Below are 229,984 nucleotides of genomic sequence, written 5' to 3' on the forward strand. Positions count from 1 at the left end.
CAAACCGGCCCCAGGCAAATCAGAACGTGTCAGTCCATTGTGCCCGGATTAGTTAAATTCAGTGTGTTCAGGAGGAGTTGATGTTTTTTTATTACCTACACCGCTGTCAGGTACATTCAGTGGAAAAGTTGTGGACTTGAAACAAAAGAACAATCTGAATACAAAATGTTGTACTTTTGCACTCTTTGAAAAAAGTGTTGGGTAAAAGAGGTCAACAGTGCCTATGATGTCGTAGACAACTGGTGCAAGCCACCCCGTTTTTTTGTGTGTTTGTTTATGCATGATGTGTGGTGTCTGAAACATTGCTTCTTGAAGTTTGGGGACATTTTGGCCTAGTGGTGGTGCTGTGGTGGGCCAATCCGGTTTATATTCAAAACACTGGACCTCAGTGTCAAAATCCATCATTCCCTCAAGCTTCATTCACAGGAGCCAACCGAGGCTGAGAAATCACTCATGACTGACAGACGAATGGAAGTTGATCTATTTCCCCAATAGCTTGATCCCTTCCCTGATCTTTGGGAAACAGCTATGGAGGAAAAGGTTTTGTCAAGTCACCTCTGTTGACTGTTCATTGAAACCTATGAGGACTGCTGGCCACAAGCTATTTCATTCACATCTTCAAGCTGCAGTATGCATTCAAAACTTGTTCCTGCATTTTCAATGGCCCATTCCCCACCTACCCGAGCAAAGCAGCAGTGCCTGCTTCCGTATGGAATAATAATAAAAAAGCAGTAAAAACAAAACAATATGGTGAAGGAAAGTTGTGGCAGTATCTGTGTTATCCTTGTTTTTTAGGATTCCACTTGTGAAAGTTATAATGGACAAAATGCACCAGACACAGCTTGGGAGCGAATTTCTACTTAAGCAAAATAACCAGGGTTGTTTTGCTATGAAAAAAGAAAAAAAAAAAAAAAAAAAAAAAGCCGCAAAACACACTATCCCCACCATCTTATTCCCTCACCTAAAATGTGGCCTGGTCAGAGGCTTGAAATTTCTGGCCTGCAAACAAACGTCCAAATTTTTCATCAGTCGTGCAGGTCCCCTGTTTGTCTACCTGCTTTGTGCTACCCCATCTCGGTACAATAATGTCTGACTAAATGTTTGTTTCAGATAGCACCTGTAAGATTGAGTGTCTTAAATCCTATAAAGGTCACTGGATGTTTTGCAGGGCTTGGTTTGGTGCTCCGGCATTTCGACAGCTTGTCATAATGATTTTATTATCATGAGTCTGATTTCCTGTTACCGCAGGCAACATAACAGACCCTCCACCAATTACTGTTGGCTTGGCTCATCTGTTGCCAGGGCAATGCACCCGCTGAGAAAGATGAGGAGGGGAGCTCATTTCCGCAGGTAATCTATCGACAGAAATCAACAACTACACACACGCAAAACGTCATGGACACACATGCATTGTCAGACAGCAGTAAGGACTCCAGCAGTCACACACATCCACACCCCCTCCTGATTTCTCTGAGACAATATGCAAAATACATGCAAAGTGTCTCTTCCCTTCATTTTCCACCCACTCCCCCCGCTCTTCACTATTCACTTCATCTACCCCGTCTTTTCCTGACCTCCCTCCTCCTCCCGTCTTCTGACTCTGCCTCTGTCCTCTCTTCACTGCTATCCCTCCATTCCTTCGCTCCTCTCTCTCTTTATTCTGTATCTTTCTCTCCCTTCCTTTATCCTTTCCACTCTTCCCATCCCATCTTCTCTCACTCCCTTGCTCGATTCTTGCCCCAGCGGGCTGCAGATGGCGCTTAATGGAGGCATAACTGAGCGTAACTGCCTCGTGAATAATTCCACAGGCACAAGGTGAGCCATAGGACAGCTCCATACGTGGCTGGGACTCGTGCTAACACACACATTTTGTAATACACAAATGGCAAGCACGCGCACACAAACACACACAATCTGTTTCCACTCAACTATTATCTGAATTTTATACAAACTTTTTGAACAGTCGCAAGTAATAAAATGTATATTTCCATTAGCTGTGTAGAAGTGAATAAATGGGTTTGTGGAATGTAGGAGACATTCCATAAAAAAACATTGAAAGGCTGCATTATTTATTTCAAAAATACATTTCCAACGCTATTTATCTCATAATTTCTTTATCAAGACTTTTGTCACCTTAAGCAAGCGTACAAACTCTTCACCTCTTTTGAAATATTGAGGAAATTTTCTGAGATTTTTAAAGTTTTTATTAAGCCATTTTAATTCGCTTCATCAAAGTTTGCATTAAAATACTTGGTTCGAGAAGCAGCTACAGAAGTCAGACAGGCACGGGTACTGTCTCTCCATGCACTCACACAGGCCTGCGCACACTGGACAACCCCTGTAAGGCTCATATGTTTTGATTTATTATTTGAAGGCTACTGAGATTTTCAGAAGTGGGACTGTATATTTCAAGGATGTTCTGGTTAATATTGTGTGTGGTGGGAATATCAGTGGACTGGTAGCTTGGTGTGAAACTATATTTCCACTGAAGGGATGGGACGGCTTAAAAAGGCTGTGTATGTGGCATGAGCAAATAATAAAAAAATGTTAAGTACACTCACTGTTTCCATGAAATACACTGATGTGTTACATCCAGGTAAAGAGCCATTATCTCTTATTGCTTTCCCTCATTAAATCTGTATCAGTTGCAAAGCAGATGTCAATGAAGAGAAGCATTATTTTGAATATTATGTTCTGATTGTAATGACTATAATTATCCGATCTGCTTCAATGGTGTGGTAGTGATACTTGCGCTGTATCAGCTTCAACTGAAAGAGGAGGAAAGGAGTAGACAAATGTTTTAAAAGGTTTTAAAAACAGATTTAAGAAGAGTTAATAATATTAACACGCTTAGCTTTGTTGTGCAAAATTTCAACAAAAAAGTTAAATGGAAAAAAAAAAAATCTGTACTGACAGAAAACAGCTTCTCCTCCAGTTGATGAGAAATGCCTATGAGCCTGATGCGATGTCCCTTTAGATAAGTGTGAGGGTGATAGTACAGGGCAAATGTAGCAGGGTAAAGCCAATAGGGCTATGATTCAAATGTAAAAACAGGTAAAAAGGGGATTTTAAAAAATCAGAAACCCAAGCCTAATGACTGAGAGAAGATTTTTTTTTATCTGTGAACTTTGAGATGTGACGAGTTAGCCAGAGCAGGAAGCCGACGGTTCAAAGCCACAAAGTTTAGCTGCCGTTTGTTGGCTGAATGGAGCACAGGAGAGCTCTCACTGGAGGATGTGGTGCAGTGAGGCGGGGAGTTCGGGGTCCTCCCTCTCACTTCATAGGTCCAGTGCATGTCTGCTGCCTGTAATAAAGGGGTCAGCTGTTAGTCATGCAACTTTGATGGTTGTATGCTTGCATTTCTTTGTTATTTATTCTTGGATAAATGAACTTCAATTTGTTGAGAGAAAGAGGGGGCTTAGGGGGAATGATTGCAAGATTAGCTTGTTTATTTTCTGATCCGCAATTAATTATTACTGAACCTAAAATACCATAAAGCATTGCACCTATAAACAGAAACAACCAACAAACTAAAATCAATTGTATGCTCAGACCCCCCCATAACAATGTACATGAATTTGAAACAATTTACACAGGAGATCACAGCATAATGTGTAGTGTGAATTCCCATCATAAAGCTTTATGTCTGTCATAGAGGTTTAGTAAACTCTATTAACACCATAAAAAAGTGAGTGAACTTGGTTAATGTAGGTTTACACTACATCCATGCATAATCAGCCCACAATGGTTTTAATGCATGCAGTGTATTGTGCACCTGGACACGTAGTCTTGCTCTGTGTCTCTTGCTGTACACGGTGGGGGTGAAGGACAGAGTGATGAGGGTGCCAGTGGAGCCAACGGGAGGTAAGACCCCAGAAGTTGGAGTCACCATGAATTCATTGCTGCTGCCTGGGAGCAATGCCACTGTGAACCTCTCTGGCCTCCTGGAACCCAGACCTCAGATTACTACTGGCAAGAGGAGCTGACCACAGGCTTGTTAATAACTCAAGACCAGTGAGTGGGTCAAAATGGCACTGCATGCATTTCAGATGACATAATGTTCAATGTTGAGTCATAGTAAACAACATCTTGTGTTGTTCTGACACATCTTTACAAGAGAGTGGTGAAATACAATCATGCTATCTGTTATTAGAGTCAACTGGAGCACACTTTTGGTTAAACCCCATCTTTTCTTGTTCTGGTAGACAGGTCTGTGACTGGCCCATTTATCTGAATGTAGTGCTACTCCGCTTTGCAGTGGTTTAATACTGATTCCCCACTGCTGCAAATACCTTTTTGTATATAAATCAGTATATGTGCCCGAGTACTGTGAGCCTTTCAATCCTGCGAGACCCCTTAGCAATCAGCTTGTTTTCAGAAAGTTTTTTCTTAACTAAAAATTCAACAAGTAATTTCTATTACACTAAAATTAAACAATATTATGGTGTCCTGTTACTGGAGCTTGGATGGGATGAGATCAAATGAAACAAAGCAGAAAATGGAGATGAGTACAAATGGGTCCACACACCTGGTGGTGCTGGTCAGACGGAAGCCCGCAGCAGAGGTCTTACCCAGCCCTACAGCTGCAATGTTAATGACATCATCGACCTGAAGCTCTGTAGCAACAAGAGTGATGGGAAACATCCAGAGTCCACCGGAAACACACTGTACCTCCAGGACTGCTGAGCACCTACACACACACACACACACACACACACACACACACACACACACACACACACACACACACACACACACACACACACACACACACACACAAACACTTAATTTTTTTTTTTTTTTAAATTGGTTTTATAGTCCTGTCTGTGATTTGAACAAGACACTTTGTGTTGCATTATTGGGATGCATCTCAAAGCACACCCTAGTTCAGGTAGTGAATTAATATGTACTGAAATGGAATGGGCACTTTGCCAATCCTTAATTTTTGATAACGTTAGCTAACCTACAGTACAGGCCAAATGTTTGGACACATCTTCTCATTCAATGCGCTTTCTTTATTTTCATGACTATTTACATTGTAGATTCTAACTGAAGGAATCAAAACTATGAATGAACACATGTGGAGTTATGTACTTAACAAAAAAAGGTGAAATAACTGAAAACATGTTTTATATTCTAGTTTCTTCAAAATAGCCACCCTTTGCTCTGATTACTGCTTTGCACACTCTTGGCATTCTCTCGATGAGCTTCAAGAGTTAGTCACCTGAAATGGTTTTCACTTCACAGGTGTGCCTTATCAGGGTTAATTAGTGGAATTTCTTGCTTTATCAATGGGGTTGGGACCATCAGTTGTGTTGTGCAGAAGTCAGGTTACGACACAGCCGACAGCCCTATTGGACAACTGTTAAAATTCATATTATGGCAAGAACCAATCAGCTAACGAAAGAAAAACGCATTGAATGAGAAGGCGTGTCCAAACTTTTGGCCTGTACTGTACATGTAAAATATCCAAGAAATACTTTATAAAGGCTGACTTTGCATAAACACATAAATACATAGATAAATGGTAAATAGATAAATGGTAAAAACTTCTGTTGTCCCCTGACAATAATATTGCTTACCTATAAACAAAGTTTGATGATGAAGCTGGCAAAATGTCACTCTCCCATATCCATTTAATAAAAGATGGAGCTACTGTATACACTGGATGTTATTTTTAGCAAAGGAGCACAGTAACCTTAGATGTTCAATTGTTTTTACAGTGCACCAAGTGAATTGTTAGGGAGCTTACGTTCCAGTGAACTGAACACATTTACTCTGATGAATCATCAAGACAACATAAAAACATAGCTTACCCCCTGGGCAGCTCACTGTCTACTAAAATTAGGTGCAAGTTTGAGGCACATTCCTGTTGATTTATTAGTTTTCACATTTTTTTCCTTTATATCTGATTAACTAAGCTGCATATGCAAAATCAGACGCATAAAATATATGGTATGTAAAAAAATTAAACCATTAAACATGGAGTGGTGCCAAAAACAACATTCTGCCTTGTTGTAAAAAATAGTATGTCACTCAATACCTGTGGGCAATGAAACACAGGTTAAACCATTAACTGCATAGAAATGAACCTACAACTCCAAAACCATCGTTCTAACATACTAAGTTAGAATGATGATTCAAATTCACCTTTAAAACACCATTAAGTGTGCTTGTGCATGCATGTGTGTATGTTTACTCCACCAACCACTCTGCACTAAGCAACCATCATTTCAAGTGTCTTCTCTATTTTGAAAATCATCCTTACATTCTAATTTATCTTGAAAGTGTAATTCCAATGCTCCTATTTATCTTCAAGACATGATTCTCTAAACCAATCTTAATATTCCCTCTTTCATCTCCTGATACTCGCCCTTCTCGTTTCCCAACCCACCACCAGAGAAATAACATGTAGATAATGGAAGAGCCTATTAGCGTCGCCGCACCCCCCCTCATTTCCTCATGGAGAAGTCATTAGCTCTCTGAGGTATTGATTCCACCGGGGCACGCCTCATTAATGGACTCCACAGATGAAGACAGGAGCTGATAAATGAAGGCTCTGTTTACTCAGCGGGATCCCACGTAATGTAAGGATCACAGTTAAGAAAAGTTAAGTGGTGACTGGTAATAGTGTTACTGTAAAAACAGAGAGATCACATACTGTCAGATCAAAACAGATAAGATACTTTTCAGAAACAAGAGAGGTTTTCACACTATAGACACTAACAATATTAAACCTATAGCAGTTGACAAAAGTGGAAAATGGATGTAAAATAAGGTGAAAAAAGGTAAAGACCAGGGGTAACAATTATTTTCACTGTCAAATTATTTTGTTTTCATAAATCATTTTCTCCAAGAAATGTCACAAATACTAAGAAATTCCCATCACAAGTTACTGGAGCCTGAGTAAGGTCTTAGAATAGGGTATTTAGTCTGATTAGCAGCCAAAATAACCTGGACATTTTAATTTTATAATGGTAAAAAAGGGAAAAATGTCTTTATGAAGCTGTAACTGGCATATGTTTGGTATTTTTACTTGATAAATGACAAATAGTGTTACTTGTGTATATGTATTATAACTATTAATTCTCTGTCAATTGACTACTCTATTAATCAACTAATTGTTTCAGCACAGGTAAAAACCCCATTAAAATTACAATCTTTAAATGCGAATGAAGAGTTAAGCTAAAATAATCGGTGGATTTATTCAGGCAACATAACCCAAAACCGTTCGAGAGTAATCAGATTACATAATTGAGTCTGAGTACATCATGCAATTTAGTTAATGATTCCTGATTTGATGCAGTTAATTATGTGTAGTGGATTACATCTTGACAGTAACCAACTCTGTTACTTAATAACACACAGAGAAGTAAAGTGTTTTTGCTGCACTGCATATGGTGAGTGTATGTGTGTGTGAGAGAGAGACAATCTGACAGGGCTTGCTTGAGTAAAACTGACATTCAATGCTTATTCTCACTGACTCCCACTCTAAAGGACAACGTTAACATTTTTCAAGCCAAGGTGGTTTGATGGTAAACCAGCAGAGCCTTGTTCTTCTGAATCCAGAGAAGTCACTTGTGTTGTATGCTAACACCACAACCACTTGATGTATTATTGCCTGCTGGATCTGCAGTAACGTGGCTAGCACTTCTATAGCAGGTAGGTAATGAGCTGGCCTTCCCCTTTAGCCCTAAGAAAGCACAGCAACCTTTAGGTGCAAACATTAAGACTCAGCAGATGTAGACAGTTCGTAATAAATGAATGCAGAGACCACACCCTCTCAACAAGAAACAGCACTGCTCCACATGGAGAGGCAGAGAGACACTGAGTGAGGGCGAGAGAGAGAGAGAGAGAGCGAGAGAGAGAGAGAGAGAGAGAGAGAGAGAGAGAGAGAGAGAGATGAACGCAGTGTTTACTCAATAAGGTTGAGAGGCAAAATGTTATCTGTACTGTATACAGCAGTGAGAGACAATGTTTGTGTTTCCGTTTTCTATCATGTTCTTCTCTGATCTAGCTCTATTTTATCCCTACGCGTGTTTGAGAATGTGCCAATGTGTTTGTTTTTTCTTCCTCAGTATTCGTGTGTGTATTTGTGCTTGTTCTTCCCTCTCTTAAAATGTGGCCGTGTCTGGCTCATCTCTTTTAAGTGTGTTTGTGTTTGTTTCTCCCTCTCAGAGTGTGTGTTAATTTAATGTATGTGTGTATATGTGGGTTTTTTTTCTCTCAAAGTGTGCCTGTCTCTGTGATTTTGTTTCTTTCGCAGAATGTGTGTTTGTCATGGAGCATGTGTGGTTTCTAGCTCTCAAAATGAGTGTTTGTGTGTGTTTAACTGTGGCTTCTCTGTCTTTGAGTGTGTGTGCAGTGTGTTTCTCAGGTTGTTAGCTGGTAACAAAACCAGCTGTGGTGGTTTATGTGTTAGCAACATCAGGAGGAAACTCAAAGCTACTGGAAATGTGTTGTGGAAAAAAATACAAAACAATATACTGTGCACTATGGTCAACATCTTCATTTAAGTGGCCAAAGTGAGTTACTGAAGATGTTTTAGCGAAGAGTAAAGAGAGTAATGAGTATACATGTGCATGTGTCTGATTGTGTGGTGATCTGTTCCTTTAATATGTTTCTGAGTGTATATTTACAATTCCCCATTCCCTATACATGTTATTTCTGTATATGTGTGTGTGCGTGTGTGTGTGCATGCGTGCATGTCTGTATACTACAACCTGTGCGGCCTGAGGGGAGTGTAGACCAAATTAAGGGTGAGTTTTACGATGCCAGACTCAGGATGTCTCTTTGCTGCCTGGACAGAGACGGAAACACAGCTCTCAATCTCAGAGCGCTCTGCTTCACTATCCGAACGTAACTCGCACAGGAAGTTCTTCAGCGAGTCCTGGGGAACTGTCCAGAAACAGGAAGTAAGGAGTGAGGAACAAAGTGATGAGGAGAACACCAAAAAACACAGACTAACACAAAGATACACAACCACATATTTCCTTGTGTTTTCTGCAAGACCATTTGGACCAAACACAAGCGTGAAGGAAAAAAAAAAAAAAAGAATCACACATTGACCCACACCTTCCTCTCCTGTACTGTCTTGATTCCCTGGCACACAACCAATGAGCTCAACCTCAACCTTCTCCTCCAGCAGGCAGCCGGCCTCACACTGGAACACTCCGAGTTCAGAAGGCCCACTGGACGCTTCCATGGGAATCCCACGGAGAGGGTAAACCCAACGGATGGTTGGCAACTCCTGCTCTGACCTGGCAAATACATAATGCGCTTTTTTACCTGAATGATGATTGACTGATAAATGACTATGATTGTTAATTGTCTATCTATACATAAATAAAACAATGCGTGAATCTGGTGAAAATTTCCTGTATGTGTCATATCACAATATATATCAGAAAAAAAGAGGTCACTTCTTTCTAATATCATGCAATCCTAAATGAAGCACAATATCACTGTACACTTTCAGCATGACTTGTTATATACACTGAAATAAAGCCATAGTAAGGTATAAGTTTTTTCTTTAATTAAGTGGTAAAAGCCATGAATTTCCTGACAATGCTTTAAGCTATTTACAGTGAGAGCCTCTGTTCTTATATTCAAGCCAGTCTGCTTGTATATAAGAGGGCAGGACTAAAATTCAACTGTCTAGCTGCCCTTTTAAGATCGAGAGCTTTAAAACTGATTTCAGTCAATTGTCCAAGACCAGTCAATGTACAGTATGTTTGGCTTTAGACACTGACCCTCTCATGCAGATAAACATATTTATAGACACACATACAAACATGCACACACACACCTCATGTTGCTGGTGTTGGAGGCTGTGCTGTTGCTCTGGTTGCTGAGAGGCTCCATAAAGATGCAGAGCTGGGCCTGCTGCAGCTCCATAGAGCGAGGGGCAAACACCACAGGCACATCTAAACTGGCCCCTGCACTGACCCGCACGCCTACAGCCAAGATGGAGAATGGACATCCACTCACATACATTTTTTAAACTATTTCAGCCCAGAAACCATATGAGAAATACAAAATCTCACTTTGAAAACCAAGGCTTATTAAAATGTATTGCAGTGCTTGTCATGTGGAGATTTGCAAAACTATTTCAATTCCCAAGATTTGAAGTAGCTGGTGGTTGTTTTCATTTGGTCCATTACAACCATTCAAGAGAACTAAGAGAAATTACTGAGTGTTTTCTGCACACTAATGAAAGCAGACCTGTATGAAATCGCTGCTCCCTGCAAGGTTGTCTGAGGTCAGCTTGCTGAGCATCTGATTTGAACACCAAAAGCTCTCTGCTCATTTGGGGCAGTCATACTCGGTAACTTGTTTAGAAATGAAGTGGAAACATAAGTGGGATGGCATAAGTAGCAAATATCTTGGTGTCAAATTATTGAATAAAATGCAAAGTGCTCAACTCTTCCTTACTTTTAGACAATAAAACCCCTGTGATTTTCTAACATCCCTACGTGAAAATGTATATCTGCTAAGTATTTTCTTCAGCTTGGGGGCCAGGTTGAGAGAATGCTTTTCTATTAAACTCCTGCACAGAAATGTTTAAGGACAGCTGACATTCAGACTTTGACAGAACAGACAAATGCTCTGATGTATTTTTCAGAGTGAGGTCCAGCTTTAGGGAAATCTTTAATGCCTGATTACTAATAAAGCATATATAAAAGCACAAAACCATACAACAAAACACTGATATGTCTGGAATATTTTAATGACTGGTAATTCCGTTTTAATACTTATACCAAAATTTTGCCTCTTTGCAATATGTGCAATATTCAAACTTTATTTTATTAAAATTTATTTAAATTAAAAACGTAATCAGGAAGTGATGAATGTATTGTGATATTAGTTAACAAAACATCACAGCTCTTTGTAAATCAATGGATCAGCGCAACATGCAATAAAAATAAATTCTTTTTCCTATTGAGAAGAACAGTTTTTGTAAAAAGAAAATCTGAGCAGTTTTTAATATTTAGTTATTGTTTGCATAAAGCCCAGCAGACCTTGAGTATGTCTCAGAGGAATGCAAAAAGCCTCCTTGTCCACAGTGACCGGATGACAGCCGGGAACCCCACTTGGGTCCTCATCTGAGACAAGAAGAAACACCAACATTACAACTGTGTGAGTGTTGGAATGTGTGATGGATGCGTGCGTGAAAAAGTGTGTGTGTGCTTGAGAAAAAAAGGAAGCGCCTGTGACCTGTGAGTGTGATGCTGAGCAGGGCTGGGAGCTCAGTGGGGTTTGTGAAGGGAATGATGACGGAGATATGAGAGCCAACAGTGGACGAGATGCTCAGTGGCTCCTGTATCTTTGGAGTCAGGCCACGCCCGCTCAACAAGAAACACCATTCCTTCAACTTGGGATAGACAGAAATGGATTAAGAGACCCGGAAACAGCCAGAGGGAGAGAAATAAAAGACAATGACAAGGAGTGAAGGGAATACAGAGGAAGCAAGACAGAGTGAGTTAGAAAGAGGAGGAAAGTAACTGATAATAACATTCTTATTTTACTGACCTAATTCACTAATTCACTGAAATCAGATTGTTAATTTAGTGAATCTCCTTATATATATATATATATATATATATATATATATATATGTGTGTGTATATATATATATATATATATATATATATATATATATATATATATATATATATATATATATATATATATTTTTTTTTTTTTTAAATTTAAGCCACTTCAGGAAGGTTGGTGCAGGGATTATTTAGGAATTTATGGCAGGGAATAAAGGAAAAATGTGGCATCTGGGCCAGTGAAAAGCAAAATAACTGACACTGGCATGAATATTAAAGCAGATGACAAGAAAGAGCAGCTGTTTAAACACATTTAAGAGGAAAAAGAAGTGAATTATCCATGTACTTATATATGCACATGTGTTTGTGTGTGTATTTTGTGTATTTATGCATCTGTTTAGGTATGCATATACATATATTTTGAGTATGAATGTGTATATACCTGAGGGCAGGTGAAAGTGATTTGTGCTGTGTGGTTTCCCTCTCCAATGGATGAGGGACTAAAACGGACACCGAGCTGCATGCAGGAGCGGGGCACCACAATGAGCTGGAACACACACACACACAAACACAAAAACAGAGGAAATAGCTTTCACAGGGACAGTAATGAGGACAAACACACTTGGGCTCAAACAGACAAATTCTCGATATCATGCTGCTAGGCAACCGGCAGCTCTCCATCCCGATGAACAGCAAGTCTCCTCCTTCCAACTGACATCAGTGATTCTGCTTTGTTGTTGTTTGTGTGTAGAAGGACAACAACTGTGGTGGAGCAAGCACTCAAATCTTTAAAGCAGTCCTTCACTGACAAACAAAGCTGACTGATTATGCACAGAATCTCTTCTCAAAAAAAAAAAAAAAAAAAATCAAGTTGTGCATAAATTCTTTTAATTTTGGAGTTACTGTGAGTCAGCAAGTTTGGATTTGTCTTTGGAGTGATGCTCTGAAGTCTGTTTGTCCCATGTGGAGTCAAACACAAGCAATAGGAATTATGAAAATGAAGAAATGGTATATCTTAAAATTCACAAGGTTACTGTTGCGAAAAAAGTGTAGGTGTAGAGAGCAATAAAATCGTGATAATAACAGCAAGAGAGCGAGAGTTTCCAGTTAAAAAAATATTAGGTTTATCCTTTACTTAAAACAGAACATGTCCTATAGTTGCATTGTATTATGTTCTATAGAGTCTATGATTGTCTACTGCCAGTGCAAAAAAGGACTGACACCAAAAGTTGATGTTTACTGTTGACATTTTCGATAAATATCCTCCATCAGACTCCATTGTGTGTGTGTGTGTGTATGCACTAACGGTGCTTCCTGAAGCCATTTCCAGCCTGTAGTTTCGGGGGTTCGTGTTGGCTACAGTCAGCTCCAGAGGCTCTGCTGTTGGGTTAACCAGGGGAATGGTCTGTCTGATCCATCTGACACACACACACACACACACAAAAAGCAAACAAAGAGAGTCATATTGAAAGATTTATGCCACGTTGTTACTTGATCAACACATCAACACAAACTATTTACTGTAGCTCTGTGTATGTGTGGTGGGTGTGTGTATGAGTGTGGCCTCTGAAACAGTAGTTAGGCTATGGAACTTTACCCACTGAAATCACCCATCTAGTCATCTTCCATCTCTCCTTATTCCTATTTGTCAATGGGAGATGGAGCCTATACCAGTATGTATTGGACAGAAGGCAGGGAGACACCCTGGACAGCATGCCAATCCTGCACAGGTTTGGACAGGCCAGCTACATGATTTGCAAACCTCAAAGGAGCACAGGAATCCCTAAATGTTATGCAAAATATTCAGGCTTTTGTCCACTCTTAAGTATTGAGTTCTCCTTTTATTTCATTTGAGTTTGCACATAAAAGCTATTGTGGGATCTTAACCTGCCTTATCCCTGTACAATACATAACAGAAAGCCAGCTTTAGCCCATAAGCTGCTACTGAAGCCTGAGAAAATCCTGAGGGTGGGGAATCACTAGTGTGAATGCACTCACCCTTGTGTGTGTGCGTGTGTGTGAATGTGTATGAATGAGTGTTTGCATGTGTGCACATACTTGCCCAGCTGACACTGGACCTCTGGTAGTGTGTTGACTGGAAGGGGCACAGCACACAGCTCCAACTGGTACCAGAATTCTCCCACCAGCTGCGACTGGAACACCACACTAACAATACACACACACAAAGCTAAAGGTGTCCAACCTAACTACAAATTCATAACAAAATTTCGTAACATTCATAACATAATATTTTCAAAATCTGCAAATGTGCAGTTACATCACATGCGAAATTCCACCACTCATCACATGTGCTGCACCCAGCTCACGTTGAAGTCAGTTTGCTACAAGTGCATAGTCAATATGCTCACAAAATACTGTTGGGCCGAAAGACACTATGTGATTTCTTAGCTCAGTCACACAGGGTGTTTAATAAAGTGTGATCTTCACGCAGCCTTACACTGGATTTAATAATAAATGCCACAGAGAAATTCTCTTTTCGCTTGCTTCCCTTGAGGAAGGTCAGGGTCAGCTACATATGAGCATGCTGGGAGAACATATGGGCTTGACACTATCTTCTCCCTACTCTCTCAACCTGCTACCCCTTTAAAATTCCTCCCTGACCGGGAATTGAACCTAGAGCAGCAGCAGAGAGAGTGCTGAGCTCTACACTGCAAAAAATCTCCTTGCTTGAAAGTAAAATTACACATTCTCTGGTGGACAGAAATACAATTCGCCCATGACAAAAGAAGGTAACTAACAGGTAACTAACACATGCACATAAAAGGCACCTGTGATAACCTGCTGATACTTTTCCCAGCAGCAGCTCAACTGTGTTAGCATGAGTTAAATTTAGCTCATCCCACTTGATGGTACCGACTATTTACATGTGTTTACCAACCAGTTGGCGCTTTAGACACAGGTAATTATGTAGTTCCACTTAAATACACTTGTACACGGTTGTAGGGCTTCAGCCTACAGATCAGTCTTCAAATCCTCTCCTTGTCACTCAAGCAGCTGAACCCCAGATTTTAAGGCTAAATTACTAAATTGAGACTAAATTACTTGTTAAAGATGGAGGTTTTTTTTGCAGTGTAATGACTAGACCAGCAGGGAGCAATTTCAGAAGGATCATCTTCCTCAGGCATATTTAGTGAGTCTTACCTGCCTGTCCTCATTCTTATTGTACCAGGGGAGAAGGTGGCCTTGTAGGTGAATGTGACTCGCGGAGGAACTGACACATGCTTGGCCCCACTTAGGTCCTCTCCTTCAATGCACACGTCGAGCAACAGAAGTTCCCCATGAGGGTTACTGACAGGGATCTCTATGACAACCGAGCTCTGAGGACACATAACATTTTAAAAGGTGACTTTTTTACTTTTTCCTGCAATTTTCTCATGTTTTCTTTTATTTTTTGGTCCAACAGGACACAGGTTTCAGCTCTCCCGTGGATAAGCAAGCAGTAGCACCACTATTTCAGTATCAATAATAATTTGGAGTTATCACACAGGGTGGTCCGTTCTAAACTAAATGCACAAGCAAAATCCGATCATGACCAATAACCAACAAATACCCTCAAAGAGGCGTCACAGTCTCAGTACCACATCCTGTACACACACATGGCGCCACATGCCCAAGTGTACATGCAGTGATGTACACTTTGTCTGGAACAGGGTGGAGTCAGAGTTGGCTCTCTATCGTCTTCATCACTCACCTACTGCTCATCTTGCAATCAAGCCAGATGCACTGCTACAGGATAAAAGGACCGGCTCATTCATCCACTTCCTGCCAGATTGTCTGTTACCCTACTGTAGTACTCCAGTGGGCTCTTTACTCTTACCTCCCAAGTTGTGTTGGTTCTGTACTAACTGTTACTCTCTGTGTGTAGATCATTTGAATCCTGTGACCATCCTACCTCCACCCTTACCTGTTTGCCCTCAGCTTCGACCAACTCCTCCTTTTTTTGGGCTCTGCAATCCTCAGCTTTCCAGAAGACCTGCAAACCCCCTCAGCCTGCCAGTTACCCCCAGTCCTGTTCCAACTTACCTGTAATCGGTCCTGGAAATCTGTCGACCTCACAAGAAGCCTGGCATCACAGAAAACCCCTACAGTGAAGACTGCGGGCCTCTCATTCCTTCACGAACCCAGCTCTGCTCCAGACACCCTCCACAAACCCAGACTAAGTCTATACATTTGTCTAATAAATTTTCTCTTGCTCCAACTTACCTGTTTTTATGTGTCTGCACTGCGGTCCAACTGCTAACACTAGCCCTTTATAACAGTTGGGGCCATTTATCCACAGGAATAAGAAAAAATACACCCCTAGATTAGGAGTTTTTTTTTTTTTTAAACCATTTCTAAAGTGTTTTAGGATTGATCTTAAGGGAAGAAAACCAGATTGATATGCTGTCTGATTTCATCTTGCTGACATTTTACTGTAGTTACACTTTGCTTGGTATCAGTACAATATCTTCTAGTCCACTACTATTTTGAGGAATTTTCTGAAATTTGAGATTTCAGAGAAATTTGGAGACCTAATGCATTAACATAGGCACTAATGCAATGAATATTGTGCCAGGTATAGGGATACAGTACATTTGATTTCCAACAAATTAAAGACATAATGTTTATTTGTATGTGTGTGTGTGTGTGTGTGAGAGAGAGAGAGAGAGACACTAACCTGAACAGCACATTGCACATCAATGACCTTAACAGGGGCTGCTGGTTCACAAATTATCTCTAAAGAGAAATACACCTCATAGTGTCCAGACATATTTCCTGGATGACACACACAGGCAGAAAGACAGACACACATGCAACTGTTATCATATCTAGAAAAAGCACAAGATTGATAGAAAGGTGCTTCACTAGTGTTGGTCCCAGAGGACCAACACTAGTGTCTTCAGAAAAGCTTAATTATATACACGAGCGCTCAAGTGCTTAGCTACATTTGAATTAAAATATTGTACTGTATCAGCATGTACTGTGGGACTTCATGAATCAATAAGACAAAGGCAGATTCATGTTCATTTATTATATTTGGTGATGTACCTGACATTAATTTTGGTATCTGCTCTGGGAAATTTTCTCCACACCGAAATGGAATGACAAACCCAACTACTTTATTCACTTTCATAAGCACTTTTTAGTTAATGCCGGAAACAACAAGTATAATAAAGAATTTGTCTATAATCTTCAATTTTTTACACACTATTTAGTGTGTTTGGTCTAACAAGGAGTTATCAACAATTCTGCATGCTGCATTTTATGTGACAGCAAGGTGCCAATCATAGATTATAACTCTACGTTACCTTTGTTCTTCTTGGCCCCTTGTGCCTCATCAGTTACCAGAAATGACACACAACCTGCAGAGGAAATGCAGTTGTAGAATGTTAAATTTAGCTGATTAAATCTAGTTTCCTCCTTCCTAACCACCAGTCTAGTTACTCAAGGCTGATGAATACTGAGCAAAACTACGAGTGAAATTTAAGTTATGCCCCAAGAGGTCAAAAACAAAGTTGCAAAAAAAGAAGTACAGAGAAGGGCAACCTTTCTATAAATGTCAACTCACTGCTTCTTTAAGATACAGCCAGTCTGCTTTCTGTCTGTCTCCCGCCTACAAAAAGTCAGATCAGTCAGTGTCCCAACCTATGGATATTGTAGGATTTTAGCAAAACCATGGACCAAGAATGACAGTCTGTTGAGAGACATTTCGAGATTAAACAACCTCAGATGCCAGACAAGAAACAAAGGTTAAATTCATGGACAATGGATGTCACTCTTATTTTCGACTTCCTCAGTAAGATTTAGGGCTCTACTTTCGCAGACCAGGCGAGGCGGGGGCGTAGCGCAGATGCGCTTCGCCAACTGGGAGTGGCCAGGCGGATTTTCCAAGTTTGGCACGCCGTTCTCGGTGGCGCAAGTACTCCGCCGTTCCTCCTACCGGCGCAAGGGAGGAGAGAAGGCGTGGAGTGGGTTTGACACAGCCGATTCACATGTAACCAATCAAATGAGCCCCTGTCCTTGCCTTTAAAATGCGCTGCGCGAAGGCGTAATGAAAGTTTACACAGCTGACATGGAGGTCTATTGCCGCAGGCGGAGCGGAGCTCAGGAGACAGGCGCGGAGCGGAGACCGGCGAGCAGTGCGGACACGTCACCAAAACCTCACAGGCAGGCTTCCGGAATTGTCAGGCACATGAACGATGCAATAAATACCGAAAAACACACTATTCAGTGCTAGTGCTTTGCCGGTCGAAACTAGCTCTGCGCGGGGTTCGCCTCACTGCGCCACCCCGCGCTGCGCCGGGAAACTAGAGCCCTTAGACTCTTTAAATCTATCCAAGACAAGAAAAACACAATCAGACAGATAGATGCATATGACTGAAAGATGAGCCGATTAATTAAGTGTACAGTAAGGCTGTGCAGGAAAGAGGCCACAAATATAAAACACAAGTGTCCATTTCTGTGAAAGTAAATCAAATGCAATACATTGAGCACCATCAAAATTTGCTTGTAGGTGCTAATCTGAGAAATAACATTTTGCAGGTATGATTTTCCACTCGAGTATATATACACACAACTTTGTATCTTTTAAATGATTTATCTACAGTGCAACTGCACAAAACTGGCATTCCATTTTGTACACTCTTTTAGAATGCTGTTTCCAAATGATTTGTCATGCAACAGCAGTAGCAGCTTCATCAGCACAGCATCCAAACAAAGTACACCGCATTTAAGTTTTTAGTAAATGCTAAGGTGCCGGGAAAACCACAACTCATGTTATATGACTTGCGTACTGATACACTGAGGGTAGCGATTAAAGTGTGATCACACTCAAAATTTGTTTTCCTTCGTTCATGTCTTAAATAAAAAATCACTCACAATCATTCAGGTAATTCGACTGAGTGTTGGCAAGATGAGGTTATAGATTTTGGCAGCAGAGATGAGTCAAAACAAATTTGATTGCAGTCCCTGCACTCAATCTCCTGATTTAGCCTCTCTAGAGTTCACACTAGTTACAAATATATGAAGAAATAGCCAAATATGAGACAAGCTTCACCCTTAAAGCATGCAGTGATACTCAACCAACTCACTTCCACAATGACTCACCTTCTTATCAGTGCCTATGCTCCTACATATGCACGAATGCCACTTACCTATCTATAGACCTACCTACATGCACACTTACCAACAAATCTAGGACACTACTTCTCTCCTTAAGCACTTCTCCATATTTACACACATCTACTTATGTAACTTTCTTTCACTCAAAGCATCTATGACGTGCTTGACCACTTATGCAGACATCCATCAACTCTCTCAAATATACAGATTAGACTGAAAGCTGGCAAAACAAACACTTGCTATGTGTAGTGATTCTACACACAATAAAACCAAAGCATTTAAAACAGGCATTTAAATGAAGGTCACCAAAATGCGTCTGTTTGTGCTTACGTACAAATGTAATTAAATTTAAACATGTTCAGCAGACAACCCTACACCATGCATACACACAACTATGCACCCACACAATCCCCAATACACAGCGGGATGACTCACCTGACTGTTTTCCTCGTTTCCATGGTGACACAGTCAGGGTGTACGGAACGCTTTGACCGGGTTTAATCTCCAGGGAGGGAGCCCCACTCACAACAGATAGGTCTGTCACCACCTACACACACACACACACACACACACACACACACACACACACACACACACACACACACACACACACACACACACACACACAAGACAGAGAGAAGGCATAAATATTCACACCAACACACAGAGTATAAAGGAAAAGATGCTCCAAAAGACACACACATACACATTCACACATCAACTCCATGGCCCTGATAGCCCATATAATTTCTCACAAAACAAACCATTACACAAAGAGAATTTTTTAAAATTATTATTTTGTGCTCTACTACTTAAATTCCTCAAATAGCACAGAATATCTATATTCCTATATCTTAGAAAATTAGCACAAAGCACTTGTGCAAACATTTAATTGATCTGATCTAATTGTTTTCTCTATTAGGTGTATCAGGAGCTGTATGTATATATTACATGCATGCATGACTGTCTGTATTTATGTACCTTCAGGGTGAGTTTGTACTGGCTGTAGTTGGGGACTTGCAGCTGAGTGTGTGTGACCTGGCCCACAGAACAGTGTAATACCACGTGGTCTACTGGCAGGGGGCGCTCTCCCACTCCTCTGAGGGTAAACGTGTGTTCTGTGTTGTCACAGTCATTCAGTAGAGATAACTTGCCCTGCGGGGATCCGGACAATCAAACAAAACCAACACTCAGACTCAAAGTGTGCAGAGAGGCTCAATGCCTCTAGACCTCTCAGCTACAGTCAACAGTTTTTCATACACTGACAGTCAAACACAGCTGATTATGGAGCCTGGGTGTTCATAATTCACACATACGTGTTGATTTAAAAGTCAGAGTCTAAGTAGTATGCGAGACAGGCAACAGGAAACTATGAAATGTGAACCTTTGCAAAACATAAAATTTTCTTGCATTGGCCGGGAATCGAACCCGGGCCTCCCGCGTGGCAGGCGAGAATTCTACCACTGAACCACCAATGCACTGATGGCAACATGAGTGGGGGCTCCTATGAAAAATGAGTAAAAGCCATGACAAGTCAGACTTCAGAGGGAAGCTCAAGCATGACTTTCTATAAGCAGCCCAAGGCACACTCTAAAACTATTAGTCTAAATCACAGGTTATTGGTAATAAAAAAGCACCATATCAAAACAGGAACCTCAGCAGTAGCCAGCTGGTTAGTTGGGCTCTTTAGCAAAGCACTGAACTGATAGTGATGATAGTGACCTGAGGAGCAAGCTCGAATGCCCAGAAATCATTACAGAAGCCACACAGGACAGACATTGTGCCGCTGTTTGAGACATTAAGATAAGTGGTCACACTATAGGACGGAGGAGGCTGATGACAGATAAAGGACAATACAAGGTGGTGGATGAGCACGAGAGGTAAGGGCAGCCTGGACAGTATGCACCCAGTCTGCCACTGGGGCTACAGAGAGGGCCTCAAGATGGATCTAATTCATGAGGATAAATCTGTAGATTAACATTCCTGCTAAACCACAAACCGAGAACCAATCAGTTCAAAGTGGAAGTAGGTCGTCTGCATAAGTGTGATTGAAGCTCAATATTCCTGAACACCCACTGACTCTGTGTTATAGCTCTGGAAAGGTTTCAGAAAGTGTACAGCAAGCAAGAAAGCTGTGCGGTGGCTTGTTTATTGGTCTTTGGTTGGGGAAGGAAGACAAAAACATAGGGCCCTATCTTGCGCCAGACTCCCTAAACCCGCTATTTGCGGATTTAGGATTTAGGAAGAGGCGTTCCCCCGTAAAAGTTGCTATCTTGTGCACCTCCCGCTATCCGCAAAACACCTCCGCTACCCGCTATATTATGAATAGGCGTGTTTTGGGCGTTATGCCAGTTAAACCAATCAGTGTGCCAGGTGCCATTGCCTTTAAGGGCAGGCTGCGCTATCCTAAATCCTAAATCCTAAACCCGCGATGGAGAGAGGGAGGTAGATTTCTCAGGGCTTCTACTGAGACTAAAGCAAGTTGGCTTTATATATATATATATACATATGATATATTATATCATAGGCGAGTTAATTCGGGAGGTGGAGCCACATGTGTCCAAGTGGACGTGTCACAAGGTTGTACTGATTGAGTAAAATCCCCGGCCACACCACACACACACAAGAGGCAGAGGTGGAACTATGTGTAAACTAATTTATTGACAAGGTAGATTGGGCAAATAAAATATTAAAAATAAAAATATAGCACAGCTGCTGGCTTATGATAAAACAATAAAACGTGCTGGCGTAAGTGTCCAATTAAAACAGTCTTTCCTCTAAACAGTCTATATGAGTAATATACTCAGTCCATTCAGGCGGCGTCCCGGTATCAGTCCGACCGTGTGCGTGGCGAGGCTCCGTCGGGGCGCGCATTGAAGCCGCCTGGGCGCGCTCTCCTAACAGCTATCCCTAAAGTGTGTGCGCAAGATAGCAACCGTAGGGATAGCGCATGAAACACGCCCACGAACACAATGTGTCTTTGGTAATTTGGGCACAAGAGGACAGCTGTCAGTCCGTCCGTACACACCTGGCATTAACATGTATCTCCAAATGCATCTCACCTGCCCACTTATGATTGGATTTCACTTTCCTGCTCTACATGCAACTAAACACGTATGCTGAGTGTAGTGGCCATTTATCAAAAAATTCTCAAAACAAACTCAAATTAAACTTACAAATAAAGGGTCACTACTGCACCATGGGCATGATTTACGCAGGCAAAGGAGTCCACTGTCCATTCTGAGTTTCCATGTTTTAAATGGTTTATTTCACAAGGCAAGCAAACAAATTGAGAACAAAGGAATCCCGCTCTCTACCTGTCTCTCTCACTCTGGTAAAAAAAACATACGCCCACCCAGGTGCATACTGGTCCTATACCTGCCCATAATTGTCTAAAATAATCAAACAAAACTCATGGCTCCTACACTGAGAAAGAGAGAGAAAGAGAGAGAGAGAGAGAATTCTTACTTTGCTAGTCCTCCTTCCATGCAAAAAATAAAAATAAAATGGCATTTAACAGGCAGCAGGTATTTAACAAAAGGAGACATCATTGTGCACTTCAGCCTCATTTTAATGCACTGCCAATTACTGAAGACACATTTCACATCTGTTACAGGCTCCAACTGATCACGTTCAAACTCAGATTATTGAATTATTCCAGCAGGTTTGAGAGGCTTCTCTGCTTAGGTGGATAAATAAACCTGTAATTTTTCTGTGGTAACTGCAACGTATAACGTACGGCTGCCTATAATATTTATGTAGTATTCCTACAGCAACTCTATCACGTCAAGGCTTAGAAAGAGTGTGTTTAATTGTGCCAGGGCTAGAAATTTGAGAAAGACTGCCTCCTCTGAATTTTATCTGGAAGAAAAAACACTGAAGATTGCCAGGAGATATTTTAGAGACCCCCCCAAAAAAATTCTTGCATCATGTTTTTAGGGGAGCTCATGTCTTATTAAGGGGGGTTGTCATTCATATATTATTATAGCCGACCTGCAGACCAGTTTGCATTTGATCCATCAGCTGACAGTACTGCGCTGGGCAGTCAGGTAACATAGTTTTTTCTATTGAAAAAGTGATGGACTGGCCGGTGTTGAGGTTTGTATTCAGATTTCTAAGGAAGGATGTTAATACCAGGTGGGAACAAGACCAGACAGAGTCAGAGAGTAATCCGGAGAAGGCAAAGTAAAAAAAAACAAAACAAAACAAACAAAATCAAGGAGAATGAATTGTGCATTACCATGACAATGCACTGTTTGGATGGCTTAAAGGTGAGGGGATAACAGGCTTTTGTACCCGCTGGTACTTTCAACACTTTGGGGCCAAAGAATCCTTCACCACACACTTCACTTCGCAGCTTCCAGTCCTGGTGAGACTCATTGTACTGTAAGAGACAAAACCACAATACTAGGCAAATGAAAGAAGTAAGTGAGTCAAACACCTTAACAGAACTACAACAAAAACATAAGCTAACCCATGTCAGCAATCTAATAAACCAAAGACATGTAAACCATGTTGACTGGTTGAACATGTTGGCTCTTATTTGCTGTTTTTTGTTTTTTAGATGTGGAGCACCTCATGGATCCAGAAAGTTTACTCACATTTTAATTCATGCTCTCACTCACAGTAAATCCATATGACTGTTAAGAGGCACAGAGCTTTGCATTTATGATACTGTGTCATTATTTTTATGAGTAGACACTACTTTGGAGAAAAGACTGAATTTAGCGTTGGTGGCTAGTGTTGGTAATCATATAAAAGCCATAATACTGCTAAGAAAAAAAAAAAAAATTCACTGTGATTATGGGGTCTTCAGTGCTGCTGATGTGTCTGAACTGCACCTCATTGCTGTTGCATTACAGTAGTTACCAGGTTCACAGCGATAAAAATCATCATCATCATCATCATCATCATCATCATCATCTAAAAATCAAAGAATCTGGACTGTAGGCTACATTCAATGCTTTTTTTTTTTTTCCTGAAACCTGTTTAAATGCTTTTCAATTAATCTTTCATATACAGCACACACATAGATCAACATATATACAGAGATTTCCCCCTGCCATTTTAACCCGTCCTTGCTCCCCACCAGTGGTATATCTTGGGAGACTGGCTGGTGAGTTGGTGAACTGAAGTCCAAGTGTGTGTATCCTTCCTGTGGCAACAAATGAAAAGTATAGAAAAGTAAAGTCATTGTATGCTCCATATTGTCTAATATAACCACATTAATTTCCAAAAGTTAACTGTTGTCCACTGTACCAACATGCAGCATCCAGTTCTTACAGCACTGACAGGTTCACTAGGCTCCTAAATACCCTAAGATGTCTACCTGTGAAGTAACCAGTGCCTCTAGTAGGTAGACTCTAGTGTCGCACCAGGACATCAGCACTAGCTGACAAATGAACCGGCCCGCTGAGTCGGCCTGGAACCGCAGCGGCATATCCACACACTCCCGGTCTGCTGAACAGAGAGAGGAGGAGGGCAGGGAGGTAGTGGTTGAGCAAGGGAGAAGAGTGGGCAGTAAAAGAGAAAAGATGTGAAAATAGTCTAACAGCAGAGATTTGATATATTCTATTTCTAAGATGATGTAGGAGAATGGATAAAGATGTCATATTTTAAAGAAATGGTACATTTCTAACAGGTCAGTCTATCCATGTAGGTTTGTCAATGATACATATATGAACTTCTCCAAGCAATGCTAATCATTACCCAGGAAGCTGGCATTGCACAATATTATTGATTAGATACATTTTTAATTGGTTTTGGATTGTTACAGACTCATTTTGATTCTTGCAACTGGGAATGCTGCCCCTTTGGCCAAAAAATTGTCTCGGATATCATGTAATTTAAGGAGACATATGTCTATCTTAGTGCAACTGAATCAAATATACAACTGAATCAAATATATGGTTTTGAATGTGTGTGTTTGTGTACCTGCAGGATTCCTCTGTGGTATGTTGGTGTCTCCTCTTATAGGAAGTATAATAGTGTGAGGTAAAGTTAAGAGCTTTGGCAGAGAAACTTCCACTCTGTACTCTATCTCCTCACTGTGGCTGACATCTCTCATCAGATGGACCTATCAGGAGGCAGGAGAGGAGGAGGCACAGCAACCAGAGAAGGAAGAGAGGAGGAGTTTAACATTTCACATCATAGGATGATTTCTAATGCACTGAACTGAACTTGAGTCCTAATGTTTTTGGTTACCTATATCCAATGTATGTGTATGTTTATTTTTTCTCTGTTTAAATTGTATCTGACCTTGCTATGGTAACAGCTAGATACTGTAGTGTGGCGCTTTGAGCCCTTTTTTTTTTGGTATTTCTTGACTGTTGATGGTAATATATTTGTCATTTTGTGTATGAGATATATTTGATATGTTGCATTTTTGTTATATTTGCTGGAGATTGCTAATATGACCAGCTTTTCTTGTGGTTGCGGATTCATATGTATAATGATTATTCCCACTTCTAATTAGAATATTGTTCTTGTTTCTTGTGTTACATCAATCATGGGTGACAATCTCAGTTTCTCCTTTTAGGGAATTATAAATTTTATCCTTATCCTCATACAAGTGTCTTTGTGTGAATACCTGTTTTTGGGTGAGCCTGCGTGCAACTGTGTTCGCCCTCACGGTGCTGCTGTCCAGCGTGTGTGTGAGTGCCCGTCTCCTGTGCTCTTCGGCGCTCATGGTGTACTGACCCCAGGTGGCTAGAGCCTGCTCCCAGGCTGTATTGACAAGCGGCAAATGCAGCACCTCGTCACACACCTGTCCTACCTTGCAGTGTAGACTCAGCATTGATCCAGAGTCTGTTTTTGCAGGGAGAGAAAGCATAAGCACTGATATTGTTACCTTTGATAATCAATGACCACAGATATACCAATGCATACAGATAATTGGTTCATGTTATAATTGGTCTGACGTTCTACCTGTTGTTATCATGTATTGTGACAGCACAGAGTGACCAATATATGACCCAATATGGAAAAACAGAATTGTTTACTATGTACCAAGAATGTGGATTTGTTCAAGTATTTTCTGGTAAAAAACAGGTCTTGTGTACAGGTACATAAGGTTCATGATGTATGGTGCATGGCAAATAGCTAATGTTCCTATAACACTTTATTGATGCCTTAATGCCTTATGAACAATGAGGCAGGTTTCCTACCAGAGGTGTTTGAGTTTGTTGCTATGCTAGGACCGGGCTTGGCAGTGAGAGAAGAAGGGAGAGGCAGCTCTGCTGTGGCCTTCACCATATACACCATATCTCCCACCTGGAAGAAGACAAAAACACAAACAAGGGTCCAAATTAATACTGGCCAACACCAAATGCTTATGATACAATATATGAATAAGCAAGGGTAATCAATAAAGGTCACATGTCACACTGGCCAGTAAATTCTGGGTCACACTTGAACAGTTCTTTTCTTTACTATTTTTCAAACCTCCTCCCCAGTGAACACCATATACTTTAAACTCTGACCATGAACCAATCGAATCAAAAATAATGTCTCTGTGTTGCATAGGCTCTTGATTACATCTCCATGTGCTCACACAGTAACTGACTCTGTACATGAAACATCAGATTGCACTGACAAATACACCACTTGACAGTGTGTGTCAAACAAACATACAGTCAATTCTTCCTAGAATTCAAAGAATGAAAAATTGTATTTTGGAACCTGTCTTGAATTTAAAAAAAAAAAAAAAAATTAAAAAATTACTCATTCATTAGGAAAAAAGTCATTTTCAGGGTAGTGATCTGTATACATAAACACACGCACACACACACACACACACACACACACACATACACATAGTGCACCAACAGACTGACCTGTGGGCAGACAAGCAGCACAGAGCAGTACTTGTTGCCCAGGTAGAAGGGAAGGTAGTGGATGTTCAGAGTGTCTTCTTGGCCTGGCTTCAGACAAACACTCTTCACTGCACTGAAGAATTCGCTGCCTTCATCATCTGGACACACACACACACACACAAACACACACACACACAACACAGATGCACAAACAGATACAGACATGAGCAAATAGACAATTCAGTAGAGCTCTCACACCCAAAAGACAAAACAAATACATTTGGAATAGAGGTGCTTTAATATGTGCATGACACTGAGTACGTTTACATGCACACCATATTCCGGTTCGGCTCAATATTCCGGCTAAGGTAACTGCGCCGCGGCAACTGGAATATTCCGTTTACATGTTACTTGGCATGCTCCCGTGTTTCGGCATATTCCACTCTCTGACGTAATGCGACACTCAGCCGCAGGGGGCAGCAGTACGCGTATAGGCGTCTGGTCTGCCGGGAAAAACAGACGAAGAAGTCTTCTTCCTCGTCTTCTTCTTCTTTTTCTTCTTCTTCTGTCGCTATTTCTATGTTTTCTCCCATCGATGTCTTTCATTAGCTGAAGGTGGACTGCAGTCTCCTGGCTCTTGCTGCTGTTCGCCCTGCCGTTTTCCCCGCTTGCAGGTAACCATAGCAACAAAGACGCCACAGAATTCCTTGTGAGTCGAGCATGCGCAGTCGTGACTGAATATTCCGGTTCGGGGAGTTTTCCGACTAAGGTGTTTACATGCCACAATATTCCGGTTGGAACAGGAATATTCCAGGGGGCTTATTCGGAATTCTCTCCAACCGGAATATGACCTTAATCGGGTTCGGTGCGTGTTTACATGACACGTGCGCAACCGGAATATTGCGAATATTCCGGTTAATACAGGAATAAGGTGTGCATGTAAACGTGCTCATTGTTTGTCCATGTATGTGTGTGTCTGTGTTAGCACTGACAGATATCTGTGAACTTCCCTTCCATCTCCTCCTCACAGCTGCTGTCTGAACTCATCTTCTCTTGTGGGGGACTGAAAGAGAGAGAGTGGGGAGGGGGCACCATTCAAATATGGATACCAGATTCTGTGAACTGATTCAAGTGAACCAGCGATGACCTGAGCTGTGCTTAAGATCCTTATCGTCAGTCCCTGATTAAGAGGAGGAGTAGGAATGTTTGGCTTTGAAGACATCTGATGAGGTGAGATAATCAGCTGCTCATAATGACGACCAAGGAGTTTCTGGAGAGAAAATGTTCTGAAGGAGCGAATGAACAGGGGAAGACCCCATCTTTTCGGCCAACAAGCTCTTTGATTAAGTTACGGTAGAGCAACCAACTTCTCCTGTATGAGGTATATTTAGGATGCTTCTGAGATGGTGTTAAAGGAACAGTTCATCCATAATACAAAAGATATTTTTCAACTTAACCCTGGTACACGCTGTCCATCAATATAGTTTCTGTGGGATGGATTCCAGTCTGTCTCCCTTCACCGCAATACAATGGAGCTGGATGGGCATTTATTTATGGAGCTTAAAATTAATGATAATAATAATAATAATAATAATAATAATAAAAATAAAATAAACTGTTTGCTGTGTTCTTCAGCAGAAGATAGGGAGGGTGTTTGACTACATTATATATATTACTCTGAAGTTAGACTACATTTCACTTGAGCAGAATTTGTTCTGTTTACTTTATATTGTTCATATATCTCCAAGATTTTAGTAGCAGTAAATCATAAGTAGTAGCAAATCTAGGGACAAATAGTTTCCAGCTGAATCCATGGTCCACAAGGTATAATACATCTATTAATAAGTGGAAATGGCATTGTTTCATTCTGCATTCTAACTTTCAGCAAGTAATTTTCTATAAGTAACCTGTCTGTCCTGTTGTTATTGAGAGCAAGGAAAAAAACACTTGAATCAGTGCTTAATTGCATGCGTATTAGCTGTCACTTCTGTCAGACATGCAGTGAGTAACATGTGTGATACCTGGTTTTGAAGGAGACCTGTTGAGTGAGGATGTCTTTTCTTTTTTCAGGCTCCAGTGGATTGGACTTGGACTCTACCAGTACCACCCTAGACACACACACACCGCAGACATAGGCATAAATGCAGTGGGATAATCACAGAACTTGCTAATTCAGAATAAAATGGCGATTATGATTAGTTGCTACAGTGACAACGCACATATAGGGCAGTAAAATGTGTCATAGTCTTTTTCCTGCTTGCTAAAAGTAATCATCAACATTAATAGCCACGAATATTGAATAGTCTAGAACAACAACCACAGGTCTATGCAGTGGCAATGATGTGCATAAAAATGGTTGCTGTTCCTGTAATCCTGCTATGTTGATTTGAATAGGTAAGCCCTTTCTATTCCAATTGAAGTTCTGTAGGTCCAACTAAACAAACATAAAAGCACATGGATCTGCTCATGAAACCACAGATGCACAAAGCTTTAAAAGAAATGTTACAAATGGAAAAAAGTTTAACCCTGATTCCTAATCATGATACATACACATACACAAATTAATGCACATATACTCACAGACACACACATACAAACCCACCTGAACCTGGCTTCCTTATTGAAAGGGTTAGTTATTGGCAGCTCGATCAGTTTCATCTGGTACATTGGGGATTTACACTTGACAGTCTTCTGAAGAGAGACAGTGGAGGGCAAACAGTCTGTCACATTTCACCAACACACAGTTCTAGCGAGACGCTCTTTATGACAGCCAGACCTCAGGAAGTAAAGTATGTGGTATGTGTTAAGATACAGCATGCTCCTCACCTAGTCAGACAGATAGCCAATTAGCATCCAACAAGCCGATTAGTAAGCCATGCATCCAACCAAGCAGTGTATAAGTCAGTGTACAGGTATAATGTGTACAAATACAACATGATGATCAACAGCTAATCAGGCAACCAGCCATTTAGTTAGTTATACAGCAAGAGACAGAGAACCAACCAGTCAGTGAGTGACTATACTCACTGTAGATGTGATATGACTGACATGAGTCTTCAGGGTAAAGGCAAGAGTGGCACCACGAGGACCAACAGCAAAGCTGGAGGTGAGCAGCAGGAGCACTTCCAGGGGCCGAAGGAAGGAGCAGCAGTACTGAACTGTAACTTCTGTGGTTGCACTAGAAAATTCAATGGCAACAACAAATTTCTCTGATATTTTAAACTCTATTCCAGTGGAATAAGAATGCTGTCTTTTTTTTCAAGGAGGATCACAGTGCTTTTTGCACACTGTCAAGTGCCACTTCCCAGTATTTGGATTCCTCTGGCAGTGATGAATCAGCAAAAACTCAATACAGTTTTTCTAGGTGATGGCACTGTGCTTAAAGACAGCATTTCTGAAAGTATGACTAGAGACCCAAAATGGGACATGGGCTATTTATATAGTGAAGCCCCACATGAGAAGAGAATTGGTACATTTTAATGAGCCTGGGTCCCGGGGCGAGACTAAATTGACTCAGTTTGGATCATGGGCTTGAATAAGTTTGAGGATTTTTCCTTCCCTTTGTAAGTCTCTCTTAAACATTAAGTTACATGACAAATGTAAAGACAGATGCAAAGACAGCATGTCCTCTTAGCAAGACCAATTTTAACATGTGCTAAACTTAAAAAAAAAAAATCTTCATACTAAAAGATTTTTTGTTGTATACTGTATTGAGTTATGAAACACATGAATGCTGGTCACACTGTCAACATCTGACAGCTGCTGTTGTATGTATCTAATTAAACCTGGCTCAATTTGCCTCCCAGTGATTTAAATGAGCAGCTGCTGTTCAGTAGGAAATGCAGCTGTGTAAGGAGACCTAAGATAGGTAATTTCCGGTAAAATAGTTACCACCCCCAGTATAAAGGTATTTTTGAGATATTACACCTTGCTCCTCTGTCATCCATTAGTAGTGCTGCGTGAGCAGTACAGACTGACATTTTAGCTTAAGGTCAGCGGAGAACATGACTGACGTATTATCTGTGATTCCTCTTTGATGCTAGAGAGTTATACATGAAACACTTAAGGGTTGGGAGTTGATTTCAGAAGAGGCCAGTAATAACTGTCATTATACTGTGAGGCATTGTGGATGAAACTTTGTGACAAATAATATTTTCATTTCACAACTCCAAACATACTTGGGAGGAATGGTGATGGCAGATCCATCGGGAAGGGAGAAAAAGGGGGCGTCCTCTCCTAAAATGAGGGCCTGGTATTTCAGAGGCTTAGAGGACGGGCTTTTCAGACACACCTAAAGCACACAAACAGAAACACAAGCAGATATACATACACAGGGTATATGTAGGAATCTTGAAGTTAATTTTAATACCTTTTTAAGACTTTTTCAAGACCCTTTCAATATTTTTTAATACCTCACCGCACAACAACAGAGTACTTTTTACCACGGATCTTTTGTAACACAGAGGAGATATGTTGCTCAAACACTCAGTATGTAGTGTTAGTGTATGTTTATGAGTTGTAGAACATAATAAATTATTTTGAAGGAGTAGATGCTAAATTATTATTTGTTTTAAAAATGTAAATTCATTATCAAACGGACCTAACAATTCAACTACCATGAGCAGTAGTATGCCTGTGTGAATGAGCAGCAATATGCCTGTGATAACATAGATTGAAAAATAAGCCCAAGTGATACCTCTTCTCTGAATAGACAAGCTAAGCCAGTGTGCTGCTGTTAGCCAGTGAAAATATTTCGGAGTGGCGACTCTTCGCTTTGTTACACAATCTATGTCAGTGCGCTGCTGTAGCCTGGAAAGTTTCTCTGCCTTTTGGACTCGTGCGGCGCCGGTACAGTTGTTGTAATGTTTTTTCTTGGTGGTGCGGGTGCAGGTGAAACGACTGGAGGGCTTGTACCACCCAGATTTGCTTCCCTCCATGTGATTGTCCCCAGACATACGTCCATATTCCACACAAAAACAGCATTTCATTCAAATTATGTCAAATTCAGCATTAAAAATAGATTCCTTTTTATTTGGCAAATTCCACGATTCCGTCCGCGATTCGGCCCTAGTTAAGTTGAACTCATGGGTTCATATAACATCTCGGTGTGTTCGTTATATGCACCGGGAGCGCCAGAGCGTACTTTGTGTTTCTGAATTTCCACCCGCCCGCTCGCTCTGGCGCTCTCAAAGACGATTTACAAACGCACCCACAATAGCCTAGTTTTTTATGTACCTGTTCATCTTTGTTTTTTAATAAAAAGGAATAAATTCACACACTTTTACGATGTTTTTGGGACTCAAACTCTTGGACAGCTAATTCAGAAAAAATACTTTCAAAATTTAAGACTTTATAAAGTCGTGATAAGACTTTTTAATACTTTTTAAGGGTCTTAATTTTCCCAAAATTGATTTATCACCTTTTAATACTTTTCAAGACCCCGCGGATACCCTGATACAAGCTTTCATGCCTACAAACATAGGGAAACACAGTTCTTACAAACAAACTCAGAGACAAGTGTTGTCAGAAAGAGGAAAAATGATATTGTCAGGGAAATAATGCCAACAATCTTACATCGAAATACAATTTGTTTATAACTGACATTTTTATTTCTGTATGGTTTGTAATGTGGCTTAACCTGACTATGTGTATCATTATTCAAGTGTGCGTTCATCTGTCTGTGTTTGTAATCCTTTTAGTGTATGTGTGGGTGTGTCTATAATCCTGTTAATGTATGTGTGTGTCCATAATCCTGTTAGTGTTCATCTGTGTGTGATCCTGTGTGTGATCCTGTGTGTGTGTGTGTGTGTGTGTGTGTGAGTGTGTGCGTGCGTGCCTGTATGTGTGTGTGTTGCCGCTGTCTGTCCAGGAGGAGTTTTTCATTATTAACAATAAAGTCATTTGCAGTCCCAACACTGTTCATAAATTTGATTTACAGAGCATGCAATTTAATTTAATTTAGTAGGTGTCATCTAAGATCAAAGCGCTTGCTTTGTGTGTATGTGTGTGTGTGTGTGTGTGTGTGTGTGTGTGTGTGATACCTGCTTGCTTAAGGTGCAGTGCAGTCCTCCAGACAGTGTGATGGTACGCAGTGGCAGGTATTGTGGCAACTTTTCATACAGGTGGACACACAGCATTAACATCTGTACTGGGTTAGGGTCTGACAAATCTGTGGGCTGGAGACACACACACACACACACACACACACACACACACACACACACACACACACACACACACACGGACAGAAACACACTCTGAATAACAACAAGAGTAACTTAAGCTTCCAATTGCTGTCATGATCACCATGATAGATTAAACATAAACAGTTATGTTAACGAGGTCATTAATTAAGCTAATGAATGCAGTAATTACAAAAAATTCTGCATCAAGATGCTTGTCTGAACATAACACATGGGTGGCACTGTATTTGCACATGGGTGGCCTCAGTATCTTGAAGCATTAAGGAGGCACAATAGCTTTAAGAAATCAAGTTTGTCCTCATTAACATGCAGATTTATGCAGCAAGGAGCTCCAAAAAATCATAATCAGATCATTTCACACCACAGGGGGAACCTGTGCACCTTTTTCCAAAAACAATGACACAGATGTGTGACATAATTCACAGCCCTCGGGGGCAAAGAGCTTTGTTGGGAACTATTTCCTAAAGAAGACCAGCAAAGTATCTATCAGACCTGAATTCATAATACTTTGGGCAGAGATATAATTTACTGGTGTTTTTTGTCAAACTGCCGATTACTGCCGGTCATGCCAGTACCCGTGTCTATGTTTTCAGAAAAAAAACATTGCTTTTATCCAACACTACTGGGGGAGGGAAAGGAGAAACCTCGATAAATCACACAGATCCTATTTGAATGGATAGATTGCACTAAGGATAAGTAAGAAAACATATATATTTTTTGTATTTTGGTGAACTGGTCCTTGTTATATCTATGGCCAGAAATTAGCTTCTGTGCAGTTACCTGTACATCTATATTGAGGGAGAGTTTGGTTAAGGCCTGCACCAATATGATGTTGTTGTGTAGGATCTGTTCAAGACTGCTGGTTCTGGTGTACATCCTCCGGAAGTGGCTGGAGATCTAATAAGTGGCATAGCAGAAAAGTCTGTTACTACAAAACTACAACACTGGTGGAACAAAAGTATTTCCTATAGCTGTGTGATCTCATGCTGCTACGTTGTCTCATTACAGGGAAATTACCCATTGCTCTTTATTAATATACTTTGTAAATTATAGTTTTTGTAAGATTTAGCTGACAAAAAGCTGTACCTTCAGGACTGGATGGATTTTGAGATGTTTTGCAGGTTAGAGCCAGTCTCAGATATTTGGACCAGATTCAATCTCTTGAGGCTAGTACCGATCTACTGGCTTATTTCACCACTAATATACAGACTCAGTTGCATGCACACACAGGTACACGTACACATGCACACACAAGCATGCACGCACGCACACACACACACACACACACACACACACACACACACACACACACACACACACACACACACACACACACACACACACACACACACACACACACACACACACACAGTGAGTGGTACCCATCACAATAAGAGGCTACTCTAATCTTGCTCAGGGCTAATTGCATCCTTATCGCATCAATCACAGTGCCACTTACAGACATTAACCACAGACCCTCACTGACCCAGAACACACTGGAGAGGCTCTGGAAAAAATTAACACACACACACACACACACACACACACACACACACACACACACAAACACACACACACACACACACACAAACACACACACACAGACCAGGTAAGGGCAGTAGGCGGCAAGCAGTGCAGCTAGCACCAGTCCATCTGCCAGGTCCAGGTCAAAATTCACTACCCAGTGGGCTGATGGGATGTCACCTGCAAACCAGGGAGAAGACACACAGCAGCACAACAGACTAATATGAAGCTGAATGGCAAGCAGTAGAAATCTGACAGTGTTTATGTTTCCCAAGAGGCTAAACAGTTGGTGCAAATACTGGAAAGCAAAATTGTTGCAAAAACTGTGAAATTATTCAGTGTGGCAAGGGAATACAAATGATAAAATTTTGACAACATATTCCAAATACATAAAATACATTGGCAAAAAAGAGCAGTGGTTGCAAATCAAATCTCATGAGGTGGTCAGCAAGGTGATTTTCAGAAATGGTAAAAGGATTTCTACAACTGGCAGCACGTTTGAAATACCAAAGCTGACATTACATATATACATTTGCTACCACACGCACCTAATGTTCTTTTGTGCATGTTTGTGAGTTGTGTATCTCACCTGTACCCCAGACAATCTTCCTCATGCTCTGGAAGTGCATGTTGAGCCATGAGAGCAGGCAGAGCTCCCAGGTAGAGTAGACATTGCTGGCCAGCGGCAGTGAGCTGACAGGGAAGATGTGATCTCTGACCTGCTGGCTCAAAGTTGAATTCAAAGCTCCCTCTGACACCCGACGCAAGACAAACACCTGGACACACATAGAAATATTTAATGCCGCCATTGAGCTCTTGGGAGTTAAATGTCTTTCTCAAGTCAGAAATGTTCCCTTAAGCCTCTATTTGATCATCATCAATAACTATCAATTCTTTCTGACAAAGAAGCCCTGGCAGGGAAAGGGAGAGGCAGACATGAACAGAGAGTAAATATGTGAAGGGGAAAATAACAACATCACAAGCTAGACAAGAAACTCATCAGTTAATCACACAGCAAAACACATCTCGTCTCTCTTAACAACTGCTGGAAAACTAAAACGTAACCACTAGTAATCATCTATTCTGGTGGCTTTCATGCTGAAATGAGCCAAAGCCTAAAAAATGTTGCTGAATTTATCCCAGTATTGCCCCTGTCACGGCTAAAAGAACACAGGCCATATTGAGGGATCAGTGCAGGTCACCACGCACCTTAATGTCATTTCATCTGATGTGTTTTGCTTTCTAACATTAAAGCTTTGTCTTTCTTTCAGTTCACTGACTTGTGCAGACAGATGGAGCTACAAAGTGAGACTGTTTTTTACCCTGAGATGACTCAAAAAGCTCATAAGAAGAAGTTACCGCTGTGATGATAGTGGTAGCTGCTGAGCTTCCTAATATTAATTAGATTGATTCAGCCATAAGATCTCTGGGAAAGTCAAGGCTAAATAAATACTTAAGAAGATCAAAAGATTGCACAATAGCATGTGCATGCCACACCACTTATGAGTAAGTTGAAGTCTATACACTTCCAAAGAACCACACAAGATCACTGTATACCTTAAAACATAATTTTCATGGAAACATTTCACATGTACATACAGTGCTTGCTGCTATCAGGTGGATTGACTATTTGTCCTAAGTCCAAAAACGTTTCTATGGTTTTGCACTTTGATGAAGTTGTGAAGTCTTGTTTTAGAGATAGAAATGAAGACAACTAGACAAATTAGAAATAGAGACAGAGAGAGTTATTCACCTTGTATATTTGCAGCAGCACATCAGTCCAGGACTGTTTGCTCAGTGACTCATAGTCAACTCTGCTATAGCCGAGTCCATTCCCTTCCTGATTTACCTGAGAGCAAGACAAACACAGACACAGACACACACACGCATAGCATACAAATTAATGAGCATGACTGAGTGTGACAGAGGTTTGTGTAAAATTATGATTCTGTAAAGTGTACGTGTAAAATCAAGATGCTCAAAATAAGTGTGTGTTAGTGTGTGAAAGACAGAGAGAGAGAGAGAAAGACAGAGACTCGGTGCTATCAGATCAGGAAGGCTTTTTGATTCTTAGCACCAAGAGGCTGCACTACAGCAATTATTTTCAGGTTCACCAGTGCTCATAAAATTGCCAGTCACATGAGTTAATTTAATAGGTGTGTGTATGTGTGTGTGTGTGTGTGTGTGTGTGTGTGTGTGTGTGTGTGTGTGTGTGTGTGTGTGTGTGTTTGTGTGTGTGTGTGTTTGTGTTTGTGTGTGTGTTACCTGTAGAGTGCACCAGTGGTTGAACTCCTGCATGTCCAGCAGATACTCTGGTCTGATGTGGCACAAACAGGCTCCCTGTACCCTAGAATGAGAATTATTATAGATAGGTGTCCAGCCACAACCTAGATTCCGGATTAATCTTTAAGATGTATCTATGTGTACAAGCCCTACCTGAGAAAAGAAAGCATGGTTTCGTGTTGCTGTAGCAACTGATTGGTGCGCTGCTCTATGTCCTTAGAAAAGGACTGGCTGCGAGGAATACCAGGAATCTTTTTGCCAGTCAGGTGATGAAGCATGTCCAGTACTGATCTACAAAAAAAAAAGCCTTGGTCATGGAACCACATCTAGATAGGAAATGTATTCATCATTATTCATCACCACTGGTCTGGGACGAAATATCACTTGAGATTTCATCCCAGAACTAGCTTGGTAGCTGACTTAATCTAAACATCCATTTTATATTTTACATTCATTATTTTGTTAGCTTATGAAGATGTTAGTTATATCAGCTTTTACTGGTTTGCAGCTGCTGACTTGAATCTCCTGAGGTATCAAGCCCTGAGTATATTATTACCTATCTGGTTGAAGAATGGGTATTGAAAATTCAGCCATTCAATTGCTCTTTTGTTTAACTAAAAACTCATCACACATATACAGACCTGGAGTCTTTAATCTGAATGACTCGGTTGCTCCGCCCACAGGAATCATCTGTCTGAATTTTGGACACAACCCTGGGAGGGATGGCAAAAGAGAAAGTGAGATGGATGATTACAATAGATTACACATACTAGAAGTGGTAAGAGTCATTAAGAACAGTTGGATTCAGCTTAGTTTTATCATCATGCACAAGCATTGTAGCAGCTATTCTGTGCCAGTAAATCCACTTGTCTCCATCTCTATATCATTGTTGAAAAAAATCTAGTTTTAAAGACTCAGATATATTACAGTATATTATGTATATCTATATCTATATCTATATCTATATCTATCTATCTATATCTATCTATCTATCTATCTATCTATCTATCTATATATATATATATATATATATATATATATATTACAGTACACTAAGTACACTAAGAAAGGGCTGTCTGCTCTGATTCTATGATTTTCCCATACACTTTAAGATAACACACCTAATACTGGCAAAAACAGACAACTGCATCAGCTACTGCCCTGCCAGTTTCCATGAGTTGCCACTAGAATAAAACCACTTGGGAATCTGTTGGGTATACCTTCTGAGTGTGTATGGTATTGTGATGGGGTGTGACCCGTTTGGCCAGCCAAAGAGGCTAAACCACCTCTCGGCAGCCGAGAGGACACTCTGGTAGTACGGCCCCTCTGCAGAGTCTGCAGAAGGGAATCCTGGGACATTGGGATTGGTCATGGTGCCACTGTTGGGACAAAACTCCTCATGTCTGCTAGTTTGACTATTCACACTCTCACTGTCTGGAAAGGAGTCTGAGGTAGACAAATACATACACATACACACACACACACACACACACACACACACACACACATGTTCAGGCAGACATAAATAAGATGATACACAATACACAAATACATATAGACACATATTGGACATACATGCGTACAGAGACATGAACATAGTACGCGCACACACACACACACACACACACACACACACACACACACACACACACACACACACACACACACACACACTGTACAAACACAAAAACTTTCTGACCGGAGGTAGAGTTCTTGCTTGGAGAGGTGAAGTGAGCAAAGGAGGAGGAGGATGATGACAAAGTGAGGCCAGAGGTAGGACTTGGTGAGTGACATCGCTGAAGGACCGCCTCCAGGGTCGCCTGGGTTTGTCCTGACTGGGCACCTGAGACCCCCACATGAGCTAATTAGATACAATTAGGGAAATATTGGGTAAATAACTCTACATCTGCAAACAGTTAATTATCTTCCCAAGGCAGCAGCCTGGAGATCTTGCACTTGCCTGCTGTGTGTGTGTTTGTCTGTTTGTCCACAGCTAATTTCACAAACTACTGGGTCTATCAGCCTAAAATTTTATGTGCACAGTTATGATTGTATGATGAAGAATCTCTCATAGTTGCTTTGATTCAGAATCTCTGAAAAGCATTTGATCTTGCCACTTCTGCTCCCTCTTTTCATTCCTCTTTTCATTCATTCAGGAAATGTTCATTCTCTACTACTGGGCCTATCAAACTAATGTAATTTTTATCCTATTGTGGTAATATTCGTTCCAATTTAAAGTGAAAAAAATCAAGAATCTTCTAGTTTTGAGGCTGACATATACAATTAGGCTGATTTGATCTATTTATTTGTTTTAATTTTAAATGTGAATGAACAAAGCAGTCAAGGGATTGAAAACTGAGGGTGCTGAAGAATGGGTACTGAAAATTCATCATTCAATTAATGTACTGTCAGAACACATACTTGTGTGCTTGTTTGTGAGTGTGTTGTTGTGAGTGCGATGAAATATTTTTTTAAGGCCAATAGCAATTTCTAGCGAAAAAAAAAAAAGATTTATCCTCTAAAAGACTTAAAGCATAGAGAAATTTATTTCAGTAAGATCCAAACATTACTGTGCTTCACATCAGTTTCATTTATCATCAAAATGTATTTTATAAACAACTGAGCTAATAAAATGAAATAATTCATATGATAGAACACAGCATACAGACACTATTTCAATAAAGTGCACCAACTTCAGACAGAGATAGAGACACAGACAGAAAGTAATACTAATTATGAATTGAATCAACAGAATTTATCAGAATCATGATTTGATTGTAATGTGTGAAATTCTTGGTGCTTTTAAGGTTATCTTGACTTTTACCAGACAAATTTTAAACATGATGTTAATGCAAAATTAGACCACCCAAATATCACAGGACTACTCCCCTTAACAGTTTCAGGGAACAGTGACATTTCTTTTCAGTACAGTAAAGTTGACCATAACTGGTATTTATAGCCCTAATCAGCCTTAATTAGTCAAGCCAGCAGCTCAATTGTGTGTGTGCATGTGCATAGTTTCATGTATGTGTGTGTGTGTGTGTGTGTGTGTGTGTGTGTATGTGTGTGTGTGTGTGTGTTTGTGTGTGTGTGTGTGTGTGCGCATGTTTGTATGTGTGCTATACCAGTCTTGAGAACTATCTGTTGCTGGGAGCGGTGCAGAGCCATGTAGGGCCAGACAGTCAACAGACAGTTATCAGCCACAGCACACACCTTGACCTGAAACCTGGACAAGAAAAGTGAGGCAGAGCAAGGGAGAGAGAGAAATATATACAAAAATCAAACTGATTTGACTATGAATTAATGTGAATACATAATGTACTAGCAAAGGTAGAACAATACAGAGAGCACTATGAGTGGCTATACCGATCACCGTTCTGTTAGAGGATTCAGGTTCAAGCTCTTGCAAATACGTGCTCTGCTGAAGTGTCACTGAGCATGACATGTAAATTATACAAGAGAATTTCCCAGCAGGGTTTATTAATTATGATGAAATTTATTATAATAGGAGGCTGTGGAAAGCTGCAAAGTTTACATTTTACCCTGTCACTTCATCCAACAACACTTACAACAGGTGATATGGCACTCTAGTGTTTTGCCCCTACTACCTATTTTAGTTTATCATGTTTCTTTGTACTTACACTGGATTGTTACACTCAGTACATTATGCTTTAGGCAATGCTTTAGCAAAACCAATGTGTACAATCTTACTTTTGTCCTTTGACCACTTTACCACATGTTAATATGCAGGTTGAGATATTATAATAAAGCGGTAGCATATGGATTGGCTAGCAAAATAAGCATCTCAATGCCTTATATCAGCCGATTTGCTGTAAAGAGGTGCCTTATTATTGGACCATGACCCTGTTTTCCTAGAGGAGCCATGCTCTGACAGAGATGGAAGAAATATAAGTCAGTGGTTGAGGTGCTTGAGGTAGCTTGTTACAGCAAATCTGCTGGGAAGTTGATCATTATAGAGGATACTGGAGGAGAGGCAAGGAGGCAAGTAGAACAAGAGCAGTAGAAGACTGGAATAAAATGAGTATGGGGTGAGAGAGGCAAAAGGTGAGGGTGGTCAGTGAGAATGATTTACGATGAGCACAGGCACAGAGAAAGAGAGGAGGCAAAAGAGACAAAGAGATAAGAAAAAGCATTTTGTAGGATAACAGGTTACCTGTTGTTGAGGTGGTCGGTGAAGGTGATGGTGGAGCAGAGGGAGAGGGGGACAGCAGAGCAGAAGGACACGGTGCAAATTAGAGAAGTCGAGGTGCCCTCCTGATTCTAGGGTTGTAGCAGAAGTGACATAATTTCATAGCTTCAAAGATCATGAAGGTATTCCTGCTTTACTTGATAGTTTAGTGTCAGTGAGAGGAAGGAAATATGGTCACACTCAACTTTCTCACACAACCACAGGACCTTGAAAACTCTCTTGGGACAAAATACATATATTATTTTTGCTTTAGTTTATACTCTGTACTTATGAGTATCTTGCCATAAACCTTCCTATATTTTTCAGTCAGTTCGGGCTGCTCACACTGACTTGCTCTACTTCTTTGTGCCGAATCCACAAATGTGTGTTGAATAAAGACTTTGCTGAACAACAAAAAATCAGAGATAGGCCCAATTCTTCAACAACCCGAAATACGAGATGTCAGATTGACACTGTCTCTACAATTCAAAGTAGTTAAGATAATGCAGACAGAGATTTAAATAAACACAGCCACAAGAGATGTATAACAACCTTTCTCAGGCTATGTGTACACATACACATAAAGTTACATCCATACGATTTCGATAGTGACATAATATTCATAATTTCGCCCCTGTACACCACCACAATGGATTTTAAATGGAATAATCAAGACGTGATTGAAGTGCAGACCTTCAGCTTTAATTGAAAGGGTTGAACAAAAATATGGCATTAACTGCTTAATATTACAGCCAGATTTATATATTGTCACCCCAGACAAGGGCTCAGAGGCTCAAATGTAATTGGACAAACTATAAATAACATAACCAACTATAATAATTATATTCAATATTTGGAGGAAAATCCAAATAGTCTATGACTGCCCTTTAGTCTGGAACCCATCAACATCACCACATTTTTGCAAAGTTTAATCTGGCCTTCCTGTTCTTCAGTAACACCACTGGTTTGCACCTTGCTGTATAACCTCTGTATTTATTTTCTTGCAAACGTCTCTTGACTGTAGATTTGGACAATTATATGCCTACCTCCTTGAGAGTGTTTTGGATTTCCCTAGATGCCGTGAATGGGTTTTGCTTCACCAGGGAAAGAATTCTTTGGTCATCCACTTTTGATGTTTTCCATTCTATTTCTTTCTATTTTTTCCCATGCCCACTCCATTTTGTATGTTTAATATTATATGCATACTGGTATGGAATATTACTATGATGATTAGTAGTATTGCACTGATTGCTATACACCTATTATTATTATTATTATTATTATTATTATTATTATTATTATTATTACCATTAGCTCCAAATTGTTATCACTATCAATATTATTATTATTCCTTTCTTCTTATATCTACCCTTCTCCACTGAACCCTGTTTTCCAATGTCACACAGCAATGTGATGTCTTTATGTCCTTGTGTTTTTATGTCTGTATGCCTTTATATCTGAAAATAGTAACGTCTGTTGGTGTTTGTTGTTTGAGCCTAATGATGGCCTCCTTCACTTGCATGGACACCTCTATGGATCGCATGTTGAGGGTTCTGATAAACAGCTACCAAATGCAAATGCAAACACTTGGAATGAACTCCAGACCTTTTATTTTCATAATGTGTCATGGAATAACGAGGGAATAGGCCACAACTGGCCATTTTTAGTGCTTTTAAGTGTCCGATGACTTCTGAGTCTCTGAAAAGGGGGTGACAATGTATAAAACTGGCTGTAATTCCTCAACAGTTAATGCCAAATTTTTGGTCAACCCCTTAAATTAAAGTTGAAAGTCTGCACTTCAATCACATTTTGATTACTCCATTTCAAATCCACTGTGGTGGTGCACAAGGGTAAAATTATGAATATTGTGTCATTGTCCAAATCCTATCAACATCAGCCAAAACACTTATAGCTATGATTCAGCCATAGGTCTCTCTATACTGCATTTTAAATTGCCTGCCAAGTAACATGCAACCAGTTTAGTATGCACAAAAACACAGGGTAGTCATTTTGGAAGACCCTGCTGCTAGCTGCACAAGATTTAATCAGGTAATCATACTGGAAGAGGCATGCATAATTGTATAACGCTTTGAAAACGTGCAACACATCCCTCAAATTAGAGGCTGCAGATGGAACATTCCTGCCAGTCCTGCTACCTTTAGATGGCTATAGGGATTTAATCAGCTGAAGGGGAAGGCTGTCATACACCCCTGAAGCAGCTGTGGATGACAGATACCGGTAAATGGTTGCCCTTAATCTAACCCAGTACAGACCCCATACAGACTACAGAGATTATTGTATTCATCAAATTAAAACAATATTTTTAGAGAGGTCTATGTGTGATCCTGCCAACTAAAGCCATGAAAACAGCACAGAATATGACTGTGCCTCACATCATATGCTATTTCCCTGGTCTGAGCAGATGGGCAGTGCAAGGGCAAATTTTGATGACTAAAATTGCACTGTGCTGGTTCACCATTACTAACAAAGCCGCTACCACACCTCTTCACATACTTTAGTGCAGTCACGTTCAGGGCAAATCATCAAAATGCCAAACAGTGCAGATGTGGAAATAAACCTGTGTGCATCTGACAAGAACACATCTTCAGCAACATGTGCCCACATGAAAATAAAGCCCTATATCTTTCTATAACAAAACAAATGAAATGGTAAATCTTGAAGACAGCATTTAGACAATGCAACACAAAATCCTACACTAAAACCGTTAACCATGTATTTTTTTTTTTTTTTTTTACATCAGTTTTACGTCAGACTTCTCCCTGATAGCATACAATCTGATTTCAGCACAGGACTGTACCTGGTCTTGGGCTGTATCAGGGATGGTGTTTCCCTGGGGAAAAACAACTGAGACAGGCTGCACCTTTGTCCCATCCTCCAGTTCCACCTCATCCATGTTGACCAATACAGTGGTCCCACTGAAAAGGTGGTGGGAGAGGGTGAGAAGAAGTGTGAAAAAGGAGAAAGAAAATTCATATGGCATCCATTGTGTGCCAGGATCTCAAACAGAACAATCAAGCATCAGCTACAGATGTTTAATTAATACATACACATAAATTATTGCTTTTGTTTTCTCTGTACTTAAACCAACTGTTTGTGTTTCTTTTTTGGTCACAAATCACACCTTTAACCTATATATTGTTTTATTTATTTTAATTAATTGATTTTGACATTTTCTTATTTTTAGCATTTACATTGAACTTATTCAGCTTTCTAGGATTATGAAAAGGAGGTTTTGGCTAAAATGCAGCAGGATTATAGTAGTTGCTGAGGGTCTGACAGCACCAGTCTGTGTTCACAGCACAGTCTGCCAACAGGGACCAGTAACGGATGCCACACAAGGAAAAAGGCTAATTTTCACAAACCCACCATAACCTCGTCCAAGACAAATTTCCCCTTGACATCCAGCTTATCTTATCTCAACATCCAGTCAGCATATAAATATGCTTTGTATATTTCTATATAATTCAAAACACTGTCATGTATTCACAGTGCTAGTTTTTCACTAAAATTGATCCATGCAGGGCCTGATCATTACATAGTGGTTGTTGTGGAGCTATGGAAGAATCTTAAAAAGGAGAATCTTAAAACAAATAAACAAACAAACAAACAAAAAAACTATTTTTCTATTTATCAAATAAATTTGTTGAATATATCAATGCATAGAATGCAAAATGCACAAAATAGTTTACAGCTGTAATTTGTGAGCAAAATAATGAGTAAAACATTAAGAACAGTAAAAGTATCATTCATTTTTATCACATAAAATGATTTTTTCCACTAAAATATCAACTTATTTATTGAAATACCTATTTGGTGCTGGATTATTCTATCCAATCCCAAAACTTTTCCATGACTTTTACATAAGTACATGCCAAATCTCCATGTATTTACAAATAAGAGGTGTAATCTTAGGATCATTGTTAGAATTGTGTAATTGTTAATCATTTCCCCTTCTTAGGTTCTAGTCAGACTTGTCAAAATTACTATCACAATTCAAAATTTCAATGACTTTTCCAAAACCTTTTTCTAAAAAGATTTTCAGGCCTGGAAAACTTATCCTTATTCCAAATTATTCAGATTCCAGGACTTTTCCAGATTTCAGAACAGTGGAAAGCCAGCAACTGAGATGTTGGCACAAAGTGAACACCAATTTTAGAAAAAAAAGGAGGAGGAGGAAATGGAGAAAGAATGGATGAGTGGTTGGTTTGTTCAGGGCATCTAAGTAGGTTCACGTGTATGTGCCAACACACAAGAGTACAAAATATATGGCTGAAAAACAAAGAGATTTATTGGACTGTGCCTCTTATTGTTTCAGATCTTATACAGTGCTGAGGCCCCCCCAGACATGTGTTGATAGGGGTGAGGCCAGCAGTTTATACATGCACTGTGTTACTCAGTTCAGTCATGGGGATGTGGGTCAAAGGACGCAGCCAGCACTCTAATACAGCAGCCAGATTGCTGTCCACTCTGAAATGTGAACACAATATGGGCCACCAAGGAATGTGGATTAGCTCATTGGATCACAATGTAAGCAAAATCCGACTTGAGCCAGGGCCTACCAGTTAATGAGTCCTGGCATGACTGATAAAAATCCCATGAAATGAAAAATGTATCCAGTTTATATATATTGCAGTGTTTCCTTAGCTTTTATTTAGCCACAATTGGAAAATTGTCTCAAGCTAAAAAAAATGTATACAGAATGATAATTCATCATTCTTATTGTTCAGCCCAACAAAAAGTCTAACCTAGGATATCCAGAAGCCAACAGGGTGAGGGTGGCCATGGCGGTGCTGTCCAGGGGTACTGGGGTGAGGAGGAGGCGTGGGGGGAGGATGGTGATGTTGGGCAGGTGGAGCGTGATGGTGATGGAAAGCTCTCGGTAGGGGTGATGACTGTCCTGTCTTCCCTCCTCACCCAGGAAGAGAGGGAGGGACAGCTGGGTCACTCTGCCAGACACTGATAGAGGAAAACAAGCCACACACAGCATTCAGGTTGCATCTAAAAGCTCATATCCAATGAACACATTCTTGTTAGCTTGCTTGTTAACATTTAACATAACAACTACATTTTTAATCATGCACCCAGTGTCTTTCCGTCATTTTTAATCCATTGGTCAACAAACGGTTGTAAACATGTTCCAATGAAGAAACACTATTGGTATGTCTTCTTAAGGAGACTTAATATTAAGACTAAATGTGTATTTCATATATTAATGTATGGCATTGTTTGTAGGCTTGGGCAATCATACGATAGTAGCACAGTCATTTCACTGCCCTCCCCCAGCTGTAGTTTTCACAACATCGGTTTTTGCTGTTGAGCACAGCATAAATTGATTGTTAGCTAGCTAATGATTAACCCTCCTCCCCTCCCGACGTAACTGGCACTTGCATTTGCCAATACACACACACACAGTCTTGAACATGTTATTAGTATGGTTGGGGATCTTAATTAAGTTCCTTTATGGTACCACCGAAATGCTTCGCTACTACTGAGTGTGGAAAAAGGAAGTTTCAACGAGTGCCATGTTTAGATACCTCATTAACAACAAGCCACATCCACACAGAGCTCACGAGATCACAGCAGGTCTGCCGACTTTGCTTTTTTCACATTAAAATAATTGGCCTGTTGTGAAAAACAGAATTGTGGCTGAAAAAATTCAAGACGTGTCACATTTTTTTGGCCTTGGAGGAAGAGTTTCTGTCAAGAGCCATATCATTTCCAGCACAGAGCCAGAAATGAGCCACAGGTTCACGACCACTATTCTACAGTCACATTATGGTCAGTATTTTGGTTCTGAATAAAAGGAGTGTTTCTAACAGTCCTTATGTAGCCTTCCTCTCTGTCTATCTATATTGATGCGGGAATTGCATAAACCATTTGCTGACCATATATTTATGGTGCTTGAGGGCATATACTACTCCGCATTAAGGCTCTCCACTGCCATCTTGTGGCATATATGTTTATCCTGTTTATCGTCATTTTTTGAAAATTAATGTCGCCGGTCGTAAAATTTAAGTATCGCCCCTGCCTCATTGATTGTCTTATTATTTTAATGCAAATTAGGTATAGTACCATAGTTTTACTACATTATAATATAACCATTATAATAAGTTCAAAATATATTTAGTAATCAATTAACTTTTCAGTGCAATTTAACAATTCCACAATAATATTGACAAAAATAAAACTGATGATTTTGGTCACGATTTGGTCACAATCCTCCCTGTTACAATTACTGGAAGTATTACTTTCAGTGCTTTTCTTATGTTTCCTTATTTATTTGCACTTGTATTGACCCAATTTTATCCCTAGAGATCATTTTAGTTTCATCAAATGGCATCAAATGAGACTGGAAGCTGGAAGTGGAGGCAGAAACTATAAGTGGAAGCAGTATGAGCATGAGTCTCATGTCTAAAGCCTGTGCAGGAATGAGGCAGTGCAGCATTCCCTCTATAACTACGGGTCAAAGCCCAAAGGGGCCACTGGCCTGTTTCTTCTGGCTCTCTGCTTGACAAGATTAAGTATTCTCTTAAGAGCCTGGCTCCCATGGTGAAACATAATTCCTCTTTTGGGGTCCCTATTCGAAAAATAATAAGGAGACATGATGTAATGGTCTAAGCTGCATGAGAGCATTTTTGTAATTTAATTTTAGCTTGTCTTTACTTCATTGTTACTTTAATTTTTCCTGTTGCAAATGTGAAATGATACTTTGAGTGCTGCATAACACTTAGAGATATGTGCATTTTCTTGTTTTCCTCCAGATGTACATGTGTGTGACAGAAAGAGGTCAAGTGTGGTTAATTGTCATGGTTTGCTTTAAGCATGTGTGCATGAGACACAAACTTTATTCATCATGACATGGGGGAGAGAAATAGAAAGACCGTACAAGGCAAAGAGGAGGAAAGACATATCATCTATCATTATGTTTGTGTATGTGTGGGTGTGAGTGTTCCATCATCTCTGACCGGTGGTGACAGCCTCGGGCTTCATCCTGACTGCCACACAGACGCTCTGACCGGGCCCCAGACTCCCTGATGAGGGGGACACAGAGAACAGCCCCCCCCCTTTTCTGCCTCCTGCTGTCAGTGCTGCCACACCGCAGTCAAACCGCCAGTACACACACCCATCAGCCACATTACGCCAACACACACGCTCCACGCACACTGTCCTCAGCTCCACCATCTGGGGAAGGAGAGAGAGAGAGGACAGGAGAAAGAGATGGATGTGCAGTGGTTTGTTTACTGTATGTTGGCTAGGGAAGGAAAGCAGGAAGAGAGAGCCAGAAAGAAAAGAAAGAAAGAAAGAAAGAAAGAAAGAAAGAAAGAAAGAAAGAAAGAAAGAAAGAAAGAAAGTACTGGCAAAAATATATATATTTCTCTACTTAATGACAATAAGGAAGGAAAGTTGGTTTGAAAAGGTGAGAAACAGAGGCAAAAGGAACAATGGAAAGGAGAAGGAGAGAGAAGAATGATAAAAAGGAAGGGAAAGATATGGAAAGATGAAAGGTAACAGAGGAGATAGTAATAAAAAGAACAGCAAAAAAAGACGGTAGGGGAGAAGAGAGGAAGTAAGACGTAATAAAAAGCTGGGGATGGAGGAAGCAAAAAAATCTCATACCTGAGTGTAAGAATCAGATTGTGGTTTCACGTGGAACTCGAGACTCGTGGGGGACATGTCCAGTGGGGCACATATCACTAACAAAATTTGAAAAATAGAAATAAACAAAAGAAATGCAATTGCAATGTGTTAAGTACGCACACAAATCTAACAGTATTCAAGTTGGAATATCTATTTCCAGTCACAAAATAGTTAAAATATAGATGGCTCTCATACACATACACACTCAAAATCCACATCAATGACCTCACCTGTGGCCTGTACACGCCCTGAGCCAACTGCCATGGTGACAGGCCTGGGACAATCTGTGATGATGTGCTTCCTCCTGCCAGCCAACAGCGAGCCAGAACTAGTAGAGGACGAGGGCGTGGGGACAGGAGAAGGAGGAGTAGTGGGACATCTCACACCGTTGACAACCATGGGCAATTTGAAGTCATACCCAGCCACCTGCAGCATGACAGTCACATCTAATTATCTACAGTATGTTCAGTTTATCCTTTTCTTGACTTATATTCTATTTTCCACTGTTTTTCTCATTCTCACTTTTTCAATGTACCACTTTTGCATAATTTGTATGAGTTCTTTTTTTGAAATATGGAAACAAACACGTCAAAGGCCTACAGTTAGAAGAAGTTAGATCACCAATTTTAGGCTAGGTGGGCAGGTAAGCCTGGTCTCATCAGTCTGCATAATATTATGACTTTCTACAAAAAGTCCATTTTTTGACAACAAACAGATCTAGTTTGTTTTAGAGATTAACATTTATCCTGAAATACAAGTTTTAATGTCAAAACCATACCTGGAGTCTGTAATAACTGTTTCAAAATGATGCAAATTTTCTTTTTTCTGAAGATTTTTCAATATCTACCTACTTTGCAGGCCTTAAGTATCTATCTGTTCTATCTATCAATCTTAAGAGATATGAGGCTGGAGAGGGTCTCACACGGGTGGGGGACAAGACCAGCGAGCAGTCTGCTGTCTGGTTACTCTTGACCTCTACAGTTCTCACTCCTGGGTCACACTCTGCTCCTGAAAATACACACCCACAAGCACAAATTAACACAAAGCACATACAAATCAAAACATAGAGAACTCATGAACATATACTGTGCCTGAGTGATGTAATCTCTTGAATTTGAAAAATAAATAAATATAAACTGCAGTAAAGAAGATATTTCATCATCTGTCAAAATAGCATAATAGCACAACCTGACTTTTGATAAGGTCATGCTACCACTATATAAATAACCTAAAACTGCGTAGGACACGCTGCATGGTGTGCATGTGTGTGTGTGTGTGTGTGTGAGTGTGTGTGCACCTGCAGCCAGTTGAGGGATGCGGACAGTGAAGTCGGTATATTGTGACAGGTCAAAGGTGACCCGGGCTGTGGCTGATGAGCGGTTTGACAGAGTGAATGGTATTGCTCGCTGAGAGCCAACATGGACGCCATGGAACTGGAAATGGGACTAGAAGGAGCAAAAGAAAACGTGACAGAGAAACGTTTAAGTCCAGAATGCAATTTGAAGAGAAAGGGAGAGAAAAACAATGAATAGACAGCATCAAAATAAGACAAAATGAATAAAGGTGAATAAAGCTTTTAATGCACAGGAATTATTTTAAGATGAACAGTACTTTTTTCTCGCTCACACTTATGATCATAGTAAAAACAAGTTACATATATTGACAATATTGACAGTGAAATGTTTTTCTGCAATGCACACAATAATGCATCAATGCACTCTTGTGCTTTTTGATTAGTAGTGTTTCTCTGGTGGACAAGCAAATTGGATAGGAATTTAATTGCCTGTCATTCCAATGAGGGAAACAACAAAATAAATATTGAATTCACAAAGGTAAACCTGCTGCTGATCTTTTCATTCCACAATGATGACTTGATCAAAGATTCATAGGGATCAAAGATTTGGCTGAAAAGTCAAAGCATTCCTTTTATCTATTGAGTTTCAGCAAGACAACTTATCCACATACACCTTTTGAGAATTTTGAGCAAACAATTTAAGAATCGCTTCCTGCCAGCGAAAGTCTGCGCTCCAGCATCTCCACAGCTACAGATGAGAAACTTAAAAAATAAAGAATAATTTGCCGCTTTCAACTAAAAGAAAGGTAGGAAAGCTGCATATCCTAACTCCAATTCCTGGCCCCCTGCTGTTTCTGAGCACACACACACACACACACACACACACACACACACACACACACACACACACACATGCAAACACAACCACACACAATTATTCTCTTCCTGGCTGACTCCTCTCCCACTCTCTTCCACTTGCCTCATCTACTAAGCTGAGGTATTATTACCTCAATGGGAATCAGGATGTAAAACATGCAGATGATGCAGGAGACCATTTCAAGCTTAAGTACCCCAGGCTCCATTATTACAGGCAGGGCTGTTTTAAAACTCCAATCCAAAATTGTATTAATCATTTAAATTTTGGGTTATGTTCATATATGTTGATGGCAATAGGAGAAATAAGCTTGTTTAAAACTGAAGTCAATATGACCCCAGCCTCAACAAAATATTACAAAGTAAACAAATGTTTCTCCAGCTTAAAAATACTGGAAAACTGCACAAAAAAGGGTATAACTTTGAAGTAACTAAGTCACAATTGCAAAGGCAGCTACAAAGGTCAATTAACGTATGAATCAGCTTTAATGAGGTGTGACAATCGCTACCTTTATATGTGAGTTTTCAAAGCAACGTGAGCCATCCAACAGAGGTTCAAAGACACAAAAAGCAGGTCCCCAAACTGTAGATGCATTGATCATGAAAAATATTTGATGTCACAAGGAAAACACAGAATAAAAATGGTCATTACTTGAAGCTTACTGAGAGGGATAGACAGACAGCACATCCTCAAAAATTAACACATAACTGAATTAACACATCTTTACAGTCTTAGCAAAAAGTACACTTTATAAATTAGTAGTACAGTATAAGATGGGTTTATGCTTGCAGAAAGCCATAAGATGCCTTTAGATTGCAATGTCTGCTGTGAACTATTAAAACATGATAGATTGCCATTGTCATTAGGTTTAATAATTACTTTACATGGCTGCAAACACTATTCTAACATATTGTTTCACATATTGTTCCTATATTCCAAGATGACAGTGACGATAGATGATAACACAATGACAAACATACTGCTGTTACATATTGTTTCTCTTCATAGCACAATCATTGACATTTTAATCCAAAAATCATCATCAAAGTCATGCCTGACATTTCAGTGGTGGGGCAGCCTTTTCGTTTACAATATGGATCACAGACTGGGCCTTTATCAGCTGCTGCTCTGAGAGAAGTTATGGAACAAAGTGTACTAAAAAAGTACCTTCTATTACTCAAGGGATAATATAACTGATCCTCCTGATTTGCTGAATAAGCAGAATAAGCACTGAGCAAGAATTTTATAATTTGTGCTTTTGTTTTTTGCTCGTTGTTTCTAACGGGCAGGATGTGTTTCATGGTGCATCATTAAAACAAATTAGCTATTGCTGCACAAATGGTCGAGGTTAGAAATAGGAAGTTTTCATGTGGTTGTTGTCATCTAGAAAATAGACCTCTGGTGAATGTGCTCCTTTCTCTTCTGAATGTATCTAAACTTTTACAGCCTTTCATTGGCCAAGAAAAAAAATCCTATTATGTGCTCTTGGGGACTTTAGTGAAATTATTGTGTACAAAATGATATACATAATTATATATGCCTAATGAAAAATCATATGTATGTGTTAAAAAATAAAACAAACAAACAAAACATCCATCCCCTTGAAATGTGTGTAGCCCTAACTCACAATTACAATTAGAATAGGTGCCATTTTGGGTTTGGACCCACATCCAGGGTTTCCCCCAGTGCTTTATAGGCCTGGCGGGCCACCAGGCTTTTCTTGCCCTCCTGCCAGGCTAAGCGTCGCTTGTTTATCTGGTGATACAGTTGAAAGCGCAATGGCGACATCTTATGGTGATACGTGAACACTTTCTTTTTCCGAAGTCAGAGGAGCACTGGAGGAGACGATGAGCCCGCTCGTTCACCCCCAGGCCGAGGGGAGTGCATCCCCGGCGAGCCGACCGAGCCGCAGCTCGATTATGAGGCAGAGCCAGTGCAAGTTAGCACGGATGTTAGCACGTTGTCAGGGCAGAAATTACCAGAATAACGCCCAGCAAGTTGCGCCGCTATGCGGAATATGGCAGGGTTTTACATAAGTTGAATGAAATGTCGTTTTTGAGTGGAATATGAACGTATGTCTGGCAAAGGCACAGAAGATTTTCAGCTACTGCAGCGCACTGACATGTGTAACAAAGTGAAGAGTCGCCACTCTTCTCTATTTTCACTGGCTAACAGCAGTACACTGGCTTAGCTTGTCTATTCAGAGAAGAGGAATCACTCTAGCTTATTTTTCAATCTATGTTGTCACAGGTGTGTTTGATAAGTAATTTACATTTTTAAAATAATAATCATAATTTAACATGTTGTTAAATTATTGGAGTCAACCCCCACCCCCAGCGGCCCGACCACCAGCCTTAGCAAGTTTTCTGGGGGAAACCCTGCACATCCATTCCAATTTTAGTTCTGAGTTGAGTTACAGTACACACATGTAGAAACAACTGCTACATTGCAATGTTGTGAAACATTTTTTTTGCTAGTAGTTGTGGTAATATTCATAGTTGTGGTTGGCTCACTGTGAGTGAATGGAGAGAAAATGGTCTGAGTGTTGGAAAACACACACACAAACTCACCACACTGAGGTCGACATGCGGGGGCTCCACTGATCCACCCAATCTGAGCTCAATGGACTTCATGTTCCTCAGAGCAATCTGCAATACACACACACACAAAAATATTCATATCAATTTCTCGCTTTGGCACACGATTTACAGGTAAATCATCACATGATGACTTGAGTTCTTGCTCCCTCTCACCTCCACTCTGCTGTCAAACTTGATGACAGCATCGGGGTTGAAGTGGATCTTGAGTGCAGCCTGTCCCCCCGCTGGCACCACACCACTGGCTGGACTCACTACCATGCCTGGCAGTGGGCACACGTCCAGCACCTGCCCCACACACCCACATACACATACACACATTTGCACACAGATCAGTACAAACACACAGACGCACCTCACCTGTAAAAACATGAGCATGCTAAATAGTTTCTGTTTTTATGAGTGTGCATATGTGTACCTGGTAGTAGGCATGGTTCTGTCCAGTGTTGTGTAAGACAGCAGTTCTGATGGAGGACATGTTGAGAGGCACTGATCCAAATGTCAGGTGTTTGTCTGCCAGCTGGACACTGGAGGAGCAAACCTGAGGAGAGGGCAGAGAGAAACAGATGGATTGAAAGAGAGAAGAGGGGCACTGGATTAACATACCCTGGCAGTGATAAAGGAAAAGTCCATCTTTGGATACTCTTACACTGTTAAATTATCATCAACCTGTGATGTTCAGTGCATTGGCGGAGTTAATTTGTGATGAAGTGTTGTAATGTACCCACTTTCCTGAAACCTTGCCTTGTCTGCTTGTATTTGATATTTTATTTGGCTGAAAACATCTCCCCTATAAAACACCATTGTAGCTGCAATGATATATCGACGTGTCATCATATCATCTCCATTTGGCCAACTATCCAAAGGAAAGTAAAAATACATGGCCAGATGGCAAAATAGGCCACGAAATGCAAGCTACATCACCATCCACAGTGTTAACGTAATTTAGAGAGGATGTTTTCAAAGTGCTACCACACAAAGTGAACCTTTCCAATCTGAACACAGACCTTGGCAACACAGTGCAGGCGTTGTGTGTTGCCCTCATGGACACAGAGGTCAAAGTCTCCCTCTGCAGGGGAGGAGAAGGAGGGCTGCCACACCACCTCACAGTCCAACTCCCTGTATGCTTCCACTGTACCTGGGGAGGGTATTTAAGCTTTACTTATTACATAAATAACGTAAATCAAATAAGTTAATTAATATTCTCATTCACAACAAAGGTCATGGTCATGGAGCTAAATACAAAGAAACCAAACATGAGAAGGAGAATGGATCAAAGATGAAAATGAGACAGAGAGGGGAGACAAATGTCTCTCCTGATAGCAGGCTCTGAAAATGTCAACAATGGTATTTACACACAACACAACCCTTGGGACAACAAACAACATTGTCCCGGGGCACTGACAAGAGTTTTTACTGACCACCGTGGGTTGACGGATTGTAAATACCACAACAGGATGATGAACATTCACAGTGCCATGCAGTGTCTCCCTGTCCCACTTTGAAACAAAACCCTGAAGACTGGTTCCCCATCACGTTTAAGTCATGAGGTAAAGCTGTAGCGTGTTTCAGTTGGTCTGAATTAAACATGAAACATCTCAGTGCTCCCAGGCCTGTTATTTACATGCTGAAACCGAAGAAAACAGTAATGAAATATGCTCTGATGTTTCTGCTTCAGATTGTCAGTATAATTGCTGCTTTAGGCATAAAGAACCTGCTGAGGTGTTGGCTGAGGTTAAGTTTGCGGTTTATCATCAGGAGTTCTGGTATTGTAGCTCTACCAGAGTAATAGCCTTGACAAGTAAAGCCAGAAATCAAACCTTGATCAGAAACTGGTTTATTTTCCTGCTCTTAAAAAATGCAAAGGACCCCAGTGGAATTTTCTTTGCAGACTAATCTCTGCTTGAAACTTTCTTCACCTACAGACTTGGACATGACCTGTTATGGTTTACAGTGGATCTACATTAAACTGAAGTTCCAAAAGCATTCCAAGGTTGAAACAGTTCAAAAAATATGCTTGACTAATACATGCTGATGAATCCGCATAGTGTTCATCTGCAGTACTGTGGGTTTGAATGCATTCTTTTGTGACCTTTGTTTTTCATTGCCACCATTCTTCTATTGCAAATTATCAATTTAAAATGAAATGCTGGAGAGACTGAGCTGCAGCTATAGTACCTGCAGCTGGTCGAATGGAGAACAGGATGCCTCTCTCTGTGACTACTGGTCGCCATTTGAAATCGACTGCATGGTTATGCCGGTTTCTAAGGGTGACAGAGCTCCTGAATCCTGACTGGGCCAGCAGGGAGGGGGTGGGGCTGAGGACTAGCTGGGCGGTGGACAGTTCCAGAGCCAAGGGAACAACCTGAGCCTGGACCACCACCTGACCAGAGTGCTGCTGGTTCACTGAGTACGAGATGGGTCTGGAGGAGAGAAGCACCACTTATAAGCAATTGGATATAGTTTTTATTGCCACTGACATAGGTTTAAATGCACACATAAAAATCATACCTCATACAGCTTTAATTTGACCTTGCAAACCTTTAACCTCGTCTGTCCTCTCTCATCACCAACCTGTGGAAGCTGCCCAGCTTGTGGCTCTGAAACACTAGGGGTAAGGTGGTGCGGGACAGGGGTGGCAGGACATGGGAGAGAGGCCAGGAGCCCTGTAGCTCCGGGCAGTCCACCTCCAGCTGCACCCAGATGTTCACTGACAGATGGTTGGCCAGCTCCAGCCTCTGAACACACACCGACTGCACACACACCTCGCCAAAGTCCACCAATAAAGGGCCTTTTGAGTGAAGAAAGAGAAGTATTTAAAGCTTTTTACCTGGCTTCTAAAATTGACATGACAGACATTCAGGACACTCTTTCTATCCTTTTCTAACTTTTAGCGACTTGAACTGTCCTCTGTTCCATGGTTATTTACAATCATTGCAAAAAAATGAATACTGACTTTTGCCATTAGTAGATCATATTCCATCCATGTTGTGGAATAGAAAAAAAAAGGTCATATTGCAGATGGGGACCCAGTGCCCCTTCCACAATATGGCCTTCATCCTCAAGGGAAAACTCCTATTGTAGATCTGTGGTGTTGTTGTTTGTGTTACTGTTGTAACTGATAAATCTCACCAATAATTATTTGGTACAGCTCCTGGGCTGTTAGAGTCCTGCTGCAGTCTGCCACCTCCTGGCTGGTAGAAGGAACCGCATTCATTACCTCTGTCACCTAGAGAGAATGCAAGAAATACAAGGGGTGTCTGAAAGAGAATTTTTTTTTCTTGAGTTCCTAAGGCTCAATTATCCATGAAAAATCCCTTCTCGATGATGATTTGCTGGTACATTTCACACCCAAAGCAGAAGGAAAATAATGACAATAAAAAAAATAATGACAGTTGCTGAAATCTACAAAGGATACTTAAGGTATTTTTATTACATCTTGGATATAATGTCACCTGACTGCGGACCAGGGAGCAGCTGCTGTTGTTTGCTAGAGGACTGCTGGTACTGAGTTTTCGCTTGGTCTCTGGGATCTTATTCGTCTCCAGGTCACTAAGGAGAAGCTTCGGAGGAAAAAGCCCCTGAGCTGGAACAATCCCAATGTCCACTTCACTGTCCACTTTCCTCTGCTGTCTGATATCAAGAAAAAACAAACCCTGCTTTAAGGCTCAATGTTCACTAATTTTGAACATGAAGGGCACAGCAGAAGCTTGGGTCAAACACTAGTCATGGCTCCTTCTGATGCTCTGTGACTACTGAAAACAAATTTAAGGTGGGGCACTCTTTTACCAAACTTAAAATACTTCTAATTAAACATTAAACGTTATGTTCTGCGCCCTCTGCTTTTAGAGATGGCTGGCAGTGACCTCTTTCCATTGAAAATAACAGGACCAAAAAACTAATGCTGGATGTTTGATTTACCGACATAAATGGCATGACTTTTTAAAATGCGAAACAAGCACAAAACCATGCAAACCCATAGTGCATACTGCACATGCATCCAACTAAACATCCTAGTAAATGTCCTTGAATAAGTGAGTGCATGACTACAATATGCTATCCATAGCCAACAGCAGCAGTATTGCAGGCCATGGGAAAAATGTACATTTTAACCCGGAGGCATACCATTGTTTTTGAATGAACTCAATCAAGCCAAGCTTCTCCACTCTTTTCTGCATCCTATCTAGCATATAATATGTATCTTGACAGGGGGCTTTGCCTGAGTGCATAACTCTTGGAAGACCTAACACTGTCTTATTCATGACCTCCAAAAGACACAAAGATCTGTTTCCAGTTATGTGCAGAATGGTAGCCTTCTGTGTCTTCTGAGTAAGTTCAAATAATGTTTCATTGCAGAGAGACTTAAGAATGGGATCCAACAGACTAAATTTAAGTAATGATGGATATTGTGTGATCTCAGTATATTCAAACAGCCAGTCCTATGCCAAGCCAATTCCCATGACAACTGTACATTTAGGTATTCCAAAAGCGAGGAAAAACCTGCACAAAAGAAAAAAAAATCTCTGGTGTTAGACACATGTCCTTTGGGGTTTGGCTTTGCCTGACAATTTGAGCCCAACACATCCTGAATCTTAAACATTTCTCATCTGAACTACACCTGGGGATTATTTCTTGTAAGACAAAAGCAGAAATAATTATTATTATTACTTTATGTCAAGTCAATTAACAAATAATTCCAAACCAAATGAATCAACTGAAGCACAACTCCAATCAAAGTAAAATGATTTTCTGCAATTATTATTTTCAGGTCAGGTACAGTTAGGACATCAGTACTGAGCTCTACCTGTCCTTGATGCTCTGCAGACGTGTTTGTCTGAGCTGGCTGATGAAGTCTATATAGATCTGTCTGTGTCTTTGTCTCTGCTCCTCTTCCTTCTCAGTGAAAGCATAGTCAGGGTCCATGTAGCAATAGCGCTTCATGCCAGTGAAAATAGTCCTGAGTGGGAAAGAGAAATAAAGAGAGGTATGTTTGCGGAAACACATGGAGAAGAACTATAACTTTATTTGTGTGAATGAGTGCCAATAAATCACCTCAACACTAACATTTTTAATTTCATACTAAAATGTGATTATAACCATCCTAAAAAGAGCACTAAAGGGCAATCCATGCTTCAAAATATAGCAAGTTTGGTTGAAGCACACAAACATTTATTATTGTTGTTACTGATCAGTCATTTGACATATACCAGATGCACAGGATGAGCAAGCTTCAAGTAACTTCCCAAATCACAGACTTTGTAACTACTTCTGAATTTTCTGCCAGCTTGTTCTGTGTCTGTCATTTTGTGTATGTGTGAGTTTCTGCACTCTTTACCTGTATTGTGTGTGTGGTGAGGCGGGCCTGATGCTAGCAGCTCGATCATTGGGAAAGGCCACAAGCTCCTCCTCCCCCACGCTTTGGCTCCCCTCCCTGCAATGAGTGTGGAGCCGTGTTTTGGCGGCACTGAGGACTGCAGCATGCACCATCCCACTGCAGTGAGACAGCTCACGAGACCTGACATGAGGCCGTGACCCAGTCGGGTTGGTCACGACTGGAGTGATGCCTGTAAGTTAAGCAATCAGAATAGCGCACATATGTGATTAACCAGAAGAGGACTGGAAAGTTAATGGTCAACACGACTGCAGCAATTTTAGGGTCACCGTATCATAGAAGTATAATACTTTTAGTTTTTCTTTTAAATATCGTATGCTACACATTCCCTGACAGCATCAGACCAGCATTAAATTACATTTTTCTCACCTTTGGATGCAGTTTGTCTGGTTTTAATACAACAGACAATTTATTTTATTTGCAACAAACGTAAATGGAATTAAGAGAATACAAAAACAGCCTGTTATTAAACATTACTGTTCCATACTGTTATTGTGCTATACACTGTTATACTACTGCTCAATAAACGTATGTTAAACACTGAAGTTGGACATTCAACAGTATTCTGTTTCTGGGCAGGTCTTTCCTTGAAATGTATTTCCTTTAAAATTTACCAGGATTTAGCTTGGGCTCAGGATGTGTGGTTTCACTGCGGCAGACAGCCAACAGGTGTAGTGTGAGGGTGTGGAAGCTACAAAGGCGAAGTCCAGTGACAGCACCAGCGGTATCATCACCACTTTGGTGAAAAACGGGACCTAAAACATCTAGCTTCTGACGCACTCGGAAACTCCCTTGCTGGCGTGCAGTGAAAGACAAAACCACATCCTGGAAAACACATGCAATAAAAGAGAATTATTCCTCATTCACTGCTCCACTTGGATTGTATAAGATAGTAGTTCAGCTGATTAAGATCCGCACCTGGCACTGCCCAGGGTTGATGGTACCTGCAGAGGGTACTGTGGTAAAATGTGCTGTCTTGCGGAAACGGAAGTTAATGGGAATCAGAGGGCAGAGGTTCTGAAGCACACACAGCATATCCACATGTTGTCCTCTCACTGTACTGAGGAAATTGAAGTTTTCAGAGGGACTGGGCACTAGAGACACAGGCAGGCCTGAGCCAGTAACTGCCAGCTCCACACTGCTGTGGCCTGAGGAGGAAAGACAAGGACAACCTGCATCAAAATGACAGCAGCGGGATATCAACAATATCAAGTTAACTGGCCCTTCATCATATCAATGAAGTGCTATCTTCAAACTGTCATCTGAGAGGTTCAGATGACTGTTCCCTGCCCCAATCACTTTGCCTCAAATGCAGTATACTTTGAAACATAAAAGAAACTCATATAAGTTTTGTTTTGCTGACAACTTCAATAAAAATCCTGCATAAAAACAGAAGAATTCTGTAGAGAATCATAATTCATCCAATAAATATTTCTTTATACAACAAATAGATACTCTTATCATATCAGGAAACAGAATCCATAATTAAACAAGGCATTTCCTAATGACCTTGCCTATGGAAGGCAGAGATGACTGTGATGACACAGGATAACATTCAAAGTAACATGATAGTACATATTATTTTACTACCAGTCAACATCAGTAAGACTATGTGAGTGACAGTACCATTGCGGTGAGTGAAGCCATGTTTACTTCCCACTGACTCAAACAGCAGGAACAGAGAGTAGTCTCGCCGGCGGGATAAGCAAGCACACTTCTTCCCTTCAGTGGGTCTAAAAAAGACAACACCTAAGGTTATAGTCATTAACCACAATTGAGATAACTGATAGAGGCGGGGTGATGTTTATCTGACTGAAATAAACGATTTAACGATCTGTTTGCTTCACTGCTACAGTGCTCACAGACTCGGGAGAGGACAAAATACTCTGTTTGGCATTAAACAGATTTTAATCAAGAAGCATTACAGTATGTTGCTATAACCTGGTCTATATATCAATATCCCACTCATATGCTGGATCTCCACTTTGAAAACTATCAGCCACAATGGAGCAATAGCTTAAATTCTAAGCACCATCAAACACATCATAGAAAAATTAGATGAAATACAGGCAAAGAATACTTTTCCATCTAGCAGTTCAACATCATTTACATTTCTATTCACAAATACGCAAGCTGATATTATTTTTTCACTGTCTCTACAACTTACTCTCTCTCCTTCCCCTCAGTATTTGTTATTTCTTTGCATTTTAACAATGTTATCAAAGAACAAAACATACTTCTCAAATTTCAAAACATACATCATATTGAGATAACCAGATATTTGATGTGAAAATTATATGCACACCAGTTTATGTAGTAACAGCGCCACCACCTACGCTGTGAGCAAAAGAGTGACTGTATCTGTAGTGTTGCAGTACTACTACAGGAAATGGAAATGGGTTTAGTTAGTTTTCACAGAGATAACTATCTCTGGTAATAGGAATCCATGGTGTTTTACAAGCTTGCATTAAGAATAGAGTTTTAGTAAGAGAAAACAAACTGTACGCGTGGTGTTACTGCTACTGTAGAGAATAAATGCAAATTGGTTTAGGGATATTTTGGCCACATAAAACATAAAACAACTGTTGCATTTCAAATGGTTTTTGCACACCCGCATCTGAAGCTGAGAGCACAAGAATCTATTCAAAGACACATAGTCAGCACCTTTCTTGTCTACAAGAGCTTTGGTACAAACTTCGCCTTCAAACTCCTCGTTAGTATAGTGGTGAGTATCCCCGCCTGTCACGCGGGAGACCGGGGTTCGATTCCCCGACGGGGAGAATAATTTTTTTCATTTTCTTTCTCTTCATCAGAGTTGTTAATCGTTGTACTACATATTTTGCATTGTTCCTTATGAGTAATGACTGAATACTAGATGGCTTATACACTTGCACATACAATTAGATGAAATGACTTACTCTTTTAAGACATAACCTCCATTTACATGAAATGACTTACTCTTTTAAGACATAACCTCCATTTACATGAAAAGCCTACATACAGGCACACTCTCTCACACACAAACTACCTCTTGCAGAGGGGACTGAAGCATACTGTCAGCATGGTTTTATCGTATGGTCCCAGTCGACCCTGGTTGGGGATGCATGCTAAGACCTTATTGCCGTCCTGTGTGGCTGCACAGCACCGTTTCACCCTCTCCACAAGGGTGGCATTTGTGTTCTTCTGGAGATCTGTACCCTTTACAACCATCAGAACCATAGTCACATTGTTTCTTTAAGTTCAACACAACTGACAAACAAGGATTTTATATTTATGTTGAATACTTGGTTTAAGTGTATCTGCATTACATAAAATATGTTTCATCATTCACCATCTCAGTCCCAGCAGCAGCATCTTGCAGCACACTGACCCAATCACAGGCCTGGGGTCCATTGTTCCTCAGAACCACATTCTTGACACAGGACGTCCCAAAGTAGACAGGTCCAAACCACAAAGAGGACAGAGGAGTCCCCTGTAAAATTGCATAGTGTTGTTGTTTGAGAAACACATGCACAAACAAGCATTTAGACATGCATATTCACTATATGGTAAACTGGAAGTACTGAATCTTACCCCCACTCATTACTATAGGTAACAAAACACACCAATTTTAATGATCTTCAAGCGCCAAGACCAACTACAGTCAACATGCTGCTGCTAATAATATCATTATCTGAACACATTAGACTTTCACAGTAAGCATCGAGCACATGTTGAATTCCACTGGCATTACCTTGTTAGAACAGTTTCTCTATATGGCCCAGACAGGAATAATCAAATTACTACTATTTGTTGTGCCCTGGAGATCCAATCTAGAGGTGCATGGGATGAACATGAAATTGTTTTCCCAAATGAAATATTACTTAAACTACTGGGATACCTGGAGGTTGTAAAGCTCAAGGCATTGGTCCACCACCTTAGCCCTGATACTGAGAATGACAGTGGAACAATTCTGGACCTTCACTCTGGGACAGACGGAGGAGAGCAACAGAGAGGGAAATAAGGAGGAGGGCATGGGAAGATAGGAATGAGTCAGGAGAAGGTTTTAAGTATCCTTTCTATTTTCTACATATTAAAATAGGGTGGGCTTGTGAAGATAAGCTTTAATTCAATAGGAAGCTGTCAGTTTCACAGTGGCCTCAGTATCAATCAGCACTCTCTTACAGTGCCTTCTCCTCAATGTGCCTCGGTCTGTCTGTATGCAGTTCAACTTTCAGCCACTGAGTGGCGCCAGCTGCTATGACGCCACTGCAGGGTGAAAGTCTGAGTGAGGGGTCCCCACAGTACTGCACCTGGAACTTTCCTGCAAAACACATACACAACACATACACACACATTACTATACTCGTGAGGCTCCCCACATACAGCATTTAATATTCACACCCCAACCCTAACCCTTACATTAACACATATGGGCGAAACCCTCACATTACCCTCATATAGACCATATTCACACGGCGGCCATTTTCCTCTGACGTCTCGCTCAGGGTGGGAAGCTCAAATACTGTAATCATGTTGTACCTCTGCATTGCAGGTTGTGTCTTTTGCAAATGTAGGGAATTTGACAAACCATTATCGCTTCACCACTTCCGGAATGATCAGCAACTTAAAAGCCAATGGAGAGTGAAAGCCTGGAGGGACTTGAAGCCATATTTCAAGGTAAAACAACATATTTGATAACCTGTTAGCTAGCATCAGACAACATCTAACATTAGCAGTCAACCACTTCCAAGCTGACGTTACTGTTTGTTGGTGGTACATGATATGTTAGGAAAGGTGTACATAACTATGAAATATGAACAAACACCTTGGACACATTTTTAAGCCCACTTGCTAAAGCTTGGAGTTAAATTATGTGTTCAAGTGAGCATAACATGACATAATGTTTCTGAGTTAACCAAAACATTTCTGAGGTCGAGTGAAAACACAGAAGGACAATTAACGTTACACTGCAAGCTTGATCACATCCAGTGTGTTTAACTTCCAGACTTTAGCCAGTGGACTTAAAAAGAAATGAGTCCAAGGGGTTTGTTAATATTTATGAATTAATTTATGCCTTTCCTATCATATCATGTGATGTTAAAAAACAGTAATGTTAGCTAGGAAGTGGATGAATACTAACATTAACTGTTGTCTAACAGTAGCTAAGAGGTTATCAGATATGTTGTTTTAACTTGAAATAATGACATTTCATCAGATTCCCTACATTTACAAAAGGTACAACCCCCAACTCGGCAAAACATGATTAGAGAATTGAAGCCTCCCAACCTGAGTGTGATGTCAGAGGAAAACAGCCGCCGTATGAAGAAGGTCAATTAAGCCTAACCCAGTAAAAGATCACAAAATAAGTCAGGAAGACAGAGATTGATTATTCATATCAGAGGCTTTTCATTGTCATTGTGAGGACATCTGTTTCTCGGAAGACTGAGGCTCAAGACTGCAAAACACGCACACGTCTCAGTGGGTTAGCACAGTAATCCTATGGAGAGAGCAAATGGCTTTGCTTACTCAAACAGCAGTAATATCCATTTGTCACACAGGGGGCTGGCATGCCAGTCTCTCAATGGAGTTTTTTTTTTTTTTTTTTTTAAATTATCCTTAAAGGTGCAATACTGTTCTGCAACAGAATGTGGTGTGTTTTGGCTCATTAAAAAAACCTATATCAATAATATTGTTATTATTATTTTTTTTTTTTTACAATGAATTTAGAAAGAAGCATGAATTAAAATTTCTTAGAAAAAACATGCATGAGTAGACTAATTAAAACTCTGTAACTCATCAAGATGTAATTGCATAGTCATAACAGAACATCATTTCTTGTCTTCACATTTGAAAGTACCACATGACTTCAAACAAAAGTGGATCTAAAATAAATCAATTGGGTTTGGTGGGGTTTGGTCCTTTTAAAAAATGTTTTGTCTTGCTTTACCTGGTGCTGATCCCTGATTGGTCAATGGCAGCTGTTTGCTGATCAACTGGCTGCTGGCTGCAACAGAGCCAAAGTCAACTACCGTGTCCATTAGGAGGACACAGGACCGGGGGAACCTGGAATAACATCCCCACACAAACAGAGAATCCATATAGAATACACATAGTGCTATTAATGTGAACTGCTCCATTCACTGCATTTACAACCTAAAACATTACATTTCAAACTAACATACTGACCAAATGTTTGGCCATAATTATCTTTAATGTGTATCACTACATCCAGCCTACTTACACCAGCAGCGGGATCTCTATGGTCTCCAGAGCATCTACATGAAGCAGGATTCGGTCTCTGACCTCTTCCTCTCTCTCTGGACTGAACTCCAGTGAGCAGCTTACAGACAGACCAGGAGCCACTGCCATGGCTGCGTTCACGGCCTTGAACGAGAACAACTGGCAGAAAGAGAAACACATCAAAGAGAACAAATTAGGAGTTAAGGAAATTAAAATCACTTTTACTTTTTCCCAAGTAGCTATCAGGATCTTATCCACCAGTGCCTTGTGGATAAAGAAGGATATTAGATCTCAAAATAGCACAAAGGAGACAGTCCACAATATAAATTTAGATTGGAGACTGTATAATGCACCCGACAGAACATACAATAAAGTTATGACATTATTATCAGTTCATCCAAGCATATGCTTTGCATTCACCTGAAATAGTATGCTTTTACAAAACTTACTAAACTACTATAAAAATATACAGACAATGTCTTTACTTTTAGCCTACTACTACCACTGCTACTACTAGTACTACTACTACTACTGCTACTACTACTGCTAATAATAATAATAATAATAATAATAATAACGAAACTAAAAACAAGCATTTAAAAAAAATAAAAGCAAAACTGAAATATATATAAATTTATAATATAAATTTAATTTAAAACAAAAAATAAAAACGAATAAAAATAATAAAAATAAAAACTAATGAAAATATACAAAACTACAATTACTCTGTTCTTAAAACTGTTACAGTGATGAACCTAACTCATATAACGTTAACAAAATAGACAGATAGCTAGATAGACAATTTATTCAGCCTCAAACCAACAATATTTAACTTTGTACTTGACTTAACTTTGTTAAGTAAGTTAACTTTGCTGTTCTTAGCTAGCTAGCGATAGCTGTTACGTCAACTGTCAAGCTAATTATCGTTATCTTATCGCTGACTGTCGATTTTAGCTAGCAAGCAATTTCGCATCAAGTTAACTATAATCAGTTCTAAATCATATTCAGCTTGGTGTATCTTTACTTAATGCCCATGTCATATCACAAACAACAGTCACCTTTGACATGGGCCCTTGAAATCCCATTTTCTTGGAGGTTTTCCCGACATTGGTCGCGGTGACAGTCGTCTTGAAAACCTGCCCGACTTGCACATCGTTGAACTCGACAAACGGCGGGTCCACTCGAACACCGTTTCCAGCCATAATAAATACCTTGAGCTACCTGTTACCAACTTATACAACGCTTGGAGTATATTTCATCGTTTAAAAATACATGTAAACGAGTTTATTTTGGAATTTGTCAGAAATTGTGTAGCAAGTTAAGCTACTTGTTACCTTACATACCGATAGACAACTTTGCCGTTGCCAGTGGAGACAACACGGAGGTTGACAGCACAGGTGGTAGCCAAGCGACGAGACAGACAAAGCACTCGTTTTATGGCCTTGCGCAGGCAGGGTGGACGGAGCAACTACTCACATCGGACAATAATAAAACCTATCAAAGTTCTTTGGTACCAAATAGCAATTACAGGCGACCATCACCTGCTTTAGCCGACTTATTTAATCTCTTTACTGATTATTGTTTTTCTATCATCATTCTGTTTCTTGTGTTTGCAAGTGCGTACGTAACAACAGTTGTGACAAGCGCCCACTCTGAAGATCTACATTAACCGTTAACTCGTTACAAATGACTGGAAATGGATGACCAACAGTGCAGCTCAGTAACTTGTAATAACTTGGTGCTCAAAAAAAGAGAGACGTAAAAACAGAGACAGAACTTAATCTAGCAAACTGTTAAAATGCAGCCTGCACCTTACTTGCACTAATCACTAGTGAACTTGTTCTAATGTATCCAATCCAAAGGAAAAATACACCACAAATGTGTCTGTTCCCTCCTGTATTTGATCACTGATCATGCAGATTTTGCAGAAGTAACTTCATTGCTTTCACTTGGTAACATCAATAAATCCTACACATGAAGGTTGAGCTCAGCCTTGCTGCAAGATGCATATTTTAGTACTGTGCTGAAGGATAAAATAAATATGCAGAGACCAACATACTCTTTGCATCTAGGCCTAGCAAAATGGAGGGTTTTTCAAGTCTTAATCAGTGGAAGAAAAGAAAGAAAAATGATAAAGTGAGAGATACATCAATATTGCAGAGATAGAATTTACTTGTAAAGCTGAAAAACAGATTGAATAGTTTTTTTTGGCTCAAACAGTTAAGTTTTCCCTCTATAAAAGGCAAGCAAATGTTTTTTTGAGAATGGTAATGAGGCTGGATGGATGTTGGAAAACTGTATTAAGAAATGAGATTCTAATAGTGCCATCATGTTTCCAACAGGGTTACTAATAATAACAGCAATGTAAAATTCACATTTATCATTCATTTAGATGGATTAGTTTCCACGTGTAATGATTTCAACTCTGTCTAATTTTTAAATGTTTAATAAATGACTCTCTGCATAAACCAAGCATTGTTCATTCCAGAGACTTTCAAAAGAAGTTTAATTAGCCCTAAAGATAACTTTCACTTCCATAATGAAAATAATCATTGTCAAATACAGAGCATGGTACAAAAATACAATAAGATGTTAGTAACACTAACACTTCACACTGCAGAGAAAAAATAAAGCTTCTTGCATAATGTGAAAAATTCTGTCAACAGAATCATTAAACTGAGTAATTACCTCATTATTATGTTTGAGAAAAAAAGAAAATTGATCTTATGTCAGCAAATCTTTAATAGGCTTTTTTGTCCAAAGGATCATTTTACACATCAGCACCAGGATCCTCCCATATTTCATCATCATAAATATAAGGAGCAGGGATTACTTGATCTGTGGAAGTAAAACCAGGGCCATGACATTTGCTGGCACTTGTTTCCTCGGTGCTCGGTGTGTTTTCTGAGTCCACTGGAGTGTCCTGCGATTGTTCTGAGCAGACTTGATCACTGGGTAAACCTTTGTCCTGGTTGCACTCTTTCCCTGATGTTTCCGGTACGCTGCAGTTTTCCGGCACACACTGGTCAACCACAGGACCAGCGGCAACTACGGCTGCACTGGGATTTGATTCCTGGCTCAGTTTAGGCAAACGTGCACTTTCTCCACCAACCAGTGAGGAGGGCTGGGCTGATGTCCCTTCCTCTGTCCTGCTCTGCTCTCTAGCTATGACAGCTGGGGTGCTCCTGATCTCCTCCTGGTTGCGCTCTCTCTTCTCCAGACCAAAGAAGTTGTTTCGGACGATGTAGCGGACACACTGCAGCAGGACGTTCCTCTCCTGGCGGATGTCTGGGGCCAGTAACTGAACAGAGTGGGGGAAAAAAACAGTAGTTCATTATGATCACAATCTGCATAGTGAAAAATACACTGTGCTGATGAGAAATTCCATATTGCTGTGTGCTCATAAGGACAACTGATGAAAATTAAACACAACACAGCCACTTGTATGTTGAAATATTAAATTTCATAGTGCTGCCAAACAAACAGTAATTTATCTCCCATAGTTCTTTTTTGCATGCATTCAGAAGCAACCCAAGTCAACAGTGCAGCTTGTACAATTTGTGGTCTTTGAAGAAAATAAAAATGTAAAATCCCTCTCCCACCATTTGAGAAATACATGCTTCCTTCTGCCAAAAATGGAGAAAATACAATTTGCTTTTATTTCTGACATGCCACTCAGGGGCTTTTTTGTATTGGATATTAGTCTTAGGTCAAATCTTTGTCATCAATATTTCATTTTAGCCTGGTATCAGTATATCCCATAGAAACTGGATGTATAGAAATGCCATTCCGTTTCTATGGTATATCCCCAGTAGTTCAAAATTTGTTGGGCATTTTATGCTTGTTTTTGGACCTGCGCAAAGATGGCTCCATTCACTTCAATGGTTTGGGAGTGGGCTTTTCTTTTTAATCGAGACAACCGAGACCGAGAACAATTAAAAAATGAAATGTCTCAATAAAGAGTAGACTACATGCACTGTCAAACAATATTCAGATAGCTGCCTCCTTACCATCTCCAGTAGTGTGGCGCGACGCTGTTGAGGTGTCACTGTGTGTTGTCGTCCTCCTCGTCCTCCTCGTCCTCCTCTCCCTCCCCTGCCTCCTCTTCTTCCCCCTCTACCTCTTCTGCTGTCAAATGCCTGAGGGGCAGAGCCAGGATGGTGGTCTTGGTGGGTTTCCGCACTCTGAGACAAAGTCCTCATACCCCCAGAGGGTCCCCTGTCCTGTGAGCTTGGCGGCAGAGTCTTTAGAAGGTCCTGGTTTTCTTCCAAAAGCTTGTTGCCTCTCTGGATAGGGATGGCTGAAACACACGTGGAGGACATGAAAAAAATAACAAAATTCTTCATTTACAGCACTACAATGCAGCTTTTAGCACGATAAAATAAATTATGACATCTATGGCGATTACATTTTCAGGTTCAAATTTGCAGAATCATGACAAATCCTCAGTGAAGTGAATCAAATGTGCAGCATGAAATGACTGGTGTTTGTGAATTTGTGGACATCTTGATGCACTGGCAGCGGTCAGTGTGTCATCTGAGCCACAAGCTGTGCTCTGCAGGGCGCCGCCAGGAGGGCAGGCAACTCACCCTCTGGTTCCTCATCACTGTCACTCTCGCTCATGGAGCCGTAGTTTGCCACCAGGGAGCCCAGCGCGGAGCTCATCTGTTTAGGCGCCACCACCAGCGCAGCTTGCCTGGGCTCACCCGCTGGCTCCTCTCTGTCAGAATCTGAAAGGCAGGGCAATAGAAATCAGCTGTTTACCACCCAGTGTATCTTGCTTGTCAAGAACTCTCTGATATTTTGCAGAGAATTCAGGATTTAACACAGAGTAGCACTGTCATTTCTAGTTTTAGCCTATGTCTATTTTGCATTCCTCCCACTCATTTTCAATGCACAATGTATGCAACAAGATTTTGGTATTTTTACTCATGTTTCAGAAACTGTCAAAACAAGATTAAGGCCTCTGATTTACTGAATGTAAAGAATAATGCTTCCCAGGAAGAAGATAAATTGGATGTCAGTTGAGGCTTTATGGCCAATTCTGACATATTTTAAATACATTGCAGTCTTGCCCTGTCCCTGACTTTACTCACCAGGGTCACTGTTGACCAGAGCGCCCAGTGGATCTCCGTCTCTGGGGGGCTGAGTGAGAGGTGGCGGTCGCTTTTCAGCACTGCATTGTGGGTTGTGAGGGCCGCGTGGGTTTCTCTCCTGGAACCTTCCTCTGCCCCACCCACGCCCCCGTCCTCGACCTCGACCTCTGCCTCTCATTCGTCTGATAATAAAATATTAATTCAATTTTTAAGAAAATAAATAATAATATAAAAAAGGAAGGGAAACTACTACTGTTAGGTTCTATTAAATGATGTAATTTGAACATAAACATACCCAAACTGGGCCGTGTCAAGAACCGCTCCACTCTCCTCCCTGACCTCCAGCACTTTTTTCTTCCTCTCTACGTTCTGCACTGTTGGATAGTTCCTGGAAGAGACACATTTGACCTCAAACGCTGTCCTTACAGTTAGTAGACAAGTGCCTCACTTGGCGGATTGGAACTGAACATCATGTGCAACATCTGTGTGTCAAAAAAAGACAAGATGTGGCGTAATGGCACAGCATGTGTGTACTGACTTGCGTCTCTCCTCTCTCCATTTTGCAATCTCCTCTGGTGTGTCCAGCTTGATTCTTTTGGCTCCTGGTGCGTGATTCTGTAGATGTTACAATATTAAATAAACTGATACTAATAAAGGAAGATCCTTGCTTTATCATGTTGCAGCTGCAGGTTGGCTCACTTACATTTTTCCAGTGGATGCTGACTATTTTTTCATGTGCTGTGAAGCTGCAATCTGGAACTGAACACTTGGAAAGACACAATTAAGATAGTCATTAATAAAGAAGCACCACCAACACAACGATAAAGCAAAATTATACTCCGACTTCACTTAAGTCTACTAAATTACCTTGACGTGTTGAGAAATATGCTCCGCGTACTTCTCCTGGTTTTTGAAGCCCCGGTCGCAGGTGTCACAGAAATGGGAAAACTCTGGTTCTTTCTTATTTTTCTGCTGTGGGTTAGAGGCAAAATCGATTCACCACACAAAAAGCACTCTTCCTCAGGTGTAGTGTGTACCTCTGGTGAATTTCAACACATTGACAGTGCTATTTACCTTCTTCCCAAAGCTGTTGGGGGCTCCGAAATTCTGTCTTCCACCTCGTTGCCCTCCATGATAGAAGTTTTGTCCTAGAAAACATACAATTGGGGTTTCATGAATAACAAAATGACACACAATTACAGGGCATCTCTCTGGGAACATTTTCATTGTCATAGATGCAAAAACAGCATGAGAGAAATACAAGTCTTGCTGGTACATCTGCATGCCAACCAAGTTGAAGTCCTTATGGATTCTCACCGTATGGACGTTTTGGTCCGAAGTGTCCCCAACCTGCGGGTCCACCGTGGCGGCCACCACGCTCCTCGAAGCTCGGTGGTCCGCACTGCCAGCCCGCCTGGCCCGGGTGGCTCCAGGGCTCGGAGGGCGTCTCGGACCAGGTCCACATGCTGGGGTGGAAGCTGCTGGAGCCCGGCTGCTGCTGGAAAGTGGCCGGTTTGATGATGGGATTTTTAGGGGGGCTTCCGAAATCCGGCGGCGGGTACTGTCCCGCTCCGTTCATGGTGCAAGCACAAAGTTTGTCTCCACGTCCAAAGCTCGACTGGCAATGTAAACTGAGGCTCAATTTGGATTTCGCACCACGCAGTTCTCACATGTGGATGTTTTGCTGTGCTCACAGCGTGCGCGTCATTTCCGCGAGATCAGGAAGCAGCAAAAAAAAAAAAAAAAAAAAAAAAAAAAAAAAAAAAAAAAAAAAATGCACGAACCAATACTGAAAAACAATGATAAAAATCTAATAGCTCTTATAGGTTTATAAAAAAGTAAATTTTGGATAACTTCCAATGAAACGTTGTGTCTTGATTTATAAGAGGGAAATTATTTAGTTCACAGTCAATCGGGATTCTCGCGATCTTTTCTTGGGTTGCCACATTGGAGAAAAAATATTTTGCCAACTCATTAATAAACGTTAAAAAACACAGTTAACATTTTAGCTCGGGGAGTTAAAAATATTAACCCACTGCATGAGGTAAATAAACGCGCTGGGGAGAGTTTTGCGTACTCTAACTGAGGTTTCAAGATGATAAGTGTCCCTTACGGAAAAGTGCACCGTTTTTCCTTTAAAATTTAAGACCAAATGTAGCTTTATGTTGAAACAGAATCTGAATCTGCATTTTGTGACTTTAACATAAGCTGATATATTATTAAATATAAATTAATTCTTCAATCTTGTATTTTTTGTATAACGAAAACGGGTATTTACGATAAGCGGATGTGGCAACCCCGCTGTTTCCGGGTGCTCCTCCTCGCCGCATGTGTTTCGGGCAGAGCGGCTGCAGCAGCGTGGTGACCTGTAGAAAAACTCCGGGCTCTCCCATGCGAGAGCCATAAAACTTACACACAAGTCCTGAATTACCGTCAAAATGCTTGTGCTGTTCGAAACCGCCGCTGGATATGCAGTATTCAAAGTATGTATTGAGTTTTGTCTCTAAAAGAACCAGCGGTAGTTTTATTTTCACGAACACAGTTAGCTAGCTTACGTTAGCCAGACGTAACCCACTGCCCGTGTTGACTTAACTTAACCAGTAAGGAGTAACCAGAAAATAATCGTCTTAGGTGTTAATTCACACTGTAGGAGCATACAGAATAAGTAGTTTTGTGCGTATGTGATTGTTACACTGCTGTCGGAGCTAATGCACAAGCTAACGCCATGATATCAGTGTGGAGGCCCAGTAACCACGTGTGCATGTGGGGCTAACCTTAGTCCAGCCTGCTGCAACTGAGCACAACACACTCAAATACATAGGAGGTATTCATTACATGAGGATGCAATTGTAAAACAGTGAAATGCGCCCAATTTGAATGCAGGAGACACTAATATGTAAAAAGTTTGCCCAGAAGTTTTTCCACAGTGCCAAGTGCTGACAACATGTCTTTGAATGCACAACGACTATGTGATCATTTCTGTCATGATCCAGGTCCTCGACGAGTCCAAGCTGCAGCAGGTCGACAGCTTGTGGAAGGAGTTTGAGACCCCTGAGAAGGCAAACAAAGTGTGAGTAGTGTTGCTGCTGTGTTTTAAGTGTCCACTGTTATAGCAGCTGGTATGTTTCTGAAACAGTGAGTGAGCGACTGACGGAGCAGATTTCATGGGAAGTGGATGAGACCGTGTCTGAAATGTTGTGTTTTGTCCCCGCCAGTGTGAAGTTGAAGCACTTTGAGAAGTTTCAGGACACGACAGAGGCCTTGGCAGGTAATGACGTCTTGTTTGTGTGTGCAGCCGACGTGTTGTGGTCTGTGATGTATCTCTGTGTCTGATGAAAACATGAGGTCACTCAGCAGTATTCGTCACTACCACTGAGACCACAGCCTTTAATATACATTTTTGTTTTCCCCAGATTTACTTTATTCATATTGTAAAGCTCCCACTCACTCATAACTTGTATTTCTGAATGTACCTCAGCGCATGTAGGTGTTAAGTGTATTTGATGCCATGTTCCTAACCTCTGCCGCCTAGCTGCCACTGCCCTGGTTGAGGGAAAAATCGGCAAGAGTTTGAAGAAAGTTCTCAAGAAGGTTGTGGCCAAGGAGGCTCACGAGCAGCTGGCCATCAGTGATGCCAAACTTGGCGGGGTCATCAAAGTAAGTGGTTGTGTGTATGAATCATAAAAATATTTTCAAAATAATATATTCATTTTCTAATTAACTGAAACGTCATGGCTGCACGATTGTCAGCTTTTGTCTAAAGTAACATTTGTAACTGCTGTGGCTGGTTTGTAGGACAAGCTGAACCTGAGCTGCGTCCACAGCCCTGCTGTGGCTGAGCTGATGAGGGGCATCAGGAACCAGATGGAGAGCCTCATCACTGGGCTTCCCCCCAAGGAGATCAGCGCCATGTCCCTGGGGCTGGCACACAGGTAGGGGACAGATACACCATGTTATGGAGATGTGACCACTGCCAGTGATTACACTTGCTGACTGAAACTTAATGTGGATTTTCCTCAGCATTCGTCACTACCACTGAGGCAGCAGCTGTCACAATTATTAATAAAATTAAAAAAAAAAAAAAAACTTGATGTGAAGTAACTCACTGCTTGATCCTCTTTTCTTTCCCTCTTTTTGCTCTCCAGTTTATCCCGCTACAAGTTGAAGTTCAGTCCGGATAAAGTGGACACCATGATCGTACAGGCCATCTGTAAGTTGTGTTCTTTATACAACACAGGAAACGCACAAAGCTGTATCCACTGATGATTATGTGCTGCAAGTGAATGTGAAATCTGAAATGGACTGGTCCTTTCCTCGTCTCTCCAGCTCTCCTGGATGACCTGGACAAAGAGCTTAACAACTACATCATGCGCTGCAGAGAGTGGTATGGCTGGCACTTCCCCGAGCTGGGCAAGATCATCACAGACAACCTGGCCTACTGCAAATCTGTCCGCAAGATAGGTAATAATAATTATAACAGCAATCTAGGACTGTGCAATATAGACAAACTCCTATCATGATATGGATAATTTCATATCTTGATAATGATATATCACAATACAGTAAGCCCTCAGCTCATAAGTTTACCGCACAGGCACAAAGTAACACCGAATCCAGAGAAAAGCAGATGTTTTGATGCAGATGTTCCTAAGAAGCTAATTGTCTGCACACTCCGTCACTAGGTGATCGTACAAACGTCTCCAGCAGCGATCTGTCAGACATCCTCCCTGAGGAAATCGAGGCTGAGGTGAAACTGGCCGCTGAAATCTCCATGGGAACAGAAGTGTCAGAACAGGACATTGGCAACATAATGCACCTGTGTGACCAGGTATGTGTTCCTCCTAGATCATTAATCAAAATAATTTTATCGGTGCATTCAAGTGACAGTGGTGATGATGACGACAATTGTCTTTTTCCTGAAATAAACCATGTGGGTTTTTCAGTCACTACCTCATCTGAACAGTCACAGTCTCACGCTTTCAGCTAAAAAGAATACAGAGGACTTGCTATTTTTGAGGCTAAATAGATTGATTGATTGATCAGCTGATTATTTACATGCATCGCAACTCAAAGTCTGTTGTTTTCCTCCCAGGTGATTGAGATCACAGAATACCGCTCTCAGCTGTACGACTACCTGAAGAACCGAATGATGGCCATCGCTCCCAACCTGACAGTGATGGTGGGGGAGCTGGTCGGTGCTCGTCTCATCTCACACGCTGGTAAGTCACAGAGAACAGATGATCTGAAAACCAGCCAAGCGATGATGATGACGACACTCTGTCACTGTCCTGAAAACGACTGATGGTTTTAAGTCACTACCTCATCTGAGCTTATTGATAATAAATGGCAGAATGATGCTTTCAGCCAGCTCACCTGTGTTTATAACCATACATGCAAATGACGCAGTGTAATATAGACAGATGTTGGTGAGTACAAAAATGTTAACTTGTTTTTGTGTGTGTGTTGCTGTGATGTGCAGGATCCCTACTGAATCTGGCCAAGCACCCTGCCTCCACAGTGCAGATTCTTGGAGCAGAGAAAGCCCTGTTCAGAGCCCTGAAGACCCGCAAAGACACACCCAAGTACGGTCTCATCTACCACGCCTCTCTAGTGGGCCAGACCACGGCCAAGAATAAGGGCAAGGTGAGTTGCACAGGGACCCACAGAATGTATATTTGACATGTGCCGCAGAAACATAATGTTTTATTTGTAAACTGCTACCAGAAGCTTGAAGGCAATTGGTGGTGGTAAACCCCCGCCAATAGTTAACATTTCCCCAGTTTACTTCTACACCCAAAGACATCAATCCTGCCACTTAACATTTTGACATTTCTAGACGGACTCTGATTGTTGGTAATGATTGGCGAACACAAACTGATTTAGTAAAGTAATCTGACCTCTGCTTCTCCATGGGGCTCGTCCAGATCTCCAGAATGCTGGCAGCTAAAGCAGCCCTGGCTATTCGCTACGACGCCCTTGGAGAGGACACAAATGCAGAAATGGGAGCAGAGAACCGCGCCAAGCTGGAGGCCAGACTGCGCCAGCTGGAGGAGAAGGGCGTAAGTACAATTACGAGTTAAAGGCAAATTCCTTCATTGGAAGTGTCACTCTGAAATGTATTGACATTTCACATTTTGCATGTATCAGCAAAGAGAGTTCATAAATTAAAACAGCACTAAAGCACAATTTTCTTGTAGAAATGCACCTGTCAACCGTAGAAATCACACATGCCATCATCATTTGTTAAGCTGCAAACGTGCAAAGTTTCCTAGTGCAGCTTTAATCACGATAAATAGAACACAGTTTTTGGAGTTACTGTTTGATTCTTCAGTCTGCGAGTTAGACAGGCTAATTTCAAAGTCTAATTTCAAAGTCATGGTGCCGGTGGTCTGAGCTTCTGTCTTTATGGTTTCTTTTCAGATTCGAAGAATCAGTGGGACAGGCAAAGCCATGGCAAAGGCAGACAAATACCAGCACAAGAGGTAAACTTGAGTTAAACCATTTGCAGATGTTTTATGTTTCTGAATGAATGAATGGTGGATTAATAGCATTTTGGTCTCAACAGTGAGGTGAAAATGTATGATCCGTCCGGAGATTCTACAATTCCTTCCACCTCAAAGAAGAGGAAGTTTGAGGAAGTAGAGGAGGAGGAGGAGGAGCCTGAAGAGCCCGTAACACCCGTGGTCAAAACCAAAAAGCCCAAGAAGGAGCCAGTAACAGAAGGTGAGTGGACTCTGAGCTGATCTCGCCACAGGTCTTGTGGTTGTGCTGCATTGAGACAAGTGCGTGGTTTATGGAGCTCAAACTGTTTTCTTTGCACGTTCTTTTTAGAAGAAGCAGAAGCAGCAGCAGAAGAGCCTCCCAAGAAGAAGAAGAAAAAGAAGGACAAGAAAGCCGAGGTCGCTGAGGAGCCAAAAGAGGAGGAGCAGGAGGTGACAGTAACAGAGGAGGTAAGACTAAAGTTTACTGTGGCACCTTGAAACCTAATGCAAAGACAATACATCTGACTCGACAAAAGGTTTGGTGAGCTTCAGTTGGAAAGTTAATTTTTTTTTCCCCTCCAGTCAACAGAAAAGAAGAAAAAGAAGAAGAAAAAGAAGGTAAAGGAGGAGGAAGAAGACTGAAAAGGGTGGAGAGTGTATATTTCTTAGTTTTTAGGTAGTTTGTTTTTGTCACTGTACATTTATATCTGATAAGGACAAGACTGTATTGAGTGCCTGTTTGTGGACGGAACAAAACCATCATTGGATCTCTTTTTATAACTGCGAATGAGACGTGTGAGAGTAACCCGCACTGTGTGGATGGCTTTTCAGTCATCAAATGGGTCAAGTGTAAATCTTAATTTTTTAAGAAAAAAAGATGGTCCATAAATTTGTAATCCACTCTGGTTTATGTTTTTATGTCGGATTTTTATTTGTGAACACATCTGTATCGGACGCATCTCTATCAAATGCTCTACCTCTAAACAGCTCAGAGGAAGGAGTGGATAATAAAATATTTCCCAGCTTTCCTGTGACAAAGTTTTGATTGTCCTAAGACTTAACATCTATTCTGGTGAAATAAATATTTTTTTTGCTCATATGATGTGGCTTGCTTGTTCTGTCATTTATATACACTACTCACAAAAAGTTAGGGATATTTGGCTTTTGGGTGAAATTTATGGAAAATGTAAAGTGTTCACGCTACAGTGATATTATATCATGAAAGTAGGGCATTTAAGTAGAAGCATGCACTGGTGATTTCCTCGTCTCAAACAATTTCTTGAAACAAAAGCCAACAACAGTGGTGGGTATACCACAACAAAAAATGTCAGTGTCAATAACTTGTCATGTGCCCTTGAGCATCAATTACAGCTTGACAGCGACGTCTCATGCTGTTCACAAGTCGACTTATTGTCTGCTGAGGCATGGCATCCCACTCTTCTTGAAGGGCGGCCCTCAGGACACTGAGGTTCTGGGGTACAGAGCTCCGAGCCTCTACACGGCGACTCAGCTGATCCCATAGGTTTTCTATGGGATTCAGGTCTGAGAAAGTGCAGGCCACTCCATTTGAGGTACCCCAGTCTCCAGCAACCGTTCCCTAATGATACGACCTCGATGAGCTGGAGCATCAAACACCTGATGTGAATTTTGCCGTTAAACTCCTTGTTAGAGAACAGCAACTTGTGCAAAAAGTACTGAAACATTGAACAGTTGGACATGTGCATTCAAAAGTTTACAGAAGGTCACATTAAGTTCACCTGTAAAGGTTATAATGCATTTTAGGTTCATCCTGAAATTTCACCCGAAAGCCGAATATCTCTAACTTTTTGTGAGTAGTGTATGTATGTATGTATAAGTATAATACCACATTTGAGGGTTGGGTTCAATCCTTGTCTATCATGCAAAGATAAAAATTGGATAAACCTCTGAAACTTTTTGAAGAGGTGTACTTTAATAATAATAATACATTTTATTTATAAGCGCCTTTCTTGACACTCAAGGACACTTTACAAAGATAAAACAAATACAATGAAACAACAGATATGTTTTTGGAAAATATTAACATATTTGCATTCAACACACCCATAATTTTATTTTTATACCCTTTTATATTATAAGAGCACGAAGTATTTGCTGATAAAGACAATGTAGTGAGCCTTGGAGAGATTCAATGGACAAAACAGGTCTACTGCATGTAAATGCCTGGGCAGACATTGCTAGAGGAGCACCGATCCGCATCATCGATCGATCGACCTCTCTGAGATCACCCTCCGTGCCTTGCTGCGTACCACATGGCTCGGCTGCATGGGGTTTGTCAGATGTGTTGTGCAGCACTACCCAGCAGCTACTTTAGCCATAACGCAGACATTTTAGCCGCCGTTTGGTCGGATTAACACCAGAGGAGAAATGTCGCAGTTACAGGCGAGGTTTTTCACAGAAAACAAAAGGTGAGGAGTGGTTTTCTTTTCTCGGAGGATAAGAAAATAGGAGAAATTTCCTAACCGTTCGCTAGTGAGCTAACTAGCTGGAAAGCTAATAGCATGAAGTTGTGGGATGTCACTTTGCCTTTACCAATCCAAGCGGAGTAAAGTTTTTTTTTTTTTTTAATCATTAGTATATTTATTCAAAATGTTAATCAGCATCTGGGTGTAGTTTAAGATCTAGCCCAGGATGCCTTTAGTTCCAGTGGGTACAACATTAAAAAATGACTCCTTGCTCCTACTGTGTGTATGACTGCTGAATCCATGAGGTGTAACTAACTCTGAAACAAGCTTACCTGACGTTTAGTATGTAGTTGGCGTGGATGTGGCCTGTGTGTGCTGACTGGAGCCGGGGTGTTTTGCAGGTACGCCGTGGATGATGTCCCCTTCTCCATCCCAGCTGCCTCTGAGGTGCAGGACCTCAGCCATGTCATCAACACGCTGCTGCAGGCCAAGAATGGTAAAAACATTACATAAAACACACCTGCACACAGTTTGATGGAGTTGTTTTACATAAGTTGTGTTTGACCATCTGATGTTCTGTCTGTTTTGAACTCACAAATTAAACACTATATAGGATATGTTAAAGGATAGGGCAACTATTGAGTTATAGTCATACACAAGTTTGAATTAATGGTGTTAAGTAAATAGCTATCTAAGCCCTGACAAAATGAGATATGAAAAATATTAGTGAATCATTCCAGAATCAATTTGATCATACATACTATGTTGTGGTTCTAGGACCAACATGATATTATTGTCCACATCACTCAGTGCTACATGGAGGCCGTCACTCATCTTGTCTCCACTTAGATCTTATTTCAAATGATTCCCTAAAGTCTCAGTGCTGAACAGTATTGATATGCTAACAACAACAACAAAAAAAATGTTTTTACAGAGTCTCACAAACAGGTGGAGTTTGACTTCCTGGTCAGGGGCCAGTTCTTGCGGACATCGCTGTCCAGTCACATGGAGACGGAGGGGATATCAACGGTATGATCAGCCTCGCTGAATAAATACACTGTCACGTTACATGAGCATGAAAAACCAGAGTCTGATGTTTCTCAGTTGTGTGAAGCCTTGTATCTCAGGTTCTGTTGATAACTGATTTTACACTTGAAGGATTACATGGTTCACAACTGGCTGAAACTGGGCTAATGAAACCTTTTCAAAAACCACCGGATGAGCTCAAAAATGCATTTCTTTAAACCCGAACTGCAAGCTGTTTTACTTAGTTTTTGAAACGTAGTCGTTTTGGAGATCAAGGATTTTCACCAGATAGCTCCATAACGCTGCAGTGTGTCTGTGTTTCAGGAAGAAGTGGTGGAGATCGAGTATGTGGAGCGAATCGCAGCCCCCGAGCCTGAGGAGTGTATGATGCACGATGACTGGATTAGCTCAGTGGACGCAGATACTGAATGGTGAGATAGACTGACACTACACTCAAGCCGTACAGCTGTTCTGAATAACTGTATTTTATAAAACTAGTGTTCTCTTACTGCACTTGGATGATTTATGCTCAGAATGGGACATCATCTCTTACAAGCTTCTTCTCCCCCGTCATGTTTTGTCCTTCCTTTGCAGGATCCTGACAGGGTCATATGACAAGACAGCCAGGATCTGGTCGACAGAGGGCAAGGCAGTGATGACGGTGGCGGGACACAAAGATGTGGTCAAAGATGTAGCATGGGTGAAGAGAGGTGAATAAAGGAGAACGGAAGACATACACATTTCTAGTAAGTTGGTTGTACATTCTGAGATGACGTCTTTTCGTTGTTTTTCTGTGCAGACGGCCTGACCTCTCTGCTTCTGACGGCCTCTCTGGACCAGACCGTCCTGCTCTGGGAGTGGAACTCTGAGAGGAACAAGGTGAAGGCCCGGCACTGCTGTCGGGGGCACACGGGGAGCGTCGACACCATCGCCACAGACCCCACCGGCTCCAAGGTAAGAGTGTTGGAGAGTGGAGAGGAGATGCAGGAGAAAAATATAAGAGAGGATGGAGAGGATGAGAGACAAATAACAACTGTGTGTGTTGGTCTCGTCCAGTTCTGCAGTGGCTCCTGGGACAAAATGCTGAAGATCTGGTCTGCAGGTGTGTTGCGAGAATGATTTATTGATTTATCTCCAGCAACACTGGGTCAATAACAATTCCCTGACAAAGTGTGTGCTTTGCTGTGTGCCAGTGCCCACAGAGGAGGCGGACGAGGTCGAGGAGCCTCCAGACAGACCCAGGAAGAAACAGAAGACTGAACAGCTGGGCCTAACTCGGGTGAGCGGCCAGAGCCTCTGTTTTCATCGTGCTGTTTAAGACGGTTAAATAGTGCACATGTGTCAGATGGAAGGATTTGACAGATTTTTTTCTAAGGATAGTTTCTTCTGATGATTAATTAATTGTAGCTGTCATTAAAGATATGATACAAGCTCAACTGGGCTTAGTGTTGTGTTTTTGTTTAACCCCCTCTTATGTTTTTGTACCCGTCAGACTCCCCTGATGACGCTATCGGGACACAGCGAGGCCGTGTCCTCTGTACTGTGGTGTGACAGCGAGGAAGTGTGCAGTGCATCGTGGGACCACACTATCCGCATATGGGACACTGAGAGTGGAACAATGAAGACCACACTGGTGAGACTGGGAAACCCAACTCAGCGTAACTTCAAGGCTGCTCTTTCGCAGCACTGGATATTTTATTAATGATTTTTATCCATATGTCTTATGTCTGAGATAGCTGACAAAAAAATGCCCCATCTCTGTCCATCTTCCCTGTTTCATACATCGACAAATTGTCCATGCGATTCTTTCAGCCCCTGCGAGGAATGCCATTAGCAGCTCAAGTCAGTTTAATTTCCTGTAATAAAGCTGACTGTCAGACACCTCTCTCCTTCCTGCAGACCGGCAGCAAAGTGTTCAACTGCATCTCCTACTCGCCTCTGTGTCGACGGCTGGCCTCGGGCAGCACAGACAGACACATCAGACTGTGGGACCCTCGCACTAAAGGTACTGCAGACTTCTTCCTGTCAGATATTAAAACCCACTGATCAGTGGATGGATGGATGTTGTAAGTGCATTCCTGAAAGCCTGCAGAATCAGGATGGTAGGAGTGCTTTGAGATCTTTTGTCAGTGTGTGATAGCTTGGTTCTATTATTACACTAATGTTCACTTTGAATGGACTATTCATGTTATATCTGTGAATTTTCACAACTCCCACACTCCTCTCACTGGATTCAGACAGAGCCGCGCTGTCCTTAACGAGTTACATCTGAGGGGAAAATCCTTTTTGTGGTAGTTGGTGTAAGAAATTGCACATCTTATCTGCTAAAAGATGAGATTTCTTTAAGGTTTCAATTCAAAGTCCCATCCAGTTTTTTGCTGCGGCTCATACTCTCATATTAAGAATGTGTTGTGAAATTGTTTTAGCCTGACCAGCTGCACTTGCAGAATTTGTGCTTGTTCTTTTCCCGTTTTGCCGTGAGTGTTTTCCTCGCCCCCGCCTGTCTCCTTCGCTGCCTCACGGTGGTCGTGTCGGGTGCTCTCACCTTCTGTCCCCTCCAGACGGCTCGTTGGTGCTGCTGTCGCTGACCTCCCACACAGGCTGGGTCACCGCCGTCAAGTGGGCGCCTTCCCATGAGCACCAGCTGGTCTCCGGTTCCCTTGACAACCTGGTCAAACTGTGGGACACCAGAAGGTCTGTGAAGCGCTTCAGTCACACTCTGTATACTGTAGAGTTTGATAGTGATAACTAAGGAGGGTCTGCCTAGTTGCCCTGCTCAACGAGTAAATTATTTTGCCTCTCTTAAAGATTAATATCAAGCAAGCTTTTGTCTCTAAAAGAACATTAATGAGACAGACACACAAATAAAGGAACAAACCTCTATAAGGCTATAGGTTATAAGACTGACCTCTATACACTAACAGCTTAACACTCTTTTGACTGAACAACCGTCTGCATAAATAAGTAGATAAACAACAAAGAATTAAAATGGAGTAACAATAAAATGAGATCAAACAGGATATGCAAAGCAGCAGGAATTAAAACTAAAGTTATTTTGAAATAATATGTATATTTTACTAGGAAAGTCCCACTGAGATTACACAGCTCCTAGGCAAAAATTACAAGAACTAACATGAAAATGAGCCACTGGAGGAAAGTAAAGTGAAGTGGAACAGGAATTTCTTAAAATTTCACTTAAAGAGTCTTGATATGAAGTTTAAACCTTTTTTGTGGTTCTTATTTGTAGTTTTTACTGGCTAGGGTACACCAGCTGGAGGAGTTACAGGACAGAGTTACATGTATGACAGCGTGTGCTTGTCGTTTGACACATTTGAGAGAAAAGCATACAGTTTGGGCAGAGCTTTCCGCTGCAGAGCTTTCTCTGTCTGGACGGGGCTTCCTGTCATTGTCAGGGAGTCAGACTCGACCTCAGCATTGCAGACGTACGACACATTTTCTCAGCGCAGCCTCCAACCCACAGCACTTTAACACTTAACTGCAGTGTGTCATTCCCTTTCTGTTCCATTGCATCGCCAGGCACTCATACCTGTTGAAATGTGTGTGTGTGTGGGTGTACATACGCACTCGCACACATGAATACACACGCTCTGTCCCAGTTTGTAATGTATTTATCATGTTCTTCTCCTCCTTGTTTTTATGTGCCCTTTGTTTCCCGCTCACTTTGTGGCAGTCTCGTTCTGCTAAAAGCCCTCTATAAATAACCTTGGCGTGTAATCCTGGCTGTGTTGTCTTCCAGCTGCAAGGCTCCTCTGTATGACCTCGCTGCGCACGAGGACAAAGTCTTCTGCGTGGACTGGACAGAAAGCGGGGTGAGATGCACCAGCTATTTCTCACATGGATATTCATATTCATTATATGGTAGGATCGATGTATCGCTCATCCCGTCTTCCCTGTTTGTTCTGTTGCAGCTGATGTTGAGCGGGGGTGCAGATAATAAGCTGTACACCTACAGATACTCTGCCTGCCAGACCGACGCCGGCGCGTAGCCCCGAGCAGAGGACCGCTGCATCATCCATCACCACAGACAGACAGAATGCACAGACGTACGGACATTAATAATACAGCTGTTCTGACAGACTGAATAAAGCGGCAGTGGCGATCATATTTTAGAAAACTGGCTAGCTTTGTTCCTCACTGTTCCGGTTATTTTTACTCTCCTGCGTTTTCTTACAGTTTGTCTTTGTATTCCTGTGAAATGCTTAACCTGAGATGACTATAAATTAATTTTGTCTTCTAAAATGCTGGTTTCTTCAAGTTTTATTGCTGCAGTTGTCAACATGCTCATAGCAGTGTGTTATCTTTGAGGTAGTGGTTAGTTTTTATTGTAAATAATATAGTGTAATGATGAAGAGTATTAGCAGTATTTTTTTTTTTCCACAAGGTAGCCTATTTATAATGTAGTGTATCACTATTTCAGTGTGGTTTCCTTTATCCCCAAGTGCTTATACCTTTGCCCTGAAAACTGCTTGGTGCTGTTGTGTAATCATGTACTCAACTATCTCACCAGGTGAAAGCAAAACGTGTCTTATTCACTTGAAAAATAGATTTTCTTCCTTCTCAAACTGGTTTGACCAGAGAGGAGAAAAGGGGTGAAAGAGCTCTCACTCTGTTTGAAGTTCCATGTACCGCAGATGTCATCTCAAAAGCGGATTTAATGTAGTCTGTTCTCATTACACTTGTGCTAATGAAACAGCTGGGATACATGTTCCAGAAATAATCTGTTTAAATGAAGTTTCAATGTGAACTGGTAGCAGTTTACATGCACGTTGAAAGTATTTACAAGTTTTGAGGAGCTTTGTACAAAAATAATTTATTTAAGCATGCCTTGAGGAAACAGTGTTCGGAAGTTAACCAGATATATAGTAGTTAAGGGGCCTGTTTATTTCCTAAAATAGCCCTACAATAGCTCAGATGAGTACATTGCGAGGTTGAACACTTCATTTTTCAGGACCAGCCAGGGTTTCACTGAACGGTTCCGCTTCGCGAATAGACGATCTTGGGTCTGACCTGAACTGTACCGTAACCATAGCGACCCCGTGTGTCAGAGGAGCGCTACGGCTGCTTTGCATATCCTGTTTCTCTGAGTCAGAGATGATGATGATGATGATGGCTGGTAGGAGCTAACCTACGCTGCATAGATGCTCGGACTGCGGGACGAAACTCAAACCAAGGTAGGCTCACATCCACCTGGGAGACATTGGCGCACAGGGCAGGAGAAAGTGAACTTGTTGCGTGATCTCGTCGCCTGCTTTAATGTTTACACGGCGTTAGCCAGGCTGGAGCGGCTGGCCACGACGGCTGCTGCTAGCTAAACTGCTGCTAGCCCGAAGCTGCCTCCTTGAGGTGTTCCTGTATGTTTCGATCACCATGAACGCATTATCTTTTCACCAAGTTATTCCCACCGTGGATATGTTATAGATTGGCGACGTACTTGTATATAACTTTGGATCATCTTTGTGTGCCGACAACTAATTCACTCTTGCTTTTCTTGCTGTAACTGAACACCTGCTAGACAGCCAGCTGCCCCTCGGCGACGTTATTCACTTGACTCCTTGCACTCGCAAGTGTCTGATCCCTGCTCTAACAGCCTTATTAGATTAGCTTTTTTTAGTGTTCAGCACCGATCCACCTGTGTTTCTGCTCGGCCCTGGTTTGGTCCTGTCTGATAAGCACATCGTAGTGAACAGGCAAACAGCTGTCAGCTCAGGTCTGGCTTTTCTTGCTCCCGGTGTTGAGCCGGGATCCCTCGGCAAAACGAGCACTTTTTCAGTTTCTCTGTTATTTCACTCGGTTACTATGGTGAGACTATGAATGGGAGTGATTGTTGTGGTGGTTGTTTTAACGCTACTCCTCTGTGGTTATCATCTTACTAGATAGTTACTCACTTCTGCAGAAAATCATATCTAGCAAGCAAAGCCCGGACAGTTGTTTTTGTGATACTGTTTTATCAAATGAGATGCTTGGTCTTATGTGTATTTGTTTGGGGATCATGGGGAAAAAATGTGGGGATTGCTCGAACCCCATCTTAAAATTTTCATTGGCATCCATATCCATTCAGTTTCAGATTTTGTCATTACCTCAGGCCACATATAGTGCTTTTATGCCAGTGCTTTCTTTATCTGCCTGCAATCACCTCCATGTTGTTTTATTTTGCAGAGCAGAGATAGGAACTGATACCACATGATGGACGGGTGAGTGCAAATTAATAATTTTACCTCTGTGACCTCACTGAGCAAATATTTGGCCTATCACAAAATGTCTGTAGTGATACATTAGGCATACAGACCTCACACGCATGCATATGCTAATATTAACATTTTCTGTCATGAAGATGAATCACTTATTTGTGTACTGAGCCTAAACTATTACTTGGTTTTATACTTCTGAACTGAGCTTATAGATGAGAACAGTGCGAACTTTATCATTAGTATAAGGTGTTCTGTGAAGATATCTGACCTGCAGAGCTTTGGCCCAGCTTTAAGTTAGTGTCACTGACCGCCCGGTGCGCCCTGCCCAGGTTTGCGGGCGACATGCTGAGCGGCGGCCGGGCTCTGCTGGGCGAGGACAGCTCGGTGATGGCTCGCATGCAGAAGAAGTTCTGGAAGACCAAGCAGGTTCTCATCAAAGCCACCGGCAAGAAGGAGGACGAGTACGTGGTGGCCTCGGATGCCGACCTGGATGCCAAGCTGGAGGTAGGGGACGTTGGATTTTTATTTTGTTTTGTTTTATTTAGTTTTTTGAGTCTGGATCAGTCTCTGCTGAAGATCAGTGCAGCAACGTCAATAAAACTGGACTCTTCCACCACACTCCACATGCCCTTGACTGATGGTGGCCTGAATTTGACACAAACAAGAAAGTCAAATTCTCACATCAGAGACTAATAAGTTAGCTAAGAAGAATAAGTAACATTATACAGTGTAAAATACTGTCATAAGTAGGTTAATACTCCTTTGTCAGTAGCTTGTTAGATTAGAATAGAATTGAAGCTTTATTGTCAATGCACAAGTAGTAAGCAGTTAGCTGAGTGATGCAGAGGTTAAAGAAGTGAAGTATTGTGAGGCGGGCTGCTTGCTTGGAGCACCTTTCTCCATTGTTGAGAGCTGAAATGCTGGAAGGAGAGAGACTATTTGTGAAGGCACGCTAATTGTTGAGTAATTGTTATTAATCGACAACCCTACAAACCCTCTGCAGATATACTGGGATCGCTTTGCGCTATGGGGCCGTAAAAATCATACTTGTTGCCTGCTTTATTGTCCTGGAGAGGAGAATTTTGTCCTGCAGTAAAAACACATAATAAAAAGACGTGAGTGATGCACACAGGTTTCTACAGTGCAGCTTTGTGGTGCATGCTTCTAAAAATAAAATCAGGCTTGCCATAAAATAGGGAATTGAGTGCAGGTGCAGGCGGAGATTCAAAGTGGAGATGGCATTTTAAGTGATGTACAAAGACTGAATTTACCCAGTTTTTCTTTGCTGTGCTCCTGTGGAGCCTTGTTCCAGCTGTACATGTTCGTACTGTTAAACGTATTTCAGGTTTAAGCTCTTACTGTTGGCCTGTGCATGGGATTAAACCACCTGCAGGATGTATGTATGAATGGGAATGAGCTGAAAGGTTTTTCTAAACGTTGGCAGTTTGTTGGCTCAAGGTTTCCCCTATCGTTTGTGGTCATCATTTGGTGCTGTCTAACTCTAACAGCTCCAATTATATGTGTGAGTCTCACACCACGTTGTAGGCAGGGTAATCATGCTGACAGGGTACAATATGTTCCCGCGCCCCGGCCGTGGCTCCCCGCTCACTACAGATGCGAGAAAATGGGAATGGACAGTTTGGACTGGCTGAACCTCGTTGGCATTTAGCGGTGACAGGCCGTCTGGCTGTCCGGTCCTGTGAGACGGCGACGTGCTACTGTTTCACAGCGCTCGGGACGGACTGAGAGGTCTTTGTTCGCCCTGAAACTAGAGAGTCTGCTCTGTCCTCCCGCTCTCACAGTCCTTCACAGCGTCCCCAGAGAGACAGAAACACTGAGTGAGAAAAGAGCAGGGAAGAAGTAAGACATCCCAGCGGTGTTTTACATCTGACTGGACAAAAGGGGAGATTTGAACATCTTCCTCTTGCACATACACGTTTCTTTTCTAAGAACTCGGTGAATACAAACTCAGTGGCTTCTATGTTTTTCGCTTCTTGCCCATCTCCATCCCGTTTATGAAGCTCATCCTGAATTAGAAGCCTCTGCGGAGCGGCAGAGCAGCAGAACCACCAGAGTAGATTAGATTTACACCTGCTGCTGGAGGGGGAGCCGCGCTTCTAACCTGATTTATCAGGGGGTTTATCACTGAATTGCCTCCGTGCAATCTCAAATTTCATATTGTTGGTTTTGCCGTGCTCGGTGTAATGTTTGAGCGATTTGAATAGGCTTTTAGATCGTTTTTGAAAAAGTTTTAGAAGTTGCTATTTCAAAAGTTAACAGTCAGTAAAGTGCTTTTCAAGCCACTGATCCAGTTTTAAATGAGATCCAGGAGAAATACAGTTACTTTGATGTGTCTCTTGTCTTTGTGGTTCGCTCTGAACTGTGCTGTGCTTTCTACGGTCTAGGTCCCTTTGTTTTCTTTTTGTCTTTGTCTTGATGTTTCAATTACACAGAGCACAAAAGTGAAGGGAGGATATGTGTTGGTGTTGTGTATGTACGGATGCAACAATTGATGTTTATCTATTCCTGCTCTGCCAGTTTGCTGGCGTATTGCTGTGACTCAGATGGAGTGGTTATTAGCAGATGAATACCAGATAATTTTTTTTTTTTTTTTTTTTTAAATTCAGAGAGCTGTGCAGAGGAAGTGTGCTGCACGCAGGCAGTCAAAGTCTGAGATGTTTGGCTACTGTTGAGGCCGACTGGGTGAAGGTGGTGACTGTTTAGTCTGCAGTTAATCAGTAACTGTGTGCACGATCAAATAACCTCCTTCTGGTTTGTCTCTCCTCAGTCCTGCGTCTGACTGCCTCGGGTGTATGAGACAGAAACACTTTACTCTTCTTCAAGTTTCTACCTTCTTCCGTTGGGATAAACAAGAGAGTAGAGCAACATTTGTGGACTCTATGGCTTGTGGTGTTCAGAATTGACTGACCACTTAGCTGAAGGATTAATAGAAATATTAAAGTGCACTATCCATATCGCAAGAACTGCAGTTTTTTATGGAAGGTAAAATGTGAAGAAATATTATAGAAAATATTATAGATGAAGTATTGCGGGGCTACAGAGATGAGATGCCTTGGCCTCTTAAGATGTAAGAAAGCATACATCTTTTTTTTTTCTTTTGGAAAACTGAAAACTACGACAGAAAAAATATTATTGCCACTGAAATTGTGAATCATATTGCAGTATCTGTCAAAATATTTGCACTATGAATTTTTTCCCCGCATCATTCAGCCGTAACCCCATCACTGTTCCTTCTGCCACGCTGGTTTACAAAAGAACGGTGGTTGGTTACGTACCTAAGTGGATGCTGGACAAACTTCCAGGCCAGAGCCTTATTCTACCAGCGCTCAGGGTGCAGCCCTTCACACATTAACACTTCCCAGGGTGGGAAATCCCTTGGAGGTGTTAATGTCAGGTGAATTTCACACAGGGATGTCCGGCTGAAGGTCGACACTCTAATAGCACACAGCAACCTTTCAGGAGCCAGGATGTGGCAGACGGCACTAATTCACAAGCCTTTAGCAAATATCCTTTTTTTAGACGTTATATACTGAACAACAGAAAAAAAGGCTACAAGAAAATGGCTAAAATGGTAATCTTGATCATTTTGGTACTGATATTGGGATCTTTTTCCCTGTGGTCACCAATAAATCCATATTACAGATATTTAGGTGAGCCATCAAGAGTTAAAAGCATAGTTCACTAAAAAAAAAAATACCTGTCATCATCTAATTTCTGCTCATCCTCCTGTTAGTTGAAACACAGGAAGGTTTTATGCGAATGTCAAATGCATTGATTTAGCTGCTGCAAGGCCCTTCATATCCACCGGAGTGATTGGAGACCGTTTCTTTAAAGCTCCATTAAAGGAATATTTCCGATGCCAACAGCATTTGAAGGCAACATTGACTTGCTAATTTAGTGACAGTTGGCAGTTGTGCAGAACAAGCGAGCAAAATGTAGGAGATAATGAGGTAAATATTGACTTTAGCACCCGCAGTGCAGTCATTTGGCTTTCGGAGCACTTTGATCGTGCTATTTGGAGTAATTTTAGGATCACTTTTTGCTTTTTTTTCCCACAGTAGATATGATTTCAGGGGGAAAAGCAGACAGTAAGCATGACATTTAGCGCTGATTGTGATTGCCCTGAAATGTCACGTTGTTATCTGCCGGTAGTGTGTTGTACCTGAAGGCTGTTGGTGGAAACGACAGCACCCAGGGTAAACTGCTTGGGCTCCGTGCGTAAACACAGACCGATGCTCCTCGCTCTGTTTTACCCTCATCAGTCAGTCACTGGCGTCGTCTGCCAGATGGGAGGACTGCCAGACAGCGAGAGACAGGAGGAATATGTTTGTTCACTGATTCAGAACATGTAGCGCTGCCTCCACTGAAGCAGAAGAAGCATTACATTGCAAAACTCGATCATTCAGTCTTGTGTTGTGTCTTAAAATTCAGATTTTTGTCGAAGCAAGTGCAAAAAATCTGCCAGTGGGGTGAGATGTTCCCATTTACTAGCACAGTTATCTGCTGCATTTTAAGATTCTGCTTCCTCTAGATTGTTGAAACAAATGAAACTGAATCAAAACTTCAAAAGCAAAAAGTTCAGTCCTTAAAACTGATTTTTTTTTTTTTTTTTTTTTTTTTTTTGAGAGCAAAAGTCTCAAGATGCCTCTGACCTCTTGACCTTTAATAGTAAACCAAAATGTGCTTTAATTCCATGTCAGATACCATTTTATATGAGCAGGTATCAGGTTTTTTTTTCTTTCCCCAAATATTGTGCAGCTCATTGGAATGAAACCGGTTGTTTTCTCGTCTATGAAGCTCTGCCAGCGTCTCTGTGAAACGCTGAGTGCTTTCTAATGTGGCCCATCTGTCTCTGCAGTTCTTCCGCTCTGTGCAGTTCACGTGCACGGAGCTGCTGAAGGTGATCGAGAAGTACCAGCAGAGGATTACACGTGAGTCACATTCCAAACCAGACCTCACCACCGTGACATGGCTTCTGTCTGCCCCTGCTGGCATGGAGAGCTTAATGGAAGCTATATGAATCAGTCAATGACTTTCTGATCATTCTTAGAGTGCTAAATGATGTGATACTGTCAGATTAGGTTGTGTAATGTCCATTATCTAGGGTTTTAACTTTTCAGGACACACAACTAACCACTGACTAATTGGTAATTGAGTAAAATGAAAAATGAATTGTTTAAAGACATCCCTTTTCCTTTTTGTGACACTAAAAGCACAAAGAAATCATGATATTCAAAAATTACCTTGAAAACTAATGTTGCATTTTTGCTGCATTCAAAACTATTGATCAGACTGTCCAGTTTTCTTTTATGTTTCTTTTCACATTTCACGTTTCTTTGGCTTCTGTAAGGCAGCTCTGAGCTCGGCTTCATTTTCATGCAAGTAAAAATGGGTGTGGGCTTTGATTTTTACCTCTGTCTCCAGACCTGTCCCAGGAGGAGAATGAGCTGGGCCTCTTCCTGCGCTTCCAGGCCGAGCACGACCGCACCAAGGCCGGCAACATGATGGACGCCACGAGCAAGGCCCTGTGTGCCTCCGCCAAGCAGAGGTCAGCATGCACATACACAAAACAGCAGAATTAAACAAGCAAAGCAGTGATTTTGTGTTGTAAGCTTGAATACACATATTTGAGAAATGGCTGCTGAGATTCCTTTTGTTATCTTCCTTCACACACACAACCTGCCTCTGTCTCTCTGTAGGCTGGCGCTGTGCCCCCCGCTGCACCGCCTGCACCAGGAGGTGGAGACGTTCCGCCGGCGTGCCATCGCTGACACGCTGCTGACGGTGGGCCGCATGGAGAAGGCCCGCACAGAGTACCGGGGCGCCCTGCTGTGGATGAAGGACGTCTCCCAGGAGCTGGACCCAGACACCTACAAACAGCTGGAGAAGTTTCGCAAGGTGGGGGTCGGGCTGAGTGATATAAGAACAAAATCAAACGTCATGATATATTGGACCGAATACCTGGATGTCAGCTGTGACGATATTGGAGGGATGACGAGTGGTGCTTTCACCAAACATTTACAAGGAATGATGGGGGAAAAAATCAATTGAGTTATAAATCATGATTTTTAGGTTGATATATTGTCATAAATTAAAGCAAATAATCTGAAATACTTTACGCTATTTTCTCTCTTTGATCTAAAGTTGAAGTTGTTATATGCTGCATTTCTAACATTACCAGATCATCTATGCGTTTATATTTCCATACCCGTTCTTACCTTCTAATACCAATTCCTTCTGCATTCCATCACAGCACTGGGATCAGTCAAATTACTAATGATACCTGTATATGAATATTAATAATCTACATGTTTCTCTGTCTTAGTCTTCTCTTTTCTTTCTCTCTGTTGTTAGGTCCAAGCTCAGGTCAGAGGGACCAAGGGCCAGTTTGAGAAGCTCAAGAACGACGTGTGTCAGAAGGTGGACATGCTGGGAGCCAGCCGCTGCAACATGCTCTCCCACTCCCTCTGCACCTACCAGGTGTGTGTGTGTGTGTGTGTGTGTGTGTGTGTGTGTGTGTGTGTGTGTGTGTGTGTGTGTTTGCCTTGATGTTGCCAGTACACTGCATGCTTTATATGTACACCAACTGCAAAATCCCTTTTCACTGAAAGAAATCTACACTGAATCGTTTAGACCCAAAACATAAATATGTTGTTCTGTGGCATAAAACCCTTGTCATATTGTTTTCTTGTATCTGATGTATATGGAGGCATAACCAAGAATTCAACAACTCATATTGTCAATAGGTTGGGAGTGTGCTTGTTGCTGCCATTTAATTTTCCTCTGTTGATCAATTGATCTGTTGATCTGCTGTGCCTCTTTCTTCCTTCCTTCGTTCCTTCCTTCCTTCCTTCCTGTCTCTCTCATCAGACCACTCTGCTGCAGTTTTGGGAGAAGACGGCCCACGCCATGTCAGGAATCCACGAGGCCTTCCAAGGACACGTTGCCTACCAGTTCACCACACTCAAGGTAGTTTGATATGCAACCGGTAGATTGATAACTTGTATTGATATTAGCATCTATAAACTAACTAATGGTGGATAGGTTGTGATTTGTAATGTTAATTGGCTATACAGTATTTACTCATTCATTTGATATGCCAGTTCTTCAAACTCAATAGTGGTTCTGCAATAATAATTGAAGTTACACCCTTATTTATTAAATGAGAACTCTGTCATAATCAGATTGCACTTGTTAGTTGTCCTCATTAAAAATACCCCATTATAGAGAAGAATATGAGTTCTTATAACAATACAACATTGTGAAGTTATCTTTTTGCTTGTGAAAGTTGGTATGGCACTTAATATTCTTTTAGTGCCCGGCCCTAGTGGCTTCTAAGTGACTCACATCAATATTAAAAAGGTCTTTAAATCATATTTACCTTCTCTCAGGACCTCCGGGACCCGCTGGAGCAACTAACAGAGACAGAGAAGAAACAGGACAAGGAGGAGAAGGCTCTACAGAGCAACACAGACAAGTGAGAACACACACACACCAAAACACACACACACAGTGGAGTCGAGTTCACAATCAGCCAGATCAATAAGAGAATATTTATTTTTTTGCAATTATTGTCTTACTGAACCTGTTTGCAGTGCCATCTCTTTCTTTATGTATTCATTCCATTTCTCTAATCTCTGCTTCTCATCACTTAACACACACACACACCTGTATGTTCACCGCTGCTCTGTCCTCTCTGCCTCACACTGCACACTTCTGTCTCAGCTATGTCTTCATCAAACATGAGGCCAAAGTCACGCCCGTGTGCACTCACAAGTAAGTGTGTATGTGGCAGGATACACTAGTGAAGCATTAGGTAGCTGAAGGCTTTAGCACAAGCAACCTGTGAATCACCCGTGTGTCTTTGGAGCAGCTCCAAGTTGAGTAGAGGCTGCTGCATCGCTAAAAATAACAAAATCACATCTGGCCAAATTAGATAAGGCACTTTCTCATTTTTATTCTCTCCTCCCTCCCTCCTTCTCTACCTCCGTTCCAGTCTGGTGTCCTTGGACGATGACAAGCCATCAGGTGGTGCTTCGGACGCAGGTATGTGCTGCCCCCTGTAGGCTGAAACACAGGATGGAGAGTCTTCAGTGAACACTTGAGTGGATGAAATTTTAGGATGACATTTTAATGATCGCCACGGGGAAACAGGGTGTCTGCAGTAGCTACACGTAACTGATTAAAACACAACAAAACCTGCTCACCCCAGTGCCAAGACATTGTTAATTAATCCAAACCCTTGTTGTTTTTGTCACACATATCCTAACATTTGCTAAACCAGCGGTTAAACATGTTAAAAGCTTAACTGTCCCACAGCAGACCTTCTTCACCGCAGCCATTTTGACATGAACAGGCAGGATAAGCACAGGCGTTACTAATGACATTAATTAGGATTCTGCTCTGCTCTTGTTGGCGCTGGCCCACTGCAAAGACTCTGCTACACTTAAATGCAGTGGAGCCTTAATTAATGTCATTAGTAAGGCCCGTGTTTACTTGCCGTTTCTTGCCGTGAAAAGATTTCCATTTAAGCGAATGCTGCACCCTCTGCTTTGACCTCTGCTGCCACAAGCTGCGTATTAACATATATTGCTTCAACAGAGCAGCTTTAGTTTGCCAGTGTCATGACAAATTAACTTGCCTTTTATGACAGTGTTGGAAAATAATACCACCAGGATTTCAAAATATGGGGTGTGTCAAGATACAGCCCATGTACAGTGAATAGAGCTGGCCAACATATGCCCACACATTTTAGGTACGAGGTATATATTGTGGTGGAATTTTCCTTTAACAACACACTGTTCATGTCAGTGTAAGACGCTTTACCCCATTGCTTTGGAGGTGCACTTATGCGGTTGTGGTTTCCTGCGCAGGCCCTGCCCACAACAGTGATGGACTGAGCCAAACCAGTGACTGTGGTGTGTATGTGTTTGTGTGTGTACGGGCTGCACGATATGGACAAAATGTCATACCTCGATATTTATGCCAGATATCTCGATAGCAAAGCGTTCGTCAAAAAAACAGCATAATATTATCAACTGGGTGCAGAAAATGCAGTTGCTTCACAAAATATTATTTCAAGAGACCAATCACTGTCCCAAAATTTGATATTGTCCATATCGTTGTCTTTTGAGATGTTAATATCGTGCATGTGCATATCTAGATAATGATATATCATTCAGCCCTTTGTGTGTGTGTGTGTGTGTGTGTGTGTGTGTGTGTGTGTGTGTGTGTGTGTATTTTGCAGGAATTCAGAGAGCCTCTAGTTGTGTTATTGAGTGCTGACTGTCTTCTGTAGCCAGCACTTGTGTAAATAGTTCAGCTGTTTGCATTGTGCTTTCAGTGACAAGACACTGGATTGCTGGTTACTTTAGACGTTTTTTTTTTTTTGGTCTCAGCCTGTGAAAGTGCAAACACAACCTCTTAAACCCATCATGTGCTCCAGCTCTGCACGATCTGAGTGGCTCGCTGAGCTCAGCGGGCACCGACGATGACCTGATGCTGATGGCCTGTGACCTCCCCGAGGCGCTGCAGCCACCACAGCCCCAAGCCCACACAATGCTCCCCTTCCAGCCCGAGCCCCAGCCTCCTCCCCAGGCTGTGGATCCACAACAGACCTGGGGCTCAGGGAGCATCCAGCCCAGCCTCCCACAGCTGCCTGCCCCTGGTAAACAGGCTGTTTTGCTGTCAGCGCTGTGGTTAATCTCCTCCTGCCTGCGGTTTCTGCTTTCCAACGTGCCCACTGGTCACTGATTCTCAGCTTCTGACTTCCCCTTCGATGTAGCAGAAATTAATCTCTCCTTCCTCAGATTAACCATTTAAACTCTTAACTCTGATTCTGCTGTTTACGCTTTGGGTCTGGGTTCATTCTTCTCAGCTGGTGCAAGTCTCCTTCAAGTGCACTTCTCTCCTGTCTTGGATGAAGAACAGTCAAGCATCTGTTTCACTTTGCAGTCTCAATTCTATGCCATTTTTACAAAACGTTTGCAGTGGCAGTAATGTAGCTGCACGAGTTATGAAAAAAGAGTAATATTTTAACCTGTGCACACAAGCATTTTGCATGAGGAAATGTGCGAGACACTTGGGTTAATGACTAATTATTAAGGTGTTTGTAATGAGAAGCAATGACAGGTTGCCAAAATGGAGGTGGTAATTTATGGAAATGGGTCACTTACTGAACCAAAACCTGTTATTTTCCCTATAATTGAACACCTACAGTCATTACAAACTTGTAACTGCACTTGGTATTTAACGTTATAATTTCTCGCCTGGGAAAGCCATGACTGCTGTGTCATTTGTTTCAAGGCATAATAGAGAGGAGGACAAATAGGAGAGGGTCTTCCATTTTCCAGCGTTGCCTTCTTTAATAAAAATTATATTGATTTTTTTTTTTTTCAGTTACTGCAGCCTTACAGTTTTGCACTTTAGTATCCTCTTAGTAGTTGTGACTCCGTCTTTTCTCTTTGATCAGGGTCTGTAGTTTGTTCAAATGCCACCTTCACTTGGTGCCTGTCACTGCTTAGGTTCTTATCTGTCACAGGTAAATTGCATCTACCTTTTTAAAAAAAAAAAAAAAACACCAAACGACTCTGTCTTTGGCTCATACAGATGAGGGTCTGCTCTCTGGTGGTGCCCCCTGTTCCGCTGGAACAGGCCTGAGACTGGAGGAGGAGGACGGCGAGAGGGGCGACATCGCGTTCCTGAAAGACCTGCTCAGCCCGGGCCCCGGGGGGGCCGACGACTTCAGCAAAGAGTGGCAGGACGCTTTTGGGATCTTTGAGCCTGCCAGCGTCCCTCCGCCCAGCACAGCAGCCAGCAGCGGTCCCGTGGCGGCGGCCCGCCCTGCCTCCCACCCTCCCAGCCCGACGGGCTTCTTGCCCTCCCAGCTGCTGGATCACAGTCTGAGCTCCACGGGTCAGTCACACTGCACCCTGCCCCCTGCTGCAGGGACGTCCTGCTCACTGACAGCCAGGATATTTGTATAGTATTCTGCTGTATCTGCTGCTATATCCTCAGAAACAGACACATACATTTAATACTAACTTATTGTGCTTCACCAGTCTTTTCTGCAGCGTAAATACTTGATGCATTTTCTTTGCCTCCTCTGACTCTTAGGCTGGTCCACCCCGCCCATGTTCCAAGCCCCGCCCCTGCAGCCCCCCTCTGCCCCTGCCCAATCAGCTCAGGCAGCCCCAAGCTCTTCAGCCAATGGTAAAACAGATGCTGGAACACTGAAAGCCATAATTTCCCCCAAACACATTTTTAAACCTCAAGCTTAACTCAACCCTGTAAACTAACATGCCTTCTTTTGATGTGCGTGTGTGTGTGTGTGTGTGTGTGTGTGTTTGTGTGTTTAGCTGCTCCAGGTGGATCCAGAGACATGTCTGCCTGGTTCAATCTGTTTGCAGACCTCGACCCCCTCTCCAACCCCGACGCCATCGGACGCTCTGCGGATGAGCTACTCAACGCCTGAAGCTGCGTGTGTGTGCGCGCGCGCATGTGTGTGTGTGTGTGTGTTTGTGTGTGTGCACGACACTTTATGTTGTCTCGGATGTGTGTGTGAATGTGTTTGAATCTCTTTTTTTCCATCACCCTCTAACATAATCAACTCATCTAACCACTGATACACACACCTCACCCTGGAAGATGTGCACACACACTGACACACACACACACACACACACACACACCTTTGTGTTACACTGGAAGGCATATATTTCACACTGGCATTGGAAACACTGGAAGTGGCTGTTAGATGCTGTGTGTAGCATTGACAAAGACTGTTTAACACTACGAGCACGGCCACTCGCTCATGTCTGCGTGCAGCAAAAAGCGCGTGCTGCTGTGCATCTTAACATGACAAGATGTTACTTTTTTGCAAAGCGTTATTCCAGAGGGGACGGGGGCTGGGTGCTCTGTTTGTTTTGGACACCAGTTTGCTGCGTTCTGTGTGTGTTTCTGTATTTTATCCGTTTGTTTGGGCGTGTGTGTGTGTGTTTGCGGTTTCTGATTGTCTACACGATGCAAGGGACCTGGGATGATAAAGGTATCCCTTTGAAGAAATCATCTATTTACTCCTAATTAAATGCTATATACTGTAACACATGATCACATATGAATGAAGATATATCAAACAGATTTATGACATATGATAAGACCCTATTATAAAATGTATTTATTCAGCAGGCCTTTCTTTGCACACTAAAGATATAACAAGAAGTGGAAGGATTTTGGCTGAAGCACAAGCTGCACCAGGACCACCCCTGGATCTCACTGATTCCACCCCTTTAATAAATAATGTGATGCGTATTGATCCCTGTAGGGGAGTACTCTGCTCTTTTTGCTTGCCTTCAGTCTGCAGCTGGTTAAGGACTCACTCTCTTGCCCCGGGACACTTCAGCAGGCCCTCCGTCCCGTCGCTCCCTCACATAGACACAGCCACTATCCTCCATGGATCAAATATGCATTCAAAAGGCAACATGCAACTGTGAAAAGGCGAATCCAAACACGGTCCCACTTCTGACTTGTGTGTCCCTCCACCTCGGAGGTTTAAAATCATCTCAGTTTCCGATTACTTTGAATGCAGCAGGGTAAAAATAGGATGCAAATGAAATTGTCTTTTCATTGACGTGAAGGCCAAGGAAAAATTATGAAGGATGTTTTTTTTTTTTTTTTTTCTGTTTTCTTTTGAGGGAAATCGTGCAGTTTGAATGCACAGGGACTGAATTGGTTATTTCCCTTCCCTGATGTGATGTTATTTTCATTTTTTTTTTAAAAAGGGACACCATTTCAATAAGATATACATATACATATATATATACACAGGGACCTAAGCTGCTAAACTACAATATTAAAGACTATGAATATCATTATTTGCAAAAATGTTGGAGGATCAGTGTTTGTTGTGCAGTACATTGGGAAGATGTTAGACCAAAATAATATGCTAAAACTCGAGCCGTATATTTTTCAGGCTGTGCAAAAAGGACTTTGGAAGTATAGAGATTGTATTATGGGAAATGTATTGGAGAACTGTGTTGCCATGCCACGTATTTTCTGACTGCGGTGGATTTTTCACTCATTAGATGAGAGTTGCACTCCACCTGAATTGGATTCATTTCCCTCCTTATTGTGTCTGTTTGGGGAAAGTTAATTACCGGGGCTGACCTCATTGAATGTTTATCCATTCTTCTTTTCCTTTTTCTCACAATTGGGCGGGCAAACAGTTGCAGAACGGACATGCAGACTAGATACCGATCTTGTTTACGTCATTTCATCAACAATTTGTCTGTGTGCTGTCTGATTTTACGGAGCTGATTACCGACATGCGTCTCACAGCCAAGACAAACCTGACTGATGTACAAAAGATGCTTTTCCATGCACATGATTCTGAATAATAGTGCATAATCCTAGGCAGGGCTTACTTGGGGGTTACTTGTTTATATTCATCTTACACCATGTTGATCACAGTAATCCCCGTATGCACAAATGATGAAAATACTGCACGTCCCACTGTGAAAACTGAACTGATGCAGATCTCAGTGGGATCAGGTGTATGTGTGCATCTCACCTGCAACATTTGGCTTTTTCATAATAGATCAGAGCGAATGTGGGCTTTTTTTTGTTGTTAAACCTGCCTTGAATCCTGGCTGAGGCAGATTAAATGGAAAAACACTGTACTATACAAGCTGTGTGTTAGTATCCGTTTTGAGGGTAACACATCCCTACCACTAGTTTAATTTTCTTCTGTTATTTTTTGTTGCAACACATAGACTCAGTAATTTCTTGCTCTTTCCTGGAGCTGACAAGATGATTGTCGATGCCGGATGCAGCCGGTTGGAGACGCAGCGGAAGGGATTTTTTTTTTCCAGTTTCTCCCAAGCTGAGAAGGAAAACGGGAAGGACCGCTCCCAACGAAGTGCATAAGCCAGTTGTGTTTGTCACGTCACATCATGTGTTCTACAGTTAACTCTTTCTTTACACGCTAAGAAAAAGGAATGTATTTCTCAAGTCAAATCACAAAATGCTTTATTGAATTCAACTATGCCTTTTATTTCACTCGAGGGATTTAACTTGGCAATTCAGTTTCCAATAAACTGGACAAGCAAACAAATTGTCTGAGTCATGTTGTTTGGGAGTGTTTGAGGGGTTTTCGTTCCAAAACACTGATTATCCATTCTGAAAAATGCTGGTACATGACATTTACTAGTCTATATTTGGAAAAGCACATAATCTCTTATAACTGTTTTTAAGCAGAGGTTACACAACAGTCTTAACTATAATAGTAACCCATAATGTGCTTATGCTATCAATTATTTTGTTAAGATTGGACATTAACGTACTTGGTATCTCATTTTGGAGCAAGAGTCTCACTTTCTTAGCGAAATAAAAAGGGTTGTTACATCACAACAGACCTTTCATGTGGTAAAATAATTATTTTGACAAATTCTATCGCAATTGTTGCTTCTGTCAACTCAGGTCATTGTACATCAAACCACTTCCTTACTTCTATGCTTCTAGTCTGCTACAGGTTTATATTCAATAACATTTTAATTTGAGAAGCTACAGAGATAGCAGCTGTTGGTTTGCTCTCTTAAAGTAGTATAGACTTGTTAGTGTGCACTGAGAAGTTTGTACATTTTGGTACCTCTGTACCCTATTCACTACAACCTGAGATGGACAATGTCATCTATTTTTTTTTTTGTAATTGTTTAAAATTACCCAATTACACTTCCTCCTGAAACAAGCCCGATAAATAAGAAATACATTATATTATCAGTGGTATTATTCACAATATAATGAGACATGTAGTTCACAGTACTCAGAGTGGAGGGGGGGAAAGGGGAGGTTATATGGTACAATTTTTGACTCATTCAAATACATATCTTAGTCATCCATTAATACAAACACAGTGTGCCTCCATATTTACAAACCCAGTACATTCCTATTCCACTGAAGCAGGCACAGTCAAGTAGTAATGACACATATACAGCAGGATGGACCGGAGCATGGAGAGAGATCAGCCAGCCCACAAACTACACTGCACTCACTCAACATTAACACTATAGATGGTGGTAAAGAAAAAAAAAAGTCTGAACTATTTCTCTCTCTGCCTCTTCTACACTTCCTACACCAGGCCAAGTTTTTTGGAGATGTTTTCTTACCCTGTTAAGGTGCCAGATGGTCGGAGTTTGGGTGGAGTCGGACGATACAAAAGAAGTGACTGACATCTCTCTCATCGAAGACTCATCACAGCAGCCATGCTGACATACACTGGCAGGTGAAGCCCAGGTGTTACTGATGACTTTAATGAACGCTCTGCTCCGTTCAGGTGAGCCAGCAGCACCACGGCAACAGCCCGGCTCGCTTCCACCCAAATGCAGCTGAGCTTTAATTATCTGTCATCTGCAACACCTGGGTTTACCAAAGATTTCATGTCGAAATGGCTGCTGTGAAAAAGGTCTAAACCGACACCAGTATTTTTGTATTAAAGCCACCAATGACTGATACTTGATACTGATATTCAGCTGTATAAATATGTTTGAATTTGACCATTTTCATGTAAAAAAACAACAAAAAAGGCAACTTTAGTGGTTTCCCAAATCATGAAAAGCCTCTGATACTGTGTTTGTTGCTCCTTGAGGCAGGTGCACCGACTGCACTGACTGATTAGATGAATTTTCATTAGTTTGTTTCCATTTATCATCAGAGGACGACGTTAACTGTCCAATATCCTTTCCTAAATAAAAGCCCAAACAACAGCTGATGAATTAGTGCAGCCCTATCTAAAAATATTTGACCTGATGCAGTAAACTCCACCCATCTGGTACTGCAGGTTAAAATACACGCTAGGTAAATAGTTGTAGATGCAGGCCTGGTTTGTCCTTCGCCTTCCTCTTGCAGAGCAGTTTTAGGGCTCCTCTCTCCAAGCTCAGGTCTGTTCACGCCAGAGGGCCCCGTCCGGCCGGGACGCGGCTCTTCTGGACACAGACACTTCACAACAACACTAGCTGAGCAACACAGGGAGGGGCGATCAGCATCACACCCTGACGGGAAGAGAGAAAGTAAAGGAGAGACTGACAGAAAAAGAGAGCAGGGGGAGGACTTAAGAGGGTCGTGGCTGAGGGAAAGAAGCGATGGCGGGTGTGGTGGAGGGATAAGGAGAGAATTTGAGAGAAGGATGGCGATTGGGAGAGAGGGGCAAGCAGACACAGGTTGAACACGCTGCACACATCATAGCCCTGGCCTGTGTTTCCCATAGATACACACCAGCCAGCAGGGTTCCAGCTCAGTTCTTAAAATTTCACAGCAGAGAGGAGCCAAACATGTAAAGCTGACGCAGCTTTCGTTGTTAAAAGCTGACAAAGATACAAAACGGTGTCTGGATTTGGCTCACAAGTGGTGTAAAAGTATGTTTGGATAATAATCTAAGAACACAACGTATTTTCCTGGCTCAGCCCCGCCTTTCTGGATGTATCTATAGCCACCGTCGTACAAAGATCCAGTGTGTCACGATCGATCTGAGTGCTACGATGGTTTCGGGAAACGGAGCGGTCTAAAATGTCAGGCACATTTTTTTTTTTTTTTTTTACATCTCCTTTTCACAACCCTTCAAGTTTTGCTACGATATATCTGGCAGCACCAAAATGAGCCTCCGTGGTCAATCTCTCGGTCGCCATGGAAATCAGCGGCCATGTTTTTTGTTGTTGTTATTATGGAAGGCATTTTTCATATCAAGAGAAGTAAGTACAGATAGAAAAGAGATATGTCCGTGAAAAGGCGCCATGGTATAATACGATGAAATAAAACAGTCCGTCCTTCGCCCTTTATCCTCCCAAAAACAGGAACATAACCAGCACTAAAGGTAGAATAAAGCGATGAAATGTTATTTGCTGTGACCCGTGCGGGCTGCAGGACTCTCACGTTGGCATTTCACATTAGTCGTCTGAGGAGGAGAGGCAGTGGGAAGCGCTTTTTCACCAGGATAAGGACATCAGAGAGAGCTTAGCCAGCATGCTGAAGGCGTTTTCTTGGAGCAAAAGGGTCGGTTCCTAGTGTAAAATGTTTTCTGATCTTTATTTTTTTTATTATCATCATCATTATTATTTTTTAAACCTTTTTTTTTTTTCCCCGGTTGTGATAACTCAAGTCCTCTCAGAAGCTCTCGGGCTCCTCCAGCAGGCAGGGCTGGGTGGACAGGGACGGGGACAGGCTCCGCAGGCCGACGCCACCCAGAGGCACCAGGGACGGGGACAGGCTCCGGAGGCCCACCCCGGGGCGAAAGCTGAGCTCTGGGGCGGGCAGTAAGGGCTTGAGGATGCTGACCAGGCAGAAGGCAGAGCCGCTGTTGGGGATGAAGTTGACCTTGTTGCGGTCGGGGCACAGGAAGGGAGGGATCTCCTGCAGGGGCTTGGGCCTGCAGAAACACATTACACATATTTAACAGAGAAAACAAGCCAACTGGTTCAACTGGTCCTATTGGTCCAATACTATTTTTACTGTCAATGTTTGTCTCATTGAGAAATCGGCATTTGTGTGACATTTTCTTTCTAGTTATGTCAACTAATACAACTGTAAAATGACCAAAACGATGAAACCTGACACAGCCTTTTGTTCAAAAACACTGGCCTATTTGCTTATATTTTCTTATAATTCTTATATTTTCTTTGTTTACTTGTATTCTTTTATTTTCTATTTTGTTCTTATACTTTACTATTATACTGTATTTGCCTTTTTTATATTTCATATTTACTGCTGTCTCCAATGGAGCCTCCTGGCAAAAGTATTTCATATATTTGTACAACTGGACAAATAAAAACATCTTGAATCTTGAAAAGCTTAGCCTGTTCTGAAGCTGCTTTTGTGTCACAAATCTTACAAAAAAATACATTATTGATATCAGTATGAGCTGTTAGATATTGGTAATGGCCTCAAAAAAACAAAACAAAAAAAAAAAAAAAACATATCGGTCCATCTCAGCAGAAAAAAAAACAAGCACCGTTTTCAAGACCTAAAATCGTGTGTTTAACAATATTCAAGATGTTTTAAGATCGCAAGTTTCTAAGCTATTTTGAGCCGTTCTCGGGACATGCAGACATCCTGTAGGTGTAAAGAGGGCGCATCTGTCAGGAAGAATTCAGACAGAAATATACATTCTGTCTCGTCCCTCTTGAGTTTGTGTGGCCTGGATTTGGCGACCAAACTAAATTGGGCGGATTTTCTACTCACATGGACTCCTCGAACACTTTCACCTTCTCACAGCCCTCTGGAGGCTCTCTCTTGAACATGTAGCTGTTGTTGGGTCGGGGGGAGGCGGCGTATTTCGGCAGCGGGGAGCAGGGGCCCAGCTCTGAGAACACAATATGGACAGAGTCAGCGAGAGAGAGCTGGGCAGAGGTCAGGGATTAAGTGTCTTGCTCAAAGACACTGAAGCAGGGCAGAGGGCTAAACACATCCCCCCACTGCTCCTAAATTGCATGTGCGCATGCGCGAGTCACCTTTGTCCTCGTACGGGCTGCCCCCTCCCATGTCGTTGAGGATGGTGAGGTAGGAGGGTGAGATGGAGTCGGGGCGGCTGCTGCAGTTGCTGTGGCTGCCGCTCAGGCCGCCACCCGAGGGAGTCTGCGTGTCGATGCTGCGGGTGCTGCTGCTGCGCTGGGGCGGGACGGGTGGGGGTGCGCGGTGCCCATCTGGGACATCCTGTGGCTGTCGCACACACAGAGGCATACACATGAATAAATGAGGTCACAATAACAACACTGGACCGGGGGCTTAATCCCTGGCCTGTGATGGGGAGGGCGGCCATAAAAAAACAACTGAGCAACTGCATTTTCAGTTTTTTAAAATACAATGTCCCATCAGCTGGTTTGACCTCAGGGAAATTAAAAATATGGGAGAGGAGCTTTGCAAAACATAGACTGTATTCTGTGTGTGAGTGTGTGTGTGTCTGTGTGTGTTTGTGAGAGAGAGAGAGTTGTGTGTGTGTGGTACAAATGACTCATTATTTGATAAATGTAGTCAAGTCAAATACATAAAAAAAAATTCTATTTTAATGACAAAAATCACCATTTTACATTAATTGCTTCCAATTTTTGGTGCTACATCAAAAATATAAAGGATCATAGCACGCAAATGAGTCATAAAACCTACTGATCAGTGCAGTCCATTACGCTTGTGTTGATCAGTGCTTATTTGTTTTTGTGGGACTCACAATGATGACCTCGTCCTTTTCAGTCGTGTCGCGGATGATGATGCGCTCGATCTCCTGGTTGAGGCCCTCCACGCTGTTACGGAAACGAGGGGCGGACGACTTGGAGATGGGGATGGGGATCAGGATGGTCTTGGGCATCGGCGACTGGAGTGCACAGAAGACACAAACATGTCAAATTCTTCATCAAAGTACAGGTGATGCACTCTAGAAAAAAATACTATTTCAACTGCAGCAAAAATGTCCATATGTACATATATATATATATATATATATATATATATATATATATATATATATATATCAAATAAGATAAATTCTTTAACTACAACACCCCCTGGAACTGATCCTCAAATTTCCATTTCTTTTCTTTACAATTATGATTTTTAGGCAAGGTCACTAGGTCACCATCCTCACATTCTTCCTTTGTAGGGTCCTCTGGTTTACAAAGGGGAGGGGCACGGCTTATAGGCATATGCTGAGTGGCGGCAGGAAGAAGCACTGCACATATTCCAACTTTAATAATCAATACAGGATCTATAAAACTCTACCGATCAGCAGTGCCAAGACTGAGAGGAGAGGAGTGGGTGATTGTTGTTATGTATTCATTTATGCAAAAGATCACTGCATCATTTTGCTGAAGAACCACTTGGTCTGACAGTAAATGAAGACTTAAGCCAACTGTAATGAGCTTGCCGAAGGCCTTGTGAGAAGTTTGATGGTAACCAAGCCAGTCGCTCTTTGAGTTTGTCTCATGAGGAGGTTTAGAAAGCAGGACAGCTGCGTCCCTGCAGACTCCACAGGGAGCGTCTGACACTAGCTCCCCGCCAGCTGCTGGCCCTGTCACCGCCGCTGACACCGAGCAACACTAAGAGCACGTCCCTCTGTGTTTCTGCGTGTGTGTGTGTGTGTTTCTATGCAGCATTAGAGGGGCCCAGTTTAAGAGACTTCACATGGACTGTTAAAAGCCCCATGTCACATTTCCAACTAACACATCAAATGCCAGTACCGAACGGGGACAGGAGGAAAAGTGGGACGTCCTAAAAACTTTCCAGACCAGGGACCCAACCTAGTTCTGTTTGGAGATGGACCGACTCAGGCTGGCAGCAGGGTCACAATACACACTCCAACACACGAGCACACTGTTCCCACTGATCACCTGCGACTGGATGATGGTGTGGCTGCCATTGAACGGGGACTTGCGCTCCTTATCCCTCCGATGGCGGCTGCTGCGTTTGCTGCGCTGGAGCTGCTGACGCAATTTGGCAATCTGGATAAAAGTACAGCGACATTCAGACACTGAATCATCACACAGCCAGGATAACGGGATTATCGTATTACTGTAGTTCACAGGTTCTCCTGCACGTTTTTCTGGGTGGAGTGGAAAGGCCTACAAAATGTGGAGGCCTTTCTTGGAAACATTAAGTGGAAGATCTCAACCTGCAAACCTGAATTTTGCTCACATTGTGATTAACCCTTCACTGTCAAATGTAGAGAAAAAACAATGCACTGCAAAAACTCAAAATCTTACCAAGATTATTTGTCTTAAAATTTGTTTCTTGTTTCTAGCTAATTTTCACTTATTTCAAGTGAATTTTCACTTTTTCCACTGGCAAATTTTGCCAATGAAACAAGCAAATTTTCACTTACTTGAAACAAGTGAAAATTTGCTCATCTAAAAACAATTTACTTCTGAGGTGATCATGTCTTATTTTAAGTGTAATGAGATATTTTGACTAGAAATAAGACAATTTTGACTTGAAATACGACAAATAATCTTGGTAAGATTTTGCGTTTTTGCAGTGGCATAAAGTGATGTGATCACTGTTAACTCAAATTCTTTAAACCTTTATTTAACCAGGTGAGTTTTTCTAATTTGCTATTGCTATTTATTTTCTTTTAAACACCGACATTTTGGAGGTACCAGGTTTTTACCCACAAGTGGCAACATATTAGAATCATATCTCAAAAATCACCTTGAAATAAGCATAATCACCCCCCATGCTCTCAAATGTTAATGCAGCTCCTTATTCTTTAGGTTGCCACCAGCATCAATACAAACCATTCCTACTGTTGTACTTCCTGCACTGCATCAGCACCCTGTCTACAGTTTATTCAGTATCAAGTTGCTGACAACAACAGTAGTCCACCTCTCTCACTGTCCTGGTCTTTGATGCTGCTGCCATTCAAGAGGAAACAATGGAGGTCCATGTAAACAGATCCTGTCTCTGGTGCTGGGATCAGTGAAATGTGACACACTTTGCTCTGAAAGGCATCTGATTTAAGACAAAAACACCGTGTCGTCCGTCCTGCTGCGTTTCAATGTCAGCGAGAAGGAGCCACTGACCTCCTTGAGCTGGTCGGTGCTCCCGCAGGAGGCCGAGCGTTTGTGAGAGCCCCTCCTCCTCTCATCTGCCCAGGCCCTGGGGGTCTGACACACACACACACACACACACACACACACACACACAGGTTAGATCAAAATAGCAAACACTCACAAAAAATTTGATGAGGTGATGTGGTGGAGGGGAGAGAGGGGTTACATGTAGAGAAGGTCAGACCTTGATTAAGTAGTTACCAGGTCACAAATAATCCTTTAGTGTTTGTTTTGGATTAATCAACTGAATTCAAGTCAAGATGCACTAACTGGTGATTCAATTCAAGAACAACTTTTCTTTTATTGGATGATTCAGTGCAATCTGAGAATGCAACCTCTGATTCGAGTCAACAAATTAATTCAGTATTTCATATTCAATAAGCATGTGTAATAATATAAGACTATGCCTTTTCTTGCAAAATGTTTGGGGTTTTTTGGAAGAATTCTGAATGAAATCATTTAAAACATTTTATATGAGTTTGTGCTGAAGTCAGTGCGATTCATTTTATGTTTCTTTTCGCATAGTGTTGCAGTTCGGCTGGCAGAATTTATAATTAATGCGTCGATGCAACGGATTAAATTGTTACACTCCAATCTGGTAACATCAACAGCACCAGAGAGTAAACAAGAGAAATCACTTGGGGCGATACTGGAAAGTCTCTTTGACCGGTCAGGCCGCTTGGCTCAAATCACTTCTGGTACAAACATTTTTGCTGCTACTTTTTGTCCAGAATCTGGTTCAAAGTCAAGAGTCGGTGAATGAGACCAAGCGCCTCATGATGCAACCGTCTGCAACCTCTCTTCACACACACACACGCACACACACATTCAGAGTGGCATGCATGAAGGGAGCACGTACACACAACCTTCCCCTGCATGTCAAACACACACAAGCAAGTACTTATCATGCTTGTGTAAGGCCTTTAAAGGAACAGTTTACCCAAAATACACACCACAGAAAATGTATTTCCCACTGTGCAATCTATCCATCCACATAGCACCTGTGTGACTTGGTGAGGATTCCTCTCTGCCTCCCTTCACCCCCAATACAATCGAGTCAAGCTCATTTGTCACGGTCAAAAAAATTACATGTGAAAAACTTAACAACAATGGAGATACCTGACATAATCCACAGGAGAAGAGTTCCACCGGGAGCTATTTAGGGATGAAGTGGTTCCCAGTTTCACAATAAACCACAGCAAAAGCGTCTAGTCTGCTGCAAATTTCATCCGAGGAGGAATGAGTCTCCCAGACGCAGGCGCACACAGGATGGGTTTGTTTTCTTATCTGCACTGCTCTGTTGCCTCTCACGGCCACATGGTGCATCTTCAATGTTAATGCACATTTGATACAGTTTTCATATGTTTCCATGAGGTATTAGCTATGTAATTTTTTTGTATTTATGTAAACAGAAAGGGTTTAGTACTGCCAATTTTATTTGTGGTTTTGGCGAAAACTTGGCGAAATGATTTCAGTGTGTGTATTAGTACTTTTTCAACATTTTCAGCACAGTTTAACAATACTGTGGTAATACTGATACTGTGATAATTTTGGTCACTATAATTTATCCTGCCAAATAAAATGTATCCATGTGCCTCTAATTCATACATGTGGGATTTTTTTTTTTTTTTGTATTTTGGGTGAACCATACATGACTCTTTATAAAGCCAAATACACACCATCATGGATAAATGTCATGCATGCATTGAGAGCTCTCTCTAGAGAATGAGTCTCAGTGAGAATACCTGTTGAAAGATTAAATAAAAATAAAAAATAAAGAGCCAGGACAAAAGACACATGCATTCTTAGACCACCGCTTGTAAGTTCAAACATAAACACAGACGTAAACACACACATGCATCCACGCAAACACACACACTCGCACACACGGACACGCCCACAGCACTCACCTGCGTCGCTTTGTCCCTCATGTAGGGAACGTGTTGGTGCTGGCTTTCGTCCTGAGGCCAGGGACCTATCAGGTGAGAGCCAGCGAGCGCGCCCAGTGAGGGCCACAGCTGGACGCGATGGAGGGGGAGTCCAAGGAGAACAAGGGGCAGAGAGCGCGGGGGGGGTGGGGATCGGGGCGGGGCAGCGCTGGGGGCCGGACAGGACACCTAGAGCTGTGGGGGGTTAAGGCCACCGGTGCACTGTGGGAAACAAGAGGAGGAGGAGGAGGAGGAGGAGGAGGAGGCAGGTGAGAGAGAGAGAGGGAGAGATCATGGTAAGTCACGTTTGCCTGCTGATGTAAACAAGGTATTAGTCAACAAATCAACAGTCTGGCCACAGCTGGCCTGTAAGATAAGCCTGTGGCTGGCCTGTCCTGACTGTCTAGGTTCGAGTCACAACCCCGAATGTGTGTGCGTGTGTGTGTGTGTGCATGTGTGTGTGTGTGTAATTATGGGTGTCTGTTTGTGTGCTGCCAGATTGATCCTAATCCGTCCCATGCTGGGCAGGGCGGATATGCCCCCCCACGTCTCCACACAGCCTGCTGGTTAATGGCATTAAACAGCTCAAAGTAGAGGGATGATGGTGGGACGGGTGGAGGGCGGGGGGGGGGTTACCGGGGGCAGGTGCTGGCTTCTGCCCGACTGACCTTCATTCAAAGCCACATCAAATGAACGTGTATTGTACAGCAGCGGTTCAGGCCTGGTGGGAGACACTCAAAAGTCCTTGAAAGGAGGAGGCATTTTATTCCTCCGTAAGTTAATTTGTTACACACAATATATGAAGTAGGGCTTGGAGATGTGGGCAAAATCAAATATCCCAATATCTTTACCCAAATCCAAGTTATAGATGTTTGGCAGTATGAGAAAGTTCAAAATTATAAGTAACATCAGTGCTGGCCCAAGATTATTTTTACTATTGATATTTGGCTGATTGCGAAACTGAAACTTGTGTGACCTTTTTTTTCTAAAAAAGTCTGAAAACCTTAATCTGTTATGCACCTGCATTTGTATTATAATCCATGCAAAGATGCATGAGTGTACTGCATAATTGCATAATTGCATTTATTAAGGCATTTATGTATTTCATGCATGAATGTATTGGGTCATTATAAAGCCAAAGACATGGGATATCAGTATCGTTCCACTTATATCTCCAATAACATTTATTTAAACATGCACACACACACACACACACACACACACACACATTGCTTTCTCAGCACCTTTTAACAACACATAATATAAGCCTTTATATCCAAATCATCTTGCAATATGACAAATGCATTTTTTAGCACGGGTGGCCTCAACAGGAGACAATAACAATTGTAAACATGCAAATCAACAGCATCTCTTCGTCTCTCAACACTGAACTGACATTAGCAGACTAATGACACTGCACAGATTGAGACTAATCATTCCACACATACACACACACACACACACATATTCATCCACACACACAAACACAGAGCGCTGAGGACTGGCAGTGCTTGTCCAGTAGCTAAATTTGGCAGGGCCTTGGACGGCGCACATCACTGTTGCTAGGGAACGGGGCCGACTAATCTTCATTAACACACAGGTTCGGCGCTTGTGTCTGTGTGAGTGGTGTGCGTCCATGTGTGTCTGCGTGTTTGTGTGTGTGTGTGAGTGAGTAAACAGCATAGATGACAGTTTGGGGCATCAGCAGCCTCTTACCAGTCACTAAGCGCTGTTTATTTTGACTGCTGTCTGCGACTCCGCCACAGGTTGGCAATCCTCTACAGAGTACTACAGCAGGCTGACAGACACTGTAGTAGTAGTAGTAGTAGTAGTAGTAGTAGTAGTAGTGTGTTGGCTCATATTTCTGCCTTAAGTGTCAGTCAATACCACACTCTTATCCTATAGCGAGGCTTTACTTTGCAGTGCAGCAAGCAAGCTTAGGTTTGTTTAGGCTGAGTGGGATCTAAAGTCTCTGCAGGCTCTTGGACGAGGCCGAGCCGCCTGCCATCTCAGGTCGCGTTAGAGCACACGAGGTCAACCCATAAAAGCGGGCGAGGGAAAGCCGCGGGACAGTCAGCCCGCACACAGAACACAGAGCGATGAATAAACAAAGCATGTAAACACACTGAGAGGAGACTGCGCTCTCCTCACAACATTACATCATCAGCCGGGGCTGCAATGAATGATTACTTTCAATGCTGGTTGACTGATTGATTTCTTTAAAGAGTCAAAAGTAACAGCAAATTGATCATAGGAAGCTGTAATGCCTTCAAATTGCTTCCTCAGTGTGACCAGCATCCAAAAAAAATCCCAAATTATTCATTTTAAAATATGGGAAAGTAAATAAATCCTTGCATTTAGTGATCATAGTGAAGCTGAAATTAACAAATGTTTGGTATTTTACTAATTTACAACCAATAAACTGTCAAAATCACAATTGATTAATGTTATACCTATCAAATAATTGATGAAGCAGCTAATTGTTGCAGCATTACCAAAAATACCTAATTGCCTGAGCACATTAGCCTAGATTAAGAGAACTACAACTACTGCTATTCATCTGAGTCTAATTTGTACCCCAATGCAATATGACTTGAAAAAAAAAATATTCATACCTCTGTCATCCTTTAGCAATAATATAAACCAGCCTTTCTGCAATGTAATCCTGAGATAAAAACAAAGATAAAGCTGCAATATTGGTTTAAAAAATAATCTCCACTACCCATACATATTGAACAGACTGGTTCATGTTAAATATTTAATTGCATGCATAAATCACTGAATGCATGCCGAATTCCATTGTGATACACTGTGTATTTTGTTTACAGGAAGGTTAGCCCACCATGGAGAGCCCCCCTCCCCACCAGCCCACACACATCACCATCATCCTCATCATCCTCATCCGCATCCTCATCATCCTCATCACAACATGTCCTCCATATCCAAATGCAACCAACATGATATATTAGTGTGCCCCATGTCAGAAATACTAGCCATGCTGTGTCGGGAACATCATGCTCACCTGCAGGAACGTGGTGGAGGTGCGCTGCATGAGGCATGGAGCTCTTCAGCAGCCCCTGTTGATTTTTGCCATTACTTGGAGGAACTGAGGAGCCGATGAAGGCAGAGCAAAGTATAAAAATGCCCTCTTGTAAATAAACAGGCAGACATAGAGGAAAACAACAAAGGCTCGGTGCGTACAGTGGAGATACAGTAGGTGTCAATGGGCGTTGCTGTGTTCGCACCCTGCCTCGTCGTGGATGGATGTTTTTCTCTCCCTGCTGATGCGGCACGACCCGGTGGAGCGGCTACGGTTTTCTCTCGCCGGAAAAAAGACGGGGAAAAAAATATTAGGAAATGGTTTAAATGCGTTCGACGGCTACCGGATGCCCTGAAGTGTTGAAGGCCGACGGAAAAAATAAAGAAAATAAAAGCTGAAGGGACAGAAGGAGGAGGGCGGTGATGCTGGGCTAACCGCGGCTGACACGACGAGAGGAGGACCAGGCGTCAAGCGCGACGTAAGAAAACAATCTGGCTTCCGGCCACGATTTTCAAAGTAAAACCCTCACTGACTGAAGCAATCGTGAAGTCTACCTAAACTCAACCAATTCAGTTTTTGTTCTTTTTCCAGGCCACTTTTTCAGGCGGATACTAACTCGAATTTTCCATTTATTCTAAACAAAAGAATAATCAGTTTGATGAAACGTATTTTTCAAAGCTAACAAATATGGATAGCCTTTATATTTTTTCTGTTTGTATTATGCTTATTTTTTTTTTTTTTTTTGCAGAGGTGTTTTTGTTTGTTAGTTTTTTTTTTGCATTATGGTGATCACAACTGGAGCTCATAGTTTGTTCACTTCTTCTACTACTACACCACTGACGGATACTTCTGTTTAAATTGTTCATATTTCTATCTTTTTATAATCCTTGTTTATAGTGTTTATATTGCTTACTGCTATTTATCGTGTATACTGTATATTTCTTCTAAATTTGCACATTGACCTACCTCTATGCACATTTTATACACCCATGCACACGGTTTTTTCTGTTTTTTTTTTTTTTGTTTTTTTTTTTGCACATTGCTTTTTGCACACTGGGTTGTACTTAGGTTATTCTGTTGTACTCAGATCTTATTCTGTTGTACTTAAATCTTATTCTTTATTTTTATTTCTTTTTATTTACTTAATCTGTAATCTGTGGATACTGCTGAAAAAATGTGAATTTCCTGCGGGATGAATAAAGTATCTACCTACCTACCTAAGTTGATGTGAAAACAAAAATAAGATTTAAGGTGGAGCAGGTCAACCCATATAAGCGGGCACACATAAATACAGACATAGATAAATAATAATAATAATAATGATAATAAAACTTACAATATTCTTAGCTATAAAGGTGTGCAAGGTGTCTCACAAATGGGTATTCCAAGAAAGGAGACAAAATTACAAACCATATTATGGAATTTTTTAAAGGATGCCTACTAATTATACTGCAGTCAAATTAAAAGGAAGTCCATTTAATAATGTGCTACAACTAACAGAGATAATGTGGGGCTTCCACTGGCTGAAACTGTCGTCATCAGTCACCTGAGACGTTTTTCTCCCTGGCGACACGTCTCGTTAAACTACTTTGAAAGTAAAGTCACCCTACATCCGGTCTCATCCTCGCTCGCCGCGTCTGCCTTGACGCGGCCGACAGAGCGGAGCGTCGGGATGCGTAGGGCTGACGTAGCGTGCCAGCGCCACGCTGCTCGTGCTGATGCTGCAGTTGCTAGGGCGCGCGGAGCAGACAGCGGAGAGGAGGAACGTAAACAAGTCGAGGAGAGGAAATGTCTCCCCCGTGTGTCCGTTTAGTGAAACAGCAAGACAAAAAAAAAAATACCTGCTTTACCAGAAGATGAGAGGGTTTGAGGTTACAAAACGGCAGTAACACTATTTAAATAAACGAATAAATAAATAAAAAATAATAAGAGTGTATGTTTAATGAAATAATTGGTGTGTTGTGGCTCGTCCAATCAGAAGCGAGGACCAAAGCCACCTGTATTATTATATACCTTCTACTGCTGGGGCCCAAATTAGATGGTGAGCTGGCTTGTAAATAGTAACCTAATAATTTTGTGCCAGCTGTCCCAGGTCAGGACAGGGCCAAAGGTTTAGCCTCGCTTCATCAAAGAGGAAGAAAAGCACCTATTTGATTTTAAAATACAGAGTGGCATGGAAAAGAAATGGGCAGATATTGTTCAGCGTCTTATCTTTATCTAGGTTACTAGCCTGAGAGAAAATGTCTTAATAAGAGGCAGAAAATTAAGTTTCCTATCTATTAAAATTACTATTCTGAGTAAGTGTTCGAACCCTAAAATTAGAAACAGAGTGCTATCATTCAAGCAAGTTTTTTTCTTTTTTTTCCCACATTAAAATACTACCTATACAGTCAAAAACCCCAAATTAGAGGCATTCTTGGCAGATACAACCAACAATTCTTTCATACATTTATTGAGATTTTTTTTCTTCCATATTGACTTGAAAATGTTTACAGAAATTGTACCGAGCAGAGGCATAGCAATGGAATCAAAGGCCATATCCATTGAATGCAAAACAGAATTCCATAAAAATGATGCAAATATCAATGCAATACACATACATATGTTTTCTCATACAAATTACAGATTACAAAAACATAAATGAGATCTTTTCGTATGCCCTGAAGCAGCGCTGAAAATACCAAACAAGTACAATGACATTTCAGTACGCCTGTACAGCGCTTAGGCCCCCACAATTCTAACTCTTGCTGACATATAAAGGAACACGGCGCGCACGCACACACACACACACACTCTCCTCTCACTCACACACAGAATCACTCACTCACACTCGCTCCAACAATGGATGGGACGACAAGAAGCAGAAATAATATCCAGCGTGCTTCAGATGTTTTTTTTTTTCTTTTCTTTTCTTTTTTTTTCTCATGACTAGTGTCTGACTTCCAGGAGAGTTTGAAGAGCAGAATCTGGGCTTTAGTAGTCTCTCTGGTGTTTCTGTCACATACAGACAGCTGAAACAGACTGACAGTCAAACAGTCCACAGTGAGGTCAGGTGATAGTGGTACAGCGATTTGAGTCGGCCACTGTAACAGATCCCTCCATCCATGATTCTTGTGATTGTAGTGTTTAAAAGACCCCATAAAGTTTGAGCCATTCCTGGTATATAATTGTGCAAGCAGAGAAGTTCCATGAAAACCCTCTTTCCAGTCAGCTGGGACTGATTGTTAGTGTTTGTTTCCCCCCGACAAACAGATAGTGTCCGGAGAAGAAGGAGGGAGAGGAGGATTGTCATCCATTTTCTCCTCTCCCAAGTCGGAGCGGGGGGTGATAGTGTACGGTGGGATTGTTTACAAACGATTGTGACTATTCTTAAGTGCAACAGAGATTAACATATCAAAATAATGAAGAGATAAAACAATGACCAAAATAAAAGAAGCGATAAAAACATTGAGAGCATCTAAAAGCTATATCCTATTGCACAATTAAAAATTATGATACAAAAAATGGATACATAGTCAAAAAAGACAAAAATTGGTATTGCATACAAATCAAGGAAATAAAAAAAAAAGTGAAAGTAGTGTGTTCTGTCTTTAAGACCGTTAATTCTTTTACAGAGCCTACTCTCGACGGCTGCTGATAGAGCAAGCTACGAGAAAAAGAGCGCTCAAAATGCTGATTGTTTTTCACCGCCGTTTTTTTTTTTTTTTTTTTTTTTTTTTTTAAGTTTAGAGACCACTTCTTGTTGTGGTCGCAACAGTTAGGACTTCTAAACACTGATTTTAATCGGTTCAAAAGTGCACCTAGAGAACAAAATCCATTCAAAACATTGCTATGCACATGAAGGTGAAATGAGATACGTGAAAACAAACCAACAAAAGGGGAGATTAATAAAAACACAGAAACGGAAGCGAATGAGAATGCTGCATAGCTGGATTCCATTTAAAGCAATGCCATCATCAGAAAGACACACAGGAGCGAGACCGAATTACTGTACATGATCAGACTCGACTGTTTGTTCACAATACTCTCGATAGCTTCCTCTTGCTGAAGTCGATTCGAAACCAGAACAGAGAGTTTGACAGACGAAAACCAAATGTTCTCCTTTTTTTTTCTTTTCGAGTCCTCGGGGAGGGGCTGAGTTCACACGTGCGTGTCGCTGGGCTCGCTGGCCAGGCTTCCTCCCCGAAGGTAAATAGCTGAACTGGACTTGGGCCGGCTCTGGCTTTGACCTTGACCCTGGGTGGACCCGTTGTTGTTGACCTCTGGCCCCCTGGTGTCTGTGGAGATGACCCAAGTGGTGGGACGCCACCTCTTCAAGGAATAAGGAGTTTTGACACGCTTTTTGATCTTGTCTCCAGTCCCCAAGGCTCCATCCCGCTGAACCAGGTCCTCCCCTGGGAGACAAAAACACAGAAAATTTTCACACGAGCATGCATACAACAAATTGAGGCAACTATCAAGAATACAAGTCTACTGTAGGTGGTCATGTAAAACTGGCTGTCCTTGACAAGGTACCAAAGGATCCACAATAAAGTGAGAAATAAATTCACGGTTCCTGTTACCTCACTCGCTGAAAGAAGCACCTTTTGAGAATGTAGAAAAATAACTCTTTTGCTCAAATTATCAAATGGGATTCCCTGGGACTTAATACATGCCGCACAGGGGATCCTTGACAGTATAAAGACTGCCTTACAGGGCTGGGCGATATTGAGAAAATCAAATATTACAGTAACACTGATTGAATATTTAGATATCAATATTTACATACTTTATTTGACAAACAATCATTCGTAATGTGGATATGATGACGAGGCAGGAGGAAGATAACAGAACAGAAACAAACCGTCTAATAAGTTTAGAAAGTGTCATGTCTTTAATGTGATGCAGCTTTTAAAACCAGGAAAGGAAATTACAATATCCAAAATTCCAGATGATATCTAGTCTTGGATCACAATATCAATATATCATCCACCTTATCTTACATTATGATACTTAAATGAGGTGACCACTTATTACGGAGTGCATTCCTCACTGTCTGACAAACGTGAGTGTGTATAATTTATACTTTGCACGTGGCCAGTGTTGGGATGTGCATGTATTTAGTCTGTTTTCGTGTGTGTGTGTGTGTGTGTGTAAGCTCACCTAACGAGGCCAGGTCCTGGGTAGTGAAAGACAGATCCAGGGAGTTGGGTCTCTCAGGCCGGCGGGCTTTGGGCTGCCTGAGCAGGGCCTCCCCTCGCATAGTGACCGGAGCTGCTCCTTGTGGGTCCACGGCACCAGACCCAGACCCGAGGCTTTCTCCTGTGTGTCCCGCGGGCTCCCTGCTTCCCCCCTCCCCGGTCCCCTCCTCCTCTCCTCCGTCACTCTCTCCCTCGCTCTCCCCGTCCCCCGAGCCCAGGCCGGTGTTGCTGTTGTTGTTGTTGGTGTTGGGCCGGGCGGAGCGGAGCGCGGCGACGTTCGCAGAACTGTCTCTTGGATCGAGCTGCTCCGTCTCTCGGCTGAGCAGGGGCTCGTGCTCGTCGGGGCTGGCCGTGATGAGGCCGAGGCTCAGGCGGCTGTCGTCCGACCTCAGAGCGCCGGAACCGTTCTGAGTTACCCCGGATCCTCCGAAACCCGCGGCGCCTCCTGCTGCCATGGGCGAGATGCTGCTGTTGGCTTGGCCGTTGACAGCACCGTTAATGGTACCGTTGACGTGCATGTCTCGCAGAACAGGTAGGTTGTTTGTGCCCGTGCCGCGGTGAGCCTCCACAACCGTGTTTGTGCCTGCCGCCGTGCCAATGTTCATCTTTGTCCCTTCCACTTGCCGCAGGTTGGACTTTCCGGAGCGTCCAAACTTGAACCTGAGCGAGGAGGATGAGGACTCTTTCTTCGAGGGCTTGGTGCGCAGGGGCAGGCTGGACGGCCTCTTGGGCAGGTTCTGCTGCTTGGGCAGAGGGAAAATGGTTGTGGGTATGGCGGCAGCGGGGTCTGATGTGCCCGAGGCCTCGCTGGCCATCTTGATGAGCGGGTAAAGCAGGCTGGAGCTGCCAGGGCTCAGCGGGTCCGGCGAGCAGAACTGCTTCTGTGAGTGCTCCATCAGGTTCTCGTCAGAGCTCTCCTTCAGGTTCTTGTCCACCTCTTTGGGGTCGAGCTTGGTGGTCTCCAGGTCTTCTTGGGTTAGGTGGAGGCAGACGGGGACTGTGGCGCCTCCTGTGGGCCCCTCCGACTCTGATATAATAGTGGTGGTAGTAGTGGAGGCGGAGGGGCTGCCTCTCAGACCCATACCCGCCCCGCTGGTGCTGCTCCCCTCTGGGCTGGGCAGACGGGCGTTGGCCTGCTGCTGGCGCTCCTGGTTGATGGAGTTCCTGTTCCGCTCTCCAGCCCCAGCTCCGGCTCGGCCGCTCACAGAGCTGGTGGTGTCGGCCTGTGTGTTCTTGGCTGCGCCCTCCTGCTCCTCAATGTAAGAGGAGGGGTGGTCTGGGTACGGGCCAGACTTTGGTGTCATGCGATTTCTGGTAGAAAGAAAATTAAAATAGAAACAGAGGAGAATGTCAATCAAATATTATGCTACTGATGTTCAAAAGGGTACTCACTGGGTTATGTGGCATAATGACAGATGTGTGTGTGTTTGTGTTTTCTCTGTGCCTACCTCTCATTGTGCAGTGTAGTAGACATGGGGTTTAGTGTAGGGCTGACCGACTTGGAGCGGTCCCAGATGAGAAGCAGCTCGGCCATACGTTCCTCGGCGCACTGAGCTGTGAGGCGGGCCTCGGCGTCCTGGTCCCAGCAGTCCTCCATCGTCTCCTTCAGGGAACGCACCGCCTGACAGGGACACAGTCTTACTCTGCTGTTCACACTGCGAGCAACCACATCGTGGCACTACTGTCCAATGCCCTGTTTCAGCTAGCCAACGGATAGCTGCGGTGCCAACTATGCTGCGGCAAGCGGCTGACACACAGCAGCACGAGTACAGCGCTGCCTGCTGACAGACGATGCTGCCCAGAGGTTCAGCTGCAGCCAACTTGTCTATGCCAGCTGACGAAAAAATGTGGCCACCACGGTTAGCAGTGGCCTATATTCAACACAAGTTATATTTCCAAATTCCAGACTTTTCTTTTCTGGGCTGAACTGAGAGACTTTGGTTGGTTTTTAACATGATGCTTGCTGCTGAAATAGGACACAGGTTAACTGATGTAGCTGAACATTCTAGGTTATTGATGAGATTAATCCAAAGACATACCAGTAATTATAGGAATTAAGAATAGGTTCACAACTACATAAAACGCATGGTGATATGTGTATCAGCTCTTAACAACTATTTTTCAAAAATGTTTAAACTGTTACTAAAATGTGGAAACTGTTAAAATAATGTTGTCTTTTCCAGACTTTCCAGAATTCTGCAGGAGGCTGAGATGTTCCTCAGTTAATAGAAAATTTATGCAGTTAAATGACCAGTCTCGTCTTTTGTGTGTGCATGGGTATTACAGTATTGCAACCTGGATTGCAAATGCACCCAAATCAGCTACTGCAACAGCAAATTGTACACCAGACTCAACCCACAAATGACGGGCGCACAACACACACACACACACACACATACCAAGCTGTTCTCTTTCCAGGCCTCAGGGAACTTGGGCCGTTGCTTCTCTCTGGATACCAGGACCTGCATGTCCTCAAATGTTGGGTGGTTCCCCGCTTCCGCCTGGAAAGCCATCTGGTACTCTGGCACTGACTCTCCTAGGGGCAGGCGAGAGAGGGAGGAACAGTTTTATGTAATCTTTCATGTAGCACAAACATGTCAAACACACTCAATCTGAAAAGGTCTATTTTTAGCGACATGGTCCAGGAAACAACATTATCCCACGCAAAAAGAAAAGGGAATGACGCAATCAAAAAAAGAGAAATTTTAAAACAACATTGAAGTCTAGACATAGTTTCGACTTAATTTTCCTCTCCTTGAATCTCATAGTGACATCTTGATCAGCTCTGAATGAAACCTTCAAAATGTCTATTGCCCTAACAACTCATCATATTTAGAATAACTGGATACTCGAGCCAAACTTAGTGTCTGAATTAGTGCAATAATCTGACCACCGTTCCATCTATAGAGCTACAAGAACTAGTGAATAGCAATATCACAAGAACCAAACTTCACATCTCATTTTGTTTAATTTTAAATCATACTTTGCCATGTAATAAAGGATTTTTAACATTTACACAGATGCTTATTTAAGACAAACCTACTATATATTTTCCACTTAAAAGTGGGTATTTATTGCTACAGCAGGACATTTCATACAGTTCATCCTAATTTGTACTTAGTGTTTTATTAGGCTGCTTTGTTTTCTACTTAAAAGCTGCTGGCCAAAACTCAGCTCTTATTCTAATGTAGCCTATAAATATTTGAAACACAAAGTCTCTGTTTGCTTGTTAATGGTTATGCGAGGTTGTTAAATAAAGGAGTGTGTGCTGAACGGGATTTCTGTTTTCACTGTGATGTTAAATCAGGTATCAACAATCACAGAATTTCACAGGTGTTGGTATCAACTACAAAAACTGCGACATTTTGATAGAACGACTCAACAAAAGGAAGATGGTGTCGTTTTGTGCCTGCCTCCCGGTGTTCAGATGTGCCTGTGTTTGCGTGTACATCCTTGTGTGTCCCTCACCAGGGAAAAGGTCGGTGCATCTCATGAAGGTCTCCCAGTAGACCAGGCCCAGAGCGTACATATCCACCTGCTTCAGGGCCGACTCACAGTCCCTCAGGTTCACCGCCCCCTCCAGCACCTCTGGAGCCATGTAGCGGACTGTGCCCACCTAGAGGATGAGGGAGGAACAGAAGAGCCGCATGATGAAATGTGAGAGGTGAGGCAGGAAGAGAGGGGCGGAAGCAAAGACGAGAGAGCAGACAGATGAGAAGAGACAGGGTGGGGGCAAGGATAGGATGAAGCGGTATGAGGCGAGCAGAGATGTAGAGGAGATAAAGGATAAGAGGAAAATAATCGTTCCAAAGTTCGACAGCACATTTCCACCATTTCCAAGTAGGAGCTTTATTCTCCTACTTAATCTCTTTTCCCCTATGGGAAGGACATCAGATAAGAGTTTCACAGCTTCCCACAAGGTTCTCTATATAAAAACTCCAAAATGCTGTTAACACCAAAGAATGGATTCTGTGCTATGGCGAATGTGCAGTGACTAACAACCAAAACTAAAAATGAGAGTGAACATTAAATAGATTTTGCAGGAGTTCTGTTTTTTTTTTCCCGTTCCATTTCAATGGTCTCGTACATTGATTCTAATAATTCCTCCTTGCTCACCTCACTGATCGCAGCATTCTCCTCCTCTCCGTGGCGTGCTGGCCGGTGTCCTGTCAACTTCATGGACAGGCCAAAATCGATGATGACACATGTGCCATCAGCTTTGACGAGAATGTTCCGGCTGTTCAGGTCCCTGTGGGAAACCGCCGGCTTGTACACGTCTTGACAGCCAGAGCAGGAGGAGGAGGGGGAAAGAGAGAGGCGAGCACAGAGAGGAGCGAGGATGGAAAAAACAGACATGACAAGGAAGGGAATTAGTTTTTATCTTTTATTAATAGCCAGGCTGCATCTCCGTGCAGCGGTCACAAAATTTGCCAAGTCTTTACTTCACACAAAACAATGTTTTTATTTATTTATTTGTGTTATTTGGTAAGGAATCACAACATCATGCAAATCCCTTCTCATAGCTTTCGATTTCACTGATTATTCATTGTTCCTCAAATCAAGCTGCACTGTCAACAGATAGTTAAAACCCTCTAATCTAATCTACAACAATGGGATTAAGATAACACTCTGAAGCCTCTGGGCACAGCACCCAGCTGACCAGCAGAGGGTGCAATGAGGCAGAGGGCCACAGGAAGTTGAAGCAGCTACCACAGTATCCAAGCTTTGAGGCTCCTGCTATTGATGTGCAGGGAGAGTGGGGGAGGATGAGGACTGTACCAAAGCCCAAGGGACTCTGCTGTTAGCAGCTACAAGCAGAACTGACAAACACCAGGTCTCTGTCTCTCTCTCTGACTGTCTCACTCTCTCTCTCTCTCTGGTCTGATGATCCCTCCAGCTCCCCTTCATTCCTTCCCTCCCCGAGCCCACCCTCCCTGCTTGTATTTGTCACATGCTTGCACAAACAGAATAACTTCTATCCCCATGGAGTCTTGAGTTTTAACGTCGCACATGAGCCGCTGTAAGTGCACTTTGTTCCCTCCCCACTTCCCAGCCTGGCTCTTTGATGCGAATCTGTGCTGATTAGGAGGAAAAGGGGCAGTGCCGAGTGTGAGCGCCGAGGCTGAGGAGAGGAAGCGGGTTCAGCCCGTTTGTCAGTTCTGCCCCTTAGACTGATTTACACGAGCCACAGGGATATTCACTTGTCATTTGAATCCCTATCTTGCCTCCTTCGCCCCTCCCCTACTTTGTCCCTCTCTCCATTTTTCACTCTCGCAGGGAGGCTAGCCTCCGGCCGGTCTATAAATACCCCTGGCTGGAAGTGCGTGCAGTGTGTACGTGTGTGTGTCCAAATGCAGGGATGCAAAGTGCTCCAAGCCAAACAGGACCTGCACACAGTCCCACATGGGTCTAACAATGCTTTAGCACTGTGCAATGGGACCGGGTACAGAAGATAACACACATACACACACACACACACACACTCTACCAATTAATCCTAATTAATTGGTCTAAGAAAATCAACCTCATACTTTGCTATTCTCTATATGGCAATTTGTTTATGTGTAAATAACAGATGGAAGCAGCAGCCTTGGAAGTTGAGCCTGAGTGAACTGTGAGCCATTCCGTAATTAGTGGTATATGTGTATGTGCACCCTCCAGCTCACCTCCTTTGAAAAGCTCGGTGTGCAGGTAGGCCAGGCCGCGGGTGACTGAGTGGGCGAGCCGGCAGCTGCTGACCCAGTCATTGGTCTGGACGCTCAGGTAGCGACTCAGAGAGCCCTGTGGAAGAGAGAAAGAGGTGTGACGAGGATGGATGAAACCAAAAACGGTGACAGGAGGGTGAAGGAGATGGGGAGAGGATGTAAAAACAGATAGAAGAGAGATAGGGGATGAAAAGAGGGAGAAATAATAAAAGATGTCAGAAGAAAATAGATTAAGGAGACAATATGGAGAGGAGCATCAAAGGTGGATAGAGAGGTGAGGAAACGGGACAAAAAATGGACAGAGACAGTGGGGGTGTAAGATTTAGAAAGGAGAAATCAATCACCTTTGTCCTGTTTAAGAACTGACAGATGAAAAGACAGACAGATAGAGGACAGGAATCGCTGACTTGTCACTTTGGACTCAAGTCACCTAACAGTAAGTGAAGGGTGTCTCAAGAGCCACACAATCGTCTAACTCTCTAAAACATAAACAGATTAGTGTCAGGCAGCTTTATTGAGCTTTCACAGACATATCCTCTTCCACAAATAAAACCCCAATTTGGCCAGGATAAAAAAAAATTACGACAGGCACAGACGTAGACGGAAAGAAAAAGAAACAAAGGCGGAGAAAGACAGCAACAGATAAACTGAAAAAGAAAAAAAATATACAGCAAAATACAGCACAGTGGTTATTTAGACGTTTTTAACGCTCACTGAACATTGGAGCTTTGAGGCAGTAATGTGCTGTAGCGAGTAAGGAATCCATCCATGAAACCCCTGAGCATTCAGCCTGCTGAGGTACCCTTGAGCAAGGCACTGCATCCCTACCAGCTCCAGGGCTGTTCTGCATTTGACTGTGTGCCCTGATCTCAGAGGATGCCACTTCCTCTTGGGGTGTATATGATCGAGTATTACAAAAGAAAATACGCGTGCTTTACGAGGTTTGAGAATTTGCTCTTGAGGGTTGAACAGTGATTTATGTGGAGTAACAATGACACTACATGAAAAACTCTATCAGAAGATGTATCTGATATTATGAATTTCCTTCCTCAATTAACTTTATCAGCACTCATAATCCTGTATTGGCCTTGTCCGAACACACACACACACACACACACACACAATCCTTTTCTTTTCCAAAGTCAATCACAAGGCGATTCACCCATCCGCTGCTAAACAAAATTGCATTACCTCCGTTCGTTTTAAATAAATTATGTTACTCTTTCCTTGAATACAAATGCATTAAGTGTCCCAGACCCCTGTCCTGGCTTGATCTGCGTTACCATGACAACGCACACCACGGCAGTCGTCACGAAGCACGACGGGCTCCTTTAATAGGCTGGCTGGGGTCAGCTGACCTCTAATTATCAGGCTGAAGGCTTGGAGAGCAAACATATTCGTTTTTTGGTACACGGATATTAATATTGAAGAGTTCCAATAGGCAGCTGTTAGCAGTGAGAGCCAACTCATCCCCCCCGACACAAACTGCATATTAATTCAATCTCATGAAGATGGATAGCACCTCAATGACTAAATTTACATCTTCAAGTGATTCTACCTCCACTATTTGTCAGAAGCTGTCTGACATTCAACACAAAAACACACTGCATACACTTTTCCCACGCCTTGGTACTCACATGTGGGTAGTAGTCCATGACCAACAGGTACTCTGTGCGTCCCTCAGCGCCTGTCCGCTCGTCAGCAGCCACAAATCTGGCGATGTTGTCGTGCTCCAGCAGTGGGAGGCGGTAGATGGAGCACTCGTTGAGAAAGTTCTGGCGGCTGGACGCAGCGAACACCTTCACCGCCACGGGCCGCTCGTCCAACGAGCCGCAGTACACGGCGCCATATCGGCCACGCCCAATCAGCTGAGGGAAGGCAGAGGTGAGTTACATTTTATATTCTTGACATTTAGCTCGTGCTTTTACAGCAAATAACAACGAGAAATGGGGAACAAGTAAATAATTGTGTTGGAATTTTCTTTGTGTGTCTTTCAAATGTCACTGTCAAAGACTAACAGGCACAGAGGTAGAAAGAAAGAAAAAGAAACAAAGGCAGAGAAAGACAGAAACAGATAAACTGAAAAAGAAAGAAAAGCAGAGGGAAAGACAATCATGCAAAAAGGAGGAGGGATACGGATAAAAAAACAAACTGACAGAGGGACTGAAACACTTTGTCATTTTCTAGTGTTGTGCCTCGGCGTCAAGAGCTCTCAAAGCGTTTCCATTACCAACAGGAAAGGCTACGGATACAGCTCTTGGAAGTAAATTTGGTTTCCCCTCAAGAGGAAGCAGCAGGGACTTTTGGTAGAACCAGCATAGCCATGACTGTCCTTAGGCAGCTTGTCTATGTCCATAACATTATTCCATATCAATAAAGAGATAAGATAATACAACACTGGACCTTCAAATATTTTTGAATTGCAATGGTTGGTTCTTGCAACGAAACGCTGCTGTGCAGTAGAAAAGGGCTGAATAAGGATGGCACATATGTACAAAAGCACAGACATCCAAAAGATAAATACTAGGTGTTGGACAGATAACCATGTGAAAAATAGAAGATGTGAAGTCCGCACACTAGATAATGTGCACATCCACATTTAATGGTGTACCATTGTGTGATATTTCGGGCACAAGCCCTTCTTCGGACCAATGAATAAGAAAGAATACGGATGGCCCAATGGCCCGGAGTCTTTTACAAGTCACTGCATTATTCAATTAGTGTCCTAAATGGGCAAGAGCTCAGCAGGCCTCTAAGGTGCCAACATTATGTTTCCTGAAATAATTTGCATGTGAATGAGAAATGATTTTGGTGTGCATTTGGGCAAAATACTGTAATTTCCATTTAAACGTGTATTAAAAATCTCAAAATGTTATACAGCAAAAACCACCAGACTCTTGTTTTGTTTGACTGCCAAGCTCTCCGGCTTGTTCCTCCTCCACTGAGAGCTTGATGTGAAAAAACGAGTCTGTACTTGATAAGCCACAAGGACGGTGGTCTGAATTCACCTCCTACCTGAAAAGATATCATCATTTCAAACCTTGAAATGAACTACACTGATTTCAAAACAGAAGTATTTGGTGTAACCGATGATCTTTGTGTTTCTATCATTACCGATGTATGTGTACCGAGCTGCCTGTCTCGATAGTAAGGACAACACACACGTCACACGTAACACACACATCACACAGACGCTTTTGAGTCCTTCATCGTCTGTCTAGCACACCCAGCAAACGTCTCCCATTTAATAATGTATGCATGTAAACTGTGGCTGTGTTTGTTCAGATGCCACAGAAACAGAAAAGCTTTCATCTGACAAATCAGTCTGAACAGTGTAATAAAAGCCTTGTGCTGCACTGGAAGTTTGAGCCAATCTTGTTACAGGGGAAATCTGCATACTATAGGCTTGGACATGGGAATAAGACTTAAGGCAACAAATATTCAACTGAGCAATAGAAAAGCTTTAACTGCACTGGAAAATGTTACAGTTGGTCATGCTGATAAACACGCTTTGGACTCGAGTGGTAATAAGCATCTAAAATAAATAAGTGTCATTTTACAGTGACATCTGAAACGAGGAAAGGATAATGAATCTTTTGCACCCGTTACACTTTATAATGCGATTTCTGAAATTTGATCCCAAAGATCAGGCTTTGTGAGATCACCTTGCTGCCCACTCAAAACCGTTGTTATGCTCCTCCTGTGGCTGTCGTCTGCATTACTTTATTTAGCTCTCTTCTCAGTCCTTTCATACCGCTTGTATTGGCTTTGCGGCTGGATATCATCCAGAATATAGACTTCCAATCACAATATGAGCCTGATCACTTCCATATCTGGGTTTGAGGATCCCATGTCAGCAAAATCCTATTTTCGTACATCAGGCTCTGTCACTTAATGCGTCCCAGTGTGATCGAATGATAAAAGTCACATTGAAACGACAAAAGTAACTGTAAACCTTGATGTATTTGGGATGTATTTTTGCCTCTGTGCCTCTGGTTTCTCTTTTCTCTTTCATTCTCTCTCTCACACACACAGACAGCTCCAACCCTCTGCACAGAGAGATTATGAAGCCAGAATGGATGTTAATACTGCATGGCTGAAACAAGGCTTAGTTTTTTTTTTCTTCTTCTTCTTTTTTTAAAATCAGCCTCTTCTTCTCGAAAACAGGTGTGTATAAATTCTCAGTTCTCGCAGTATTAAAAGATTTATTGAGCTAAGTTGCTGAGGAGTTGACTTACTTGACTAATATCCAGCTTAACATATCAGTAGGCTTCTACAGGGTCTCTCTTTTATTTAAGTAATCAAGCCGCATTACTTCAATGTCCACCCCCATCATGACGCTCATACTGTTAAAGAGTCAGGTGTTACACAGCGTTACCTGATTAAACTGGTCAACAGATTGAGTGTTTAGCACACTTTGGGTATATTAGATCTGTTTCGGGGAGGAAAAGGGTACAAGTTAGATTTAGAGGTAAGCAAGGAGACAGACAGAAGCCAAGAAAGACAGATACAGTCACGGACCTCCAACAGTTTGAGGTTGTCCAGGTCCAGAGAGCTCTCAGATCCAGCAGCTTCCATCATGTTCAGATTGTGGAGGCCCTGTTTACCATCTCCTATTAATTCAAACACACAAACGCAGTTCAACAGTTCAAATCCAAGTCCAAACATACAGGTGCCACTCTAACATTTACATCAATAAGAGCAGTTCTAATTCCTTTTAAGACTGTTATCCCACAAAAAAACATTTTTAAACAGCCTTCAGTCATTATTGGAGAGTTATAAGAATAAACATCCTGTGCTGTTCCTCATCGAGCACGGCTCCATGGTAACTCACCGTGCATCATGCGGTAACCAAAGAAGGCTGCTACAGCAACCACGGCCAACACGGAGACGGTTGCCAGGGCGATAATTACTGTCTCTTCGTAGTGCGGCGTGTGAGAGTCTAAAAAGGGGGAGAGGACACATCATAAAAGTTCACATCATACTGCCACATGTTTTATATGGAGGCCAAGTGGGCAGACCTGCTCATCAGCCTTTTATATGTGAGAATCAGCAACCACAAAAGCCAGGTATTCTGGCTCCTATATTGGTTCATATATGCTATTTTGCAGTGGACTTGCTTCTATAGGTTACTTCTGACAGTCAAACCTACAGAGCTGACAATGAGAAAGCTTGTAAAGGCATATAATGTAACAGCATTTGAGTGTTTGGACTCAAGGCCCAAAACAAGCTTAATGAAAATGAATAGCTTTTGTAACTGGACCGCTGATGTTCAGCTACAAACTCCTCACTGCAGAAAGAGAGCGTGGGGTGGGTGGGGGGCACTGCAGTCTTTACAGCCATACAACAGCAACACATTATTTCACTGCAAGATTTTGAATGGGACTGGTGTGTGCATGTGTGTGTGCGTGTGTGTGTGCAGCAAGTTATTAGCTGGCTTCACAAAGAACACGTCGATAATCGTAAATTACCAAAAACACACATAAACATGACTCCCTCATACACACAGGCGACCACACATGTGATTTGAATGTCCCGGGCATGTGTGCACGTGTGTTTGCGGACGATCAGGCATGTAGGTCAGGTGAGGTGAAGCGCATAAACAAAAAAAGGAGAAAAAAAGGAAAAAAATCAATTGAGCCAAACAAGCATGAAGCATGGTCAACAGACTGGAAAGCAGAGGGGAGAGAGCGAGAGAGAGAGAGAGAGAGGGAGTGAGAGCATGGGTAAATGTGGAAGTGAATTCAGAGGTGGGGGAAGTGTAACAGAGAGACAGAGGAAAAATGAGAAAATATGCAAATCCATCTCATTCCTGCTGTGAAAACAGAGCAGCCTATAGGAAGAGAGGAGGTTATTAGCAGGCAAAAGCCTGTCACATGAATTTGGTTACAGAGGCAGGAAGAAGCAGTTAGCTGAGGTGACTGTAAGTTTCAGATTGTGTGTGATTAATGAAACTTTGATTCAGCAATAAGAGGGGCTCTGGAGGATATGGACAAACACACCACCACACGCCTTAAAAATACAAACACGTTGCCCGGCTCTTGTATACCATCGCTTTTAGAAATGCAGAGCGGAAAAAGCCCAAGTGGCTGGCAAAAAACACACCGGCTCTCCCGCATTAGTTACATCAGTCAACACACTGGTGCTGCCGTGAGACACTGGCTTTATCAATTATTGATGGCAAAGAGAGCCTGAGGGCAGCCTTGACTGACATACTAGCATGAGCCTACACACACACACACACACACACACACACACACACAGACACACACACACACTTAGGGTTAGCAAGGTCCCTGTCAGCAATCAAGGTCACTGAGTTCATAATCAACAAGGGGCCTGAACAGGAAGCAATCTGACACACACACACACACACACACACACACACCAACACAGACGCGCCCAAAAACACACAAGCACACACACGATTTGACACAATCTAGACGTCATCATCCATGTTTCCTGGCTTTAGATCACTCGAGCAGCCGACTGACTCAAACCATTTCCTAGTTGTGATTATTCTGGCATGGAGCAGCCAGGCGAAGACAGGAGTCAGTTGAAGGATGAAACAGGATTCTGACTTGTCACACAAAAATGAATTTCAACATGGAAAAGACAATAAAATCATTTACGCCAAATTGTTATTTCTCCCAACTTCCTGCTTTCACTATCTCACCATCCATCCCTTTATTCAAATGCTCACCGGCACACCCGCAGACAGATAGAGAGAGAGCAGACGCCTTGTAATCCTTGGAATGCAGAGAGACGGCATGGCTGGAGGAGTGTGTTTGTGTCTCTCCCTATGTGTGTGTGCGCTTGTATGCGTGGGCTGCGGAGATGATGAGCCACCACTCACTCCCTCCGCCCCAACCCCCACGCACTCACACACATACACACATTGCTTTCATTCACAGTAAGAGGAAAGAAAAAAAAAAAAAAACCCTGAATGTGTCTGTTTGCCTGGGTTAGGACTCAACTAACAACTTACACACAAAGAACTTAAAGAAAAAGAAAACAAAGGTGCTTTGATGCGCACACAGGATTCAGTATCATCCAGTTTCGTGGCCCCTTTTGCAGGGGGGGAAAAAAAATCCAAGCTGGCTCTCAGTGGGGAGACGGAAAATGCGGTGCTCCCAGCTTATCTGTGGGTAAATGCAGACCAATTTATTTCTGCAATTCGGAGTTGTCAAGGCTTGTAATGGGCAGCCTCAGGTAGCTAAGTCTAACGGTGAATGAATGACAAGGTAGAGGATGAGGCGGACGAAGAGAGGGAAAAAGTAGCAACAGTAGGTGTGGATATGATACATCTGATGATTTCAAACATCCTCTTTCATCCTATTCCTGTTAAGACCTTTGTATTCCAGAGCTGCGTGGGCCTGCATTTTCCAGCCTTGTTTATAATTGTTGTGCATTTTATCATTCTTTCTTCAGCACCCTCCCCAATTATTTTGAGAGAATATGTGTGAGGAAAAGAGTGAAGACCACAGGGAAAACAGATGAAAGTCAATGCAGAAAACAAACAAATGTCCCTGAAATCAAGAATCATGAAAAATGATGGAAAAACAGACAAATGCAACCTTTTGTCTAACAATGGTGGGTTGCAATTCTGATAGCGGTGTCGAAATTTGGGACACACTGTAGGCGTGGAATGGATGTAGACAAATCTGCTGTTAGCCAGGTTGGAAAACTGTGCTAACGGTAACTATGTTCTCTCCAGGCTCAAAAAGAGAGTCATCACAGAATGAGGAAACAGGAGATAGGGAGCAATTTCTCCTCCATGTTTTTTTTTTTTCTTGCAGTGAAATAAGCGGAAGATATTCCATGAGCAGGCGTCAACACACACCTGGCATTCCATTTGTCAACGCTCGCTCCAGATGTCTGAAATTTGCATGAAATTGACTTGAGCTCTGATTTGCCTCTTGCTGCTACTCTCACAAATTGTGGCCCCACACCTCCACACAATCATCCACACAATACATGTTGAGTGTGTGTCCATTAGCTGTAGAGTGTTTGTGTGTGTGTGTGTGTGTGTCCTTACAAACAGGCTGCTCGGTGGTGGGGCTGGGTGAGGGGAAGGCCTCTGTGAAATTGACGTTGCACATGTCGCTGCCGCAGCAACAGAAATGGTACGTCCCATTCTGGATCTGTGGAGGCAGGTTGGTCACCACGCAGCGGTCGTCACTGCAGCCCTGGTGGTCGCCCAGGTGAGTCCAGCACCCTGAGAGAGGGACGGACGAAGAGAGAGGACACAAGAGAGGTGGGGGAGAAGGAGAGAAGGGCAGAGGTGAAGACAAGGCAGGTGAGGGTTTGAATTGACTGCTAGAACAGCTACGACGCTTACTCACATAAGAGCTTGTCTGCAGTGTGTGTGTGTGTGTGTGTGTGTGTGTGTGCATGACAGTTCACTTGAAGAAAGCCATTTTGTGCACCAGCTACCATTTTTGATTTATGAATTAGCCGGGAATAGAAATAACAAGGGTGACAGCTAGGGATGCACAAGTATGGTCTCATTAGTGGTCTTAATTAGCTTCCTGAATAATATGATCCCAATTATTAATGCTGATTATTAGTTTTGATCATTTGAGGAGCAAAATGATTTTACGGCACTTTTTAATTATTATAATGTCGGCTATTTTTAGCCAAAGCTCTTAGTAAGTGAAAGGAAAAGCTTCACTATCACTTATATGCCACAATGCTACGGTCATTAATTGTGGAAAACAATAATCAGTAGATGCAATTTTAGATAAGGCTATTAAAAAAAAACCTATTTCAATTATTTTGACTGATATTGCATTTGCAAAATGGTTCAAAGAAATATTCAAATGATGATGAGATTGCTGCTCTGGTCTATACCAAACAAACTTGTTTTCTTGTGTCTGGAAAATATGTTATTTAGACTACAGCGTCTATGTAACACCACAATACTTGATCTTTAATGGCGCTTTTTCACATATTTATCAAAACACTGCAGCACATGCAATTTGAATACTCCATTCTGATACTATTTTGATTACTTATTCAGCCCTAATGATAGATGATTGATTGCACACATATATATATACATATACAGGAACAATCCAGGTTTCAAGTGTTGAGCTCTCCTTTCTTTTTTAATTAATCTGACCAACCACGATTCAAATTTAAAAAGTCAGTAATGATGGACTCAGTGTGTGACAGGTAAAATCATTATTATTATTATAATTATTGTCTTTCAGATTTAAAAGGTGTTGGCTGATGTATTATTTGTATAATTAAGAGCAAAATCAGTCCCAGTGGCAGCCTCTCTGTACCTTGCTTGACCAGGCGCACGTCGCCTGGCGGGCTTTTCTCCCACAGGCCAAAGCAGTGGCTCCCCTTGGCGCAGCGGATGGTCGTGTTCTCTGGGGAGACCCGGCCTTCGCCCCCGGCCACTCGCTCCACCTCCCACTGCTGCTGCTGGTCCGTGAAGGCACATTCCCGCTCCTCGCCCTGCGCCGCTGTGCAAAGAAGAGGAATGGGTAGGAGGAAGAGTCAAGTCAAATTTATTCATGCCTCTAATAAAACAGGGTGGTGCTTTGCAGTGAAACAAAGTGCATGAATACATTTGATAACAGGAGACCAGTGCATCAAAATTTTAAGACGAGGCCAGCCAGAGCTTAGCTTGTGTGTTTGTGTCTGTTAATGAGCATGTGCAGCAAGGAGAGAGGGATGGAAAATTCTGCAGCTTTAATTAATTTATGCAATTGTAATTTTTTCATCTCTGCAGCTAGCATTGTCTTTGTATTTCCACAGACACCACAATAACACATTTAATATGCACATTTTAGATGAAAATAAAAAAAAAACAACAACATCCGAGCACATTTCACCTACAAAATGTAAATGTCAGTTTAAGACACACGCACAATTGAAACCATTCACTACTGATGCACATGCACACGCACACATCCCTATAGTCTGGTACATATGTCTCCAGACTGAATGATACTGGTATGTCTGTCTATACAGGGAGGAACCATAGCTGAAAAAAAGCAATCTGCATGCAGCCAGCCTGCATAGACTGCTGCCTCTCACAACTCAAAAGATCAATAGAAATAGCTATTTCAGCTCTAGATGAAACACACAAACACACCACACACACACACACGCACACACGCGCGCGCACACACACACACACACATGCACAGAAGAAAACTAGGTGTAAGGGCTAAAAAACTAATAACATTAAAGCATGCTGGAGGGGAGCAAAACATTCTGAATTACATTTTCTGTGTTCTGTTTTTCAATCTTTATCTCCCATTAAGACATAGTAGGCATGGAAGTGAGAGAAGACGCCATGTAATAAAATAAAACTGGAAAGGTCGGTTCAACAAATCTCAAGAGCCAGAACTCGCAGGGTATAGACCGTGCACCATGCCAAATGTGTCAGGGAAACCCTTTGCCAAAGTGCTTTTTTAATTAAATCTAATTATGAACTAGGCCAAAAGCTACTTTCTATTTTGGGCTGACTAGATTACGGGTTGAATCTAAAGCCAGAAAATATATATGAACTTTAGATGGTGTTACAGTTAGGACATGCTGTGTGTGTGTGTGTGTGTGTGTGTGCATGTGCATGTGCATGTGAAACGAAATCCCAAACAAGCAGTAAGTTCACAAGCGGATGTTGTTGTGAAATGTACAAACATGGAGTCAGGGAGTTTGTTTGCTTGAGACAGAACTTGTGCATCGTGGTGGAGTGTGTGTGTGTGTGTGTGTGTGTGTGCGTGTGTGAGGATTGGGGTTTATGTCTGGGACAGCGAGAAAAAAAAGCCAATGGTAGAATGTGTGTTTGTGTACATTGCCTGCATGGTGGGTAATTTCAGATAAGAGAAACACAATGTGCCAGTTTGTTTCCCCGTCTCCCGACTCCTCCCCTTCCTCCATCTGGGAAGAGATGGTGGAGGGTGGTGTGTGTGTGTGAGTGTGAGTATGTATGTGTGAGGGGGAGGGGTGGGTGAGGGAGGAGGGTGGCTGTGCCCTGCTCAAGGTCAAGCTAGCCTGTGTGGGCAGAGGGTGACGCGATGGAGTGGTTGCTCTGCTGGGCATGGCGCCAACTTTCCTCCTCTCCTCCCACCCACAGATAAAGCTATCAACCCTGGCCTACTGTGGGCCTTGGCTGCCCTGAACCTGTGGGCCCTCACTGCCTACTGTTTGTGCTACTGCGTCCGCCTGGAGGGGGATACAGCATGCACGCAGAGTGGCAACAGAGTTCAAACCAAAGGTTAAGTATCTGGAGGAATCTCAGTTTGATGAGAAAAATGAATTTCAAGTGTGTTCCTGCATGGCTAAATGAGCTGATGATCGCACCAATACCGCCAGGGTTAGGGGTTTGATTCCCACTGGGGCTGCTGATTCTCAACTTATGTGCTAATGGTGCAGCGAGGAGCTCCGGATTAAAACATCCTCCAAATGACATATGGCATACGCAATTATCATGTCATACAGTATAAGTCACCAGTGTGTGCCTGCATAGATTAAGCGATATTTTGTTACACCATGACCTTGATACGGTTTCACACTATACTGAAAGCTATTTGAAAACAAAAGCAGGCCTATACTCAACATGAATTATGAAAGCCATGAATATATACTGACTCAGTGGCCAAACACACACAAAACAGCCCTACAGCTCTCTTGACTACCCCTTTCTTTTGTAAAATGTGAAATTCAAGCATACGTGAGAAGTTATTTATCGCAGACAACCCAAAATGAAAACCAGTTCAACAACCAGCGAACTAGAACTCTATCACGGGGATCTAATGGGCAGACACTCATTCATATTTTACCATGTTTCTATTGCCAGAGGGAAGCTTCGCTCTGATCTATTGCAATCTGACAGCTGACGTTGCCCTTTAGGAAGAAAATCCAACCTAAAATATTATTAACACTGATAAAAAAAATAACTATTGGCAATGTTTCTTGCACTCCTGGGTCCAATTTGTTGTTTGGTGGGGTATTTTTCTTAATCCTGTGGCTAACTGGCCTACATAGATGGAGATCAATAAGGAAAACAATCTGAAATGCCAATCTGAAATATTAACAGTAAACATCAGGTTTTGGTGTCGGTCCTTCAGAATCAAAGAGCAAGAGCTTCTTGCCCGACTCGCCATTTTGTACCAACATCCAACAATCAAACAGATAGAAATCCACCATAAAAGAGGCAGAGACTTCAATCTCTTCACATAAAGCAGCTTCAACAATCCATAACAAAATTCGACCACAAGATTCAGGTTTTTGTCAGTCTGCATTCTTCTATGTTCTTGTGTCCACTGTGACAGCCAAAGGCGAAAGTACACTTCAAAAACGAAACAATGCAATGATGAATAAAAATCCCATAAGTTTACAAGCTGAGGAAGCATCTGATGGTGACTTGACTGACAAGAATGTGGGTTTTTCCTGCACAAAGAATGCTATGACAGGTGTCAAAAGTAGCCAGTGAGCAACAAAGAAACACCAGAAAGGCAAAAATATTGTGTGCAATGAAAAATGATTTGGAACCTTTTTCAGTTCTATTGAAGCCACAGGCAGTGTTTGGCAAAATGCAAGAAACTGCTGCTTCTAAATGAGAGGTGAAGTTAAATAGCTGACTCATTTGCCAAACAATGTTCTTACCCAAAGAACAAACAAATATTTACCAGCTAACTCAGTGGATCTCAATCCTGCTCAACACGACACCGAGGCATGCCGGTAACCCTAGCCGTGTAATTAAGGGCCGGTTCACTCCTGGGACTCAGGTTTTTGTGCAACTGACTACCTGGCAGGACAGAAAACTAGGAATACTCTGGGTCTTGAAGGACTTCCTGCAACAAAAGAGCAAAGTTACCCAAAGTCAACTTTGGATTCAACAATTTACTAGACAGGAAGATCCTGAGCCAGGACTTGTGGTTGGGCTGTGTTTACAGGATATTTTTTACCACGAGTAACTTTAAACTTAGTATATCCTGCTGAGTACAATTCAATCATATCGCATTTCGACTGCATCCTGGTGACCATTAGCCCTGCTGAGTTGAGATCAATTTTCATAGCCTGACACTTATTACAGAGCTCCAGTCGTGCAGCAACCAGCCGCCACTTTGTGTGGCTGCAGAAGTGCCTGGAAATATCATTACGGCAAGTTACACCCTTCAAAATCCAATTCTGATGGCCATGGTTTTGCTATCTAAGATCCAAAATATTGACCAAGTTTGATTTCCACGCAAAAGCTTGTTTAAAAAGTTGTGACAGCCTAGCTGGATCAGCAGCAGACCCTATACGGCTGGCCAGAGACTTCCTCTATGAAAACATTGAGGCACCCAGTGTATTATCAGGAAAAAAATTGGTTTAAGAGTGAAAATACAGGCTAATGTCTGTATCAATAGCTATTTAACTGTTGTACAGCAGGATGAAAAGCTCATTTAAACCATACCCCACTGAAAAACAATCTAATTTGCTTTCATTTTATACACAGCAGGCAAAAGCATTATCAAGGTTTAGATTTGCAGCACATCTATTCAGAGGAACATCAAAATGATACACTCAAAATCTTAAAATCACACTTCATATCACCATCATATTGCCCAACAAGTAACACACAACAAGTAACAATAACACACTACATATTTTCTCCATATAGTGCATCTTTTAAGTGGAAATACCCCTACTGCCCATGTTCATAAACCCACTACATAGCCACAAAATGCCTTAAGAGCAGAAATGTGTTAAACACAGGCATTTTACTCTTTATTCACTTTAATCATCCACTGTTGCCTGGAAAATGGAATTCAGACATAGTAATCAAAACTATTAAAATTTCATCTTGTTTATTTTTTGCGCATTTTGTAAACCAACTATTGATTATTTTCTGATGATAACCTAAACAAAAACGAAAACGAATAAACAATGCAATAGATATCACTTCAAGTCTCTGTATGAATGCTTCTTCTTGCAATGTTGAAGGATCATTCTCTCCAAGGTCACAAGTATCATTTCTAACCATGGGGTTTCAAGTGTGGGTCTAAATATCGTTTTTTTTTTCCCTGACTGTAAACTCTCTTACAATCATACATTACACAACATTATTGCTTTCTCTATCTACATATAAAAATGAATACAATAATTCCAGACACATTCTCTGAAAGTCATCCCAGGAAATACAGGAAACCCCTGTAACCCCTGAAGCAAGGAAAAGTTGATGATACAGGTTAATGACAAGCAAATACAACACTTTCTTCAAAAACTAAAAGAAAGTGTGATTGGTCCGTGTCTGTGCCTCACTGCATGGATGTGGATCCCAACATGGGGTCAGCCTGACTCTGTCTCTGTGCCCTGCTGTCCCTGGTCCTGCTCCCCCTGAGCCTTCCATGTTCATTAGCTTTGGTTCAGTCATAAATTTATGCACCATAATCTCTCCTTGATTTATTAAGTCCTGGTACCTCACTAACTTATCTGTTGTATACTTGTATGCCTGTAAAACCCTTTGAGGCTTTTAACAGTGATATGGGGCTCGAAATAAAAACTACACTTGAACTTGACAATAGCCTGTGATGAACATCACAGACTGATGATGTAGCCTATAAGAATTTTAGGAAAGGGTGGAATTTTCCCTCGTTCTTTCTTTCGACAATAATTTGACGAGTTTACAAGAAGCCACTTGAAAGGGTGTGAGGCTAAATGTAACAACATTCTCGACAATGATCTCTTTCACCCAGCGGATGTGCCTGCTTTTCTAAATAGCTAAATCCGAGAAATCAATGGGAAAGGGCAGTAGAAGTGGAGACACAAGCTGGATAGGAATTCCATTAAAAAGAGGAACATGAAGGAACAATAGAAGGAAGTGCAAAGCCACTGCCAACACCCAAGGACAGTTTGACACCAGGACTGACCCTTGTACACTAGGGAGTGTGCAGGAACAAAATCTATACAACATATCTCCATTCTTTTCCCAAATACTGACTAGATAGGCTGACATTAATTATTGATATTTTTGCCACAGTTTTGCAACTTAAGACTATGAAAAGAAAAACCACAAAACGTCAGCAAGTGCTCTTGAGAATGAAAGAGAGAAAGCTGAAGCAGTATTTAAAAGCCTGAAGCCATGAACTTGTAACCTTGAAACAGATTTGGGTTTTCCTTCTTAAGTGCAAACAATTCTAAGATTTCTTTTTTTTAGGGAAAGTGTTATTTCTGTAGTATTTTGCTGCATTACAATAAATCACTAAAGCAGTAAAAACATATAATATCAGATTAAATGTGTAGTAAGTGTCAAGTATCCTGGTAATATTGCATGGGGGAGCTATCTGGCAATTCCAGCCCCTTTCCTCCACTTTGTCTCATGTCACCCAAGGCGGACTCCAGTGCCAGGAACGTGCCCACAATCCCCTAACCCTGTGCTACCCCCCAGCGTCAACCCGTGACTGGCTGCCTGACTGAAATAACATTATGACACACTGACTGACGTACAGCACATTAAATAGATTCACGGTGGTGTGGCATGGGTGCACATACAAGCATGCAACATCACAAATGAAGAGCATGGACTAGTCACACCATTCCTCCCTATTCAAAAGCAGAAGTGGCATTCCACCCACCTAAAAGCTTTTTATTGGTTTTGTGACAATTGCAGCCAAAAAAAAAAAGGAGTCAGTAAAGTGAATAGAGTCTAGACAGCATAGCATGGGATGGCATTCAAATCAAACCAGGCTTTTAAAGATTGTGTGTCTGCAGACTGAGCCACGAGAGCACTCCTGTAGTCCGCTTTCATTGGTTCATCTACCTCTCTACTTGGCTCTGGTTGGTTCTTTGACTGAATTCTGTGTTTCTTAGGACTGTTTCTGGTTGGGTGCCAATCCCTGTGTTTATCTCCAATTGGCTGGGGCAGGCTCTGTCCCCGGTTCTGCTCTGTGGAGCTTGCTGTGTGATCTTGGCTCCCACTGCAGTATTGGATTGTGGGTCAGAGTGTGCAGGCAGGGCCAGTGGAGCGAGGCAGATGAGAGGGAGGGAGAGGGGTGTGAGAGAGAGAGAGAGATACAGAAAGAGAGAGAGGGTGGGTAGTCATATCAAAAGGCTTCAGAGTAGTTTTCGCCAAGCTTGCTCATTGGATGATGGCGGGCACCGCTGAGTGTTTACCCATGGCCCAGTTATTTGCTAATCTCTCTCCCCTTCCAAGCCCCCCAATTGGCCTTCAGTGCAACCCCCCCACATCCCCCTCCACCCCCTCAGACTACCCCTTTGCCTCAGCCTCGCTGCTAAAAAACAACAGCGACCTAATCTGGCTCTCTCCTGTCCATTTTGCCTCTCCTACTGCCAAAGCCCATGGGAGCGATGTGCGACACGGCAGTCTGAGAGACTTGATTAAAAGTCACTGACTGTTGGCTGTTCTGTCACCAGAACTGGTTCTGTCTTCTTAGATCAAATGAGATACATGAGATGAAAAAACTGAGGAAGCCATCTTGCTTGACGGTGACCAAAGCAGTCCTAATCATACACGATGCTGCTGTCTGGATGCACGCTTGTTGCTGAGGTGGGACGGATGGGATTCAGGGGTATTTGCTGACACCCCCAATTTTTCCAAGTCCCCGGTTGAGTTTAAAGATGGGGTTGGGAGGTGGGGGGGACTTTAATCTATCCCATCTGTTGCCCTGGGAACCCCCCCTCTGCAGCACCAGCACTCAGTCTGTGTCTGTCTGGGTCTGGTACAGTTATGCTAATCCGGAGTCTTATACTGCCCCAGGGTCTCAAAGCTTAAAGCCCTCCATCGTTGAACACAATGCATTTATGCTGGTGGCCCCACCCCTTATCCATGTTAACTTTCCCAAATATGTGATCAAAACAAAGATGACAGGGGTGACCAAAGTGGTGTTTGGCTGTCACATCAGAAGGACCATAATCTCAGATTATTTATGGACCAGCAGAAGTGTAGATTGAGGATGTTTTTTTGGATGTGGTTTTGCAATAACGTTTCCTTACTGAATATGCAAACATACATACAGGCTCAACAGGATAGACACTGGCTTGATTCCCCTGTACTACCACCAACTCCACCCTTTCTGCATGGCCTTGTGTCTATTACATTGGTGTCTATTGGCAAATGAATTGGAAATAATGTTGCCACAAACACAAAACAAGTTTGACTGAAATATAAAATGTAGATGCACAGTGTATAACTTAATAGATCACTGTACATGACATCACAACTCAAGAGAAAATAAGCATTCTTTAAAAATATCTGTTGTGATCAATCATCAACCAATATCAGCAAAGAGCCTTGCAATTGTTCACAAAAGCCATTCGCCTTTTCAAAATTCTATCATGTCAGAATATGAAAATACTACCCAAAAAAGGCTCACCCACACTTTGAGCATTTTTTTTTGTGCGCTCCAGACCCATTGTCTCTGCTAGTCAAGGAGAACGCTTCGTGTTAATCATAGGCTGTCACTCTCAGTTACCATCTAAAGGCTGCACCTTTTGTTTTCTAAAACATCCACTAATTTCTCTTTTTTGCCAAACCATAAGGTCCACTGAACGCTGCTCTATTGTATTGTATCTTGCTTTTACCTCTGCTCTGGACTCAGGCCATGGTACCAAGCAAAGCAGCCATTGATTTTTATCTAACAGAGTACAAGGTTAGCTGCATTAGAGACCAAATGCCCCCTTTACCCCCCACCCTCTTCCTGCTCTACCCACCCATTTCACTGTTCCATGGTGTGTTTCTCACTGTCAGTGTCATTTTTTTCCCCTCACAAAATTACTATGTGGACTGAGTGCAAGACATTATGGAATCAAAGTGGGTGCAGTGCTTTCATATCCTCTGGCCTCAGCTTCTACTTCCCTGTTTTCCTGTCTTGTTTGCCAGGCCATGGCCCCGCTCTTTAATTGTGAATGCTTCTGCTGCAATAGTACCGACGAATAATAAATGTGCGTCATCATATTACCTCTATTTTTGCTTCTCTGCAGTGGTTGCCTGACAGATTCAGATTCAGATTTTTAAGATTTTACAGACTGCTTTTAACACTATGCTAGGTCATGATAACTTCGTATCTGAGCTTTTATCTGAATACACCACAAACAAAATACTAATTATGTGATTATTTTATTCAGGAAAATTATTTTATTGCTTGCACAACTGCACAAGATAAGTCAGAGAGTAGAGAGTGAGCTACAGAATGGAGCCTTGCAAGCTGCTAAAATTTCAGTGACTTGCTCATTGACAATCCAGCAACAAGATGCTTGCTGACACACAAGCTTGAAGCTAGTTGAACTGCTTTATAATCACTATCCTACTGCACTACTTCAAAAGTGGTGTGATGTTGAATGCACATCATGAAATCTTGAGGCACAGCCTTCTGACACTCGTGTTAGGACCAATCAGATCCGATATCAAAATCAGGTGCCAACACACTTTTAAAAAACGAGAATGAACCTCTGTCTTGCTCCACCCGCCTGTATCGCTCACTGAAAATGAATCAAGGCCAGGCAATTTTCATTACCCATGTAAAAAGCCCTTTACTAGCAGAATAAAGGGCTTTTTACATGGGTGACGAAAATTGCCTGGCCTCAGACATGTCTTTTCAGACAGACCTGACTGAAAAGCTTAACCTGCTTTGTGGTTGGTTTTGCCATCGGCCATTATCCAGTATCAGCCTAAAAAAAACCCATATTGTTATGAATAAAAGTAAATAAGTTTATTCACATATTTACCTATTTTATTCTTCTATACCTTTGTTTTAATTATTGTGTCTTGTTTTTTGCAGTTTCTTATTGGCTTTTAATTATTGTTTATCATGTTCTATGCAACACCATTTTGAAAAGTTAATTATTATTATCGAAAGATGAATGCGGTAATACCCACTCATATAATTTATGTTCCATGATAGGCCCTATATCTTGCACTGTGTCTCTCCTGTTGTCCTGGTACCATGCAGTAACAAATTAGCAACTAAATAAATTGTCAAAATGTCTATGCAAAAATGTTACTCACATTTTGTGTACTTGGCTTTTAAAGTGAGTGATTCTTCTTCCTCAAAAGATCATTCCTGATAAAAACCACTGATTCTATCTCAGGCCAGACTGTGATGTGTACACCCTGCTCACCAAATCATTAGGCTTCAATCTGGGCTTGCCTGTGTGGCAAAGAACTCACAGCCGTTCGGTCTGTAGGAACCAACAATTTCACTCAACTGACTCTACCAATTCTTTGTCCCTGTTCTGTTGAGCTCGTGACATGACTGTGGAGCTGACAGCTTTAAGAGTCCCCTGCGGCCCAGAGAGGCTGGAGGGAGAGGGCTTGGTTTGGGGAACAGTGGGCCTGTCACCGCCACAGTATGGGGCCCACGAGACACAGCTTCAGGCTTTGGACAAGCGGAGCAAATGAGCTGGACTTTTTATTCTATAGTATAATACTTCTCCTCTAATCCTCTTTGCCCCTAAACCTCCAGCTTACCTGTGACAACAGTTCAAACAGGCTGCTTTCCAAACGTGGACTGTGCTGTGTGATGTGTGCATGGCAAGAAAGATACAAATCAGTAGCTTATTTACCCCAAACCTGAGAAGAATTTAAGATAAAGAATGACTGCCCACCCCGTTCTAATGTCTCTATCCGAGAACACCTGTGGTCACGCTGCAGGTAACGTCTGCGGGCTCGTGCGGTGTTTGGAACCGTTTCTACTCCAGATTTTAGAGCAGCAGGCATACGCCCACACGTCGATTAGTCAGTGGGGACGCAGAGCGGAAGGACGACACAAGCTCAGCAGCCGACAGGTTAAACACATGGCAGTTGGGAGGAAAATGAGGGAGGATTAAAAAGAGAAATTAATGCAGGTAATGAGGGAGTCAGGAGGAGGGGGGAGATCAATGACAGCAATAATGTGGTTGGAGTAGAGTTGGTGAGAGAGAGAAATAAAGACGGAGAGCAAAAGGAATGGCGTCAGGTCAGGAAGATTACTAACATGTTCCCCCAGCCTATTAGCCCCTCTGCTTCCTCTCATCATCATTACTGGCATCATCGCAAGAGAAGGCAATGGAATATCTCTGCTTTGCATACATGAACAAAACAGCGGCACAGAGATAGCAGCCTGTCGCCTGTCTCTTTCCAGTCATTATGCCAGCAAATTCTGACTGCTGCCTCAATTAATTTTGCACAGTGCAACAATTTGAAGTTATTGACTGTTTACATGGCATGCATGCATATGAGTACTATTAATTGCCCTTGTTCTGAATATTGAGTGAATATGTCAATCCCTCTGACAGTCAGGGTAGTTATTAAACCCCTCCAGGGGAATACTAATTTGCATGTCATGTCTCATAAAGGTGAGCTTATCGAGGCAATAATTTTTCATGATGAGCAATCTTACAGTCTGTGCAGTGTGTAAAAGGGCTGCATGTTTGAAAAATTAGTGGTAATTTGGTCTGAATATTGAGATTATGGATTAAAAATGCATACCGACCTAATCTCCTGCACTTGGAAAAATGTAAAACAAACAACAAATATTGGGTGGGTAAAAAGGTAGACACCAACGAGAGAAAGCGAGAGCAACAAGACTGAGGAAATAAAATGGTGAAAATGTGCTGCTGGCTGGGCCGGAGGCACACGCCACTGATGCATGCTGTGCGCGCGATGGTTTGTATGAGGGATGCACTCACATTCTTAAAAACCGGCAATGACTTCGAGAACTGTCTACTCCCTGTCATATTTTTCGTACTAATGAAAGCTGGAGAGCAGAGACAAAGCCCAGGTGCAGGCATACAAGTCTGATAAGGGTTCGGCACCCCTCAGTCCTCCAGGGCACGCTCCTGCCCCACCTGCCAATCCGTGCACTGCTCTCTGCTATTACCAGGCACTTTACTCTCCTCACACACCACCCTGGCTCTTTTCCCTCCTGGGTGCTCCATGATGGAGTGACCTTCCCACTCCAACAGGACAGCAGAGTCACTCCTGATCTTACGTCATAATCTGACAAATCATGTCTTTGAAAATTTCTTCAGAGCCCCCTCACCCACATCCTGCCTGCCTACATGTTCCATGATGCTCCTGGTTTAATTCATAAAAAAACTACCTTTTCCCCTCCACTCTGATATATCACTTCATGATCCTCAGGTCCCAGAAATACTGTAAGGGTGTGGCGACTCTGACCGCTATAGTCCCTGCTAAACGCTGCATGTAATGTTTGTGATATGGAATTTGAGCCTACATTGACTATCAATTGCACGGTTACACTGGTTGTGCATTCAAATTACGCGTTACCAGCACATATTTCCCTCTACAAGACCAATTATTATTCTGGGTTTCTGTGATAACACCCTGTCCATGAATGGACGAGTCTGGACAAAAACTAAACAATTTCAGAGATGATAATGCATTATTAAGCGTCTGTTTACACACACATTCACACCCACATATTTGGGCTTACACGAGACCACCCATTTTCCAGCACACTGCCTAGCACCACGTCAAAACTACCACCCAAATTACGTATCTTGCAAAATAATTTTCTTGTCTTCCCACGCATTCCAGCTATTTTCCCCCCATCAACTGCACCTCCATCTCTCTGTACTGCTGTGCAGCCCAGTCATTATCTTATCATGCTCAAGGTTTCACAGAAGCCTGGCTTCAACCCAAAGTCTAGAACAGGGGGCACAACTTGGCTGACAAGGACTGCAGTATGTTGGCAGTGCTTTTCCAAGCCTTTGTACACAGAATGATTAAGAGCAGCCAAGGGTGCACTGGCTACTCTGGCAAATAAGAGATAACCTGTGAATTTTAACCAAACTACAATGAGTTGAGCTCAGAGATGAGTCCAGAGAGACAGATCCAGATAGAAAAACGGATAAGGAAGCGAGAGACAGCTCCAGAGACAGGCACACCACAAACACACACACACACAGAGTGTGCGTGTGTGTGTGTGTGTGTGTGTGTGTGTGTGTGTGGTATTTTGACATGCAAGATGAAAAGAGCTGATTAGACTAGTCTAGTATGATTAGCGTTGTACTCTCACGGCACAAGAATGCCTGATTTTGCTTGTCTGGCCGTAGGAATTGTGAAAGCAAAACGTGAACAAAATGACTAACAAAAAAATCAACAATTTTGACAGGATAGATATATCTTTCATAACCACAGAAATAACAAAACAGACACTAGACCTAGTATGTAGAGGAAATACATGCATCAAAGCAGGAAAGGATCAAATACCTATCAGAGGCACATTTCTACATGTTGTAAAATCACCATCCACAAACATGTCACTTACCAGCCACGGGAGTCAGGAGAATCATCACGCAAAAGCCAATCTTTGCCAATGTTAGCATCGTGATTCGGCCCACAGCCATGACACTGTATGTCGACTTTGGTCTCGTAGTTGGAGCTCCTCCAAGTCTTGGTGTTACGGTCCTGTTGTCTTGTAGCTCTACCACTTTGTTTTCTCCCTTCTCACGTCAGCTCAAGAACTTGAACTGCTATCTCAAGCACGGCACACATTGAGAATGGAAGTGAAAAGGTAGCGCTGATGTGTCGGGATTGATTGTCCTGATTTGACGACTAATTTCCAGTAAAAGTACCCCTGCTATCGACCCCACCACACACAAGACTGCTTAACCGAGTAACGCAGCTAACTTGTTTGGCGGAGCTGCCGTCTACAACCAGCCAGCGAACGGCGTCCATATCTGCTGGCTAACATGTTAACTGTTAGCTACCTAGGGCGACTGTCTGGGATTAGAAAACTTGGGAGAAGAGAAGAATAGCGCAGAAATAGCCGACGGACAACTCATCCGTCTAGATACAGTCCGTTCTCACGCATACCCTTTGCAAACACACGCAGTTCCACGACATTAATAATGAAAATTTGGTATATAAACGTTAGCCAATTAGCTTGGTTAGCTGGCTAGACTGGAAGCTAAATGCTATCGAAGCCTACTGAATGTTAGCTTAATTGCTAGTTGTTAGTGCTCCGCGTCCCGTCTCATTTCACGGTCTCCGTTGTGGGCAAAAATAATTTGCCAGCCCAACGACGCATCCTGTTAGCTTGCTCAGTTCGCGATTAAAAGGGGGTTAAATATTCCTCTGCTGGCAGACGACGGGTCGAGAGGATGGATGTCTGCTCCTCCGCTCTTCCCCGGGGCAGTAGCGTTTGGCATTGACCGTGTGGAGCTCCGCTGGGTAGACAGACAGACAGACAGGCAGGGCGGCTGGGAACGCCTCGTTTGCAGGCTTGTCTGGACCGCTCGTCTCCGGTATCAGATTGCTGTGAGTTGCTTTTGGGGGTGGAGGGCAGTCCGACACAAGCAGAGGGAGAACTACAGCGCCTCCATGCCGCAGACTATGGACATAGCACCCTCGTAACCCATGCTGCCTTCAAGTGCTTCGGGATGACGCCTATACCATCATGCGTTTACTGTACTCTCCTGCAAAATCTGTGCACATGAATCCAGTGGATTAGGTGTTTTTTTTTTTGTTTGTTTGTTTGTTTTTTTTTTCAGCTGAATCTGAGATGCGGTCGTTGTTTTCATCACGAGCATTTCACAAAAAGAGACGTTTCATTTTAAGCATGCAAAATCAATTATGTAGAATAAACCCAACCCGTGCAACACCTGTGCATCACTAATGCTGCAGCACTCGGCCTAAAATAATCTCTATAGCACACCACACTCAGTGCATTAAATCAGATCCTGTCACATGCCTCTATTTTGAATTAGATAGGACGAGATAAATTATGCATTCAAGTGCTGCTGGTTGGAAATAATCACACAGTGGACCCTGTAATAAGCAGACCTGCGGACCTGTCATGAAGGCCTATTGCAGCAGCATGATAAAGGGAAAATGTGCATGGTGGCGGGGGAGGGGGGTTATATATGTTTATTATTTACCTATAACAGGGGTAATATAATTAATTCCCCAAACTTGGCTTGTATCCTCCCCATTAATTGCTAAGCCACAATAAGTCGGTTATCATGGATAAAATACCGTTTCCATATCTAGCTTATAATATTCCGTCATTACAATATTTCACCATGTTCGCCCCTTTCATGCGCTCTCAAGTCATTTGACCTATTTCCGACTGCATTTGAAGGCAGCAAAAGTGATTCAACAGTTTGTGTTGCTTTGCTGCCTCGCTGTGGTCAAATAAGTTCGCATAGTTAAGAGTCCAAAAAATAATATTCCACCAGGTGGCAATGTGTGCCCACGGCTATTAAAAAACAGTCTACTGTTAGGAGTTATAACCTTAAATATATGTTTCGACTACTTTGTGCAACTCTTTTAATTATTAGGATATATGTAGTCCATTATAATCTCCCTTGTGTTACTGAAATCGATTCATTGCAATGTAAATCTTCAATGTCTATTTTTCTGATCATATCAAAGAATATAATCTCTTGAAAACGACAACATTAATCCAACAATAAATAAGGTAAACTGCAATATTTATACAAAGAATAATTTAGGAATAATGTAGTGATACCATAGAGGATAAAAAATGTCATAAAGCTGGCTACCATAAAACCACTGTAACTGCATTATTGAGTACCACAGACGCACTGTAAGTCCCAGATGGAATAATACAAGAACAGAATTGATTTTTTTTTTTCCCTCCCAGGATATTTATTCATAGTTATACACATATTAGGCCCTCCCGGATAAATTAGTTTCACGTGTAGTCTCCGCGGGCACAGTCCCAGACAGGGCAGTGAGGGGGGCGTGCCAGCCAGTTTGCGCAAGGGACCTCCGGTTATGGGACAGAGGATCGCAGGCTGTGGATGTTGTGTCCGATCTCGGTTGAAAACGCCGAATCGCAGTCTTCTGTCTCCTGTTGTGCGATAACCTCCTTGCTGTCGCTATGTCTGAGGCTGTACAAAGTTGTGTGGACGCGTAATGACAGGATAAAAAAAAAAAGACAGCACCGATGCGCAGTCAACGCACGTAGGACAGCCGGGAACGCATGATCTGAGCCTTTCGTCGTGCAGCTTCTCGGAGTAGCCGTCGTTATCTGCGCCTCACGTTGTCATCTGGATGAAAGGTGGGCTGCAGCACTATGGCTTCGGCTGCACCAGAGGCGAGGAAGTTTACTCGGGGTCTCAACAAGCCTGGGACCGCCGCCGAGTTGAGGCAAAGCGTCTCCGAGGTTGTCAGGACGTCAGTGTTGATGGTAAGGCGAGACCTAAGGCATAACAACAATAAATAATGTTTTTCCCTCCTTACTTTTTCCTCTCACGTATGCACTCACTCACATAATTAGGACTCTGTTTCTGATTCTTTACTGCCTCCCATAGGGAAATCTCTTATTCATCCTCAGTGCTTCATTAGGGAAGGTCAGCCTCAGCTCCTTAACTAACCTAGAACTGGTTTAGTGTCCTGCTAAAAGGCCTTGGGATGGTGGTTGCACGCTGACTATGATGATTTGAACCCTGATGCTCTGGTTTAAGGCCACCCAGATGCCCTAAAAACCACTGATCGCTCAACATTTATCAGAAAAGCCTGACATTTTCATTCACTGGTGCATATCCACTGTAGTCTTCAAGGTGTCTATTGTTACAACTTTCTCAAAGGGGGTTGCCAGGTAACTGAAATGTACACCATCCACTCTCTGGGATAAAGGGACAAGAAAGAGGACACACAGACCACACACATACACACACGTCTTTTTTAATTTATCATGTCATCTGAACCCCTGGGTGCACCTTGCAACTTGATAGGTTAGACAGAAAGAGCTGAGTAATGACTAAGGTACAACTGCCAGTGACACATACTACCTCATTCTTTAACTGTATATTGAGAGTTCATGTAGTATGCAGGCTGCTTGGCACGTGCACTCACTGAATAAACTTTCTTAACTGAATGAGGAGGATGATATAGTGCAGGGGCTCTCAATCATGGAGCCAGACTCCCGCTGATTTTCTGTTTTAAATAGTTGATGATTTCATTAACCTGGTCTACTGGCGCTCATTCAGCCCCTGACTGCTCCAAATGTAATTTACTACCAGGTAAAATAGAAAAAGCAGCAGGGATCTGGCTCCCGAGGACCAAAATTGAGAAGCACTGATTGTTGTTTTGTCATCAGATCTCTCCTCATGTTTAAAAAAAAAAAAGGGGGTCACATGTTGAATTGTTAGCTCGCTCTTCCCTCCTGAATGCAGACTCTAGTGAATTCCCTCCACAGAGTGCTGCTGCTGCTGGTTCATTAGCCTAGATGTAGCATCATCAGCTATTCTGTTTGCTTTTTCTTTCACTGCTGTGCTCTCTACCACAGGGACTTGACCCCTAGCAGTGACCTAACTAACCCCGTGGCTGCCTCTTGTTGCATAATGGTGATCAATATGGCATGTTTCCCCAGCTAATGGCGTTTGCTGTCAGCTGGGACTTTCCTGTCTCCCCGTGGTCCGCATGCCCCTCTGGATCTTGTACCTAATTATAAAGAAATCAAAGGCACAGACATCACTTGATGTTCTTGGATCGAGTATATCTATTGGCCATGAAAACTGCCTTATCTATTTGCACGTTAGTGCAGAAAGAACTGGGATGCAACTGTATTGTTGTTTGAGTGCTTGTTTATTATCATCGCATATTGGCTGACTCTTTATCTGCAGTGAAAATGCATTTCCCTTTTATCTGTTCCTGACCTTCAGCAATTAAAGGAGCGGTTTATTCCAAAATGAAAATTCAGTCATTATCCACTTGTCCCCGTGTCAACTGAAACTGACATTTGTATGACCCATAGCAAGTTATGCCCCATTTCAGCCCTCTCTCAGACTTTTGGAGTTAATGTTGCTCTTTTTTTACAGCTGCAGAAAGCATAAAATGTCCATCAGACTTATTTATCCAGCTTGTGCTGCTTAATCCAAGTATTTTCAAGTCAAATGATTCCTCTGAGTCCCAAAGTCCAATATTTACCTTGTTGTCCCTATATTTTCCTGCTTAATTGCAATCGTAGCGTCCATCTGTGCCCGGAGCATTGTCAGTTACAAAACACTTGCTGACTGCAGAACACAAGGATTATGCTGCACAAGCTTTTTGGAGAAATTTGATGCACATTTTATGCTTTTTAGAGTTGTAAAAAGCTTTAATTGATTTGGAGAAGGCTGGGATGAAAATGCAGGATTTAACTCAGTGTGTTTGATAGACATAGAAACATAAGTAGTGTTTCCAGTTGAAATAGAGGTGAGTAGATAATGACTTAAAAATTATTTAAGGTTAACCTTTCCTTTAAAGTGATGCCAGCCTTAATTAGTACACAGGGTCTCTGGCATGTGGCTGAGAGCTTTAACCAAGAGCCATAGATGCTTTTCTGACTGTGTTCACATGATATGGAAAACTCAGGGGTCCTACCACTGACCAGTGACTATGAGCTCTTGTCAGCGCTAATAGGTTAATATCGGGGCTGGGCGCAGGTCATCATGTTACACTCACATTCATCATCGCCTCAGTCATAGCAGGGCTCCATAGGCTGAGCCCGGACTTATGGCACAGCTGTTTCTGGTGCCCATTTCCACCACACCGACATGCTGATGTGGTAAAAACAAATATATACAGTATATATCAAAGAGTGTGCTCAACAGCTCAGGTTTCACCCGGCAGAAGCATGTTGGCTTGGCTTAGGATGCAGAATGCCATGTAACAGGCGAGTGCATGCTTTCGTTCCGGATCAAACTGGTTTTTGAAATTGAAAGCCAATAGCAGCAAATATTTTGCTGATGAATCACAGGTCTTGCAGGTGGTACTCGACAGTCTCAAATATTCTTTTTCAGCGCTTAAGGATATGTTTAAAAATATATATTGCAGTTATTTGGACAGATATTGCAATTGCAGTATGATTAACAATTTTAAAACATTTTTGCATCATTATTTTCATTTTCACAGAAAAACCCTATAAAATTGATAATGATGTGATTTTTTTGCTGGGGTCTTTATCAAACAATGATGTATTTTTATGTCAGGAGAATGTGATTTGTAGGCCAAGTCATCTGTAGCACCACAATATTACATTTATAATGGTATTTTGTCACACATTTCAACTGTGATTTGAAAATTGCTCTTAGAATATTGTGTCTTCAATGATATTTTGATTAATTGTTCAGCCCTGCTCTTCCTATATGTTGAATGCAATCCATTATCCACCCTAAGTCTTCATCTCCACATTTGGCAATTATGCCATCGTGGCCTATTAATTCTGCCATAGACCACAGTGTGTGGAGTGGCATAATGGATGTCAGATCGGATCTCTGACTTGTACTTAATAATGAATGAGGAGAGGGTAGGTGTCCTAGCTATTTTTAAACACGCCCTCTATCTCCTCTGTGACATGGTGTCACCCTAAGCACCCAGGGCAGGAGGCCATCAATTATGAATATCTGCATATGTGCTATATCATCTAGATTCCAAACGGTGGGCAACTCAGAGAGCAACTTGAGCGTAGACACACACACTGATGCGCACACTGTAGTTAGTGCAGGCGTGGCTGGCGTTCAGCTATACCTTTGTAAACAAAGTGGCAGCCAAGCAGTAGGGCAGTAAAGGCGGCCCCTGCAGTTTTAATAATCACTTCCAACTGAAGGAAATGCTTGCTTGGAGGTTTTTAAACCTTGTTCTGCCCTTCCCTCGCCTTGCTGACTGCGTTTGTACTCTCAGTCAGGGCTTTCTGCGTTCACACACTCATAGGAATACATGCACTGATACAGTACACTCAGATTTGTCTTTCGTCTTTCTCAGCCTCTCTCTCTCTCTTTCCCTCTCTCTCTCTCCCTGTCGATCTGCCTACTACCATTCAGAAACTGTAGCTACATTCTACCCTCACACCATTGCCTCTGCACCCAAACCTCTGAGCAAGAGAAGCATATTTTGTGGCTCCTGTTATCTTGATAGCTATTTGTAGACGGTGCAGTTGACCTGCAGTTAAACGATGGAAACTCCACTTAAGACTGAACTCCACTTTAGAGGATTTGGTCTGATTATAGCATAAAAAAAACCTGGTGGAGATTATGTGCAGATTTGCAGATGCTCTAGCATTGCTGACCTATATCTGTGTCATGATACAGTGGGCTGAAGCTCTGAGGAAGCAGGGCGTTTGGTTGCACACTGGTTTTGTGGTCGTTTCCCGTGTGGCTGCTGCTGCTGATAGCTGAGGCTTGGACTTTGCTGGCCATGTGGTTTCCATGTCTGCTTTATTTAGGCTACCTCATTCTGTCTGTGCAGTTACCACCATTACGCTTGCATAAACACCCTCTCTCTTTTAGCCGTCTCTCTCTCTCTTGTTCTTCCTGCGTCTCTCAGATGCATGCCATGTGTGCATGAGTATAATTTCCACTCAGGATGGTCATTGGTATTTCGTCCCCTGCATTTTTTGTGAGTTATATTGTTGTGTCAATACTGAACACATAGTAATATGCTTTACTGTAAAAATGCAACATTACAGGGCTTTTGAGTCCTCATGTAGTGAACACAGGCCTGTGTTTAATGCTGAGAGATCCCAGAGGACTGGATTGAAACTCCCTGTAATATGATAAAGCCTTTTAAACACTACAACAGTGACAATAAGCTTTGTATCTTTCCCCCCTTTCAGTGATAGGACAATAGCAACCATCTTGAAATGTTTCTATGCATAAAGCTCCCCATTAACAAGTCATTTAGTTTAATTTCTAGTCTTAAAATGTCTTAAATCTGCCAGTGCGATGAGATAATCCCACTTGCTTCCAATGTTAATCAAATTGTTTCCAGAATTTCCTTGAATCAGGCATCATTTTCTCAATACTAGTGGGCTGATCTGCCTTATTTCAACATATTTATATACTTGGACACCTGCAGAAAAATTCCTGTAACAAGTGAAACTGCATTGGAAACAAGTGAGATTATCTCATCCTACTAGCAGATTTTTTCACTTGTTATAAGGAAAAACAAGTGTTGAGTAAAATGTAAGAATAAAAATGTAACCAAGTAGAAAATTGCCATTTACCCACATCTAGTTGGTCTACCACAGGCCATGTCAGGCTGTGTATATATGCAGGAAATTCACTTTAAATGGTTGACACCATATATATATATATATATATATATATATACATATATATGTATGTGTGTGCGTGTGTGTGTGTGTGTGTGGGTGTTTTTCTGCACACTGTGTGTCCTGCCCCTTCAGTCCTATCCCCCTCCAGCTTCACCCATACATACACTTAGTTTCCCCTACATGATAAAACAAAGTGAGACCCAGCAGCATATCACTACAAGAATTAGATTCCTATCAACTGACAAGATTTTGACAAGTTGCCAGTTTCCACCAGCTTCAGCGAACACGGCTGTCATCATTCTCTGGAGCCCTCGGGCCCTCAAACAAAAACATGTTTTTACAGTTTGAATACCACATCGTTTTTACTGGAGAGCTGCTGCACTTTTTTTTTTGCCTCTTCTATACGGCCTGCAGGGTTGATTCAAGTCTGTGTATGTTGTGTGAAAGGGAGATTGCAGCTTGTTGCAACATCCTCAGTGTTTTGAGGTTTCTTTTGTTCTTTCAGTGTTAGGAATCTGCCTTGGGTTTAGGAGACAACAGCGTTACATTTCAAGTTCAGCAGTTTGTGGAAGCTGTTTCATGCATTTCGAGTGAAAACAAGCACAGAACACACACACGCACACACATGCACACAAAAACAGCAGCAACAACAACAATGTAAGATATAACCAAGGTTTAGGGGATATTATCACAGACTTGGAGGGCAAGGAGGAAGGGCATATAAACAATCCTGTCAGTTGAAGTGCAGTCAGTCTGTGTGCTCTGTGCTTTTTTTCCACAAGAAATGCATAAAACAACATGCGCAACCTGCTTGAAATGAAATACTGTAATTGCATAGGTTTGCATCAGTACAGATGTTTATTATGTAAGTATATTATGAAGAATATGCATGTCACCATGAGCTATCCTTGTCACTTATTTAATAGCAAGAGGTGCACAGCAAAAATCTCCATCTTAACATGTCATTTAGTCTCATAATAAGTGAAGTCTTGTTTTTCTTACAAGTGACCAAATTTGCTAGTGAGAGTAATCCCACTTGTTTGCAATGCAGTTTCATTTGTGTCAGCTGTTTTTTTCTGGGAATAAGTATAAATATGTTGAAACAAGGGAGATCTCTGGTACATTTTTTTCCACTTGTTTGAAGAAAAACAAAACTTCATGACCTAATATGTAATTAAATTACTTCTTGCAGGGTAAGTAGTTTGAATATGGGGATGCACAACAAAACGTGTTATTTCGATCAGCAGTGCAGCCAGCATTGTCAGCAAAATGAAATTCACCCTAAAAATCTGCTCCACTTGACCCACTTGCTCTTCCAATTCCCTGTTTAATGTGCAAAAATAACCAGCACATTTCACCTTTAAGGGTGGAAAATGTTCAAAGTCCTTTTTGGCACAACTATTTTCACAGCAGCCTGAGAGTCTTAACATGCAAAAGTTAGGCTGTGGTGCTGTAGGGTAGCATTAACACACAACTTTGGGCAGCCTAGCTGTAGAATGTAACAATGATAGCAGTGTGCTGGTGTTTCTCATTATTGGTCGGTCAGGATGAGAGTGGCTATGGAACTGAACCAAAGCCATGTGTCTGGCAGGAGTTTTTAATTGTCTCTCAATCAAGCTGTGCAAAAGGATCCATCCTCGTCTGCCAGATTACCTACAGGGCATTCATGAGAAACCCAACATATCACACACGCAGTAACCCAGATTCTGCAGTAACGTTCATTGTTGTTAGCCTAAATTTAGGTCTCTAATGAACCTATTGACACATTTTCGCCAATGAAGAATAGGACAGTCACAGTTAAATTAAGTTTTTCCCTGCGGTAGTTCAGTGACCTGCAAAAGAGTAAAATAATCGGCTATCCTCAATTGCCTTGATCCCACCCAGATTCTGGGAAACTGCTTAACTGAGAGAGACTAATCCAGTAATGAGGAATTTAGTGTCATTCTGACTCGCCCAAACTTTTAAATGAGTGGCTTGTCGTGTGTTGATGCTATTTGAAATTTGTCTCTCCCCATGATGTATGGGCTGGACATCAACTGCTGCTGTCTGCATTTAAATTATTTACCGAGCAGTCTTTTGCAGTAATAGAATAGGTTAAATCCCTCAGTATAGGTGAGGCCTATTTTTTTCTAAGGCAAACCCAAGATAGTTTTTCCATGCCCTGTACACCACTGCAGTAAAACCTGGCTGCCAGGTCGTCTTTTAATCAGTGGTTTGCTGTGCAGGCTCTCTGGGTCACATTACACTTTGGGCAAAGCTTACTTTTTCAATTGCGTGTCTCCAGCCTCTTGCAGGGGCTTGCAGTGTGCCTGGCGGCATTTCATGTTGTTTTTGATTCATGTTGGATGCGGAGGGAGCATTCTCAAAAATCTATTAGAAAAGATGAGGTAAGGGAGCTTGTCCTGGCCATGTTTCCAGTGAGTCATCCGGCCTCATTGTTGTTGCTGTGCCGCGATTGAGCTGTAGGAGGCAGCAGAGATGCAGTTCTTCCACCACAGCTGTCTATCCTCCAGTCTATCCTACTGAGAAGAGAGCCAGTGATGCTGTACACATAAAGACCAGTGCTTTCACAGAGCAGCTTGACTGTTAACTTCTGCCAGTCTTATTGGTGGGTTCATCATCACAAATGCATGCTGCGAGGGTTTTGTTCAAACCCACAGAGCTTTATTTTAAATTCAAGTGGAGATCCCAAGGTTTCCCAGAGATCCCAAATATGTCCAGCTGAATTACAGGGAAATGTGTTTAAAATGATCCACAAGACTTATATTTTCTGTTTGCTGTAATGCTGCAGCCGTAACACAATGGAATCCTGGGTCTGAATATTTCACTCAGTATAAGTGTGATGTAGTTTCAATGAAGTGTTGCCACCAGCAGATACAGAATATATATGTGACGTTGTTGTATAATATGGGAAAATATCTTTGAAGCCACCCAAGGGGAAATTTAAGGGAAATCAGAGTGAAGAAGGGGTTAACTCTCTGGGAAATAAAGGTGTAGTGAGGAGTTTATTTCCGGTTCATTTGATTTGTATTGCTTGAATTTGGCAGAAGTGATTGCTGTCTTGAAGACTTAATCCTCCCGTCATTTCTTTCTCTTAAATGACAGTGTCTTGTTGCTGGGAGACCAACTGTAATCTGTCATATTTTTACTGTTGCTCTGTTCCTTGAGTAGAGAAGACACAGTGCTTTAATGCGTCGGCCGATGAAATCCACATTTTTGGTCCAAACCAACCAAACACGGCTCCAGCCTCCTCCCAGAGGAAAAATCAAAAACCATAAAACTACATTTCAGGGAGCACATTCACAATTAAAAGTTTATGAGTGAGCAAGAATGTACCATTTTGTGGAATCTAAGATGAGCATCTGAAAAGGGCATTATTTTGCTGTGCTGAGCTAGGGGGATTTTTTATTCCACTGCCCATCGTTTTTCATTTTTTTTCCCCCAGCACACTCTGTACTCCGTTGTCATTCCTACACAGCATGCAGAAACAGACGATAGATGCCTTTTGTGGATATTTATTCTGACAAAACAACACTGTGCGCTGCTACAGAATCCCCCCGGTTTGCAGAGCTCTGTGTGAAAAGGTTATCGGGTGCATTATGGGGTGCAGTTTGGCTTTGTCTGGTTCTTCATTAGATTAATGCGTCCTCTGAGGAATTGCCCTAATGTAATGACATTGTTAGGAGAATGCTGCTGAGGGATTGTGAATGGGCCTGGAAATGCTGGAGCAAAATAAAACCAGTTTACAGCTATGTGAGCATCAAGCCGAGTGGTATTCCCACACTCGAGCAGAGGAGAAAATTCCCAATGGAGACATTTTTTTGTGTTAAAAATGCCACTTGTGGGATAAGAGCAGCTCTCTTTTTTGATGTGTGGTGCTTTTTTATTTGTCTGATTTTCAGAGGATTTCGTTAATGGCACATTTTGACTTCCTCACTGAAATATTTTCCCCCTCATGTTCTTTTTGTTTGCTTTAATCCAAGCATGACCATTAATATTGTCATTCTGCCTCTTCAGAAACCCTTTCCCATGATTTTGTTCGGCCCAGCCAATCTGCTTTTCCTCTGTTTTTATGCAATGCTCATTCCCTCTATACCATGCTATGCATTTCGCTGCATCATCCACTTAAAAGTAGGTGAGTGTGTCAACCACTGATGAAATATTTACATCAGCCAATGGAGAGAAGGGGAGGGGGAAAAAATCCTGTGAATTGTTTGCTTCTGAGTTTGAATTAGCCTAGCGTGAATAAGCCTATACCCTTGAACTAACACACTGCTAAAAATATCCATCTTAACAGTCATTCCGTCTCATATTCAGTCTTAAAATCGCATTTTCTTAAACTAAGTGGACAAAATCTGCCAGTGGGACGAGATAATCCCACTTGTTTCTCATGCTAATCAACTCGTTCCCAGAATTTCCTTGAATCAAGTTCATTTCCTTGACACCAGTGCCTTATTCTGCCTTGTTTCGGCATATTTATGCTCCATCTCTTCCCCCTGACAGGTTTCTGTCACTTGTTTGAAGAAAAGAAGATTTTGCCACGTTACTTTTTTTGCAGTGTGCATCGTTGGTTTCCGAGAGACCGTGCATGCCTCGTGACGTTAATTGGATGATGATTTGCAGGGTGCTGCCAGGTTCGTCCTGGTTGTCCTATGACGCATCGGGCTTGATGGAACAGACGAAGAAGGAGTTAATGGCAGGGGGTCTGGCTGAGAGAAGTTAAATCATTTCTTTTTATGTCTTAGAGGGCATGCAAATGACATCAGGAGGATGACTGCATCCCTTGTAATATCACTGCCACTGGGCAAAAGAGAGAGAGAGGGAGAGGAAAACAAGAAGACAGGGAGAGAGAGAGAGAGAGAGAGGGAGGGAGAAAAGGCAAAACATTGTTTGTGACAGCCAGCGTGTGTGTGTGGGTGCGTCTCTGTGTGTATCTTTGTTGGAAACAGTATGCTTTTACTGTTGACAAAGCATGCCGAGTCAGAGAAATGACTAAGCTGGGAGAACGAGGGAGGGGGAGAATGAAGGAGAAAGAGAGGGAGTGGAGGAGATGGTGGAGGGAGGGAGGAAGGCAGAAAGAGAGAGAGAGAGCGAGAGAGAGAGGGAGGAAAAAAGTGAAAGTGACAAGCATGAGTGAGAGATGGAGAGGGGAAGCAAAGCAGAGAGGGGGGAGAGGCAGTGAAGGAGAAAGTGAATGAGAAGGAGAGATAAAAGGGCAGAGAGAAAGGTGGAGAGAGACAGAGAGAAGCAGTGGAGGAGAGAGTGAAAGAGTGAGAGAGAGAGCAAAGTGAGAGAGTCTGAGCATCCTCATACCCCAGCAGAAGGAAGGGAGAAAGAGGAGAGAGAGAGAGAGAGCGAGAGCGAGGAGCCAGAGAGTCGACGCCCTGCTCCGACTGAATGAGCAGCTCGGCTTCTCTCCTCCACTCATCCTTCATCCCTCTACCCCTCCGTCCCCGCTGAGCCAAAACACAGGAGGATACGCACGGCCCCGGCAGCCGCAGCACAGTTGGACTGAAATTTGCCCTCGAAGACGGCGGTTGTGCTTCAAGCGGAATGATTTCTTGAGTTTCTGCCCCAGCCACAGGAGACTGAAATGATCTCCAGGTGGATTTTCTGCCCTGCCAGTGCAAGTGTGAGAGGTCTTTAAGAAGCAGTGGATCTTTGGAGGTGCTGTTATTTTAGTGAGAATCAATTCTGGACACCTATAAATCAAAGGCTAGAGGTCAAGGTGAACAGTGTACAAGACTGATTGGGGTCAAGGTGGGCTGTTGTTGGACTCAGAGGTCAGAAGGTCAGAGTCAAGGTTGCCAGTTTGTCCTGCATGGTGGTGGCTTGCGTTCGGTGGCACCATGGGATGCACCACCAGCGTGGTTCTGTTCGAGGGACTTCGCTCCATCCTTGAGAGGAACTGTGGCTATGTTTATAAAGGGGCGGTGGAGCTGGGGGCCGTGGAGGAGGAAGAGGAAACACTGAGTCTGAGGGGATCTCAAGTGTGGATGCCCACCACTGCTCTGGTAAACTCATTTGGAAGTCTAACCTTGTGTGTCATCTCCTGTTCTTGTTTCTACATTAGTTTAAAAAAACAAACAGAAAGGTAGAGGTGTGGATGTTCGGCTTAATGTTGATTCAGTTTGATTCACGATTTATCATTAAGTGATTTGGTTTAAGAATGATTTTTATGGTTTGGAATGATTCAATTTGATTAAAGTTTGTAAATCACAATTTGAGTCAAGGCATAGATTGGATATCCTTAGCCGAAATTGTATGTCTTTTAATAAGTATGTGCAAATATGTAAGGCTATCCTTGTTTTCTGAAATGTAAAAAAAGATTTTGCACAAAAATTAACAAAAAAAAGTTGTATTTTATAGTTTTCTGTTAGATCATCATCAATCTTTTTAAGACTTGGGAATGATTCAGTTCAAACCATTTCATTTTGATTCAGAACATGTCTCATTGATTCAGACCACAGTCAGAAAAATTAATTCCACGGATACCTTTGACAGATCAATGCAGCTGGGTTTATCAATGCGGTGCATGAAAATCAGACCCCTAATGATCCGTTGCGTTTGTCAAAATCAAATGATTTCAGCAAAGTGGGCTTGCAAGTGAGGTTTTCCCCCTTTCACCTGTGCTTTTGTGCTCTTACCAGCCAAAGCTTTCCTGGGTGCGCTTCCCTTTTTGCTATTCACCATAATTATTTTCAGCCAGCAGCCCAAATGCAGATGGTACCTGGCTTGTGTGAGCAGAGTCCAGGAATGTGTAGATTTTGGACGAGTATGTGACAAGCACAACAACAGAGGGAGAGGATTTATCCACAGCATCACAGCACCGTCCTGTGCTGGCTTCCCCTGAAAAGAACAGAGCAGAAAATGAGCGGCTGGTAGCGGGTCTGTTCCCTGTTTGAGATACTCATATGGTTGAATTCTGCTCGCTTCTCCTCTGTTTTGCCTTTCTGTATTTGATCACTGTCTCCGGTGGCTATAATTAGGTTGTTATCATCCAACCTATCACCTCCTCTTTGAGAGGGAAAAATGGGTGAAAAATTAATAATTTACAGATACAGTGGAGCACTGTCAGATTAAACACAAGTAACTGCACACATCAGCAGGATTTGGACTAATAATCCCCCTAATAATCTCCCCCGAGGAACTAGATTTGGAAGTGGAGCGTATCTTTCAGAGTCCCCATCATACAATTACTGGTGCAGCACATCAAACACTTGAAAATTTTGCTCCGAGGAAAACTGAGATAAGTCTCAGATTTTGCCTAAGTTTGCTTGCACAAGGAAAGCAAAGTAAGATCAAGATAATGAGTCTCTCTCTCTATCTATCTATCTATCTGGGTTCACACAAAGCAATCGGACTCCGACTCCACCTCTTTCTGCAAAAATACATGAATTAAATGGATTGACAGAGTTCTTCCTTGGTCTGTATTCGTGTTGTCTTCTGGTTGAATTTATGCAGTGCTACATTAAGCTACTTTCCTTCACGTTAGCTCCATTAGCCAACTGTCTGCCCGTGCTAAGTCAAAGAGATTTAATGGCCAATCAATAGCGAGGGGGTTAAGCAGGAGTGCTCTCGCAGGTTGACTCAAGGACGTTCACTGTTAGGCATCCCCACTTCAAGATGCATCGCTTCCTTCATGTCCATTAAGCTGCGGTGGCCTCCCCCATCCCCTCACGCAAAAATAACAATTCCACTTTGCAGCTGCAGCACCCCTGTCCATCTATCATGCTGCAAATATCAAAATAAAAGCCGTTCTCACTTCAAAGCAAAGTGGAACTCCGTGCCAGCAGCCCATTTGCACAATAATTCTGCAAGGAAGCACTCTGGATGGGTTAACTTGGTCATTTCAGTGTTTTCTTTCCTAGAATCCCTTCTGACATTTGTCATTTGAGCCTTACATATTATCCTAGGGTCATTTTGCCCATGTTTATCCATGGTGTTTTTCTAGGGATCATGTCTGCTTTTGTCTTTCCACTTCCAGCCCAATGTCTAGCCCACCAATTTAAAGTTTAAAGTTAATCTTATTACAAAGACAATGAGCCTGGTACTCATTGATGTCCATATACGTATTATTTATTTGGTTTGGGATTGTCCATGCTGCAAAGTCCAGCAACCAGAAATACACAATGGTGAAAATGGGTGTACCACAGAAGGTCAGCAGAGGCTAGAGTTTGATATTGGTTTTTGAAGGCTGATACCTATATGTTTGGACTGAAGCCGCCAAGAAGCTGATATTCTGATATTCTATTTGATCACATTCGTGGAAAAAAAAATCCCAAGATTTACAAGGATTCAGTGTCTCTCCCACAACCGCATTCATTACAGGGCAGAGACATCTCTAGACCATCATTAAGAGAAACTGGAAGGCTTTTGGAAAAACTGTATGAGGCCCTAGATAAGGTTAATCTTTGAAGTCATTTAAATAACTTAAACATGGACAAAACATAAAATACAGTGCATTTTTCACTTCATTTCTATTTAAGCGTTTAAAAGCTTGGAAATGTGCACCTACACACATACATGTACAAATATTCAAATACATAGAGAAATATAGGTAGATAGATGTTGCATTATTAATGACATTGGTATTGCACACAGGGTGCATGCTCATGTCCATCTGATGCTGTGCTTGTGTCTATTCCTTGCTGTATCCCTGTTTGCTGTATTGAATGTAAATAAGTGATGTTACCTTCACAGAAAGGCAGTGATAAAAGAAAGTGATAGAACTCAGTTAGACCCTCTCTCAAACTGTTTTTATATCGTTCGTCCTGTGGGTTAATTCCATGCAGGGACTTTCTGGGTTTCAGCTGACGAACACAGAGCTCTGACATCATAGCGGCTCAGGGAACTCCCCTCTCACATATCACATTTAACTGGTCCCACGTGTTCTCCCTGCTCTACCTGGAGCTGGGTCTAATATGATGTGAAGCGCGAGACAGGCCACTGATCTTCTCTCTGACATTAAAGGGTATTCTGCGTTTTTAGTCTGTGTGGTCGATAATGAATTTTGAGTGACGATGCGGCTCATCATTCAGGCTGCGTACCACAGCTACGGAGGTTAGTGGCAGGTCATGGTGTTTGTGTGTGTGTGTGTGTGTGTGTGTGTGTGTGTGTGTGTGTGTGTGTGGAGGGAGATGAGGCTGATGGGATGTTTCGCTGCTTTTCAGGCAACACCCTCACACTCTCTCCAGGGCGCCTGTAGTGATGGTTTGCTCCCAAACATTACGTCAACCTGGCCTTACGCAATTCTCCACAGACTCATGTGACGCTCTGTGTTCATGTGCATGTGTGTGCGTGTATGTGTGTGTGTGTGCACGTGCAAGCCTCTGAGGAAGGGCGTGGACGGCTCACATAGCCTAATGGATTCAAGCTGTGCAAAAACAAATGGACACCGTCCTCTTACTCCCCTCACTCTTTTTCACTCGCTCCCTCCTCCCTTCATTTTTGACAACTTTTTCTTGCGTCAAGCTCTTACGCAGATGGCTGTGTAAACTCATTTGCAATCGCGCCCCCACTACACACACACACACACACACACACGCACACAGTATTGTTGGCACAGTACCAGAGATGGCTGCAGGAAGCGTGCTGGTGTGAGAGCGCTCCAGGGATGTGGGTGAATGAAGCAGGGTGACCTCAGAGCTGCGCGGGCCCTGACAAGAGGCTGATTATCAAGCTGCGCTGGTGACGCTGTCGCTGAGGCCTCCGCAGGACGGCAGGAAGGCAGTCACCCAGTCACCCAGTACACAATCCCAGAGAGAAACACAGTGTCTTGGCCGGTGCGTGGCCGAGTCAGAAACTTCTATTAGCTTCGCCTTAAAGGAATAGTTCCCTCATTATCTACTACTTTCATGTCAGTTGTAACTCCAGGGTATATGCGGGAATCTTGAAGTTCATTTTAATACTTTTTTAAGACTTTTTTAAGACCTTCTCAATATTTTTTAATACCTCGCCGCCACTTCAAGCGGTAACCATTACATCAGTGATATTTTTAACTGAACAGTTTTAGTTAGTGATAAAGACTATAGACCACTATGATACATCAGAGCGTACTTTGTGCCTCTGAATTTCTGCCCGCCCGCTCGCTCTGGCGCTCTCCGAGACAATTTACGAACGCACCCACAATAGCCTAGTTTTTTATGTACCTGTTCATCTTTGTTTTTTAATAAAAATGAATGAATTCACACACTTTTATGATGTTTTTGGGACTCAAAAAAAATACTTTCAAAATTTAAGACTGTATAAAGTCACGATAAGACTTTTTAATACTTTTTAAGGGTCTTAATTTTCCCAAAACTGATTTATCACCTTTTAATACTTTTCAAGACCCCGCGGATACCCTGAACTCCATGTACTTTTGCAGGAGCACAAAAGAAACAGTTTCATCTCAACGTTCTCCCAAACTACTGCAGTTAACGCCAGCTTCAAAACAACACCGGGCAAATCTAGTTTAGTCAGATTACCACTGCAGTGTGGATGATACAATACGATATGAAATGATATAATAGTCATGACACAGTCAACCCGTTGTTGTAGAAGGAAAAGCTTTAGTAAAAAGTTATTGCACATCACAAAAAACAATACCACATAATCCAAGCGATGGCCAAATGATGGTTTTGTGGGTCTTAAAGTTCAATATTTACCTCATTAAAGGCTGAATTTTCTACAGCAACAATACAGGAAATGTAGCCGATAATAAGTGAATTTTCGTGTTGTGGTGAATGATTCTTTTAATTTAGATTGCACAGCGAAGCATTAGTGTGACCTTAATTGTTAGTTAAGTACTGCCATTACTGCTGCTGCTACTCCCATAAGCTCCACTACGACTGCAGCTCTACCACATGACCTCTAATACTCAAGTCATTATGGATATTATTATTGTTATTACTGGGGCGTATAAAGCTTTTCCAAACTCAGTGTCACCTCACGGTTTGTTTTTCTGGCTAAATGGAACAATCTTATTGCACAGCCTCGGCGTGCCGTTCCTGTTTTTATTCGTAATACGCAGACGTTATTTCTCTGAATGGTGCATTTCAGCGAGTCCCTTTGAAGTGAGCACGGTTTACACAAGCGATGCAGATTATGCAGAGCACTTGCACTCTGGGCACATCAGAAGAGCCTGAAACACAAAAAGTGGAAGTTGCACTCTCGTGCGCACACACACACACACACAAGCACGTTCGCCCTCTGCTTTGTTGCATTTTTGTTAGGAACGACAGAGCTGAAACCGCAATGCAGAGACAGCGGCCTTTGAAGTCGTCCTGACCCCATGGCATGTCATGTACTCTTCTTGGCATCACACGTCCCTCCCACCCCCCGTTCTCTGCATGCACTGGGGAGATCTAGCAACACAAGGCCAAATCTCTTCACCCACACACATCATCGAATGGGTTATTTATTATCAGTATATTAGTCACGGTTGTTGATCAGTGAAGCCGTATGCGTTGGCGATCATTAAGTGGTGGCTTGTAGGCACCAGTGCGGTTTGGGAGTTGTGTGCAAAGCAACGTAAAACAGAAAAACAGACTAAATCACCGAGGATTAGGGTAATTTTTACAGTAATTCCTTGTTGATAACTCCTTAAATGTCATCGTTCTGAAAACACTCGCTCCGATGGAAAACAGCTGAGCCGAGGCGCCTCCGTCACTGAGATTAAAGCCGAGCGATTCTCCTTAGAGGGAGTGCTGACTGGCTGGGGAGAGACAAAGGGGCAACTCAAACCCTTCCTGAAGCAGCAGGAGAGCGTCGGTGTGTGTGAGTTCATGTATGCGTATATGTGTCTGTGTGTGTGTGTGTGTGTATGTGTGTGTGTGTGTTTGGGTGAGTCTCAGTGCCGGATAAAGGGAAGTGTGTGTTAACAGAGCCTGCTGTGGGTGCCTGCTGCAGCGGATACGGTGAAGGAGAAGTTCAAAGGAGACCCAAATATCAATAGGGAGAGGAACTTTATCAACACACCAACATACACACAGATAGCATCTGTCCAAAGACTGCTCCATCTGGCACTGAGATATGAGAGCTTCACTGTTAACTGTTATTTTTAATCATGGTTTAAATTACAGCTTCTCCTTTCCTTTCCTTTCCTTTCCTTTCCTTTCCTTTCCTTTCCTTTCCTTTCCTTTCCTTTCCTTTCCTTTCCTTTCTCATCTCTTCTTCTCTAGTCATTACACAAAATCTCCATCTTAAGAAGTCATTTAGTCTCATGTTCGGTCTTAAAACTTTGTTTTTCTTCAAAGAAGGTAAAAAAAAAAATCTGCTGGTGGGATGAAATAATCCCACTTGTGTCCTCAGTTTTCACTTGATTCATGGATTTTCTGGAAACGAGTATAAATATTTTGAAACAAGACAAAATAAGGCAGGTCAGCCCACAGCGATCAAGAAAGTGACACTTCATTCTAGAAAATTCTGGAAACAAGTTGATTAGCAATAGAAACAAGTGGGATTATCTCTGCCCAGTGGCAGATTTGTTCATTTGGTTAGGGTTAGAGAAAGAGAAGGTTTTAAGATTGAATGTGAGATTAAGGTCCTGTTTCTACCAGGCACTAATATGCATCTTGGGTGATCCGATCACAAGTGGACAGCGCAGTACAGGAGTGAATGCACCCAGTGCGTCCTTAATGCGTCTTAAGATCTGATCACTCAGGCCACATTTGCAGGTGGCTTGGGAAGCATTTGTCCACATCAGATTTGAAGTGTGAATGTACATCCGTCCCGGGCTGCATTGAAAGGACTGCAGAGGATGTCAGTTGACTATTGACGTCCTCTAAGCACTGCTCCAGCCCAACACCCCGTGCTTTAATCCTGACACCGGCCCAGCCCATCAGTTACCCAATAAAAAATATCCTGCCTGATTCTGTGGAGTGCAACTGAACTGTCACAGCTGATGGCCCAAATGCGAACTGAACTGCAAGTAGGCTATAAAACAGCTGTTTAGTCCATAAAAACACAGGCTGTCTAGCCCCCACCACTTGCCCATTCAGCCATTCAAGTTCAACCTCAGGTTCAAGTTCATTTATCCACCGCAGCGAAGAGCCCGACCCTCTCAAACCTGCTCATCATAATAATTTTTATTTGCACAGCAGCTTTTAAAAACCTGCACTTCACAACAAAGTGGAATGGAAGTTAAAAAAAAAAAAAAAAGCTGAAAAGCTGAAGTTGGGATATTGGATGATGTGTTGTATTTCTTTAACAGCCACTCAAATTTTGTTTGACAAAATATTTCAATTTTAAATGAGGCTTGAGCGAGAGAGGATGTCTTCTTTTGTTCAGTGCCTGTTGCCTCGACTCAAAAAACCCCTCAACAACTCTGCATTTGGTCTTTACAAGTGGAAATGATGTCCGTGTTTATTTGCATATAGAGCGGGGAAGTGAGATCGGATCACAAGTGGGCAGTCGAGATGCATGTGGAGACTCATTCTAACGCCAGGTGCGAACGGGCATACTGAGAGCTGTCCACTATGATCGGATCACCCAAGACCCATGTTAATGCCAGGTGGAAACAGGGTCTAAATGACTGGTTAGGGTGGAAATTTGTTGCACTTCTCTCTAATTCTCTTCTCTTCCCCTCTCTTCTCCTCTCAGACACTCAGTAGGAGTAGGCAAATGACAGCATGATTGCTGGTTTTTGTGGGGGAGTGGCTGATCACATGCATTGTCCAATATTGTACCCCTTCCTCTTTGTCTTGCGCACACACACAAACACACTCGCACATCCATGCACGCTACAGCAGCTGCACAGCTGTGAGTGTGGGAGGGGCCCTGCCCTTCTGAAGTGAGTGAGAGGGAGAGAGAGAGGGTTAGACAGAGAGAGAGAGAGAGAGGGAGAGAGGCTGGGCTATTGTGATTGAGCGCAGGGGAATCTCACCGGACGTCGGCAGAGCTCTCACAACTTTCACAGACCGCAGGCAACTTTCTACCATGGCAGTCTCTCTGCAGTGAGTCTCACACCTTATTATACGCTCCAGCATTACTCCGACTTACTGCTGCTCCCAGGCTGGATTGGGTATTGACCATGCAGGGCAGAGCAGGCAAAGCCCCCAAGAGGGAGATGGTAATAGAGTCTCCGCAGCAGTACAAGAGCCTGGCTGAAATTGAGGCAGAGGTGGAGTCTGGGCTACAGGTGGCAGCGGTAAGTCTGGGCCATACCATACTGTATGCTGCATTTAACTGCATTGTAAAGTATGGATCTTTTACTGTGCTTATCCAGTCAACATTGTTCACTGGTGTATAGTTATTGCAAAGAAGTACAGCTAAGTTGTGTTGGAGCAATCGGTGCTTGACATTATTCTTAATCCAGTATTGAGTGCCCTGGTCCAGGGAGTTGCCAGCTTGTTGGAATTAATGTGATTTAATCATTTAAACACTGCGCTATCACTGAGATTCCCTTTCATGAGGAGCTTTGAAGATGCATGCCATCTTTTAAAAAAGGGGCTGAACGGAAATGGGAAAATAGCAGCTTCAGGGTCCACCTCTCCAGGGGGTTGAATGTTGAATCTTTTTTTAGGAAATGGAGCACTTGACGGCTGCTTTTGGTCATTAACTGTTCCTGTGCTGGCGTGACAGAGTTCAATAAGTTTTGTGCAGAGTTGTGTGGGTTACAGAGTGATTATGTATTCGCAGCAGTACTGGCATTACCTAGGTAGATATGTTGCAGTAGATGAAGGTGTTATCTGACAGCAAGGATTTCAAAACAATATCAGTCTGTCTCATTTCCACAGAAGCTCTCACCTTGGTACTTAGTAAGGAACAATCCTCATTAGGAGCCTTTTGTATTGTCTAAAAGGTGACATGACATCCTAAAGTGTTGCATGACTACACATACACCTGCCAAGCCAAGACCCCATCCCAAACAATGTTTAATGTCAACACCAAGAGGCTCCGCTATCTTGTTTCTGCCATTAAGGCCTAGCAGGTGTCCAGAAACTAGAATGTAAAAAATGTAATGTAAATGTAACATTAACATACAGCTTGCTGGCTAACTTCTGGTCAGTCTCAACAAAAGTTTTTCGGTTCCAATGCCATTATATCCTATACAGTGAAAAACACTCGATGATCCCAAATTCCTTGAAAGGAATCAGGTTAGGTTCCTTAAAATGGAAGTCCTGTTCCTTCTTACAGACCTAAGCAGCCATATTTCCTAAAAATGCCGCCATCCTAGAAAGCCTCTATGTGAAAGACCCCACATATCCAAAAAAAAAAAATAAGAAAAAAGAAAGAAAGAATAGACCTAGATGATTCCATCCACAGAAAATCTATGTGGGTGTCAAAGGACTAACAATGTCTAATTAAATCAGTTTTGTCAATTGCTTGAGATCTCAATTTAGAACAAACCTGCCCTATTTTTGGATAGTGCATGAAGTTGCACTGTGCCAATTTGTGGTTGAGCACTCATTTCCCCTATTTCCTGTTAGCAAGACTATTTGATTCAAAGAGCTTAATAATCAGTAAATCTTCATCCAAAATGCACTTTGTGTTAAAGCTAATGGAATTGGACTTCACTGCCACATAATTGGCTCTATCTTGTGTTCATGTGGGATAATTACTGGCAGCTCACGGTTCACAGCTGGATGTTATCTTTCGCATCTATGGATTATATCCAGCTGGAAATCAGACCGTTGATTTATTGCGTTTCAGATGATCTTTACATCCAAAGGGCTGAGAGATATGGAGGGATATTTTTATTACATCAACAGGAGGATTTGACAAATTGTAATGTAAATCTGTAGTCAGACGTCTGTTTAATTGGCCTCGCTTTGCTGTGTAGTCATTGGAGACAGACCAAGAGCCTAATCCAAATAATCTGGATCACATTCATGCTTAGCAGCCACAGTACGAAATGTATTGACAGATGGAATGATGGAACAGCAGTGCTAATGTTTTGTCTGGTGGCTGATTTTTTTTTTTTTTTTTTTTTTTTTTTTTTTTTTTTTTTAAGTCTGTTGTCTGCTCTTTTTTTTGTTGTTCCAAACAATTTAAAATAGTAGTGGCTGAAAAAGTAGAACTTCAGTATCCAGAAATCCTGAAATCAATAAACTGCAAACGGTACGCTCATTTTTAACCAACCCAGCTGGTCTGCAATGCTTTATACAAAAAAACCAAAGCAAAAAAACAGATAAGGAGGTAGAAGATCTAATGTTGGTGAGTCCAGTTTGGACATTTGTAGTTCTCTTGAGGTAATACTACATACATCCATATATGACAGCATTCATTTGTGCAAATACATTGAATTAACAGCATTACAGTTAATGGGAATAGGACTCTCCTCTGTTGCAGCCTTACTTTGTGATTTAGACTGATGAGACGAGTGTATTTTTACATGAAAATTGTGCCTATAACTAAGCTTTAAATAACTCAAAACTGGCCTCCTATTAACTTCCAGTTTAAATATCTTTTTTTTTTCAATACAACATTAAGGACTGTTGAGGGAGGACATGCCAGAGGAACCTCCTGGGTTGTTTCTTTGGAATGCCGGACCTGACGTCTGCAATGCCGGGGGAGGTTCAGCTCCGCTAGACCATGATCTAGGCTTATCCTGTCAATCAGAAAGGCTACTCAGTGTTACAGTGCAGCACAAAGATTAATGATGGCATTAAGAATGCTGTTTACTGTCTCAATGCGGTGCTAATGTATGTTACTGGAAATTCTCAGAAATGTTAATTGGGCAAATGCAGATTCCAAGAGCCAAGAGGAGCAGTAGTAAGTAATCCAGCTCGCATGTGAACTCATGACACAGTGACTGGTACAATGGCACACTGAACGTCTCGCTCCATCCATCCCTCCCTTCCCTCTCTCAGCCCTTTCGAGCATCTCCTCCTCTCTTAACCCACATTCAGCTCTCTCTCTCTCTCTCTCTCCGCTCTGCCAGGAAACGTATAGCTGAAGCTGTCAACGAACAACCGACTGAAAGGACAAAGACTGTTTGTTGGCAAACAATTCTAAGCCAACACGGCCTGAATACCCTGTGATTTCCCCCTGTAACTCATCCCCCAGTCCTGTACTCTGACACCGTCTGTGATGGTCCAATAATGGATCAAAATTACAAAAAATGGTGGTTAAATTTCAATGACGAGTTGGCATACATTCCCTGTGTATTTTTGTTGTGTGCTTTCTATGGAATTCCAATCCAGTAAATGTACTTGTTCCATGTTTTAAGTGATTTATGATTTTTTTTTTTTAAAGATAGGAAGGTAGTTAACAAGACATTAAATCATCCTACAAAAACTATATTTGTACATTTTGTGCTACAGCATGCACAGTATTAATATCACACTGTGCTTGAGTGCAGTTTTGCATGTGTTTGTATTTTATTGTTTTATTGAGTGTTTTTTTTTTGTTTTTTTTATTGGCTAAATGGCTTACACCCTTCCCTTTTTTGACCTCGTCTCTCTCGTACCGCTGCAGCACTGAGTGTGAGACAAATTTCCCCATAGGACAATAAAGTAAATTGCATCATTCGACATTGTATTGTATCACATTGTATTGTATCATACATTTGAAAAAGAACAAAGATGGACAAAGTAACACGCTGATGCTGGAGCCAGGCTGCCGCCGTCTGTCTTCTTGTCTCACCACGTGTTGCCAGTTGTTGATCTGCCACTGTCATCTGCTCCTCAGGTTAAGCCGAAGATCATAGAGCCTCTGGACTACGAGAATGTGCTGCTGCAGAGAAAGACCCAGATCATCAGTGATGTTCTGCGGGATATGCTGCAGTTCCCCCCTGATGACTTCCAGGTAAGCAACAGACCCAGCAGGATAATGAAGTGATTCTTTACTGAGCCCCACAGGTGAATTCTCTTTTAGCTGTCCGCCCTCACAGGGAAGCCAGAGGTCAAGGTCAGTCCCTGGAGCTAATAGAGATCCAGTGTTTGAACACAGTGGGTTCCAGCACTGGTTTTCTCATTGAGAGGTTCTCTCCTAGTCTCTGCACACTGCGCCAGCATATTGGCTGAAGTTAAAAAGAAAATACTGTCCTAAAACTCTCTCATACTGTTAAAAATGGTTATTGGCAATGAACTTTTCAAGTCAAGGCCCTTTTTGTTGTTTGCTGGTGTATTTTTCTTTTTTTATTCTTGTGGATAAATGGACAAATATGGATTCTGTGATGTCACTTCAACCTGTTTCAATGGCAGCTACAATGGAGTGAAATTGCAGACAATTGTCTAAAATGTCATTGAAACGTCAGGTATTGGTGTTAGTCCCTCAAAATCAAAGAGCAGGGGCTTGCCTCTGTCTGGACTCAGTATTTTCAGCGATGTTTAGCAGTCATACAGTGAAAAATCCATTGTTAAAGATCTAGACATAGCAATTTCTCCACTCACAATAGCCTCAATAGACTAGACTACAATGACATAGACATGTTGCACAGGATGACATTTTGCTTTTAGAGTAGGCAAGTTTCAACCCCAGGAGAAGTTGGGAAAATATGTTCTTGGGATGTCAGTCACACTGTCCTCATGAGTAAATATGGACACTTGAGCAAGGCACTTTGCCCCTACCCTCTCCTGTAGAAGCTGCTGAGTTATGGAAGCATCAAAGTGGCATCAGAGTGGGTGACTATAGTTGTCTGCATGTCACAGAGACAGTGGAAGTGTGCTCAGTTAACCATCCTTGAATAAATAAGTCCTGTATTGTCTTAACCAGTTATGTGGTCCACTGATCTCTCACATCCTGTTTTATATTTTCTCATGTGGAGCATGTACATAAAATGTCAGTTTCATGCCTTGCTGCTTAAAATTTCCTCTTCATTGCACTTGACTTGCGTCTGCTGAGGAAATCAGCACCTGCAAGAGCTTAGTTCAGCAGATCATGTGTGACTTGGCAAATTGTGACATCACTCCATAGGCCCACATCTGAGATCGGCCATAAATTTGACTTCCATGTAACCGTTGGCTCGCGCGCTCTCAAACATTTACACGCTCTGTCGACGTGCTGTTTTTGTTCAAAGGAGCTCAAACACTGTGTCAACATTACATCACTGCTACTCTCCCCACTGCTGAGAAGGATCTCAGCGGTGTCCACTCTCTGTTTTTCTTAAGAAAGAGGAGAAAGGGAGAGAGAAAGGGAGTCTCCAGGTCATAGTCATTGCACAGCCATTCCTCAATTCATAGATCTTTTTGAAGTCATCTTAAAAAGTCATGAGCCCTAATCAAATTCACGAGAGGATAGATTCCTTTTCCAAGTGTGCCTCGAGGAAATCAAATCAGGCAGAGAGAACGAGAATACTTTTAGAAGTACGTGTTGAACAAAAATGGATCCATTGCCCAATCTGAAGCCTGCAAGTCTGAAGCTAACCTGAGAGGTGCAGTGATGCAGCAGGTCTCTTCTTGTCCTTGATGGATGGGAAGCGTCTCCGCTTGTTACGCTGAGGGAAGCCACGAAAGTGTCGGGCTGTCAATTTGGTGTGATTTTGGCCGGCAGGGCTTCTTGCTGCTTGCTGCGTGGAAAAACTTGTATCTCCAAAACGTCGGATTCATTTTTAGACTGTGCATTTTTGAACGCATCCAGTTGGTTTCGAAAGGATTTCATCAGCTTGAGGGTTATAGCAGTTTCCCATCCAGGAGAGGACCATGTGATCATTGAGTTAACCTTAAAAAAACAGTACAGTCATGAGAATGTCATGTTTACTATGTCATGTGTTTGTGCTAGTCTGATATGACATGTATGATACAGGTACTGCAAGAAAGTCAGTTTGAAAGCCAGTTTACTGTAATCTTGCAGTACACACTATTTTAATTATCCTTGATCTGGTGAATAGAATAGAATAGAATAGAATAGATTTCTGTACTGACATTCAACGCAACAAAGAAATAACATGCTGTGGGAAATAGATTATATACTATACAGCCTACTGTTATGGTATAACAAAGAACAGAGTAGAATACAGTACAAAAGAATAGAATCAAATAGAATACAATAAAATAGACTAGATCATACTGTAGTAATAGTGAAATGTTCAGGGCAACAGCAGAGTCTGTGGTGGGAAAATTTATTTCAACTTTATTCCACAATCAGTGGATGATTAGTGTTTTTCATTATGAGGCCGTCTGCTGAATAGGCCATTAATAACTGCTCTGTCTTCTGTGTGTGTGTGTGTGTGTGTGTACCCAGTCTGTCTGTCTGTCTAACTTGCCATATGTTTTATATCACTGCGCTCAGAGGGAAGGGAGGGAGCCAGCCAGACACATGGCTCTGCAGTTAACATGTGCACGTGTATTCACACAAACACACACATACACACGCACACACACACAAAACTGGGCATGCAGTATAGAGCTGAGTCTCACTGTGGAGTTGTGAGTTATAGATTAGCTTTCCATGCATAAATATTCACAAGGCAGTATTTGAAGTTTCCTTGAACAGACACTGATTGTTTGATTGAATTAAAGGTATGAAAATAAACGTATTTACATAGGTTTTTCATAACATACAATGTACAGTATAAGATTTGAGTTAATAGCAGTGGTTTGTGGTGATCAGGTATTCTGTTTGTTCTACAAAGTTTCAGCAGAAAGCCTCTCATGCACATACGCAGCCATACATTCATGCACACGCAAAAACAATCAGTCCACAATCCCCCATCTCTTCAAAGAGCACATCAGAGAACTGGAGCAGCTCCCTGTTCTCTCCTCCTCTCCCTGCCCGCTGTGCCCAGGCTTCTCCACAAGGCTGAATTTAACGCCTGGCATCACCCTATCTGCCCTGCGGCTTCGCTGCCTGTGGGAACATGCTCCTTTGGCCCCAGTGGAAGCCATCAAAGCCCCAGTTTAACGACTGAGAAAGGAATGCTGTTAATTGGCAGCCAGCAGGTCTTGCTCACAGTTGAGTGACAGCACTGCTCTTTGGTCAAGCTCTTCCGTGAGTGGCTGGTTATTTGGGCTGCACGTAAATTTGTTTGGAGTGAATCAGCGGAAATGCAAACTAGGAAACAGTGGTAATGGCTAGGCGACTGTAATGGTTCGATACATGTGGTATGCTAATTCACTGCCCATTTGCCGTTCATGCTAAACTAAAAATTCACTCATTATCTTCTCGGTCTCATATGTGTCTATACTCCACCGCAGGGCAAAGTAAAACACACAAATCCCACACTGTATTTCCATATCAGCATGCTCCAACCCGATTGAAATTAATGACAACCTCTTTTTACGGCTCCAAAAAGCATAAAATGTCTGTCAAACGCCTCCAAACAGCTTGTGCAGCGAAACCCAGTTGTTTTGTAACCTGACAAAATCACTGTTTGTCCAAAGGTTTGTGCTTTTTATCATCATTGCCTGTATTTTCTTCTCTTCCTAAGCTTTCTGACCCATGAGCATACAAGCCAGAAGGTATCAAACTGCAGATCGCATTGAGCTCAATTTGGGTTACTGGAATGTCTTTCATAGCGATTGCAAGCATGTCCTGGGCAAATGAGGGCAGTGATGCAAAAACTGTATGCACTTGCCAGTGTAAGAATAGGAGATTTATGACATGACTAGGTCATTGTGCCACTGCTCCCGACTCCACTCTGTGGTTGGAGTGGGAAACCAGGACGCTAACTGGGCACAATGACCACTGGAGCTTCCACGAGCTTGGAAGACTTACCAGCAGAACAGTCTGGATGCCCCAAGGCTCCTTTTAAATCCTCGGATATGGATTCTCACTCCTTCTCTCGTTGTGGATCTATCTGCCTGAATCCATCTAATAAGGGTTGGCAGAAATCTCCCACTGGGGCAGAAGATTCTCTGAAACACTTTTTTTCTCTGCGTAACTCAAAGGAACAAAGGTACAATTTCAATTCATCTCCACCTATTATAACAGATTTTCAGCTGTGTTGAGGTGTCAGCTTTAACAGCTAGATCTGACAATGTGATGTGACCTAATCACATCATATGATATCATCTGAATGAGTGGAGTAGCATGGTGGCAAAGTGAGCAGGAAGGCTGCATTTTAAGGCTACACACCCTTGTTTTGTTTTGTTTTTTTCTTCAAATATCTGCCCTTCTGAATTGTCTTTGAGCAATACACTGAATCCTTAGTAGCATCAAACAGGCTGTTAGGAGACGAGGGGGGTTTGTCTTACAGAGATCAACACAATAAAGTTTAATTAGGAAGAGCAGTTAAAGGAAGAGTTCACCCACTTAACCCCAGTGCAATCGTTCCAGTGATTTCTGTGTGATTTGGCGAGGTTTCCAACAACCTTCCCCTGTCTCCCTTCACCTCAGTCCAGTGGTGCCGAGTGGGTATTTGGGAGCCCAAACCATCAAAAATTTACATGCGAAAAACTCAACAAGCAACAGCTCCTTCCAAAAACAATGACAAAGATACCCAGCATAGTCCACCTCCTCTGGGGGTGAAGAGTTTCACTGGGAGCTATTTCCTGCCAAAGAAAACTGGTAAACTAGATCTATGTGCCTCTAACAAGTACAAATTTAAGGCGTATAGATGCAGTTTGCTGGGGTGAACTGGTGCTTTAAACCAACAATAGTACAAGCGGTAGTACACCAACCATGTGTCCAAAGCCTCAAGTGGGTCTGCCATGTGAGCAAATTCACCCTGTTCTTTAAAACATGAACAGGTTCGAGCTGTCGTGCCAAGCTCTCATATCAGTCTGTTTTTCATGCCTGTTTGCCGTCTCTCTCTCTCTCCTCAGCTCTCCACCCTGAGGCGCCAGGGCAGGACTCTCTTTTCCACAGTGCCAGAGAATGCCGAGAAAGAGGCTCACTCGCTGTTTGTCCAAGAGGTAAAACTAATACATACCTGGGCGTAAGCTGGCTGTCTGTTCTTCAGCTCTCCCTGTCAGCCAACATCTCACAACCTCTCTGTCATGACCAAAGCCCCCGCTCTATCCTTTTGTTTGGTGCACAGCCATCGTTTCTCTCTTTTCACTCAAACACAGGTGTTTTGCTTATGTGCAGATAGTGCAACTGACCCTGAAGGCCCGTCAGATTCTCGCATTCATCAGTCCGGCCAGGAGTCTGGAGAGGGATTGGTTTGGATTTGTTTATGGTTAATGGAAAAAAAAGCAGAAATGATTCGATTTTGGAGAAAGCGGAGGAATAAGCAGTTGTTTTGTTGGAGGCCTCATGTCATGGACCAGATTTTTGAGACAATACCTGGCAAGGGGAAACGGATACTGTGCATGTCAGGAATGATGCTGTTGCCCTCTATATGAACTCACATTTGTCTTTGCACCCCCCCGCCTCCCAGTTCCTCAGCCAGTAAAGACGATAGTCCACAGATGGGGTCCACAGTTCATTTATGGGTCACATGATGTTATTGCAGAGGAGTTGTATGTTGGGTTCTGGGCGGGGTGCGGTCCGATTGGGTCTGTTAGGGGATAGTCCCCCATGGCTGCAGCCATGAATTACATCATAGCTACATCTGGAGCAGCTGTAGGCCTTTACGCAGATGGGAAGTTCAGTCTCCAAATTTATTTTTCCATTTTCCAGTAATCCCCAACCTAAACATATGCATTTTGTGAATTTTCACTGTTGGTGCTCACATATCATAGATCTCCAACTCAACAACAAAAGTTAAAAGACTCCATTGTTTGGGTGTTTGCTATGTCTTGATTTTGACACAGTCTGGATCTTACAGTTCAGGACAATTGCAGCAAGTACTAAAGGATTTCTTTTTTTAAGTTTGTGCTAATTTTCTAGGTTGCTGCTCTCCTTTATGTTAACCCGCTTTTTTCTGCTCACAGTGAGCATTGTTGGAGATGTCACAGCTCATTTCCCTTCTTTCAAAAGCACCTTCTGCTGTCCTTTGTTCTTGCAGAGTACGAAAACAGCTTTCACGGATTTGAAAATTGCCTGAGCTAAATTATCATTAAATTGAACATGAAGACCGATTAATTTTGTTTAGTTGGACTCTCTGTGTTTTCTTTTCTTTCACTGTGCTATTTACTGTAATTCCCCTGAGACCCACAGGAAGAAACTGAGGTCTCCAGCAGGAAATAACTCTCAAACACATACCACCTCACAAACTTTATTATGACTTCTGTGTCCTCTTATGAGCTGGGACAGCTGTAAATGTCAAGCTAAGTTTGATCCTGTAAAATCTGTATTTAATAATGTACATAAAGGATTTAATGTAAAAATAATAATAATAATCATAATAATAATAATAATAACATGGACAGGTGTAATTTATGTCAGGATTATTCAGACTTTCTGATTGCATTTGTCTTGCTAATTGAGTTGGATGTATTGCACCTGGCCCAAGAGTTACAAGCTCTCTGCAAGTTTAAAAAATATCTAATGATTTTAGGGTGGAATTCAAATGTACCTTTACTTTGCCAGGGTAACACAACAAACCTGAGACCATCTGTGTCTTAACGTTTCTTAATTTGTTCTTGCTGAAATGACTCCTCACCCCCTCTTCACTCCCTCTCTCTGCAGTGTATCAAAACCTATAAGTCGGACTGGCATGTGGTTAATTACAAGTATGAAGAATATTCCGGAGACTTCCGCCAGCTCCCAAAGTGAGTTCCTTTTGTGCAGCCCACTGGGAGTCCTTTGTGTGTGTGTGTGTGTGTGTGTGTGTGTGTGTGTGTTAAGTGAGTGCATTTCAGCTGCAGGAACAGGTGTGGTGAGGTGCAGACAGTCATACTGACAGGCCCGTCAGACTGCGGTCTCAGTGAAAAAGTCATTTGGGAGCGGACCACTTTTGCATTGTCCCTATTCTCAGCAGCAGAATGAGAGGGCACAGTGTCGTGCCAGACGTTGTGGAAATCTCCCATCATGCACCTCTCCTTAATCTGCGCTGTATTCAAGCCACCAAGGTCATTGCCGCCTATTCTTTTTCGAATATAGAGTAATAGTCAAACTGAATTGGTCTATTCAGTCACAAAGGTCACACCTCTCAAATGAAAGAAGTGAACAGAGTTATTAATTTTACTTCAAACAAGAGGGCGACCCAGACACTCCAAATTATCAGGAAATGTTACAGCAAGGAAGGAAATGTTAAAAAGCCTGAGGAGCAACAGTGCAGTGTGGTGTAAAAGAGGGACATGGATGATTTGGTCCATCAGTATTTGTAATTTGTGAGAATAAAATACGCAAATACAACAGATTTACAGCATCTGCACTTACTCTGCTTTTAAATCATCATTTCATTTTGCAGTTCGATTAATAAATTCTTTGACAATGTTTAATCTAGTCGTTCTGTCCTGGATTGAGCATGCTTGAATGTTCTCCTCACTCTCTCAAAGCTTTTAAAAACACAAAAACTTGCTTCATATCATAACTGAGCATGCTCTCCAGCTAGCTGTAAGTTATGTTGTGTCCCATTGTATGGCAAAAGCCTTTTGTGTCTTATTGTAAATCTCGTCATGCTTAGTGACACTGCCCTTTGTTTACTGTCCAGTGAATTTTTACCCAGATCCCTAGAGGTGAGGAAATGTGTGTCTCGTAGCGTCCAAGATATTATAAAACAACAATAGAGGGCTTCCTATGTTTTTCCACCAAAGATAATCAGGGCTATTCTGGGATCGTCGCTGATTGATATCTTTAAAACTGAGGGGAAATCTCACGATGCACGATGTCCATGTTTACTATCGTTTAAGTGACTTTCCTGAAGGGCAGGAATGTCCTTTACAGATGTTGTGTTTCTTGTTTGAAACATTGCAGCATGAAAACTGGACAACCCTTGGCCTTGGCCTTGGCCTTGTTTTTGTTAGTGCTTCCCCAGAGAGCAAGTTTGGTCTTGTGAAGGTCAAAGGGCAAACGGTCCATCTGGGGTTTGAGTTGCACTCGGAGACGCAGCTGAAGTGCTTGAGCCGCATCCTGGCTATTAAAGCTGCTGTAGAGCCACTGTGCACTGGCCTTGAGGAAAAAGGGAGAGTTATTTAATCTGAAATGTCACAGCGATAAGACAATGTAGAACTTGAGGGAATACAAGGACATAAAAGAAACAGTTTAGCGACAAAACAAAATAACCACCAGTTAATGGAGATCCTCATGATTCTACATTTTCCAACAATCTTTTGAAAAGCGAACCAGGCCCAACTTATCTTTTCTCTTTCAGTAAGGTGTCAAGACCTGAGAAGCTTGCAGCCCATCTCTTTGAGGTCGACGAAGATGTGGAAAAAGATGAGGTGAGCGAGGAAATCCCAGAATGCCGTCCTCTACCCTCAGGAAACCTCTTTCGTCCAATGGACACCGGCGCTCTCCTCGTGATCCGGCACGGCTTGTGTTGAGGAGCGGCACTGTCTTCCCGAAGCCTTTGAATAAATGATGACTCTTTAAGGGCAACGAGTTCAGTTTTTTTTTTTTTTTTTTTTTTTCTAGGCCTCTGTAAACCCAGTTCAAACAGAAACGCAGCCATGCCGGGGATGTCCTAGAGCATGAAAACTGCATATTTTAATTCATTTTTTAAGATTACATTTTTCATTTCCTACCTCTTTGCCAAGCCAACACTGTTGTCCTTTTAATTGTGCTCTCGACCCACGCTGTTTCCCAGAATATCGGGCGTCCTCCTCATGACATTTGAGGCACTATAAGGGCACATTGCTTCCCGATAATTACCTCGCTTCAGACTTCGACTGAAATGGAGGAGCAGTGACTTTTAATGGACATAGACTTCTGGTTGAAGCCCTTTGAGATTAGAGAAGCTGTGATTGAATTAATGAGGAGCATTCTCGATACTATACCGAGTGTGCACCACTCCTCCCGATGGCCTAAAGGGCAGTCAGCAGATTCCAAAGCTCAAAGCACAACAATGTATAAAATGTGTGTGTGTGCTGGATAGAATAATAGAAGCGTGGGAGGTGTGTGTGTGTGTGTGTGTGTGTGTGTACTAATCTCTCCTATTTACCTCCTCTCATAGGACACAGCGTCTCTGGGCTCTCAGAAGGGAGGGGTGTCCAAACATGGCTGGCTGTACAAAGGCAACATGAACAGTGCAATCAGTGTTACAATGCGGGTAGGTAACACAATACTGAGCTTTACTTGTAATAAAATGTCTCTGCTGTCACTTCCCTCCCTCATTCCTCACTGCCTCAACCACTGAATGCAATCCATTCTGTCACAAGCCCTGTTAATATCGCTGGTGGTCACTCTGCAACTATTAAACTCTATATTGACTTCAATAATGATGGTTATGTAAGTACACCATTCTCACCCAGTGTGGTTCCTATGTGGTTGACTTTATTGCACTGAAGCTAAAGTAAGCTCCTCTCAATACAGCATGCACTTATTACAACATTTGTCTTTCTCTTCCTACACGTATGGAAAGAAAATTGGCTGTTTCCTTCGGAGGCCCATAGCTTGAAGTACATTTGCCTCTTGAGGTTTCCCACGCCCCATCTCCACCTCCTGGTAGTTTTAGGGGAAAAAAAGAGGCCATTTTGGGCTGTTTACGTTCTCTGTTTTCGTCTCCAAGTCCTTCAAAAGGAGGTACTTCCATCTGGCTCAGCTGGGAGATGGATCCTACAACCTCAACTTCTACAAAGATGAAAAGACATCCAAGGAACCCAAAGGCACCATCTTCCTTGACTCCTGCATGGGAGTCGTTCAGGTAAAACACCAGACTGGGGCTGTCAGACATGGTACAGCAGATAACTTAAATAAAAAAAAAATATGAAAGAAAGTGTGTGCACTCAGTAGAATGTAAACCTCTTGTTCAAAACGGGCCTGAAGAAGTATCTAAAGGAGTTGCGATATAAATTTATGATAAGGCACAGGCTTCTCAGACCAAGACTTTTGATTCTCTGAGATGGAAGCGAATAGACAGAAGAGCCTTATCCCAGGTTAATAAATTGCCAAACTAATTTGACTTTAATGGTTTAAGCAAAACAGAAAAAGACTAATGGGGATATCAGAAGTATTGAAATATGAATTTGAGTCCCATTATATGCACTAATAGCTGTGAGTATCTGTGGTCTTTCAGAACAGTAAAGTGCGCCGGTTTGCCTTTGAGCTGAAGATGCAGGATAAAAGCACATACCTGCTGGCTGCAGACAGCGAAACAGAGATGGAGGAATGGATCAGCACGCTCAACAAGATCCTCCACAGCAGCTTTGAACAGGCCATGCAGGAGAAGAGAAACGGAGATCTGCACGACGGTGTGTGCTTGTGTCCGTGTGCAGCTTTATTTGCATTTGTGCTATCTGCCTCTTTATAGGTTTTAATTATTTTTTTTTTTTACTTTTTGTATATGTTACCAGCTGGTTTGGATTTCATGTCTGTGCATGCTTAGCAGCGTTTATCTCTGCATTTGTTTTCATGTGTTGGGCCGTGTCTGTCTGCATGTCTTTGTTTTGTGCTCGCTGTAGGCCACCTGTGGGGTTTTTCTTTCACCAATTCCCCATGGAAATAATTCATCTCCTGCATGTTTCCTCATGAAAACCTTTCATGTGTGGAAAAAAACAAATCCTTGGCAGCATTTTTTTGTATGTTTTTCCATGCCTGCCCATACAGAAGGCAACATGTTGCCAAGAGACCAACACGCCTTTATGTTGTACATAATTGCATTAGCTAACAGATCCCATGTTGACCTCCCCAACAGATGAGGAGCTCGGAAAAACAGACCTCTCCTCCGGAAGTTTCCAGGACAGTTTTCAGGTACCCTGTTTTTTCCATCCACAGGAACATGCTAAACCCATCCATACCACCTATAATTGACCACATAACAGCTAATACCTAAACCATATGGAGCTTTCAAGGATCCCCAAATCCACATAGAGGCACCTTGGATTTTTGAAGGACCATGTAAAATCACTAGAAGGTGATTCAGTCTGTAACTAGCTAATGCAAGCGGTTGCACTTCCTGTAAGCTGTGTCCAGAGTTTAGGAGGAGCCCTGCTTTTTTTCTGCTGCTGCTAATGACTTCTGGCAGTGTGCATGGCCTCCAAATGCAGAGGCCAGATGAGGGCAACACACTCTCTGCACAACTGTCCATGTGGAACGTGGCAGTTTGAAAACAAACACTTGAAGACATACTCAAGGATTTGCTGTAACTGTAAAGGAAAAGGAAGAGGAATTTGAACCAAATGTTTCTCAATCCAGTTTTCAAGTGCCAAGTTATCTGTTCATACTGATAATAAACAAGAGTTTGTCATATTTATAGTGTTCTAATGGAGGCAAGATGGGCACAACCTCCATATTTATCAACCTAGCTTGAAAAAAAAAGATAATTTTTGTTATTAATGACATTTTACATATGCCCCATGATTCAAATTTGAATACCTAACTGTACTATTTCCTAACTATACTATCGTCAAAGAATTTTAAATGTCTTCACATGAACTAAATTGAAATTAAATGATAAACTACTGTATGTGAAAGCTGTTGTATTTTATTTTTTAATAACTTTATTATTGGACTTTTTTGTTACTGTATTTGATGATGTCAGTCTGAAGCACAACATTTTGAGGGAGAACTGTAGAAAACAGGGGGATAGAAAGATCTTTTTTCTTTCTTTAGACATGGACCATGTTTACAGTAATGTGTGTCAACATTGTTTTGTCCACTAACTTTTCAGAATATCTATGGTCTCCTTGGATTACATGACTTTGTTGATTCCACCATTTAAGTTTAATACACACTGTGCAACCTGAGCCTTTGATATGGGCAGCATAATCATTTCCATCCCGCTTCCTTATTGAATAATAAGGTACTCTGTCATGGTGAAACACATTTCCTGCTTTGTTTTCAACAGACTGGAAGAGATATGGAGTCCAAAATGCGGAGTGAGGCTCGCCTCAAACTGTTCACTTTGGATCCTGACACACAGGTGACCAAAATCATTTCTGATCACAGTGTTCTATGAATACAATTTCTTAATCCTAACATTAACATTGCAGTCTGTTTTCCTCTTGATGGGCTAATCCACAAAGCAAACAAAGCAGTGATTTATGGATTTCATAACTAAAGGATTTTGCTGTGGCAAGGAATATCCTTTGGGCCCTTTGTTAAAACCTGATGTTTCCATAGAAACTGGATTTCTCTGGGATTGAACCGGATGTGCGGCAGTTTGAAGAGAAGTTTGGGAAGAGAGTGCTGGTCAGCTGTCACGACCTCTCCTTCAACCTGCAGAGCTGCGTGGCTGAAAATGAGGAGGGGCCAACGACAAACGTACGTGTCAATGACAAATCAATCAAATTCAGTTCAAAGTGAAGTACTGAAACTGCAAAGTCTGTCTTTGCTGTGCTAAATAATTGAAAGCCCATTATGCCTTCAACACACACACATGCACACACTCTAGACATACTTCCAATAGATGCAATTGCAGGAGTGGAGAAGCGCTTTTTTCCACATAATTCTGGGAACTGTGCTTTGCAAATGAGGGCAAAGTCTAAATCAGTTAAGAAGATAACAGACAGTTCAGATGGCCTACTTGGCTAGTCCCCGCCAATGCTAGCACTGTTGACACAGGAAATGGCCATTGCCACGGCAACCAGCCTGGGCCTCCCACCATGTATTAGCACCAGTCTGAAGCTGGTTTCCTGCTGTCACTCTCGCAATTCTCTGGCTCTGTGGGAGAAGGGCTGCAGTAGCACTCAGCTGGGAAACCACAACCATTACCTCTGCTGCTCAGATCATACACAGATGCATGGACACACACACACACCCACTCTCACACTCTTACAAATGGCTTTGTGTAATGGAAAAGCACGATGGAAAGTGTATGGAAAGATGAATTACATCAATGGTACATTTTGACTTGATGGAAAAATGGGAGGCACATTAGGGAGGATAAGTATCCCTTGAATTCTTGCTTCCTTTTTTACCATTTTCCTAATCTCTCCGTTTCTCATCCGGCCTCTCTCACCACAAAATATTTACTCATATATTTACTTTACTCATCCCTGCATGCCTAGGTGGAGCCCTTTTACGTGGTCTTGTCCCTCTTCGACGTCCAGAACAGTAGAAAGATCTCAGCGGACTTCCACGTGGATCTCAACCACCCTTTGGTCCGGCAAATGACCTTCGCCTCGGGATCTGGCGGTGGGGCGGACCCGCACATCAACGGGAGTGGCGATGACGGTCCCCTGGGTGGCCACAGGCTGGCCAGTGGTCTCCCAGAGGGGGCTCTACAGTACCCCAAACAGGGGGTGTTCTCAGTTACCTGCCCCCACCCCGAGATCTTCCTGGTGGCCCGGATCGAGAAGGTCCTGCAGGGGGGGATCACCCACTGCACCGAGCCATACATGAAGAGCTCAGACTCGGCCAAGGTACACAGATTAGCTTCGTGTTATTTGTTGTGTTGTTAAAGCTGAAGTCAAATATCTGTCCATTTACCACCCTGACCTCCACGCTCTTACTATTGACTGCACTATTTCAATGGCAATGACTGATGCCTGCTTCTAGCCGCATCTCCTCCTCCTCTTAATACTTTCCTGGTGGGGAAATGCCTCAGAACTTGAATTGGAGCAGAACGGACTTTCCTATTCAAATCGATATAGCAGGATGGTCAGAGCTGCGGCCGTTTTTATGTGAGTCGTTGCCATTTCAAAGAACTGTGGCTGTTGTTCTGGGCTAACGTCCACATTCCACTTGGTGGTAACTATTAACATTTATTTACTACTTTCAGCAAGCAGCACCAAATAGCTTTTCAGTCCTCAAAAGAGTGCGACACACTCTGCTGCCCTATACATGCACTGTCACTGTAGCAGCTAATCACAATCGCCATTTTATTTTGTACCTACAAAATGACCACTGCAAACATTTCCATGACCCTTGTACTCCATTCAACTTCTGTGGGAAATTCATTCTCAGTGTTTGCATTTTAACACAGTCCCCATTTTTGCTATATGTCATAAAACCAGTCAACAGTACATATTTTATTAACATTTTAAAGCAAAATATGTTGATTTGAAAAAAATATTGCATTGAAAAGTAACTTTTTACAGGTGTATGGCCAATGTTTCAGCTTCAATTCCCATGTAGGCCACCATCAACTCTTTGCAGTGTTAGTCATTTTGAATAAAAGGGTCCACCAGTTGCTCTAGTTTCCAAAATTCATCTAGTGCTAGAAACCTACTGTTGAGCCTTTGTTGTTTCCATGTGGTGGTGGCCTGAAGGTTAGCGATGGCTCCTTGTGGCTGGGATGTGGCTGCCTCTAACGCCCCGACTGCCCACACACTCTCCTTTCCCTCAGCAGCTGCAGTCAAGGAGCTCATGACCAAGGCACTTAACCCTCCAGCTGCTCCGGTGAAGATATTGTTGTAATGCCAGACAGTTTCCAGGGTGTGAACGTGCATGTCGGCGTGACCTTTGTACTCGCTCTGGAACTGCTCCCCCGGGCTGTTGCCATAAATAAAAATTCACTGTTAGTCAACGAACCTGATTATTCTGTGATGTCCAAAAAAATGAACCTGCGCTCTGTTTGACCAGATGGCCCAGAAAGTGTTGAAGAACGCGAAGACAGCCTGCAGCCGCCTGGGACAGTACAAGATGCCCTTCGCCTGGGCTGCACGGTACTGAAAACTCTTTTGTCATTCTCCTGCAGTTTCTCCTCTATGATCATTATAAATATGATAAAGGCAAAGGGATCCGCCTAGTTTTGGCCTATCGGGAACTGTAGAGGCTGATATTGCAATTGAACGTAGGCGTTTAGTTTCTTAAATCAAGACGAGTGACTCAAACTAGAGATACTGTACACAGACTGAAACTGTCAGCTGAAGGAAGGGGATTTTTTGGTGGTGTGGGGGCTGCACAGCATAGCACAGAATGTAATTTTTTATGTCTTGGCAGGCCTGTGTTCAAAGATGCATCGGGAACTCTGGACAAAAGCGCTCGCTTCTCGGCTCTTTACAGACAGGACAGTAGCAAGCTGTCAGACGAGGACATGTTCAAGCTGCTCACTGACTTCAGAAAGTGTGTTTGTCTCTCGCTCTTCCTCTCCTCACCAGTCACTCTTTTCAAAATATTGCTGTCAGTGGTTTTGCTCAGTTTTTTATAATGCCCTTTCCTCTCTGACAGGCCAGAAAAAATGGCCAAACTTCCCGTGATCTTGGGGAACTTAGATGTAACTATCGACAGTGTTGCCCCAGATGTCACCAGTAAGCCCTCAAAATACTTTTTAGATGACTTCCAGCTCTCTATAGGTTCTCTAACTCACTTTTTAACCCTGTAACGTCTTCTTGGCTTCTGTCTCCAGATTGCGTTACCTCCTCCTACATTCCTGTGAGGAATTTTGAGGGCAACGGGCCAGGCAGTGCTCTTCTCGAGGTGGAGGAGTTTGTCCCCTGCATCGCCAAGTGTTCCCAACCCTTCACCATCTACAACAACCACCTCTACGTCTACCCAAAACACCTCAAATACGACGGGCAGAAGTCCTTCGCTAAGGTGCCCAAGGATGCATATAAACACATAGGATTTAATGCAGCTCCCCCTTGTGCTATACATAAGTTTGAATGAATTTACCCACCAGGCATGGCTTGGATGTGGGAGGAAATGAGTGTATGCTCGAGGGATGCAGGCTAATAAGCGATTATTCCTTTCTTCTGTTATATAAATATAGAATAAGTCTCAGCCTGAGCTTTTCAATCGTATGTTTACATGATGTCCGTAATCCATGTTTGGCATTAGCGTGCAATGTGAAATAACATTCCAATACCTATGACTTATTCTTTTTTGGAGAGGTAATGCTTTTGTTTGGCTTATGTGCGCTTATCATCATGGTTTTATGTTCCTGTTGAGCTGATGCGAGCGCTGGCAAAGGTTTGAGGAGTGTTCAGCCAAGCCAGAGAGCTGGATAGAATTATCCTTACTCACAGCAGCTTCTGATTAATACATTAATGCGGGGTTGTTATTTTCACTGGGTCAGCTCTATATAGGAAACTAGCTTGCCTTCTCTCCTCCTCTGTCTCGCTCTTTCCCCCTCTCTGCCCTCTGGGTTTTTTAAGAGGAGGGCCGGCATTCCACTTCCTTAAATGTTTTCCTCATTTTATTGAGACAATTGAAGGCTTGAAATGGATACAGAGAGAGAAGGGTGTGGTAGGATTTGATTCTAGGCCAATAGGGGATATGTATATATATATATATATATATATATATATATATATCCATCTTGGAACTGGTTCACTCTTCGCCATTATAATGTCGCTTTTCTCTCTCTCTCTCTCTCTTTTTTTTGACCCTCGTTTTCAGGCAAGGAATATTGCTGTTTGCATTGAATTCAAGGATTCTGATGAGGATGACGCCCAACCATTGAAGGTGCTTTTACCATACTACCAAATACTGAGCAAAGACAATTCAGGAGCAATATTTCCAAAGCAAAATGCAAAACTTCAAAACCAAAAAATAGCACATTCAAGCCATACGAGATTGATCATGAGATTGAAAAATATCTATGTACTTCCCCTCTCTCTCTCTTTCTCTCTCTCTCTCTCTATTTCAGTGCATCTATGGTCGTCCAGGAAGTCCTCTTTTTGTCAAACAGGCGTATGCAGCCGTCTTGCACCACCAGCAGAACCCTGAATTTTATAATGAGGTGAGAGCAGATCTATGCTTTACATGCTACTGTACAGATTTATTTATTTTTTTTTAGCTGATATTCAGCAAAATCAATAGCCACAAATCCTCAGTGAGGAGAGGAAGAGGTGTTCAGAATGAAAAAAAAATGTATAATTTAAAAAAATAATGCTTTGTATTTTAGGCAGCACCTCTCGGTTCCTCTCATGCTGTTTTAGGATGAGGAGAGCTTCAGCCCTCCAGTAAAAATCTGCAATGGAAATGCTCCACGGGGCGTTTTTCACTTTCATTTTCCTGAACAAAGCTTCCCCTGTATCAGGGAGCAAAGCCTAGCATGTGTGCTCTTCTCGCCCTCAGATAAAGATAGAGTTGCCTACTCAGCTGCATGAGAAGCACCACCTTCTCTTCACCTTCTACCATGTGAGCTGTGACAGCAACAGCAAGAAGAAGGACCTGGTGGAGACTCCAGGTACTGTGCACTGCAGCTGTCTGTCACCTCACTAGTGCTAATTGAAGTTGGTGTCCTGCTGAGGGAAGATGGGTGTGTACTTAGACCACAAAAGTCAAGTTTACCCAATATGTAAAAATAGATATTTTCCCACTTTCTGTGTGATTTAGCAAGGTTTCCAGGCTGCCTTCCCTGTCTCCCTTCAAATCAATACAGTGGGGCTAGGGTCACCTCTAATTTGTACTATTTAGAGACAGATAAATACAATTTGCTAATATATATATTTTTGCTGCTGCTCTGCTATAGACAACAAAGAGTGATACACACGCTTCCTCGCTGTCTTTCTGTACCTGTTGTGTCTCCGCAGTTGGTTCAGCATGGCTGCCTCTGCTCAGGGACGGCAGGGTCATCATGAATGAGCAGCACATGCCGGTGGCTGCCAATCTGCCCGCCGGGTACCTCGGCTCCCAGGATGGCGTCACCAAGGTAACAGACGGGGTTGGTGGGGGATGATCTAATCACCGAGACTATGCCTCAGGGGATGCTGTTTTTGTTGTTGCTGTGTTTTTTTTTCATTTGGCATGTTATTTCCTCAAAAATCCAGACAGAAGGAAGACTGAAAAGGAGATAACAGTAGTAGCAGTAAAAGTCATGAGTGGGATGTGAATCTGTGAATCCATACAGTACAGGCCAGGAAAGCAGAATAACACAGAATCTGAGATTGCAGGTTATTCCTGCCCAGTTTTGGATTAATTTGCTGATTATTCTCATGGATTTTTAAGTTGTTTTATAGCTCAAGCTTCCGTTGCCAAGACAGTTTTTCTTCATTATCTTTAGACCAGATGCAACTAATGGATATTAGATGATAGATTATCTTTGGATGTTTATCTTATTACCTATGATTGGATTAAGACTTTATAGACGCCCAATAGGATTTCACTTCAGTTGACTATAAAATTTGATCAATATTCAAATCCATTAAATTTACCTCACCAATGAGGTACTTCATTCTTTGATGTGGGACTAATGGGTTTACTTTAAATTAAATTTCTCTGCAATGTAGTGCAAATTGCAACATGCCTCCCATAATAAGCATTTTGTGCATAATGCTCAGCACTTATCTCAAATGTAACCAAACGTCTAAGAAGCAATTTTCGGAAACAAATGGAGCCCAGAGTGAGCCTCAGAGATGTTTTTTGTGCATGCTGGTGGTAATAAACATAAAAAACAAGTGCTTGTTTTTAGCGTCACTGTTCCAGAGATTCAACATACCCCTTGTGGAGCCTCATTTATTGAGATTTCCATTCATTCTGTTATGGATCCCTACAGCAGCCAGGGTATCCATTGAAGTCCTTGATAAGAAAGCGAGGCCACGAGGCTTGTTCTGTCTTTCTTACAGTATGTTTATTATCCAGTCAAACTACAGCCGAAGTGTTTTTGTTTTACTTCATTATACAAATTATGAAGAGTCACGCCATATGGCCGCTTTAAATCATTTTGATTATCACCATATTGCCGTTGCTGTCATTTGTCAGATATATAATATATTGTAGATGTTTTGACATTTCCGAGGTGCCAATTTCCTAATTAACCGACGCAGTACGTATTTCACTCAGTATGCAGTTCAGCAATTTTGTTTGTTTCTGCTCATTTGGATCATTCCAGCACTCCGGCCCAGAGATCAAGTGGGTGGATGGAGGCAAACCGCTGTTCAAAGTCTCTACTCACCTCGTTTCCACAGTTTACACTCAGGTATACAGCAAAATGTTTATCCCTCCATGTATATGTGCATGGCTTTGGTTGTGGATGGATTTAGGAATTTATGCAGGTATAAAGGGATGGATAGTGTGTATGTATATGATGTGTGTGTGTGCATATTAATTGGGAGTTGCAGGACAGCCCTGCAAGAGAAAGGCTTAATATGTCCATCATTTATGTGAATTTGTTTTAAAACAGCCTGGTTCAGGAAAAGAAGAATCTTTCTGATGTTGTGCAAATAAATTAGTTAAATTTAATGTATGTGAAGACTTAGCCCTCAAAGTACTGGACTCTGATTGGCTGACAGCAGCAGCTCCTCTAATTGAAATGAGGTAAACCTGCTGAGTGGAGGTTTTCTCGCTCAAGTGTGGCAAACTTGCCTGATTGGACAGATTTTCATAATTCTTTAGTGAGGGAGCCAATCTGGAGTCAGGACCAAGTCCAGCTATGACGTTTCTCCTCTGAGTTTGTTTCACTTAATTCAACCACGCAAACAAAATCAAATGTTAGCCGTGTCCTCATTCAAAACACATTTGATCATATATGTGTATAAATAGAGGAAAAATCTTATTCTCATCACAGGGGACCTTTAATCTTCTCTGGCTCGTTCTTGAAAAGTGCCCTGGATAAAAGCATCAGCTGAGTGCTCTCAGAATGTAAATAAAAAATGAACCCGGTATTACAATCGTGCCCCATCTTCCCCCCAGGATCAGCACCTGCACAACTTCTTCCACCACTGGCAGAGCATGGAGACGTCAGAGCAGGCCTCGGAGGGAGAGCTGGTCAAATACCTGAAGGTAGTCACAGCTAACGGAGCCACATCGTCTTCCATCGATTTCTGATGCTCAAAGGGAGGAAAATCTTTTATGATGTGGTGTTTTTTTTCTGTCTTTTCTCTCTCTCCCTCTCTCCGCCCAGAGTCTCCATGCCATGGAAGGTCATGTGATGGTCAACTTCCTGCCCACCATCCTCAACCAGCTGTTCCGCGTCCTGACCCGAGCCACACATGAGGACGTGGCCGTCAATGTGACCAGGCAAGCCAGACACACCCGCACGCACACACACACGTACACACTGACACAAGCATCACATGCAAAAAAAAAGAAAAAGAAAGAAAAAAAGAAATACCTGGTTTCCAGTCGCAGAAAACTATGCGAAACAAAAATATTTTATCTGTGGTCAGAGCTGAGCACTCTAAATCCGGTCTGTTTTAACAAGCTGAACCCGTAGAAAATTACAATAATGACGCTTTCATCCTGTTCTCACCCCAAAGAAGCTTTTTTTCCGCGGTTCACCAGCCCGAATAGTCATTAGACGCTCTCACCTGTGGCTTACACGCTTCACTCCATGTGTGTGTTTTATGTTTCAGCTGGCTACTCTTAAGGCTCCGTCGGTAGTTTTTCTTTAATGAGGTGTCAGCGCTTTAGAGTAACTGTGCAATTCTCTCTGTTTTCTCTCCTCCTTTCCCTTTCCTTTGTGTTTTAATGTGATTATCCGTGGCCCTCCCTTTCTGTGCAGGGTAATGGTGCATGTTGTAGCGCAGTGCCATGAAGAGGGGCTCGAACACTACCTGAGATCTTATGTCAAGGTACCCTATAATTATACTAATAATTACAACAATTTAGCAACACTTAAATGATTGAAAAAAACAACATTAAAGCAGCAATAATCAAAACAGCTGTCATAGATGATTTAAATGAGGAGGATTTAGACTCAAATTGCCAAAAAATGGAATAAACACATAATATGATGGTTTAGTCTATATGTATGTGCTTATTTCTCATTTCTGTTTTGTCTTTTTGTCTTTATATTTTTTTTCATTTTTGCTTTTGTTCATCCGTTTAGTCTAAATCGTCCTCATTTTCACAGTTTGTTATTGCAGCTTTAATAATAGTTGCTGTCTGAGTGTAAAACAGGAAATTATAATAGTACAATAGTTGTTTATCACGTATTAACCGCTGATCTTCAATTATTGCACATTTCTTTCTTCTCTCCTCAGTTTGTGTTTAGGCCAGAGCCATACACCTCCATCAATGCTAAAACAGTTCACGAGGAACTTGCTAAAGCCATGACAGCCATCCTGAAGCCATCCACCGACTTCCTTACCAGCAACAAGCTGCTGAAGGTACATTTTTATAATTTAATGCCCTTACTAAAATGAACTCTTCAAGTGTTCCGGGTGCCAATATTTTACTAATTTTCATGCACTGTGTTGCAGTACTCATGGTACTTCTTTGAAGCCCTGATGAAGTCAATGGCACAGCACTTGATAGAGAGCGGGAAAGTCAAGGTAGGGCTTCTCCTCTGCTCTCCTGTCCTCTCCTCTCCTCTTTTCCTCTCTTCCAAGCTTTAATCCTCTCCTCTATTTTCACCGCTTTCATCCAGCTCTCCAGGAACCAGCGTTTTTCGGCGTCTTTCTACCACGCTGTGGAGACCTTGGTTAATATGCTGATGCCACACATCACCCAGAAATACAAGGACAACCTGGATGCAGCTCGCAATGCCAACCACAGCTTGGCAGTTTTCATCAAGGTTGGCACGTCTCCCAGCGCCTGCAGTGCAGCTCTGTCCTTTGATATTTTGATGAGTTTGAGGAATTGCAGTTTGGGGAAAGATGAAAATGGAAAGCTAGGAATAACCCAGTCCTGCAACAAATTGCGTACGATTAATAACAGTTAAAACAATGATGTAGTCCAAGTCTTCGATTTCCCACATGCATAATGCTTTTTAAACTACAACACATCAATCACCACATCTGCTGTGTTAGATTTGTATGGTTCAGATTTGTAATGCCGTCCGCTCACTATGTTTGTTCACTTCCCACTCAGCGCTGCTTCACCTTCATGGACAGAGGCTTCGTCTTCAAACAGATCAACAACTACATGAACTGCTTTGTACCCGGAGACCCCAAGGTTAACATTCTGCCCTGCTGTCTATATTTAGCTCTTAATTTATCCACAGAGAGGGAATATAATGGGAGTTTTTTGTGTTTCTTTTCCTCTGTATTCCTGCCAGACTCTGTATGAGTTTAAGTTTGAGTTCCTGCGGGTCGTATGCAACCACGAGCACTACGTCCCCCTCAATCTGCCCATGCCCTTTGGAAAAGGCAGAATCCAGAGATTTCAAGGTAAAACTGCACGATACACCGATAACTAACAGATAACTGCTTTTTCTCTGCCTTCCCTTCCATATTCCTTCCTTATTTGTTAGCTGAAAGTTCTTTGTATTGATTGATTGATCGATGCCCGTCGCAGATCTTCAGCTTGACTATTCTCTGACCGATGACTTCTGCCGAAACCACTTCCTGGTGGGGCTGCTGCTGAGGGAGGTGGGCGGGGCTCTCCAGGAGTTCAGGGAGATCCGGCAGATCGCCATCCAGGTGCTCAAGAGCCTGATGATCAAACACACGTTTGATGACCGCTATGCTGCAAAGGTGAGTCAGTCCGCCGGCTCTGAACCGCTCCGTGAAGCCTCATTTTCACCAAGCGTACGTCAGATGTAGAAAGAAAAAGCCATTTGGCACTTTCTGGCTCATTCTGTGGCAGCTATATTTGTGCCATTTCCCCTGTGGGCATTTTTTGAGTCAGTCATCTGAATTTAAAAAGCTTTGTGCCTGGTAAGTTCTTCATTCTATTGGTTTAAAGTCTGTCCAGGTTTTTTAGTTTTTTTTTTTTTTTTTTTTTTTTTTTTTATGACTGTATGACTCACGAACACCTATGTCATTCCAGAGCCAGCAGGCCAGACTCGCCACCCTCTACCTCCCCCTGTTCGGCCTGCTCCAGGAGAACGTCTACAGGCTCAACATTAAGGAGTCCGCCCCCCTCAGCAGTCACAATGTAAGGCTGACCCCTAGTGGTCGATCACTGAATGGCAGCCTGTCTCCTAAATGACTGCGTAGTTTAAAACATGACTCATTCTGACTTTCTGGAATCTTAATTATTCTTTACACTGGATTAATCTGTGACGGTGACACATTGCTGTCTTGAGAGGTTGCCAGGCATGTATAGCATTTCCACTCCTGCTATTAGCATGAGTACTTTTATCCTGATTTCAATGGCAGAGCTCAACCACTTAATACCATGTTTGTTTTGCGTACTCTTTGTCACCAGAATGCCAGGGAGGACTCTCTGGTGTCGACCTCCATGGTGACTCCTCAGAAGCCTGGGAGTTGCTTAGAAAATGCTCTGCACAAAGATGTGTTTGGCGTCATCTCCGGAACAGGTTCAGCTCCTCTCCTCTGTCTCCCATAGATATGTTTACAGTCACAGTCACTGCAGTTGCAAAGTTAAATCCCTTGTAAAGAGGAATTGGTTGTTACTTTATGGTTTTTACCTTCTGGCCACAATTTAAACCTGGAACATGTTATAATTTTCACCTAAAAGGCTGGTTATAAATCTTATTCCTCTCCTTCATCATATTCCTCCACCTTTTACCCGAACAGCAGTGGAAGCCTTATTCGTCATCCTTACCTCAAGAGTGACCTTGAATTCAGGCTTGTTTAAAGTCACAGGGGATATTTTATATTTTACATAAATATATATATACCCATGATGGGTCACACTGATAAATAAATGATTTTTGTGATCCTATAACCTTTGTCTTGACCAGAATAATAAAAAAAAGTGCTTTAGTTCCATGTCTACTTATATTTATTCTCAGTGACTGTATGTTTTATGATGTGCACTGTCCCGGCAGCCTCACCTCACACCTCCACTCCCAATGTGGCCTCAGTTCACCATGCGGACTCCAGAGGCTCCCTGGTCTCCACTGACTCTGGAAACAGCCTGCTGGACAAGAGCAGTGACAAGACCAACTCCCTGGAGAAGGTAGGTGGATGGATGAATGGATGATGGGTGACTGTTTCATATACAATATTAATGAATGCCTCTATTATTCAATAAGGGATTGCTAAAGACGGGTGTACTAAGAGGACATATGGAGTGTGTGCGCTGTAAATATGTATGAGGTGTTTGCTCTTATAGAGTGTTGCAGTATGTCTGAGATACTGAACCATATGGGTATGTTTGTGTGCATTCATTCAGTATGTACTTCTTCTCACTCTTGCTGAGCGTAGTTTGGTTGCCAGTGTGCAACTAAATCAAGTTGGTTCATGTTTCATGCAACGATTTTGTTACTAAAACCAAAAAAAGCATGCATCTGCAGTCGTTGTTTCACCAAACGACAGGCTACATGTGTGGTGAACCATGTTTTTAACCTCAGTTTTTTCATGTGATTTTTTTTTTTTGCATGATGTGAAATTACAGTTAACACACTTTAAATGTAGAATATTTTACATTTCTTTGATTAATATCTTTTGTTTTTGTTAAAATAAATGAAAAAAAAATCTGCCAGTGCAATTCAACATGTTTCAGCAAATGTAATTATGTTGCAACAAGGCAGATCGTCCCACTAGGATCAAGAAAATGACACTTTAATCAAGAAAATTCTGGAAACAAGTTAATTAGCATTGGAAACAGGTGGGATTATCTTATCCCACTGGCAGATTTTTTTCACTATTTTTTTTTTTTTTTAAGTATGATTTTAACACTGAGTATGAGACTAAATAACTTGTCAAGAATGGATTTCTTGTAAATAACAAATAAATGTAAAAATCAAACTCTGGCTACACACAGCATGCCCAGTACTGCTATTAACTGCACCCTTGGATATCCACCCTCTCTGTAACCTCCCAAACCCAGCAAAGGGAGAGGTTTACCCGGCGGCACTCGGTCAACGTGCCCCCTCTCCCCCTGGACCCCGAGGACCGCGGTCCCGCTCTGACCGGTGCAGCCAAGCGGGTCACCATGGACTTCTCCCTCCTCACCGTGCCCCTGCCTGACCTCCCACAAGACAGTGACAATGATAATGATAAGCCAGCTGCAGGCCAGGCCGCTCCAGCTCTAGGGGTGGATGGAAATAATGAGGAAAACATCCCTATTCAAGTACTTTGTTTGACCCCCAAACCCCCTCCGATCCAACCTGACCACCAACAGCCCCTGCCTGGAATTGTGCAGAGTTCAGCAAACTGCCCTTGACTTTAGAGAAAGTAGAGAACAGGACAAAACATGTCACAGGACAGTTACTGGAAAATATCCGAAACCCAATGTGGTAATAACTTTCTTTGACTGAAAACCTTCTAATATGATCTGAATTGTCAAAATTGAGCAAGTAGTTTCAAACAAATACAAAGAGACATTTCTACCCTTTTATTTATCCATGTTGAATTCATTGAGAGTGGTTATTGTTTGTTTGAAAGGATGCTTAGGGGGGGTCTACTGGATTTCAACTTGTGGTCCAGACAGAGTCTACACTGTGGTTTGCAGATATCTGCACAACACATCCAAAATCCAATTCCTCCGTCTATTGTCCCCTCCAGAGTGTCCCACATCAGGGAGTGTGTGTGTGTGTGTGTGTGTGCTGTGCTCTCCTGTTGTTTACCCACGGGGAGGCTGAGCTGACCTCGCAGTCTTTCCCATTTACTGCGTCAGCTCCTGTCGGGTAACTGTAAATGTCTTTCTTCAAAGTGCCCATTGATGTTGCAGACGCAAAGCGCAGAGCTGCTGCAACAGATGTACTTTCTTTCTTTTCTCTTGTGCACATTCCCCAAGGAAAAGACTTGACATTTCTTATCTTTGCAGAGAAACTGGGGGTTTGCAGTGCTGTTTTTTTTTTCTTTTTTTTATTTCTGTGACTCTGCAAGCCGCTTCGAGTGACTCATGTTGTTTCTCTTTCATTTAGTCTCTGTCTCTCTTTCCTCTCCCTGTCAGAACCAGTGTGCGTCCGCTCTGGGCAGCACTGTCCTCCGCTGTGACAAACTGGACCGCGATGAGATCAAGAACCTCCTCATGTGTTTTTTGCATATCCTCAAAAGCATGTCGGAGGGTAAGGCAGCCTGTCTCACCCTCATCTCGGATATGTTTTTGTTGTTTGTGACACAACACAATGCTGAATAATTAATGAGATATGTTGTCTCTTAACCATGACTTTACATACGACCATATGCAAGTTAAGCAAAAGTAGGTTAAGAAAAAGTAAATGCACAGTGAATTTCTTTCTATCTCCCTCAGAGGCCCTGTTCACATACTGGAACAAAGCAACTCCCACAGATCTAATGGACTTTTTCACATTAATAGAGTAAGTTCATAACTACACAGCATTTTTATGGTTACATATATGTGTGGTGACCAACTTGGGTTACATTACGCCTGTTAATTACTGTTAATAGTTATCCATGTAGAGTGCTGAATGTCTCATTTGAGTGTTTAGTGATGGTCTGTATCTGAGCCCCACTTGTTGTCTTTGTGCTGCAGAGTTTGCCTTCATCAGTTCAGATACATGGGGAAGAGATTCATCGCCAGGTACAGTGAATATCGCCGTGTGAATACTGACGCTTTAACTGAGATGCAATTTATGAGCCGATTCTCCAACTGAGACTGTGTTGTGTTGCTGATCTGCATTGAAGCAGTAAACTGACTCACACCCACGCACAGACTAACAAACAGTCAAATGCTCACTGAATCTTTTTAACCCTTTGCTTTTGGTGTGTTCTCTTGGCGTTAACGCTGCCGGAAAGTTGTTTTGTCGTTAACGCCGCGGCCCCCGGCCCCTCCTGCATGGGTAAGCGCTCCCTCTCTCTCTCTCCCTCACTTTGCCTAAACGCATGATGCTGCCGTTTTTCCTCATTACCAAGGCCCAGACAGTCTCTGCTCAGGGCATCAAAGCCGCAGTGTGTTGCCAGCCATTCGTTTGTCTGCTGTGTGTTTTGCCTCTTATTCCGGTTTCCACCGATACCATTCACCGGCAAGACATCATTATCTCGCCGTAAACCCTCTGCAGTGTCATCTTGAATGACTTTTGAAAGGACATAAAGTTTTCACAGATAACAGTGTTGATCAAAGTCTTCCTCCAGTACTTCTCTGGCAGTTTTTTCCAGAAATGTATCAAATGCATATGAGACAAAGACTATGCTCTGCGATGATAGTTTAACTAACATTCACATGTACCAATAATGGTGTTTTCTCTCGTCCAACAGGAGCCAGGAGGGGATGGGGCCTGTGACTCAAGACAGGAAGTCCCTGACTCTGCCTGTGTCTCGTAACAGGGCAGGGATTCTGCACGCCCGCCTACAGCAGCTGGGTACTCTGGAGAACGCTCACACCTTCAACAACAGTAAGGCCAGTTTTCATATAATAAGAAGTGAAATTGTTTCACTTTCCCCAAGAAATGATTCAGCCCCACCGCCCACTCTGTTTTTCCAGGGAAACTAAATCACAGGAGCACACAGGGAGGGTTTTAATGTGCTAATAACTCTAGTTCAGCTACATGGAAAACAATGAGTGAGTTATGAAGAAAGAACAGCATTACTCAAGTCAGTGATTTTATGTACGAGCGCTATTGGCTTACACAACATATTCTAAATGAAACGCAGCGCAAAATCTAAAATGCTCCATTTATGAATTGTGACGTCTACTTTTGCTGTCATTTCAAAATAAAGCACATTCTGGAAAAAATATTTACCTTTTTAAGGCTATTGCCTATTACATTCTAACATTCTGAGGCCTCAAGGACGTACACTGTGTTTTCTGGTGAGTCATTTTGAAGGTAAGTAAAAACCAAGTGTGTTTACAAAGAAAGCAACATGGGGTGCCTGGAAGAAAGTTGTGGCCTTTATCGACCTCTACTGGCAGGCAGTAGGAATTGCACCAACTCTGACATCCAGAAGTCTCAGCAGCAATTGATCATTGGTCATTGGTATTGCTTATCAGCCCAAAGTCCTGCAGGTATATTATGTTAATTTTGTGCTATGGGTCAGCAGAAATCTGTCTTATTTCCCCTTTAAATTAATATCAGTAACATGGATCTCTTATGTGTGTTTTATATGAGCAGTGTACTCCCACACGGACGCAGACGTGAGCAGCCAGTGTTTGCTGGAGGCCAACGTGGCCACAGAGGTCTGTCTGACTGTGCTGGACACACTCAGCATCTTCATCATGGGATTCAAGGTATTGCTCATACAAACCACTACATTAAGCCCCTTTTCTCTCTGATGTTTAATACTCCTTTGTCACATTACAGTTTGATGTTTGTCTGATTATCTAGCTTGCTTTCCATGGCCAGGAAGTTTTTCTTTCAAGGTGATGTGTGCTTGATTATGTCCTCCACTGTCCTCAGACCCAGCTGAGTTTGGACCTGGGCCACAACCCCCTGATGAAGAAGGTCTTCCAGGTGCACCTGTGCTTCCTGCAGATCCCCCAGTCAGAGGCTGCCCTCAAACAGGTCTTCACCTCACTCAGGACCTTCATCTACAAGGTGAAAGGACCATCTTTGTCTTACTTACATATCATCTGGTGTGGCTAAACCATGTCTTCAGCACATTTGGGAGAGTGGCTAGGGAAGTTAGTGCCTGGATTTTGAGCTGAACTCATAACATTCTGACATCATCCCTTCCATGTTTTTCCCAGTTCCCCTGTACGTTCTTTGACGGCCGTGCAGACATGTGTGCCTCTCTGTGCTACGAGATCCTGAAGTGCTGTAACTCCAAGCTGAGCTCCATCCGCAACGATGCAGCCCACCTCCTCTACTTCCTCATGAAGAGCAACTTCGACTACACCGGCCGCAAGTCCTTTGTACGAACCCACCTCCAGGTATGTGTCTGTATTTAAAACTGATCAACGTGCCCATGGTTTTATGTGCTGTAAATCATAACATCAGTGCAGTGCTGATTCTGTCCCTCTTCTGTACCCTTCCAGGTAGTAATTGCTGTCAGTCAGCTGATCGCTGATGTCATCGGCATCGGAGGAACCCGGTTTCAGCAATCCCTCTCCATCATCAACAACTGTGCTAACAGTGACAAGAACATCAAGGTGAGGGATGGGCCTCATATTAAGAGGAAATACATTTAATCAGGCCAGCTGCAGTCCTAATTTAAGTAACCATCCCTCATATTTTCATGTAAATGCATCTTCATTTTGCTGCTATATGTTATGATATAACGCAGTGGTGGATCAATCTATAACCAGTTCATGACAGCTTTTACATTTGCTCTTTTGTACACCTGGTGTTTGGTAACTCTTTCCTAAGAAAAGTCCTCTGCTCTAACAAGAGGAGTTTGTTAAGAATAAATAGAATAAGAACAGTCTAGTTAGTATTAGCAGTGATATCCACCATGACTGAACGGACAAAGGAAAAAGCAAAACCATCAGAAACTCAAGATCAGTGCAGTGCAGAAACAGAAATGAGTGTTGAGCATTAAAGAGGCTGGCAAATTTGACAAAAAAGAATGTTTCAGATTACCACTTTTAATAAATCAAATGATTTTCAGACTGCAAAAAAGAGTGGAGCAATGGCAAAGCAGCAGTGGATTATTGTTGGCAGATTTTTTAATTATACAGACTGCACAGATGAATGTACATTTGATGTCTGTATCAATAAATTCATACTTGTTCTTCAGTAGCGAAATAACAACAAATTCTTGGTACCAATTTATAATAAGACTACCCATGTAAAGGGTTTATGAGAGGCTCACTATTTGGCAAGATCAAGTTACTGCTGCACCACATCTGTTCTGTTAAATCTCAGATCTTGCTAGTAGTTGTTTTAATTTGTCTTCTCTTTTTATCAGTCAGCCATCCTTTGTATCGCATTGATCTATGAAAATTGATATAACTTGAACTAACCCTAACCTAATTAATAACCTAATTAAAAACCATTCATAAACCCAAACTCTTCATTCATACACACAGTGTCCAGCTGCGATCTAACTGTGATCTAACTGTGACCCACTGTCTTTCTCCAGCACACAGCTTTTCCCTCGGATGTGAAGGACCTGATGAAGCGCATCAGGACGGTGCTGATGGCCACCGAGCAGATGAAGGAGCACGAGAACGACCCAGAGATGCTGGTGGACCTCCAGTACAGCCTGGCCAAGTCCTACACCAGCACCCCCGAGCTCCGCAAGACCTGGCTGGACAGCATGGCGCGCATCCACAACAAGAACGGAGACCTGTCCGAGGTAAACACACTTTATCGGGTCCTTGCATGAGAGTAAGATTTTAAAAAATTGCATCAGAAATAGATCAGTGGCATGGAAAATGGTTTGCAGTCATGGTAACAGAGAAAACGGAGATGCAGGTTGGAGCTCCGTCTTTATGGCAGCCAGTTCTCCGTGGAACATTTCACTCCTGTAAGGCTTCGCCAACCATGTGACTTACCTCTGTGTTTGTCTGTTCCCCCTGCAGGCAGCCATGTGCTACGTGCACGTTGCTGCTCTGGTGGCTGAGTACCTGTGGAGAAAAGGTGAGTTTGAGGATAGAGTCGCATGTTTGTGTTTGTGTGTGTGTGTGTGTGTGTGTGTGTGTGTGTGTGTGTGTGTGTGTGTGTCTGTGTCCTCTGGTAGCAGCATGCACACTTTTAATAAATAACTACTGAACATTTGACCTCTGTTCCAACACTTTTTATGACTCCCATTAACAGGCATCATATAACAAGCTACAAGCAGACATTTACACAGTGGGCATAAAATTAACTCCGAATTATGGTTTAATGAATTAAGTAAAGAATAAAAAGATTGAGCTGCGGTGCACTAAAGCAATATTCTCGGCAATAAAGCAATGTGTGTGTGTGTGTAGATTTTTACTTTTCTCTTAACACATATTTTACATAAGAGGTGTATTTCGTTACATTTGAAATTGCATACATGCGTGTACTTGGTTTTGTAATCCTTTACATTTACATTTCAGAGAGGTACATTTTAACATTTACTTCAGTGCATTTTTAAACCAGCATTTTTACTTAGACTTAAGTAAAATATCAGCCAAGTAACAACACTGCCACTTCAGGAGGATCTTGTTGTGTTCTTTCCAACTCTGGATACACCCACACTCTCTCTCGCTCTCACACACACACCTACACACACGCACACACACATCCCAGCAGTGCCACCTGAGCACTCCTCCAAGGTTCGTCTGTTCATTCTGATTTTAAAGACACGCTACATTCCCCAGATGAGATTCCCTGTCAGATTTCTTCACACATCAGCCTGGATATGAGTCAGACTCTGAAGGGCTCCCGTTATGTAGCGTGACAGATGACAGGCATGTATGATCGCTTATTCTCTGTCATCAGTCCAGCATCTCATTCTTAGGTGTTGGCTCGTCAGGTGTCAGAGTTGAGGAGGTTTAATACGGAACATAATGGATTGCAAAGTGGGTTTCATTTCTAATTTTACATGTTCCCAGTTTCTGGGAACTGCAGAAATTCCTATCGATCATTCTCAAGAATAGTCGGCGTTTTCAAGGGCAGTGTCATCCTTCTTGTACTCATTCCAAGGGATAGATGGGGGAGTTCTGCAGTAGTGCTTTCGCTGTGAGTTTTTAAGCAAAGATCACCTTGTGAATCCTCTGAATTAATGTGAAAAAACACTAACCTGTCATTTTGATTGTGTTTTATTTTTACCCTCAGCAGCAAAAGTAAAAATCAAAATCATTTTTCGTTGTTTCATTTCACTCATGCCATATTTGTGTACCCCCGGCTGTCAGGGATGTTCAGGCAGGGCTGCTCGGCTTTCCGTGTCATCACGCCAAACATCGATGAAGAGGCGGCCATGATGGAGGATGTAGGAATGCAGGATGTTCACTTCAATGAAGTAAGGCTTTCTTTTTTTTTCTTTTCTTTTCATGCACCACGTTGTGAAAAGCTGCTGACCCAACTGCATTGAACAGGCTTTTAGAATGGTATTTTTTATTTCCTCATTGGAATCAGGTGCCACATAATGACTGTAAAGTCCTCTTATCAAGTATCAAGTGCTCCATAAAGTAGTAGATGAACTGATTCTATAGAAGAGGCAGACATTTGCTGACACAAAGGCTGAAAATCTTTTAGCCATCAGAGATAACCTCATCAAATAGAAAGGGATCAGTAGAAAAAATGGTGCTACCCTCCCTGTGCGCTTTTATGAGTTGGTCAACAAATCTATAGGCAGTGCAGTGCGCTTTTACCCTCCATCTGTCCTGAAAACCTCTCCCCTTTATGAGCTGCACTCGCTGTCATCCCCCTATAAAAAGAAGGAGTCTGACAGGCCCATCTGCCGTCTCTGCAGGGAGCAGTGTTCACAGTTCATCTTCACTAAAGCTCACTGGACAAATAAGGACAAGAGGAAACATCCCTCTCCGGGTTCATTTATTTCTCCAAGCCCAGACTACAAAGCAGGGAGGAGGAGGAGGAGGAGGGGAGGGCATTTGATGAAGTTTAATGGAGTTTAACAAGCACTTCTGTTGTGTGTGTGTGCGTGTGTGTGCAGGAGGTGCTGATGGAGCTGCTGGAGGAGTGCGCTGATGGTCTGTGGAAGGCGGAGCGTTATGAGCTCATTGCTGATGTATACAGGCTCATCATTCCCATCTATGAACAGCGCAGGGACTTTGAGGTACCCTCAAAACACAGGGGCGACCAAAACAATGGGCCATGAGATGATTTATGGAGTGCCATTAGACGGCAATAATAGACTTACCTTGACAGGTGCCCGCCAGGAAAATTCAGCATGCATTGCAGATTGAAAAAGACAAAAAAAAAAAGAGTTACTTTATCTATCTAACACACTGCTATTGTCGGATGGAGACCTTGTATCTTGAAATGCAGCTTCTACATAGTTGATGTTACTGTAATGTGAACAATAAAATCATATGATAAAGACTTACGGCAGTCTGTCCTGTATAAAAACAGAGCATTAACCCTCCATTACTGTATCTGAAAGTAGTAAATTAACACTTCAATGCTTTTGAGTTCATGAGCCAATTTCTGGTATATATGGGGTTTTTTTTGTGCACCAGAAACTGACCCACCTGTACGACACGCTGCACCGTGCCTACACCAAAGTGATGGAGGTGATGCATACCGGCAAGAGGCTGCTGGGAACGTACTTCAGAGTGGCCTTCTTCGGCCAGGTAAGGTGCCAATATTCCACAACTACTAGTGCAACACAACAAAATATTACCATGCGTACCGCACTGAAGATAATTAACTATTTTTTGCTGAGCATGAATGCTAATTCAATGCATACTGTTAATTAAAGCGTGATTCTAATCTTAACTCTTGCCTCTCACACGCATGCACGTACACACACTCTCCCTCATGCACGTGCGTGTATACACACACGCACGCACACACTAACATCTGAATCTACCCCCACCAGAGCTCTCTTTTTTAATAGACATTTCTCTGCTTCTCTCTTCCCCCTCCAAGGCGGCGGTAAGTGTGCACAGGTTTTGGCTGTGTGTGTTGGCCTGTCCTTGCATCATCACTTTATTAGTAAGCTAGATAACGAAGCTAGAAGTCGCTGCTTTCTTTGATTTTGCTTTAAAAGCTAGCTCGGGTTGGGGATTTACGGAGTGACAGATGTTTGCTGCAGCATCCTTCATTCAACCAATCAATGGCCTGATGATTGGCTGATTGATGTACAGCAGATTGGATGAACTTCGGTCCCCAAGATGGCAGAGTAGAACTAGTTTTGCGTTGTTTTAGGCTACCGTGCATGCTTTTTTCTGTAGGTTTCGGCCAGCTTTATTTTTGCATCTACTGCATTTTTGAATCTGTTACAGCTTTTCTGTGCTTCTTTTGACTTTTTTCGCTCTAGCTAAAGCAGCTGCCCAAAGCTCCCTCTGAGTTAGTATCCACACAGAGTTGTAGCTGACTGAGAATAGTGAACGCTGCCAGATGCTGTTTTTTTTTTTACTGTACCCATATTGTATGTGTTGCTCTTGTTAACACGCCCATTAACCTTTCCCTTAAACAGCCATTTTACCTCTGGGATCTCCTCTCAGTGATTATGCTATAGCCTGTAAATTCCCACCCACACACTCGTCTGTGTGCCTTTCCACAGATACTTCCAAGCATCTCTTTCATTTGGTGTGACTGACCAGCTGTTGTGTGTGTTTGACGTTTCAGCTCAAATAGGTTGTATGCTTCTGGCTGTGAAGTGAGCAGCTCACGTTTGCATGTTTGAAGCATACTAGATGCTTTATTTCCCTCTTTGCTGCACTGTATAGCTTATGACCCTCTGGTACATCCAACGTTATATCCCCAAGTTCCTCTCAGTTTTGGCTTCAATTTTGGCATACCACTAATCTCTGTGTGTGTTTACATTGAGATGTTTTCTTGAGATATAATTTTGCGGATGCCACAAATATCATGTAAGAGGCTTGCAATTGCATTTTATGTCTATATAAGTTATCAGTAAAAAATTGACTTCCCATTGCATGCTTATTTTCTTATCCATGTGAGAGCAGACTGATGTGTCCTGCCTTTAAAATACAGAGGCACAAAGTAAACTAGGTGAACGGTGTAAGCCATTTTTTCAAGGTTTGACTTTTTCCCTCTTACTCTGAGAACCTAGAACAAAAAGCAAAATGTGAAAAGCATTTTTCTAAAAAAAAAAAAAATAAAAATAGCTACAGGTTACAGAGCAGCTCAGAATGCAAGAGTTAATAAATATGCTCTACGTTTTTGACTGTTCCCCTCCCCGTCTCTCTCTCTCTCGCTGTCTCTCTCTCTCGCTCTCTCTCTCCCTCTCTGCAGGGCTTCTTTGAAGATGAGGATGGAAAGGAGTACATCTACAAGGAGCCAAAGTTCACCCCGCTGTCGGAGATTTCCCAGAGGCTTCTGAAGCTCTACTCCGACAAGTTTGGTCAGGAGAACGTCAAGATGATTCAGGACTCTGGCAGGGTGGGGTCGAATTTATGTGTGTTTGTGCATACATGACATGTTTATGTGACAGCATAACAGTAAATGGTAGACTCTTTCGGTTGGGCAATACACTTGAGAACATATTGTAGGTTTCTAGTGCGAAGTTCAGGGACGCACGGCATTCACAAACTCATAGTTACAACATGGTTACAACATAACTCCACAACTCAATATGCAAGACCATTTTACAGTTTTCCCTTTGTGGAAAAACATCCTGTCAGGTTCATATCTTGTTCTGTAAATCTTTTCTTTGAAGTACTTTGAAGCACTCCCTGCATGAACGTACTTGTACATTTATGCTCTTGCAGCATGTTATTTCATGCATCAGGGTAAGATGTAGACTTAAATACCCAAGTAGGCTAATCACCAACAATGGTTAAGGAGTCTGACATAATATATACTCAGTAGATACAATATGCATCCATAGTAGTAGTTTAGTTTAGTTTAGTCAGTTTAGCTTATTGTAACTTGGATTAGTTTAGTTATTTAAGCTCATACTTAAATTAAAATTTGTTAGGATGTGCATTAGCTCAATATCTGGTAGCAGCTACTTGACGGCTTCACACAAACCCATACAGATAACATCATATTATATAGTAATAGATAAAGCATACAGTAAGTATGGAAATAAAAATAGATAAGTAGATATGTGAAATTAAAAAAAGCATAAACAAAACTGGCCTGGACTACACATGTCACAACAAATATGCAGTTTTGAGATTGGGTTCGGGAAGGATTGAAAGCTTTGAAAGGTTGTGTTATCGCTGTCCAAAAGCATCTCTGCTCCTCTGCGCCCACAGGTGAACCCAAAAGACCTGGACGCAAAGTACGCCTACATCCAGGTGACCCACGTCACGCCCTACCTGGAGGACAAGGAGCTGGAGGACAGGAAGACCGACTTCGAGAAGAGCCACAACATCCGCCGCTTCGTGTTCGAGACCCCCTTCACGGTGTCGGGCAAGAAGCAGGGAGGGGTGGAGGAGCAGTGTAAACGACGAACGGTTCTCACCAGTACGTCTCACATCACTGAAATTATGTATCATTTATCATCTTTATACATGCATAAATATTTAATAGTTGCTTTACTCTGTTTTACACAATCCCATATGATACACAAATTTATGAAGGAGGTTTTACAGGTTAACAACCGACACGTTGCCCTCCCTCCACAGTGACATTTTATCAGCACTTATCAGGAAATAAAGAACAATAATAGCTTCCTCGTCAGGAAAATTGTTCTGTATTGGTCGATTAGCTGAACTTTCTTGTCATCTCAGTCACCTGAAGCATTCAGATCAGCCTCAACAAGGTGGGGTTTATTACTACAGTATGCTGTCTACCTTATCCCAAAGTTCAGGTGTTATCTTTCATGGTTAATAATCACACGGACTCACAGTGACTGTGCGATAGATTTAAATGCACACAGACTGGTGGAAAATGTATAATGCCCTGGCTCAGGTATTATTTCCTGAAAGCGAATAAACATTGTCATATTCTCCAGATATACATGAAAAAAATGCGTTCACTAGTAAGTTAATACCAGCTTACCCCTATTATATTTTGGTTTTACACCACTTAAGTATCCTGAACAACATAATATAATCCTAACCTTAATCTCTAAATATTAACATTAGGTTTTGACTGGTATCAAATACTGAATAACACAGTTGAATTGAATATCATATTCCATTGTGTTTTGCAGGATTGTCTTTTTATCACATTTGTGGAATGTGTTTCCCAAGATTTATTCACGTTTTGCTGATAACTATTTTTCTCCATCTGCTTTCTGTCATACCAATATATACCTTATGTTTTTCTTTTCTGATTTTCGTTTTTCTCCTTATCCATCCTCTGTCCTCCTCCCTGTTTCCTCCTCCCTCCTGCTCGCAGCCACCCACTGCTTCCCTTATGTGAAGAAGCGCATAGCGGTGATGTACCAGCACCAGACCGACCTGAGCCCCATAGAGGTGGCCATAGACGAGATGAGTGCCAAGGTGGCGGAGCTGCGGCTGCTGTGCTCGGCCTCGGAGGTCGACATGATCCGCCTGCAGCTCAAACTGCAAGGAAGCATCAGTGTTCAGGTACAGATGACCAGGGCGTACTTTAAATCACAAAAAATCTCCCCCTGAATATGATACGATACGATGCAACTGGGAAATTTGCTTTGGACACAGTGCTGCATTGGCACAAAAGAAGAAACAGGACGTTAATGCTTATGAAATCATTCAACATAGTACATGATCTTTAACCTGCACTGTTTTCCAGGTAAACGCTGGCCCACTAGCCTATGCCAGAGCCTTCCTTGATGACACCAGTGCCAAGAAATACCCCGACAACAAGGTCAAACAGCTCAAAGAGGTTTTCAGGTACTGACTATGAAGTTATTGCATTCCCTATCAGTATAGTATCTATACGTCACTTTAGCTCTCTGTTAACTGACTGGAAACTTTTCCTTGATACTTAAATGTTGTTGTGCATTCCCCCTCAGACAGTTTGTGGATGCCTGTGGCCAGGCGCTGGGGGTGAACGAGCGGCTGATCAAGGAGGACCAGCAGGAGTATCACGACGAGATGAAGGCCAACTACAGGGATCTGGCCCGAGAGCTGTCCAACATCATGCACGAACAAGTGAGTCATGTTTACTTCCTGCTTCGAGTTCCACTGAAATGTGGTTTGCTACATCTGGGCTGTTCAGATAGTGCCATGGAAGATTTAAATCACACAGAAGTCACCTTGAAGTCCGCACATTCGCTTCGCACATTAGTATTTGAACCAGCTTTGATGCAGACCTTTATGCAGACCTTTATCCAGGTCCTCAAAGGACTTCCCATAGCATCATTACAACACAACTCTAGTAATATTTAACTGCCAAGTCATACTCAGATACTCAGAGAAAGCCAGATGATTTATTAACATTGATTATTAGCATGTGGCACCTGTCTCACAAGTTTAAAGAGATTATAACACCTACCAGAAGTTATAAATACACATACTATGAATTTTGTCCCATATAGCTCACTGGGTATTGCATGTTGCTGCCAGGATTAGTGGTTTGAATTCCTCTGGGGTCATCCAGTGCTTAAAATGCATGCTGTTGTGCTCATTTAAGGTGCTTTGTGGAAATGTGACCACTAAATGGCAAATGCTACATGTAAAAAAAAGTCAGCTTGCGCATGTGTGTGCACTCTTTTTTCAGTAGTTATCTTGTTTTCTACTGTGACCTAAAGCACTTCCCATCACTAACCGCCTTCTCCTCTCCTGCTCTCTTTACGCTGCCCTGAGCAGATTGGATGGTAATGCTGATTTCATCATGTGATAAATTTGCGCTTGATATCTAGATAGACAAACTGTAGTAGATTTTCAGTTACAGAAAGGATAAATATCTTTCCTAATCTTTATAGCTTGCCTTCCTCATCATTATTATTGTTTTTTTTTTCTAGATTAACCCAGTGGAGGACGGCACAAGGAGCGGTCTGTCGGACTCGATGGGAATCTTTAATGCCATCAGTGGCACGCCAACCAGTGCCAACCCGCACGCCTCCACCACCATACTCTGATCCAGACCTTTCATGTCCCGCCGACCACCAATGACTGCTCCAACTACCTGCCAGTCAAGTGGTTTGCGTCAGTTTGGACACATTTGATTTACTTTAACATAAACTGAAGCCACCAACCACTGACATTTTATTTCTCCTGCTATTTCCATGCATCTCATGCTCATTAAAGCAGTCAGAAAATGTGACATTCACCCCCTGTGTCAGTAGGCCAATTTGTTTCCTATGGAGACCCCAGTGAATATTATTGACTTTGAAACTTACTTACTTAAATAATATAGCAATGATACAACAGGCTTATTATCAGACTTGAGCCAAGTAATATTTGCATATAATGTTTGTTTTATCCTATGTAGGTGTCTCAGGGTTTACAGACCAGGATCATTCAGTGAGTGCCAGAAAAATAAGACGATCACAGGAAAATATATGAAAATTATCAGAGTACTTTGGCTGACAGCCGACCTGACCTTATCTGGATTGTCCTGATACGTTAAACCCCACCCATCTGGTGTTCCCTGTAGGTTAAAACAAACATTAGAATTATCTGCGACTCCTATTTGACCCAAGTCTGCTCGTCACAGGGATCTTGCTCCTTCCTTTTACCTTTTTTATTGTATTGTTCCCATTCATGTACAGTGTTTGTAAGAGTGTTTCAGGAAGGCTCAAAGTTTATATTGGAAATAAATACCACTATAGCAACCATAGATACATTCTTTTGCTGAGGCATAGTATTTTTACATCTCATTTTTCTATTCCTATCAATTGAGGCTCTGTTACAGCAGATGCATTTTTTTATGTGCATTATAAGCATCCGATTTTCGTTCCCATTCCCTTGAACATGAACATTTTAAAGAAATACTCACTCTATTTTAGACAAATGGACTTGAGGCGATCTGTTTAGGAGCTGATTAAGGCCAAGTGAACCGCAACGTTTTAACCTATTTTCTGCAAAGAGAAGTGTGTGCAATATTTTCTATTGTTACCAAGGCTACCTACTGCACAGGAAACCACTCTTGCCAAAGACATTAAAGGAAGACTGTGCAATGCAAGACAAGGGTGTGACAATGCATATTTTCTAGCCCTTTGTTTATTTGTCTGTCCAGTAGATGCCTTTTTATTATCTCTGAGGTAAAATACAAAAAAAGCATTTTTATCTAATAACTGCTCTTGTAAATATGTTCAAAACTTTTAAATAAATAAAGTCTGTGAAAATGCCTTCTACTGCACTGTATTGTAGTTTGTTCATCTGTGAAGCACTGACACAGACCTATGCAACTAGAAACAGACACAAACAAGTCAAGTTAGGAAAGCAATTGGAAAAGCAATAGGAAAGCAACCCAAATATCAATCATCTTTTTCTTTCACTAACTGGTCCACTATACCTTTAACAGCTATTAAAATGACAATTTTATACTCTTAATTTTCGAACCCTTCTTTCTTGATAGATTCTTGAGGTCTTTTTTTTTTTTTTTTTTTTTTTTTTTAATTAATTCTTCATTTTTTTAAAGAATTCACCAGAACCCAAAATGAATCACAGGCTCTCTTGTGGTGGTGTCCCACCTGATGAGGAATTGGACCCAGGGTGTGCCAATAACTGATGAGCTAAAAAAGAAAATAATTAAAAAATAATAATAATAATTAAATACTAAACTAAACTGACCCTACGGAAACATTTCATTTCAGAGGTTTGCAATGTCAAGAAGAGTAAAAGTGCCTCCTGTGTTGAATTTGGAAGAGCGCATGTCCTGAAATAGATTCTCGTCCCCCAACAGCCTGTCTTGTTTCAGACACACACATCCCTTATCTATGAGGCAGCAGCCACCGATCAAAACTGTCACTCAGAGTAAGACCTGCTGCACATCCGGCAAGAGAAATGTACAGCAAAAGAGGGTGGAGCACTTTAGTTTGGTACTGGAAATGACAAACTCAAGATGGTCGCTACACGAGTTGTTAATGGTAAGTTGAAAATATTAATTTAATAATATGTTGTATAATATGTTTGGAAAGCTAACCTATAATACTGTCTTTTAAGAGGGGTTTGCCATATAAAGGGGTTGGCACTGACACAGATAAGCCATACTGACATTGGCACATGCAACATTACCGGTTGGCAGTGATAGGCTTTTCTCACAGCAGCATAAACACAGGTGTTGCTTATGACATTAATTAATGTTCTGCTCCATTTAGAGCAAAGGCCCTGCTATTGTTCACGCTGCCTCACTGCAAAGACAGACCCCTAATTAATATTATTAGTAACACCTGCATTTTCCTGCTGGTTCATGTCAAAATTTAACTTTGCAGATCTTTCACCCCTGTATCATTTCCTGCACTTTGCACTCTTCATTCAATGTGTCTCAGTGTCCCCCTTACATATACACAGTGTGTGCTGTGTATATGTCTGTGTGAGGCTGTATCTTCTCTGTATGTTGTGTTTAATGACCTCCAGCACACAAGTTCAACATATGGGACAAATAAATCCTTGAACTTGACCTTTATTGCACCATCAGACTGAAGTCATGCAGAGTAATGATGTGACTATTGCAGACATCGTGATTCTAACATCATAAAACAGTCATATATTAAAATTTTATTGCTGTCATCCAGTAATATCACTGGTGATCTGAACTGATTATCTGTGCGTGCGTGTGTGTGTGCGCATGTGTGTGTTCATGTGCAAGCACACATTGTCACAGTGACAGACATTAGCTGTAGTTACCAACGTACAACAGACAACATTTGTGTTTGTGTGTGTGTGTGTGTGTGTGTGTGTGTGTGTGTGTGTGTGTGTGTGTGTGTGTGTGTGTGAAAGAGGCCCATAGACAGACAGTGGTGAAAGTGGGATGCTGACTCCTGTGAAATCCCCACAGTGCTCTGTGTCATGTAAAACACCAGCTAATCCCATGTTGTGCCATTGCCAGGACCCCCCATCACTCCCCATTCCCCCACACACGCACACACACACACACACACACACACACACTCACACACACCTGATGCTTGTCCTAATTGTCCCTGTGTCATTTGGGCTGGGGTTCGCGCTGTGCAGCATCATGTATCTGATGTGAGTGCCTCTGGTGTTTGATGGTGTGTGCTTTTTGTGTGTTGTGTGTCTTCATTAGGTGTGGTGTAATGCACAGTGAGGCTTGTATTTATGATTTAAAATGTATGATTTTGTCTCACTATCCGCATTTGAATGTCACTGCATATTGAGCACGTGCACACATGAACATCAGCAGAATAACAAAGGTTGAGGACAAACACACGCAAGCACACAAACAAACAGACACAAACACAGACACACATACACATAATCACATCTATATACAGGAGCTATGATATAGGCTGTTATCTGTTATCTGCTAATGAATAAATCATTCTCTCGTAAAGTGTCTTTAACTTGACGTTGTACTTTCAGTTTTACCAAAATAATACAAGAAAGGTCTGAGGACTCTGTTAGTGAAGTCACAAATGTAACCAAAGAGAGACACATGTATTCATATCCATCTATCTATCTATGTAGATATGATTGTATTTTTAGAAAGTGTATGCCTATCTTTAAAATGACTTGTATAACGTTATGAAGATGTACTGTTTATGTACATATTCTGATAATTTATGCAATACTGGTAGACTTAATTTAACTGGAAGGTGATGGCAAATAAACACTGTGCCGGGTAATACCAGTATGTTTACAAATGCAATCTCAGGAGCTTGTTGCCAGGCTTTGAGTCCTTTATCAACTGACCTCAGCGATCATTTTATCTGTAAGAAAAGACCCCGAGTTCCCTGAGTCATAAAGTGATCTCTGACAGACACATACACACACACACATACACATACACATGCATGCATGCAAACAGGCCTGCTCACCTGTTTTTATGGTGCTGAAAATGTGCTGGGAGGGAACAACACACACACAGATGCAGACTGGGCTGCAGCTGTGTGTATGTGTGTGTGTGTGTGTGTTTGTGAGTGTTTGTCTGATACATGGTACAGCATCACCTATGGGCGTTGTGGGAGGTGTAGTGAGAGCTGAGGTCTGGTGGAGGGATACATAAGAGGCTTCCCAGACTTCAGCTTGGTCTCAATGTTTTAAGCCTTGACTACAGTCACTTGTCTCTCTACTTCTTTGCTGAAGGATTCGGCTGGACAAAGGACCAGGGGTCGACACACACAGCAGACATGGCAGGTGGGTCTGGCTCTGGATGCAAGCCTTGAGAACGGAAGACTTCTGGCTGGCAGTAACACACATCCAGGAACCCCTACTTACATTTCTGGATGCTTTTTCCATCCATGTTATCAAGGAATCTGCTTAATTCTACAGCTTCTCATTATTTTTTTAGTAATGTGTTGACAAGTTACACAAAGGTCTTAACTATAAGTCAGTTGACTAATTAGGCCTTTATAATGCAATAAACGATGACAGGAAAGTATGCGCAATTCATCCTGTGCACAGTGATTACTGCATTTGTTCACTTGATTGGTTTAAGAATGATCTATAATCTGTATGTGGCTGTTTTATATGGCTGTTTTACTGCTGGTAAAAGGCAAACTGCAGTTTTAGTGATATAATGCTGTGAATGCTGTGCAACTTACGAGAACTTCTTTGTGCAGACGCAGAAGATTTGAAGAAGCCCAGAAAGAAGGGGGTGAGTTCAAACACTTGGCAAATAAAGAGACATAATGTTATGGCTTGTATTTTTTTTTTTATTGATTTGCCTGTTTTATGGAAAGCTTTATGACAGTTATTGCATTGTCAGTAGCATTTATACATGATTATATGCACGCTAAACAGTAGTTTTTATTGAGATTTATGAGATTTATTCTGCTGCTTTATCTCACCAATAAGAATAACTGCAATATTCGTTGTGAGTGTGTGCAATACTTAGTGAAACAACACCACAGGTCTAGGTTTAATTGCGGCTGTGCAGTGCTTGTTAAATCAACACCTTATCAGACATTGTACTTTGAGTTGTAATGTAACATCATTGTCCTTTAATTCTCACAGGCAACTATCTTTGGCTACCCGATAAGCATCTTTTTCATTGTGGTCAATGAATTCTGCGAACGTTTCTCCTACTATGGCATGCGAGGTGGGTTTGTTTCAGATGTTAGATTCACATTATTCATTTTAAGAAGTCAATATTGTTTCACTTTTGCTATTTTATTTGAGGTCACCTTCACCTCCACCTCTCCATTCTCTCCCTTGTCCTCCTCCCTGTTTCTTTCTCCGACTCTTTGTCGTCTTTGCAGCCGTACTGGTGCTGTACTTCAAGTACTTCCTCAAGTGGGATGATGACCTGGCCACCTCTATCTACCATACCTTCGTGGCTCTGTGCTACCTGACACCCATCCTGGGGGCCATTGTGGCTGACTCATGGCTTGGCAAGTTCAAGTGAGTTGCCAAATGGATTTCAAAATCGATCGATTCAAATTAATTTCCCCTTGTGGCTTGATTATGTGCAGTTATTTATCGTGCATGCTGCAGTCCAAATTACCAGGTAAAAGGATCTTTGACCACTGTCTATCTTATCTGTACGTGTACCTGAGGTAAACCTGTTTTGCTCTCCCCCTCCACAGGACCATTGTCTACCTGTCCATCGTTTACACGGTGGGGCAGGTCATCATGGCGGTGAGCGCTATCCATGACATCACAGACACAAACAGGGACGGGACCCCTGACAACATGACCTTCCACGTGTGAGTGCTCGGTTATAGCACAAAAGTGGCACGTCTGATACACACTCACACACTTTCACAGGTCCAGCCATTCATTTAACACAGTGGCATTATGTTTTGCTGTGACCTCCCGCAGCGCCCTGTCCATGGTTGGTTTGGCCCTCATTGCCCTGGGAACAGGAGGCATCAAACCCTGCGTGGCTGCCTTTGGTGGAGACCAGTTTGACGACAGCCAGGTTAGATGAGACACAAGCACACACATGCACATAAAGCCGTTATGCACCCATACTCTAAACAAAAACAGAGAGGTTTATGCACTTTACATGCACACCAAATTATACTTATTCACACATAATGAAAAATAATGATAATACATTTTATTTATATAGCACTTTTCATACATAAAATGCAGCTCAAAGTGCTTCACACAAAATCATAAAAATGCTCATAGAGCTTTACAGTTAAAAAAAACAAATCATAAAAGCATTTGGAGATGCATGAAGCAATAAAACATGCAACCGCATCATGAAAGTCGAAAAGTAAGTGAACATAGACAAAGAAATAGACATATACCTACAGTAAAATACAGACATACCCATACACACATACATGCAGCAGACATTTTGCAGACATTCATGTACACACACACACACACACACACACACACAGACATGCGCTATGCACACACATTCCCACGCCCAGCACTCTCAAAGATGCTTCAGCGAGATATCAACATTTCCCTCTGAATCAGCACTTCTTGTATCTCAGTTTCATTCCAGGCAGTTGTTTATTAACTAATAACCACAGGTACATCCGTCTTAGTGTCTTTATTACACTGTTCAAGGTTAGGGACAAAGATTACTGCGTGATACTGCTGACACTGGAGAAACACAGTGTTATATAAGATACATAACAATAAGATAAGATAACAAATAAGACACACACACACACACACACACACACACACACACACATATACACATATATGCATACTTACATGTGTGTGTCTGAGAGGAAAACATATCTTATCTGATGCAATTAAATCTATAAAAACTGTCTGCTTGGTAGTTAAACACAGAGCATATCATGAACATTAAACATGGGAAAATGCAGGACATTTTACTGAAACCACCTATGTCCAATAGGAGAAGCAGAGAAGCACCTTCTTCTCCATCTTCTACCTGTCCATCAACGCTGGCAGCCTGCTGTCCACTGTCATCACCCCCATCCTCAGAGGTAAAACTGGATTATAAAGCAGATCACACAGCATTGAGGATTATTAGCCTTTTTTCTGTCATTCTTTTTTCTTTTTTCTTTTTTACTGTGGTTGGATGGTGGCATATACCTCTCACTGCATCAAATTTGTGTGTGTGTGTGTGTGTGTGTGTGTGTGTGTGTGTGTGTGTATTTCCAGCCCAAGAGTGTGGTATTCACGCCAAGGAGAAATGCTACCCACTGGCCTTCGGTGTCCCTGCTGCCCTCATGGTGGTAGCTTTACGTAAGAACTCCTATTCTCATTTTATTTCTATGTCAGCTCACTGCAGTTTAAATACAGGCTGATGAAGACAAGAATACTATAATTCCTGCAAGCAGAGTAATATATGTAACATAATATTGGTGTTTCATAGAATGGTTACTGTACACACAATGGAAACAAACTTCCATCTTCACCTGTGATGTCTCATATTCAGTTTTAAGGTTGTATGTAAAAAAAAATCTTTTCATATGGATGAGATTAATTAAGAGTAATTTGGCACATTTTCAATGTATTTTCACTTGAATTTCCTACTATCAAAAACTATGTAAAGTAAGGTAGGATGCTCTGCTACTGAGAAGAGAACAACCACTGATTTGAGAAAATTCTAGTAAATTCTACTAAATCTGTCTACTGGCAGAGTATTTCACTTATTTTAAGACTCAGTACCAAATCAAATGATATCTAAGGACAGATATTTTTGTTGTTCATATAATATATATACATGAACGCTTCCTCTCCAGTTAACCGATGTGACTAGTGTGTAAAATAACACAGAATGTTGTTTCTTTTCTTTTCTTTCTTTCTTTTTTTTTTTATTAACTATTATTATGTATGTGTGTGTCTGCAGTTGTGTTCATTCTTGGAAGCGGGATGTACTACAAGGCTGCCCCTAAAGGCAACATCCTTCTGGAGGTCTGCAAGTGCATCGGGGTAAGAGAAAGCTCATAGCCATCCATTTGACTCAATAGGACTTATGCATCCAATGTGTAATTGTTTTTTTTTGTTTTTTGTTTTTTTTCAGCTCTGACATTAGGAACAACTGCCTTATTTTAGAGTGATGCCATTATGAGACTATGCAAGATGTTTTAAATGGCTTCAAATAGACTGTAGGGATAATTTCCACTCAATGATACAATGCATATGGAAATGTTCTCTCTCCCATCTGCAGTTTGCCATCAGTAATCGCTTTAAGAATCGTCGCTCTAATATCAAGAAGGCGCACTGGTTGGACTGGGCTGAGGACAGATATGATGTAAGAACCAGACACAGAAACATGCACACACACCAGCAAACATAGACACAACAACTGAACATTCACACGCTGATGCAAAGAGTCCTGATTCTTTGTTGTTGATTTTTCGTGGTCCAGAAACTTCTGATCGCCCAGGTGAAGATGGTGGTGAAGGTGCTGTTCCTCTACATCCCTCTGCCCATGTTCTGGGCTCTGTTTGATCAGCAGGTAACAGCACAGCACATTAAATACAAAACACAGATTTGTAATCCAAACTGAGTAATGCACCATTCGAAATAACTGACAGCAAAAACTAAAACAAATCATGGTACTTCTTAAAGGGCAGAAGGTAATTTAATTGTAAATGTTTGACAATATTATTACAATGAGGAAGTAAAGGCAATGATTTTTTCGCCTCTGAAAATGGATCAAATTGCGCAATAGAAATCTTCTTTTATATGTACAGTAACCGATCATAATGCATTAATTAAAGAGATAGGAAATGCATATCCAGAACAGCACCGCTGGGATATAAAGACTGATTATGGACACAACATCTCAGGAATGCTTTGAGGGTATACACTTGGACTCAAGGATGAACTAATTAGATTTTGGTCAAGGTCACTGTGACCTTACAAAGCACATTTTTGGCCGTAACTTACAACTTCATTCACTGATTATGACAAAGTTTCACACAATTATCTAATAAGTAAACTGAGGAAGTGACTGCATTTTATATCCAAAAGGTCAAAGGTCAGCTTCACACTTTTCTGGCCATTCTTCAGTGCCAGAGTCTCTTCCTCTTCCTATCCCTGGATAACAACCAGGGCAGGACCAGACTGTTCCTCACTGGTTTTGTTGATATTGAGCGTCATGTGATTGTCGTTGCACCACGTGACGAAGTTCTCCGTCAGTTTCCGTACTCCTCTGTAAAAATAGTCCCTTCAAGTGACACCAGCATGTTTCTCACTGGAAAATTATTATCTGGAATTGTACATGTCAGCGTAGTGATTAACTTCCAAAAAACCACACTAAATACCTTTAAGTCTTCACCACAAATGTGTCTCTTCCACAGGGCTCAAGATGGACCCTGCAGGCCACCACCATGGATGGTGACTTTGTAAGTGTCTTTTGGAGATTATTTATTATAATATAAAAATTAAAAAAGGATAGATAAAAAAGCAACTTTATTTTTTAATATTTAACCTAATAATATGTTTTTGTACATCATAGCAAATTGGAGAAAATCGACATAAACCCTTTTACAAATAAGATCCTATGTCCTGTTTTTCCTTCACAGGGTATCATGACAGTCCAGCCCGATCAGATGCAGGTAAGATCACTGAGTTATATTATTAAAGTTGTATTATAATATAAATACATAAATCATTGTGAACACACAGAAGAATTTGGATTTAATGTTCAATTCATATGAATAAACCATTTAATTTAGAAAAAAAGAGAAGCATTTAGAATAAAATGAAATAGAATAAAATAAAAAAAAATGGAAATCTCAGTTTGAGCAACACTATTGCTTCTATGTCACCCCGACAGACTGTCAACCCCATCCTGATCCTGGTTATGGTGCCAGTAGTGGACAGCGTCATCTACCCACTGATTGCTAAGTGCAAAATCAACTTCACGTGAGTTTCTCATTCAGTTTTGGGCCTGCACTTGTTCCATTAAGCATTACGTATCAACATGGAGACTGATGTGTGTGTGTGTGTGTGTGTGTGTGTGTGTGCCTGTGCTGCAGTCCATTGAAGAAGATGACTGTAGGGATGTTTATGGCTGCACTGGCTTTCGTTTCTGCTGCCCTGGTCCAGATACAGATCGATGTGAGTGTAACACATCCACACACAGAGATGAAACTTCACATTTGTTTTCTTTTTTATATCACTTCTCACCTGCCTGCCCTCTCCTTCCTCCTCCAGAAAACCCTGCCTACATTCCCATCCAGCACTGAATCCCAAGTGAAGCTCATCAACATGATGGACACGACGACGACCGTCACTATTGGATCCGAAACACTGAACATGGCCCCTCTCTCGGTATGAACTCAAGCCATGTAGATGGCCAATGAAAGCCTTAAAAATGAGTCAGAACTTGCAAAAAAATAGTTGCACAGTGTGCTATGTAAAGCTAATATCTTGCTCAGAGACACCTCAGCAGGGCAGATGCTGGCCGATAACGGGTCTGGCCTGCCTCCACATTTGAAGGGTTTGAGATACAGCATTTTGGTCACATAGACTGACAATTCTGGCTACTGTTTTCACTCACAGTCCTCTGAGGAATACCTGACATTTAAAGAACCATTTCATCTGACTGTGGGAGCTACCACACATGTAATATCACTGGAAAAAGGCACCCGAAACACCCAAATTGTCTTCAGGGAAGAGGGAAATGTCAGCACTAGAACGGTGAGTGTGACTGCCAGATATGGTTCCTTTATAATTATGCTATAGACTTTATTTAAGAAATATTAAATTAATATTTGAAATGTCTTTTTTTTTCAATCTCCAGTTCCTTGACATTGCATCAAAACCGGAGCAGGGTGCTAATGCTATCAGGCAAGTTTAATCATTTTGGCATATATGGACAATTTTAAGAAATTGTAATCAAATTTGAAATACATGCCTTGTTTTTTTTTTTTTTTTTAATAGAATGAGAGTCATTTCAGGAAAGGTTAGCTCAATCTAAGTATTTAAAAGACACATGATACACTGTGTAAATAAGACAGCTTCAGAGTTGCTGTAAAGGTTATTTTTTCCCTTTGATTGAGCTAGGCTAATGACTCCCATAGACTTCAAGTCTTTATGCTAAGCTAAAACAAAATGCTACCCATAAGAAACAAACCACTGGACGCACAGATGGGAAAATGGTGTCAAGCATCTTGTCTCAGTCGGAAAAAAAGGGAATTTCGCCCAAAACATTGGAGTATTCCTTTAACGTTGATTAAATGATGATTGATGATTTCCAATCATCAGTCATTGGGTTTTGCGAATGATCTTGGTCAAGCAAACGAGTGGAATGCAGCATTACTTACCTGTGTGTTGAATATTCTTTCCACAGATTTGTAAATGGTTTCCACTCAGATTTGAACGTGACAGTGGGTTCGCTGGACACTGGGATTATTGAGCCCTACAACGTGTCAGAATATTTAATGGTATCGAAGGGAAAGTAAGTGTGATGCGTTATGCATGTGACATGAAGTTACACTGCTGTAAAGGAGAGAGAAACTGATATAATCGGCCTTGCTCTTTTCTGTCAGTCCACAGTTCCGCATCAAGAATAACGCGGGCGAGTGTGTCTACACCCAGACGCTGGGTTTCGGCAGCTCCTACACCTTGATCATCCCTTCAGATTTCACATTTGCAAACGTGAGTCAACTGATTTCACTCTATGATACACTTCATGCTTGTTGCCTTTAAGTTATATCTGACATGTGGGTACCTTTCTGTCTCCTCTAGTGTGAACAGAGCATTAAGGCAGTTATGGACATCAGTCCTAACACCGTCCACATGGCCTGGCTGATTCCTCAGTATTTCCTCATCACCGCAGGGGAGGTGGTCTTCTCTGTCACCGGCCTGGAGTTCTCCTACTCGCAGGTCGGGCAACTGCTGAACTTTAAGCCATATTGCAAAACATTGCTTATAATCATCCTCTCTCTCTTGATGTTGGTTTTTCCAACTCCTACTAAAGAACTGGTGTTTTTTCATAATTCATACACTGGGGCGGCTCTAATGACGAATAATACAATACATAGTGGTGTATATAGGATAGATACATGACATATCAGTCACATATAAACTCTCTGCTCTCCAGGCGCCTAGCAACATGAAGTCTGTGCTGCAGGCTGGTTGGCTGTTAACCGTTGCCGTGGGTAACATCATTGTACTTATTGTTGCCGAGGCAGTGGAGCTCCCAGAACAGGTTGGTGGACCACAAGATACACGCTATATTGTTTTTGCTGATCTGTTATGTGATATAAATTACTAAAATGTACTTATGGTAATAGAATTTAATTCATATTTATACAAATGAACAATGGCCTTTCAATGGAGGCTATTATTCCAGCACTTTAAATTGCCATGACCTGCCATACTGTTACAGGTAGCCCAAGTGGGAATTGAACCAATGACTATAAGAGCGTTAAATATCAATTCTCTACTTACTGAGATACATCTTGGAGTCTAATTTTTTTTTACTGAAGATATGATCAAGTGAAAAATTAAATGACAAAATCATTTATTTGCTCAAGGGTTGATACTGTCAGAGATGAGGCATGCCGGTGAATCTGGTGTGATTGTCAAACGATCTATTCATTTTCAAGAACTTATCAAGGACTTGTATAGTTTTTGCTCAAATCCACACATTTTCAGGGGTTTTCAAAGGCCTGCGGGGACTCGCCACACATTTCATATGCAAATGATGTGGATTTTTTGCTGTCAGGGTAAAAGTGGGTGTGTAATTTTCTCTCCACCAGTGGGCCGAGTACATCCTTTTCGCTGGTCTTCTTGTGGCGGTGTGCATCGTGTTCGCATTGATGGCCTACCTCTACACCTACGTGGACCCAGCCCAGATAGAAGCCCAGTTTGCCCAGCCGGAGCCAGAAGACAAGGAGAGGAAGAAAAGTTTGGAGATGGAGAAGAGAGGTTCCAGGTCCAGCTCTGTCTCCAGCACGCATGAGAAGCAAGGGAAGGCGACCAAGATGTAAAGCGAGCTTTCTTCGCGGCTTCTTCGCTCCTCCTCATCTGACTGCTGCTTGGTTCTGTGCGTCATGTCTGAGAGTGTGTGTGCCATTAAGATAGAGATCTGTGATCATACAGTCAGTGCACTGCTGGACCTGTAGTGAAAGAGTGAATGGATGACCTGAGTGAAATGGCACTGAATTTGGAGGAACATAGAAATTGGGCTTAGATGGTTAAGCTCTCGAGGGACAGTATTAGTCAAGGATCATGGCAGGGATAAACAGCAAACGAACCCAAGACGAGCCATTTTGGCTACGAATCTCTGGAGAAGATCCTGTTTATATAGAGGTTTCTCATCAAACAATTAGAATCCCTGGATCCAGCTTTATCAGTTAGTAATTTGTGCTTTTGATATTGTAAAATTATTTTTTTGAATAATCATTTATTTTGCACTGTGCAGTAAAGGCACATCTTAATGCACATTTTCTTTTTAAACCTTTTATTATGTACAAGAGTACATAGACAAAGAAACCATTCCAGCATTTGTATTTATTTCCACGCACAGTGTTGTATGTGTTGTAGTGTACAGTAGATATTGTCTGTTTTATATATGAAGTTGTCATCCGCTCCGAGATAAAATGTAACACCGAGGGCTGTTTTTACAGACATGAAATATTTAATCTTGTTCCACATTAAAGCTCAGAAAGGTTTTGTTTTAGCCTGAGAGGATCCTGCCCTACAAAAGTACCTGTTCATGAAGTTCTTCAATAAAGAGACAAGCAATGTGTGGGCTCTGGTTCAAGACGTAGCCATAAGACAGTAAGACAATGTCAAAAACGTCAAAAAACATCAAAAGACAATGTCAAAAAACAAACATGGGTTAGAATCCAATCAATTGGACATTTATGATTCTGGTAAGATAAGTCCTTTTCAGCGTTCAACATAAATACACCCAACAGAAACTGCCACCACAACGGTTCTAACTTATCTTAAACTGATGCTGCTGTAGTCAGATCTCCATGACTGTTCTATACTTTTATGATTATACTTTGCCACAACATTTAAAGGCCCCATGCTTCCAGGGTTTTATTTTAACTGTTGATATCCCTAGCAAGATGTATTTGTGGTTTTGAGTACATGTGGTCTGCTAAATATAGGTTCACAGCTCCTCTCTCTTGCCTTTCTCCTGGAGCTCTGGCATGGTTCATTTAGCCAATCAGAAGAGAGAATCAGCCCCTCTCCACTGATTGGCTGACTGTTTTCTGAGTGACATATGGTCGGGCCAATCACAAGGAAGTAACTGAAACCTACGTTGCTCAACGGAGCTCAGTGGTGCTCACCGGTAAACAGGAATTATCATCTTATGTATGATTGTCATGGCTACCGCTGAGCGTGATGTTAAACGACCGTATGTGTTTGAGCCCGACTCCGATCCCGAACCACAGACGAAATCGGCATCGTATTGTGTCGGGTTGATAAAAGCTTTTTGGCTGGGGAACAGAGTTGGACTGGCTAAGTTCACTAGCTTGTGAGCTGGTTGCCCTGGGAAGGGAAGGCGGGCTGTGGGCGGGGTCACTGTCGTCATGACATCATCAGTTAACTGAAGTGCAATCCGCTCGTTTTACAGGGAGAGTTTCAAAAAAACGGGCTGTGTGCACTTCTCCATTCATAACAGGTTTAATGCATGGGACAGTATGTATGTGGCCCCAAGACCTTCCCTATCACGCAAAAACAACGAAATTGCATTTTTCATGCTATGGGGCCTTTAAATGAGTAGAATCATCAAATGACATCAAAATAAGCCACTTGTAAAATAACACAGCAAAGTCAGCATGGACACACACTCAGTGGCCACCTGTCCAGTCTGATGTAGTTCAGGTCAGCAGCTTTGCCTTAAAGTCTACCTTTTAATAAAGTTTATAATGTTCAGTTTGTGTAGGAGAATGTGTAAATTTAATTTTGTGTTCATTACTGAGGTTGTAGTTCGCAGAGGTCTTGTACTGGACTGCATTATACTGAGAGGTGTTTCTAATTTTTTGTCCTCCCTATTTCTCTAAAATGACGAGGGACAGAATATTGGAAACAGCTGTCAGTAAAATGCAGTCCAGTCCAACAGCAGCACTATGAGCTCAGTGCCAAACACAGAAGTGAATGAACACCTCTATTACTGTGACAACAAGACAAGCTGAGCATTATAGGCAGCAGGAGAGGAAACTTTATGGCACAACAGCTGGATTAGATTAGATTAGATTAGATTGTGCAGGCGGACCTAATACAGTGGTCTCTGAGTGTATATGCATATGTAAACTGCAAACATAAGCATTCGAACATATGCAAAATTCTATAAAAACTGCATAACCTATAATTGCGAAGTTATGATTTTCCACATTATCTGCTAAAATGTGTCAGTCCAGCAGGATGAAGGGAGAAGTTTGAGCAGATCAAGCCTAAATACTGACAATCGACATTTCAGCTTCCTTCAACCTTTATTTAAGGCCAGAGAGATGTGAGAGAACACAAACAGACTGCCAAATGGAAGAGGTACATTTGTTCTTTAGTGATTTAAAAAAAACAAAAACAAAAACAAAGATGTTTTGTGCATCAAGGGGAAATTTGGAAAAAATCTGGGAATTGGAAATTTGCGAGGAATATTTCAATCTAAAATTCAAGACAGCCATTAAATTTGGACCCGGCTTAGACCCACTGATGTTAAAAAAATATTACAGCTGAGAAAGCAGCATTGTATATATATGACATAGATATTATATGTTATATATATTATTACATTAAAATATTTTTGAAAATAAACAGAGTTTCTTCCTTTGAGGTCTTTGAGAAGGTTTGATTCTGACTCGGTCGGTTCCAGAATTCCCGTCACAGAGGAGCATCGGAACGCCGTCACAAAGCTCCTCTGTGACGTCGGCGACACACAGCAGACCTCTGGACCTGCGAGTGTGTCTGGAGTTTCATTTCCAAAGCGATCACCTAGAGTAAGCATGTCACTGAAGGAGGTGAACGATCAGAGGAAGACGTGCTCCTCACAGCTCCGTCTGGCTCCACAGAGCCTCCATCAGACTCCCAGTCTGCTGGAGGCTCAGAGGAAGCTGGCTTTGCTGGAGGAGAGAGACCGGGCCAGAGAAACCGAGATGCAGGGCCTTAAGGACAGGCTGGAGCTCCAGGAGCGTCTCAGCAGCCACAAGATCGCTGAGATGGAGAAAACCATCGATGAGCTGAGACGCATCATCCAGGAGCTCCAGGCTCCCATCGCCCATGTTCACACCAGGTATGGACATTTTCCCTGCTGTTTACACGACTTTCTAACGGACTTTCTGACTCTCTCTCGGGTCATGTCTTGCTAAGCTGCTCTCTGCCTTTGTGTCCATTTTTTGGAAGAAATCAAGCCAGTTTGCTCAGGTTGCAAAGGGTTAATTAAATTTAAACACAGTAATTGTGACGTTCATCCAGGTTTCAGACAGTTCTATTTGGTTTGAGGGCTGCGACTGAATCCCAGCCGTGCTGATGTTCAGAGTGACAGCGCTCGCTCTCCTGCGATGCTGCTTTTACACAACACTTCCACAAACAGCTTCCATCAAAAAACGGAAATAAGACACGACAGATTATGATTTACTCATTTAGTGATAATAACAGTAAAACAGCAGAGTGCTGTTATACTGTATATCAGCACTCACTGAGCGCCTCTTGTCCAATCAGAATGAGCCACTAACAAACTGTTGTATCATGTCTGACATGTATGGTGGTATATTATATTTGTTCTTTTGCTCTAATTATGTTGTTGCTCTAGTTTGTGATGTTTGGACAGCTGTTGATACATGACTCTTGACCTTTAACCTTCAGCTTCACCAGAGCTGAGAAGGAGCCAGAACAAACGACTGAAGAGCTCCAAAGCTCCCTCGCCCCTCCGGAGCAGAAACGAAAAGAGAAGGAAGGTGAAGCTCTCAAACCGACCTTCATCCATGTTGGCCCCCAGCTCTCCAAGGAAAGATTCAGCCGCCAAAGAGAGCTGTTCAGGGCCAACCTGAAAAAAAGGAGGGAGTGGATGGTAGAGCCTCCTCCTGGATTCAAAAAGGCCCAGGAGAGGAAGGTGAGGGAGGAACAGCTCCGCAAGGAGAGACAGAGGAAGGAGGAGGAGGCGGCCAGAGAGAGAGAGGCCAAAGAAAGAGAGGCCCACGAAAGAGAGGCCCAAGAAAGAGAGGCCACAGAAAGAGAGGCCACAGAAAGAGAGGCCCGAGAGAGAGAGGCCCGAGAGAGAGAGGCCAAAGAAAGAGAGGCCACAGAAAGAGAGGCCACAGAAAGAGAGGCCACAGAAAGAGAGGCCCGAGAGAGAGAGGCCAGAGAGAGAGAGGCCAGAGAGAGAGAGGCCCGAGAGAGAGAGGCCCAAGAAAAGGAAGAGGAGGAGGAGGAAGGGGCGTCGTCCACAGCAGCAGGACTCCCAGAAGAGGAGCTGAACCTCGGCTTCAGGGAGAAGCTCCAGGCCTGGACCTTCAGGAGGCAGAGAGAACGCCACCTGAAGAAGATGGCCAGGTCTCTGAAGAAGGAGCACGGCGTCTGCTGCAGCTGTGAAGGTAAGTCAGTGCGCTCACTCAGCAGGAGGTGTGACGGCAGCGTGGCCTCCTTCAGGTCTGCTGCAGTTCCGTCACACTCCACACTAACCTGTCCACCTGTCCCCCTCCTCCTGCAGTGGACGGCTGCCCGGAGGTCGCTGAGCGGCAGCAGAGGAAAAGGAAGCAGCTGCTGCGTAAGGAAGAGGAGAGACAGAAGAGAGAGGAAGAGTGGAGGGAAAAGCAGCAGGAGAAGGCCAGAGAGAGAGCGGCCCGGGTAAAGGAGGAGGAGGAGGAGGACGCATCGTCCACAGCAGCAGGACTCCCAGAAGACGAGCTGAACCTCGGCTTCAGGGAGAAGCTCCAGGCCTGGACCTTCAGGCAGCAGAGAGAGCGCCACCTGAAGAAGATGGCCAGGTCTCTGCAGAAGGAGCACGGTGTCTGCTGCAGCTGTGAAGGTAAGTCAGTGCGCTCACTCAGCAGGAGGTGTGACGGCAGCGTGGCCTCCTTCAGAGCCGCTGCAAATCGGGAGATTAGCAGGAGAAATTACTGACTGGGAGCATTGCGGGAGATAGGGTTAAAAATCGGGAGTCTCCGTGTGAATCGGGAGAGTTGACAAGTTTGATCCAAATATACCATGCATGTATGTATAGATAATTGCATTATATTTGTGCAAAACAGATACATCTGCCACATATTCACACTTAAAGTTCTTAATATATGTGGAAACTAAATAATGTAATCCAGTATATGCATATATGTTACCTTATGTCAGAGACCAAATATTTACGCCACATATTTGCACACATATCCTGAAATATATGTCCAAATATGTGAACTTATATGTCCCATTATTTAATATATATGTTCTTATATGGCCATATATCAGATTTGCATATGGGAGTGTAGGGCTGCTGGTTTACCACATGTCCACACGGTTGCAAGGGTGGCAAGCACATTCAAAGAAAAAAAAATCTCCCTATTTTTCACAACCCAATGTTGGCAACTATGATTTGGATCCTTAATATGATTAACAGTATATGACTAAATCATATATTAACATTTATGCAATAGAAATGTATTTGCCATATATGTGTATATCTGGAAAAATATATGGAACATATTTGAAAGTGGCCATTTTTGCTATATTTTAAAATCTATTTGTCATATATGCCTATATAATTATCATATATGTATGAGACATATTTACATATATGGCCATATATCAGATTTGCATATGGGACACTCCACACTAACCTGTCCACCTGTCCCCCTCCTCCTGCAGTGGACGGCTGCCCGGAGGTCGCTGAGCGGCAGCAGAGGAAAAGAAAGAAGCTGCTGCGTAAGGAAGAGGAGAGACAGAAGAGAGAGGATGAGTGGAGGGAAAAGCAGCAGGAGAAGGCTTGCAGGAAAGAGGAGAAGAAGAAGAAGGAGGACCTCTCGGGCCGATGCTAATTTTTTTTTTTTTTTTTTAATTTTTAAATTTTTTTCATTCATCTTGAAAAAAAATCTCCTCATGATGAGACCTTTTGTCCTAAACTGAGAAAAGGATCCCGGGGTTGAAGTTGGTTTGTGTTTGCAAACCAACTTCACCTTCAAGCATCCCTTCTCATTTTAACACACACACACACACACACACACACACACACACCACCACCACCACCACCACCACCCTTCACTCCTCTCAATCTCCACTCCCCTTAACCCTACACACAGATGAACACCACACACACACACACACACACCACCACCACCACCACCACAACCCTTCACTCCTCTCAATCTCCACTCCCCTTAAACCCTACACACTCTAACACCACACACACACAAACACACACACATACACACCAAAAGGTCTCATCATGATTGGCAGATTAGATTTTTTTTTCAAGATGAATGTGCGCTCTTAAAAAGGACGTTGTTTATTTTCCAGCGCTCCACACGTCCTGGCCTGGGAGCCGGGACGTCTTGAGAAGCGCCACGTCCTTTTTAAGAGTGCACCTCGGGCGGCACGGTGGCTCAGTGGAAAGAGTGGAAACACTGCGGCCTCACAGCGAGGGGGGCGGGGCTTGGACTCTCGGCCCCGCCCTCTCTGTGTGGAGTTTTCGTGGTTCTCTCCGTGTCTGCGTGGGTTTCCTCCGGGCACTCCGGTTTCCTCCCACACTCCAAAAACACGACTAAATTTCCCCCATCAGTAAAATAATCTGTCTCTCCCTCAGCTGATGCTCCCTGATCGCTGCTTTTTAGTGAATAAGTCTCTACTGTCATTTGTTGGGTAGATGGTGTTATTTCATATTTTATTATAAGTTCTGCCAGTTAGAAGGAAGGAGGACATTATTTCAAGAATCACACATCAAGCGCAATTATAAGGAACCAACCAAACAGTAAATACATAATTAAATACATCAATAAACTGAGTTCTGAGATTTATCTAAAAAAAAAAAAAGTCAAAATTTTGACTTTTCTATCATAATTCTGAGAAGAGAAGAGGTTATTTTTCTTCTGATGTGTGCACATCAGAATTGAATCAATAAATATACACACCCAGAGTCACTTTATCAGCTCCAGCTGTCCCATCTGATGCAGTTCAGGTCAGCAGCTCTGCCTTAAATTCTACCTGTAAAGAAAGTTTATAAGGTTCAGTTTGTGGTGACACTGTGGAGAATGTGCCACTTTAATTCTGAGTTTATTAGTGAGGTTGTAGTTTGCAGAGCACGGTTGGTTTAGCCAATCAGAAGAGAGAATCAGCCCCTCTCCACTGATTGGCTGACTGTTTTCTCAGTGACATATGGTCGGGCCAATCACAAGAAAGTAACTGAAGCCTACGTTGCTCAACGGAGCTCAATGGTGCTCACCGGTAAACAGGAATTATCATCTTATGTATGATTGTCATGGCTACCGCTGAGCGTGATGTTATACGACCGTATGTGTTTGAGCCCGACTCCGATCCTGAACCACAGACGAAATCGGCATCGTATTGTGTCGGGTTGATAAAACAGTCGGCGCTGAAATGAACACAACAGACGAGCAAATTTGGACTAAAACCCTGCGGGACCCGTGAAACTGGGACCCTGAGTGTGATGTTATGCGACCGTTCGTGTTTGAGCCCGACTCCGATCCCGAACCTCAGACGGCAGGAGACAACGAACCACCTCAAATCCGTTTATTACAGGATGTTTCAGAATGGTAAGTTATGTTTGTTAAATATGTTGTAAATATGTTGTGAGCTTGTTGCCTGGGGAGCGGAGGCGGGCTG

The 229,984-nt window shown here is 42.3% G+C and overlaps 9 protein-coding genes and 5 non-coding genes across 19 annotated transcripts; 9 read left to right on the forward strand and 5 right to left on the reverse strand.

Annotated features, from left to right (window-relative positions):
- Window positions 1-3,115: 3,115 nt before the first annotated feature.
- Window positions 3,116-66,111, reverse strand: LOC115376033 (cilia- and flagella-associated protein 47-like). The gene is made up of 68 exons (XM_030075539.1): window positions 66,072-66,111; window positions 65,787-65,959; window positions 64,730-64,887; window positions 64,436-64,551; window positions 62,671-62,809; window positions 62,387-62,471; window positions 61,838-61,978; window positions 61,535-61,704; window positions 60,133-60,239; window positions 59,425-59,654; window positions 59,121-59,331; window positions 58,450-58,678; window positions 57,919-58,071; window positions 56,570-56,747; window positions 56,247-56,343; window positions 55,689-55,905; window positions 55,293-55,537; window positions 54,122-54,252; window positions 53,533-53,655; window positions 53,271-53,402; window positions 53,088-53,165; window positions 49,647-49,794; window positions 49,272-49,354; window positions 48,580-48,775; window positions 48,329-48,405; window positions 47,677-47,893; window positions 45,457-45,667; window positions 43,509-43,626; window positions 40,676-40,776; window positions 39,622-39,727; window positions 38,201-38,321; window positions 37,722-37,947; window positions 37,143-37,214; window positions 36,655-36,792; window positions 36,484-36,565; window positions 35,972-36,067; window positions 34,808-34,994; window positions 34,301-34,398; window positions 33,475-33,591; window positions 32,533-32,667; window positions 30,670-30,782; window positions 29,519-29,669; window positions 29,094-29,182; window positions 28,513-28,599; window positions 27,484-27,554; window positions 26,513-26,649; window positions 25,844-25,949; window positions 25,267-25,484; window positions 24,612-24,720; window positions 24,007-24,134; window positions 23,767-23,832; window positions 22,918-23,061; window positions 19,659-19,832; window positions 19,113-19,224; window positions 16,865-16,918; window positions 16,234-16,331; window positions 14,718-14,893; window positions 13,614-13,721; window positions 12,862-12,973; window positions 11,998-12,102; window positions 11,218-11,374; window positions 11,022-11,105; window positions 9,809-9,956; window positions 9,076-9,260; window positions 8,724-8,898; window positions 4,529-4,690; window positions 3,776-3,944; window positions 3,116-3,304 (listed from the first exon to the last, which is right to left on the reverse strand). Exons 2-68 carry the CDS (start codon window positions 65,928-65,930, stop codon window positions 3,116-3,118), a joined length of 9,240 nt encoding a protein of 3,079 aa, XP_029931399.1. The 5' UTR covers window positions 65,931-65,959; window positions 66,072-66,111.
- On the reverse strand, window positions 20,085-20,155 carry trnag-gcc (transfer RNA glycine (anticodon GCC)). Its single transcript has one exon. It is a non-coding gene; the product is annotated as a tRNA-Gly (tRNA).
- On the forward strand, window positions 61,215-61,286 carry trnad-guc (transfer RNA aspartic acid (anticodon GUC)). Its single transcript has one exon. It is a non-coding gene; the product is annotated as a tRNA-Asp (tRNA).
- A 1,104-nt stretch (window positions 66,112-67,215) lies between the features above and the next one.
- nufip1 (nuclear FMR1 interacting protein 1) lies at window positions 67,216-71,522 on the reverse strand. Its single transcript, XM_030066721.1, has 10 exons — window positions 71,142-71,522; window positions 70,899-70,972; window positions 70,692-70,796; window positions 70,528-70,590; window positions 70,363-70,439; window positions 70,120-70,212; window positions 69,825-70,006; window positions 69,318-69,458; window positions 68,739-69,028; window positions 67,216-68,029 (listed from the first exon to the last, which is right to left on the reverse strand). The coding sequence occupies exons 1-10, from the start codon at window positions 71,401-71,403 to the stop codon at window positions 67,499-67,501; spliced, it is 1,818 nt and encodes a 605-aa protein (XP_029922581.1). The 5' UTR covers window positions 71,404-71,522; the 3' UTR covers window positions 67,216-67,498.
- Window positions 71,523-72,129: 607 nt separating this feature from the next.
- Window positions 72,130-77,408, forward strand: nop58 (NOP58 ribonucleoprotein homolog (yeast)). The gene is made up of 15 exons (XM_030074361.1): window positions 72,130-72,307; window positions 72,818-72,894; window positions 73,040-73,092; window positions 73,357-73,481; window positions 73,620-73,756; window positions 73,970-74,034; window positions 74,151-74,285; window positions 74,507-74,652; window positions 74,917-75,043; window positions 75,304-75,467; window positions 75,749-75,883; window positions 76,245-76,306; window positions 76,390-76,547; window positions 76,656-76,774; window positions 76,889-77,408. The coding sequence occupies exons 1-15, from the start codon at window positions 72,263-72,265 to the stop codon at window positions 76,946-76,948; spliced, it is 1,608 nt and encodes a 535-aa protein (XP_029930221.1). The 5' UTR covers window positions 72,130-72,262; the 3' UTR covers window positions 76,949-77,408.
- On the forward strand, window positions 73,124-73,212 carry LOC115376060 (small nucleolar RNA SNORD70). The gene has a single exon (XR_003929768.1). It is a non-coding gene; the product is annotated as a small nucleolar RNA SNORD70 (small nucleolar RNA).
- LOC115376076 (small nucleolar RNA SNORD11B) lies at window positions 74,706-74,790 on the forward strand. The gene has a single exon (XR_003929771.1). It is a non-coding gene; the product is annotated as a small nucleolar RNA SNORD11B (small nucleolar RNA).
- On the forward strand, window positions 75,077-75,159 carry LOC115376082 (small nucleolar RNA SNORD11B). Its single transcript, XR_003929772.1, has one exon. It is a non-coding gene; the product is annotated as a small nucleolar RNA SNORD11B (small nucleolar RNA).
- Window positions 77,409-78,589: 1,181 nt separating the features above from the next.
- Window positions 78,590-84,034, forward strand: wdr12 (WD repeat domain 12). The gene is made up of 13 exons (XM_030069100.1): window positions 78,590-78,753; window positions 79,152-79,246; window positions 79,685-79,779; window positions 80,101-80,207; window positions 80,371-80,486; window positions 80,576-80,730; window positions 80,833-80,878; window positions 80,970-81,055; window positions 81,269-81,409; window positions 81,676-81,781; window positions 82,338-82,470; window positions 83,534-83,606; window positions 83,706-84,034. The coding sequence occupies exons 1-13, from the start codon at window positions 78,713-78,715 to the stop codon at window positions 83,781-83,783; spliced, it is 1,272 nt and encodes a 423-aa protein (XP_029924960.1). The 5' UTR covers window positions 78,590-78,712; the 3' UTR covers window positions 83,784-84,034.
- Window positions 84,035-84,813: 779 nt separating this feature from the next.
- On the forward strand, window positions 84,814-98,776 carry ical1 (islet cell autoantigen 1-like). Of its 2 annotated transcripts, XM_030069082.1 has the most exons (14): window positions 84,814-84,968; window positions 85,954-85,988; window positions 86,315-86,489; window positions 90,865-90,937; window positions 91,431-91,554; window positions 91,706-91,904; window positions 92,361-92,486; window positions 92,877-92,975; window positions 93,398-93,483; window positions 94,003-94,052; window positions 95,452-95,673; window positions 96,615-96,920; window positions 97,122-97,217; window positions 97,364-98,776. In XM_030069082.1, exons 2-14 carry the CDS (start codon window positions 85,978-85,980, stop codon window positions 97,477-97,479), a joined length of 1,683 nt encoding a protein of 560 aa, XP_029924942.1. In that variant the 5' UTR covers window positions 84,814-84,968; window positions 85,954-85,977; the 3' UTR covers window positions 97,480-98,776. The 2 variants fall into 2 exon arrangements, with proteins under 2 accessions (XP_029924942.1, XP_029924949.1); XM_030069089.1 differs by lacking the exons at window positions 95,452-95,673; window positions 96,615-96,920; window positions 97,122-97,217; window positions 97,364-98,776 and adding an exon at window positions 94,880-95,197.
- Window positions 98,777-99,950: 1,174 nt separating this feature from the next.
- fam117ba (family with sequence similarity 117 member Ba) lies at window positions 99,951-112,567 on the reverse strand. The gene is made up of 8 exons (XM_030066218.1): window positions 112,538-112,567; window positions 109,498-109,704; window positions 107,558-107,641; window positions 106,370-106,480; window positions 105,214-105,357; window positions 104,501-104,708; window positions 104,232-104,352; window positions 99,951-103,419 (listed from the first exon to the last, which is right to left on the reverse strand). The coding sequence occupies exons 1-8, from the start codon at window positions 112,565-112,567 to the stop codon at window positions 103,158-103,160; spliced, it is 1,167 nt and encodes a 388-aa protein (XP_029922078.1). The 3' UTR covers window positions 99,951-103,157.
- Window positions 112,568-115,397: 2,830 nt separating this feature from the next.
- Window positions 115,398-146,684, reverse strand: LOC115371609 (bone morphogenetic protein receptor type-2). The gene is made up of 13 exons (XM_030069070.1): window positions 145,679-146,684; window positions 132,731-132,916; window positions 131,479-131,658; window positions 128,275-128,382; window positions 127,962-128,053; window positions 125,078-125,308; window positions 123,402-123,516; window positions 121,852-122,012; window positions 121,204-121,351; window positions 120,135-120,271; window positions 119,184-119,356; window positions 117,698-119,046; window positions 115,398-116,949 (listed from the first exon to the last, which is right to left on the reverse strand). The coding sequence occupies exons 1-13, from the start codon at window positions 145,755-145,757 to the stop codon at window positions 116,696-116,698; spliced, it is 3,213 nt and encodes a 1,070-aa protein (XP_029924930.1). The 5' UTR covers window positions 145,758-146,684; the 3' UTR covers window positions 115,398-116,695.
- Window positions 146,685-148,148: 1,464 nt separating this feature from the next.
- On the forward strand, window positions 148,149-210,524 carry dock9b (dedicator of cytokinesis 9b). Of its 5 annotated transcripts, XM_030070382.1 has the most exons (54): window positions 167,314-167,546; window positions 171,032-171,148; window positions 176,047-176,136; window positions 177,797-177,879; window positions 179,424-179,493; window positions 180,225-180,320; window positions 180,780-180,914; window positions 181,287-181,461; window positions 181,905-181,960; window positions 183,057-183,131; window positions 183,332-183,472; window positions 184,219-184,572; window positions 185,735-185,817; window positions 186,095-186,217; window positions 186,323-186,402; window positions 186,501-186,688; window positions 187,493-187,558; window positions 187,743-187,835; window positions 188,174-188,285; window positions 188,632-188,750; window positions 189,930-190,016; window positions 190,730-190,819; window positions 190,941-191,056; window positions 191,541-191,610; window positions 192,022-192,147; window positions 192,241-192,312; window positions 192,408-192,554; window positions 192,851-192,934; window positions 193,038-193,149; window positions 193,277-193,455; window positions 193,751-193,858; window positions 194,132-194,243; window positions 194,718-194,848; window positions 196,790-196,904; window positions 197,090-197,156; window positions 197,333-197,380; window positions 198,055-198,191; window positions 198,909-199,024; window positions 199,194-199,331; window positions 199,484-199,666; window positions 199,772-199,885; window positions 200,818-201,033; window positions 201,260-201,317; window positions 202,559-202,665; window positions 203,320-203,442; window positions 203,846-203,959; window positions 204,258-204,263; window positions 205,590-205,736; window positions 206,558-206,768; window positions 207,648-207,838; window positions 208,023-208,123; window positions 208,246-208,384; window positions 209,042-209,049; window positions 209,197-209,310. In XM_030070382.1, coding segments are annotated over exons 1-54 (6,147 nt in total). In that variant the 5' UTR covers window positions 167,314-167,429; the 3' UTR covers window positions 209,198-209,310. The 5 variants fall into 5 exon arrangements, with proteins under 5 accessions (XP_029926229.1, XP_029926252.1, XP_029926242.1 ...); XM_030070369.1 differs by lacking the exons at window positions 167,314-167,546; window positions 209,042-209,049 and adding an exon at window positions 148,149-148,567 and having other exon boundaries at window positions 209,197-210,524; XM_030070360.1 differs by lacking the exon at window positions 209,042-209,049 and having other exon boundaries at window positions 209,197-210,524.
- Window positions 210,525-211,172: 648 nt separating this feature from the next.
- On the forward strand, window positions 211,173-226,209 carry slc15a1b (solute carrier family 15 member 1b). Its single transcript, XM_030066230.1, has 25 exons — window positions 211,173-211,266; window positions 213,449-213,499; window positions 213,925-213,959; window positions 214,319-214,403; window positions 214,564-214,705; window positions 214,891-215,010; window positions 215,126-215,225; window positions 216,135-216,225; window positions 216,404-216,487; window positions 217,095-217,177; window positions 217,416-217,499; window positions 217,617-217,706; window positions 218,554-218,598; window positions 218,779-218,811; window positions 219,033-219,121; window positions 219,235-219,316; window positions 219,413-219,529; window positions 219,761-219,898; window positions 220,002-220,048; window positions 220,551-220,658; window positions 220,750-220,858; window positions 220,949-221,086; window positions 221,304-221,411; window positions 221,965-222,133; window positions 226,034-226,209. The coding sequence occupies exons 1-25, from the start codon at window positions 211,242-211,244 to the stop codon at window positions 226,207-226,209; spliced, it is 2,349 nt and encodes a 782-aa protein (XP_029922090.1). The 5' UTR covers window positions 211,173-211,241.
- The last annotated feature ends 3,775 nt before the right edge of the window (window positions 226,210-229,984 follow it).

This window comes from Myripristis murdjan, chromosome 2 (assembly GCF_902150065.1).
Source record: "Myripristis murdjan chromosome 2, fMyrMur1.1, whole genome shotgun sequence".
NCBI classification, from domain to species: Eukaryota; Metazoa; Chordata; class Actinopteri; order Holocentriformes; family Holocentridae; genus Myripristis; species Myripristis murdjan.

Coding starts and splice junctions, on each gene's coding strand:
- LOC115376033 (XM_030075539.1), bottom strand. CDS start 65,930: ATGGCTGGAAACGGTGTTCGAGTGGACCCGCCGTTTGTCGAGTTCAAC. Junction 64,888..65,786: donor TTCAAGGGCCCATGTCAAAG/GTGACTGTTGTT, acceptor TCTTTCTGCCAG/TTGTTCTCGTTCAAGGCCGT. Junction 30,783..32,532: donor ACTGCACCTTAAGCAAGCAG/GTATCACACACA, acceptor TGTGTGCTTTAG/GTGTGTCTGAAAAGCCCGTC.
- nufip1 (XM_030066721.1), bottom strand. CDS start 71,403: ATGAACGGAGCGGGACAGTACCCGCCGCCGGATTTCGGAAGCCCCCCT. Junction 70,007..70,119: donor CTTGACACGGCCCAGTTTGG/GTATGTTTATGT, acceptor TTTTATTATCAG/ACGAATGAGAGGCAGAGGTC. Junction 69,029..69,317: donor CAGTGATGAGGAACCAGAGG/GTGAGTTGCCTG, acceptor CGTGTGTTTCAG/CCATCCCTATCCAGAGAGGC.
- nop58 (XM_030074361.1), top strand. CDS start 72,263: ATGCTTGTGCTGTTCGAAACCGCCGCTGGATATGCAGTATTCAAA. Junction 75,044..75,303: donor TCGTCTCATCTCACACGCTG/GTAAGTCACAGA, acceptor TGTGATGTGCAG/GATCCCTACTGAATCTGGCC. Junction 76,548..76,655: donor GAAGGAGCCAGTAACAGAAG/GTGAGTGGACTC, acceptor CGTTCTTTTTAG/AAGAAGCAGAAGCAGCAGCA.
- wdr12 (XM_030069100.1), top strand. CDS start 78,713: ATGTCGCAGTTACAGGCGAGGTTTTTCACAGAAAACAAAAG. Junction 79,780..80,100: donor AGACGGAGGGGATATCAACG/GTATGATCAGCC, acceptor TCTGTGTTTCAG/GAAGAAGTGGTGGAGATCGA. Junction 80,487..80,575: donor TGTAGCATGGGTGAAGAGAG/GTGAATAAAGGA, acceptor TTTTCTGTGCAG/ACGGCCTGACCTCTCTGCTT.
- ical1 (XM_030069082.1), top strand. Junction 86,490..90,864: donor ACCTGGATGCCAAGCTGGAG/GTAGGGGACGTT, acceptor CTGTCTCTGCAG/TTCTTCCGCTCTGTGCAGTT. Junction 90,938..91,430: donor GTACCAGCAGAGGATTACAC/GTGAGTCACATT, acceptor CTCTGTCTCCAG/ACCTGTCCCAGGAGGAGAAT.
- fam117ba (XM_030066218.1), bottom strand. CDS start 112,567: ATGCAGCGCACCTCCACCACGTTCCTGCAG. Junction 105,358..106,369: donor ACACCATCATCCAGTCGCAG/GTGATCAGTGGG, acceptor TGTGCACTCCAG/TCGCCGATGCCCAAGACCAT. Junction 104,353..104,500: donor CAGCCCGTACGAGGACAAAG/GTGACTCGCGCA, acceptor TTGTGTTCTCAG/AGCTGGGCCCCTGCTCCCCG.
- LOC115371609 (XM_030069070.1), bottom strand. CDS start 145,757: ATGGCTGTGGGCCGAATCACGATGCTAACATTGGCAAAGATTGGCTTT. Junction 128,383..131,478: donor CACCACCGAGCAGCCTGTTT/GTAAGGACACAC, acceptor CCCCCTTTTTAG/ACTCTCACACGCCGCACTAC. Junction 116,950..117,697: donor CCAGGACCTGGCCTCGTTAG/GTGAGCTTACAC, acceptor TTTGTCTCCCAG/GGGAGGACCTGGTTCAGCGG.
- dock9b (XM_030070360.1), top strand. CDS start 167,430: ATGCAGGGCAGAGCAGGCAAAGCCCCCAAGAGGGAGATGGTAATAGAG. Junction 192,148..192,240: donor CCAGCAACAAGCTGCTGAAG/GTACATTTTTAT, acceptor ACTGTGTTGCAG/TACTCATGGTACTTCTTTGA. Junction 207,839..208,022: donor AAGGAAGCATCAGTGTTCAG/GTACAGATGACC, acceptor ACTGTTTTCCAG/GTAAACGCTGGCCCACTAGC.
- slc15a1b (XM_030066230.1), top strand. CDS start 211,242: ATGGTCGCTACACGAGTTGTTAATG. Junction 216,488..217,094: donor CCTCATGGTGGTAGCTTTAC/GTAAGAACTCCT, acceptor GTGTGTCTGCAG/TTGTGTTCATTCTTGGAAGC. Junction 221,412..221,964: donor CAGTGGAGCTCCCAGAACAG/GTTGGTGGACCA, acceptor TCTCTCCACCAG/TGGGCCGAGTACATCCTTTT.